We start from the raw sequence: 267,012 nt of genomic DNA, 5'->3' as shown, positions 1-267,012 counted from the left end.
AGCGAGCTGGGTGGTGCTGGCCTGGGGCTGCCTCCTCCCCCGCCTCCCTGCAGAGCAGAACCTGGGCCTGTTTGTTTACTAGGCAGTGACCCTCGGCCCCTGGCCTTCAGGTCCAGCATGGTGACACTCGTCCTCGCAGCCGTGCTACGCGCTGGGTGGTCCCTGCCCCGATTTCCAGATGGGGCAGCCGAGGGTCAGGGGAGGAATGAGGTGACCGGAGTCTCACAAGAGCTGGGCCTGGGACTCTGACTCCAGGGTCTGCCCCTCCTTGCAGAGCGAAGGGCATAGCCAGGCCCAGCTGCCCACAGCCCGCTCTGCCTCGCCCATAGCCTCAGCCACACAGCACCCTGGGAACTGCCAGTGCGGGGCTCCGGGCACAGGCAGTGGCCGGAGCAGAACCTCCCCGCCCATCCCAGGTGCTGCCCTTCTGAACAGGTGCCCTGGAGGACCTGGCAGGGCTGTGTCTCATCCCTGCGGGGCCCCGTCCTGCCCCAGGGGCGTTGCTAGCCTGTCGGTGGGTCCCTGAGTGGGCTCCTCGGGAGGGAGGCTTCCCTGGGGCGTGGTGAGGAGGAGGAGAACACGTGTCTGGAACAGTGGCCGCATCTACACATGAGCTAGTTGACGCTGCTGCATAGCGAGCATGCTAGTAGATGTTATTAGCCCATTTTCCAGACAATGACACTGAGGCACAGAGGTTATATGAGTATATGACCTGCCAGCCTCACAGAGCTGGTAGGAGGCAGGTCTGGGATTTGGAGCCCAGGTGTTCACGGTCTCCCAGGGGTGGCCCTGCCTCTCTGCAGGTCACTGGAACATTTGGAGGACATGATGACCTGACTGATGGAGGAACTTCCAAGCGCAGCAGAGAAACCTTAGCCAGGTGACCAGCTCAGGATTGCTAGGCCAGGTCGGTGCCTTCGCTTCCAACCAGGTCAGCTGTGGGCTGTGGCCTAAGTCCTGTTGCCAGGCAACAGCTGACCGTGCCTGCTGAGTCCCAGCGTGGCCTGTCTCCAGGTGGCTGAGACATAGCTGCCCTGTGACAGCCCTGTGCACGGGGTGGGTTTGCACCATCCCAGCAGGGCGCTTAGAATGGCAGCTGGGGGCACCAGGGCAGGCCCCTGGGAGGGCAGAATGTTCCAGATGGGCCTTGGAGGAAGGCTGGGAAGGTTGGAGACTTCCTTCGCTAGCCTGGGAGATCTGTGTGGCCAGGGCCTGTGTCGGGTTCACCCCATGGCCTCCATGCCCAGCATAGCACCTGGCACAGCCTAGCAATCTGTCAGTCACTTGGCATCAAAAAGGAGGAGAACCAGGGCTGGCGCTGTGGTGTAGCGGGCAAAGCTGCTGCCTGCAGTGCCAGCATCCCACAATGGCACCGGTTTGAGTCCTGGCTCCTCCACTTCCAATCCAGCTCCCTGCTAATGCACCTGGGAAAGCAGCAGAGGATGGCTCAAATACTTGGGCTCCTGCACCCATGTGGGAGACCTGGAAGAAGCTCCTGGCTCCTGGCTTCGGATCATCCCAGCTCCAGTTGTTGTGGCCATTTGGGGAGTAAACAGCAGATAGAAGACCTCTCTCTCTCGGCCTCCCTATAACACTGCCTTTCAAATAAATAAATAAATCTTTAAAAAAAAAAAAAAAAAGGGCAGGGGAGGGGAGAGAAGGTGCCCAGACAAAGGGCAGCCTCAGTCCACTTTCCTTGTCACACGTCGCCCTGGGCCTGGGTGCTGCGGGTCTCAAGCCAGCAGCCTCAGCGCCCACCCAGTCCTGATTTAGAAAAAAATGTGAGGTCCACACCTCCGCCCTGAGCGAGGGTCTTGGATCCTGCTTCTTCAGAGAGAGCCCTGTGTGCCAGTGCTGGAAGAGCCCCCAGGGCCTCGCAGCTCTGCTCTCAGGACCGCCCTCGATGGCACCCTGTCTAGTGCTCCATCGGCCATGGGAGGGAGAAGCCCCTCTGTGCTCTCTGGGAGAGGCTACAGAGCTCACCAGGAAGTGGGAGCGACTGTGATGAGAAGAGGCAGGCAGAGGGCCCTGGTGACCCCCCCCCCCCCCACGCACAGTGAGCTCCCGGTCATCATCCGCCTCTCCAGGGCCCATCTGTCAAATGCAGCCCTGGAAGAGCCGGGCTCCTGATCGCAAGCGCTGGCCCTGGAGCCGCAGGCAGCACTGCCTTTGAGTCCCAGGTTTGTCCCCCGGCTGTGTAAATGGCTTAATGGTCTGCACCTCAGTCATTCCACCTGAGAAATGGGGTGATGACAGCCAGAACAGGGATGCAATGAGGTGCCCCGGAGTTGCTAGATGAGTTAAGGCTTGTAAGGAGCTGGGAGCAGCTCCCGCTGTGGCCATCTGCTGTTGGCTGCTGGGGGGCTGGGGCGGGGAGGGGCAGGATGTACTCCCACCCAGGAGTAAGGCCCACCCAGGGCGGCAGACTCAGGGGGAGACGGGCTTGTACCCCGATGCCACCCAGGTGCACGCCCTGCCCCTGCCCACCAGGAAACTGTGCCCTGGGGGGAACTAGAAAGGCGATCGCCTGGGCTGCAAACATTCCCCTCCCTGCTTCAGAGAGGAGGGCTTTAGTAGAGAGGGGTGGCTCATCCACCTGCTGGGAGGGGCGGGGTGTGAGGAGGTCCCTGTGCAGGCCGGGGGAACAAGGTCAACACTGCCCCCGCTGACCCTGGCGGTCACAGACCATGGGAAGGGGCCGCTGGACAACCAAACCCCGCTCCGAGACACAGGAGGCGGGTGGTGGTGGGGGGTGGGGAATGGCTGGACAGCTCAGGGCTGGGGTGAAAGAAACTGCAGGCAGTGAGCTCAGGGACCTTGCTGCTGTCCCAAGATGTGGCCAGTGCTGGGCTCGGCATTCTCGGGGCCAGCCAGGCGAGAGCCAAGGCTCGCGTGAAGTGACCAGAGAGAGAAGTGACAGGGCCAGGACTGGGGCACAGATCTGCGTGCACGTGAGAGCTGGGTGGGGGAAAGAGCTGTGGGGTAACACCGTGGACTACACGAGCCCCCATCCTCCCCCGGTGCTCAGGACACGGCAGCTCCCAAGACGATGGGAGCCTGGCTCGCTCACAAAGTGGACGTTCCTGGGTGCAGGAACAGACCCTGCCCCCGGCGTGTGGCATCAGCACTGAAGGAGCAGTGGGGAGGGGGCAGAGGCCACAGCTGCTCCACGCGGGGGCTCAGGGGTCCCTGCCCAGAGACCTTCAGGAGGCAGGGCGGGAGTTGGGAGGCTGGCCAAGAGCCCGGAACACAGGAAACAGCAGGTGCAGAAGCCCTCAGTGGGCCTCATGGGAAGCAGGAGGGGGGCAGGCGTGGTTGCAGAGGAGGAAGGGCCCTGAGCAAGGGGCCAGAGGGCAGGCCCAGGCGAGGGGCTCCAGGCCAGAGCCGGGCTCTCCACCTGCTCCGGAGAGAGTCTCACGGCTCTGTGCAGGGGGCTTGAAGACCCGAAGGCTGCACATGAGGGTGGACTCAGGTTCTCTGAGGCTCTGGCTTCTTCCAGGGTCAGACCCAAGAGGAAACAGGCTCTGGACCTGACAAGGGGCAGGCAGAGCCTAGGGTGGGGACGACCCTTCCTCCCGGTGATGGTGACAGATGCCCCTGTGAGAGGCAGGCCCAGCCCTGCCCCGAGGCCTGCAGCAGCGCCCCCAGCAGCAAGGCCCGAGAAAAATCAAGAGAGCGCACGTCTTGAATGCCACTTTATCGCAGTGAGCTTGTCGATCCAGCTCATTACATTTAATTAGAATTATTTAATTAGAATCTTAATAAAAGAGTAAGGCAGGAAGGAGGCTGGGAAGCCGAGGAGAGGAGAGCTATGCCGCGCTGAGCATGGGAAGGAGGCCCGGCCTGGGAGCTGGGCTGGCGGAGGGGCGGCCAGGACGCCTGCAGGAAGGTGGGGCCTCTGCCTGTGGCTGCGTTGGGACCACAGGGACCCGAGCACCCAGCCTCCTCCCGCCCTTCCTCCTGCAGCTGCCTCAGGTCCTGGGCCGAGGGCGCTGGGCACACGCAGACGCGTGGCACCCATTGCCTGCCCTCCGGGTGCCCTGCACAGGAGGAGGTCAGCCAGGGCAGGGGCGTCTCCCCCCACCTGGGGCAGAGAGGCTCTAGAGCGGGGCTGTGTGCCGAGCAGGAAGTGGGCGAGGGCCGCCAGCACGTGAGCAGGGGCAGCGATGCGTGTGGGGTCCTGGAAGGACAGGGAAGTGGGGTTCGGAGCAGGGATCTGTAGCCGGGGACCGGTTCCGCCGGCACCGCCCTGGCCGGTTCTGGCAAGTTCCTGCGGTACGGTAGACCGGCCCTCAAAGCCTCGTGTCCCCTCTGCACAACCAGGGAGAAGCCCAGGGAGCCCAGGGAGAAGCTGCAAGTGTGAGAGAGTCACCCCAAAGAGTTTGGGGGCTCCTACTATACACCCATCTCCAAGTCCTCCTTTCTGAAGGACCCCGTTTTGGGGCCGGTGTTGTGGCGCAGTGGAGCCAGCCACCACTTGCAATGCCAGCATCCCATGCCAGAGCGCCAGGTGGAGTCCCAGCTGTTCTGCCGCCTGGCCAGCTCCCTGCTCATGCACCAGGGAAAGCAGCAGGTGATGGCCCAGGTGGCTGGGTCCCTGCCACCCAGGCAGAAGACCTGCATGGCCCAAACCAGTCACTATCTTCTTGCCTGGGCTCTACCCAAGCTCCACCAGCAGGTGTAGGCCTCTCCTTTCCCCCCTCCTCCTCTCCCCCATCTCTCCCTCTTCCTTCTTCCCTTCCAGGCATAAACAAAGAAGCTCATGGCCTTTGTTTGCCCCCGCCCCGCCCCCTCGCAGGGAACCTGATCTGAGATGCAGCTGGCAGTGGGCTGGTGTGCCACCTCTGCAAATGAGCACGCACCCCGTGATTTCTAACATTTTCTGCTCTCCATGGTGCTCACCGTGGCCACTCCCAAGCTACCAAGAGGTCCTGGAGTTAGCCCACGTACCATCTGTTCTCACAGCACCGGCACCCACAGGGTGAGGGCCACCGGGGGACGGCAGAGCAAGAAGAGCACCTGCTGGCTCGCAGAGGGCCCGCCCATCCCTGGGCCTCCCCTTGCACGGCCCGGCCTGTGCTGCCAGGCTGCAGGGCGAGAGGAGAAGAGGACCCGGGCAGCTTGCAGGATGGGTCGGCCTTTACGCAGCTGGCAGCAGAGGAGGCCATGGGGTTTGGCACACAAAGGAGCAGACCTTGCACTTGGCTTTTCCACAGACCTAATCCTGCTGCAGGAAAAGATAAGAGAGATTTAGCCCAGTTATAGGAAGTTCCTAGGCTCCCGTCTCTGCCTGGAGCCAGGAACCAGGGCACTGAAGCTTACGATTCTTCTCTCGTAATTTCCCCGTGTCTTCGGAGCAGCCGGCTGCCTTTGAAATCTGCCAGTCATGCGTTCAGGGACAGTGAGGTCTCAGGCCCTTGGAGCTCCACCTTCCATGGTACTTTGCTCCAGATGGCCACAGGCCATAATATAATCAATCAATTAATTCGATTAGCTGTTTCGCCACTACATCGCACCGGCTGCCAGATTCCCATCCCTGGACACAAGCCGGATTTCTCCCTCTCTCGAGCCCCGACTGGACCAGGTCATTATCTCCCTCGTTCCCCTGAGACTGTGGCACCTGCAGCCCACCTGCTTCGACCGCCAGGTTGCCTGGTTGAAAACAATGGGAACTGACTCACTAATTGAGGCAGAACAGGGACTTGCTGGGAGGGCGCCAAGTTGCTTGCAGAACTGAGGGAGAGTGGGAAGAAGCCAGGGGAGGCTGGCACCGCGGGCAGAGCCAGGGCGCCCCGTAGGAAACATGTGGCTCCGCTGCGGCACCAGGCCACTCCCTGGACACCCCCCACCAGTGAGCACCACTGTCCTCTGTGGCTCTCTATAGACAGCTGACAGCTGACAGCCTCTCCTGGCCGCCTGGGGCAGAAGGCCAGAGCTGTCTCCCTCCGAGCTTCACCCTACGGCGTGGTCTCCAGGTAAGAAAGGAGAGCGAATGCTGAAAGGGAGAAAGAAAACACAGCAACGGGGCCCGGCGCTGTGGCCCAGCGGGTTAAGCCACTGCCTGAGATGCTGGGATCCCACACCGGAGCGCCGGTTCCAGTCCCGGCTGCTCCACTTCTCATCCAGCTCCCTGCTAATGCACCTGGAAAGGCAGCGCAAGGTGGCCCAAGTGCTTGAGCCCCTGCCACCCAAGTGGGAAATCCAGATGGAGTTCCTGGCTCCTGGGTTTGGTTTGGCCCAGCCTGGCTGTTATAGCCATTGGGGGAGTGAACCATCAAATGGAAGATTCTCTCTCTCTCTCTCTCTCTCTCTCTCTCTGCCTTTCAGATAAAATTAACAAGTCTTTAAGAAAAAAAAAAAAAACAAAAGAAAGAAGAAAATGACAAACCAGTAAATGGCCACCTTGGCTAGAGACTACTGGCATTTCCACTGCTCTGGCCCCATTCGGTCTTCACATTTGTCTTTGAGAGGTGTCACGTTTTTCAACCCCGTTTTATCAGCGAGGACACAGGGTCTGAGCGCCTCTGTCAGTAAGGACTGCAAGGACCGGGCTGGACCCGGGTCTTGGCAGAGGCAGGCAGAGCTGAGCAGTCTGCAGGCAGGTCCTGGAGCAGGGGGCCATCCGTGGACGGCAGCAGCCATGTGAGCTCAGCACACAGTGTGTTGGGAACACGTGTTCTCTGTTCAGCCTCAGTGTGCAGACAGCCAGCCGGGGTGCTGGCAGCACTGACCACCAATGGTGTGGCCCCTTGCCCTGGGATCCAGGAGAGCCCTTGAGCTCTGCAGAACAGGCGGGAGCCGCTGCCCCACGCTGGGGAGAGGAGCGGGCGTCTGAAAAAGAGGGAGAAGCAGCCAGAGCCCATGCATCCACACAGGGGCTCAGCTGGTGGCCCAGGTCTCGCCTGTGGGATGGGGGCCTGGGGTGGTCTCCCAGGGCGGAGCTGCACCTGCTCCAAGAGGGAGCTCCGTGTGAGGGCTGTGTCCCCCACCTCAGGCTAAGGCTCCCCTCTTGGATGGGGCGGGCTTGAGGAGCAGGACCAGCAGAGCTGCGTGGCCGTGACTGCCTGGAAGGGGAAATGGAGACCCACAGAGGGGCGGGACTTCATCTCCCCCACCACCCGGAGTGACAGCTTCCGGCCTCCCAGCCAGGGGAACTTGAGGTCACTGGGTGGGGTGTGGGCTGTCCCATGCAGGTTCCAGAGCCAGGAGGGAGGCTCTGGCTGCTGAGACAAGACACCGCCCCTCGGCCACGCCTCCTGTTGTTATGTCCTAGATGCTGGCGCCCTTGGCCAGGTTTCTCTTGATTGCCTCATCCCGCTGAGGCCGACAGATGCACACAGCTGGCAGAGGGCGCTGGCAGTGCAGGCCTGAGCCCCGGGAGGTGGAGATCCTGGTGCAGTCTGTGCCCCCACCTTGCCTGACTGTGTGGCCCTGGGCAGTGCCGTGACACCCGAGGCTCTGGGCTCTCTCTCAGCCTCCTGACTCCAGGATTTGGGGGAACACAGTCTGATTTTGGGATACTTCTCCCCATCTATTGTTAAAAATATTTTTTAAAATTATAGCAAAATGTGCATAACCTAAAATGTACTATTTCTAAGTGTGCAGGTCAGTGGCACCAAGTCCTTTTGCACTGTCCTAAAACCGCCACCACCGTCCACCTCCAGAAATTCTGCCTCATCCCAGCTGAACCCGCATGTTTAAATAGCAGCGTTATTGTGATGTCATTCACACATCGTAGAGTTTGTACATTTAAAATGCACATGGGCTGGTGTTTAGCTCACGTCACAATTGATTTTTTCAACATTTCCATCACCCCCAAAAGAATCCCCCCTCCATTAGGAAAAGAAAAAGGGCTGGCACTGTGGCGTAGCGGGTAAAGCCGCCGCCTGCAGTGCTGGCATCCCATATGGGCACCAGTTCGAGTCCTGGCTGCTCCACTTCAGATCCAGCTCCATGCTATGGCCTGGGAAAAGCAGTAGAAGATGGCCCAAGTGCTCATGCCCCTGCACCCATGTGGGAGACCTGGAAGAAGCTCCAGGCTCCTGGCTTTGGCCTGGCCCAGTGCTGGCTGTTGTGGCCTTCTGGGGGGTGAACCAGCAGCTGGAAGATCTATCTCTCTCTCCCTGCTGCATCAACCCCTGACCCTGTACTCCAACTTTCAAATAAATAAATAAATCTTTAAAAAGAAAAGGAAAAGGGAAAATTTTTATTCCGCGTTCACCTCCTTCCTCTTCAGTACCTGCCTTGCTTTAGGTGGACCTGAGTTTCCAGCTGTATCATTTCCTGTCTCCCTAAGGAGTTTTACGAAGCATTTCATGCAAGGCAGGCCTGCCGCCCAGGAACTCCCTCAATTGTCGTTTGGGAAAACCTTTTCTTCTCTTTCCCCTTTGAAGGATAATTTTGCAGGGTGAAGAATTTTAGGTTGATGGGCCTTTTCTTTTAATAATGTCTCTTTCTTTCTTTCTTTCTTTCTTTCTTTCTTTCTTTCTTTCTTTCTTTCTTTCTTTCTTTCTTTCTTTCTTTCTTTCTTTCTTTCTTTCTTTCTTTCTTTCTTTCTTTCTTTCTTTCTTTCTTTCTTTCTTTCTTTCTTTCTTTCTTTCTTTCTTTCTTTCTTTCTTTCTTTCTTTCTTTCTTTCTTTCTTTCTTTCTTTCTTTCTTTCTTTCTTTCTTTCTTTCTTTCTTTCTTTCTTTCTTTCTTTCTTTCTTTCTTTCTTTCTTTCTTTCTTTCTTTCTTTCTTTCTTTCTTTCTTTCTTTCTTTCTTTCTTTCTTTCTTTCTTTCTTTCTTTCTTTCTTTCTTTCTTTCTTTCTTTCTTTCTTTCTTTCTTTCTTTCTTTCTTCAAGGGAGAAAGGAGAGAGAGATCTTCTATCCACTGATTCACTCCCCAGATGGCCAGTCCGAAGCCAGGAGCTTCATTCAGGTCTCCCACATGGGTGCAGGGACCCAAGCACTTGGGTCATCTTCCACTGCTTTCCCAGGCACAGTAGCAGGGAGCTGGATCACAAGTGGAACAGCCAGGACCTGAACTGGTGCCATGTGGGATGCTGGCGCTGCAGGCGGTGGCTTAACCCGCTACACCACAGCACCTGCCCCATTAACAATTTCATTGCTTATTTATTTGAGGGAGAAAGATAAACAGAGAGACAGAAGGCAGGGAGGGGGAGGGCACCCCCATCTACTGGTTCCCTCCCCAGGTGCGTTCTATGGCCAGGACTGGGCTGGGCCGGAGCTGAGCGTCCAGAGCTCAGGGCAGGTCTCCCACACTGGGGCAGGAACCCAAGTATCGGAGCCATCGCTGCTGCCTCCCAGCACCCGCGTTAACAGGAAGCTGGAGTCGGGAGCCGGAGCAGGAAACTGACGCGAGGCACTCTGACACAGGACCAGGGCGCCTTCGCTGGCGTCTTCAATGCTGGGCCAAACGCCCGCCCCTCGCCCTCCACTCTCCTCTCCTCGCGCGGTTTCTGAGAAGTCAGACCTAGTTTTCTTCCAGGAGTCCCCCCCCCCCCCATCTCTGATTGTGTGCAATTTGAAAACAGCATGCCTCCACGTGGTGCTTTGTTCTTCATCCTGCTCTGTGATGGCCGAGCTTCCTGGACCTGTGGTTGAGTGTCCGGCGAGAATGTAGGGAAATTCTCAGTCATCATTGCTGCGGGCGTGGCTCCTGCTCCTTTCTCTCGCCGGCATTCCCCGCACAGGTGTGCCACACCTTCCGTCTCGGCCCCACCCCTGTCTGCTGCAAACCCTGTCCACCCTCCTGCTGCCCGCGTCTGCCCGCGTCCTGCTGCACCTGCGGCATGGAGGGAGCCCGGCACCGCAGGCCGTCTGTGACCGCTTCTTTCCTTGCTGTCAGGAAGCTCCACCCATGGAGCCCTCGTGGTGGAGTAGAGCGTTTGGCTGCCTTCTGCGACACCGGCATTCTGGCTGCTCCGCTTCTAATCCAGCTCCCTACTAGTGTGTCTGGGAAGGCAGCAGGTGGTGGCCCAAGTCCTTGAGACCCTGTACCCATGTGGGAGACTTGGACGATGTTCATGGATCCTGGCTTTGGTCTGGTCCAGCCTTGGCTGTTGTGGCCATTTGGGGAGTGAACCAGCAGACGGAAGATCACTTTCTTGCTCTCTGTGTACCCCGCCCTGCCCCCGACAACTCTGCTTTTCAAATAAATCTGTTAAAAAAATAATAATAAAAAGAAGATGCATAATGACCAACATGGAGGCCCCCTCCAATCCTCTGGGGGAGCAAGGGTGAATTTTCTGTCTCTGCTTGAACTGGGGCACCCGTCCTCTGCCCTCCAACACGGTGCTCCTGGCTTTGGGCCTTTGGACTTGGACTGGATGACACCAGAGGCTTCCCTGGATCTGCAGCTGGTGGACGTGATGGTGGGACGTGGCCTTGCCACTGTGTGGCCAGTCCCTGTAATGAATCTGCAGCCTCTTGGTTCTCTGGAGAATCCTAACACGCTGAGCTCCAGGGCTGCACCACGTGGCCTCCGGCACAGCCTGGAATGATCTCGGCTCCCAGCAGCATGGCCCCACCAGTGCTGACGTCACCTCTTCCGCACAGACCGGCCTGTCCAGCAGAACCGCTCTGCTAAGCTACCAACGGCAGGACGGAAGCGGGTCTCCAAGGCCCTCTAGGGTTGTCCCGCATCAAAAACACATGCTTCGGGCTGGGGTCTGACGCGGTGACTGGCGTGCTTTGGGGACACCCATACCCCACATGGGAGGCACCTGGCTCTGAGTCCCAGCCCCACTTCCCATTCCAGCTCCTGCTGATGTACACGCCCTGGAGGCAGCAGGTGGTGGCCCAAGGACTCTTTCCCTATCCCAAGGCTTCTGCAAACAGTTGGCCTGGGGCTGGCATGGGGCCTCCCCTCCCTGCACCGACTCTGGGGCTCCTGGAAGCTGCCCACTTGGGAGACGTGAATGAAGTTCCTGATCCTGGCTTGGGCCTGGCCCAGCACCTACTGGTGTGGGCATTTGGGGAGTAAACCAGTGGATGGAAGATTCTCTCTCTCTCTCTCTCTCTTTCTCCCTCTCTCCCCCCACACACACCTCTGCCTTTAAAATAGATTTTTAAAAATATATGCTCCGGGGCCAGCACAGTGGCACAGCAGGTTAATGCCCTGGCCTGAAGTGCCAGTGTCCCATATGGGCGCCGGTTCGAGTCCCAGCTGCTCCTCTTCTGATCCAGCTCTCTACTTTGGCCTGGGAAAGCAGTGGAAGATGGTCTGAGTCCTCAGGCCCCTGCACCCACGTGGGAGACCCGGAAGAAGCTCCTGGCTCCTGGCTTTGGATCAGCGCAGCTTTGCCCATTGTGGTCAGCTGGGGAGTGAACCAGCAGATGGAAGACCCCCCACCCCACCCCCGGCTCTCCCTCTCTCTGTAACTCTGTCTTTCAAATAAATAAAATAATTTTTTTTTTAAAAAGAGTTGTTTGTGAGCTTTGGATAAATCGATGAGAAGATGACGAGATAAGGACCAAGAGCAAGGTACTGTGCAGGGTGGGGGCCTCTGGGAAGGAACCCTGCTTCTAGAAGTTACTCCTTAGGGGAACAGAGGCTCATTAGTAGATGGAGTGATAAGCAGCAGCCAAGGTAAATGTTAACAGGAAGTGCCTCCGTGGGCTCAGGCGGGCTGTGCGCAGGTGCAGAAGTCACCCCTCCCCCCAGTCTCAGCCGGGAGCCTCCTCCCTGCACCCAGAGAGAGGCTCGCTGCTCACCAGAGGCTCTGCCGGCCCCTAAGTGCTCCTTAGACGGAGCCAACCTGTGCTCACCTCAGGGCCTTCACCCTGGCGGTTCCTTCCCTCGTCCCTGCACCTCCCGCAGGTCCCTGGGCAAAGGTCTCCGCCTCTGAGAGCGCCTTTTGTCCCCAGCCTACAACGGCAGCCACTGTCCCCACCACCGCCCCGCTTGCCTTCTTTTTAAAAATGTATTGTTCATTTATTGTCATTTCATTTGGAAGACAGATCTCCCATTGGCTGGTTCACTCCCCAAATGCCTGGCAGCTGGGCCAGGCTGAAGCCGGGAGCCCGGAGTTCCATCTGGGTCCCCCGCGTGGGTGACAGGAGTCCATCTGCCTCCCAGGGTGCACATTAACAGGAAGGTGGCATTGGGAGCCGACCTGGGACTCAAACCGAGGTGCTCCAACAGGGATGCAGATGCCCCAAGTGGTGTGTGGGCTGCTCTGCCAAACACCCATCCCTCCATCCTTCCCTTCTTAATACGCTAACCTAGCCCTGCTTGAATTTCATGAAAGCATTTATCACAACAAAAATATATAAATTTTTAAAAGAGATCTATTTTATTCATTTGAAAGGCAGAGTTGAGAGAGAGAGAGCTCGTTCATCTGTTGGTCCACTCCCCAAATGTCCACAATAGCTGGGGCTGGGCCAGGCTGAAGCCTGGAAAACCAGGAGATTCATCTGGGTCTCCCACGTGGGTGCAGGGGCCCAAGCTCTTGGGCCATCCTCTGCTGCTTTCCCAGGTGCGTTAGCGGGGAGCTGGATCAGAAGTGGAGCAACTGGTACCGATATGAGACGACAGTGTCACAGGCAGTGGTCTTATCCAATGGGCGTCAATGCTGGCCCTTGTATTTTAATTTTAATTTTATTTATTTATTTTGCCATACTCCTTCATCCTAAAGGAGAAGTCAGACAAGCATAGTTATTTTAAGTAAATAAATAAATAAGCAAACAAATTCCTCCTGTTTGTTGCTGTGTCTTGAGCACTTAGAAGAGTGCCTGGCACTTAGCAGTAGGTTCAGCTGTGCTAGGTGAACAAGCGAGGGGTGGGCGGTCCCTGCCTCAACCAGCTCCCCCTTCCCAGGTGACACAGGCCTGGGGCAGAGCGACATGATGACAGGCAGGGCGCTCTGGGAGCAGCGGCCGAACCTTCCCACCCTGCTGGAGTTGGGCAAGGGTGGAAGGCTTCCCGGAAGAGGCCACATCTCAATCAAGAGCTGAGGGTTGAGCAAGGGCTCTGAGTAAGGAGGGAGGAGGAGGGAGTTCTGGACAGGGCTGTTCAGGTGCAAAGTCCCGGGAAGCCTGGAACGTGAGCAGAGGGTAGAACGTTTGCAGTGGGGCGGGTGTGAGGGCGCGGAAGGGGCTGGGCTGGGCGCCAGGCGGGAGGGAGGCGGCAGGACCAGCCAGGGTTTCTGCATGCTGGCGCGTCCTCAGCGTTCACCATCTCGGGAATTTTGCCGCGTTCAGCATCTCTTGTCCCAGTGATAGACGCTTGTCACTTAGTGTTTTACTTACAACTGAATCACCTTACTTACCTACATGCATTTGAAAAGGAAACCTTCTAGGAAGCAATTCCAAATTGGGCGTAGACACAAAACAGCAGCAGAGCCAAACCCAAAGGAAACAGTGTTGCTTCCATCTCCCATCCCCAAGGTGGATTAGAGGCCCGCCTTGGACAGGCAATTTAGAAGCCACCTGGGACAGCTGGGCTCCGTATCAGGGTGCCCAGATCCAAGTCTCAGCTCCACTGGGGACGCCAGCTTCCTGCTCACGCACACCTGGAAGGCAGCAGGTGACAGCTCAAGAACTTGGATTCTTGGCTCCCATGTGGGTGACCAGGATGGAGCAATCTCTCTCTCTCTCTCTCTGCCTTTCAAACAAATAAACTAAGTAAATAAATGCAAATTTTGAAGAAGGGAGATTAAGAAGCATCCGTGAGGTGTTCCAGACATGACAGCGCCAGATGGAACGTTCTCCTTGACATCAAGTCGGGAAGACTGACGGATGACTCAGACGGGAGCGTCTTTCTCACCACGGGGCTGGGGCTCCGTGTTGCTTCAAGCTGTGCCTGGGTTTCTTATAAGGTTAAATCAGTAACTAAACAACGTAACCCGGCAATGTACAACCAGCGGTGCACTTTCTACACCTAGACACACTCCTTGTAAACTTCTCAGGTGCCTTCTACTGAATGGGAAAAGGGGATGGAAGAGAAAATGAGGCAGAGGGCCAAGAGAACCAAATGAGCCATCAATCAGCTTCTACCCGCCACTCCTCCTGTGCTGTCCAACTGCCCGCCCACTCACACACCAATGCCCGCCTCTCTACTCACCTGCCAAGTACAGGTGCCCACACTCTCCACCCCGATACACTGCTGAGCAGCCCCATGACCCTATCTGCCCACGCGCCCATCCACGCGCTCACCAGACCGTCCATCCATCCGCCTCTCCGTGTGCCCCACACCGACGTCCACCCCACACCGGCGTCCTGACTCCTGGTTCTCCTATTGATTCTTAGTCTGTTTTGTGTTGCTCTAACAAAGTACTCGGTTAGGGGTGCTTTATACAGAGGAGAGGTTTACTTAGCTCACGCTTTGGGAACACGTTCAAGAACGTGACGGTGACATGTGCTTGGCTATGGTGAGGGCCTTCTGGCTGTATCATGGCTTGGTAGCCGGCATCATGCTACAGGGGGAGCGAGAGCGATCCAGGGGCCAGGCTTGCCCTCTGCTGCAGCCCCCTGCCCTCGCAGGCGCTAACTGGGGTTGCTCAAGAACTACATGAACTGGGTGGCGCCCCAGTGACCTAATTAGCCCCACAAGGGCCTGAGCCATAGCACTTTCCATGCCAGAAGCCATGGCCAGGACCCCTTTAGTCGACTTCGGATTTGGGGCTCGCTGCTCCCTGCTAGCTCGGTCTTCTGAGCTATCTCCTGGTTCTCCCTGAACAGAGTCTCGGGAGAGCGCCTCGTCCTTGCTGTCCCCAGCCCCTCCCCCTTGCACTCCTCCCACCACGCTCTCATTTGCTCCTCCCTTACCAGGGCCCAGCCCTAGGTTGTCAAACCAGAAAGGGACGGCTGGGGCCACCAAGCCCAAAGCTTTGCATTTCTCCTTGGGAAAACCAAGGACTAGCGGTGGTGGTGGGTGGGGGGACAAGTCGCTCAGGGCCGCGGGGCCAGCCGGTGGCAGCATCGGGGACCTTGCCTTCCCCAAGCTCCATCCTCCAGGTCCTTTGACTCCTCCTGGAGCTCTCAAGTGGCCAGGCCTGGGGCATCCTGGGACTGGCTCGTCCAAGCTTTTCCACTCAAGGAATGGGGGCTGGCCTAGGCTGACTGCCCACGTGTCCATGTGGCCAGAGAACTACACCCCAGTGCCCTCACTGCGGCAAGTCCGGCTCTCGTTCAAGGCCGCACAGCAGGGAAGCGTCAGAGCGGGGCCTGACCCAGGTTTCCTGGTCCCATTGCTGAGCACCTGCTGGCCTTAGCGGGCCCGAGTTCTGGTGGCGGGGGAGAAGGAACGCTCTTCTGTCCCCGGAATTCCTGGCTCCAGCTTGGAGATGGACCCCAGCAACTGTTAGGACCCGAGAAGATCTTAACCTCTCTTTTAATCAGATTTTTAGTCAAATGTGATCCTTGGGCCCCAGCAGCCCAGGGGAGGTGGCAGGCACACCAGTTACACCGCAAGTCACTCCTTCCCAATGACTCACTCTCTGCCCCACTAAATTCTTTTTATTATTATTTTATTTTTTTTTTTAATTTTGACAGACAGAGTGAACAGTGAGAGAGAGAGACAGAGAGAAAGGTCTTCCTTTTGCCGTTGGCTCACCCTCCAATGGCTGCCACGGCCCGCGCACTGCGGCCGGCGCATCGAGCTGATCCGAAGCCAGGAGCCAGGTGCTTCTCCTGGTCTCCCATGGGGTGCAGGGCCCAAACACTTGGGCCATCCTCCTCTGCACTCCCTGGCCACAGCAGAGAGCTGGACTGGAAGAGGAGCAACTGGGACAGAATCTGGCGCCCCGACTGGACTAGAACCCAGTGTGCCAGCACTGCAAGGCGGAGGATTAGCCTAGTGAGCCGCAGCACCAGCCATCCCCACTAAATTCTCCCCGTTACAGTTCAGAGAACCAAGCACACGCGGTTCACTGGGGTGGGGGATTTTGTCCCTGAAACTGAAAAGTCCCACTTGGGAGCAACACGAGATGTGCTCCCTCTGACCCACAGTCCTGACTGCTCTCCTCTGCCGAGTGTTGGGCTCTGTGGCCCCTCTGGCTCAGCTGTATCCAAGGTTCTCTGGGCGCTGGCGCCACGCCCCACAGCACCTGACGCATCCTGGGACCTTCCACCTGCTCTTCCTGTTCTGTTCAGGGTTTTGGGCTCGCCAACAGTCCCTGAAGCTTCACCTTTGGTTTTGTTTGTTTTGTTTTGTTTTTGCAGTGCAGCTTTGTACCCTGCTCCTGCTTTAAACATGAGAGAGACTCACGTTTGTAGAACATAACCTGCAGGCTCTGGAGTCAGGGTACCTGGTTCAAACCTCAGCTGCACTGCTGACGGGACCTCAGTTTGCTCATCTGCAGAATGGCTTTATCAAATAACAGGAAGATCAGTGGAGACGCTTACACTGGAATCTGAAGAAGAGGGCAAGAAGAGAGAGCAAAGAGAATCTTGGGCAGAGAAGGCCAGCATGAACAAAGGCCCTGTGGCCATAGAGGAAGCGGAGCACTTCCCAAGGACTAAAGAAGACCCGAGGGGCTGGCGCTGTGAATCTTCTGCCTGTGCTGCTGGCATCCCATACGGGCGCCGGTTCAAGTCCTGGCAGCTCCTCTACGGATCCAGCTCTCTGCTACGGCCTGGGAAAGCAGTGGAAGATGGCCCAAGTCCGTGGGCCCCTGCACCTGCATGGGAGACCCAGAGAAAGCTCCTGGCTTCAGATCAGCCCAGCTCTGGCCCTTGTGGCCATTTTGGGGAGTGAACCAGTGGGTGGAAGACCTTTCTCTCTGTCTCTCCCTCTCTCTGTCTGTAACTATCTTTCAAATAAATAAAATCTTTAGAAGAAGAAGACGACGATGATGACGACGATGACGACGATGACGACAAAGATCCAGGACTGCAGAGACGCTGCAGCTTGGCTTGCCCGGCGTCCTTTGCCGTGTGCCTTCCTGCTGGAGAGGAGACGCCCGACGCCTCTGAAGCCAGGGGTGAGGTGCCATCTGTTTCCACCGATCAGGTGCCCCACAGACCTTACCGTTCTGAGGCGGAGGCTCTGCGTCTCTGGCTTTCGAGCTAACAGAGTCCCGGGGGGGGGGGGTGCTTTTCTGCAGCAGCTGTGCAGGGTCCAGGGTCTAGCTTCGCGTTTTGTGAGTGTAGGGAGGAGCTCGGGCTTCCATGGATCAGGGCAGAGTGTTGTCCTGGGGCCAGCGATGAGCAGGACACCTGATTCCTCTGCTTGTTCATGGCTGAGGTGGCAGCTCCGGAGCCAGGCCTGTCCTGCAGACTCCCCCAGGGGCCGTTTCTGGAAGCTGAGCCCGGAGCCAGCCTCTCCAGCCATGCCAGCAGTGCCAAGTACCTTTTCGCTGCACGAGGGGAAATTCATGGGGAAATGGAGTTAAAAGATAAGTGTGGGGACCAGCACTGTGGCATAGCAGGTAAAGCTGCCGCCTGCAGTGCCGGCATCCCATATGGGCGCCAATTCTAGCCATGCTGCTCCACTTCCAATCCAGCTCTCTGCTGTGGCCTGGGAAAGCAGCAGAAGATGGCCCAAGCCCTTGGGCCCCTGCACCGTGTGAGAGACCCGGAGGAAGCTCCTGGCTCCTGGCTTCAGATAGGCTGTTGCGGCCAAATGAGGAGTGAACCAGCAGATGGAAGACCTCTCTCTCTGTCTCTGCCTCTCCGTAACTCTGCCTTTCAAATAAATAAATCTTTTTTTAAAAATAAGCTTATATTGGTTAAAAGAAGTTGAAATCCACAGCCAGGGTTTTCATCATCCACGTTTTCTGTGACCTTCTTGCAGATCCCTCACCGTCTGCTCCTTTCTACTTAAACAAGCTGCAGGGTCTCTGTGACCTGAAGCCAAGACTGGGTGGACTGGAGAGCCACACACTCTTCCCACCACAGAACCACTGAGACACAGGGCTCACTGCCCCTCCCTTCAGCGTGCCTTGGGCCTGTGTCTTCTTAACAACAACAAAAACGTTGGCAGAAGTTACCCTCGCCTGGACATTAGGAACCAGGAGTTTCTGGGGCTGGGTTGTGCTGCAGTGGGTTAAGCCAATGCTTGCAATGCCAGCTTCCCACACAGGTGCTGATTTGAGTCTTGGCTACTCCACTTCCAATCCACCTTCCTGCCACTGTTCCCGGGAAGGCAGGAGAAAATGGCCCAAGTCTTTGGAAGCCTGCACTTGCATGAGAGACCTGTACGGAGTTCCAACATTGCATGGAGCACACTCAGAGTAAAAATCTTTTGTTGTTTACCTGAGTTTAAATTTACCAGTACTTCCTGTCCAGCATTTCATCCGATAAATCTGGCTCTCATGGGGCAGAGGCCATGGCCCTAAGTGACTCGTCCTTGTCCTGTGGGAGAATTTGCTGCTGCGGAAGTCCCCGGACTTCAGCTGGGTAGACAGGGACAGGCATAGCTCCCCCTGGCTGGGCCACCTGGGGTCAGAGTCAAGCAGCCTCCCACATCCAGCTGATCGGCCCCAGTGCCCAGACTTCCACCATCGGAGCCGATAGCTCGATCTTCGGGAGCTGTTGATTTTCACGTGGTCAGCAGAGTGCTTGGCTGCCCTGGAAGGTGGGAGCCGCAGGAGTTCCTGCTGGCAGGAGGCAGTGGTAGGGTGCCCTCCCAGGGGCCTGGGGGAGGCAGGAGGAGGCCGATGTCTGCCTGGGTGAAGCAGGGGAGGCACGAGAAAGTGGGACTTTCTGAAGAGAAAGACTCTATGGGGAGGGGACTCGGGTGCAGCGGAGGCCAGGTGGGACACTGGCGTCCCCTCTCAGAGCAGCTGGGCTCCAGTCCCATCTCTGCTTCCAGTTCCAGCTTCCTGGTCATGCTGACCTTGGGAGGCAGCAGGTGTCGGCTGAAGTAGCCGGGGTCCTGCCAGCCGCACCTGGCAGAGCTGGGTGGAGTTCCCAGCTCCTGGCTTGGGCCTGGCCCAGCCCTGGCTGTTGTGGGCATTTGGGGAGTGACCAGCAGATAGGAATTCTCTCTCTCTCTCTCTCTCTCTCTCTCTCCCTTCCTTCCTTCCTTCCTTCCAGGGGAGGAGGAGAAGAGTGCGACTCTGGGGCAAGCCTTCATCCCCTCAGCCTGAGTCCCCATCTCAAGGTGGGCGTGGTCAGGGCGTGTCCCCCCAGGTGGCCTGCCCCTTCACAATCTTCAGCTCCTACCGGCAAACTTTCTTCTGGGTTCTGCGAGGCCGCCTTTGTGGACAAACCCACTTCTGCTGTGCTTCTGTGTCAGCTCCTGTCCCGACCCCAGACCCCTGGGGCCCACCAGGGTACCCAGAGCAGAGCGGGCTGTGCATGTCCAGGCACGGCCCAGGTGCCCTTGAACCTGTCCCTCTGACCCCAACCTGCACTTCCTTTCCTTATTTTCATGTGTTCTACAGGTAGAGAGACGGAGATAGACAGAAATGTCCCCAAGTGTCTGCATTGGCTGGGGCTGGGTCAGACCAAAGCCAGGAGCCAGGAACTCAGTCTGGGTCTCCACGTGGATGGCAGAAACCCAAGTACTTGAGCCACCACCTGTTTCCTTCCAGGGTTGAAGCTGAAATCTGGAGCCTGAGCCAGGCATCGGACACGGGACACAGGCATCTTAACATTTCAATGTAAATCGTTTTCCATCCATAAAGCAGCAACTGGTTATAGGAAAAGCAAGGAAGGAGCTGGCATGGTGGTACAGTGGGTTAAAGCCCCAGCCTGCAGCGCCAGCATCCCATATGGGTGCCAGTTCCAATCCAGCTCCCTGCTAATGCACCTGGGAAAGCAACAGAGTATGGCCCAGGTCCTTGGGCCCCTGCACACACGTGGGAGACCCAGAAGAGGCTCCTGGCTCCTGGCTTCGGCCTGGCCCAGCCCCGGTCATTGCAGTCATTTGGGGAATGAACCAGCAGATGGAAAACCTCTCTCTCTGTAACTCTGCCTTTCAAATACATAAAAAAAAAATCCTAAAAAAAAGGAAAAAGCAAGGAAGAGAAGGGAATCACTGTCTTGCTTTTAGCTTCTCCTCTCCTTGGTCTCCTGTAGAAAGAAGTTCATGGAAATGCATATTATGAAAAAAATTTGCACCAAAATGAACTTATCATTAACTCTGCTTGTGCACACTTTTTAAGCTACCCTCGCGGAGAACTGCTGAGCCTTCGGGGTTCTGCAGATCAGTCAGGTGATTTCCAGCTTTCCCCTGGCAGGTCAGGGGATGGGGTTCTCAGTTCCACTGAGTTACAGCCCATCGGTCTGCTTCCTGCCTTCCAAATTTTGCTTATGTTATTTCCTCCTCTGTGTTAATTATCCATGTGGTTTTATGTCTTTAAAAATAATCCTTTTTGCCTTCGCATTAGCGGAGTGCCAGGAGGGAGCAAAGCTATATGTGTGTGCTCAATCTGTCTTATTTAACAAGAATTCATCGTCGGTCTAATCTTCGCGGCAGTACCAAGGGGCCAAGAACACGCAGTGGAGAAAAGACAGTGTCTTTAATAAATAGCACTGGGAAAACTGCTACGTGCGTGCAGAAGAATCAAACTGAATCACCGGCTCGCACCTACTGCGACCTAAAATAGAGTAAGGACCCACGTGTAAGACCCGAAAGTGCAAAGTTAGTAAAGAAAAGGGGGTGAGGAGCGTTACACTCTGGTTTTTGGATGACCTCAGAAGCACAGGCAGCCAAAGCAGAAAGAGGCCAGTGGGATTCCCTTGAATTAAAAGCCTCCCTATAGCAAAGGAAGCAGCGAAGAGACAATCTATGGAGTAGGAGGAAATATTTACAAGTCAAACATCTGATAAGTGGCTAATATCCAAAATAGGTAAGGAATTCAACCAACTCGGTAGCAAGAAAACAAATGATACGGTTTTCCAAATGAGCCAAGGACCTGAAGAGACGGTTCTCGGGAGGACGGCTTTACAGAAAAATGCTCCACATCTCTTGTTATCAGGGAAACGCAAATTACTATCACAGTGAGAGGTCAGCACACACCTGTTGGAATGGCGATTAGCAAAAAGGAAAGTGTTGTTGAAGACGTGGGAAAGGGGAACCCTGGCGCCCTGCCGGTGGGGAGGAACGTTAGTGCTGGAGCCATCACTCACCGCGGTAGAAATCCTGAACCAGACTACGGAACACTGAACCACTGTGGGCTCAGCAGTGCATCCTGGGCGCGTGTCCAGGGGAATGAGATCAGCACGTGGGCGAGACACCTGCACCCCAAGGATTGCTGTAGCATCACCCGACCCAGTGTCCACCAGCTGGGTCAAGAGAACACGTGCAGATATTCGAGGGAGTGTGATTTAACCGGTAAACAGGAGGACCTCTGTCACTTGGGACGACATAAGAAACTTAGAGGAAGGACATAACGTTGCGTGACCCAGGTCAGGCACCTAGAGACACACACTGCACAATCTCACTTCAGGTGGAATCTTGAAAAGTGAGACTTGAGAAGCAGACAGTGCAGAGGCTGGGAGGGGAGGGGACTGGGAAGTCGTTGGTCCAACACACAAGATCTCAGGGACTAGCATCGCGGCACAGAGGGCTAAGCCTCTGCTTTTACAAGGCGCTGGCATCCCATATGGGCACCAGTTCTTTCCCTGGCTGCTCCACTTCCAATCCAGCTCCCGCTAATGCGCCTGGCAAGGCAGTGGACGATGGCCCAAGTGCTTGGGGCCTTGCTACCCATGTGGGAGAGCAGGATGGGGTTCTGGGCTCTTCAGCCATTAGGGGAGTGAACCAGCAGATGGAAGAGCACTCTCTCTCGTCTCTCTCTCTTTCTGTCACTCTGTCTGCCTTTCAGATAAATAAATAAATCTTGCAAAAAAAAAAAAAAAAACCATACAAAATTCTAGTCGGTCAGGTGGGACGAGGGATCAATTCAAGCGCTCACCTGCAGGCCAAGTGGCCCTGGCCGATCAAGCGCGCTGTGTACTGGAAGACCGCTGAGGACAAGTTCTGAGTTCTCACCACAAAAGCTGAGAAGTGTGTGAGGTAACGCACGTGTTAGTGAGTCGGCTTTGGTCATTCCGCAGTGTGTACACACATCAAAGCGCTGTGTTGTGTGCCTGTTGTCCATAAAAAAAATTTCAAACCACCAAGGGGCCAGTATCACTTTTCTCACTTCCTAAAGAGGGAACCTGAGGCTCGGATGTGGGAGAGCGAGCGAGGCGGAGCTGGCGCCACCACCGGCTGCCTGCCTCCAACACTCTTCCCACCACCGTGCAGCGCGCCCTCCTCACCTCCCCAGAAGCTGGTCTCTTGTGTGGGGAAACCCCGGGTGCTGGAAGGAGGCCTTGGGGTGACGGCTCCTCCCCCATCCCAAGGCACCCCCAGAGCCCAGGCAAACTATGCACCATCACGTGATTAACCACAGGAAGGGACCTGCTGCGCCCCCCACAGTGGACTGGGGAAGTGAAGTCCGCTATATCCAATTTTTAAAAATAAAGACTTATGCCAGCGCCGCGGCTCACTAGGCTAATCCTCCACCTAGCGGCGCCGGCACACCGGGTTCTAGTCCCAGCCAGGGCGCCAGATTCTGTCCCGGTTGCCCCTTTTCCAGGCCAGCTCTCTGCTGTGGCCAGGGAGGGCAGTGGAGGATGGCCCAAGTGCTTGGGCCCTGCACCCCATGGGAGACCAGGAGAAGCACCTGGCTCCTGCCTTAGGATCAGTGCGGTGCTCCGGCCACAGCACGCCAGCCGTGGCGGCCATTGGTGGGTGAACCAACGGCAAAAGGAAGACCTTTCTCTCTGTCTCTTTCTCTCACTGTCCACTCTGTTAAAACACACACACACACACACACACACACACATTGTTTAGCAACACCCCTCAAAAAAAATAGACTTATTTATTTCGCAAGTCAGAGTTATATAGATAGAGGGAGAGAGAGAGAGAGAGAGAAAGAGAGAGGAGATCTTCCACCCATTACTCACTCTCCAGATGGCTGCAACAGCCAGCGCTGGGCCAGGCCAAGGTTTGGAGCCAGGAGCTTCAATCCATCCCACCTGGGTGCAAGGAGCCAAGCACCCGGGCCATCTTCCACTGCTTTCCAGGCGCACTAGCAGGGAGCTGGATTGGAAGTAGAGCAGCCAGGACTCAAACCTGTGCCTATTTGGGATGCTGGCCTCACAGGCAGCAGCATCAGCCACTATGCCACAACACTGGGCCCCGGTATATCCATTTTTTAAAATATGATTTGACTGTTCAGAATAATGCAGAAGAATATTTAATTTCATGGGAAAATGCTCCTGACTTACTGGTACATGGAAGAAGCCAATTTCTTAGGAACCGCAGCACAATCCCACTGCTGCCGTAGCACACACATAAGTAACAAATTAATTAAGAAGGAATCAGTGTTTGTGTGCTGTGGCTGCAGAGCCCCCACCAAAACTCACGGTGCGGTCTGACCTCCACAGTGAGGCACTAAAGGAGGGAATGTTAACCGCACTGACGGCGGGAGGAGGGCCCCGGGAGGGGGTTCAGGTTCAATGAGCCATAAGGGACTCCTAGTCCCGGGGCCTGTGGCTTCGTGGAAGAGGATGCAAGAGCTGGCTAGGACCCTGTGTCACCACGTGCCGCGTCACCCTGGGCTCTGCTGACGCCTCCCCTGATGGGGCCCTCTAACACCTTTCATTCTTCACAAAATAGCTCAGCCTGGGGCCAGCGTTTGGTGCAGCAGCGGGGGAAGCCTCAGCTTGTGACGCCGCCTGCCATACGAGCGTGGGTTTGAGTCCCGGCTGCTCTGCTCCCAATCCAGGTCCCTGCCATGCGCCTGGGGAAGCAGTGGATCATGGTCCAAGTGCTTGGCTCCTGCTCCCACATGGGAGACCTGGATGGAGTTCCTGGCTCCTGGCTTCAGCCTGGTCCGGCCCTGGCTGTTGTGGGCATTTGGGGGAGTGAACCAGTGGATGGAAGACCTCTCTCTCTCTCTCTCTCTCTTTCTCTGTCACTTTGACTTTCAAATAAATAAACAAATCTTTCACAAAAACAAAGGACGGTTACAGAGACGAGTGATGTGCCAGCTGCCGCACTGAGAAAATGTTTAGCAACAGTTACAAGGGAAAGCTGGCAAGTTTTACATTATGTGTATTTTACCACAACTTCCTGAAAATCGGAAAACACAAAAAAGCACACTCAACAAATGGCAAAATATAACTAAGAAGAAAAACACCGAGACAAGAAAAGTCATCGGCATTTTCCCGCCACCACGAGCCTCGGCGTTGCGGCCCCCAGCCAGCGCCCAGAGCCCAAAGGACCTCTGTGCATCCCAGGTACGAACTCAATCCGCAGGGCTTGGTCTCCGCCTCCTCCCCGAGACCCCTCCTGCCTTGGACCTCAGCTGTGCCCCGCCCACCCCCGACTGGGCTCAGTGACCCCCCTCACTCGAGCCACGCAGGCCACGGGGAGAATGTGACTTCTGCGGTCACCGGTTTTGCTTTCCTCTCGAGCTGGGCCTCTTGACTATTTTTTTCTTTGAGGGGAAGTAGGGGCGAGCGGATTTGCTAAGCGGAGGGAACATCAGCTCAGGAAGGAAGCTCCCCCGGTGCAGACCCAACAAGGAGAAAGGAGCTGAAACCCAGCGCCGCTGTCCCACGAGACTCTGGAGTTCCTTTTTCGGTTGTTGTTGTTGTTGTTTATCTTGTTTTTTAAAGACTTATTTATTTGTTTGAAAAGCACAGTTACAGAGAAAGGAGAGAGAGAGATTTTCCATCTGCTACTTCACTCCCCAAATGACCACAGCCCAGGCCAGGCCGAAGCCAGGAGCCAGGAGCCAGGAGCTTCTTCAGGGTCTCCCTTGTGGGTGCAGAGGCCCAAGGTCTTGGGCCATCCTCTGTTGCCTTCTCAGGCACATTAGCAGGGAGTTGGGTGGAGCAGTCGGGACTCGAACCAGTGCCCACATGGGATGCCGGTGTCTCAGGCAGAGGCGTAACCTTCCACACGACAGCGCCAGCCCCTGGGGTTCCGTTTCTACAGATCCTGTGGACAAGGGTGCGGCTTTATTTACACAGCCACGAGTTTCCGACTGTGAGACTCAGCAGCCATCACAGCTGGGCCAGGCGGTCGGGTGCCCACCGGCTTCTGGAACCTTCCAGTGGGGCTGGTCTGCACAGAGGCATGCTGGGATGCAAGCCATGCACCAGCTTATGAAAGCTCGGTCTTTGACAACGTGGGTTACCCATCTCACGAGTGACTTAAAAGGTTTACTTATTTGTTCAGAAGGCAGAGAGACAGGCAGACAGGCCTTCCCTCTGCTGGTTCACTCCCCAGGTGCTGGCACAGGGCTGGGACCAGACTAGGCCTAAGCCAGGAGCAGGGATCTCCATCCAGGTTTCTCACGTGGGTGGCAGGGACCCAAGTACTTGAGCCATCACCCGCTGCCTCGGGGGCTCTCACTAGCAGGGAGCTGGAAACAGGGGTGGAGACACAGGTGTTCTGATAGGGACACAGGCTTCCAGGCGGCAAACACCCACCCCTGATTTTTAAAATCATGATCGAAAAATGATGATATTTTGAATATATTGAATTAAATAAAACTGTTATTAAAATTAATTCCACCTTTAAAAATGTCCTGAAAGTTAAAAACCCAGGATCTCAAAACTTCAGAGGTTTCAGTGGCTCGAGACACAACACACAGCTCCACCTCTGATGTAAGCTCCAGGCCGGCACAGCCAATGCAGACCTGCAAGGCTCTGCTCATCACACAGCGACCCTGCCCTGTCAGTCACTGTCTGTCACCTTGCCAGTGGCACTTAGAGCTTTGTCCCAGAAGGGACAGCTGTCTGCTCACAACCCATTGGCCAGAACTCATCACATGACTCAATTCAACCACAAGGGGGCAGAGCAACCCTACTATGTGTCTGACCTGTTTCTGATCCAGACACCCAGCAGGTGACCGGCTCGGTACAGGCTTCTCATTTGCTTAAAATACATAGAATAGAATAGAAGAAAATGCATAGACTAATAAAACACATAGACCAGGATAGAAAAGGTGGATGGAATAAAATGCGAAATATGGTGCACTTAAAAGCTCTAAATACTAGACTGCATTTAAAATTTTCCTAAATTATAGTTGAGGAGGCACAATAAATATTTGTGGAATGTTGAAATTTCTTTCTGAAAAGGAATCAGGTTTGTGTGTGTGTGTGTAATGTACCTGTTTCTTTGGCACCACTACTATCAAAACTCTTGCCTGTTGATTATCTTGTTTAGGAGTTTATGAGGGTTCTCTACAGATAAAGAAACCAGCTTATGACAGGTGTGGCTGACCCACCCAGGTCACCCCATCAAATGCAGAGTTGCGATGTGGGGACAAGTCCAATAACTGATGAAACTCCCTCTTCAAATCCCAATGTATTGGGGCCGGCGCTGTGGCTCAGCGGGTTAATGCCCTGGCCTGAAGTGCCGGCATCCCATATGGGCACCGATTCTAGTCCCGGCTGTTCCTCTTCTGATCCAGCTCTCTGCTATGGCCTGGGAAATCAATAGAAGATGGCCCAAGTTCTTGGGCCTCTGCACCCACATGGGAGACCCAGAAGAAGCTCCTAGCTCCTGGCTTCGGATCAGTAGAGCTCCGGCCATTGTGGGCAATTGGGGAGTGAACCAGTGGATGGAAGACCTCTCTCTTTCTGCCTCTTCTCTGTGTGTATGTGTAACTCTAACTTTCAAATAAATAAATAAATCTTTAAAAAAAATCCCAGTGTATTTTGTTCATCAACCTCAAACCTGAAATTTCTATTCTTTACTGATTTTAATAATACTAGCATTTAACACATACCTACTGAGTTTAGCAATGTCATCATGGCTACCTAATGGACAAGGAAACAGGATTCAAACAGGTGTGCAGACTTGCCCAAGGTTATACAGCCACATAGACGGAAGACTCAGGTTCAAGTGCAGGTCTCTGAGAATAAAGTGGTAACCATGATACTCTCCTGCCACTCTGGCATATTTATCTGGTTCTAGAAAATTCTGGGGACTGGTGCAGTGGTGTAGCAGGTAAAGCTGCCGCCTGCAGTGCCGGCAGTATGTATGGACTCCAGTTCGAGTCTTGGCTGCTCCACTTCTGATTCAGCTCTGTACTATGGCCTAGGAAGCAGTGGAAGATGGCCCAAGTGCTTGGGCCTCTGCACCTGTATAGGAAACCAGGAAGAAGCTCCTGGCCCCTGGCTTCGGATTGGCCCATCTCGGGCCGCTGCAGCTATTTGGGGAGTGAACCAGTGGATGGAAAGTCTCTCTGTCTCTCTCTGCCTCTGCCTCTCTGTAACTCTGCCTTTCAAATAATAAATTAAAAAAAAAAGTCTTGAATGGCAGAAGGGGTACTTTTTTTGGGGGGCGGATTTCCCATGAGCATTTGGCCCAGTGGTCTCTACTCAGCAACGCCTGCCTTGGGCCCTTCTTATCATCCTAACCCTGAGGGGATGAGCACCTGGAGACAGAGTTGAAGCCTCTGCTCCCAGTGGTGAAAAAAACAGATATCCAAACAAAAACTCCTTGATATCATCAAATTACACCAGGGTTGCATTTTAATGATACTGTTTTATTTCTAGCTCTATGAGGCTCGGTGCAAGCTTTTAGAAGTGCGTTTTTATGAGATTCAAGGATATTTATTTTACATGCCCTTTAAAAAGTGCCAGTACCATAAATAACAATAGCTAACATTCGGTCCCTGCTTTATGCCAGGCACTCCGCTAAGACATTAGCATGGATTATTTCTTCTCATCCTCACAATGTCAGCAAGGTAACCGTGGAGATGAGAGCCCCGACAGCCTCCTATGCTTGAGCAAGTGGCCTTGTTGGCAGACACAGCTGGAACAGGGACGGGAGGCAGAGAGCAGTGGTCAGCAAGACAGCAAGGTTCAAGGAGCATCCTGCAGAACGGGCGGGCACCTCTCCGCCGGATCAGAGAAGTGCCCGGTCTAGGCTCAGCCTGGGCGGTGGGCCCGCTTCTTCCTCCCCACCCCTGGGTCGTCCACTTGGTGCTGGGCAGGGAGGATTCTCCCGGGGAGCTTCCTTAGGGGGAACGCTGGGACCACTGGTAAAGTGACTGGGGCACGGACAGCACTGGGCGGCTTCTAGGGCGTGCTTTTGAGGCCACCCCGTTCCTTCCCGCAGGTGCTTTGCTCCCCTTCCCTTCCCTTCTGCCCCTCTCATGCACACAGGCTGACTTCTGTCTTCCCATCTGACAGCCCAAGCCGGGATCCTCAAGTACAGAAGAGAACTGGCGCCTGTCCTGCCCCACTCGGGCTCCGCAGATCCCTCCAGGGCGCATCTGCCTCGATCCACCGGTGGGTGGAGCAGTCTCAGGGCTCCTGGAGGGGAGGCGCTTCCCTGCGCAACACTGAGCGCAACGGAACCTCTGCCAGCAGCCAGGACTGTCATGGTCCAGCAGGAGTCACAGTTGCCAGGAGTCAGCGTGCGAGTCCCCCGGATGGATTCTCACAGGGACCACGGGCACAGTGGTGGATGTGGGTGTCACCCTGGAAACCTTGCCTTGCAAGGGCTTCGACTGGGGGACACGAGGCAGCACTGGTCCTTTCTGACTCTTGTAACGCGGTTCACACTGGCGGAGTGCTCACCAGACGTTTACAGACACAGGCCCCTTACATCCTCACAACCGCCCTTTGGGGTGAGTACCGCGATCACATCCATTTCACAGATGAGAAAACTGAGGCGAGCAGCTTCCCCAGGGTCTCACTGCTGGCAGCTGACTGAGTGTAGACTTGAAACCGGCACTCTGACCTCCCCACTCTGACCCCACCCCTCCGAGGGTCTGTTCCCCCTTCTCCAGCACACGGAAAACTTGGCTTTGGGGATAGGCCCCGCCCGGCCCCTGTTTCCTGGAAGGATGAGTGTACCGGTTGGTCCCCACTCTTGAGATCCACTGTCTCACTAAATGCACTCATCATCTTGCCCAGGTGTTCATTATTATGAGCCCCATTCAACAGATGGCAACATTGAGGCTCAGTGAGGTCAGATGGAGATCAGCCTGGCAAGATGTGACAAAGGCAGGATTCAAACTGACGCCAGTCTCTCCTCAAAGCCTTGGTGCTAAGCCAGCCTTTTCCACCCTCTGCACTGCTGCTGTGTGGGGCTGGAGCAGACTTGGTTGTGGGCCTGGGGTGGACACGGGAGGATGTGTACTGGCAGCTCTGACCTGCACCCCCTGGACCCCCGCTGTACTTCTTCCTCGACTGTGAGCTCCTCCCCAGGCATCTCCAGGCAGTGCCAAAGTGTGTGGCGGAGGAAGGATTTGACCCCTGGCTGGGACCCCCCAGTCCCCTGTACCTGCTGAGCCCCTCGTGCTGGGACCCCCCCAATCCCCTGTACCCGCTGAGCCTCTCATGCTGGGACCCCCCCCCCCCAATCCCCTGTACCCGCTGAGCCCCTCGTGCTGAGAGCTGTGGGGAAGGGCTGCCTGATGGGACTGCTCTGATGCAGGGCTGGGTCTTGGGCCAGAAGCAACGTTCATGCTCTTCTAATGGGAGTTTGAGAGCAGGTGTTCCCGCGACCCTGCCACCGGCCCCACTGCACTGCCTGGGTACTGCCTGGGTGCTGCGGCGCCCGGGACTGCTGAGGGCTCTCTAGGGACTAATGGATGTGCTATCTCAGGGCAGGCTCCACCCCAAGTATCAGTGTCTGTCCTGCGTTGGGCAGCCACTGAGGAAGCTGCTTGCGGGCAGGAGCTTGGCTTTATCGCAAATCTTTCCTTCTAAGTGGGACAAAGGATTCAAATGCCCTGTGCAGGAGACAGGGGAGCCCCTGACAGTCTGCTGTCACTGCTCCCATCTTTACTTTTGTAAGGTTTTATTTTGTTTGAAAGGCAGAGTTACAGAGAGAGGGAGAGCTTTTTCCATCCATGGTTCACTTCCCAAATGGCTGCAGAAGCCAGGAGCCAGAAGCTTCTTCCAGGTCTCCACTTGGGTGCAGGGGCCCAAGAACTTAGGTCATCAACCGCTGCTTTTCCAGGCCATCAGCAGGGAGCCGAATCAGAAGTAGAGCAGCTGGGACTCGAACCGGCCCCCATATGGGATGCCAGCACTGCAGGTGGTGGCTTAACCTGTTATGCCACAGTGCTGGCCCCACTGCTCCCGTCTTAGCCAACACCTGCCCCCTTCCTCAAGGCTAGAGACCCGGGAGTCGTGGCAGATGCCCGCTCTCCACCACTGCCTGATCCCCGGCCCTCACCCAGTCCTGTCAATTTTGGTGTCTAAATGTGGCTTGCTCCTCCCACTGCCCCAGTTTCACCCAACACAGCCTGTTGCCATACACACCAGGAGGCACCCACCTCATCTACTCCCGCCTTCTGCCGTGTACCCACGCCGTAGCTTAGCCAGAGTAGCCTCTGGAAACTGTGCATCGGAATCCACTCCCCTGCCCCCACATTCCCATTTCTGTCCTAAATCATCGAGTGACACTTCCTGTCTTGCTCCATCAATGTTTCTTCTGCAGACATCCTGGCTTCTTCTACTGCCCAAAGTGTCACTTTCCCTCCACCCCAGGGCCTTTGCAATGCTGTCTGCTCAGCCTGGGCAGCTCCACTCATCCTTAGGGAGCGTCATCCTTTACCGGTTAAAATCGGGTGGGGATGCTCACCAGCGCTGGTGGCCAGAGCCAGGGTTATTCCTGGAAGGCTGCATTCGTGGGAGCAGGTGGATTTCTTTCAGCCCAAATTCGCTCTTCCCCAATCGCAAGCCGGCAGGAGGACTTTGAAAGGAGAGGGGGAGCTGGGCGAGGTGGGGGAAGGTAATGGGGCTGGTTGGTGGGGGCATGGCAGCTGCCCGGGCTCCCTTTGATGGTCATCCTGGCGCCAGGATTGGGTGACGCTTCCTTTGACGTGAAGCTCAGCTGTGTGTAACTGGTGGCTATAAATTTTCTCCTTATCTAGCACCTTTAGGCTTTATTCATTAGTCATCTGAGCAGACAACGTGCTTAGTCACATGGGGGCGGTGTGTTCTTGAGGACCGCAGGGCCTGGCCACCTCCCACCAGACCTGAGCCTGGGCTGGGGGCCGGCGCCGTGTTCTTGTGGCAGGTGCTCCTCCTTCCTTGCTCTTAGCAGGGGGCTACCCATTTAAACTCTGTGCATTGGGAGCCATGTGTTTGTTTTCCTTGCTACTGTATCCCTACAGCCTAGCACAGTGCCAGGAAGCCAGCAGGTGCTCTGTGCATACTCGTAGAATGACTGGATGAGCTGGTGCAATAGTTGCAATGCAGCCAGGAAGAAGGTGCCCCAGACCAGGGCTCCCCCTCCTTTCCAGTCCAGGGCCGTGGACTCTAGACAGCAGGGGGGACTCTAGAGGCTGACGGTGGGGGTTCAATCTGCCCTCTGCCAGTTGGGCTGTGCAGCGCTGCACAAATTCTTTTGCATCTCTGTGCTTTCGTTTCTTCCTTTGTAAAATGCCCGTCCTAATAGCGCATGACTCACGGGGTGGTTGCAGGAATGAACAAGGGAGATAGTTTGATATGCTGCACAGTGAGCGCCCATTCATTTTAATGCTAACATTATTAACCAAGCCAGGATCACCTGCACCTGGTTTCCTCTCTGTCGCAAATTATTCCATGTGTGACTCTGACCAAGTCACGCCACACCCCTGGGCCTCCACTTCCCCACCTGTTAGATTGGGACCTCAGGGCCTACCTGGGAGACAGGTGCTGAGAGGGCGTGCCAGGCTGTGAGAGAAGCATCTGGCAGGGTGTCTGCTGCCTGGTGGCTGCTGCCTGCCTGCCCATGCTGGTCCACAGCCGCCTTCTAGACAAGAAGCTGCAGGAGGGTGGGCTTCACGTTGGCCTTATTTGGGGCTGGGGCTCAGTGAACAGTTCTTGCCCGAGTGAATGGATGTCCCACCCAGGATGAGTGCGGTACCTGGCACCGACTTTGACTAACTGTTGGTCGGTAGACTGTTTTAGAAATGGCCATTTGGGGACGGCGCCGCGGCTCACTTGGCTAATCCTACGCCTTGTGGCACCGGCACACCAGGTTCTAGTCCCGGTCGGGGCGCCGGATTCTGTCCCGGTTGCCCCTCTTCCAGGCCAGCTCTGTGCTGTGGCCAGGGAGTGCAGTGGAGGATGGCCCAAGTGCTTGGGCCCTGCACCCCATGGGAGACCAGGAGAAGCACCTGGCTCCTGCCATCGGATCAGCGCGGTGTGCCGGCCGCAACTCGCCGGCCATGGTGGCCATTGGAGGGTGAACCAACGGCAAAAGGAAGACCTTTCTCTCTGTTTCTCTCTCTCACTATCCACTCTGCCTGTCAAAAAAAAAAAAAAAAAAAAAAAAAGAAAGAAAGAAAGAAAGAAAGAAAAGAAATGGCCATTTGGTTCTGGTCCCAGTTGAGTTTCTGCATTCAACCGAGAAGGACCGTGATGGTTAATCCTATGTGGTGCATTCCAGGGATGCGCAGGTGGCTGGGAAGACGGCATCGCGGGACAGGAGCGGCTCTGAGTCAGCAGAGGGAGGAGACAGCTGCCCTCACCACTGTGTGCAGAGAATGCAAGGCAGAGGAGGGCCAGGCCGAGCCTCTTGCTGGCCCCAGGATGCCCACCTGCTCTCGCTCTCGCACCCGGACTCTTGGTTCCGAGGCCCTCAGCAAGATCTCACACTGCTGGCTCCCTCGTCCTCCGGCCTTCTGCCTGGGACTTGAGCTGCTCCGGCACAGGCCCGTCAGCCTTCCTGCAGAAGGGCGGCAGAAGACAGATTGTGGAACTTGTTGGCCACCACAATCACACGCGTCAACACCTCATGGTGAATCTGTTTCTTTTTAAAAAAATTTTTATTTATTTATTTGAAAGAGCTACATGGAGAAAGAAGGAGAGGCAGAGAGAGAGAGAATCTTCCATCTACTGGTTCACTCCCCAGTTGGCCGCAACAGCTGGAGCTGTGCCAGGAGTCAGGAGCCAGAAGCCAGGAGTTTGGGTTATCTTCTGCTGCTTTCCCAGACCACAGTGGAGAGTTGGATCAGAAGTGGAGCAGCCGGGATTCGAACTGGCGCCCATATGGGATGCCAGCACCTCAGGCAGCAGCTTTACTGGCTATGCCACAGTGCCGGCCCTAATGAATCTGTTTCTACGTCAATCTACATCCTTTTTGTCTTGTTTCTCTGAAGAACATCGACTAGCACAGTTAACTTACTAACTTGTTCCAAATCTCTGCCAGCCTCAGTATTCTTATATATAAAACGGGGCTTATTAGCATCTACCTGATAAGGTTGTTCTGACAAGTAAACCAGGCGACATGCACTCCCCACATGGAAGATGTCGGTTCACTCCTGTTCCCTTCTCGCAGCCTCAGCTTCTTCATCTGTTGAATAGACACCCACTCACTTGTTCATTCACTTACTCAAAAAATAAATAAGTAAAAGCAAAACTCAGGGCCCACATTTCCTGCCGGGGGAGCTCTGTGTGCTGTGAGACAGCTCATCAACAGTAAACACGCATGGGGGAGGAGGCACCCAGTGTGTGAGCTCTGTGGAGGCTGGGGTGTGCAGAGAGGGGGCACTCGGGGTTCCGGAGCGCTTGCTGTCATGGGGAGACTGTGAGGGTCACAGCATCACCAAGTTGGCCCACTGTAGCCCCCTGGATGGAGTTACAGTTGTGGTCTGCGGGCTCCAGGTTTTGCAGCCTGTGTTTGAAACGCAGGGCAGTCCTGGCACAGCCTGTCCACCCTGGCTCTCAGAGCGTCTCACGCCCCAGTGAGCATCGTTCAAACAGACACTGCCCTCAGGGGCTCAGTTTGCTCCTGCCCCCCTTTTTCCGGCTCCTACCACCATAGGGGCACTGAACAGGGACTCCCCTCCATGACTCTGATGAAGAACAATGCAGAAGATGCCTCCAAGCAGTGCTGGGAATTCCTGGTTCTCCAAAGTCAAGACTGGCCTGCCTGAGGTGGGGTCCAGGGCAGAGAGGCCAGGCCAGGGCTCCAGGCTCCTGCACCCAAGTAACTCACATGCACTTTCTCCTCTTCTCCTTCCTCCTCTTCTATAAATTTGTGCTTTTCATCCACTAAAGCTGTTCCAGTGAGGTGTTTTTTGTTTTTTTGTTTTGTTTTTTTTTGTTTGTTTGTTTGTTTTTAAAGATTGATTTGAAAGGCAGAGTTATGGGAGAGAGCAAGAGAGATCTTCCATCTGCTGGTTCACTCCCCATATGACTGCAATGGCCAGGGCTGGGCCAGGTTGATACTGGGAGCCTGGAGCACCACCCTGGTCTCCTATGCCGGTGCAGGGGCCAAGTATCTGGGGGCCATCTTCCTCTGCTTTCCCAGGCTCCTTAGCAGGGAGTTACATCAGAAGTGGAGCAGCTGAGCTCGGCGTCACAGGCAGAGGCCTGACCCACTGCGCCACACTGTCTGCCCCGGCTGGCTTGCTTCCTTCCGCTGTTCAGAGCTGGCTCCAGGGAACTGACTCCTGCCAACCAAACTCAGGAGAGACTGAAACATTGGAGCTAGAATCTTACAGTTAAGCTGGGTGAATCTGTGGGATTGGGAGGGATTCTTCTCCTCCAGTGAGTAAGTATTTGCACCTGTTCCCCCCACAGTGGTAACAGTGGGAAGAAATGTATATGCCAGGGATATTTAAATATCAGGGCTGGGTCTGCTGTCATTGGTCCAGCCTGAGGTAGGAGGGTGTGGGGGTCCCAGCGGCCCCTCAGCAGCAGGCACAAGATTTAGGAGGCCAGAGCCTGCTGGACAGCATCTTGTGATGGGGAAGGCCCCCCTGTAGATTCTCATCAACGCCGCGTTTCATTTTAAATTGCAGCTGAAAACAGACACCTTCTCTCTCTCGCCATTCCACCTCTTAATTTGTCTCTCCCTCTGCTGTTATTTGTCTAAAATGTTTTGACGAAAGACCCCCCACCCGCCCCCGCAGCACAACGGTGCTTTGCCCTGGGGTAGGCTTAACAGAAGAGATCGGAGGAAAGTGTGAGGGACGGGGTCCCTGCCTAGTGGGGGTACCTACGCGCAGGTGTCTGGAGGTATCTGCTATCGGCCGCGGCTACATGGGGACCGCGTCAAGGTTTGCAGGGAAATACTTCTAAGTCTATGCTGACTTTATGATCACATAATCACTTGGGCGTTCGCACCTGAGTTAGGTGTGCGAGTGGGCTGAGTGCGGGCTCTGCGTGTACATGCATTCACGCACAGAAGCACACGTGTGCACGCATTTAGCTGCACGGATGTCACCTACTGTGTGTGGGCTCCTGCGCACACACCAAGCTCGCTTTCTCTCTCTCTCCCTCTCCCCCTGCCCCACCAGGGATCCCGGCCCACACTGGAGTTGTGGGGTCTGTGGGAAGGCACGGGGACAGCGCCTTAGACAGACCCAACAGTGGCCCCAGCCACCAGTGACCCTCTTGCGGCAGAAGCTCCAAGACGCCCTGGGCAGCTCCGAGGAACGACAGGGGCCACCCCCGACGGACTGAGCCCTGCAGACTAGCCCGGTCTCCAGCCCTCTCTGGGGCTGCGCGGGCGGGGGCGGGGGTCTCGGTCGCTCGGGTCCAGTGGTAACCAATGGGCGGCTGTGCCCCAACGGGGATCCCTCCGAGGCAGCCAATGACCTCGCTCCGCTCTCCGCCCCCGCCCCCGCCAGCCCCGCGCAGCTGGACCATTGGTGCCGGTGGGACGGGGGGAGTGTGCGCGGCGCGGGTCTTCGGGCAGGGGGCGTGGCCTGAGTCGCGTCTCCCTCCGCACCCCGGCTCAGCCCCTGCACCCCCAGATTCCCAGACGCGAGGCCATTGGCCGGGCGGCGGCGCCGCCGGTGCGGCGGTGGTGGCGGGGAGGGGGGAGTCCGGACCTCGGGGCGCGCGCAGGTGGGCGTGGCAGGAAGGCGGGGCCTGGCGGGGGCGGGGCCGCGGGCGCTGTCGCAGTGAAAGCCCGGGCGGCGGCGGCGGCGGCGGCGGCAGCAGCAGCGGCGGAGGCGGGCGGCGGGTGTGCGCGCGTGCGGGACGCAGGCTCGGCAGCCGCGGCGGCTCAGCCTGCGGCGGCGGCAGCGGCAACCCGTCTGGAGCGGCCGCGGCGAGGACGCCAGCTGCAGCGGGGGAGGTGCAGCTAGGGCTGCGCGCTCCGAAGAGCCGGCGGGGGCCGGGAACAGGTGATCCCAGCGGGAGCCCCGAGCCCTGCAGAGTTGGCTGGGCGGGAACCCGCGCTCCCGGGTGCAGCTGCAGCTGCCCAGCCGGCGCTCGGCGCCCGGCTCCAGACCGGGGCTCGAGCATCCCCCGGCTCGCGGGGCCTCGGGAAGCACCCCCGCCCCTGCAGGCTAGGAAGTGCAGGCTCCGGCTGCCGGGCCCCTCTGCGCGCCCCGCGCCCGCTGCCCCGCGGAGCAAAGTTGTGGACGTGTCCCGAGAGCCGCGCCCGGGCGCTGTCGCGACTCTGCGGGCTGTGCCTCGAGCCGGCCCCCTCTGAAAACTGCCTCGGAGGCGGAAACTTTGGGCGCCGGCGAGCGCGGGAGCGAGGCCGGGGCCCGGGCCTGCGGACGGCCCTCGGCGCGGCGGACGGCATGTGACGGCCCCGGCGCGGCCGCAGCGCGGGAAGGCGCGGGCCCCGCGGGCGGCGGGAGGGGCTGCGGCGCGCGGTGACCGCTGCGGGCCCGGTCCCGAGCCGCGCGCCCCGCTCTCCTGGGCCCCCGGCGCGGGAGGCCTGGCTCCAAACTCGCTGAACTTCGGGGACGGTCTCCGAGGCGGCGGCCCTGCCCGGGGACCCCTACGGCGGGCGGCCTCTGCGGGCCCAGCGCCGCGCGGACACGTGCCTGGTTGCCCAGCGCCGCCGGAGTCCGGCACGGCGCCGACAGGCCCCAGCCCAGTGTCCAGCCACCATGCCCTGGAGGAAAGTGCCGGGCTTGGCGCCGGCCTCCCTGTGGGGGCTACGGCTGCCGCAGAAGTTCCTCTTCCTCCTCTTCCTCTCGGGCCTCGTCACCCTATGCTTCGGGGCCCTCTTCCTGCTGCCCCACTCCTCTCGCCTCAAGCGCCTTTTCCTGCCTCCGCGGATCCAGCAGCCTGGCCTGGAGGTGGTGGCTGACATCGCCGGCCACCCCCTGGCTCGCGAGCAGGACCTGCTCCCCAACCCGGCGCCCGCGGCCCCTGCCCCGGGCCAGGATGGCCCCAGCAGCCAGTCCAGAGTCCGTCGCAAGAAAGGGTGGGCGCGGCGCGCGCGGCCCACGGGCGCGCGGAGGCTCCCGGACGATGGCACCCGGTTCAGCTTCGACTTCAACGCGTTCCGGAGCCGCCTCCGGCACCCAGTCCTGGGGAGTGGGGCTGAGCAGCAGGAGGAGTCCGGCAGTCCAGTGCGAGCCCAGCGCGAGAAAATCAAGGAGGTAAGGAACCCGCGGGGAAGCCAAGACCTCCTGGTGTCCCCGTGCGCTGTCCCTGGCCCGTGGCGCGCAGTGGGCCCTAGATGTAGCACCTCTACAACCTGCACACTTTTCCACCGTGAGCCTCCAAACCCTCCGACCGCCTGCCGCCCACCCCCAGGCTCTGGGCTTCCGGTCCAGTTCTCAGCCCTGGTGGCCTCCACTCCTCCCCTTGGAGTTGCTGGTGAGAGTGGAGTTAGGGTCATTAGTTGGCACCCTCAGCTTGCCACCTGCCATGGTCGTTCTCTCGACGGGCCCTGACTTCTCCAAAACCCCTGTGGGGACCGGCTACCTGGAAACCCAGGACTGCGGCCGGGTGTGGTGCCCTGTAATGAATTTGTGAGCAGAGACGCTGTGCATTCTTGCTGGCCGATTCCATGGAGCGTGGGAACTGTAGTACATCCTTGTCTGGGATGTGGGAATGACGGAGCAGTGCGGAGAGAGGGGTGATGTTCCAGGAGCCCTCAGATTATTGGTTCTTGGGCCACTTTTCTGTAGGGCTGGGACCAGGGAGGGATTTAGAAGGAGCTGTCTTTAGAAGGAGTCTTAGTTTAAGAAGTCAAAAGCAAACATGGTCTCGCCACCTGGTGAAGATGGTTGCCGCGTGGCCACCGGTGCCTGATATCCTGCTGGACCCCTGTTGGAGCTGCTTGCAAGGGGTTTGTGCTCAGCAGTGCAGCGGGGGCTGCAGTGACACCCCCAGGCCACGAGGGGGCTGTGGGCCCGGCCACCGGGCCAGGGTCTCCTCCCTAGGAAGGAGGATGCTGTGCCTGCCCTGGGGACCCAGAAGGAGAGAGCTGCTCGGTCGGTCTGGACGTCTCGGCTTGCTGCAGAGGCAGCGGCAGGGCTGTCCTGATTTCGAGGGCGCTCAGGCAGCCAGGGTCAGGACGCGGGTGGCTAAGACCACTTAGCAGGGATGGTGGCGAGCTGCACTGTCCCTTCTTATGTGAAGTCGCCTCTCTGCCTGCGGGCCTCGCATTTGCACTTATCTCTGCTGCTGTTCTGTGCTAAGCCCTGTGTGGAGACTCTGTCTTAACTGGCAGTCACAGGGGATTTCGTGAGATCGAGATCAGAAGCCACCAGAAAGCCAGAGTACTTGGTGTGTGTGTGTGTGTGTGTGTGTGTGTGCGCGCACAAGAGCCTGTGTGCACGCTTGTGCTCTCAGTGGCTTCCAAATTCTTGTTGCAGTTGCAAAGGCAGGTTGAAGGCCGGACTTGGCAGGGGCTCCCCAGGGGGCTTCCTGTCTCCCTTTTCCGTTTAGCAGGTATCCTGTGGTGTCTGACCTGGCCCACCGGAAGCTCCCTTCTCCAAGCTGCCTGTGCCCTGCCAGACCTCCTGGGAGGGCAGGAATCCCCCGGAAATGACATATAAATTGCATGCATGCAGTTTTTCATGGGGTGTACAGAGCTGCCATCAGATTTTGCTAAGGATCCCCAAAAGGATTAAGAATGAACTGCTCTCCCCCTCGAAAGACAAACCGTCCACCCTCGCATCCAGACGTGTGACCGGTTCCTCAAAGCCTGGGCTTAGGAGCCAAGGCAGGAGAGGTGGGCCAGCTAGTGGGGGCTTGGCTCTTGCCTTCTGTGTGAAGACAGCCTCCTTTGCCAGCACAGGCTTGCGGCGGTGACTTGCCGCTGCCGTGGGGGCAGGGGAGGAGGTGTGAGGACTACGCTGTGCAGGTGGGCGTAAGCTAACAGGATGGGAGGAGGGCTCTTCCCATCTCCTTGCACCCCTGGTAGTAGCTGGAGGCCTGCTCGCTGCCTGCCATGTGCAGCTGCCGTTGCCCCAGCGGAGGGGCTGCTTTCTCTACACTGTGCCTTGAAGCGTGGTGTGTCTACAGGCTTCTCGGATTTGACCTCCCCCTGCACCGTCTGGGAAAGTGGGGCAGAGTATGTGGCTTGGCTGTGAACACAGACTTTGTGCCCTGCTGTCCTACCTGAGCGCCTGGGGCCGCTGCCGGAGGGCCCCCGAGTCCCTCTGGTTTACATGTCTGTGTTGTGCCTGCGGGGAGACTGCTGGTGAGCGGTGCCTTCACTGAAGGGGCTGTCGCTGTCCTCTCGCGTTTCTTGGCAGACATGGAGGGAGTAGATCTCAGGAGCACAGGGGAGCTGGCATCGGATGGAAAGGGTCCTGTTCTTGCAAGATGGGTTGTTGTTTTGAGTCAGAGTCACACACAGAGAGAACAAGAGGCAGAGAGAGAGAGGTCTTCCATCCACTGGTTCACTCCCTAATTGGCTGCAACGGCTGGAGCTGCGCTGATCCGAAGCCAGAAGCCAGAGCTTCTTCCGGGTCTCCCATGCGGGTGCAGGGGCCCAAGGATTTGGGCCATCCTCCACTGCTTTCCCAGGCCATAGCAGAGAGCTGGATTGGAAGAGGAGCAGCCGGGACTCAAACCGGTGTCCATATGGGATGCTTGCACTGGAGGCGGTGGCTTTACCCACTATGCCATAGCACCGGCCCCACAAAATGAGGTTTTATAAAAGTGAAACAAACACACCCAGGTTGTAGCTCCCCAAAGTGTATTTGTGAACATTCTGGTTGGAGAGATGGATGCGGGCATGGGGTCTATGCTGAGAAGGGGGCTCTGAAGCTGTACCCCCCAGTCATCCGGGCATGGGCAGACACTCACTAGAGCCCACTGGGTTTTCTTCACTAAAACCTTGGAGAAAGCAAGGTGCGGAGAGGGGCAGCCCAGAGGACGCGGTGGAGTTGCAGTTCGGCTGTGGTGGTCTGGCTCGAGGCCGGCCGCCTCTTCTCCTCCCTGGGCCTTCCTGTAGAACAGGCCGGGAAGACGTTTGTGCCTGCAGCCCTGTTCCTTCAATGGACAGGGTCTCGTGTACAGTCGTGTCCTCAGCTGTTTCAACCCATCTCAGTCCCATGCAGTCTGGGACGATCGTGCGGTGGTGATGATGGTGAGGAGGTGGGGGTGGAAGAGGTGGTGGAGTGGTGGTGATGGTGGAGGGGTTTGGGGTGGAAGAGGTGGTAGCGGTGGGGTGTGGTAGAGGTGATGGAGGAGGGGGTGGTGGATGTGATGGTGGCGGAGGTGATGGTAGAGGTGGTGGTGGTGATGATGGTGGAGGTGGTAGAGGTACTACAGGAGGAGGTGGAAGTGGTGGTTGTGGGTGAAAGTGGTGGTGGTAGTGGAGGTGATGGAGGAGGTGGTGATGACGGTAGAGGTAGTGGAGAGGATCGAGCTGGTGATGGTGACAGGGGTGATATTCACAGTTGTATCCCTGGCACATACCCAGGAGTAGGGTATCCGAGAGCTGATGAAGTTCTTTGCTCATATCGCCCAGTGAACCTGGGAGATGGGAAGAATGGAGTTCTCAGCCAGTATGTGGAGGCAGCGTGGCCTTGTGCTCAGTCTGCCTTTTCAGATCCAGGGATGGAGTCAAGTTCAGAAAGTGACTCTTCTCACCTGTGACAAGACTTGGTGCTGCATGAGTATGGCTCCTCCGTGGTACATCCCGGTGGAGGAACCCAGCCTGTCTGCACCTGCTGTTGAAGGTTGGCTGCTCCTCTGGGCAGCCCTTCCAGGAAAGGGGGCTTTTTGTTCAAAGGAACGTGATGCTGAGCCCCCAGGGTCCCATTGGCTGGACAGATGCAGCCCTACTCTGAGTGCAGGGCTGACTGAGAAGAAAGGGGGCTGACTTGACCCATCTGCTGGCCCCTCTGCCCAGAGCCTTTATGCATCACTGTGTGTGTGCAGTCCTACTGAGAATGCAACCTGGGTTCAAGTCCTACCACTCCATCAACTCTGACCTTGGGGGGAAATCCCTGTTTGTCACGGGCCTCACCTTCGTGGCGAGCCCGAGAGGCTGCTGCGACTCTCTGTCCCCCTGGTCTCACTTGGGTACCATTTGTTTATGAACTTGCTTAAGTGCCTGGCGTGGCTTAGATCCTTGGCTGAGTGGCTCCGCTAAAGACCTGCAAGTTCCCGTTTCGGTTGTTGGTGACAGAGGCTGGGTCTTCTCCCTGATGGAATTCCAGGGAGGTTCAGAGCGGGAGCTACAGCCAGGTGTAGGGGCCCAGCAGCTAAGCAACTCAGAGAGACTTTTGGAAGTTGCGGTGGATTTCCCAGTGCAGGTCTGACTCGAAAGGAGTAGGGAGTGATTTTTTTTTTCAAATGTTGATTTATTTATTTGAAAGTCAGAGTTACAGAGAGAGAAGAGGCAGAGAGAGAGAGAGGTCTTCCGTCTGTTGGTTCATTCTCCAATTGGCTGCAACGGCCAGAGCTGTGCCAATCTGAAGCCAGGAGCTTCTTCCGGGTCTCCCACATGGGTGCAGGGGCCCAAGGACTTGGGCCATCTTCCACTGCTTTCCCAGGCCACAGCAGAGAGCTGGGTGGGAAGTGGAGCAGCCAGGACTTGAACCGGTGCCCATATGGGATGTCGGCACCACAGGCGGCAGCCTTACCCACTACGCCATGGTGCCCTGGGAGGTGATGCTCTTAAGAGAAAGCTTTGACGCCTGGCTAGCAGACACCCTCTGGGCTGCCTTGAGTTGTCCCCGAGTGCCCGCGAACCCCCCACTCTTGCGGTCCGTGTCTGCTGCGCTGTCTCCAGGACACTGCTGGTTATGACAGGTGAAGGTGTCTGAATAAGTCATCTTGGCAAATGATCTTTGGCTCCCCATTAAAGGGCTGGTTCATTAGTCGTGTGTGGTTTCTCTGTGCGTCTGATTCATCGTTGCTGGTGCCAGGGACAGGTGGGAAAATGAAAAGGCCTTGTGCTCTTTGTAGCGTGTGAATCTGAGCCTGGGAGATGTTCAGGATAACTGATAGCAGACACAGCTCAGATTTAACTGCCTTCCTAGGAAGAGCTCTGAGCTGCAGATCCACCGACGACCCTTGCGTTCCCTCCCATCTTTCCATGTCTTCAGTTTCCCTCTTGTCCTGCTCTAAGCTGCCTTTCACAGAGCAGGAGCCTGGCCTGCGAGCCCTGGGGGGGTCCCCAGGGAGACCTTCCATCCTAAGCCCCGCCCGGCACCTCCGCCTTCTTCCCTAGAACTCAGTGCACGGTTGGAGTGAAGCTTAGAGCTTGCTCCTGCCGGGTCAGGCAGCTTAACGCCTGCAGGGTGCCGCTCCCTGCTCTGGATGGATCTGCACTGTCCCTTTGGGGGATTAGGCATTCCAGTGGCAGTCGCTTCTTGGGCCTCACATCCTTAACTCCGTCTTCAGTGTTGAGGCTAGAAACAAATAGAACGATAACTTTTACAAGTCAGCTGCTTATTTCACAGTACAGTTAAGGGGGTAAGAATATAGATTCCCCTGTGGTTTTCATAGTGACTGATTTACATCCAAGTTCAAGAAATGCTTTTTCTCTAGCTTTCCCGGAAGACTGATCCATTACTCCACCAAAAATAAATATTGTGATGTATATCAGGCATACTTTGCTCAAAGGGACTTACATCTTTTCTCTTATTGCAAAAAATAAATCAGGCTCGCCGATTGTAAAGCCCCGTGGAAGGAGGCTGCTCGCCAAGCCAGGTGGGTGCCCAGCCTTGGCAGGTGCTGGCTGTGCCCTGGGAAGGCACCTCTCTGTGCGCCCTGAGTGAGTGTGTGCTCTGGGAAGCGCTGGGAGCCGTGGGAAAGCCCCTCGTGCTGCCTTGCTCTCATCGGCCACACCTGAAAGGCTCATCGAGGACGGGATGAAAGCGCAGTTGCCCTGGTGGATTCTGGGTATTTAGCACACTACTTGAAGAAAGGGGCCACGTGTGGAGCAGAGGTCAGTGTCATGAACCAAAGATGACGATGATTCCAGGTCTGTGCACCTGCAGCCCCAAGAGACCTGGCCTACTGAGACCAGAAGCCGTGGTTCTGGTTCCCCACTGCCCCTGGGCCAGGAGCTCTGTGCATGGGAGTTCGCATCCTTTGGGGGAAAGAAAGGACAGGATTTTGCTGGCCCTGTGTTGCCGTGGCAGGTGATGGCAGGTGACACCAAACTGAAGGCTCCTCAGGGAGTCCTGAGGCCTGCAGAACCTTAGCTTCCCCCCTCTCCCTCTGGGACGCCGGCCAGCAGCTCAGACGGTGTGGTTTCGGTGTTCTTAAATTCTGAGTCGTTTCAGCCGAGATTGCTGTAAGTCCGCCCTGTTTTGGTAGCTCCGCCTGCCAAGAGAGCTCTGAGAAGCCACAGAAAGCACCGCGATGGCGGCTCCGGTGCAGGTGTTTGCTGGTTTCTAAGATCTGGGCGGAGAGCGCCCCACACCCGGCACCCAGGCAGGCACGTGGGCGGAACAGCTCTTCCTCACGAGGACGTCTCCCACCTCTGCAGCTTCCGTAGTTGAAGGTGGAGCAGGGCCCGACAGCAAGTGTAACCCCGGCCCGAGAAACTTGGGCATATTGACTTGTACGCTCCGGGAGTCAGTCACTTCACCGGTGAGCTTTGCAGGCACGGTTTTCACTCAGTAGATCGATTTTCAGTGGCCAAATGGTAGTGCGGTGGGCTGCAGGGGTCCAGGTTCTTGCCTTCAACACAAAGAATTTGAGGACAAGGTGTAGGTAAAAGTCAGTAGAGACGCAGGATTTACTTAGCATGCAAAGCAAAAACACACACTCAAGAAGGCGTGTGGGTCTGCCGGAGAGACGGCTGCACTCAGCGGGGTTCAGGTCCCGCCTCTGTGGGATTTGGACTCTGGGTGGAGTTTAGTCGAGGATTCATAAGGGGTAGAGTCTGGGGCAGGACTTGCTCTTTTCTGGAAATCTGAGAAGTGTCGTGGTGTCAGGTGCATGATGGGAGTAAGGGAGTAGGACTGTCAGCCGTGGTGTTGGACATTAGGACGAGCTCAGAGATCCTTGCAGGGATACGGCTGGCCAAGCGCTGGTTTTATGGAAGCTGTGGCTTTCCACTGCGTGGGGTGGGGAGGGTTTGGGCCGGGGACCCCTGCTGCTTCCTGCCAGCTACTTCCTTTCCCCCTCTCAGAGGTCTTCGTCCCTTCGTCCTTACAGGAGGTCGTGGGGGGAGGGTCCGTCTCTGTAACTTCATGCTGTCGGGGTGTCCGTGGTCCCTGCCTACCCAGGGAGTGACAGCCCCTGGCCCACTGCTCTGGAACTCGGTGGAGGAGCTGCAGGTTCACCACCAGGCGTCGGCAGTGGCTGTGGGCCCTTACGGCACCGGCTTTACCCGGAACTGTTGCATTCTGCAAGAGATGCGTTTGGCCGTCAGGAGGAGCCTCGTGGGCCGGAAAGGAGCAAGATGAGAGCTGTAGGGGAGAGGCGCAAGCACTTTGGGCTGCTTCCCAGGGGGTGGGAGCCGAGAGAGCTCCCTTTACCGAAGTCGTGTCGGTATCAGTGTGTTCACTCAAGAAAAGGCCTTTTATGTACATCCGAGTTTAGCTAAGAAAATTTAAAGATTAATCAGTATGTATTGAAGAGACTGAAAATCAGCGTTAGCCTGGCACAGATGGCTTTAAATATTTTCATCCATGTGATTACTAAGAAAAGAGTCAGCTGGACCTGTTTAATTTGGGTCATGAAGAGATGCAGAAAAAGATCATTCGCCGCTTCTGCCAGCCGTCAGCGCTGGCCCAGAGGCGGCCTCGGGAGCCTTGCAGGCGCTGCCCTCCCCAGGCTGTGCTGAATCTAGTCATCAGCAGTGGGGCCCAAGAGTTATTTTATTAGCGCAAAACTTAGTCGGAACTCAACAGTTTCTAAATAAAAACGTCAATAACAGCGGAGCTCCAAAATTTGCTGAATTAAATAATCCCCAACTGCCTTTAAACTGCTTTATTTTTAGCAGCATTGCTAAGAGGCTGTGCTGTGTTTCCGGCTCCGACTATAGGTTATGCGCTTGGTGGAAATCGTGACTCAAAGGCAAGGCCGTTCCTCTTCCCCAGGGACAGAACTGTCCATCCTGTGGCCTCTCTTCTCTGGTAGCTATTTCCGTGACAAGTGCTTGATGACCACCTGGCAGAACGCAAGCCGTAAGGGCTGTGTTGTGGCACAGTTGGCTAAGCCACTGCCTACCATGCTGCCATCTTGTATAAGCTCTGGTTGGAGTCCCAGCTGCTCTGCTTCTGATCTGGCTCCCTGCTAATGCACCTAGGAAAGCAGCGGAAGACTCGGGAGACCTGGCTGGGGCTCTGAGCTCCTGGCTTTGGCTTGGACCAGCCCCAGCTCTTGTGGCCATTGGGGGAGCAAGCCAGTGGATGGAAGATCTCCCTAACTCTGCCTTTCAAATAAATTGTTTTAAAAATGCAAGTGTAGGGCCGGCGCCGTGGCTCAGTTGGCTAATCCTCCACCTGCGGCGCTGGCACCCCAGGTTCTAGTCCCGGTTGGGGTGCTGGGTACTAGTCCCGGTTGCTCCTCTTCCAGTCCAGCTCTCTGCTGTGGCCCAGGAAGACAGTGGAGGATGACCCAAGAGCTTGGGTCCCTGCACCCACGTGGAGACCGGGAGGAAGCACCTGGCTCCTGGCTTCAGATTGGTGCAGCGCCGGCTGTAGCAGCCATTAGGGGAGTGAACCAACGGAAGGAAGACCTTTCTTTCTGTCTCCCTTTCACTATAACTCTCTGTCTGTCTCTCTCTCTCACAGTCTAACTCTGACTGGCAAAAAATAAAAAAAAAATGCAAGTGTGTTATATGTATGTATATATGTACATATATATGTTAGTGTGTATATATACAATGCATATATATAATGTACATATATATACACACATACATATATAATGGCTAAAGTTCCAACATAGTATTATTTAGAAAATATTTCATTAGAATATTTTTGTAGTCCTTACAATGAGACATTTTGTTGGCATAAATAAGACTTTAGAACTTGGTGATAACTATACTCGCATGAAAATATTTTTAGTGAAAATTAGTGTGCATAGTTTGCTGCCTTAAAAAGCGAATGCATTATTCACAAATGAGGAATCTAAGTTTGTTACAGTTGATGCATGAGCAGTACTGGCTACACAAGGAGACTGTAGCTCATAGAAACAGAATTTTTTTAAAAATTTGTTTTATTTGAAAGGCAGGTGGGGGTGGAGGAGGGGAGAGAGAGATCTGACTGCTGGTTTACTGCCTAAATGCTCGTAACAGCCAGGGCTAAATCAGGCTGAAGCCAGGAGCTAGGAGCTCCATCCATGAGGGGCCCAGACACGTGAGCCGTCATGTGCTGCCTCCCGGTGTGTTAGGGGGAAGCCGGACCACAGGCAGAGCAGCGGGGCGCGCACCAGCGCTCTGAGAAGGAACGGCCATCGCAAGCAGCAACTTAACCCGCTGTGCTAAGGCGCCCACCCCAAACACGATGGAGGCTGTCACTAGATCTAAATCAATGCATTTTTCGGAAGTTCTTTCTATACGTGGGCATAGGTTCAAGTTCAGAAACACCTGACACGTTTCACCTGCAACTTGAGACAGAACGATTCTGTCGGTGGTAGGATCGAGGGTCCTGCACGTGTGGCGGGATTTGTAAGGACACGTGTGGCGAATGTCGGCAGAGGTGTTCCTGCTTAGATGGAGGTGGCGTACGTGAGACGTGAGGGCCTTGCAGTCCCACAAGTTCAGCCGCCTTTACGTTTAGCGCTCACACAGCTCAACGTTAATTTTGTTCATGGCCTGAGACAGAGGCTGCGGGTGGTTCTCTCAGTGTGGCATCCGGTGGTTTTGCACTGTTTGTTGAGAAACTTTTCCTTTCCCCGTTGCACTGCTTTGATGCCTTTGTCAAGTTAATTGACGTCTCTGCTCCTGAGCGGTTCTGTTTCCGACTCTCCTTTCTGCTGGTTTGTCTTTATGCTGCCTCGTGCTATCCTGATGCTGTGACGTGATAGTAAGTCTTGAAAACAGGGAATGCATTCCTCCATCTTTGAAATTGCTTTTCAGGTTGCCTTGGCTATTATGGTTGTTTGCATTTCTGTCCACATTTCAGATCATGCTTGTCAATGTCTATGAAAAATCCGGTTGGGCTTTTGATTTAATTTGCCTTGAATCTATAGAGTAGATTGGAGAGAGTCGTTATCTTAATACTGTTGGGTCTTTCAGTCTCTGAATGTGTTCTTTCTCTCCATTTATTTAGATTTTCTTTAACTTCTCTCAGTTGTGTTTTATAGTTTTCAATTGAGACAATTTGAACATCTGTTATTAACTATATTTCTTTCTAAAAACTATTTTCATTTTTTTTATTAGAAACAATGCTGTGTTTTACATTTTGTGCTGTTAATGGTATTTTTATAAGATTTATTTACTTACTGATTTGAAAGGCAGAGTGATGGAGAGAAAGTGAGAGAGAAATTTTCTATCTGCTGGTTCTCTCCCCCCGTGGCCACAGCAGCCGGATCTGGGCCAGGCCAAGGCCAGGAGCCAGCAACTCCATCTTAGACGCCCACATGGGTGGCAGAGGCCTGGGTACTCGGGCCGTCGCCCGCGGCCTTTCCCGGGGTGTGAGCAGAAGTGGGACAGCCGGCGCTCCTGGGATACTGGAGCAGCCCAGCCTGCCGTACCACTTCCTGGTCCTTGCGGAAACGCCCCTCTCTTCCTGGCTTGCCGAGCGTTTGTTTTGCTCTTTAATCAAGGGTGGAATTGAATGTTGTCAAATTCTTTTTCTGCATCTGGGGAGATAGGGATATGGTTTGCCTCTTAATTCTGTTGATGTGATGAATCATATTGATTTAAAAAGAATGCTAAGCTAAACTTGCGTTTTATTTTCTGATATTTTGTGGAGGAGTTTGGCATCTGTGGTTATGAGAGATAGTGGTCTATAGTTTTTTTCTTGGTAAGCCTTTGTCAGCATTATGTTGGGCCCATAAAGTGAACTGAAAAGTGATCTTTTATTCCATTTCCTGAAGGAGTTTGTGGAACACTAGTTCATCTTTCCTAAGTGTTTGATAGAATTTACTGGGAAGCCTGATAAGGGCCTGCGAGATCTTCTCTTGGGAGGTAGGATGTTTTAAAGTATTAATTGAAGTAAGATACAAGAGTACTTTTAACTCCATTTTCTATGATTTTTAAAGCTAAGTTTATTTCTTATCTCTTTTGGATTAAAAACCATTATTTCTTATTCGTGTGTTGATGGGGCTAAGTTAGGCAGGTCTGAGGTCATGTGTGTGAGGTCACACACTTGTGTGTCTGAGATCACATGTTCTATGTGTCTGAGGTTCCCTGTGTGTGGTCACTTGTATGTATCTGAGGTCACATGTGTGAGGTTCTGTGTGTGTCTGAGGTCCTGTGTGAGGTTGCATGTGTGAGGTCACATGTGCCTGGGGTTACATGTGAGGTCATCTGTGTATGAGGTCACATGTGTCTGAGGATAGATGTGTGTGTCTGAGGTCACATGTGTGAAGTTCCGTGAGTGTCTGAGGTTACATGTGTGAGGTCACGTGTGTGTGTCTTCATTCATCTGATAATTGCCTGGGACTGAAATGTCCAAGATGGAAGATAAGATTTATTTATTTATTTGAAAGAGTTACACAGAGAAAGCGAAGCAGAGAGAGAGAGAGAGAGAGAGAGAGGTCTTCCATCCGCTGGTTCACTCCCCAGATGGCTGCAATGGCCAGAGCTGCGCCAGTCTGAAGCCAGGAGCTTCTTCTGGTCTCCCACACAGGTGCAGGGGCCCAAGGACTTGGGCCATCTTCCACTGCTTTCCCAGGCCATAGCAGAGCTGGATTGGAAGTTGAGCAGCCAAGACTCGAACCGGCACCCATATGGGATGCCAGCACTGCAGGCGGTGGTGGCTCTATTTGCTACACCACAGTGCCGGCCTGGATAAGTTTATTTTGATGCAAAAAAAAAATTGAAATCCATGTGTATGAGGGGTGTTCAAAAAGTTCATGAAAATTGCATACTATGAAAAAACGATTCATGGATTTCAAAGGTTTTTGTATCCAAATGAACTTAGCCTTTTCAAAGATTATTTATTTTAGAAACAGGGAGACACATGTCTAGACAGAGAGCAAGCGAGCCTCTACCCACTGACTGGTTCACTCCATCCGCTGCTTACTTCCCAAATGCTGTGAAGGCTGGGGTGGGCCACGGCTACAACCAGGAGCCCAGAGCTCAATCCCAGTCTCCTCCGTGAGTGGTGGGAGCCCGATTACTTGGGCCGTTAATTCTGTCTCCAGGGTTCACACTAGCAGAATCCTGCAGTCGTGATCCAAGGCGGGTGTTGAGCCCAGGTGCTCTGGCACGGCACAGGACACCCTGACCACTAGGCCGAGCTGCTCTTCCTCCCCTCCCACCCCTACGCTGCCAAATTTAGTTTTTTTCACAGACTTTTTCAGAATCTCTTTTCCTGTATTGATGTTGTCAATTTGACTTTCAAGGAATTTGTCTGTTTTACCCAAGTTGCAGACTTTATCACAGCGAAATAGTTCTGAGGTTTTTGTTTTCCTTTTAATGTGCGCGCTTGTCCCCAGTGGCGTCCTAGTCTCCGTGCCAGACGCTTGCCCCTGTGTCTTTGTATTTACCGGGTACCCTGTCACCAGGGGCCGGCACTGTGGCGCGGCAGGTTAAGCTGCCTCTTGGATGCTGGCATCCTGTATGAGTGCTGGCTCAAGTGATTGTTTTAATAATTAGAATTTCATCCTGTCCCATCGACCTTGAAGTAGTCTATGGTTTCACCGCTAACTGTAAGCTCTCACAGCTGTGTGTTTCCACCTGCCCTCTCCAGCATGTTCTGTGGCTGTCATCTATTCAACACGTTATAAATATTGTAACACAGTGGTATCATTTTTGCTTTAAACAATCAGTTGTCTTTTTTGAAAAAAGATTTATTTATTTGAAAGTCAGAGTTATGGAGAGAGAGGGAGAGACGAGAGAGTTTGTCCATCTGCTGGTGCACTCCCCAGATGGCCACAGTGGCCAGGGCTGGGCCAGACTGAAGCCAGGAGCTTCTTCCAGGTCTCCCACACGGGTGCAGGGGCCCAAGGACTTGGGCCATCTTCTGCTGCTTTCCGCCATAGCAGAGAGCTGGATCGGAGGTGGAGCAGCTGGGACCCGAATCAGTGCCCATATGGGATGCCGGCACTGCAGGCGGTGGCTTTACCCACTACGCCACAGCGCCAGCCCCTATTTTGCCTTTTTTTTTTTTTTTTTTTTTGACAGGCAGAGTGGACAGTGAGAGAGAGAGACAGAGAGAGAAAGGTCTTCCTTTGCCGTTGGTTCACCCTCCAATGGCCGCCGCGGCCAGCACACCGCGCTGATCCAAAGGCAGGAGCCAGGTGCTTATCCTGGTCTCCCATGGGGTGCAGGGCCCAAGCACTTGGGCCATCCTCCACTGCACTCCCTGGCCACAGCAGAGAGCTGGCCTGGAAGAGGGGCAACCGGGACAGAATCCGGCGCCCCAACCGGGACTAGAACCCGGTGTGCCGGCGCCGCAAGGCGGAGGATTAGCCTATTGAGCCACGGCGCCGGCCCTTTTTTTTTTTTTTTAAAGAGTATTTTTGCTGGATATGGAGTTTGAGGTTGACTTGTTCTTGATGCAGAAGATCGGAGCCTTTGGTTGTTTCTGGTGAGACGCCACGGGCATTCATTCTCCCTGGCCATGGGTCTTCGCCCTGGGGTGGCGCTAGGGCTCTCCGCTTGTCTTCGGTTTTTGGCAGTTTAGCCGTGCTGTGCTTTAGGTGTGGTTGTCTGTCTGTATCCTTCTTGGGGTTTATTGAGCTGTCTTGTCCGTGGGTCATTTTTCATTAGTTTGGAAGAAGTTTGACCTGTGTTTCTGCGTACATTTTTTCTGCCTCCCCTCCCTCTCCTTTTGGAACTGCAGGTTCAGGTGAGTGGATTGCTTGGTGCTGGGCTGGAGGCCCGAGTCTGTGCAGGTTCTTTGCAGTGTTTGTCGCTGTGCGGGAGTATGGATCGCTGGTAGGAACCCAGCTATAAGCTTACAGAACTTTGCATCCGTAGGGTACCATCTGTTGTTAAGCCACGCAAGAAACTTTCAGTTTGAGTAGTTTTTATTTGTTGAATTTCCACGTGGGCCTCTTTATGGTTTTTGTTTTTCTGAGATTGCTCATGTGTTCATTCATTGTTTCTGTATTTTTCTGTCATTCCTAAGGGACATTATATCATAGCTTTTTTCCCTAAAATGGAAAACAAGTATTTATTTGCAAGTCAGACACACACACACACACAGAATGTGAACAAGAATGAAAGGCCGTGTACCACTCCCATCCACTGGTTCCCTCTCCCAATAGCTACAGCAACCAGGGCTGCTGGGCCACATCTGGGAGCCAGGAATCCGTGCAGAACTCCCGCATCGGTGAGAGGATCCAGCTGCCTGAGCCATCGCCTGCACCACCTGTGTATTAGCAGGAAATCGGGATCGGCAGTGGCGCTAAAAGCTGAACCCAGGCACTCCTGTGTGGAGTGCGGACGTCCAACGGGCGTCTTATCTGCTCCGCCCAGTGCCTGCCCCTGTGGTAGCTTTTTAAAGAAATCTGCTGTTCCCAACACCATGGCCATGTTTGGTCTATCTCTACCGACTGTTCTGCCTTCTTGTTAAGGGTCACATCTCTGTCTTACCGTGTCCAGCTAGGTTTTTAATTCTGTGCCAAACATGGATGCTACTTTTTGTAAAATTCTAGATTCTTCTGCTCAGATTTTTTTTTCCCTTTCTTTTTGTTAACTTGTCAGCTGTCACTTCTTGGAGCCATCAGGATGCCTGCCTTTGACTGCTTTATTCTATAGTCTTCCTATTTTGTTCTTTTCAAACCTGTAGTTGGCCAGGTAACCATTTAACCCAGATTATTAGCATTACATATGGAGCACAGGTAAGCAGACGTGGAGTAGATCTCCAAAGATTCCTGAGTCAAATGTATGAACCTAAATGGACAGATCTAAGCATAGTTTAGATATTTAAGGATTCTTATATTATAATTGACATTGGGTGAGTATAGTATAATTTTATGCAAAAACTATGTCCCAAATGGAGACAACAATTCTCATAAAGGCCCTAATTCCTGGTTGATGCCATCTTAAATTATTTGTGCATTTTTGCTCATTTGCTTTTTGATGTTGGAAGAAATGTTTGTTGGTATCTGTAATATTCCAGCAGCTTCCATTAATGTGATTTTCCTCTCAAGATGAAAAAATCCTGTTAAATATTTTCTCTGGGCTCTTTGCCTTAAGTCTGATGACTGCATTTTAAAACTTGGTTTGTAGATCTTTACATTAAGAAAAAAAAAAAAAAAAAACCCACCCCCATAAGCCAAACTGCTGAGTCACACAGAAGCCAAACTGCTGAGTCACTGATCAGAGGGGAAGCTGAGTGGTCGGTGACCGCTTGTGTTCCGGGAGATCTAATCTCAGCATCCCTCGTTCTTTCCTTTCAATGTGAGGTCGAGTCCTATCTCCCCAAAGGCCACCTTCCATGTCACTTGTCCCGTTTGGGAGGGGCTAGGGTGTTGAATACGAGCCTTACGCCTCTCATTTAAGATCCGTTAAGACCCCTATGCCTAAACTTTGCCAAGCAAATGCTGACTTCTGGGAAGACATTTCGGCACCTCCTTTGTGGTGCTGCACTTGTGTTCTTGACCTAAATCAGCAAATCTGCCAGGTTTCCAGCCCTCCCGAGAGCCGGTCTCCGTGTCTGCCGCATGCCTCCCCCAGCCCTGGGGTAGTCTTGGTGTTTAATGGTGAGAATCAGTGCGCAGGAAGACTGGAGTTTCTTCCCTTTAGTGCTGGACCTTTCAGAGCCCAGTTTGTAAAATACAATCAATTTTGCTACTTCAGAGAATAAGGAAAACCCTTTATGGAAGAAGTTCATGGCTTGGCAGAAAAATAGCAGCTCTGTCTGGAGACTGATGCAGCAGTCAGATAGAGTGCTTCTGGGGTGTTCAGTGCCGGGCGGCGTGGAGCTGCCACACTGATCCTCGGGGAACGCGTCATCTGGTGGCTTTGCCGCAGTCCTGCTGGGGGTCTGTGTCGGAGAGGCGGCGATCCCGATGGAGCCGAGGGAGGCCGACATTGGACGTTTCCTGTGATTAGGCACTGGATTAGATTACAGCGTAAGAAGCCCCTCTGTGCTCTGAGTGCAGAGCTCTCAAGCTGACGCCAGTGGGGGCAGGATTCTAGTTTGTCAACCTGGAATTTTTAGTCTACTCTCATGTTAGAGCAAGGGTTCCTGGGTCTGGTGCTGTGGTGCAGCCGGTTAAGCCGCCTGTGGCGCCAGCATCCTATCTGAGCACCGGTTCCAGTCCCGGCTGCTCTGCTTCTGATCCAGCTCCCTGCTAATGCTCCTGGGAAAGCAGCTGAAGATGGCCCGTGTGCTTGGGTCCCTGCCACCCACATGGGAGACCCAGATGGAGTTCTTGGCTCCTGGCTTCAGCTTGGCCCAGCCACAGCCATTTAGTGAATGAACCAGTGGATGGAAGATCTCTCTGTCTCACTCTTTCTCTCTCTCTAACTGCCTTTCAAGTAAATAAATAAATCTTACAAAAAGAAAAATAAAAGGATTTCTGATTTCTGATCTTTGGCCCACTCCTTGTCTGTTTCTTTAAATGATTATGTATTTATTTGAAAGATGGGGAGGGGCCAGAGACATCGTCCATCTGCTGGCTTACTCTCCAGTTGTCTGCAATGGCCGGGGCTGGGCCAGGCTAAAACCAGGATCCTGAAACTCCATCCAGGTCTCCCTGCTTTATGCCACAGTGCCAGCCCCCCTCATCTTTTGAGTGGAAGCCTGCTTTGAAGGGGAGTGGATACTGGCTGTTGTGACCACCCACTCCTAGGCAGAACAGGTCCGAGATTCCCTGTGTGTGTAGTATTCTAAGGAGAGCCCCCGAGTATCCCATGAAGGGTTTAGGTGACCCACTCAGCAGCGCTGTGACAGAGAGAACGTGGACCGTGATCCCGTTTTAGTGCCGGGAGAATGAAAATTCTGAGAAGGGAAGCAGCCTGTAGTTTAAGCCGCGGTGCCCCGACTTCACCTCCCGCCAGTTTAAGCCGCGGTGCCCCGACTTCACCTCCCGCCAGTTTAAGCCGCGGTGCCCCGACTTCACCTCCCGCCAGTTTAAGCCGCGGTGCCCCGACTTCACCTCCCGCCAGTTTAAGCCGCGGTGCCCCGACTTCACCTCCTGCCCTGCTGCTTAGTTTGAGTTCCTTCTGTTGTGACACCTGAAGGCTGATGGGTGACAATTTAGAAGAAGAGCTTTTGCTTTGGAATAAAGTAGAAATTGTCATAGTGTTGGTAGACATTCAAAAGGACTGGTCCTGGGGTGGGTGTTTGGCCTCGTGTCTGACATCGGAGTACCCAGGTTCAGTTCCCGACTCTGCTTCCTGACTCCAGCTTCCTGCTAATGGGGCCCCCAGGAAGCAGCAGTGCTGGCTCTAGTAATTGGGTCCTTGCCACCCACGTAGGAGACCTGGTTTGAATTTCCAGCCCCCAGCTTTGGCCTGGTCCAGCAGCAGCCACTGTGGGCATTTGGGAAGTGAACCAGCTGATGGGAGCTTTCTCTCCCTGCCTCTCAGTCAATCAGTCCATCAGTCGTTTTAGAAAGGGCTGATCTTTGACTCTTTAAAACACGGATGCTAACCTTCGTTTCTGCCTGGAATCGTCTAGGGGATTTTAGTAAACACAGATGACCCAGTGTCTCCCACTCGACCACACACAGATTCACCTGGTCTGAGCTTCCCGGGTGGTTCTGGTGTGCAGCCGAGCCGGGCAGGGGTCTGGCGCTGCCAAGGCAACTGCAGGCGGGACTCGAAATTCAACAAGCCAATGGCAGGCTAGTTTTTAAGTTGACATTTTTGTGCAGCCGACAAATGCTGCTATCAGTATCCACAAGGTCCTTGGCGCAAGGAAGGTTCCCCAGCTCTGCCCCAGGAGGGCTGACTCCTTTGTTCCCTTTTCCCCCTGCTGAGAGAGGTTGGGGATTTTCTTTCTTTCTTAACCCTTCCACCGAGATTGGGTAAGGAGAAAGCTGGGGAAGACTCAGCTGAAACTCAGTTTTCCAGAGCGAGTCGCATGCATTGTGCTCAAGAGAAGCCTGGAATTTATTAACAGAGGAAACGGCCGCTGTCAACACTGAGCCCGTGTTATACACCTGAGCTGGAGGAAAGTGAAGATGGATCTCCGGCTGCAGGGAGTCTCCGCGAGCCATGCGGTCAGGTCCCAGAAGCACTCCGGCCGCGTCCAGATGTGTGGAGGCAGGCGGACGGTGCCGAGTGCATAAACACCTGCCTGTCCCACCTGAATCTTTCTCGGGGGAGCAGGCGAGACAGAAGGTGCTGAAATGAAAACATTTGTTGTCCAGCGATTTCCCAGCAGGCCTTCGCTCCCGCGGCTTCCCGTGCCTCTTTCTGGACGTCCAAGTGGGCTTTCGCAGAGCTCTTCAAGCCTTGCGGAAATCCCGCGGGCAGCAGGGCAGGTCGCTGGCTGTCACATCCGGGTAACTGATGGACGCGCTGGGGAAGGAGACACTGAAGACGTGAAAGAGCAGAACCCAGCCCAGGTGTCGGACTCAATGCTGTGCTCTCTCTGGATGCCTGTGCCCTGCCAGGTGCTGTGGGGGACTTAGCCTGAGACTCGCTGTCTGGGGGCCGTCGGATCCGCCTGAAGTGGAAGCTGCAAGAGGCGGGACTATTCCACGGAGCACTGGGAGTGCCTGCTCGGGGGCTTCAGGTCGCAGGGTCCCTGAGCGAGCTCCATGCAAGAACCCTGTGCATGCTCAGCCGTTGCCGACTTGCCGTGTTTCTCCAATCTGTCCCAGTGATTTCTAGCGAATTCTTTGGCTGCTGCAGCAGCCTATGAAACACATCGCGTTCGTCCCACGCTTGTTTTATTCCGGCGTCAAGGGGTGGACATTTAGCCCAGGAACATGTACAGAGAGCCAGACTTCAGAGAAGAAATTTCTCTCTGTTGTTGCCTCTTAGATGAAACCGCGCGCGCATGCTCGGCGGCCGCTGGCTGCAGGAAGCGGTGGTGGGGCTGGGGCTTGGCAGATGGCTGCAGCGGTGCTTTCCCGGGGGCCTGTGTGGGAGACGCGTGTCTGTGTGTTGGTTTTCATTTGTGTGTTGGTCCTGTGTTCATCTTCTGGAGGTACCCAGATGTCATGGTGATAGATCGAGTGGAAACGACTCATTTGTCAGGGTTCCGTGGGGGACGTGGGTCCCGTCTTGTGCGCAGTGGAGTCTGAAATGTTTAATTAGATGCTGAGGCACTTCTGCCTGGGTCCGTCTCTGCCGGTCCTCCCAGGTGGGTGCCGTTCCCCAGGTTGGGGAGGGACTGGGGGCTTCCCAGGCTCAGCGTCTCTGCCCTGATCCCCTGGTCATGTCCCTCATGCAGTCCTCGGTCCTGACTAGTCCTCCCTGCTCCCTGTCCCAGAAAAACTGCTTTTGTGAGGCTGCTGGTGTTTCCAGAGAGCCGTTCGGGTTGGAAATCTGGTTGCCAAACAGGTCCGAACCAGACTCTATGAAATAACGTAGCTGACAGGCGGAGAGAGGAATGTCAGCTCCCTGCTGCTGACCTGTTGTGTCGCAATCCAGCTTTGCCGTGGCACGGGCTGTGCCCGAGATCCCGGGGGTGTCATAAGGGGAGGCGCTCCCTCAGCGAGTGGACCGTCCAGTTAGCCTGGCACACAGGTGTACACGATGTAACAGGTGTCGAAGGTGCAAGCAAAGGGTGAGGGGTCCTGGGGTCACCTCAAGGTATGAGCTAGAGGCCTGGGGCAAGGGTGGTGTTCCTGGCGCATGTGGGCAGTACTGGGAGGTATTGTGGCAGGCTGGCGAGCAGCTGTGCGTGCTGAATCTTTGGAGGTGTTACAGGTGTGGATGTGGGACGTGAAGGTAGCAGTGGCTCATGTTTCTACCTGGGGCGGATGGTGCCATCAGGAAGGGGGACAGTGGGGCTGGCGCTGTGGCATAGCGCATAGAGCCACTGCTGAGATGTCGGCATCTCCTATGGGCACCGGCTCGTGTCCCAGTTGTTCCACTTCTGATCCAGCTCTCTGCTAATGGCCCAGGAAAAGCAGTGGAAGATGGTCCATTAAGTGCTTGGGCTTCTGCCACCCGCATGGGGGACCTGATTGAAGCCCTTGGCTTCTGTCCAGCCCAGCCTTTATCATTGTAGCCATCTGGGGAGTGAACCAGTGGATGGAAGATCTCTCTCTCTGTAACACTGCCTTCCAAAATAAATGATAAATAAATCTTTTAAAAAAGGGATTAGGGACAGTGAGAAATCACAATGAGGTGCTGGGGCTGGCACTGTGGCATAGTGGGTAAAGCTGCTGCCTGCAGTGCCGCCATCCCATGTGGGTGCTGGTTCAAGACCCGGCTGCTCCACTTCCGACCCAGCTCTCTGCTGTGGCCTGGGAAAGCAGTGGAAGGGCCCCTGTACCCATGTGGGAGACCTGGAAGAAGTTCCTGGCTGCAGATTGGCGCAGGACTCCCCACTCTGACCTCGTCCAGGAAGGGCTGGCTGCTCTGAGCTGTCGGTTTTCTCATTCCGGCTGAGGATGCTCACGTAACTGTTTCTTCTCCTTGCCTCTTGCCAGCCCCTCCTTACCCCAGCAGAGTGCCCAGGGCTGTGCCTCTGCCCCTCGCTGGAAACAGGCCATGCGCAGCCCCGGTCAGGCCCCACACTACAGAGTCACGGTGTCTCCATCAGAAAAAGAAGGGACCGTGTGCACGTAGAGAAGGCGTGGCTTAACCTACATCGTTGTCCAGGAATGGAAGGAGCTGTGGGTGATGAGGCTGCTTTTCGCAGCGGCCACGGGCAGCCTGTGGCCGACGCCGCCCCGTCCTTCTCGGCTCGTGGCCGACGCCCCTGCTGGCATGCTCGTGTTTTTCTTGAAAGCCAGCCGCAGAGCACTGGAGGGGGGCAGAGCGCTGCTGGAACTGCCTCCCGAGGAAGCGCTGAGTGTGCCGCCCCTGGCCGCGCTCCGGCCTCCCCCTGCTCCCCGTCTCCTGACTGGGCCGTGCAGCCAGGGAGAGCCTGAGGACTCGGGTGCCCGAGCAGCCTTGACTTGCAGCCGGGTGGCCTTGGCATTTCCTGCCTTGTCCAAATCCTGCTGCCTTTTTCTTTTTAAAAGACTTAGTTATTTATTTGAAAGTCGGAGTATGGGGAGAGAGGGAGGGAGGGAGAGAGATCTTCCATCTGTTGTTGGTTCACTCCCCAAATGGACGTGATGGCCAGGCCTGGGCCAAGCCGAAGCCAGGAGCCAGGAGCTTCATCCATGTCTCCCATGTGGGTGCAGGGGCCCCAGCACTTGGGGCTGCGGCTCTCCCAGGAGCTGGGTCAGAAGTGAAGTAGTGGGGACACAAAACAGCGCCCACGGGCTGCCTGTGGCCACTGCAAAAAGCAGCCTCATCACTCACAGCTCCTTCCGTTCCTGGACAACGATGCAGGTTAAGCCATGGGTAAAAATGTGTCCTTCAAGTCATCTGAGCATGTACGATTCAGTGGTGTTAAGTACGTTCACAAGGTTACGTGGCCACCACAACTGTCTGGTTCCAGAACCTCCCCCCCCCCCCCCCGCCCCGTGGAAAGCCTATGCCCGTGAGGCAGTCCCTCCCGAAGTCCCCGGTTCCCGGGAGCCGCCAGCCTCCTCTCTCTGCAGATCCCTCCAACCCCGGGCATCAGCTGCAGTCACCGGGGTGTGGCTTTCTCACATCTGTGCATGTGTCGGGTTGCAGTTTTTTTTGTTTGTTTGTTTGTTTTTAAGTTATTTGGAAGTCAGAGAGGAGAGAAGAGAGATTGATCTTCAGTCTGCTGGTTCATTCTCCAAATGGCAAAAAGCAGCCAGGGCTGGGGCCAGCCCAAAGCCAGGAGCCTGGACCCTCATCCGGGTCTCCCACGAGGGTGGCAGTGGCTCAAGCACTTGCACCATCTTCTGCTGCTTTCCCAAGTGCATCAGCAGGGAGCTGGATCAGAAGTGGAGCAGCTGGAACTCGAACTGGCACTCATATGTGTGCCAGCAGTGGCTTAACCTGCTATGCCACCATGCTGGCTCTGGTCTCGTGTCTTTTTATATCTGAATAAAAGTCCCCTCTGTGGATAGAACACTTTCTTTCTTTTTTTTTTTTTTTTTTTTTTTTTTTTTTTTTGACAGGCAGAGTGGACAGTGAGAGAGACAGAGAGAAAGGTCTTCCTTTGCCGTTGGTTCACCCTCCAATGGCCGCCGCGGCCGGCGCGCTGTGGCCAGCGCACCACGCTGATCCGAAGGCAGGAGAGGAGCCAGGTGCTTCTCCTGGTCTCCCATGGGGTGCAGGGCCCAAGCACTTGGGCCGTCCTCCACTGCACTCCCTGGCCACAGCAGCGAGCTGGCCTGGAAGAGGGGCAACCGGGACAGAATCCGGTGCCTCGACCGGGACTAGAACCCAGTCTGCCGGCGCCACAAGGCGGAGGATTAGCCTAGTGAGCCGCGGCGCCGGCCTGGAACACTTTCCTTTGCCCTGTTGGAGGGCGTCTGAATCGTGTCCACCTCCAGGCTATTGTGGATACTGCTGCCGTGAGCATTCACAGGCCTGTTTTAGGGTGGACCCATGGTTTTCATTCTTGTGGGTGCAGACCTAGATGTGGAAGTGCTGGGGCACGTGCTGGGGCTGTCCTGGGTGTTGAGGAGCCGCCAGGCTGTGCTGCCTGTGGCTGCACCGCTTCACGTCCCCATCAGCTGGGAGGGGAAGACGGGAGCTTGGGGGATGAGTGTGGCAGCTGCTGTGACCTAAAGCAGGTCTGCCGAGAGCCTCCATGCAGGGGAGCTGGCAGCAGCAGGCAGGGGTCCCAGGGCCTGGGGGACACAGGTGCAGCTCAGCTCGGGGCAGCCCAGGGCCCCTCCAGTTTGTCACAAGGGTGTTGGGCAGGCAGGTGACTTGGATGGGGTGCGGGCACTGCATGGTGTCTTAGACGGCTGATCTGAGTGATGCCTGTGGGTGGGAGATACTTCACCCTGAGCCTGGGATGGTGGCAGAGTGTGGCCTCACCTGGGGAAGACAGGTTACAAGGCAGAAGGAAGGGGTGGGCGCAAGGGCAGCCTACACCCTGGGCTGAGGTGGGGAGTGAAGGCACTTCTCGGAGCCCCAGCATGGAACCGCTGGGCCCTCAGCATGGCCGCTGATTGCTTCCCAGCTGGGGCTAAGTTCTGAATCAAGATGTGAGGGGAAATCACGCAGGGTCAAAACTGCCCTTGAAAATCTCTCGTTTCCGGGACCCAGGCCCCCGGGAGCTCAGAAGTCAGGGCTTAGCGTCTCCCGTTGGCCTCTCAGCGGTGGCTTCTCGTTCAAGGAGACTGGAGATGGGGGAGCAGCTGGCAGACAGGTGGAACGTGCGAGGTACATGTGTGTGCTATGGACCCTGGGCCTCTGGCTGCTGACCAAGGGAAAGCAAGGGGGCAGGGAAGACCAGAAAAGCTGACCCCAGGGCCCTTGGGGCAGGGGCAGGTGCTGTGGGGGCTGTCCCGGCACCCCTTGCTGTACCAGGCCCCGGGACACCATAAACCTGCAGCAGCCTCACCCTGACGCAGGCAGTGTTGGGTGGGCGCCTGTCGCTGTGCCCGTGCACCGAGGACCTTCTAGAACAGTGCTCCGGTTCTGCAGTGTTGCGGGGTCGTAGTGATGCCCCCACACCCCGGCCTCCTCAAAGCATCTGGCAACAGGAAGCACATTCCTGAGAGAGAGAGCGGCGTTCAGAGCTGTGCTTAGGAAGAGACAGAACTGGGCCGTGCAGCTGGGACTTCTGGCTCTGGATTCAGCATTCTTTTCTTGCATTCCAGCTCTTGGGGAAGCTGTCCGATAGTGGTGCCAATGCGTTCCTCCTCTCTGTGTCAGAACAGATGATAACCTGGGGGCCACCTGACCGGGTTCCTGGGGAAGCGTCAGGGCCGTATCGGATTCGAATGTAGGTGGCGTTTTCTCTCCCTGGCCTCTGGCCAGACATGAGATGGCTCTGTTCTCCCCCGTCTGCCCAGGCCCTCGAGACCTCTGGCTGTGCCCCCATCTCTCCGTGCCCCCTTCTGGGCAGCAGCCTCCCAGGGAGACAGGCAGGCCCTCGGCTGACTCAGCTGCAATGTTCCAGGTGAGCCTGATACGGATGTGGCACTGTTAGCAGCCTCTTTTGCAGCCCCAGCTCCGAGCAAATGGTAAGCTCCACTCGAGGGCAACATTCAATTATGAAAAATCTATTTCTCTTGCCACATTCAAAAAGTCTCCTAATGCGCCTTTGTGCACACACAAATTTAGTGACACATCGCTAAATGTGTATGTGGTTGCCATGGAAATGTCTCTCTTGTAATGTGGCATTCCAAGAGCAAAGCCAAGGGAAGTTGTCTTTGTAAAGAGAAGCAGAGCAGAACTTGGCTAATTGTCATCACACTAATCCCCAGACTGTCATTCTTCCCCCACTACCTGTCTCCTGTTTCCTGTCGGCGACTTCACAGCGGAAGCCAAATCGGTGTGCGGGCCCGGGTCTCTGCCGTTCCCTGAGGAATTTCACATGCACCGTTCTTAACCCTTCCACCAGGCCCCAGCCGGGGGGAGCCCAGGTCTTGCTGAGTTTTCCCCTGGCAGCCCAGAAGGTGCACCGTTCTGCACCGACCAGCACCTGCCGCTCACCGCTCGCGAGGCGCCCCAGCTCCCTTGGCGGTGTTTCTGGGCTCGGGTCTTCTGATGATGCCTCGTGTTTCCCCTGGATACCGCGAGCTGCGGTTTTTGTCTCTGGGACACGTGCAGGACCTGACAGCACACAGCATGCCGGTACTAAGGCACTGTTTGAACATCAGAAATCCCAGCGAGGGGCCAGCGTTGCGGCCCAGCGGGTTAAGCTGCCACCTGCATCCCATAGGAGTGCCGGTTCGAGTCCTGGATGGTCCATTTCTGGTCCAACTCTCTGCTAATGGCCTAGGAAAGCAGTGGAAGATGGCCTGAGTGCTTGGGTCCTTGTACCCATGTGGGAGACCTGGGTGGAGTTTGAGGCTCCTTGGGTTTGTCCAGGCTGCAGCCATTTGAATAGTGAACCAGCGGTAAGAGCTCACTCTTCCTCCCTCCCTCCCCTCCCACTTCTCTTCCTCCCTCCCTTCCTCCCTCCCCACTTCTCTCCCTTTCTCCCTCTCTCCCTCCCTCCCTTCCTCCCTCCCTCCCTCCCCCCATTCTTAGAAATCTTAGAAAAGAAGGGGGCCAGTGCTGTGGTCTAGTAGGCTAAGCCTCCACCTGTGGTACCAGCATCCCATGCAAGTGCCAGTTCCTGTCCCAGCTGCTCTCTGCTGTGGCCTGGGAAAGCAGTGGAAGATGGCCCAAGTCCTTGGGCCCCTGCACCCATGTGGGAGACCTGGAAGAAGCTCCTGGCTTCTGATTGGCACAGCTGTTGTGGCCATTTGGGGAGTGAACCAGCAGATGGAAGACCTTTCTCTCTGTCTCTCCCTGTCTCTCTAACTTTCCCTCTCAAGTAGATAAATAATTTTTTTTTTTTTTTTTTTTTTACAGGCAGAGTGGACAGTGAGAGAGAGAGAGAGAGAGAAAGAGAAAGGTCTTCCTTTTTGCTGTTGGTTCACCCTCCAATGGCCGCCACGGCCGGCGCACTGCGCCTATCTGAAGGCAGGAGCCAGGAGCCAGGTGCTTATCCTGGTCTCCCATGGCCACTGTACTCCCGGGCCACAGCAGAGAGCTGGCCTGGAAGAGGGGCAACCGGGACAGAATCCGGTGCCCCGACTGGGGACTAGAACCTGGTGTGCCGGCGCCACAAGGCGGAGGATTAGCCTAGGTAGCCGCGGCACCTGCCTGATAAATAAAATCTTAAAGAAAGACACAGAGTGTGGAGGAAGGTGGGGAGCCCCCCACCCCTGAGACCTAAGTCAGGTTGGGAGCCTCTTGTCTTCCTGGCTCAGCCTCGGGCTAACTCTACCTTCTCCCCCTCTTCCCCTGGCTTCTTGGCTGAGCCGTCTGTGAGCAGAGAAGTCCTTGAATTTCTGGGCCATTGGGCTGATCTTTGGACAAGGTCATTGGGCTGCATTGGCCTCCCCCAGTTTGGAGGCTGGTAGCTAATCTTAACAGTTCTGAAGTTCAAGTGTAAGTGCGTCTTCCATCAGGTTCAGTCTTGAGATGGCCTCGGGGCTTCAGAGGCCAGCTCCAGCTTACACACGTTTCTATTCCTGGCATCCAGCATACCTGTGCCTTCTGGGGCTGGGGGTGGTCCCAGAATGCTGGCCCCTTGAGGGTCCCTCTCAGTCCCTGGGGTTCTCAGAGCCCACTCGCTGCCCTGCACCGGATGGCAGCCTCTGGCTCCTGTCTGAGGTCACAGGGTGAACCTCAGGTGAGCGTCTTCCAACTGTGTTACTTTTAATACTGATAATAGGGTGCTGCATCTTGTCCATGGCTGGACTGGCTCCAGGAAGACTTTTTGCCACTGGCCTGGCTGAGTTGCTAAGTTGGAGAGACAGAACCAGCTTCGGCTCAAATCAGCAGCCATCAATGCTGGACTGTTCCCCGCTCCCACCCAATCATGTACATATACCTCCATTCCCAGCAGAGCCTGGAGGGTCTTGCAAGTACCAGGGGTCTTGTGGTCCTATAAGAGTGGTCCTCTTGCTTCCATAAGTCGGTCTTCAACATTGTTTCTTACCCAGCCTCGACTTCTCCTGTCCTCCAGAGATGGACCAGAAGCTAGCTGGCCCAAGCTGTGACCTCACTGAATGTGAGTTTGCCAGGAGCCGGGGGCACCCAGCAGCAACCCTGTGGGCATTCAGAGCCTTGTGCTACCTGACGGTGAGTGCTGGCACTCACTGCGCTGAGGTCTCCGCCTGTGACCCCCGCTGCAGACTCTGCGTGTCGTTTTTTGCTTCTGACATTGTCCTGAGCTTATTTTAGCCCCTGTGTTGGGAGCGCGTGACTTTGCTAGAGAGAGACTCTCTGGCTTCTCGGTGGCCTCGCCGAGTCTCCCTTCTCCAGCAAGACGCAGGACTTGCGGGGACAGTGGTGAACTCCGCCGGGGACAGCAGGGAGCTTGAGTTTGACACATCACGTTCTGCAGTCTCTCCCTCCGCCCTTCTCAGCTCTGGTGGCTACCAGATGCGTGTGTTATCGGTGGCAACACGGAGAGCCCCTGCGCCTCTCTGCTCTTAGCTTGTGCAAGTAAATACCAATTTAGTCCTCACCAAAGGAAAACGTAGGAGCCTCGGTTGCCGCTAATCCACAAACCCTGTAATTCTCGCCTGGAAAACCCGGCTCTCCTGCTTCAACTCAGTTTCAGTGGCAAAGGCTAAAGGGAGGCTTTATTGCTCTTATCTGAGCTTATTTTTCAACTTATTTTTTTAGTTGTTCATCGAGTAAATAAGAACCCCTCCGAGGAGACTGCATGGGACTGGCTTAGGAAAAGACGGGCCAGTCCACGGGAAGCTTGGTGCTGGAGTGGTTTCCTGCTGGGCAGAGACCAGAATAGGGTCCAGCAGCCAAATGAGCAAGCAGTCTGGAAATCGGTGGGCCTGAGAACGGCGGAGGGCTGCTGCTGACTCCAGGCGTCACCTCCGGCCTTTCTTCTGTCCCAGAAGGGCAGCAGCCGTGGGGCTCAGGGGCCAGGAAGATGAACTTCCTAGGGAGAGAGATGGGGGTCGTGGTTCTCCTGGGCCCGAGCCCCAAGCCCGCTCATCTTTCAACCTCTCCCGGGTTAGGAGCTGGACAGCTTCCTGTTCCCATTCTTCCTGGGCATTTGTAAGCAGCCCTCCTAGTGGGTGGAAGAGAAAGCCAGTGCCCTGGGCCAAGGCTCCTCAGAAGGTGTCCAGCCCCTCCTCTGGCCAAGGGACCGTGGCCCAGGGCACAAATCCTTTCTTAAAGATGCTGAGATGGGCGTCGTGGCCTCGTGGCAAGCATCCCATACCAGAGCCCCAGTTTGAGTCCCCGCTGCTCCGCTTCTAATCCCGCTTCCTGCTAATGCACGTGGGAAAGCAGCTGGAAGATGACCCAAGTGCAGTGCCTGGGTCTCTGTCACACACATGTGAGACCCAGATGGAGTCCTAGGCTCCTGGCTTCGGCCTGGCCCAGCTCGGCTGTTGCAGCCATCTGGGGAGTGAACCAGTGGATGGAAGACTCCTCTCTCCCTCTCTCTCTATAACTCTACCTTTCAAATAAATAACTTAGGGAAAAAAATGTGTTTTCCACAGGGAGAGACAAGGACGCACTCTGGGCCCGAGTGCTCAGCAGGTGCTCAGGTTCGACAGGCTTATTCTCCCACCACAGACAGATCCTTGCATCAGGTTGGGGCGCGGGGGTCCCTGTCCCGAGGCTGCGACCTGAGCTCAGATGTCAGGTCCCGTCTGTGCTGTGGGGGTTCCACCAGGCTCGTCTTGGGGTCTCCTGACTGGCAGGTTGTGGACGTGGCACAGCAGTGGAGTCCTCCCACTGAGGCACAGAGTGGTCCTCGTCCCGGAGCCGAGGGACTGTCCAGGGCCTTCCGAGGCACTTGGGAGCCCAGCCAGCCTGTACTGCTGCCTGGCTGCGGCCACGCAAGGCCAAGTGCCTCCTCCCCTGGAGTGGCCCCTCCCTAGCAGTTCTTGGCACTTCCCAAGGACTCCTGCAGGCCCCCTCTCCAGGGTCTGGGCTGGGAGGCCTCAGCCTGGGTGCCAGGGCTCCTGGCCAGAGGCCTAGGCAGTGCGCGAGGGACCCCGCCCCTGGTGGCTGCCACCGCCCCGGTTGCTGTTGGGAAACAAATGGCTTCTCTGACACCGGGCCTCTCGCAAGCACCCTCGCTGCCAGAGAAGCCTGCTCCATGGGGCGGAGTCGCGCTGTCCCTGGAAGTGAGACTCCGCTAATGTGTTCTCAAGTTCTGTTCCAGCTGGCGCCAGCCGCTCCCACCCCGCCGGCTGGAAGGCCCCCAGCACCTGCTCGGGCTTGGGCTGAGCGGCTGGCAGCGCTTGGCACGCGGCTGGCTGTTCCGAGCCTTTAGCGGGGCCATCTTTTTTCCTGCTGCAGTGGGTCTTGACATGGTCATGGGGTGCCCGGCCCAGAAGCACAGTGTGGGGCCCTCCCTACCCTTAGCCCCGCCCCGCCCCCACCCCATCAGTACACACAGCGTGCACCTGTGCCTCACATAGAAGGTACCACTGCCTCAATTTTCTTTACTGCACAATGGGTAGCAATGGGAACAGGCTTAGTGGTGGAGTATGCATAAAGTGCTTAGCAGATTACCTGGCACACAGTAGGTACTTCGTAAAGATTAGTGTCTATGGTCGTTCTTGCCTGAGACCCCTGGCCGTTTTCCAGTGCTGCCAGCTCTCCGAGGGGCCTTGATGAGAAACTACCCTTTGGTGTTTGATTGACCTCTTGGGTCGACTTACTCAAATTCCTCCAGAATGGGTGGGGGAGGTCCTCCAGCTTGAGGTGGGGAGCATCCCGGACTGGCCCTCTTGGGCCCCCAGGTTCAGGTCCTTTCCCCAGGGCTGGGCCCACCCCCTGGCCTCGGCTTCTCCTGGGAAATCTGCCGGCTGGCCTGGGAACAGAGGCTGAGGCGTGTTTGGGACTGAGGAGGGGGGCCCGCTCTGTGAAATGCGCCGTGTGCCTCCTGCAGCACTGCTCAGCCAGGCCAGGCTCGTCCGTCTTCCAGGCGACATTTGTCGGTGTCACAACTGGGGTTGCAGCTGGCATTCTGTGGGTGGGGGCCGGGCAGGCTGCTGAAGCATCAGACGTACAAGGCAGCCCTCCATGGCACAGGACCCCAGCCCCGAACGCCAGCACTGAGACACCCTCATCTGCTCCCCCTGTGCAGCGGGAGGAGTCTGGGGACTCCCAGGCTGTAGGAGCGACATCAGCCCATGGGCCAGCCTGAGGCCTTCATCCCTTCATGTCCCCCAGCCCAAGGACGTGGAGTGGCTCTTACTGGTGTGCTGCATAACTGTGGGCAAGTTCACTGACCCCTCCGGGCCTGGTGTCCTCGCGTGCACCGCGGGTTTTCTTTCCAGGTGAAGATCCGTCAAAGCTGTGAGGTCTTGTGTAGGTGGATTGTTGTTGTAGGGGACCCTGGGCTGTTGCGCTGGGCCACGAGGCACCTGTCTCCTTGCCAAGGGTCAGGCTTTGTAAAGGGAAATCCGTTCCTATTTTTATTAGGGGTGGGGGGTACTGCTGAGTTGAGGAAATTGTACCAGCTGGGTGGGTGCTCTCCCCCGGGCTCACCCCAAGGCTGTCCCCAGGCTGTTCCCCAGGCTCACCCCCAGGCTCTCCCCCAGGCTGTCCCCCAGGCTCACCCCCAGGCTCTCCCCCAGGCTGTCCCCCAGGCTCACCCCCAGGCTCTCCCCCAGGCTGTCCCTCGGGCTCACCCCTGGGCTCTCTCTGGTCCTAGCTGTTGCGGAAGCAGCTTTCCTCTTCCCCAAATAATTTCCCTTTCTTTATGCTTTGCAAGTTTTGTTTGAATTTGCCTGTGGCCACGTGGGGAAGGCCAGCCGTCTGGCAGGTGCAGGGCTCATGTTGAGCCTGTAGATCTTTGATGCTTCCAGAGTGCTGTGGAGTTCATAGGGACACTGGCTGTGCCTCTGGCCATGGAAGGGGCTTAAAGCAAAGCAAGGCCTCACAGGTTTGAAGCAAACCATCTTACAAGCTTGGCTGTCTTAGAACAAAAACAAGACCCAGAATGGTTGGGGGAGCTTCAGAAAATTTGTGGCAAATTAGCATTTTTTAAAAAGATTTATTTTATTTATTTGAAAGAGTTACAGAGAGGTAGAGAGGTCTTCCATCTGTTGGTTTGCTTCCCAAATGGCTGCAACAGCTGGGTTGTTCTGAAGCCAGGAGCCACGAGCTTCTTCCGGGTCTCTCATGTGGGTGGCACAGGTCCAAGCACTTGGGCCATCTTCCACTGCTTTCCCAGGGGCACTAGCAGGGGGCTGGATCAGAAGTGGAGCAGCTGAGTCTTGAACCTGTGCCCACATGGGATGCTGGAGCTGCAGGCCGGGGCTCTGACCCTCTGCGCCACAGCACCGGGCCCCTCATTCTCTTTTAAATTCTCCTAAACCTTTTGAAGCCTACTTGTAGCTCTGGTTGACCACCACAGCTGGCTTCGTCCCCAGGGTCAGGGATTACGGAATTAATTTGCCATTGCTTTTTTTTTTTTTTTTTGACAGGCAGAGTGGACAGTGAGAGAGAGACAGAGAGAAAGGTCTTCCTTTGCCGTTGGTTCACCCTCCAATGGCCGCTGCGGCTAGTATACTATGGCTGGCGCACCACGCTGATCCGATGGCAGGAGCTAGGTGCTTCTCCTGGTCTCCCATGGGGTGCAGGGCCCAAGGACTTGGGCCATCCTCCACTGCACTCCCTGGCCACAGCAGAGAGCTGGCCTGGAAGAGGGGCAACCGGGACGAGAACCCGGTGTGCCGGTGCCACAAGGCGGAGGATTGGCCTAGTGAGCCGCGGCGCCAGCGCCATTGCTCTTAACTCCCCCAGGTCTGTTTCATCTCTAGAATCATGGGGACAAAGCCAGCTCCCCAAGTCGCCTTCCTGCTGCCTCTCATTGGGTTCTGGATCCGTGGGACGTAGGGAGGAGGGAACCTGAGCGGGTGCAGGCTGCTCTTCCAGGGTTAAAATTGCGCCTTCTGACAGGTGTGTGTGGGCGAGCCACAGAAACGAGCCGTCTCCTCGCCTCCGTAATTAGCACCCCAGATGCTCTCGGAACACCGGACGGCCGGGTGAGTTGCAGGGACCCGCAGGCACTTGCAGTTTAAATCTCCTTCCTTGGCTTCGAGGGAGTGAGCCAAGTTTGACAAATACAAATGGAAAGATGTTCTCCGGCTCGTTCTCGGGCCCCTGGGGACAGCATGTGACAGCTGCGCAGGTCTGGCTACCTGGCCGCTCTTCCTCCATCCCTCCCAGCCCACGGCTTCTCTGATCGTCTCGTGCACTTCAGACCCTGTTACTGCTGGACGGACTCTCTTCCTTTTGAACATAGAAAATGCCATTTTCCCCTCCGGGACTTGTTCTGGGGGTTAATCAGAGCACGCGGAAGTTCGTTTTGCTCCGGACACTTCAATTTCTCCCGTTCCATTTTGATTTAAAGAAGGAAATCTAGCTCTGGAGGCTGACTGTAGGAAATCACTCCGGGTGTGGGGGGAGGGGAGTGGGGCTGTGGCCAGCAGTATGTCCTGGCCTTGGGTTGGGGGGTTGCTGGGAGCTGCACCCCCTTTTCAGGGGGCTCCCAATGTTCTGCGCCACCCGTGGCTGTGGGTGCCAGGTTGGGATTGTGTCTCTTTAAAAGACACTGTTTTGGCATTTGGCTACAGGTACATTTGGCATGGGCCCCATGGCTACTGATTTGCCAGTTTTAGCGTTGGCTGAAACACTTTCCTTGACTTATCAGGTTCAGCTTCATGTTTGGCAGAAATACAGCCGAGTGTGGGATCCTTTCTGGGGTCCGCACCTCCCGCAGTGAATGACATCATTCCCGGCCTGCTCAGTTGTGGGGTTCGTTTGAAAGTGCTGAGAGGGGTCACATGTCTGGTCACGCTCCCGAGCCGGCATCCAGCTGTCTGTCTGGGTTTCCTGGTCCGAGAGGAGTCAAGGAGAGAGTGAGGGAGGGGCCCACCTGGCTGTCAGCCAGGCAGAGGACCAGTCTCTGGGTCCCCATCCCTCAGCCTCTAGGCGAGAGCCGATGCTTAGCACACACCCCGCCGTTGGACTTTCTGTCCTGAAAACCCCCTTTTCCAGGAGTGCAGGAGCCTCAAGGCCGAGCCCGCCGCCCTGCACACGCGCCTCTCTTAGCACCTGTTCCCAGCGCTGGGAGTACGGGCCCCGGGGCTGGCCGTGTCTCAGACAGTTCTCACCTCCCGGCGAGGCCCACGTATGGCAGCGGGTGGCGCGCTGCACTGTTCTCTCTCAGGAAGTCAGGTCCTCCGTGCCTCGTCACCTGCAGACTGCGGCCTCACCCGGCTCGCTGAGGCTGTGCGGGCTGTGTGCTTCTCTTCTGCTTACATCCCGTGTGGGAGGCTGGGGGCTGCCCAAACACACACACACACACACACACACACACACACACAGAGCCGTCGAAGAAGGAGGGCGGTGACTGCCCATCACGCTCTGTTACCCACGGGGCCCTGAGCGATCCGCTGGGTGAGTTACTGCTGTGCCTTGGATGTGTCAGCCTCACCGGGGTAAAAACACCCATGCACCTGGTGCCGCACCAACCCGCTGGTCGCTTGCCGAGCGACGTGGTGCCGGCTCTGAGCTCTAGGCTGCGGCCTGCCTCCTGGTAGAGGGAGAGGGGGATCCCCCTTCCAGAGTGATGAAGCCAGCACCCTGGTGCTCAGCAGTGGTCTCCCGCCCAGGTTCCCCTGCCCTGGGCCTTGGAGCACAGTGCCTGTAATCCAGGAGCACCTGGCCCCACGCTGGGTGGCCCAGCAGGTCTTCGCAACCTGCAGACAGCAGCTCAGTGACCTCCATGCAGGGGAGGGCTTTGGCCAAGGTGGTGGCTCTGGAGACGGGGTGGGTCTTGTTTACAGGAGGTCAAGGCCTGGAGAGGTTACGCAACTAAAATGCTGCTCGGCCAGTGTCTGGGCCCTAGAGCCGGGATGACGCCAAAGGAGCCTCGGCTAGGTTAGCCCATCTGCCCTTGATCCCAGGTGCACAGGCTGCGGCCTGAGGGCTGGCGTGGTGGGGAGGGGCCCCGTGTCGAGATTGTGCAGGGGGTGGGATGAGCGGGAGACGACACGGCCGGTGCACACCCAAGCCTGCCTCTGAGGCTCCTCGGATCTGCCCACCCAGCCCTCTAACAGGGCCCTCTTTCAGTCTCGCCTTTGATCTGGAACATGGTCCTCCAAGGTTGCCTCCCTTCCCCGTGAAGACGGCGGGGCTCTGGGGGACAAGCCTAAGCACAGTGGTGTCATGGATGGCGAAGCTGGGGCTTGTGGGGCCCGGGTCGTGCGGACTCCAGGCTCCGTCCCGCACCCCCAGCCCTGGTGCACCGTGCTGGGGATTCTTGGCTCTCCTGACCCCCAGGCCTGATCGTCCTATGGGGTGGGCTCTGGGCTGCGGCCTGGGGTGATCTCTGTTCACTGAGCTGCTCTCCCCTGCCCTGGCCCTCCTAGCTGCTCCACCCAGCACTTCTCACTTCCCCAAATTCTATCAAGCTTAGAACCACCACTTAGTGCCGCCAGGAGGCTGGGAGAGGGTGTCCTGCACTCTTGCGTCCTCTGTCCCTGACCGGCCATGTTGTCAACGGCACTGGCCCTGCAAGGATTTTCCCAGCACGCCCCCCTCGTTCAGCCCAGGCCCCTGTCCAGGGGAGAAACATGGGGAGGAACCAGAGGCCGCCGTGGGGCCTTTCTCCTTCCCAGCCCCCGACTGAAGGAGCCACCCGCTCACTCGGCTGTTCTCTAATTTAACCACAACTGCTCCCAGCTGGGCTCAGCTGGGCCGCGGGCTGGGTTTCGGTTTGCCTTGTTGCTGAGCCAGCGCCACCGGCAGCTTTCTTTCAAAGTCAGAAAAGTCACTCACGTCTTTGTCAAACAGATGAAATTCTGGTATTTTAAAAAAATGTTGTTTATTTAAAAGGCAGAGCGACAAAAAGAGACTTCCCATCTGCTGGTTGATCCCCCAAATGCCCACAACAGCCAGAGCTGGGCCAGGCCGAAGCTGGGAGCCAGAAATCCTGTCGAGTCTCCCACGTGAGTGTCCAGGACCCAAGGACGTGAGCCATCGTCTGCTGCCTCCTGGACTGCATTCCTGCACACTAGCGGGAAGCTACAGTCGTTCAGGAGCAGAACTAGAACTTGAACCCAGACACCAATAATGGGATGCAGTGTCCCAAGCAGAGGCTTAACGGCTGCACCAGTGCCCGCCCCCAGTTATGTTTTTGTGGTTCCTACTGGTTAAATGAAAATAGCAGCCAGTGTTCCGGTTGGAAGTGTGTCCGGAGAGCTGGTGGGGACACACACACCACGTTGGAGCTTTGCTGCGCGGCCCGTGGGTTTTACCACCTCCTTGCCTTTGCGTCTGGCTATTTCCTCTGACTGTCATGCCCAAGTCCCCTTACATTCGCTGATTCATTTATTTCACAAGTATTGAGTGTGTGCAGTGAACAAAACAGACACAAGCGCAAATACCGCTCTAGTGGAGAGAGAGAGGAAGGGCGGCGACTCCGTCCTGCGTGTTGGCAGGCCCTGCCCCCGCTCCTTGGGGGCACAAGTGTCCCCCTCTGTCTCTTAAAAACCTTTTGTAAAATTTTCCCGTTACCTGAGCCATCGCTGCTGCCTCCCGGGGTGCACAGGAGCAGGAAGCTGGAACCCAGGCGCTCTGATATCCCAGACAGTGAGCCGCTGTGCAAGGCACCGCTGCCCCGTGTCTTGGTCTGCTCCCCAGAGCGTGAGCTCTGCCTCCATGGGGGTCGCGTCCTCAGCCTCACATGGATGGGGCTGAGTCTCAGCTTGAGGAAGGGGTCGGAACCGAGTCGTGGATGAGTGGCGAGAAACCCGGCGTGACGGCCGGGGGTGGGGGTAGAGCAGCTCTGTGGGAGAGAGAAGCCACACTGGGGACTGGCTTCCTCCCAGTCTTGTGACTTGTTAGCTCTTCTCCATGCTGTGTGTGGGTTTGAAGGAGATCTGAAACCTTTGCACCTCCAACGAGTTAAAAATACTTAATATGAGAAATATCCCAGGAGCACCTGCTCAGTCTCCCGTCTGTTTGTTCAGCAAATACAAGTGCCTACCCAGCACCAGGTGCTGCAGGCTCTGTGAGCTGTGATGCCAAGTGCAGTTTCTCCCTTAGAGAAATTTGCGAACTTGCACGGTGGATTATAATCCAAATTGCTGGCCAATGAGCATAGCGATCAGGATGCTACAGAAGCCATTCCCCTGTCTCTGAAATCCTCAGCCCACCACCCCAGATATCCATTGTCCCCTCTCTCTGTCCTCTCCCTACTTGGCATGGCCCTGGGTTTGTAGTTGTACATCTGTGTGACGTGTGTGTATGTGTGTGTATAATTTTTTTTAAATTTTACTTTGATAGCATAATAGAGGGAGTTACAGAGAAAGAGAAATATTCTATCTGCTAGTTCACTCCCCAAAAGGGCCAGGCCTAAGCCAGGAGCCTGGACCTCCATCTACGTCTCCCACATGGGTGGCAGGGGCTCAAGCACTTGGGCCATCATCCACTGCCTCCCAGGCAGGGAGCTGGACTGGAAGCAGAGCAGCCAGGGCTTGAGCCGGCACTCACATAGGATGCTGATGTCACACAGGCAGTGGCTTAACCTGCTGAGCCACAACGCCAGCCCCGTCTGTCTCTCACAGGAACGGCAGCCCCAGGAGGGCAGGCACCCAGGCCCGTCTGGTACACAGCGCTCAGCCCGAGGAGGCGCTCAGGAAACGCTTAAATGAGCAGAGGGAGGAGAGAGCATGGCGGAGGGAGATAGGGAGTTGGGTGTTTGTGAGAGACCTCAGGGGCCATCCGGGAGCAAGAGGCTTGAGTGGAAGAATGAAGCCTTCGTTCTTGGGCATCAGGCTGGGGAGACCAGACTCCTGGCCAGGCCGAACATTGCCTCGGCTGGGTAGCTTTTTCTTGCCCTTCTCTGTGGATGGGTTTCTGTAACCGAACACAGAGATTTGCTTTCCAGCTTTTATGTGACTTTTTTTATTTTAAGATTTAGTCATTGAGTTAGAGAGATTGTCCATCTGTTAGTTCACTCCTCAAATGGCTGCAACAGCCGGGGCTGGGCCAGGCCAAAGCCAAGAGCTAGGGGCTTCTTCCAGGTCTCCCATGCCAGTGCAGGGGCCTGAACACTTGGGCCATCTGCTGCTGTTCTTTCCAGACCATTAGCAGGGAGCTGGATCAGAAGTGGAGCAGCCAGGACTCGAACCAGCATCCATATGGGATGCCAGCATCGCAGGTGGAAGCTTTACCTCCTGTGTTGAAATGCCAGCCCCATGATTCTTATTTATTTATTTTTTGGAGTCATAGACCCTTGTGCTAGTCAGATAAAAACTATATTCTCCTCAGAGTAATACTGGTGGCACACACAAGCACTCACACATGTTAAGTTTCAAGAGGTTCACAGGTTCTCCGAAATCCATTGATAAATTCCAAACCAAGAACCTTGCTTTAAAAAACATGATCCCAGGGCTGGTGTTGTGGCATGGCTGGTTAAGCCTCTGCCTGCAGTGCTGTCATCCTATATGGACACTGGTTCAAGACCCGGCTGTTCCACTTCCGATCCAGCTTCCTGCTAATGTGCCTGGGAAAGCAGCAGATGATGTCCCCAGTCCTTGGGCCCCTGCACCCAGGTAGGAGACCAGAAAGAAGCTCCTGGCTTCCGCCTGGCCCAGCCCTGGCCATTGCAGCCATCTGGAGAGTGAACCAGCAGATGGAAGACCTCTCTCTGTCTCAACCTCTCTGTGTAACTCTGCCTTTCAAAAACAAAAACCATGGTCCCCCCAGCAGCCGTGCACCCTGTCCCTCCAGGGCCCCTGCTTCTAGATGGGGGAGATGAGTGGGAGGTGACTGGGTTCACAGGCGTGAAGACAGCGTCCTGACTTGCTAGGACCTCTGGAGCGGAGCAGAGCAGGTCCCCTGGACGTTGTGGGGAGGGGTCAGCCTGAGCCGGGAGTGGCAGCTGCTGCACCACAGAGCTGCCCGGGGACTGGGGCTCTGCCCTCACCCAGCAGGCTCGCCGCATCCTGGAGACTGTTTTCCAAACACACACTGAGAACATACACAACGTTCTGACTCATTGTCTGATTGTCTGTCTCATTGTCTGATGGGGAGACAGAAGGTTCGAAGTCTGGTTCAGCAGACTGCGGCTGTGTGGTTGGTTTCAAAGGAACCAAACCCAGTCCTGGGCCTTAATGGAGAGTCCCGGGGGCATTTGTTAAGCCCCCGCTGGGGGTGGTCAGGGACTGGGTTAGCGCTCCCGTTCTGGGTGGAGGGGCCCTCAGCGTGCTCTGTGCTCTCCTGTGCTGGGTCACCGGGCCTGGGATCCCCTGCTGAGGGTACCCACCCTCCCCTCTCCAAATAAAGCGTTAAATCCCTCCCTGGCTTTTAAAGCTCTGAACTCTGGAAGCCTGTGTTTGTGTTCGGTTTGTTGCTGTTATTTCTGTTTTGATCCCTGTTTTCCACATTAGGGCATTTGACAATGTGGATTTTTAGATACCAGAATTGTTCAAAACCCTACAGTTCCAGAGTTTGCCTGGAAAACAGTTGTCAAGGAAATAGATTTTGCAAAACATTTCCTCCCCAGACAGCTGTCTTTTCCCCTGTATTCCCACACTGAACATTATTCTCCTGTGTAGTGGTGGCAGGTGAGTTGTCTAGCCAGCATCTAATCGTGACTTAAAGCCCTGGCTGGCACTTGTGCAGCTCAGCAGCCAATGGTGGACCAAGTTCAAGTTCAGGGAATAGGGCATCTGAAATGTTCTTGGACACAAGGGAATGACGGAAGATTTCTTGGCCCTGGCCTACAGATGGGGAAATAGGATTCCGTAAGCTCTATTAGCAGACATGGTGGGGCATGATAAATGGAGTTGAAACTGTAACACGTTGCTCCATTAGAAGAAGGAATGAAGGCTGCGGTGGGAAGGGCTCACCTGAGGAGATGCCTATCTTATGATGAGCGGCACCGGCCAGCCAGGCAGCAGCCACTGCTACTCGGGGAAGCCGTCCCGAGAGACGCGCCGGAGCATGGCTGTCCCACTCCGTGCTGAGCCGGGCTGGCGGCTTTAATTAGCGTGTGTGAGAACTTAGTCAAGAAAGTGCCAGCCCGGTTAGGTTCTGGCACTGACCCTGGCAGGTGGTTAATTACCAACCTCTGCTTCTCCATGGTGCACACAGCCGTGTGTAGACAGTTGGAGAGCTGCTGGCAGTGGCCGAGCCGGGGCCCTTTCTCTCTATAATGCCCGTTTCTGTTGGGATCTGTTGCGGGAATCTTTATAAAAGCGATTGCTCTGGAATGCATTATCAATGTTACTCATTTCGGAATGTTGCCTGGTAACGTTGCTTTGTGCCCACGACCCACCTGTTCCCGTCGTCACAGGCTGAAGAAGTGACACCTCCCCTCTCCCTTAGCCATTTCACCGTCACGATGTTCCAAAGAGCTATTTTAAGGGTTGCGAAAGCCCGGTCGGTGGGGTGAAAAATGGGTAGCCTGCGTCGTCAAAAAGACTTAATTTCAACCAGTCATTCTTCACCATGCAGCATCCCCCAGGAGCAAAAAACGAGGGCTCCTAAGCACCCTGCCGCATCTGCTCTCCTTTCTGGGTACCGCTCTGTCCCATCGCAGACCACTGTCTGCCCTGGGGCCCAGCTGCAGGAGATGCAAGAAGGTACAGGTCCTCAGGTTTTTGACGATTTCCACCCTAAGAAATGATTGCTGATGGGGAAGTAGGGCATTAGATACGGCAGGTGGAGCCTCTGCACCCCTGTGGCGCCAGGTCATCATCTTAAATGCCCCATTTGTGGGAGAGATGGTGGCTGTTACCATGTCCAGAAGTACTCAAAAGTCATTCTCTTTAAAGGTCACGTTGGTGGAGTTTTCAGATAATCCTTGGCATTGCTGTGTTTTTGTTTTTGTTTTTTTTTCCTTCAAGTGGAAAAACAGCTGCCCCGGGCTTGGGAAGGGGTCACCCACTGGGCTTCAGATCTCAAGTTTCATCTGTAACCCCATAAAATTGGTTATTGCTTAAAGGTAATTACATTCCACATTGTTCATGCTAAACTCTTGAGATGGACTGATTGGCATATTTAAATCTTGTCTCCCAGGCATTTGCTAATTATCATAGCCTTGTTGGGGGGAAAAACCTAATCAAATAGCTGTTTAGAGATGCTTTGCATTTTAAAATTTTGCTGCATTCATAGGAAGAGAGAAAATGTGCCTTTGATTTTCCTCTGGTTCTTTCCCTGACCTCAAGCGGGTTTAAACTTTTAATGGTTTAAATGGCCCTTGCTAATCACTCGGGAACCATTGTTGCATTTAAATTCTCGGTCTTCTTGCATCATCTCTATCCTGATGGCTTCCTTACTGAGCCACTTCCCATCCAGGAAGGAGGCTGTTGAAATCCAGCTAATGAGGCTCATCTTTTTATCTGTTTTAAGTGGTCCCAGCTAGGCCTGGAGTTGAAGCTGAGAGCAAACGGTAACATCTTTTTCAGGTTCATAAGTGGAAGATCAAGTCCATGATCAAAGTCAGAGAGGTGTTTCTTCCTCCTGCCAGGGAAAAGGAAAGCAAAAGGAGCAGCCCCTCGGGTCAGCAGAAGCCACTGTTCTTGGGAAAGGCACCGAGAGGCGGGCGTTTCGTGCAGTGGATAAGTCACTGCTTGGGAAGCCTGCATCCCATTTCAGAGTTCCTGGTTCGAGCCCTGGCTGCTCCAGTTCCCATCCAGCTCCCTGCTATGCACCCTGACAGGCAGCAGGTGTGATAGCTGAAGGGCCTGCCCCCCCCCCCCCCACATGAGGGACCTGGATGGAGTTCTTGGCTCTTGGCTTCAGTTTGGTCCAGCCCTGGTTGTTGTGGACATGTGGGGAGTGAGCCAGCAGGTGGAAGATCTGTTGGTGTGCGGCTGGCGCCGCGGCTCACTAGGCCAATCCTCCGCCTTGTGGCGCCGGCACACCGGGTTCTAGTCCTGGTAGGGGCGCCAGATTCTGTTCCGGTTGCCCCTCTTCCAGGCCAGCTCTCTGCTGTGGCCAGGGAGTGCAGTGGAGGATGGCCCAGGTGCTTGGGCCCTGCACCCCATGGGAGACCAGGATAAGTACCTGGCTCCTGGCTCCTGCCATCGGATCAGCGCGGTGCGCCAGCCGCGGCGGCCATTGGAGGGTGAACCAACGGCAAAGGAAGACCTTTCTCTCTCTCTCTCTCTCTCTCTCTCACTGTCTACTCTGCCTGTCAAAAAAAACCAAACCAAAACAAAACAAAACACTGTCAGTGTGTCTCTCTCCTTCTACCTTTCAAACAAAATGAAAATTTAGAAAAAAAAAAAAAGGGGGGGGGGAGGCACTGAGACTTGGTGTTATTTAATGAGCGGCAGCTGGGGGAGACCCTGCCCCCTTCCCACAACAGCTGGCTGACTTGACTTCGTGGGACACAATGGCTTTTTCCAGCCTTTGTGCTCGGTGTGAGCCCACCTGGTGGTTTACTCCTTTGTGTAGGATGTGTAGCTGTCAGCGACAGAAATCTTACCAAGGCCTTGCTTTTGTAGGGAGGCTCTGAAAAGGCCCAGGCTGGTACCTCAAAAGCAGCAACAGGGAAGAGGGATTCTGTGTCGGTTTTGTCGAATCGCCTGTCTGGGCTGTCAGTTCATTTGTCTCCCTTCCGTGGATGGTTGTGTTTTGCCCACTCGGCAGGAGCTGCCACTCCCCGCAGCAGGTTCCCAGGCCCTGGCAGGGAGCCGCAGAGCAGGGGGCAGCTTAGGAGAGAGAACCCCCCAGGCCTGGCAGGAGCCAGAGCGCCAGAGCCGGAGACAGGCGCGTTCAGCTCTGGGGATGCAGGAGCGTGCGTGGATTGCAGGGATGACGCGGAGAAAGCCGCGGAGCCAGCCCGAGGCCCGCCTGAGCTTTGATTCCGAGCCTTCAAACAGCTCAGACAATCTGTGCCACTTGCAGATCTGAGTTTCCGCTTCCTCCGCCTGTCCCATCAGCTCACCACGATGAGAGTCTTTTGGTTTCGTAGTTAATTGTTCTTTTGTATTCTACTTCAGGGGTTTGAAATCTGAGTGGCTGCTGTCTCCCCTGCTCCTTCCTGTGTGATCAGGTTGTCTTTTAGCTCGCGGCTGGGGGGAGCCCTGCCAACAAAGCACTGTGCTTCCAAGCACCCTGTGAAATTCAGAAAATACCACGGCCCCTTGTGAGGAATCCAGAAGTGGTCCCGCACTTCATCCATCACCGCAGACCTAGAAAAATGAGAAAACCCGCGTGGAGCTATGTGATCCGTGTAGACCAGGGAGGCTACGGGGTGGCGGCTCCTTGGCTTCCTAGCAGACCAGAGCCATTTCCTGCGGCTGAGCCAGCCTCTTCACCACTTTGGAATTCTCTCCCTGGGGTGCACCCTGAGCAGTGGGTTTTGTAAGCCCTTTTAGCCCACACCCACACGACACCCCCCCCACACACACATACACAAAAGCAAATATGTGCTTGGAACCCTGTTGATGAGGACCTAGGAGGAACAAAGAGAAAACCCCAGTGCACTTTGCAGGTATAAATGGCAAACAGGAGGAGCAGCCCCTTTCTCTTTGTAAAAAGATTAATTGAGGCCTCCACTTCGTCACCTTCCTCGCCCTTACCTTCCCCGCTGGGTCACCTCTGCCCCCTTCCGTGCTTCTCTCTGCCCGGGGCTTCTCTTTGTTCAGGATTCTTCTGCGCGTTACTTTCTGCTGCCCCACATGTGGATGTGTGTGCCCTGCAGGTCGCCACTGCCGCAGGCACCAGCGCGTGCGCCCCAGTCGGTGGAGGGTCTGTCCATGTTTTCTGAGTGGATGTCAGACGGGGAAGGTGAGAACAGCAAGAGGCAGAGGTTGCGATCAGACAGACCTGGCTTTGAAAGCAACCTCTGCTTATTGCCTGTGTGCCTTTAGAGTAGTTGCTGAACCTCAGTTTCCTTGTCTATGAAATGGGCTTAACACCTGCTTCCCTGCCTGGCCGTGGTGGCTTAAATGGCACAGAGGCCGGAATATGGTGGTGCTCATTAAATGCTGGCTTACCCTGCAAGCCTTGATTGAGATAATTTTACTGGACAGGAAGCAGAGCCCTCCCGTGCCCTAGTGGGTCTTGGGCCAGGAATGGATCTCCCAGGAGAGTCTGGCTGAGCCTCTTTTGGCTTCAGGGAGAACCACTTGGAAACGCAGATGGCTCCAGGAGCTTTAGCACAGAGCCCCCAAGGACTCTGTCCCCAAAACCTGGCATCCCAAGAGCTGATGACACCAACTCAGACAGGGGACTCCCGCCCTGGCCCAGGGCCTCCTTGTGAGCCGTAGGCCCTGAAGCAGGTGCCCAGAGGCCGCGGAGCAGTCTTCGGCTGGTGATAGGGGCCTGGCCTCGGCAGGGTCCTCTCCTCAGGAAACCCAGCTCCCTGCCTCCAGCCCAGCCTCTGCCGCCGGCTTTCGTATTTTCCTGGTGCCTTTTAAACCCTTCAGGCTTCCTGTGTCTGCCTCCTTCCTGTTTCCAGGCTCGTCATTCGCTTCAGCAGGCTGAGCCTTCAGGGAGCGGATTTGGGCGTTGCTCATTTTCAAAGAGCAGCAGACACGAGGACGGCCGCCTGGCGCTGGCACGGGCCGCAGCCAGCCCTCGGTCGGTTGTCTGTGTGCCACCGTCTGGGGTGCTGGGTTGATGTTTTGTTGCTGTGGGGAGCCTGGTCAGACGGAAGAGGCACAGCCTCTCAAATCAGCCAGACCCCGGCTTCCGACGCTGGCTCTGCCACCTGCCAGCTGCATGGCCCTCGGCGCTGGGACACGGAGGGGCTCGTCCCGCCTCACAGGGCTGCTGGGTGGGAAGCAGTCTGCTGTCCTGGCTGAACGCAGGCTCCCGAGCCACCCTCTCACGGCAGTGCCTGGCTCTGCCTCTGTCCTGTGTCCTCAAGCCAGAGTGCTCCAGGTTGTAAAATGGACCGTAAGGGTGACCCCACCTGGGCGTGGGCTCAGCACACTGGCAGTGCTCAGTGGAAGTCATTCTGGGTGACGGGCGATGCCTGAGCCATTGGGGGGACTGCTGTGCTCTGTGCCGGGGGTGCGATGCACAAGGGAACGGCTCACAGCACTCCAGGGCAGCGAGACAGACATGAAGGAGATGAGCACCCTGCAGAGGTGTGGTCTGCGCACACCACTGGCAGGGGCTGTGTGAATGCCAGCATGCTTGTACCCAGATCCTGGGTGTCAGAATTCCTGCTGCAGACAAGTGCTATGGAGGAGTGGAGCGAGTGCTGGAGATCGGGTGGTTGCCTTGTTCATCTGGTTGTTCCTTGGCAGGTAACAAAGGTCCTGGGGTGGCGTCAGGTTCCTGTTGCCTGGGGTGGCGTCAGGTTCCTGTTGCCACAGGAACAAATGTGCCTCCTGTCACAGCTCTGGAGACCACGGTCTGACATGGGTCTCAATAGGGCTACATTCAGGGTGTTGCCCAGGTTGTGTTCCTTTCTGTAGGCTCTAGAGGGGTGTGTTAGTGAGGGTCTCTGGGGCAGTAGAGCCAGTAAGATACGGATACATGACTCGGATGGACGGATGGACAGATGGATGGCTAGATGAATGGATGGACAGGCAGATGGATGGATGGACGGACAAATGGGTGGATGAATGGAGGGACGGACAGATGGGACAGATGGACAGACAGATAGGCTAGATGGACAGATAGATACATGGACAGACAGATGGATAATGAAATGGACAGGTGGATGGAGGGAAGGTGGGAATGGAGTCACATGACTATGAAGGCCTGAACAGGCTATCTGCAGGCAGAAAAGCCAAGTGTGGCTCAGTCCAAGTTCACGGCCCAAGAACCTGGGGAGCTGACGTTTAAAACTGTTGGTCTAAGGTCAGAGGCCTGGGGTCTGGGGGCTGAGAAGGCAAGTTCTTGGGTTCCAGGGCTGCAGAACTGGGGTTCTCATGTCCAACCGCAGGAGAAAGGGGTGTCCCAGCTCCACAGAGCAAGCAGATTCACCTTCCCTCTGACGTTTTGCTGCCGGAACCTCTGCTGATTGGATGGTGCCCACACACAGTGCGTGAGGGCAGATTTTTCTTTTAAAAAAATCATTTATTTGAAAGTTACACATACACTGGGAGAAAGAAAGAGAGAGAGAGTGAGAGAGAGTTGTTCCATCTGCTGGTTCACTCCCCAATGGCTGCAACAGCAGGGGCTGGGCCAGGCTGAAGCCAGAACCTGGAGCTCCATCTGAGTCTCCACATGGGAGCACTTGGGCCACCTTCTACTGCCTTCTCAGGCGCATTGAAGGGCACTGGATTGGAAGTGGGGCAGCTGGGACTTGAACCAGCGCTCCTGTGGCATGTCGGCATCGTGAGTGGCAGCTTAGCCCTGTGCACCACAACACCGGCACCAGGGGCAGATCTTTCTTACCCAGCCTGCTGACACACACCGGCCTGTCCTGGAAGCTTGCTCACAGACATGCCCAGAGTCATGCTTAACTGGTTACCTGGTGTACCTTGGTCAGTTGAGTGGACACCTACAGCCAGCCACCGTGGTGGGGAGAGGGTTCCTTCCCAAGGCTGCCTTCCCAGGCTTGTGGTCCGCTTCCTCCACCTCTCAGACCTCACATAGCAGGTGGCGTCTCTCTCCCATCTGCACCTCGTTGCTTTGACCCTGGCTCCTGCCTTCCCACCCCTCTCCCTTAGGAGGGATCTTGGGATTACCTTGGGCTCCTCTGGGTGTCAGCCTGATCGCTCCCTGTCGCAGGTGGCTGGCACACCACCCTCGTTCTGTCTTACCCTGTAATCTGGTAGCCCCGTCCATGATCAGCGGTTAGGGCCTGGGCATCTTTGGGGGCTGTTGGTCTGCATGGCTGGGAGGGGGTGATGCATGTTGGAGGTGCCATTCAGAAGCCCCTAGGGATGAAGTATGGGGCGCTGGGATGGGTGGGGAGAAGCCACCGAGCAGGCGTTTCAGGCTCCGTGCCTTCAGGGGCTCTTGGAGGCTCCCACGCAGAGGAAGGATGTTCGGTGGTTTGTGTTTTCCAAGACTCGCTCTTCTGGTTGCGTGGAGAAAGGACGGGGATGAGGAAGCAGGGAGGCCTGCCTCAGTTTCCCCACCTGAGGCTGAGAGCAGTGAGATAGAATCTTGAAAGTTCAGTTTGAGGGTCTTCAGGCAGTTCATGGAAGATGTGTGTTAAGGAAGAAAACTGCATGCGTGTACTTCCGAATTCTGTAGCACCACAATAAATGTTATCTTTTAACTCCATTTTCCGGGAGCATTTTACCTGCGTGTGAACGTCCCGATGACTCCCAGGAGCCCTGGACCGGGGTGACGGACCCGTATCACAGCCTTTAAAGGGATGAGCAGGTGGGGGCAGAGAGGCTCAGTGTCTCGTCAGAGGACACACAGCTGGGTGGCGCTGGGGTCAGAGTCAGCTCTTGCCTGCTGCTCCCCACTTCCTCTTTTGGAGCGCCTCCCACAGGTGTGCTGGGAACTGGTCTTGCCTGTGCACCCCTGAAGAACTTCCCGGTGCTCGTTTGGTTGGCTTTCCACCCTCAGTGTGTAGCCAGCACCCCGCTTCCTCCCCTCCTCAAGTGCATCCTTCCTGTGGAGGCCCCATTGTTCTGTCTCCGTGTGGGACTGGGTGCTTTTCTGCGGGAGAGAATTCTCCTTGAGCCCTGAGGGTAACTGGCCCGTGTCTGCCTGTGGGATGCAGCTTCTTTGTCTGTAAAATGGGGGCACTGCCCCCCGCCCCCTGCCTAACTCAGAAATGACCAGAAGGCATGGATGAAGGAGGCAAAGCGCTTTGGAAGGGTGGAGCCGCCCATGCACAGGAGCGTGTGTTTCCTTGAACAGGCCCTGCTGCTCTGAGGCCCTGCCCGTGCTGCTCATCTTTACCCTGTCTCCTGTCCCCTCTCCCTGACCTGTCCCTCAGCCTGTGAAGGGATGGGGACAGGGGCGGGGGCAGGGACGAGATGCACCTAAATGCACTGCTCCTGGGTCTTGTGACCACCTCCACCGTTACACCTGTCTGCAGACTGCGCCACGGTCAGAAAGACCTCTCCCTAGAGAGCGTCTCACCCCTTCTTGCTCCGCCTCTGCCCTCCCCCTTCATGGGCCTTTGGACAGTCCATGTGCAGGAAGTCAGAGCCACTGGCCAGTGGGTCTCTCTGTCCCGGCCATGCCCCTCTCTTGTGGTCTCAGGACAGGAGCTGCCCAGGGGAGGTTCCTGGGTGCCCAGGTGTGCTGTGGGAGAGCAGGGATCGGGGCCACACCACAGTTTGCCTTCGTCCCTCTGCGTCCGGTAGTCCAAGCAAACCCAAAAGCAAGAGGCTGGAGGCAGCACCTCCCCCTACCACATCCTGACTCCCTGCACAACCAAACCCCCGCCGTGTCCAGCTTCTGACTATAGACTGGGGCCTCTTCGGCAGGCGCCCATCGCATCGCACTGGTCCGTGGAGGGGGAGAACCAGACGCCTGACGCAGCGGGTTTCTGGCGACCAAGCCGTCAGCCATGCTCAGTCCTCAGGGCTGTCTCTGTGTAGTCGTTAGACCCCAGCCCGTTCCTGCACAGCCCCTGCACACGGGGCCAAGTGTCACCGCGGGGCTGGACGTCACAGTGTGAGCCCTGGTCTTTAACGGCAGGAAAATCCATTTCCTTCTTGCAGCTTTGCAACGGGGCCACTGTGGTTCCGGGTCACTGTCAGACCAGGCCCCGCATGTGTGTGCCTTGTTTTTAAAAGTGGGGAGGCATCTCATCCAGGGCTCACCCATCTCCTCCCCAGCTGCACCTCCGAAGAACTTCCTGGTGCTCGTTTGGTTGCTTTCCATCCTCGGGACGCGCTGCCAGCACCCTGTTCCTCCTGTCCTGGTCCCATTGTTCTGTCTCGACGTGGGACTCCGTGGATTCAAGTGCTTTTCTGCAGGAGAGAATTCTCCTTGAGCTCTGAGGCGGGTAGAAGAGAATCTTAAACAAAATGATCATGCCTGCCTTGAGCTTGTAAATATTTTTCATGCTACGGTTTCGTGTCATTGTCACTCATTCAGGTGGACAAGAACATCCTTTGTTGCAAAGAACTGAAGTGGCGTCCTGGGCCCCGGCTTCCACGGCTCTGCCGGCGTCTCTGTCGTTGGAGCTCTGTGTCCGTGCCTTTGTGGGGTGCGGGTGAAGGGAAGGCTTTGTGTTTGCATGTGCACAGCGTGGGCTGCTGCAGGGGAGGGGCTTAGCGAGAGCACCTGCAGCTGCCCCGGTCTGGCAGACAGCACCACGCACACGATGACCGTGACGGTGACGGTGGCCCCCGTGCATTTCTGGAGCCCGGTGGGGACAGAGTCATGCCTCCTGACTCCTGCAGCCCTGTTCTGGAGTCTGTGCTGAGTCTTGCTCTAGTGCCGGCTGCCACAGTCCCGTTAGCTCCTTCAGTGCCCCGGCCCTCAGTCCCGGAAACACGATGGCTGCTGTCCTGTTAATTTCCGTGTCCCGGCTGTCCGTGGTGTGTCACTTCCTGTCTCTGGGGAAGTTCATACGTGCTTATTTTAAAATGTGGCTTTGGGAGTAGATGATGTCTCTGGCCCTCAGTTTCTGTTGACTTTGAAATTCTGCATCTGCGCTTGTTTGTTTCTTCTGCTGGATGGGCTGCTGCGACCCAGCCGTGAAGACCTCCTCTTTGCCAGCGAAGTCGAGCTCACTTCCAGCTGTCCAGGCACCCTGCTGGGTCACTCCCTAGATGACCACAAAGGCCAGAGCTGGGCCAGGCCCAAGCCAGGCGCCTGGAGCCCCATCTGGGTCTCCCATGTGGGTGCAGGGGTCCAAGTACTTGGACAGGGAGCTGGATCAGAGTGAATTGAACCAGCGCTCTGATATATGGGATGCTGGCATCCCAGGCGGTGGCTAAACCTGCTGCACCACACTGCCGGCCTGTGTATTCCGTTTCTTTCTGTTTCTTTTTTCTCATTTTAACAATCTTTTTTTAAAAAATATTTTATTTATTTATTTGAGAAGTAGAGTTACAGACAGTGAGAGGTAGAGACAAGAGAGGTCTTCCATCCACTGGTTCATTCCCCAGCTGGCCGCAACAGCTGGAGCCGGGGCTGCACCGATCCGAAGCCAGGAGCCAGGAACTACTTCTGGTCTCCCACATGGGTGCAGGGGCCCAAGCACCTGGGCCATCTTCTACTGCTTTCCCAGGCCATAGCAGAGAGCTGGATTGGAAGAGGAGCAGCTGGGACACAAACTAGTGCCCATGTGGGATCCCAGTGCTGCAGGCAGAGGCTTCGCCCACTAAGCCACAGTGCCAGCTCCAACGATCTTCCTTTTCTACATTACAGCTATTTCTAGATATTTGTTACAGAAAATTAAAAAATATAGATCAATGAGAAGAAAAAATAGCAATCACTGAACTTCTCACTCTCAGATATAGCCACTGCCAGTCTCCATTTCTGTGTATTTTCCTTCACCCACAGATAAAACTATGAAGCTTTTTTTTTAAAAAATTAAAAATTTATTTTCATTTTATTCAAAAGACAGAGAGACGGAGAGAAATTTGCCATCTGCTGTTCATTCCCCAAATGCCTGCAACACCCAGGTCTGGCCTAGGCCCAGGCCCAAGCTAGGAACCTGGCACTCCATTGCTGATCTTGCACAGGGGTGGCGGGGACCAGGCACAGGAGCCAACTGCTGCCTCCCTGGGTGCACACTAGCAGGAAGCTGGAATTGGAAAGGAGCAGTTGGGGCTCGAACCCAGGCGCTGCCCTGTGGGCTACGGGTGTCCCAAGCAGGAACCTAACAGCTGTGCTGTGTATCTGCCCCCACCAGCAAGCTTTATAATATAGAATTTGATATCCTGCTTTTCAGCTTAATGTTTGTTTGTTTGTTTGTTTTTGACAGGCAGAGTGGACAGTGAGAGAGAGAGAGACAGAGAGAAAGGTCTTCCTTTGCTGTTGGTTCACCCTCCAATGGCCACCATGACTGGCGCACTGCGCCTGGCGCATCGTGCTGATCCGAAGCCAGGAACCAGGTGCTTCTCCTGGTCTCCCATGGGTGCAGGGCCCAAGCACTTGGGCCATCCTCCACTGCACTCTCGGGCCACCGCAGAGAGCTGGCCTGGAAGAGGGGCAACCGGGACTAGAACCCGGTATGCTGGTACCGCAAGGCGGAGGATTAGCCTATTGAGCCAGGGTGCCAGCCTTCAGCTTAATGTTATACAATGAACATGTTTGTTTATCACTAAACATTGGAAAGCATCATTTAAAATTTCTGTTTATGGGTCCGACATTGTGGTGTAGCAGCATCCCATGTGGGATGGGATTCCTAATCCTAATGCGCCTGGGAAAGCAGTGGAAGACGGCCCAAGTGTTTGGGCCTCTGCATCCATATGGGAGACTCTCCTGGCTCCTGGCTTTGGCCTGGCCCAGCCCCAGCCGTTGCAACCATTTAGGGAGTGAACCAGCAGATGAAAGACCTTTTTCTCTCTCTCTCCCTCTCTCCCTCTCTCCCTCTTTCCCTCTCTCCCTCTCCCTCTGCCTCTGCCTCTGCCTCTGCCTCTCCCTCCCTGCCCCCAGCCCCCTGCCCCCTGCCCCCTGCCCCGTCCAGTAACTCTGCCTTTCAAATAAATAAAATAAATCTTTAAAACATTTTCTCTTTACTACAGTGCATATCCTGTTTATTTAGCCCTTGCATAATGATTTCTGAACGGGATGATACTGATTGAGTGAAGCCACCGACCTGCATGAATCAGGAGATGAAGTCTGCCAGGAGCTGTGCCGTGCACCAGTGCTTGCTTGTGGGTAGGGCCCTCGGCCCCGGGAACCGCTGAGCTGTGTCTTCGCGGAACTGTGGAACCGCTCTGCACAGTGTGGGCAGGACGAGCTGCCCGGGCGCGGTCTTCCAAAGGGCACGTGCATATCCGTGACCTTTCCTCCTAGCAGTTTCCTAGAGAAGAACTGGAAGTATCTCATGCACAAGGGTGTCCTCTGTGGCATTATTTACGGTGGTCTCACGCTAGAGATCGCCGACATGTCTGGTTCTATGAGAAGATGATGAAGTAAATGACAACACATCTTCTTGCAGGGTCCTTGTAAGGCCATTAGAAATGATATGAACACAGCCTTTGCAATAAAATGGAAAATGCTTATGTCATAATCACGGGAAGAATCAAAGTTAAAGAGGTGGAAAAAGAATAGAAAGACACCAAAATGAGGATGGTGGTTAGAGTGGAGGACAGGTGCCCCTTTCTGCAGTGGGTGCGTGTACCCTCTACGTGAGAAGGTAGATAGGCAGGCCCAGCGTTGTGGTGCAGCCGACTCAGCTATCGCATGCAATGCCGGCATCTCACATGGGTGCTGTTTTGAGTCCTGGCTGCTCCATTTCCCATCCAGCTCCCTGCTAGTGCTCCTGGGAAAGCGGTGGAAGATGGCCCAAGAGCTTGGGCCCCTGCACCCATGTGGGAGAGCCAGATGGAGTTCCAGGCTCCTGGCTCTGATCTGGCTCAGTCCTGGCCATGGTGCCCATTTGAGGAGTGCATTTGTAAATGCATTTGGAAAATCTCTCTCTGTGTGTCTCTCTCTGTAACTCTGCCTTTCAAATAAATGAGTAAATCTTTTTTTTAAAGGTAGATGGACAGATGGATAGATAGATGGATAGACCAGATGAAGGATGGATGGATGGACAGATAGGTAGACAGGTGGAGATCCACCTTATTTTTGAAATGACCTGAAAGGATGCTCCGTCCATTCTGTGCTGTAACGGAACACCTGTACCCCAGCCAGGGCTGGCACTGCGCTCACGGGCCGGGAGGCCCAAGCACGTGCTGCCCTGTTGGCTTCTGGTTGAGGGCCTCGTGTGGTGTCACATTGTGGAGGAGACGCAGGGAGGGGAAGAAGAGAGAGGCCACAGTGGTGGGAGACGGCACGAGAGAGCAGAAGGAAAAAGCTGTGCTCGCATCCGAGCAGCCCGCTCTCGGAAGCACCAGCCAGTCCCGTCCCACGGAACCCCTCCTGGGGCAGCGCCCCCACGCCCTGGTCACCTCCGCCATCGCAGTGCCGTTGGCACGGGGCCAACCTCGGGCACAGGAACCCTCCCCCCGGGAACCAACCACACCCAAACCGCGGCAGTGGACACAGGCAGGAGAGCCGGGGCAGCGGGCCCCCAGCCTTCTGGAAAACGCTCAGGACCACAGAAGGAGCCTTTGGATTTATTTGGGGCGGGGGAGGGCGGGGAGAAGCAGGAAGAACAGGTGTGCCCCTGGTTACGAGTGGCAACGTAAAATCTCTAGTGTCTGATCTGTTTGCTGGGCTCCAGCCTCTGACTGGAGTTGGGGGCTGGGGACCTACACGCAGAGCCAGCCAGGCTCCGAGCAGCTGGGGTAGGAGGAGTCCCGAGGAGACTGGCGCTGGGCACGCTGTCACCATTGATAAAACATGGGGAAATCGAAATGGTTTAATGGATACATTTGGGTGATAGTGGAATCCCTAATGGTTCTGAAAAAAAACAAGTTCAGACCCTAACACAGACCTCACGTTTGCCTTTCCCGGATTCCTCAAATGTTAACGTTTTATCCAGTTCCCTTTCTCTCTTTTGCTCATTCACTCTGTGTGTGTGTGTGTGTGTGTCCCCTTCCCAGGGTGTCACTGCAGATCACACACACACACACACACGTACACGCACGTGGCTGCTTTCTGAACCACTGAAAGTGGCCTCCCTCGGTGGGAAGTCCCCCAGTCGTCCTCTTCCAGGACCTTGCTGTTTGTGAAGGGAGGAGCCACTGGTGTTGCAGATGCCAGTTGTCCGAGGTTTCTTCCCCAGCAGTTCAGGTTATGCGTTCTTGGCAGAATCGTCACGGAAGTGATGTGGTATCTGTCTCTGTGCTCGTGTCAGGGGCTTGGACCCAGGGACTCCCAGATGTGAGGTCTGGGATGTTAAGCTAGTGTCTTAACCGCTGCGCCAAGTGCAGCTTGATTGAGATAGAACTCACATGCTATAAAATTCACCTTTACAAAGTGTAGGAGTCCGTGGTTTTGAAGTGTAGTCACAGTCGCACAGTCATCACGTTCCACTTTAGAACATGTTCCTCACTCCAGAGAGACTGCACCCCTCCCCACCCTCGCCCCAGCAGACACTGGCCATGGAATCACACAGGCCTCACCCCTCCCCACCCTCGCCCCAGCAGACACTGGCCATGGAATCACACAGGCCTCACCCCTCCCCACCCTCGCCCCAGGTAGACACTGGCCATGGAATCACACAGGCCTCACCCCTCCCCACCCTCACCCAGCAGACACTGGCCGTGGAATCACACAGGCCTCACCCCTCCCCACCCTCACCCAGCAGACACTGCTCTGCTTTTCTGTCCGTGTGGATCTGCTTCCTCTGGACGTCTCTGGAATCATGTACTGGGTAGTGTTTTGTGTCTGGCTTCTTTCATTTATCATAATGTTTAAAAGTTCACATTTTATTTATTTGAAAGAGTTACAGAGGAAAAAGGGAGCAACAACAGAGAGAGAGAGAGGTCTGCCATCTGCTGCTCCATCCCCCAGATGGCTGCAACGGCTGGACCTGGGCCACACCAAAGCCAGGAGCCAGGAGCTTCTTCTGAGTCTCCCACATGGCTGGCAGGGACCTAAGACTTGAGCCATCTGCTGCTGCTTTCCCTAGGCCATTAACAGGGAGCTGAATTGGAAGTGGAGCAGCTGGGACTCAAACTGGCACCCATGTGGGATGCCAGTGTCACAGGCAGCGGCTTTACCTGCCGTGCCACAACACGGGCCCAAAGTTGCTCATTTTTAACATATACAGGCCTTTGTTCCCTTTCATGGCTGAATAATATTCCACCCTATTATGGATATGCCACATTTTCTTGATCTACCCGTCAGGCCTTGCACATTCAGGCTCTTTCCACTTCGGGGCTGTTACAGACAATATGCCTGTGAGTATTTGTGCCTACGTCTTTGTGTAGACGTGTGTTTTTATTCTTCCTGGGCATGTGTTGGGGATCCCCAGGCCGCATAGTCCTACTCATGCCTGTGACTTGTTACAGTTGAAGGGGTGCAGAGCAAAACCAGCAAAGGGTCAGTAACTGGGCAGCAACCGAGAGGAACCGCGCGCAAGCTTAGCTTCCCCCAGCATGGAATCGGGACCCTGGTAAGAGGCTGTGTGCCGCGGGAGCTCCGCAGAGACGCGGGGCCAGGGTTTCCGGTGGGGGCTGGTACGGAGGCTCCCTCTGCCTGCATGAATGAAACCCAGACTCCCAGCAGGACTGCAGGTGTCTGGCGCGCGCCGTGGTGTTTGCACCGTCTTGGCACAGGCACTCAAATCCAGCTGCCTCTTCCCGCATGAGTCGCAGGGCACGCCATACATGGATTTTTTTTTTCCAAACTGTTTTCCTTCCCACTCATTGTGTGTGAGGGTTCCAATTTCTCCAGCGTGCTGGATGACATCCTGTCGTCCGTCGTTTTGATAGGAGCCATCCGAGGGGGACTCATGGGTTTTTAAGTTCGTGATTTTCCAGCCTGAGAACAAAAGCGCGCCGCTCAGAGGACGCCCAGAATGAGCGTGCTCAGAGCAGTCGTGCCGGTCCAACCCCTTATTTCCTTTCTTTTTTTTTTTAAAGCAATTTTTTCTGTACCAGGACAGAGTGTTTCTGTGTATCAGCCTTGTCTTTCACAATATCTTCATGTGCAAAAATGGAGCCCCGGGGCTGCGCTGATGGCAGCTTCCTCGGTGCTCCGGTCCGGGAGGGGAGCCCCAGCCGCCGGCCTCATACAACAGTGTCTGTTCCTTCCCGGGGAGGCAGGGAAGACGGCCCCGTCAGGTTTGCAGATTACCTGCAGCCGACGCGTGTGCGCACACACACACACACACACAGTCACTTGGTGAGAGCTGTTCCAGGAAGATCCTGACAGCGTGGAATGGTGGGCAGAGTCCCCTGATGTGGAGTTGTCAGGGACCCTCCCACCCTCCCACCTCCCCTCCACACCTACGGGATCGTGGCCAGCGGCAAGCAGGGCGAGTCCAGTCCGTCCTTGGGTTTTGAATCACTAAGGAAAGAATCAGCGAGAACAAACGGGCCCCACCCACGGTCTGGGGACACCCTGGGGCAGCCGTGTGTGGGTCTGTGGCCTCAGAGGCCATGGTGGGTGAGCCGTGCCATAAGGGGAGGTGCTGAAGGGGCCGGGCTGTTCTGCCAGCCAGCAGGCAGCTTCCGATGCCTGCAGGGTTGGATCTCCACGGGAAACCAGATTTGGACGGGCTGAGAGAGAGCTCTGCCAGTGCTGCGTTCCGGGGGCCGCGTGGTCAGGTGGTGAGCGCGCCGTCGCCGGGGAGGCTCAGAGATGCCTAGTCCTCTACGAAGGAACTTCTCCGGGGGCAGGAGGTGGCCCGGGTGACCTCTGAGGTCTTCAGGCTGCCCAACCATGAAGCAGGAACTGAACACCTGTAAAGAAAGCCAAGGTGGGGGTCGCCAACGGCGCGGTCACCAGTTCTACGGGGCACAAGTTTGTGTGTCTGGGGGGTCATTTCTGGCCCTCCCAGTCCTCCTGGCCTTCGGGACACTGCCCCTCGACACGTGACCTTGCCCCCTCTAGCACACCTGCTGCCCGGGAGCTGCTCGTCTCCTCCTGTTGGCCTGTTCCACGTTCACCCTTGGGTTTAGCTGTGATGTGTGGTGTCCATCCAGCGTTCTGGTCGGGTGTTAAGCTCCAGTCAGTTTTCTTGTTTGTTCTTACCTTCATTCCACAAATGGTAATGCCAGGATAAGTTGCGGGCACATGGCAGTGAGTAGGGGAGGGTGACTGACCAAACAGATGCGGGTCCAAGAGGCTGACCGCTGGCTGGTGCCCAGGGCTGTGCATCAGGAACCTGGTGCGAGTCTGGTTACAGGGCCTGGCTGAGACACGGCTGGGAGGGAGGTCCCCACAAAAGCAGCCCTTCGGCTGGGCCCTGGCAGGAGAAGAAGAGCTGGCAGGGGGCGGGCAAGCAGCTGAGAGCATTCCCATCACTGCTGCCACCCACGCTGTGGCCCCAACACAGCACAGGGCTCCCGGCGGGTGTGTGGTTAGGGTGTGCCAGGGATGAGAGAAGGGTCACGTGGCTGGGAGCGTTCCCAGGCCCTGGCCGAGCCCTCCAGTGTTAGGGGTGGGAGGGGCATGTCTCCTGTGGGTTTGCACCTAGAGGCAGAACCCAGTCCCAAATGACATGGGGGTTGCTGGTGGGTGTGATGCTGGGAGAACGGGCCCCATTGCAAACATCTGCCTGTCCCTGCGATGTGATTACCCAGGTCCCAGCCCCAGACCTCTGTTCCTCCTGTCACTCAACACCCTCCCACCCTCCCACCTCCCCTCACCCTGGCTTGTAAGCCGGAGCCCCCAGAGGAGAGAGACCCAGGGAGGAGGCCGGTCCCCCTCAGGCACTCCTACCCGGCAATTATTTTCTGTTATTGCCAATTCAAGATAAGTAGAAAATAACAGAGGAGTGGAACCGGGACTCAAAGCCCACACCAGGCGCCTGGCATGCGCTCCTGTGATGTCTGCGTCAGGCCAGGCGTGGGCTGGGGCTGCCGCCTGGCCGCCTGTGCAGCCCTGGCCACTCTCCACCTGTGAGCCCCAGTGTCATCGGCTGTGAGTTGTGGCACTGGGCTGTTCTGCCCCCTCACGGAGAGTCCAGGCCAGGACGTGCCAAGAAGAGGTGGCTTCCGAGGTTGGCACCAGGAGTGGCTGAGCACGCAGATGTCCTAGAGAGAGGGGCCCCGAGGCAAGAATCACGGGCGGGGGAGGGGAGGAGAGGGACAGAGGACAGGGTCTGGAAGGGAAATGAGCCACAGAGAGAATACACGTGACCGACAGGGCCCTTAGAGGTGGTCATGGCCCTGCTGCGTCAGAAAGCCAAGGTCCTGGGGCCGGCACTGTGGCTTAGTGGTTAAAGCTGTTGCCTGCGATGCCAGCATTCCATAGGGGTGCTGGTTCAAGTCTCACCTGCTCCACTTCCTATCCAGCTCCCTGTTAACGCGCCTGGGAAGGCAACAGAAGATGGGCCAAGTGCTTGGGCCCCTGCACCCACGTGGGAAACCTGGATGAAATACCTGGCCCAGCCCTGGGCATTGAACAGCCATCTGTGGAGTGAACTAGTGGATGGAAGATCTCCCTCCCTCCCTCTCCCTCTCTCTCTGCCTTCCAAATAAATAAATAAATAACTCTTCAAAAAAAATAGAAGAAAGACAAGTTTTTGGGTCCCACTGCAGACCCAGTTTTGTTTTTGCTCCTCAGTAACTCAGGGATGGTTAAAGCTCTCTCCTGGTTGTAACAGTCCCCGGCCCCCGGCCCCCGGCCCCCAGCGGTGCTGATGCCTGCTGACATGTGAGAGCTAATGACCTGGCTGGCTGGGAGAGGCCTGGAGAACCAGACAGGCGCCCTGGAGGCCATGGAGGGAGGAGAGCAAGCATGCTCATCACCCCTGTCACCCCTGTCACCCCGTCACCCCGTCACCCCAGTCACCTCTGTCGGAAGTGGGCGTGGCCTGGTGTACTTTCATTTAGACTTTCTTTTTTTTCAGTTGCCAAATGGTCATTCTATCAGGTTGAGTGCTAATTTCTCCTTGTTTGCAATCCAGAATCATTACCTGAAGTGTGCTGGTGTGAGTGTGAGTGTGAGTGTGTGTGTGTGTGTGTGTGCGTTTCCAAAGCTCTTCGGCAGTTTCCTGGGGGCTGTCACCAGAGGAGTGGGGAGAGGAGCTTTTCTTCCAGGCTGCCAATTCTGAACATCTCGATTTTGGTTTGTTTGGGTTGTGGTTCTGTCTGTGTTTGAAGCCTGGGTGCTTTATTTGTAACAATTGTATTTTTCTATATCCTCTAACTCCAGGGGTGTCTCCTTCTCCCCGCTCCCCCTGCGTCTGCCTCCCCCGCTGAGCCCTGGGACGGGCGCCTTGATGAACAGAGCAGGACAGGCGCTCTGACCGTTCGTCAGTGTTTTCCCTAGAATAATTCAGAACAAAACAAAACCCGAAGAGCATTTTTCCATTTTTTCTTTTACATCTCTCGTGCTGCATCTGTAGATAGAGCTCCGGTTTTATCAAATGCACCGTCCAACCCTGTGTTTTCTGGAGAAAAGGAACCTCAGTGACTTGTTGAGAATGTGGATGCCGCCTCACGCACACACACTTGTTCTCAGGCTGCGCAAACCCCTCCCTCGCCCTCCTCCTCCTGGCCGGCAGGCACACCGGGCCACGTGCAGCAGAGGTGGGCTCGAGAGCCAGGCCCCTTCTTTGTCCTCTGTAGCTCATCTAAACTTCTCAGGGCTGCCGCAAGCAGGCCTCTCGATGCCTGGCGTCGGAGGCCTCAGATGAGCAAATAAGACAGGGAATTCAGTTGTGTGCTGCAAAGGCAGAGCAGAGGTGGGATTAGAACCCAGGTCTCTCCAGACTGCAGCCTGAGATTCTTGCATTGCACCTGGCTGCTTCCCCACCCCCGCCCCATGCCCCACCCGTGTGCCCATGGCCCCGTCTCTGCCCCACTGTCACCCCAGACCTCCACTCTGCTGTCCCCCTGCAGCCTGCTGTGCACAGACAACAGGCGAGCATCGTGCAGGCAAATGAGGGGGACCTCGGGCACCAAGCAGTGGGGGTGGGTCATCGTCGTCAGCCTCCGGGTCTCAGCACAGATCAGGGGACGAGGTGCTGGCGGTGCCGCTGAGAGGACGCACAGTGGCTCTCCATAGGAAGCACTCGTGCACACACCGGGTGCTAAAGTCCACGTACCCGTGGCTGCTTGTGTGTCCCAAGCCTGTGCTGGGTGCTGGGGGAAACTGAGGCAAGGAAAACGTAGGATCTGGCCTCTGCGAGCTCCAGAGTGAGGGGCACAGTGACCTGCTGGGGTCTCTGGAGCTGGGGATGCCGAGGAAGTCAAGGTAGCTCGGAGAAGCTCGTGCCAAGACCGTGGCTTTGGGGGATGCACCTAAGGCTCCAGAGCCAGGGGCATGGGTTCGACTCTCAGCTCCCTCCGTGGCCTGTCTTTGCCCTGGCACCTTACTACAGTGTGGGGTTAACAACACCTGGCTCAGAGGTGGTCCTGCTCGGGGATGGCAGGCGCTACTCAGCGAGGCTTGGTTTCAATCCCTGCAGCAGAGGGTGGCTTCAGGCCAGAGCAAACCAGTGAAGGCTTCACGGAAGAGGTGGCTTTTCATGCGGCCCTGAAGCATGGCTGGGATTCAGTGGGTGCTTTCTGTGGCTCCTCTAGGAAATCTGCAGGGAGACTGAACGCCCGGAGTTCTGCCGGGAGAGTGACTTTAGGCAGCTGTAACCGAGTAGAGCTGTGGTGAGATGGAGCCGCCTTGCCCAGTTCGGAATCCTGGTGCAGAGGCGGTTGGTTCAGGAAGCGTCACCCTGCGCTGTTTCTCTTGCAGATGATGCAGTTTGCCTGGCAGAGCTACAAGCGCTACGCGATGGGGAGAAACGAGCTCCGCCCGCTCACGCGAGACGGCTACGAGGGCAGCATGTTCGGTGAGTCGCTGTCGCCGCCACCGTGTCGGGGCACCCGCCGAGTCCCGGTGCTGAGCCCGGTTCTGTTTCCGGTTTCCGCCTCCTGAGCTCTGTACCGTTTTCTCCAGGGCAGGGGCCGGGGCGCGGGGGAGGGGGAATTTCCGGGTCTGCGTTCCTCCTCCTGGGCTGTCCCAGAGGCTTCCTGGGTTTGGGGAGAGCCAGGTGCTGCTCTGGGACCTTGGCGATGCCACCGTTGGCTGTGTTAGGGCAGCGAAACTTGGCGCTGTGAGCCGGGGTGGCACAAGGTGTGTTTCACCGGAGGAGGTAACTGAGTTTAAACCTGTGGCTGGAGAGAAACCGATCCCGGCCCGATGACACTGGGCACCCTTGGAGTCAGGGGACACAGGGAGTCTTGCACGCACTGCTCAGGTGACCACAGAACAGCCATGCGTCAGGGCTGCGTGCTCTTGATGTCTTTGCCTTATCCTGGCTGGGGAGTTCTCCAGAGCCGGGGAGCCTCCCTCCGTCTTAGAGGGACCGCGAGGTGCCGGGCATGGCCTCAGATTCCAAGCACGATGCCCACCGCAGGGCCCGCTCCCCTCCCTGCAGGCCTTCCAGGGAGAAGCTGCTGGAGGCAGCCTGTGGGGACACAGGAGCTGCGTGGGGCTGGCGAGGGGAAATGCGCCACCCGACCCTCACCCCTGAAAGACACGCGCTGCTCCAGTCAGGAACCAAGAGCCACGTCTGAGATGGCTTCGCCGGGTCTACCAGGGATGGCCCTGATGCCGACGGCCTCTGGCCCCTTCCTACCACCGAGCCTGGCAGAGCAGGGGCCGCCTGGAGTGCTGGAAGGGATCTGGAGCTGGAGTCAGGAGGCCTGAGCACAAGTCCGCACCGTACACTGAGCTGTGTGGCCAAGTCCAGGTGCCTTAGCCTCCCCGGACCCCTGTTCATTTCCCCTTCAGACTGGGGCTGCCATGAGGAGAGAGGTGTATGGACACACAGAGGGCCGGGCAGGTGTGAGTGGGGTACAACGTGTGTGGTCAGCGAGTCCGCCAGTTGCCACAGCGAGTCCCTGTGCGCTCTGAGGTCCCCGAGTTGTCTGTCTGCCGGGAGCAGCCTTGGCAGGGTCTGGGAGCCCAGCACCTGCCGTCCTCCTGGCCGTGAGGCAGCCAAGGAGCCACCATGGCGGCCGGCTCCTGGGAAAGGAGGAGGCAGAGGGAGGAAGCAGGCAGCAGGCGGGGAGGGCTGCTCTGGGTTTACTCACTCGTTCTCTCAGCCAATGCGTGTGGGTTGCCGTGCCCAGGGCTGACTGCCGGGGCTACAGCGGCCAGTGGCACAGAGAACGCATCAGCAGCTCTGCCAAGACACGCGCTGGCCTCTCTGGGCTGTGCCCGGTGCTCTCCGAGAGAGGCACAAGCGGAGGCAGCCCCAAGCGATGGCAGGAACGGACGTTCCTGGCCTGGCTGCCGCACTTCTGCCAGCCAGACCTCGCTTCAAAAGCTGTGTCTTGGTGGTGTGATCCTGCGAGGGCATCTCTCCCTGAGGCTATTCCTCTGGGCACTGAGACCAGCGGCCACCTCGGATCCCGAGTCCAGGGCCTGTGTGGTACACGGAACCTGGGAGCGGGTGGGAACTGTGGTTACCATTGTGGGTCCGGCGATCCAGAGGCTCCTGGCTCAGCCGCGGGCTGGGGCTGCGGGAGGGGCTCTGGGTGAGTGGGCTGCCAAGGGGCTTTGCAGCTCTGCTCCCAGAGGTAGAGGAGAGCTGGACTCGGCCGCTTGTCACACCTCCGCTGCTTTTCCTGAACCCGTGGGGGCCGCTGGCTCGTGTCGTTCCTGGGCTCGGCCACTGCTGTTTTCGGGGACCTTGCTGTAGCCAGCCCTGCAGACACGGGACGCTTTGGGCAAGGTCAGCTGAAGGCAGTGCCCACCCTGCCCAGTGCAGCGGAGCCAGGAACACAGAGCCCCACCCCCACCCCAGCAGCGCCAGTGCTCGGGCTGCACGTGGGCAGTCTCGTCCTGGGGCCTGTGGGCTTGCACGCACGTGGGAAGGATGTGAGGGCAGCCGTGGGCCTGGGCCTGGTCTCTGCAGCGTCTCACCCAATGGCGTCCCCTCCCGACCGCCTGTTTGTTCTTCCCTGAGTCTCTTCTTTCTCTGAGGACAAGGCCTCTGGGTCAGCTGTCTCCAGCCAGATGTGTGTCCTGAGCAGTTCAATGTCAAAGCGACTTCCTTTCACCCGTTTCTGGCTCAGCAGGCCCTGTCAGCACCACTCCTGAGACCCCCGTGGTCCCCAGCAGAGGACACGGCCTGCTCCTGGCCCTTTGGCTCAGGCCCAGGCAGATACCCGCTCTGTCCCCTCCTCTGAGAGGCGGCCAGATGGGACAATTAGTGTCCAGCCAGGTGGCAGGAAGAGCAGGGAGGTTTTTTTGCATCCTGGGTGGCCTCAGTCTCCGCGTGGGGCAGGGGCCCCATCTGCAGTCCTGGGGTGGCAGAGAGGAGATGGCCCAGCCCCCCGCCAGGCACAGAGCAGGCATTGATGGGGGCACTGTCATCGCTATGCAGTCACAGAGGGGAGTTTGCAGCTTGAAGACCGTGTCGGGCAGTGAGGCAGGGACGGGGTAGCCCTGTGCCGTTGGCCAGCAGCTTGGTGCCGTGAGAGTGACTTCTTCACCCGTGGAGAGGGCAGGTGTTCATCTCCGCTGCTGAGACGCGGAGGACCAGCAAACAAGCCGGCTAACGGGCACAGAGCCAGGGCCGGTGGCTTGGGTTTGCACCTGCTCTGCCAGTCACCAGCGGCAAGTTTCTTAACTTCTCTGGCCTCAGTTTTCCCAGCTGCGAAAGTAGGACAACAGCAACACCTCTTTCATGGAAGCATTTCTAGAACAAAGTCGGCCAGTAGCCGTGATGTGCTTGCATTCACGCCGGGCATGTAGAAGCGTCATTTGCGTGTCCCCTGCTTGGCTTTGACCGGGGCATCCCCTGTCCCCTGGGCCCAGCCCTGATCCCTCCTGCCCTCAAGTCCCCAGGGCAGAGATCTTGGTGGGCAAGGCACCTCTCCCCTTCATGTGAGCAGCCTCTCTGGGATTGTCCCCAGGGAAGAGGGAAGGTTAGGGCTCAAGGCCTTGACACAGATCAGCATCCTGCCAGCCTAACGGTTTCTGGGCAAGTTACAAGTGACGGATACTTCAGGAGCACTCATCTGGGGCTGGTGTAGTGGCGTAGCAGGTAAAGCCGTCGCCTGTGACACCAGCATTCCATGTGGGCGCTGGTTCGACTCCTGGCTGCTCCACTTCTGATCCAGCTCCCTGCTAATGCGCCTGGGAAAGCAGGAAAATGGCCCAAGTGCTTGGGCCCCTGCACCCATGTGGGAGACCCAGAAGAAGCTCTGGGCTCCTGGCTTCAGCCTGGCCCAGCCCTGGCTATTGTGACCATCTCGGGAGTGAACCAACGGTTGGAAGATCTCTCTGTCTCTCCGTTTTTTCTTTCTCTGTAACTCTGCTTTTCAACTGAATAAAACATAAATATTTAAAGGGAGGGGCAGCGCTGTGGTATAGCAGGTTAATCCTCCACCCGTGGCTCCAGGATCCCATATGGGCACCAGTTCATGTCCCAGGTGCTTCTCTTCCAATCCAGCTCTCTCCTATGGCCTGGGAAGACAGTGAAAGATGGCCCAAGTGCTTGGACCCCTGTACCCATGTAGGAGACCTGGAGGAAGCTCCTGGCTCCTGTTTTTGGGTTGGCCCAGCTGTGGCTGCTGTGGTCATTTGGGGAGTGAACCATTGGTTGGAAGACCTCTCTGTCTCTGTCTATCTCCCTCTGTAACTCCGCCTTTCAAATAAATAAATAAATAAATCTTGAATAAAAACAAATGCAGCACTCATCTTTGCAGCAGCCAGCATACTCAGGAGAGCTGCATTAACCCTTTGCAGCAGGGAGCCTTGTCACGGGGCACAGAGTCCGGGGGTCTCGCTGCTGCAGGGCCTCTGGTGGGGACTCACACCCTTGTTTTAGAGTGTGGGGGGGGGGGCAGGCTCAGAAGGGACGAGACCTGCCTGAGGTGACAGCTCGTGAACGTCGGTCCACGGCTGGGACTCCCTGAGCCCGAGTCCCAGTGCTCTGTGCACCACCTGCTCTGAGCTTAGCCAGGCTGTTGGAGACGACATCGTTGCAACCCAGGCCCGCAGCCGTGGCCTGGTCACCACCAGGAGCTGGGAATTCTCAGGGCTTCAGGAACAAACTGCCCTTCAGAAGGCAGTCATTCCGGGGCCACGGATTCCAGGGCCACGGACTCCGGGGCCACAGACTCCCTCTGCATGCATCCTGTCGGGCACCGCAGTGGCGTTCTCCTGTGTCCACCTCACAGCCCTCGTAAGGTGGCTGTTACCCAGCTCCTCTCCAGTTCACAGAGAAGGAGCTGAGGCTTGGCGAGTGCAGGGACTCGCGGCAACTGAATCCCGCATCTGTGAGTCCAGGCTCCATGTGCTGCCCACCTGGAGCGTGGCCCTCGGAGCTGCTGCCCCGCTGCCCTGTGGACGGCGGGGAAGGTGCACGCCTCACAGTAGGGTCTGCCGCTGCCCATCTCCAGCTGCCTGTCTAGGAATCGGACGTGAGCTGAGGGGCGGAGCTTAGAGAAAAGACTCATTTCCCTTTCTCTTCCACACAGGAGAATCTTTTGTCTCATTCCCGTAGCCTAAGATCACCTACCTGCAAAGCACGCGTAGGTTGGCTTCCAGCGCGATGACTGAGAGGGGCAGGGGTCTGAGAACCAGGTCAGCCCGAGTTCGAGTCCCAGCCCTGCCTCTGAGGTGCTTGAGTGGTTCTGAACATCTCTGCTCCGTCTTTGCCATGGGGATGGCACCTCCATCACTGAGCAGCTCTAAGGACTGACTCAAGCTGATGATACAAAACAGCCAGGACACAGTGGTTCAGTGTCAGCCGCTGTCATCACTACATTTGTTAAAAAATACTAATGAGCGTAATTAGAGCCCAAGAACGCCCAGTGCCTGGCGCGCAGCAGCCTCTCGATAGATACCGCGGCCCACGTGAGTCCCCTGCTGCAGCCTCTGCCCGCTGTTCCCCTCCCATCCCTGGCCTTGGCGTGGCTGGGGCCGGGCTGGCTCTGCCGTGCACGCCCTGTGCCTCGAAGGCACTGCAGCCGCCCTGACCTCCAGCCGCGCAGTGCGCTGAGAATCACCAAATGGACCCTGTGCAAGTAGTGCTTCTGCTTAGTCAGCAGATCTGACCCCGGGGAGGGTGGAGGTGTTTACGCGGCCAGAGACAACGCCCCCCTCCCGGGGTAACCACAACCATGAGAGCCCCGCGTGGGATTCCACCTCCGCCCTGAGAACCCCTTGCTAGAGCTGATGACCAATTCCCTGTTTGCTGGGATGACTGATGGCCTTGGGTGAGCTAAGAGGCAACATGAACACGGCATGGTTTTCAGATCACAGGCGGGGAGCGTTCGGCCTTGGCAGAGAGAGAAATCATCTCTGCCTTGTGAACGGAGTAGCTACGATGCTGGAGAGGGAATTAATCCAGGCCCCGGGATGGCGGGTTTATAACCGCAGTTGCTTTGTGGTGTCTTAGCAGTGCCTTCTACTGACTGCTTACACTCTCCCACGTGTGAGCACACACGGGCACACACACATGTACACACGGGCACACACACATGTACACACACATACGTACACACAGGCACACCGGCCTCACTGGGTCCTTCGTGGAACAAGCGTTCCTCCACCTGCACGTCCCCCTTGCAGCTGCAGCGTAGCCGGCCCGTTGGTGAGAACCCCCGCGTCGCGGCCTGCCATGGATCTCCCCCTCGCCTGCTCTGGGTTTGTTTCTGGGAGGGAGCAGATTTCATGTCAGCTGGGGGTTTCAAGCCCAGCCCCCCCATTTCCCAGCTGACCACACATCTCTCTGGGCCTCAGTTCACGCCCCTGTGCCCGGGGGGGTTGGCACCCAGGAAGTCCTCCCCAGACAGACACGCTCCTCGCCACACCCTGCCCAAAGCCGTTAGCCTCTTTGGGTTGGGAACCAGAGCATTTTGATTTATCTGGTGAGAATTCCATCTTTTATGAGTTTTGGTTTTTGATTTTCCCTGGAAAAATCAGTGTCAGGCTGCGTTGATCCCTGAGCATGGCGGGCCGTGGTGCTTTGAGTGATTTCTTTATTATTATTTTGTCTTGTTTTTGTGAAAGAACTGTGGCCAGCCTGGCGCGCGATGATGTTGCAAGGCCTCAGCTAGGACGGGTCAGGCCTCAGGGTACTCACGTGTTTTGGGGCCGGAGGCAGTGAACGCCCAGAGGAAGTGGAGCGGAAGTCCTGGCCACCAGCAGACAGGCCTCTCAACGGGAGGGGGTGGGATGGAAACAGTGACCACCCGCTCTGAAGGACGGGCAGAGCTTGAGGGCGCCAGACAGCAGCTGCGGCCCCAGGGTGGTCTCCCTGTGGCCTGAAAACGACAGATCCTCTGCCGGCTTCTGACAGCCAGCGTCCCTTGGGTCGCCGTGGCTGACTGTCTAAGCCGAGTGCTCGTGCCGGAGCCGCCTGCGGGGCCTTGCCACACTCCGGCCACTGACCGCCCATGCCCCCGGCTCTGCCCTCTCCTCCCACAAAACCCTGTTTCCCGAGCGCTCTCTAATTAAGATGCATCTTGGCCGCCTTCCCTCTCTCTCTCTCTCTTTAAAAGGCTTCCCACCAGCACGGAGCATGATTGATTTCCCCAGAAAGGAGTAGCAGGCTGTTGGACAAAGGAAACTCGAGGTTAGGAGCGGCGGGGCCGGCGCCGGCCGCCTCCCTGGGGCCCGCCTTTCTTCACCCCTACGAGGGGGTCTGCGTCCAGGGCCCTCACGCCCCTCTCTGTGGTCCTGGGTTGACTGTTTTTCCCTCTCCAGCTCTGGGAGTGTACTTGGACTACTGCTGATTCTCTTGGAAGCTGAAATGTTAGCAACAAGTCTTGTTCCTGTCAGGAGCGCAGTGAGTCAGGGTATCTATTCCCAGAGCAGGTTGCTGGGGATGCATCAGATGATTCAGATTGAAACTGACATTCCCTCCTGGTGGCGGTGTGTTCCGCCCACTTCCCAAAGGCCTTCCTTCCCTGCAAGCAGGGCTGCACCTAAGCAACCAGCCCCGCGCCGATGCCAGCCACTTGCCGGGTCGCCCAGCAAGCCGTGTGACAGGTGTGGGGGCCGCAGGACCCAGGTGCCGGGGCCGGCTGTGTTCTTCACAGCCATCTCATCCGAGGCCTGAGGCTAGGGGATCCATGCCAAGAGGGGTAAGGACTCACTGGAGGCCTGACGGGCAGGATTTGAACCCTGGTTTCCTAATTTGAACCTCTTCTTAAACACAGTTTTTTAAAAACCGTGCTATAGGGGCTGGCGCTGTGGCGTAGTAGGCTAAGCACCTGCCTGCAGCATTGACGTCTCGTATTGGGCACCAGTTCATGTCCTGGCTGCTCCCTCATTCGATCCAGCTCTCTGCTATGGCCTGGGAAAGCAGTAGAAGATGGCCCAAGTGCCTGGGCCCCTGCACCTATGTGGGAGATCCAGAAGAAGCTCCTGGCTCCTGGCTTCAGATCAGCTCAGCTCCAGCCATTGTGGCCATTTGGGGAGTGAGCCAGCCGATGTCTATAACTCTACCTCTCAAATAAATAAATCTTTAAAAAACACACACACAAAAACTGAGCTGTATTGGATACCTAGATTAAAAGGCACAGTTCTTACGTGCCCAGCCCATTGGATTTTATGCGTGGGAGCTCCTGGGTGGCCACAGGAGCAGACAGCGAGCACTCCCATGGCCCAGGAAGGCCCGCTCTGGTACCCCCGGAGTTGCCGCTGTTCCGACGGCATTGCCGAGGGTTAGTTTTTCTGCTTTGGAACTCCACCTCACGCTGCACGTGCTCGTCTGTGGTTTGGTGTCTTCACTCCTTCGTAGCCCATTCTATGTCAAGTTTACGCGCCCATTCGACCATTCCTGGACGTCTTTGTCCCCGGTATTTGGCCGTTCCGAGTGAAGCTGCTGGAACACTTTTTGTTTAGTTTGGTGATTTTTTTATAGTGTATTCACAGATTTGCAAACATCGCCATTGACCATTTCAGGTCATTCCCATCGTCCCTAAAAGATACTCTGCACCCATTAGCAGTGACTTCACACCCTCCCCGCCCCCAGCCCTCCCCAGGCGGCTGCCCAGCTCCTCTCGGTGCCCCCATGGATTTGTCTGTCTGGAAGACTTTGTGTAAAGGGTACAGCGTGTCTGGTCTTTGGTGACGGGCTTCCTAGGAGGCCGAGGTTTCGAGGTGTGTTGATGGGGCGGGTATCAGGACTTCATCATCCTCTGACTGCAGAATTAGTCCCTGGAGTGGCCGATAGGTGTTTGCTTGTTTCTGCTTTTTGGTTGGTTGGTTTTGCCTTTCTGAACGATGCTGCGTTTGAACCGTCAGGTGTTAAGTTTCTCCGTGGGCCGGGGTCTTCATTGCCTCCGGTGCATGCCTGGACACGGAGTCACTGGGCCACGTGAGAACCACGCACGCAACTGCCAGGAGCTGCCGGCCTGCTTTCCACACGCCTGTAGCTCTGTGCATTCCCACCGGGAGCGTTCCGGGGTTAGGAACACTTTTGTACCTTTAGAGGTTGTTTTTGTTTGTTTTTGTTTTTTATTTCCCAGAAATAAGCTGGCATTTATGTTGGGATACATGCCAGGGTGTGAATCGCTGGGTCATACCCCGTGAGCTTGGGCCAGATGCTGTCAGGTTAGAGGTGAAGCCAGTGGCGCCCCCCGCCGCCACTTCCTGCCGACACACCTGCTGTACGTGGCTGTTCCAGTCGCACTTGCCATTGTCCGTGTGTTCACTCTAGCCTCCTGCTGCGTGCGGCCGCCCTCTTTATCAACCCACCACGTGCAAAGCCCCGGCTTCCTGGCCCTGTGCTCTCCACAGCTGCCCCCCACTGCCTGCTCAGCCCTGCTCTGGAGGGGGTCCTGCTCTTCCCGCCTTCATGTGGGGGTGAGTTGGACCCTCAAGTGCATCTTACAACTGGCAAAGGCCCCTCTCACCCCCCTCCTCACAGTCTCCCCAGCACCGCAGGGCAGCCACTGGACTTCCAGTCCACCCCAGCTGGGGCACGGCCGGCTTCAGAGGGAGGAAGTAGAACTCCCCCAGTGTGCTGGCTTCCGGGAAAGGGATATTTATGGGACAGGTGTTGAGCTGGGAGTCAGGAAACTGGGTTTTCTGAATGCTGGCTCTCTCTATAAATCACCGGTCAGGGGCCACGGCTGCTCTCTCAGCCTCAGTTTTCTCTCCTGTAGAATGGGGTGGACGTTGGGACCCGGGAGACTACGCCTTTGTGGGTCAGTGACTGTTCAGTGCCTGCTGGGTACCAGGCTCTGTTCTAGGCACAAGGCAGACACCCCCGTGGCCCTCCCCAGCTACTGGGGAATTGGATGCGTGAGCCCCTGGTGTTAGTGAAGGCAGCACGACACTCCTTCCTGGAGGTCCAGGCTTCCTGGAGGAGGAGGGTGAAGAGGCATGGGAGGGGGTCACAGCACAGAAGCACACGTGCGGAGGCCCAGAGGGGAGACTGAGCAAGACCACGGCCCCTCCTCAGGCTTGGAAGGGTGGTGGTTGAAATGCGTGAGAGCCTGAGAGAGACCATGTGTGAGCAGAGGCGGGCCTGTACGTGGGTCCCACGAAGGTGAGCAGAGGCGGGCCTGCAGATGGGGCCCCGACAGCTGCCAGTGCTTCCTCCCCGCGCCCGCCCCGAGCCAGGGGCCTTCTCTAGCCCTCAGGCTGTTCTGGGACCCAGGCAAGGCACCATGCAGCCTGGCTCCCTGACCTGCGGGCTCTTGGGCTACTTCCCGGTCCTTAAGCAGCAGGCGATTGGGCCACTTCTGGGTGTGCCGCACCCTGGCCGCAGGGAGTGGGGGTGGAGACGGAGGTGCCCGAGTCACGGCCACTTCTCAGGACCTCAGAGGCAGGAGGATGGGTTTCCCGGCGCTGGACAGGGCTGCTCTCCCAAGCATAAACAGTCCCATGAGAACCCTGCGGCGATCAATAGAACCGTGGAAGGATTCTGAAAAGAGGGCCCCGCGGAGGGCAGAGAGAGCCGGAAGTGTGTTGTCAGCACAATTTGGCGCTGGCGCTCAAGGCTGTTTTCCTTTTCATCAAGTCTGAGAGGCGGTTTGGAGCCCCCGCCTCCCCGCCCCATTAATGACTGGACAACACTCGGCCGCATTTTCTCCCCCAGCGACTCTGAATTCTTGGAGCAGACCACGTGGGGATAACTGCCGAGGGCCCCCCAGCCCCTGGGGCACAGCCCCCGCCTGCACCTTGTGCCCACGCCTGCATCTGTGCGTCCGTCTGGGGCACACCTCCCCGTGGAAGACTGTCCCAGAAGTGTGCCTGCTAGCGTCTCACCGCCGCCAGCCCCCCACGGCCTGCGCAGATGGGAGCATCCAAATTACCTCTAGTTTCCATTCGGTTCAGCAACTTTGTTCCATGTCTGAGTGTGTGCCAGGCTCTGAGCTGGTGCGGAGTGGGGAAGAAAGTGTGGACAGGAGCCAGGCCCAGTGGGCTGGTTGGTGGCAGAGCAGACCGTGCGCCCGCCTCGGCCACCAGACAGAGGTGTGCCCAGGGGCACAACCATAGAGAGAAAGCCACCTCCCGGGAGGGCTCCTCCCGCTTCCTGGGACTGCTTGGAATGTGTTTCCTTTCATCCCGTGTGAAATGCAGAGTCCCAGAGAGAGCTCTCCACGCACGGGTTCACTCCTCAAATGCCCACAGCCATCAGGACTGGGCCAGGCTGAAGCCAAGAGCCAGGAGCTCCATCCGGGTCTCCCACGTGAGTGGCAGGAACCCGAGCATTTGAGCCTTCACCTGCCGCCTCCCAGGGTGTGCGTTATCAGGGAGGGGGACCCTGTGGTCTCCCTGCTGTGTGCTGTGGGGGAGCCACAGAAATGCAGAGTTAGAAGGGAGGGGCGGAGTCCTGGGTGCCAGAGGTGCTGGGTTAGGTTCACCGGACTTCAGTGAGATGCCTGTAATGGGCGGGGGAACAGCACAGGCCACGTGTAGGAGGCCGTGCCAGGAAGTGTTGTGCTGCAGACCTTGGGGGGCGGGGGCGGGGGCGGGGCTGTTCCCTCTCCATGCCTCTGGGCTGGCCAAACCCTGCGCCACACAGTCCTCCACTGGGCACTGTGCCCAGGGCCCACAACAATGTTGTGATTTTAATTTCCTTTAAAATGAGAAGAGCAAAATGAACACCACAATCCGTTAAGCCTGGATTATCCTCTTTCTTGTGCCCACGTAATTGTAAACAATGATTTTTAATATTTTTTATGGAGGAAGGCGGCATTGCCAGGGCCCAGAGACATCGTAACATAGTCCTGCTCCTGGTCCTGGCCTTCCTCACCGTGAGGCCTGGAAGCTGGCGCCTGCTTGGGCTGCTTGAGAGGGACCCCTTCCTTCTCCCTGTTGTCCCGAATTGGCGGGAAGGCCACGGCAGTGTGGGCTCTTTGTGTTAATGTTGAACCGGAAGGGCTTAGCCATGGTGCCCGCCTGCCAGGCCAGGCGCCTTCTCGTGAGTTTGGTTTCTCTGCAGCTCTCACCACGATGAGGAGCTGGGACTCCCACCCCCCTCCCCGCTCACACGTGCTATAGACAACAGCGCGGCCCTTCACTGCCCGTTTCCTCGGCCTCTGCACGGGGACCTCGGCTTCCTGTTTCACCACCCTGCACAGCACCACGGGTACCAGGCCCAGGCGAGAGGCAAAGCAGTGTCTGTGTGTTCTTTTGGTTTGAAGGCGGCCACGAGGTCCGTGGGTGCCTCTCACCCTGGCCCCTGGCTCCCTCTTCCCATGTCGGGCATTAAACATAAAGCCACGTGGTTACTTTTACCTTCCCCAAACCGAGGAGGACGAAGTCCCCCATGCCGCAGGCCAGGCTGGCGTCCCTGGGGGGCGGCCTGAGCGGAGCGTGATCACGCAGCTGTTGGCTCTGGGTCTTGCCCAGAGGTGGCAGTGAACCACGCCTGATGTGACTCCATTGAAGAGGCCTCGAATTCCCAAAACACAGACCACGCCTGGAATAAGTGCAAAAGCAGGTGGGTCATGCAGCCCACAGAGACTCCCACTCCCCCAGCTCCCTGGCTTAGAGCCCTGGCTCTCCCTCCTCCTCCAGGGAGCAGGGCTGGGCAGCTCCTCCTCTGGGGTCACCCCCTCCCCCGGCAGCATTCCAGGATCTATAGCTCCACCCACAGGCTGGGGAGAAAACAAAACCCTGGGGTTTGGAGGATCCTGGTTTTTTTGAGGCAGTTAAGCCCATTGGTTAGGAACACAGGCTTTGGCACCACTTCTGGCTGTGTGACCTTGGGCAAGTGGATCAACCTTTCTGTGGCTCAGTTTCCCACAATTACTCTGCAGATTTTCCCTACTCTGAAATCTGAAATGCTCCAAAAATCTGAAACTAAATACATACATATATATATATATATATATATATATTTGAAAGGCAGGCAAACCACAGAGATCTTCCTTCCACCGGTTCACTCCCCAGATGACCGTAACAGCCATGGATGGAGCAGGGTGAAGCCAGGAGCACGGAGCTCCAGCTGGGTCTCCCACACGGGTGTCACTGCTGCCTCCCAGGGCACATGTTAGCAGGAAGCTGGGACCGGACGTGGAGCTGGGACCGCAGCCCAGGTACCCCAGTATGGGATGCGGGAGGGAGTGCCAGCTGGGGCTTTAACTCCCGCCAAACACCCACCTCAGTCTGAAACATTCCGAGTATCCTCTCTGCTCAAAAAAGCCTTGGATTCTAGGGCATTTTAAAAACATTTATTTATTGTATTTAAAAGAGTTACAGAGAGGCAGAGGCAGAGAGAGAGAGAGGTCTTCCATCTGCTGGTTCACTCCCCAGATGACCAAAATGGCTCGAGCTGCGCCAATCCTAAGCCAGGAGCCTGGAGCTTCTTCTTGATCTCCCATGCGGGTGCAGGGGCCCAAGCACTTGGGCCATCTTCTACTGCTTTTCCAGGCTATAACAGAGAGCTGGATCAGAAGAGGAGCAGCCGGGGCTCGAACTGGCACCCATATGGGATGCCAGCACTGCAAGTGGTGTCTTTCACCCAATATACCACCAACCCCCCTAGGGCATTTTAGGTTTGGGTTTTCTGATTAGGGATACTCACCCTGTAATGTCTATGCTGACATTCCAAAACCCCCGAAAACTGCAAGATCTGAAACACTTCTGATTCCAAGCTTTCCTGGTAAGGGGATTACTCAGCCTTTACCTACTTCATAGAGTGGTTGTAGAAATTCAGTTAATTCATTGCGAAGGCAGCAAGTAGGTCCAGTAAGCAGCAGCTGCCTTCGCCGTCATCATCTCCTTCATCATTAATGCTGGCAGGGCTGGGAGCAGGGGAGTTGGGTCCCACCCTGCCTGTGTGACTTCCCCGTCTCTCCCTGGGATTCAGTCTTTCATCCTGTGAAATGAGCAGCTGGGCGGCTTGTGCCTCTGAACCGGGAGGAAGCAGCAGAATTCCCTGCTGGGCTTTTGCAACATGAACTTCAGGTTCCATCCCCAGAAATTCCAATTCCGTGCGTCTGGCACTGGGCCAATGATCTGCATTCAAAATAGAATCTGCAGTGCCGGCATCCCATATGGGCTCCAGTTCACGTCCCGGCTGTTCCACTTCTGATCCAGCTCTCTGCTGAGGCCTGGGAAAGTAGTGGAGGATGGCCCAAGTCCTTGGGTCCCTGTACCCGCGTAGGAGATCTGGAGGAGGCTCCTGGCTCCTGGCTCCTGGCTTCAGATCAGCGCATGGCCAAAGGACACGGGCTGTTTGTGATGTTGCAGCCATCTGGAGAGTGAACCAGTGAATGGAAGACCTCTCTCTCTTTCTCTCTCTCTCTCTCTCTGCTTCTGCCTCTCTGTAACTCTGCCTTTCAAATAAATAAATTAATCTTTAAAAGAAAAAAAAATAGAATCTCTGGGAGTGGCCACTGAGTCCAGCAGTAGACACCTGCATTCAGCATTGAAGTGCTTGGGTTTGAGTCTTGACTCCGGCTCCAGCCTCCAGCTTCCTGCCCCGGGAGATACAGGGGACGGCTCAAGTTACTGGGTTCCTGCCGCCCACGAGGGAAATCTCAATTGAGTTCTGGGCTCTTGGCTTAGGTTTGGCCCAGCCCTGCTATTGCAGGCATTTGGAGAGTGAATCAGTGAAGGGGGTGGGGTGGGGAGATCCCGTTCAAATGAAAACAAATACCCAGGTTAGGAACCACAGTTACAGAACCAGGGTAGAATCCTGAGGTGATGCCCCCCCCCCACCATATTCGCCTTAGCCCAGGCAGTGCTTTGCAAAGGGTGAGCCCCCTGCCGCCTCTGTGGGTGCCGAGTCTGTCACCTGAGGGAGTGGGGTCCTGCTTCACTGGGGTGGCAGCAGGAGGGCAGGGCTGGCCTGGAAAAGGCCGCCTGGTGTGGGCATCCCGAGCCCGAGGGCTTTTCACACAGCAGGTGTTGGGGTCGGCCCTTTGCAAATAGCAGTCAGCTGTGGTGTGACAAGAAGGTGCTGGGGCGATCCTGTCTTGGAACCCAGGGGACTCTGTGCAACTTCGTGTAGCTTGTGAAGCGTGGTGGAAAGCGGGCTGGGGGTGCGGATGGACGTGTGGCAGCCCCCGCCTCCTGCCTGAGGCTTTTGGGTGCCTTTGGTAAGAAAAGCCTTGCAGGAACTTTATCATCACAAATGGCCCACGTCCTTCGGCCCTACAGAGTCCTTCACTCCCTCGCTGTCTCCCAAGGCTGAGGGCACGAGTCTCCCCGGCCCGTGCAGGCTCCCCTTTGGGTCCTATCCCGCTCTTGCCCTGCTGTCGCCTGTGTGGGGAGATTGGCTTTGTGTTTCCTGGAAGACCTGCTCTGCCTCTGAAACCGGCCCTGCCTGGGCCTGGCTCTGGAGCCCCAGCACAGCCCGGCCGCCCACGGTGCAGGTGCTGAGAACAGGTGGCTAAACAGACGCGGTCCCAGGGCAGGAGAAGGCAGCAGCAGGCGGGGCTCTGGGCCGCTCGGCACATGCTCGCTCAAGCTGCAGACTGCACAGTGGAGCTGCCACGGCTGGCGCACAGAGCCACTTCACTCTGGCGTCTGTGTCGAGGTGGCATCTTGCCGGTGAAGTGTCTTGTCAGCTTCAATGCCGCTGACAGAGCTGTGACACGGATGGTGTTTAGCCTCTGTGGTTACCCCGACCTCCAGCTGATGCCGTGCTGGTGTCCCCTCTCCGTCCGCAGGGTTCATTTGCGTCCCACGTGTCACCGCAGCGGGCAGGGTCTCTGCCGGTGAAGCCGTAATTCCTCTCACCCTGAGCCGGCAGGCGGGCTCCTTTCGCGTCTGGTTGGGTGCTGATTTTCAAGGCTGGTTTCTCGCAGGATGGAGCCAGGAGGGAGGCTGGCGGGGTGGCTGAAGATGCTCATGTCCCACCTTGTCCTCAGACACAGCACCCCCCGGAGGTGTGCGCGTCCCTGCCCTAAAGGCTGCTGTTTTCCGTGCACCCTCTCAGGCAGGCAGGGATGAAGGCTGAGCAAATCCCCTTATCCGTGTTAGATCAGGTGCGTGAAAATCCTTTTCTTTCTTATCTTTTTTTTTTTTAAGATTTATTTATTTATTTGAAAGGCAGAGTAACAGAGAGGGAGAGACAAAGAGATCTTTCATCTGCTGGTTCACTCCCCAAGTGGTCACAATGGCCAGGGCTGGGCCAGGACGAAGCCGGGAGCCTCCCACATAGGTGGCAGGAGCCCAAGGACTTGAGCCGTCTTCCACTGTTTTCCCAGGTGCATTAGTAAGAAGCTGTATTGGCAGTGAGCAGCCAGGACTCGAACCAGCGCCCATAGGGAATACTGGTATTGCAGATGGCAACTTAACCCCCTGTGCTGCAGTGCCAGCCCTGTGAAAATCCTTTTTTACCCTTAAAATTACTCTACCTCTGTTTTCCTTTTTAAAAATGGTATACATGATATGCACCTATTGTAGAGAAATTAGAGGTTATGAATAAGAATGTAAAGCTCGGGGCCGGCGCTGTGGTGTAGCAGGTAAAGCTGCTGCCTGCAGGCCGGCATCCCATATGGGCACCAGTTCAAGTCCTGGCTGCTCCACTTCTGATCCAGCTCTCTACTATGGTCTGGGAAAGCAGTGGAAGATGGCCCGAGTCCTTGGACCCCTGTACCCACGTGGGAGATCCGGAAGAAGCTCTTGGTTCCTGGCTTCAGATCAGCCCAACTCCGGCCATTGTGGCCATTTGGGGAGTGAACCAGTGGATGGAAGACCTCTCTCTTTCTCTGTACTTTTGCCTTTCAAATAAATAAATAAATCTTAAAAAAAAAAAAAAAAGAAAGAGGATTAGGCAATGTCGCTCCCCCTCTTCGTGGAGGAACGACACAGGACCCTGCGCTGTTCTTTCGTCTGCTCGGCCCTCCCCGGGTTTGCTGCTGGTTCTTCCCGGGTTGGCTACTATCCCTTCCACCTCCGTGGAAGGGCAGTTCCCCCTGCCACATTCCCCACTTCCGCAGGGGAGTGGCACACCGCCGGCCGGCTCTCTCGGGGGCTGCACAGGTGTTCCTTCAGCTAGATGTTCCCCTTAGATGTTCCCGGTGCATGCCGTCTCTCTCCTCCTTTATAGTCCTGCTCCACCAATCCTAACTCGGCTGCCCACACGCCGAGTACGCTGCTCTCCTCCAATCAGGAGCAAGTCCTACAGTTTATTAGCTGAACTGGAGGCAGCTGTGTGGAAGCTGTTTACTTCTCTACCAGAGCCATATTGTGGGAGAGCAGATGCATAGAATAAGTCTTAATTCCAGTAACTCAGTCCAGTCCGGGCTGCTCCCCACAGGCAACACGTGTAAGCACTAGCCACGTGCTAAGTGCTTTACATACGTGCCTAGAGACTCCTGCAGGTGATTCCGTGCAGGGCGTCCACATTTCACCAGTGAGGAAGCGGAGACGGAGGTCAGCACCTCGGCCTGGGTCGCACAGCTGCAGATTGCAGAGCCAGGGTCAGAACCCAAGCAGCTTCTGCTGTGAAAGGGCGGGTGTGTGTGTGTGTGTGTGTGTGCTGTGTGGCCTCCTGCTGTCAGGTGGGAGGGTACCTGCCCCGCCCCCTCACACCACAGTCTCCAAACTGAGCGGAAGAGCAGGAGTTGGCCGTGTTTAGCGTTGTCCCTGGCCCCCTTCCTGGATTCTCAGTCCCTGGGAGGGGCTGTCAGGGCCTGGAGGAAGCGGCCAGTGCAGCCCGGCCGGCCATAGGGGAAGTTGTAGGCGTCCCTGGCTGAGATTCAGGGGCTGAGCGAGCGCTGTGCCTGGAGCCGGGTTCCTGCAGGGCCTGGGCTCTGGCTGCAGAGAGAAGCCTTGCCGGCCAGGACAAGGGCAGGCACGAGCAGCCCGGGAGTGCGAGCCCTGGGCAGGGAGGGTGCTGAGCAGGTGGCAGGGCCCAGACAGGAGCTGTGGGCCTGCAGAGAGCCACTGGACTGGACAGCTCCAAGACCAGGGCCCTGTCCTCACAACCGTCCCTGGGCCTGGCTGGTTGTCGGTTGCTCTGCCCTTTAGGGAGAACCAGAGGCCAACTGCCTTTGCCAGGGAGCCAAGGGGTGCCATGTGGCCGGTCCTCATGCAAGGCAGAGTGGGATCAAGCATCTCTGGGCAGTGGAGGCCTGGTGGGGGTCCCTCCTTGGCCGCCTTGCGGGGGCTGTCTCTGCCCAGCAGGAGAGAAGGGGGAGGCCTTGTCCTCTGCTCAGCCCAGGCGCCTCTCCCCAATGTATCCATAGATTGAGCTTGATGATCCGTGCTGATATTCATCCAGCTAATCACGCGAGTTATTTCTGCAATTTAGGCCTTCGAATAAGTGCACTTGGTTGCTGAATGTGTGATCAGCCACAGATTTCTCATTCTCTAAAACCCAGGGAGCGGCAACCCCAGCGTAGAAAGCCACGGGCACGAGGCAGAGATTTCCAAAGCGTGGAAATCAGCCCGCGCAGAGAGTCTGCCCCTGGACCTCCCATCAGGCTGCCGCTGGGCGAGCTGTGCCCCGGCGTTGCCCGTGGGGGGCTTATCTGAGAAGCCGCAGGAGGGTGGCAATCAATAGATAGAATGTAACTGCTCACATTCCTTTTGCTTAACCAGAGCTTTGGTTTGCCTCTGGAGGAGAAGATGCATCCGAGGGCCTCCAAAGGGAGGGTTAGGCCTGACACTGGGAAGCCAGCGTCCGACTCTCACTGCCTTGGCCTTGGCTGCAGCCTTGAACTATTTTTCCTCCTCCCCTGTTTTTTCTTTTGTTTTTATTTTGAAATATTTATTTATTTGGGGCTGGTGTTGTGGCGTAGTGGGTAAAGCTGCTGCCTACGACTCCCAGCATCCCAAATGGGTGCCAGTTTGAGACCTGGCTGCTCTACTTCCGACCCAGCTCCCTGCTAATGTGCCTGGAAAGCAGTGGAAGTTGGTCCAAGTGCTTGGGCACTGTACCCATGTGGGAGACCCAGAAGAAGCTCCTGGCTCCTGGCTTCTGCCTGGCTCAGCCCTGGAGCTTGTGGCCATTTGGGAAGTGAACCAGCAGATGGAAGATCTTTCTCTCTCACTCTCTCTGTCTCTTCCCTCTCTGTGTAATTCTTTCAAATAGATAAATAAACCTTAAAAAATAAGATTTATTTACTTGAAAGTCGGTGCTACAGAGAGAAAGAGAGGGTTCTTCATCCACCGCTTTACTCTGCAGATGGCCACAATGATTGGGGCTGGGCCAGGCTGAAGCCAGAAGCTTCTTCTGGGTCTCCCATGTGGGTGGCAGGGGCCCAAGTACTTGGGGCATCTTCCACTGCTTTTCCCAGGCCCTTAGCAGGGAGCTGGATGGGAAGTGGAGCAGCCGGGACATGAGCTGGTACCTATATAGGGTGCTGCATCACAGGCAGCATTTTACCCGCTACACCACAGTGCCAGGCTCCCTTGCATGTTCATAATTTTGTCGTGGGCATTGCCACCGGCTGAGTCCCTGGTTCAGTAAAGCAGTCACTGACTGCGCGGGACTTGTCACTCATTCGGTCTTTTGTTCATTCAAGGAGCCGCTGTTGAACTATGGAGTTCCAGGGACTGGAGTAGGCACTGGAGGTTTCAGAGGTAAACCGGACCTGGGCCCTGCCTTGCCCTGCCTGTGTCCTCTCGGGGAAGAGGGCAGCAAACGTCAGAATGCAGGAGCCTGGGCCGGGTGTGGGGTGCAATGTGACATCGCCCTTGGGATACCCCATCCCGTATCACAGGGCCAGGGTTCAAGCCCCACCCACTCTACTTCTGATCCCACTTCCTGCTAAGGCCCCTCCTGGAGGCAGCAGACGACGAACCAAGACCTGGGCCTCTGTGGGAGACCAGGATGGAGTTCCCGCTCCTGGCTTTGGCCTGGCCCAGCCCAAGCTGGAGCAGGCACCTGGGGAGTGAATCAGCAGATGTCTCTGCCTTTCAAATAAAATGAGAGTCAATGAATACAGTGCAGGTGTGGGAAGCAGTACTGGGATGAGAAGAGAGGAGGCTGGAGTCCCTGGCCTGTGGCTGCGTGGAGAAGCCGGGGGGGAGGCGCTCAGCTTCCACTTCCCGTCCAGTCAGGCACTAGCTGTTTGTTCCTGCCTCTGTGGGGCGTCAGGTGCCGCACGCTGGGCGCCCTGCACCAGCATTCTTCCTGTGTCCGCGGCCAGGGCCCTGTGGGCGGAGGAGCCGGCGGTGAGGCTGTGCAGAGGGCGGAAGCCGTCTTGGCCGGGCCCCAGGAGCACGGCTGCCTGATCGGGCCCTGGGCCAGCTGTCATCCTCCAGACAGACAGGATCATTGTCTTTGATCAAATCTTGTTTTACAAAACAAACCTGCTAGACTGATGGAAGTGACTCCTGCTCCTCTCAGGCCTCACAGAGAGGCTGGCCCGACGCTGCCCCAACCTCCCACAAATTTGTCATCACTTACGGGACTGGGACCCCAGGGAACCCTGATTTTAGAAAGTAGTTCTCTGGGGCTGGCCCTGTGGCATAGTGAGCTAAGCCTCCACCTGCAGTTCTAGCATCCCATAGGGGCACTGGTTCGAGTCCCGGCTGCTCCTCTTCCTATCCAGCTCTCTGCTGTGGCCTGGGAAAGCAGTAGAAGATGGCCCAAGTCCTTGGGCCCCTACACCAGCGTGGGAGACCTGGAGGAAGCTCCTGGCTCCTGGCTTCAGATTGGTTCAGCCCTGGCTGTTCCAGCCATTTGGGGAGTGAACCAGTGGATGGAAGACCTCTCTTTCTCTCTGCCTCTTCTCTGTGTCTCTGACTCTACCTCTCAAGTAAATAAAATCTTTAAAAAGAATTAAACAACAAAAAACAGAAAGTAGCTCCCTGCTGCTGCTATGGAGTTTGGAAGCCTGGGCATGAAATTTGTTTTGCCATTGTGATGCTGGGAAAATCCACTCACCTTCCTGGGTCTGTCTTCTCATCTGTAAAATGGGTATGGTGCAGGTCACTCGACTGTGGTAAGGATTGCATAAGGTGGCAGAAAAGCACCCAGCAGTGTGCAGATTCCTAGCGCTCTGCTCCCTGGCCTCACCTCACTTGTGGGAAGACGTGAGATATCATAGGAACAGCACTGGACTCAGTGTCAGGAAAGAGGCCTGTGTGTGCCCTCTCTGGCCTCAGTTTCCTCGTCTGTAAAATGGGAAGAACAGTTCCTAACTCTGGCAGCCTTGGAGGGCTGGGTTAGAAGGAGTAAGAAAGAAGGCTCCTGTGGAAGTGTCTAAAATAGAAAATTCTGGACTCTGATCCCCGCCCCTGGGCTGGCGGTGAGTCAGTCCCGAGGGACCGCCGTCCTGGCCATCGTCTGAGACTCCCTGGGAAACTTCTTACTCAGTCAACTCCAGCTGGGCCTCTGGTGCTTGCATTTTCCCGAGCCAGCCCTGGGGAATCCACAGAGCTGAGGCCGTCCCCTGGGGAATCCACAGAGCTGAGGCCGTCCCCTGGGGAATCCACAGAGCTGAGGCCGTCCCCTGGGCGCTGAGCCGGGGAAGGCAGGAAGGTGGCCCTGCCCCACCACACAGCCCCCTGACGAGGAGAGGTGCAGGCCGGGGAGAGGTCACCCGGCCCGAGCCCGGAAGGCAGGTGGGGATGGCATCCTCGCCACCCTGCCGCGTAGGCGGCATCTCCTGCTCCAGCTGGGGCACGCGGGGCCCTAGTGCAGCCCATGCAGCAGGCGCCCGGAGGCCAAGCTGGTCTAGAACACCCTCCTGGTGTTGGATTCGTAGCAGCAGCTCCAGGCCCTCCGTGCTGCATACAGTAGGTAATCAATAAATGTCTGCAGAAGCCGTGCTGGTCAGGCCAGCATCCCAGGGGCTTCTTGTCCACCCTCACTGTCCGGCTCCATCATTCACACTGTGTAGCCAGCCAAGGTGGAGCAGGGTGACGGAGCGAGGAGGGCTCCGTTGCTCCATATTCTTGCCGGGGCTTTTCAAGTCGTCTGACGTTCAGCCTTTGTGGAGCGAGGGTGCTCTGGATTCTTTGATGAACCCCCTGAGTTTGTTTCTTTCCCCATTCTGCACCTGCGTTCAGCCCCTCCCCAGGGGCGTGAGCCGGGCCTCTGGGGTGGGACTCTAACTGGGGGCGGATCCGCCTCACCGGGCCTCGGCTGCTGCATCTGTAAGACGGGGTTGGGGCCCCAGGTGCTGTAAGATTCCCTGTGTGGCTGTTCGTGGAAGGCCGGTGCAGGCGTTCAGCGGGGTCAGCCGTGGCTGGTTCTGTCCATTTGCTTTGCTGCCTGGCTGATGAATGGCAACACCAAAGGTTTAAGACGACTTTGTGAGAGAATTTGATAATAATAGCTAGCTCCTATTGACCACTGACTGTGTGCTCAATGCCTTGTATAGATTACTATTACGAATCCTATTGATTTCCATCATTTTTCACAGATGGGAAAAGGCCAGCGTGGTTTGCTTTTTGTGTTGGAACACGTAGCTGCAGTTTGTGGAAACCCAGCGGCTTTCTAAAGGGGGGGGTCTGACTGGGAAATGACGAGATGCCTTTGACCTTTTGTGGCTCCTCCATGACCTTCATGTCCCTGCGCCCGCCCTTTGTTCAGAACCTCGGAGCCGAGGACTCCGTGCAGGTGGGAAGCAGTGGGCTCCTGCCGGAAGCTCGGGGCTTGGTGTAGTTGGAAGGGCCCTCGGCGAGCGGTGCTGCCCTCAATGCCCGCACTGGCCGGTGTGGTGACGGGGACGGTCCCTCTGGGCCTGCGGGTCCCCAGCTGTTCAAAATGCTGAGCTCCGTTAGTGCCTGCTGTGTCACAAGCCACTCTGAAACTCAGTGGCTTGAACAAAAGCCATTCATGGTTTCTCCTGTCTGTGGGTCTCGCCGGGCTAATGCAGTGTATGTGGTCAGCTGGGGGCCGCCCAGTCCGGGGACCTCACTCGGATGGGGCTCAGCTCCTTATGTCCTCGGTGTGCTGTTTCTCGTGCAGAGACTTGGTCTGAAAGAGCAGGTGGATGTGGGTGTGGCCTCGGAAGACCCCTCATTTCTTACGGGGACAACTGCCGAGTCACGTGGCCAAAGCCATAGACATGGGATGATCGGGAACAACCTTGCAGTCAACCATGCTCAGATCCCGCCCGCCTGGCATGGCTCTGGAGTGAGACGGCTCTTGGAGCAGGCTGGGAGGAAGCAGCTGAGCTCCCGTCTGGGGACGCCAGTGCTAGACACACCTTCCTGGCTCGGGGATAAATGGGCCAGGTACCGAGTCGCTGTCGGCTCTCAACTCCGCTCCACTTGGTCAAAGAGGCAGCATGAATGGACGTGTTCTTACTGCATCACACATTCTGCATCTATTGAGCACCACTGTGTGCCAGTCCCAAGCTGAACCTGCAGGAGGGTGCCAGCCCTGCTTGGCCCTTTAGGGTACACAGACATGCACACCATCACAGTGTGGTTGCACAGATCCAAGGCCACGGAGAAGGCGTTCCCGGGGCCCGTGTTAACACAACCGCAGAGGCCGGCCGGCCTGCCTGCATTTCCAGCTTCCTCCAGCTCTGTGCTGGGGCAGATCCGCGGGCCTTTCCCCACAGCACATGGTGCATTGGGAAGCTCAGGGCCTGGCAGCCCCATTTAGGATCCGTGGCATTGGGGTTAGCCCCCTCCGGCCCCCTTCCCCCCAGCCCGGTCCTGGGCCACCAGGAAATGCACCAACAGAGTCGGGGGTCCCGAGCCAGCTGCGAGACTGACAGGGTCCCCTCCTGAACTGCCATTAGCTGCCGCGAAGCAAGGCCACGGTCACCCGTGCACCTGCAAGCAGCTGGTGCGGCAGAGGGAGTGACACCAACCTCGCATTTCCTCCGCCCCTCCTCAAATAGACGACCAGCTGGCATTTTCCTTAAATACCGCTCATTTGTAAAAGGGGGAACGTTGGTGGCATTCAAGTCGATCACGCTGTAAATGCGGAGCGGCAGAGGCCGTGTGAATGAGTCCCTCAGTAGAGTCCTTCGGAGCGAGGAAGTGACAAGGGGACGTGCTCACTCCTCCTGCTGCTGGGGCGCACACCTAGGACCGCGGCCGTGTGTCTGCAGCGAGCACTCGGTTCCCAGGGCAAGGGGTCTTCAATGAACAAGATCAGGTGTCGGGTGGTCGGGGGCGAGGCCGGCCCGAGGCCCAGACTAACAGGAACGTCTTTCCCTTCGAAAGTTAAAAAGTGCACAACACGTGTATCCCATTACAGTTCCTTCTTGATTTGATAATTAGGGAAAAGCTTTGTTTAAAAGTAGAACCGTTCTGGCTGCGGTCCATGCCCAGGCCTTTTTTGCACTAAGGCCTCTGAGACTCATGGAAACATTTCCGTAGCGATCCTGGTCAAAATGCACGCTCCAGCATTGATTTTTTGTAGCTGAAGTGCAGTATGTGTTTTGCATGAGCTTCTGAAAGCTTAGATAAATGAGGTGGCTCAGAAAGCAGATAAAAAAATATGGGAGGAAATTATACCGATCCAAAAGAAGATAAATGTCCACTAATTCTCAGATTAACATTTTAGACTCCTGTGTTTTCAGAGGGGGATTTTGCAGTGCTGATAACGTGAGGTTGGTTTACAGCGTCACATACCAGGTGGAATCAATGAGGCCTTGTTTGAGTTCTCGGAGCCGGCTCTGCTCACAGGGGAGCGGAGGTAACGCCCGACCCGGCGGAGCCCTGGCCCCTGCCTGGTGCGGGAGCTGGCGCCGCACCTCACGTGAGGTATTACAAGGGTGATGTTGCCCTTCAAGGTTAACTGTGTCCATCTTTCTGGGTGGTCAGAGTACTGAAGACCCAAAAGGAATTTTCAGGAGGTGGGGAATGGCTGCCCGTGGACATAGAAGCCCACAGGTCATTTGTTCTGGCCCTAAGCATCCACAGGTAGCACTCAGGGTTGAATACATGTACAGGAGGCTAATGTTGTTAAGTTGATGATTTTGTATGGCTGGTGAATGATGTCATACAGATCCAAATGGCCCTCAGCAGGAAAAAGTTCCTCCTGTAAGATCATCTGATTGGAAGTCACTAGGATTAGCCTTCAGGCACGGCTTGATCCAGGGCTCAAATGAAGAGCCAGACCCAGTTTCTGTGTCCCTGGGTCGGCTTCATTCTCAGATCGCTGCTTCCTCCAGGTTAGCGACTTCAGCCTCCGTCTACCCAATCTGTCTGGTTCAGAGGCGCTAGAGCCACTTTCTTGGTTATTTCAGTCTAAGTCCCAAGGTTAGGAATCCTGCTGGGTTTTCACTGGGCCTTGGCTCTGTACCTAACTCGCCGTGGGTGCCGAGGGATGAAAGGGGTGGACTGGGCGGAGCACAGACCTCGCGTTCGTCCCCGTGGCTGGGGGTGCGCACAGCCCTCCCCCAAGCAGAACGCAGCACTGGAGTTGAGGATGAGGGGAGGGGCCCCGGGAGGCCACGCGGGGACCTGCACACCGGCCACCTGGGAGGACGGGGGGAGGCTGGGCGGCGAAGCCCCTGACCCGCTGCGTCGGCCTTTCCTTCCCTCCTCCTGGGGATACCTGAGCACTCAGCGGGGCCGGGCGAGGCTCGCTGCGGGGAGCAGGAGGGTCGGGCCCTGCCTTCGGGAAGCATCGTGTCCGTCCTGTGCTGGCGCTTCAACAGGCCCTGGTCTTCGGCCACCCGGATGATTTTTCTGAGCACCTGCTGTGTGCCAAACCCTGGAAACAGAAGGGGGGAGACCCTCGCCTCGAGCAGTGTAGGGCGGAGCACCGACGGTGCTGTCCAGAGCGCCCAGCGCACCGGGGACCTCAGCACCGCGCCTTTCTCTGCCTTTCTTCGATACGTGAGAGTTGGGTTCTGCTGGAATTCATGGAAAACTCCAAGCAGCAGGCGCTTAAACAACGTAAGTTTATTTCTCTCACACTTACAAGTCCAGGGAGTCTGTCCAGGCCTGGAGCAGCGATTTGCCGTCATCATCCATTCATGCTCAGTAGTGGCTTCTCCCTTGTGGTCCAAGATGGCTGCCATGGCTCCAGCCATCATGACCGTCTGCTAGCCAGCAGGAAGGGAAAAGAAGAGAAGACAGTGTCGCTTTTCTTAGCCTGTTTTCTGGAGGCTGCACACGCTGCTTCAGCTGGCATACTGCTGTGGGACTTTGCTCATGTGCCTATGCCCAGGATACATGGTCTTTATTCTTGGAGCCTTGTTCTCAGCTACAGTTGTAGCTTGTTTCTTTCCTTCTTCTTCGTTATTTTATTTGAAAGGCAGAGTTGCAGGGGTTGAGGCAGGGGGACAGATCTTTGATCCACTGGTTCTCTCCCCAAGTGGCCGCAGTAGCCCAGGCTGAATCCGGGAGCCAGGAACTCCATCCAGGTCTCCCATGTGGGTGACAGGTGTCCAAGCACTCAGGCCGTCTTCTGCTGCTTTCCCAGGTGCAGTAGCAGGGAGCTGGATTGCAAGCCGAGCGGCTGGGACCTGAACTGGCACTCACATGAGGTGCTGGCCACTGTGCCGCAATGCCAGCCCCGTAGCTTACCTCTATAGAAGTCAAAGATAATTGATGTTAGGCTCAACCAGGAGATTTGGACACACTCAGGTTTGCTCTGACTGGCCCCTGCCCTTTCTACTGCATGTCTCTCAAATTCAGTTTTTTAAAAGGTTTGTTTTGTTTTTATTTGAGAGGCAGAGTTACACAGAAGAGGAAGAGACAGAGAGAAAGAGAGATCTTTCTTCCTTTGGTTGATTCCCTAAATGGCCACAACAGCCAAAGCTGGGCCAGACTGAAGCCAGGAGCCAGGAACTTCTTCTGAGTCTCCCATGTGGGTGCAGGAGCCCAAGCACCTGGGCCATCTTCCCACTGTTTTCCCGGGCGCATTAGCAGGGAGTTGGATCAGAAGTGGAGCAGCCAGGACTTGAACCAGCGCTCCCATATGGGGTGGCAGCATCACAGGCGGCAGCTTTATCTTCTGCACCACAATGCTGGCCCTCAAATTCCTTTTTTTTTTTTTAAGATTTATTCATTTATTTGAAAGCGTTACGCAGGGAGAGAAGGAGAGGCAGAGAGAGAGAGAGCTTCCATCCGCTGGTTCACTCCCCAGATGGCTGAGATGGCCAGAGTTGAGCCAATCTGAAGCCAGGAGCCAGGAGCTTCCTCCAGGTCTCCCACGCTGGTGCAGGGGCCCAAGGACTTGGGTCATCTTCCACTGCTTTCCCAGGCCACAGCAGAGAGCTGGATCAGAAGTGGAGCAGCCGGATCTTGAACTGGTACCCATATGGGATGCTGGCGCCACAGGCGGTGGCTTTACCAGCTACATGAGAGTACTGCGTCCTCAAATTCATTTTTAAAGACCAAGCTTTTGGAGCTGACACACCGGCATCCCTTATGGGTGCCAGTTCGAGTCCTGCCTGCTCCACTTCCAATCCAGCTCCCTGCTAATGCCCTGGGAAAATAGTGAAAGATGGTCCAAAATGCTTGGGCATCTGCACCCACATGGGAGACACTGAAGAAGCTCCTGGCTCCTGGCTTCGGATTGGCCCAGCTCTGGCCATTGTGGACATTTTAGAGTGAACCTGCAGATGGAAGACCTCTCTCTGTCTCTCCCTCTCTCTGTAACTTTTCCTCTCAAATAAATAAATATTTAATAAAAAAAGAAAAATACCAAGCTTTTAAACTGCCTCCTCCCTAAAGTCTCCTTAGTTTTAATCCCAGTTGGAATCAATAGCTCTATCCACTTATTTTTTTAAAACTTTCAGTTATATTGAGGTGTAATTGAATGCAATAAACTGTACCCATTTTAAGTGTGCAGCTCAAGAGCATTCTGGGAAAAGCCTTTCGCCACCATCGGCATCGAGATAGGGAGCACGTTTTGCCTCTGAGAGTCTCCTGCCCTTACGAGTCATCTCACAACTTCCAGCCTGGATGATCACTGCACTTTCTGTCACTCTGGATTGGCTTGAACCTCGGAGGGGCCTGGAATCCTGCAGCGGGGCGTCCCCCCGGGCGTCGTGGCTCCAGGTCATGCGTGTTGTCGGATGGTTCAGTATTTGCTCCGTCTCCTGGCCGAGTGGGATTCCATTGCAGGGATGGACCACGATTGGCTTTTCCCGTGGGCCAGGTGCTGGGCTTGGGGGTGGTTTCTGATTTGGGGCTATTGGAAGTGAACATTGGTGGGCGGGGTTTGGTGAGAGTGTGTGTCCCGAGTGGCACCGTTGGGTCCTGTGGTTGGCAGGTGTGTGACTGTCAGAAGCTGGCACCGTGCTGTTGGGGGTGCACGTGCCATTCCCTGTTCCATGCTCCACATTCTCGCCGGCACCTGGGTAAGCAGACTTGCTTTTTCACAGCTGTTCTGGTCTCCCTCTAGTTTTATTCCCACACACAGACATCCCATCCCCCATTCCTGCCAGCACAGTCAACACAATAGTGACCCTCCAGTGCTGGACGACGTGACAGCTGTGTGCCCGCGCTGCCTCCTGACCGACCCCTCCTCGGTTTTCTCTGGAGCGACTCCTTGTCTTGGGCGCTGCTGAGCTTGCACTCCCCCCTGCTGTGTAGCTGACCCCTCCATGAGTTCAAATCGTTGGGCACTACTCAACTTCTTCCTCTTGAAGAAGTCTCTCCTGGGGGGCCGGCTTTGTGCACCAGGTAAAGCCACCGCCTGTGACACCAGCGGTCTCACATGGACACAGGTTGGCGTCCTGGCTGCTCCACTTCCGATCCAGCTCCCTGCTGATGCGTTTGGGAAGGCAGCGGAAGATGGCCCAAGTGTTTGGGCCGCTGCCATCTACGTGGGAGACTCAAAGCTCCTGGCTCCTGGCTTCTGGCCGTTGCAGCCATCTAGGGAGTGAACCAGAGGATGGAAGACCTCTCTGTGTCTCCCTCTCTCCGTAACTCCGCCTTTGAAGATAAATTAATTAATCTTGAAGGAGAAGGAGTCTCTTGGCGGTGCCGTCCGTCTCGTCCCCTCTGGAGACGGTGACGCCAAGGGCTGCTGCACGCCTCCTGTCTCTGGGGATCTTTTTACTTCTTTTTAAAGTCGTTTTGTGGATGCGCAGTTTATGCCTCGTGAAAGTTACCCGCCGTGGTGTGCTGAGCTGTCTCTCCCGACAGAGTTGCGTAAGCGGCGTCACGGTCTAATTATGGAACATCTTCACCTCAAAAGAAAAACTCGCTGCCGTGTCTTGTCACTTCCCATTCTGGCTGCCAGCGCTAAGCAACCACTGAGCTGTTCCCTCCGGCTGTACGTTGGCCTTTGTCAGACGCGGCCTAGAAATGCAGCCCTCCAAGCTGTGGTCTTTTGTGCCTGGCTGGCTTCTTTCACTGAGCGTGGTTTTGCCAAGGTTCGACAATGCCCTCACGTCATTTCTTTCTGCTACTGAGCAGGGTTTCGTAGCGGATCCACCACGTTTGGTTTATCCTTTGGCAGGGGGGTGGGGGGGTGGACGTCTGTGCTGTCTCTATTCTGCCTACGGTAATGCTGCTAGGAACAGTGTTGGCCAACTTTGATGTGAGTGTGTGTGTTTGTTTCTCTTGGCCACGGAGGCCAAGGTCATGTAACGGTTATGACAATTGCTGGTCGTGCTGGACTGTTTTTGAGGAACTGCCCAATTGGGTTCTTTTAAAGGTATTTTTATTTGAACATCAGAGTTATAGAGAAAGAGGAAGAGACAGAGATCTTCCATCTTCTGGTTCATTCCCCAAACGGCTGAAATGGCCAGGGCTGGGCCAGGCAGAAGCCAGGAGCCAGGAGCTGCATTTGGATCTTTCACATTGCGGGCAGAGGCCCAAGCCCTTGAGCCATCATCCTCTGCTTCCTGGGAACATCAGCAGGAAGTTGGGTTGGAAGTGGAGCAGCCAGGACTCAAACCAGTGCTCTGATATGGGATGCCAGCATCAGAAGTGGTGGCCTCAGGGCCGGCGCTGTGGCGCAGCAGGTTAACGCCCTGGTCTAAAGCGTCGGCATCCCATATGGGCACCAGTTCAAGACCCAGCTGCTCCACTTCCGATCCAGCTCTATGCTATGGCCTGGGAAAGCAGTAGAAGATGGCCCCCAAGTCCTGGCTTCGGATCGTCGCAGCTCCAGCCGTTGCAGCCTATTGGGGAGTGAACCAGCGGATGGAAGACCTCTCTCTCTCTCCCCCTCCCTCCCTCCCTCCCTCTCTGTAACTCTTTCAAATAAATAAATAAATCTTAAAAAAAAAAAAGTGGTGGCCTAGCTTATTGGAGCTTTGCAGTTTTTTAAATGGGGACTGTGCATCTTCTACCTCTGTTCTTTCCTAAGACTATTTGACTGCTGTGGGTTCCTTGCATTTTGGGGTCAGCTTTCAGCTTCTGCAGGGCCACCGCCTGGTTTCGGTAGGGATCACGTTGCAACTGTGGGTCAGTCTGGGGAGCCTGGCCGTCGTGACCATGCAGAATGTCTCTCCCTCGAGTTAGGCCTTCCTTAGTTCATCTCAACAGTGTTTTCTAGTTGTCAGCAGACAAGGCTTACAACAACTGTAAGAAGTGTATACTTAAATATGTTCTTTTCAGATCTATTGTAAACGGAATTGTTGTCTTTCATTTTCGGACTGTTCACTGATGAAAGATAAGAATCCGATCTGTGAGCCCTAAGAATGCCTTAGTAGATGCCTTCAGACTCTGTTCACAAGACAGGTCCAGTGCAGACGCGCGGCCTCAGCCTGTCTTCCTGGCGTGGATGGCTTCTGTCTCTCTCCCTTGCCTGATGCAGCTCAGTGCTAAATACAGAAGGACAGCCTCTGCCCTGGTCCTAGGGGGAAGCTGGCCGCCGTTCCTATTGGGTGTGACGTCAGGGGGCTGGCACCGGGGCATAGCGGGTAAAGCCGCGGCGTGCAGTGCCGGCATCCCATATGGGCGTGGGTTCGAGTCCCAGCTGCTCCCAGTGTCATGCATAGTGGATGACACCGCTGCCTGTGATGCCAGCATTCCATCAGGGCGCAGGTTAGAGTCCCGCTGCTCCAATTCCAATCCAGCTCCCTGCTTAGGCACCTGGGAAAGCAGTGGAAGATGGCCCAAGTGCTTGGGCCTCTGCTCCCACGTGGAAGACCAGGATTAATCTCTTGACTCCTGGCTTTGACCTGTTGCAGCCTTCTGGGGAGTGAGCCAGGAGATGGAAGATTCTCTCTCTCTCTCTAATTGGACTTTCAAATGAATAAATAGGCCGGCGCCGCGGCTCACTAGGCTAATCCTCCGCCTAGCGGCGCCGGCACACCGGGTTCTAGTCCCGGTCGGGGCGCCGGATTCTGTCCCGGTTGCCCCTCTTCCAGGCCAGCCCTCTGCTGTGGCCCGGGAGTGCAGTGGAGGATGGCCCAGGTGCTTGGGCCCTGCACCCCATGGGAGACCAGGAAAAGCACCTGGCTCCTGGCTCTTGCCATCGGATCAGCGCGGTGCGCCGGCCGCAGCGCACCGGCCGTGGCGGCCATTGGAGGGTGAATCAACGGCAAAGGAAGACCTTTCTCTCTGTCTCTCTCTCTCACTGTCCACTCTGCCTGTCAAAAAACAAAAAACAAAAAACAAAAATCAAATGAATAAATATTTTTTTGATAAAGAAAAGCAGTAGGACCCCTAGATCTGCTGCCAAGAAAACACCCCCCCCCCCATTTCATCCAAAAACTGAGACACAGAAAGGAGTGGGACAGTGGGACAGTGGCCCCTCGGGCTAAGTGAAGGTGTCCGGCCTGTCCCATGGGATCCCCAAGCCCTCTCGCTCACCCAGCTCTCAGAGAGCTACAACAGGGGCCCTCTCCCTGGGCAGTGGACTGGCAGTGCCCCCCACACAGGGTCAAGCCCGCCCCAGAGGAGCTACCTGTGAGGCCTCAGTGCACGTGGCCCACTCCCACACTGGAGCCCCCACCACCTTGTTTCCTGCCCCACAGGCTGTCCACTGCTCAGGGAGACCACGCAGCCAACAGCACTGCTCCACTGGAACGTGGCAAAGGGGCGAGACAGCAAGTGGAACAGGCAGGTGCTTTTCCCAGCCCACGCTCCCGTCCCGCGTTCTGTCATTGGCTGAAGTCGGCCACGTGGCCAAGCCCAGGGCAGGAGGACAGATACCAGGTGTGCGTGCAGCAAAGGGTGAGGAATCAGGGCCGCAGCGACAGCCTCTCCGCTCTGGGTGTGTGGCCGGCCCTGGAGCAGGGACACCCGCCGTGCTCAGAGCTGCTTCTGCTAACCCAGAGCCTTCTCCCTAAGCAGGCGGGCTGGGTCCACCCCCTGCTGTGCTCTCAGCTGAAGGACTCGCTCCTTAGCCAACGGCTCGGAGGAAGTGCCGCCCGTCTCTGAGGCCGTCAGACGTGATCTCCCTCTGATAGGACAGAGCCGTGCGTTCCCCGGGCCCAGCCGGGACTGTGGTTCAGAGGCGGCCGATCTAATCTGCTTAATTATTTGATTCAATCAAAGTTGGCTTAATTATTTTCCTGCTTCTCACCCCTTTTGAATCCATTCTGGAAACTGATTATGTCTTTAACACCAGCCCAGAGATAAGCATTTCAATTGGGAAATGTAATTAGCCAAGGAAAATGAACTTGGGACTGCCTTTTGTCAGAGGACCATTAAAACCCAGTTCTGGTCCATACAGATGTGGTGTGGACAGAGGATGAGGTTTGCTCCTCTTGTGACCCGGGCAGAGGGCCCAGCAGGGAGTGGGGAAGTGGGCATCTTGGGATCGTTCATTTTTTAAGAAAAAAATTTACTTAGTTATTTGAAAGGCAGAGTTTCAGAGAGAGAGAGAGAGAGAGACATCTTCCATCCTCTGGTTCACTTCCCAATTGGTGGCAATGGCCAGGGCTGGGTCAGGCCAAAGCCAGGAGCCAGGGGCTTCATCTGGGTCTCCCACGTGGGTGGCAGCAGTCCAGGGACTTGGGCCATCTTCTGCTGCTTTCCCAGGCACGTTAGCAGGGAGCTGGATGGGAAGTGGAGCAGCCAGGACTCCTGGCACGCATCTGGGATGCCGACGCTACAGGTGGCAGCTTTACCTGCTACACCACAGCAATGGCCCTGGGATCATTCCCTTCTAGGCCAGATCTGGATGCTATAGAGAGGCAGAGGGAAGTCGGCCGTGTCCTTGGCCACCAGAGGGTCCTTGTCCTGGAGGGAAGCCCTAAAGCACTCTGGGGACACAGAGAAAGGAGCCACTGACTCCACCTCTGGGAGCTTGACAGATCAGGGGACCCTGAGCGGTGCTTCCCAGGCAGACAGGAGCAGACGGGCAGAGGACACTCTGTGCAGGGGCGTGGTTGTGTGAGCACAGCGGACAGGGACCGCAGGGGCTCACGGGGCCTCCTGGACGAGGCATGCAGTGAGTCCTGGCGTCACCCCACCTCACTCTCCCGTCCCCCTCTCCCCCTCCAATCTCCCCTCCACCACACTTTGACCTCTAGGCAGAGTTATTAGAGGTTCTCCTAACACCTTGTTTGAGTGGAAGTTTAAGGTATATGACTTTTTTTCAAGATTTATTTATCTATTTATTTGGAAGAGTTACAGAGAGAGATCTACCTGCTGGTTCACTCCCCAAGTGGCTGCAATGGCTAGGGCTGAAGCCAGGAGCTTCATCCAGGTCCCCAACGTGGGTGCAGGGGCCCAAGCCCTTGGGCCATCTTCCGCTGCTCTCCCAGGCACATCAGCAGGGAGCTGGATGGGAAGTGGAGCAGCCAGCATATGAACAGGTGCCCATGTGGGATGCCAGCTTTGCCCACTCTGCTACAGCACTGGCCCAGAGCTGTGTGACTATTAAGGGAGACGCTGGCCCATCTGGAAGCTGGAGATGGACTCGGGGAGGCAGAGGAAGGAGGGTAGTCAGGCAGAAGGCACAGCCCTGGCGGCTCCGCTCTGTGGCAGATTAAACGCAGCGTGACTGTGGCATGAAATTGAAGGTGGGCGGCGAGCCGCCGGCTGGGCTGGGGCTGGATCTCAAAGGGCCTTTCAGGGCGCTCTGTGGCCTCGGCCCCCAGATGGGGGGCTGCCTCTGAACACTGCTGCATTGTTGGCCGATGCCCCAGCCCCTCTCCTGCAGGTCTTTGCTTTCTCAAAAGCTCTAAGAGCTCAGCACAGCGCTCTCTGGTTTGCTTGGATCTCTGCCTGAGACCCGAGACCGTCTGGAACGCGGTGGGGTGGAGAGGTTACCTGGCCAGGTGGCTCTTGCACCTGAGATGGGAAGGGCCCCTCCTCCAGGGCAAGGGGGCGGTGGAGCCACCACACCTGCACCCGCCTGGTTCCTAGTCACCTAACCCTTAGCTGCGCTCACAAGGAAGAGTTTCACCAAGGACCTGAGCTAACAGAAGCTGGCAGGCCCTGCCCCACTCTGAGACGCATGCGCATGGTCCAGCAGACCCCGCCCATCTCAGCCGTGTACCCATGGTCTCTGTGCAGTCTTCTCAAGCCTTCTGCTTGTAGCATAGATTTTGTTTTTTAAAGAGAATATTTTTTGAAGATTTATTTGTTTATTCAAAAGGAAAAGTGATAGAGAGGGAGACAGAGACAGGTATCTCTGCCATCCACTGGTTCACTCCCCAAATGACCACAACCACCAGGGCTGAGCCAAGAACTAGAGGCTCCATCCTGGTCTCCCACGTGGGTGCAGGGACCCAAGCACCTGGGCCGTCTTCCACTGCCTTCCCAGGCTGTTAGCAGGGAGCTGGATCGGAAGCGGTGCATCTGGGTCTCTCGCTGGCGCTCAGATACAGATGTAGGCGTTGCGAGCAGCAGCTAACCCCGCTGTGCCACACACCAGCCCCTCGGTGGGATCTTCATGCCTCTTGCTCTGCCTTCCCTGGGTGGAAGCCATCTTGCCTGTGAAGTGACTGGTGCAGGGACAGAGCACTAACCCTGTGGGCAGTCAGGCCAGAATTTCTGCTTATTTGCTGTCACTTAATCTTTCTGAGCCTCAGCTTTGTTTTCAGGAAATGGAGAGAACATAGCCACTTATGCTGTAGAGCTGTTAGGATTAAGAATAAAATTCTCGGGTGCTGTGGCGCAGCTGGTAAAGCCGCCGCCTGCAGTGCCTGTATCCCATATGGGCACTGGTTCCTGTCCCGGCTGCTCCTCTTCCTATCCAGCTCTCTGCTGTGGCCTGGGAAAGCAGTGGAAGATGGCCCAAGTGCTTGGGCCCCTGCACCCGCGTGGGAGACCCAGAAGAAGCTCCTGGCTCCTGGTTTCGGATTGGCGCAGCTCTGACCATTGTGGCCATTTGGGGAGTGACCCAATGCATGGAAGACCTCTCTCTCTGTCTCTGCCTCTCTATAAAAGATTTCAAATAAATAAATAAATCTCTATATAGACCTCTCTCTCTGTCTCTGCCTCTCTATATAGCCTTTCAAATAAATAAATAAATCTTTAAAAAAAAAAAGAATAAAAGTCTGGGTTTAGGTCTTAACTCGCAGGATTTATTAAACGTGGGCATTATGGTGGCTCTGCTGCCCGGCTCAGATGGCCACTAGTGGACAGCTGAGGGACCTCAGGCACCGGTCATGGGATTTCTACAAATCTCAGGGTTTTTTTCACCTGTGCTCAGGGGAGTGTCAGGAGCAAGCAGAAGTGTGTGTGGGGACTGTGGGGACGGGTGCTACCATCCAGGGTGGGCCATTCGGGGGCTCCTCACTCGCCCAGCTGGCGTCGGAGCAGGGGACGTGGCCAGGGCTGTGTCAGCACCAGCCGCTGACTCCAGGCCCCAGGGAGTGAGCAGGGACCTGGGGATGTCACCAGAGGCCAGAGGCCTCCGATCTCATCATACTCCACCCAGGCCTTCCTCCTGCCTCCCTGCGGGGCCTCACACGGTCTTGGGGTCCAGGCAGAGTGTCCACCGCCCTCGTGGCCTCCCGTCCTGAGCCCTGAGCCCAGCACACAGGCTGGGCAGAATGCACAGCCCCGGGCCAGGTTCTCCACGCTGTGCACTGTGCCAGGCCACGTGGGGGCTGGGCGGAGGCGGACATGGGTTTGGTAAGGCATCTCCCTGATGTGTCTGAGGCAGGCGGGAGTCTTCTGGGCACAGAGTGCAGCTTCCCGTTAATGAGCTGTGAGAAGCTGGAACCGGCTACAAGGGGGAGGCTGGGCCGACTCCTTCCCAGGGGAGCCCCCAGCAGGTGGAAGCCAGGCGCCAGCCTCCTTGCTCAGGGCTTCAGAAGTAAAGCCTGGAGCGAGAGCCCAAGGTAGGGTCAGGACGTGCCGGTGGCCTCGAGCCCTGGCCGGGAGCTTCTCCCCTGCTCCTGTTCTCGGGGCCACCAAAGGCAGCAAGCCCTGGGAACATAGCACCCCCGTGGTTCCCTGCTTGCAAAGCACCTGCTAGTGTGTCCTCTTCCTGGGCCCTCTCACGGTGTCCGTGAGAGAGCCTGCGGCTCAGAGAGGGGCGAGCGCAGCCGAGCGCGTTCTGCTTGGTGGTGGTCTGCCTGGTGGTGGTGTGTCTGCTTCACGTCAGGCAGGCGGCCGTAACAGATCAACCCAGAGACCTGCACAGATTGAAATGACGGACCTCGATTTCTCACTCCTAAAGAGCCCCGGGGTCGGGGTCAGGGTGGGGGTGGGGGTGGGGCTCTGCTCCTCCCTGCCGCTCGGGGACCCAGGGTGCCAGAGGTGCCTTCACCTTCCGGTTGTGACCCCCAAGGTCAGCTTGGCTGTGGAGGACCCCACAGGTGGTTTTAATGGAGCAATCCTCCAAGTGGCATAGGTGGCTTGTGCCCCATCCCACGGGCCAGAGCTTGGTGCGGGCCCCACGGAGACACAGAGCCAGCCGCTCCAATGCTGGGGACCCTGAGCGAGCGCTCCAGTGGGGTGGTCACTTAGACATCTATGACAAGCACCCGGCGTGGTCTGAGACCCAGGGGCAAGTGCACCATGAGGCTCTGGAGTGCAGGAGGTGCCTGGATCCCCACGCTGTCCGAGCCTTCTCCGCACACCTCCCGGTCAGCCTCCAGTTCACGGGCCGCCCGCAGCCCCGCACTGCTGACACCTCCCTGCTCCCCACTGCCCTCAGCACGGGGGCCGGCCCCTGCCCCTGCATCCACCATGCTCCCAGGAGGGCTGCAGCTTGGCCAGCAGCGCTGCCTCCCCCACCCTCTCCCTCCACGCCCTGAGCTCCTCCCTCACCAACATTCATCTCAGGGTCCTTCACCTGCTGGGCCTGCCTGGAATGTGCCTCTCCCGTCCCTCCTTCCTGACCCAGACAAAGTCTCTGTGGAGGCTCCCACCAGCAGGCGTAGCGGCTCAGCAGGCGTTCTTTGAGAGCTTACTCTGCTCCTGGCACTGTAACAAAGACCTTATGGGAATGAGCTAAGACCTTATAGGAATTAGCTGCTTCGCCCCTGAGCCTGTGGGGTGAGCATCCCGTGTTACAGACAGGATCCTGGGCCTCAGAGAGACACAGGAACCTGGGTGAGGTCCCACAGCTGGTGAGTGTTGACGTCAGAGTCCAAAGCTGGGTCCCCAGGGGTTACAGCCTGGCCCTGACCACGGCCCCGGTCTCCTACCCTATTAATGGCACCTGCCACAGGGCGTCCTGATGGCTTGCGTTTGGATGGTTCACTGTGAATTTACTTTCTTTCTTTCTGAAGGCAGCTGGAGTCTGCGAGGGCAGAGGTCAGGCCCGAGCCATCCGGGTGTCTCCCCATCTCCCTCGCCATGGTGCCCACCGCCACCACGGCTGAGGTCTGGGTGGTGATCTTCCGTCAAACAAATCCTTCGCCCTCTGAGAACCACTTATCATCTGTCACAGTCCCTCCTTGCCTGCCTGTCAATTTTTGAAAGTTACCCTGAAACCACGTAGAAATGATCCGAGAGGCATGGACCGGCCTTCCCCTGCGAGATTAAGTAGGATGGCGTCTTACTGACTTGAGCCGTGCCTTCGCAGATCGACAAAAATGGATTAGCATGCATTTCTGAAAACCGTCTGCTGCCGGCATCAGGCTTCCGGCGTGTTCTCGGTCGTCCTGGCAAACCTTTGCTGCGCGTGACGAGCCCTGGTGGGGGAGGGGGAGCTGTAATTGCTCGGTCACCCGAGGGTGCTGCCTCCCGGGTTCCCAGAAATGACTTCTCCAGGAAAACCTGGAAGCGCTGCCGGGGCTCGATCTTTAGGAAATTCAACTGTGTGTTTTCTCCGAAGCGGAGCGAGCTGTCTCGGGCGTGTTGGCTGCATTAGTGAATTGCTTTGGCCCGAGCTCTAAAACAGAGCCAGTTCTCAGCCAGGAGGCACGCCCAGGGCTGCCACACGCCGGGTGGGGTGAGCAGGGCAGGGGGCTCTCCCTGCACCAACCCTGCCCCCTCCTGCTCCCGTTTTTTGCCAGATTTTATTCAAGGAGTCCTGTGCCTGTCACCTGCCAGGGGGATGTCTTCGGTCCCTTGGGCAGATACAGGCTGGCTGCTGGCTCAGAGAGGGCAAGCCTCTTGGTTGTGGTCACACAGCCTGTAAGCCACAGAGCTGAGTCCGGATGCTTTGAGAAGAAGCCTATGATTTTCCAACTAAAAAGTCAGGTCACTCGCGGGCGCCCCCTGCAGCTCATCTACATGGAAAGAAGCCAACCTCATCAGGCACCTGCTGGCGTCAGTTGCCTCTGTGACGTTCCGTTATCCCATCCCACAGAGGAGGATGTGGGGACCACACAGCTGGCCAGAGGTCACACCACTAGGAGCAGGCCACGCAGATCTGACCTGAGCCCACCTGGAGCCAGGGTCACTGCCTCGCCTGTCCTGTGCCGGGAAGTGTCTGTCCGGGCCCCTGCCCCCCAGTAGGTGAGCGAGATGCAAATGTAAAATGAGAGCGAGTAGCTTTTCAGGTAAAGGCAGGCAGTGCGCTGGCTTCTGGTAGATTCTGGAAGAGTCTGTGGACCAAAGACTTCGCTCACTGCCGGGAATGGAGCAGGCAGGTCTCTCTGGGCCGGCTGCAGAGAGCACCCTGGGCCGGCCTCTGCCCCCGCCTACTCTCAGCTCCTCCTCCTTATGCCTGCAGGTGAGCTGCGCCTATCCTTACTGGGGACCCACCATGCTCCTGGTGCTGTGCTAGGCACCAAAGAGGAATGCGGAGCGTCTCTGCCTTCCAGGGCTCCACTGTCAGACACAGACCCAGCACAGACCTTGGCTCCTGGGAGACAGCCTGGGCTCAGCCGCGGGACCCAGGATGGCATCAGGAGGACGTGTTGCCCCTTGAGGGGGTCACGGGGAGACTTCATGGAGGAGGCAGTGCGAGGCTGGGCCTGTGTTACAGGGAGGCTCCTGCAGAGGGTACCAGGCCTCCAGGAAGAGGCACCCAGCCGCTCTCAGGCGGCAGCACCTGTTCCGGGGGGGGGGGGGGGCGGCACTGCTGCAGCCACAGGTGTGAGACGTGGCCAGGCCCTGGCGTGGGGACTCTGGGACCTGCTGGAGCTGACTGTTCCCGGGAGCTGTCTGCACAGCAGCAAACCAGGAGCCCCCGGGGCAGGCGTGGAGTCCCAGCTCCCCAGTTACCCACCGAAGGAAGTCATCGTCGTCCTCTGGGCTCCCGTCTCCCCTCTGTAGAGCAGGGGTGGGAATTGTGAGGCTTAAAAGAGGGGCTGCCCGCCAGGTGCTCAGCACCCGGGCTTGGTGGCTGTCAGTCATTGCCGTGGTCATGGCCAAGGCCAGCCTTGGACAGCTGGCACGGCAGCGTGTTGCATGCTTTCAGGGCCTTGGGGTCGTCTACAAGGTGGAGGTGTGGTTGTCCCATTGTACAGATGAGGAAACTGAGGCTGCTGTAACTGGCAGATCCAAACTCGGGTCTTTGTGGCCCATTCCCTGCAGCCCAGTCAGCCCAGCAGCTGGAAGGATGCTGGCTGGGGCCTGCGCTCTGTGCCAGGCTCTCCAGGCGCTGTCCCCACATCTCTGTGTCTCGGGGGTGAATGGCGCCCTCTGATTGTCTTTCTGATATTCCTCGTTCATCATCTCATTATCTGGGCCCTGCATCTGGGCCTCTTGGCGCTGGCCCAAGCCCATGTTTGGCCATGATCAATGCATAGCTCTGTGTGGCCACAGTGTACACCCACGATGCCGCTGTGACCCTGTCACACCCCTGGGCCAGGAGGTTCTGGCCAGGCAGAGGCAGCTGGCGCTCCCCCGGGCCTGAGAGGGACAGCTTCCAGCACCCCGCTGGCCACTGAATTCTCCTTGTTCCTGGATAGGGGAACAGCTGCCCTTCCCCCAACCCCTACTCACACCCCAGCCGCCTTCCAGGGGTCTCGAAGCACAGACCCCGGTGCTCCGCCTCCCTGTGCCCCATCTGGAAGTGACCAGACCAGGACAGGGATCTGTGTGGTCAGCCTCATGTCCTTACCCTCTGCTCCTCTCCCCCTGTCTCACTGCTGATCCGAAGCCAGGAGCCAGGAGCTTCTCCCATGTGGGTGCAAGGCCCAAGGACTTGGGACATCTGCTGCTTTCCCAAGCCATAGCAGAGAGCTGGATCAGAAGTGGAGCAGCCGGGACTCAAACCAGGACTTGAACCGGCGACCATATGGGATGCTGGTGCTGCAGGTGGCAACTTTACTTGCTATGTCACAGTGCTGGCCCCTAAAATATATCTTAAAAACAGAGCTCTCTGCTGTGGCCCGGGAAGGCAGTGGAGGATGGCCCAAGTGCTTGGGCCCCCGCATCTGCATGGGAGACCAGGAGGAAGCACCTGGCTTCTTGCTTCAGATCGGCGCAGCGCTGGCTGTGGTGGCCACTTGGGGAGTGAAGCAATGGAAGGAAGACCTTTCTCTCTGTCTCTCTCTCTCTCACTGTCTATAACTCTGCCTGTCAAAAAAAAAGAAGAAAAGAAAAAAAGAAAACAGAAACATGGCTTGGAGGGCATGGTGTCACCAGCTACTTCCACACTGGTGCTGGGTAACAACAGACTATTCCACGGTGAGCAGTCCCAGCAGGGAGGGCTGGGGGGGGGCTGCAGGGGATGGCATTCGACGTCTCCAGGCTGCGCTCCTGTGGGCCATCAGCCACTGCTCTTCTCCTTGGATTTGGTTCTCTGTGCGTCAAAAGGTGGGCACCTGCGGGAGCAAGCCCCTGACCCTGCGCACGCGTCCAAGTCTCTGCTCGGATCCTGTCCAGGAATCCCACTGGCAGGTGTCATAGCTCAGCCAAAAGCCCCCGGGGGCAGCTCAGTTCCCTGCCCGCTGTGAAGCCCAAGCAAGTTACCTGGAAGAGCCCTGGCTGGCGGGACGGGGTGTTCACTGCGGAGGGGGAGGGGCAGTGGAGTCTCTGTGATCTGCCCAGACAGGGAGCAGCCTCGGGAGCCCGCCAAGCTGCAGCCCACTTGTGCTGTCTGCTGGGATGAGTGGCTGGGGGCTTGGGATTTTACTCTTCCCCCGTTGTGGCAAGAAGAGCGCCATCATCATATGAGGTTATTTTTTATGTATGCATGCATTTGAGAGGCAGACAGACAGGGAGAAGGAGAGATCTTTCATCCGCTGGTTCACTCCCCAGTTTCCTGCAATAGTCTAGGCCAGGCCAGGCTAAAGCCAGGAGCCCAGAACTGCACCTGGGTCTCCCATGTAGGTTGCAGGGACCCAAGTACCTGGGGCAGTCGCAGCAATCTGGGTTGGAAGCAGAGCTGGGACTTGATCCCAGATACTACAGGATGGGATGCGGGCGTCCCAAGCAGAGACCTGTCCCGCTGCACCACAGTGCCATGTCAGATTGCTAAAATGCCACGGTCCCTGCCCAGCTCCGTCCTGCCCTCCGTGGGGCTCACCCTTCTGCCTGCCTGGTGCAGAGGCGGCATCACTGTCCCCTGCTGGGCCGCATATGTGGTTTTCTCTGCTGGCCCTGGGCCTAGGAGTCCCGGGTGTGTCCCATTCTCTTGCCTGCTGAGTGCTGGGTGATGCCTGTCGGTTGGTCTTTGCATGGGTTCATCTGAACTCATCCCCACAGCCTCTGCAAGGGAGACCTCATCACCCCATTGCACTGAGTCCCAGAGTGGTCACGTGAGTTGTCCAGGATCACCAGCTAGGAAGGAACTCGGCTGGGACTGGAACCCACGCACTGTGCCCTGCGGAAGCTGCCTCACAGGAAGCCGCAGGCTCTTGGGTGCAGAGGGGGGTTTTGGTTCCACTTCTGCCCTGAGCCGCCGTGTGAGTTTGGAGACGCCAGCTCCGGTTGCTCCACCTGCCCCGTTTCTTCGCCGGGAGTCGTCCCGAGAAACGAGCAGTGCAGAGCCTGCTTTGTGGCACCGTCAGTGGGAGCTTGCACCCCCGGATTTCCAGGTCACACAGCACCCTCAGCTCAGGCTTCAGAGCCAACAAATGAAACAGGAGCCTTCCACACACACGTCCTGTTTTCCCACAGAGAGCCGTATCCGGCCTCATCCGGCAGCCGGCCGGGGCAGCAAAGCCTGGCGTCCACTGGGGATGGTGGAGGGAGCTGCTGGCTTCCCCAGGACCCTGGCGTCTGTGCCTGCCAGTTCTGGCTGCCACCACCCATGCTGTGTGGCCCAGAGGCCCAGAGGCCTTGTCAGGTGTTTGGTGGTCCTCGGCCTCTGCCCCGGTCACTCAGTCATTCGTCAGCCACTTGTTCTTGCCTGCCTTGTGCCCAGCCTGGGGGCAGCTGCCGGCACCGTTGTCCCCGAGCATTCCCAAGCTTGGAACAGAGGTGTTGCACACAGTGGGAGCAGGGCTGCGATGAGGGGCACTGGAGCAGGGCAGGGCAGGGCAGGGAGGCCTCCGCTTTGCTTGGAGGCCTGGGATGCCTGGGGAGAATGCTTAATGCGTGAGCGGAGGCCAGGAGGACGAGAGGCCGTTTTCACGCTGCCGTCCCGGAATTCCCGCCACGGGGCCCCTGTGATGCACAGAAACGCCTCTGACTGGGAAGTCCCAGCTCAAGGGGCCTCATGCAGCCAGGGTCCGTGCTGCTGTGTCACCGCTGGCAGGAGGCAGAGGGCAGGAGAGGGCCTGGGCACAGGAGGGAAGGGGCCGGAATTCACCCATCCCTGGGGGCACACACAGCCCTCCCCGCCTAAGCACCTCTTACAGGTCCCACTTCTCGATCCTGTTCTGTTGAGGATTCAGTTTCGCCCTCGTGAACTTGGGGCACATGATCAGACTGTAGCAGGAGGCGTCTGGGTAGAGGGGCCTGTGCCGGCAGGCAGCCTGGGTTCAGTGTGGGTGCAGCATCACAGGGCAGGGGCAGTGGGGCCGTGAGGCTGGAGGGGTTGCCAAGGCCTGGCCCGAAGCTCTGCACGCTGTGCCTGTGAGTTTGGACGTGGAGAACGGGGAGGGTGGGTGAGGGTGGGGGTGGATGGGGGTGGGTGGGTAGGGGGCTTGAGGGCTCTGAAACAGGACAGGGACATGGGCAGATCTGGTCATCTTTCCTTAATCAGCCCCTACCCAGGCATGGCTCCTAAGAAATGTCTTTCTGGGGCCGGCACTGTATCATAGTGGGCTAAGCCTCCGCCTGCAGCGCCGGCATCCCATATGGGCTCCAATTCATGTCCCAGCTGCTCCTCTTCCAATCCAGCTCTCTGCTCTAGCCTGGGAAAGCAGTAGAAGATGGCCCAAGTGCTTGGGCCCCTGCACCCCCATGGGAAACCTGGAAGATGCTCCTGGCTGCTGGCTTTGGATTGGCGCAGCTCCGGCTGATGCGGCCAACTGGGGAGTGAACCAGCAGATGGAAGACCTCTCTCTCTGTCTTTCCCTCTCTGTAACTCCACCTCTCAAATAAACAAATAAAAATCTTAAAAATATAAAAAGGAAGGGAGGAAGGAAGGAAAAAAGAGAGAGGAGGGGAGGGGAGGGAAGGGGAGAAGAGGAGAGGACAAATATCTTTCCCTCCAGAGGCTGCAGGTGGCCTTTGCCTGGAACCAGGCAGCCTCTGAGAACAACCCAGGACGCAGCCAGCAGACAAAAATGCAAGGCAAACACCGCTGCTGCAGAGGACAAAATTTAAAAAAAAATAAAATAAAAACCCAGCCCAGATAGAAAGGGAAAGGTCACCACCCCTAAAACGGCTGAGTGCAGCCAGCGCCCCGGCACCAGGGTGCTGCGTTACACAGTGTACTGCGGGGTAGCAGGCTTGTCCCTCTAATTCATCTTCCTGGAACCCGCGTGGCGGAACACTCCCATCTGCCGCAGCACTAATGGCTCCCGCACTTCATTGCTGTCCCGGGTTTGGGGGGTCAGGAACCCAGAAAGGGCACAGCAGCCCAGCTCCTCTGTGCCCAGCCAGGATCCACAGGCCCTGCGCCGGGAGGGGCTGGAGGTGGGGCTGCCCCGGCAGCCCAGTCACCAGGAAGCTGTCTCTGTGTGTCTGGAGTGAGGCCGGCTGCGGCCCACGCTCAGATGGAACATCAGTGGGACGCTTGTTTTCTTCCTGGGGCCACCCGGGGCTTCCTCACAGTATGGCTGCTGCTTCCAAGAGGCAGGAAGTAGATGCTGCCAGGTTTCCTGAGGTCTGGGCCTGGGAACCAGCCCGCCATCCGTGTGCTTCATTCTGCTGGTCCTCGGGCCCAATGGGCTGCCCAGGTTTGGGGGAGGAGCCAGGGAGGGGAGGGCTGCCCAGGGAGGGGGAGGAGCCAGGGAGGGGAGGGCTGCCCAGGGAGGGGGAGGAGCATCATTCCTGCTGGGGTCTGGAGAAACCACAGTGGCCATCTTTCTTTGGAAATGTGGTCCCTGTGTCGGTTTATTCAGAAGCTGAGAAAAATATGGGTGCTGGTCATCCTTTTGGGGCCAGCACTGTGGCGTAGCAGGTAAAGCCGTCACTTGAGTGCCGGTATCCCAAATGGGCGCCAGTTCGAGTCCCAGCTGCTCCACTTCGATCCAGCTCTCTGCTGTGGCCTGGGAAAGCAGTGGAAGATGGCCTAAGTGCCTGGGCCCCTGCACCCGTATGGGAGACCCAGAGGAAACTCCTGGCTCTTGGCTTCAGATTGGCACAGCTCTGGCCACGGTGGCCATCTGGGGAGTGAACCAGTAGATGGAAGACCTTCCTCTTCCTCTCTCTCTCTCTCTCTCTCTCTCTCTCTCTCTAACTCTGCCTTTCAAATAATAAAATTTTTTTAAAAAAATTTAAAGGCAGAGATACATAGAGAAGGAGGGTGAGCCAGCAAGAGCTTCCATCCACTGGTTCACTTCCGGAATGGCCACAACATCCAGGGCTGGGCCAGGCTGAAGCCAGGAGCTTCTTCTGGGTCTCCCACGCAGGTGCAGGAGCCCAAGGCCTTGGGCCATCTTCTACTGCTTTCCCAGGCCATAGCAGAGAGCTGGATAGAAAATGGAGCAGCCGGGACCTGAACCGGCGCCCACACGGGATGCCGGCACTGCAGGCAGAGGCTTAGCCCACTGCACCACAGCGCTGGCCCTATGTGTTGTCTCTTCACAAATCGGGGAAAGTCTCACAGAGCCCATCGATCAGCTGAAAGCAGCCATTATTGTGTGGCTCTGGGGAGACTGGTAGCGGGCCACGCCATGGGCGGTGCTTTTCCTTCTAACTTCTTTGCTGAGTTTGTGTGGCCCAGCCCGACCCACTTCCCTCTGCTAACGTAGCGTCTCGCACAGACTTCGTGAGTGGCTGAGTCGGTGACATCCGGGTGGGCAGGGGGCAACCTTCTGGGCATCATGGGGGAGGAGGAGGTTGCGGGTGCTGGGTGGGTGCCACCGTAGAAACTGACGTGCTGTTGGCAAGAAGCTGTGTGCTGGGCGGTGTGGGCACCCCGGTCACCCTGGCCAACCCTGGGCACAGCCTGGGCCATCTGCTTTGTCGGCACCAGCCTCTGGGGCTGACCTTGCCCAGGACATGGTCATCGAATATGCTGTTCAGCAGGGCACCCCTGTACCCCCTCCCCGCGCCTGGCCCACAGCACACACCTGTACCCCCTCCCTGCGCCTGGCCCACAGCACGCCCCTGTACCCCCTCCCTGCGCCTGGCCCACAGCACGCCCCTGTACCCCATCCCCGCACCTGGCCCACAGCACACACCTGTACCCCCTCCCCGCACCTGGCCCACAGCACACACCTGTACCCCCTCCCCATGCCTGGCCTGCAGCACACCCCTTACTCCCTCCCTGCGCCTGGCCTGCAGCACACCCCTTACCCCCTCCCTGCGCCTGGCCCACAGCACGCCCCTGTACCCCCTCCCCGCGCCTGGCCCACAGCACAAACCTGTACCCCCTCCCTGCGCCTACCCCACAGCACGCCCCTGTACCCCCTCCCCGCGCCTGGCCCACAGCACAAACCTGTACCCCCTCCCTGCGCCTGCCCCACAGCACGCCCCTGTACCCCCTCCCCGCGCCTGGCCCACAGCACACACCTGTACCCCCTCCCCACGCCTGGCTCGCAGCACACCCCTTACCCCCTCCCTGCGCCTGCCCCACAGCACACACCTGTACCCCTTCCCCGCGCCTGCCCCACAGCACACACCTGTACCCCCTCCCCACGCCTGGCTCGCAGCCGGGCACTGAGGATGTGAGCGAGCCTCCCCCACCTGGCGGCAGGGCCTTTTCTTCCCAGAGACTCCGGGCCCCTGGTGTGTTCCAGGCAGCGGCAGGAGGCACTGAACAGGTCCTCCCAGGGAGCTGGAGGCGGAGAGCAGTGAGGCCCCGCTGGTGAAGGCTGGGTGTGGGGGAAGGGGCAGTGCGGGAGCGTTCTGTGAACAGGGACTAGGGAGGGAGCAGGGCTCAAGGAGCAGAGTGCGGCTGAGGAGGAGGCCGGGGGCCAGGGCATGGCCGCCAGTGACCACCAGGATGTGGGCTTTTCCTCCAAGCCAGGTGGGAGCCATGGGAGGGTTTTGAGCTCATGTGACTTGCATTTTCATCGGCTTCCATGGTTGCCCAAGCCAGAGGCCCGAGGAAGTGCTGCGGGCGCCCTCTGGGCAGGAGGAGGTTAGCTGTGGCATCCTGGGAGCTCGGGAGAGGGTGTGGGCACTGGCCGTGCCCAGATGCCCATGGGAGCTTGCTTGGCAGAGGAGCCGCACGTGCCGCGGTGTGGGGAGGCCATGGATCTGGCTTCATTAGGAAGACAGCTCAGTTGGTAGCATACAGGAGGAGAGGGGAACAGTCCTGGAGGCGGGTGCACATCCTGGTCAGGCACGGTTATGGCCCTGGCAGCGGAACCGGCGGGGCCCCACAGACCCTGTGGAGGGGCCGCCCGGAGCTAGGCACTTCTGCTTACTGTGTTCAGCCCACACGCACCCAGCTCCCTCCCATCCACCACTCTGACCTGCCTGCAGGAGGCCTGGTGTCATCCCCATTACACAAATGTGTATACTGAGGCGCTGAAAGGTGCTGACTTGCCCCAGCTGACAGCAGTACGTGATGGAGTCAAGACTTGAATTTGCGTCTCCCCGACACCAAAGCCAGCCTCTCTCTGAACCCCCGTGTGAGGCTGCCTTGGAAAGGCTTTCTTCAGGAGCCGGGGGTCAGAGCAGCAGAGTGGGCGCATCCCCCACCTCCCAAAGACAGGGGCCGAGAGAGTCTCCCACACCCGGCCGCCCTCCCCGCCCCCTGGCCAGGCTGCTGTTCCGGGAGAGTGAGGGTAAGAACCACGGACCGGACCGATGTGTGGAGCACACAGGCCTGCCAGGCGGGTGCGGGCGGGTTTATCAGGTGTGTTTCCGCCAGGTGTGTAGATGAGACTGACCCGGCTCAGGAGCCTGCAACGGCCCCCCAGGGCCCCAGCCCAGGGTCTCAACTTCGTTTTCCCAATGAGGACTTTGATGTTTACAGCAGCTGTGTTGTTGGTCTGCGCTGAGATGTGAACCCGGGGCCTTCTCCTCCCTGGGTCTGCATTCCACCCTGGCACCCAGCCCAGCCCCATTGGCTCCTTGCCTAGCAGCCATGGGCCTGTTTACGGACAGGGCTGCGGAGCTGCCCCAAGGCAGCCGAGGGGGCAGATGGGGTGAATTCCAGGGAGGCCCTCCGCCCCTGCCCAGCCTGGCCGCTCGGTAACCTCTGGCCCAAATGGAAGGCTCTTCCCTAAGTGCCTTGCTGGCCTGCAGCCCAGCACCATGCTAGGTGGGGGCAGGGACGGGAGTGCAACCCAGACAAGGATCCAGGAGCCGTGCCAGGGCCTTGCCAGCAAATCTCTTAGCAAGCTGTCCCCAGAGACGGCCAGTCACAAGGAGCGGGGCCTAGGGGCAGGGGGCCCCACGGGGTGAAAACAACCGGCAGCCCAGGGCCAGAGTCAGAAACTGGATCCCGTGGCCACCTCCCTGACCTTACACAGCCTGGGAGCGGTCAGTGCGGGTGGGGTGGGGTGGGGTGGGGTGGGAGTCCGATCCCAGGTTGTTTTCCCAGAGAACCCAGCCGCACGTGTCCAGTGCAAAGCCCGTTGTGTCTGGCTCCGAGCAGGGCTGGTGCTCCCTCGGTCTCATCCCGGTGCCTTGTCTAAGAGATAAACGGGTGAGGCAGCAGGATCTCGAAGACTCGGCCAGGCCCTAAAAGCGTCCCCCTGCAGAGCCACGGTGTGCACTCCCAGCCGGCACCCAGGAGCCTGGGCTTGGCTCGGCCTCGCTGTGCCCTGGCCTGAGGCGTGGGCAGGAAAAGGATGCTCCCAGCAGCCTTGCTCAGCCCCGACACCCTCAGGGAAGGATCCACGCCACTTTGGGGCTTGCTTCCTCTCAATCCTGAAGCCTGGCAGGGGCTGGCTTTCTGGAAATTCACTGGAGCCCAAGGACAGAGCCCTGGGTTCCGCAGCCCCACCCCCTCCCCCGGGGCCCACGCTGCCGCCCTGTAGGGAAATCTGTAACTTCAGCCTCCTCTCCTCCAGCTGTGCCCCCTCCCTCCCAGCCGCCCGCCCGTTCTTCCCCAGGCCCTGCCCTCTGTCAGACCTTGCCTGGCCCAGAGAGTAGGGAAGTGTCTCAGTGTCTCTGCGGCAAGGTCAGTGCCGCCAAGGGCGGCTGGGGAAGCGCTAATTAAGGAGGCAAGATGCTGACCCGCAGAGCCTGCACCCGGATTCAGGTGGGGTCAGCATGTGCCAGGACACCCTGGAGCTTCTGCCAGGGCCTGCGGGCTGGTGACACCGCGCTCTCAGCCCCTGCAGCCGGGGCGCTGAAGCCGCCATCACCATCATCTCAGTACTGCGTCTGCACCTCCACCCCTGCAGGCTCGGCCAGGCACTGCTTGAAGCAAGGGGTTCCTTCTATTTAAGATTTCTTTCTTTATTTATTTGAAAGGCAGAATTACTGGGGGAAGAGAGAGATCTTCCATCCACTGGTTCACTCTCTACCTGCAAAAGCCAGGTGCCTGGTCTCCCACATCCTTGGGTTGTCCTCTGCTGCTTTCCCAGGTGCATTAGCAGGGAGCTGCATTGGAAGTGGAGCAGCTGGGACTCAAACCGCTGCTCACGTGGGATGCTGGCATGGCAGGTGGCGGCTTAACCCACTGGGCCACAACACCAACCCCCAAAATATCTTTTTTTTTTTTTTTTTTTTTTTTTTTTTTTTTTTTTTGACAGGCAGAGTGGACAGTGAGAGAGAGACACAGAGAGAAAGGTCTTCCTTTGCCGTTGGTTCACCCTCCAATGGCCGCCGCGGCCGGCGAACCGCGCTGATCCGATGGCAGGAGCCAGGAGCCAGGTGCTTTTCCTGGTCTCCCATGGGGTGCAGGGCCCAAGCACCTGGGCCATCCTCCACTGCACTCCCTGGCCACAGCAGAGGGCTGGCCTGGAAGAGGGGCAACCGGGACAGAATCCGGCGCCCCGACCGGGACTAGAACCCGGTGTGCCGGCGCCGCTAGGCGGAGGATTAGCCTAGTGAGCCGCGGCGCCGGCCCAAAATATCTTTTTTAAAATTTACGTCTGTATTAAACATGTACAGCCATTTTCCTTGTTGTTACTTCCTAAATGCATCCATCCTGACACCTGTTGTAGAGCATTTATGTTACGTTAGGTGTTACAAGTCACATAGAGAGGATTTAGAGAGCCTGGGTTACCTGCAGATACGCTGCCGTTTCATGTAAGGGACTTGGCCCAGCCATAGATTTGGGTATCTGTGCAGAGTTCTGGAACCAGTCCCTCCGAGGAATGGTCCCTCTGGTAGCTCTGTAGGGGGAGGCGGTCACCTCTTCCCAGAAGCCCTCCAGAAGGCACCGGCTGTATCTCTGTGTCCCTTCCCTCTTCCTCCACAGTTCTCTAGGCTCCAAGCTCTGGCTGTGCGAGGCGAGGGCTTCCTCACCACCCTCCTGCCTCGTTCGGGTGGGGAGAGCTGTTGTTTGCTGCTACTCCCAGGTCAAGCAGGTGCAGGGGCAGAGGCTGGGCCTCTTAGCTCTTTGTCCTAGAAGGCAGTGACCATGACATTTTTGGATTGTGCACTTTAATAGTATGTTTGCCCAAGCTTTTTTATTTCAGTGGGAATAAGGTTAAACCCATGAACTGGGGAAGCGAGCGCACCTGCAGTGCCAGTGCTCAGGGGTGACCGCTGGACCACACCCGTTAGACGCAGTCTGCGCACTCACACTGCATGGCAAGGGTTTTTAAGATTTACTGATTTGAGAGTCAGAGTCACAGAAAGAGAAGGAGAGGCAGTCAGAGAGAGAGAGAGAGAGAGAGAGAGAGAGATCTCCCATCTGCTGGTTCTCTCCCCAGGTGGCCACAATGGCTGGGGCTAGGCAAGGCGGAAGCCAGGAGCCTGGAACTTCATCCTGGTCTCCCATGTGGGTGGTACTTGGGCCATCTTCTGCGGCTCTTCCCAGGCCATTAGCAGGGAGCTGGACTGGAAGTGGAGCAGCTGGGACTTGAACCAGCGCCCATATAGGATGTGCCAGTACTGCAGGTGGCAGCTTTACCACTACACCACAAGCCTGACCTTCGTGGTGGCATTTAAGAGGTGAATGACACTGCTTTTTTCTTTGCAGCCTGTTTTTTTCTTACTTTTTCCTTTCTGTCTCTAAGTAGAATTGGAACATTTTTCCCCAGACTTTCTCCATTATCCATGAGACTGCAATATGGATCTTCCTGGAGACATAGCTATGAACATCTTTGTTTTGTCTCAGAATCAAAGTCAGAGGACTTGCATGTCTGGTGGGATTTTTGTAGGCACTTCAGAGAAAAGTGGGGTGCTTGGCTGGTCCCCTGACCCACAGGAGAGTGAACCAAGGCCTGGGGTGGCTCCGCCTGGGACCTGGGTCTCTCCCCATCCCTACGCCGCTGGCCGTGTCTTTGCAGCCCTCTGGGTCCCAGCCTCACCTTTGCTGGCAGTGTTGGAGCGCCCTGGATCAGGCATGGGGTGCGTGCTTTGCCCAGAGCCTGCTCGGGCACTTTGGGGGCTGGTTGAGATGGGGGTGGAGAGGCCAGGAGTGACCTGGGTGCCACCTTGGAGTCTCTGTGCCTGCAGGAGGCCTCAGCGGGGCGACCATCATAGACTCCCTGGACACCCTCTACCTCATGGAGCTGAAGGAGGAGTTCCAGGAGGCCAAGGCCTGGGTTGAAGACAGTTTCCACCTGAACGTGGTGAGTCCAAGACCCTCTGGGTGTCAAGGCCAAAAGCGGCCCAAGAGGTCAGTGCCGGCTGCCCCTGAGAACCCTGGAACCCAGAGACACAGAGGCTGTCGCCTCAGGCTGCATGCACGTTGCATGGTCCATGCTTCATCCCCTCCCTTAACGCCAGCCTTGACGTGGGGACACCCCCGCCCGGCCTCTTCCCCGGGAGGGAAGACCCCACCGCTGTCCCTTCCCTCCCTTGGGGTCAGCCGCCTCTCCGGGGCACACTGCCCACCCCTGGGCAGCCTGTCGTACACAGCTAGGCTGGGTGGGGTAGGCTGGGGGGTTGGGCTTGGCCCCTCAGGGCTACCCCAGCCTGGAGCCCCACTGCACTGCATGTGTGGGGTGGGGGGCATCCAGCTACAGGTTCACCCGCAGGGCTGTCTAGGCTTCACCACACAGGTGTCTCTGGTCAAGGACAAGGCCTCCAGGATGAGCCCTAGAGGTCTGAGCTCCTTGTGGATTTGGGAGACAGGTGGGAGGGGAGCCAGGCTGTGTCCAGACGTGCTGCGGGGCTCCACCAGTGCCAGGCCGCGGCAGGAGTGAGGCACTTGCCCCTTCGCAAGGCCAGTGCACCAGCACAGGCTGCGTGCAGACACGAGCTGGGGCATCTGCAAGCTTCCATGGGGCCAAGGCCCTCTGGAGTCCTGGCTCGAACCCCCCCAGCCTTGGTGTCCTCCGCTCCAAGACGGGAGCAGTGACAGCAGTGCCAAAGGCATGGGCCGAGCTGCGATTGAAGACAGCAGAGGGTTTAAAGGCCATGTATAACACTGTGAAGTCTGATACGGCTGTAGCTTGGAGTTGCCATCATGGTCATGGTCACCTGGAGTGTCCCAAGGCTGGTCGGGGCCTCTGGTGACCTGGGAGGTGGGGGCAGGGAACTTAGAATCCTCCCACCCATTCCCTCCTTCTTCACTGAATTGGAGGAAGCAGAGGCAGGAGGAGGAAGGAGCAGCCTCATGAATCCCCACCCGCACCCCGCTGCCTCTAGACAGGAAGTGGGCATCAGGCAGCTTCCCAGGGGCCTGGAGCACCTGGGGACACTCAGGCGGGCTGGTGCAGGGTGGTGAGTGTCCCCGGAGGAAGGCAAGGTGGAGTCGCTCCTCCGCCTCTCTGAACCTTGGCTCTCATCTGGAGAATGGCAGTGAGCCTGGCAACCCGCCGGACCGCTGCGAGGGTGGCTTTGTCAGTGGACTCCTCTCCCAGACCGAGGGCGCTGGCGCTGGTTGCCAGTCGTGAGAGCTGTCAGACAGCAGGTGCCCCACGCGGAGCCCTGCCCTCTGCAGCAACCGCGGGACCCCGCTCTGGCAGCCACTGCACCTGCACCACCCGTGGCTTGCAGCTGCCCTGCACAGAGGTGGTAAACACAGGCAGGGGGAGGCCAGAGAGCATGCCTGAAGCCACATTAGGGGTGCCGTGGGGTTAGCCCTTCGCACCCTGATTTTCAATCTCAGCTGAAGAAAGAGAGATGATGAAGGCAGATGTCGGTGTGCCCCTTGGACCCTGGAACTGAGGCCCGACACACTGCAGGTCATTGCACACGAATCTGCCTGGCACCTCTGTCCAGCCCTGGGCCTGCCCCGTCTGCCTCTCAGCCTCATTCTAGAACCTTCTGCTGGTCTGTCACCCCCGGGGGGGGGGGCTCAGTATCCCACAGGGACACCCCCAAGAAGAGCAGGAAGCCCAACGGGAGGAGAATTTTCCTCCCCTCGGGCTAAGCCTCAGCCCAAGCTCCAGCGCCTTGGACAGCAGCCAGGCGTAACCTTGCTCCGATGGCCGCGGGCAAGGGCTGGGGAAGGAAGCCAAGCCCAGTGTTTATTTGGAACCTTTTAAGTGTTCAGTGGCGGCCGCCGCCTGGCAGCTTCCGATCCTGCTTAGCTTGTGCTGTGAAAACTGAGCATTGCCCGGCCCCTGAGGCAAGCCCTGTGCCTGGTGCAGGTGTGTATGTGGGGGGGTGCAGCTGGGGGAAGACAGTGTTTCGGAGCCCCACGGGCATCTCACATGTGTCCCCCTGTGCACCCCCTGCTGTGTGTCCTGCAGAGCGGAGAAGCATCCCTGTTTGAGGTGAACATCCGCTACATCGGAGGACTGCTCTCCGCCTTCTACCTGACAGGGGAAGAGGTGAGTGCTGGGAAGAGCTCTGGGGAGCATCCAGTCCCCACGGGACAGCGGAGGCCCACAGCGAGCAAGGGACGGCCTGGGACCCCATGGCTCCCTGCTCCCTCAAGAGCCCGTTTGCCAAGTTCCACCTGCAGACTCCTCATCCTCCTCTCTGCTGCCTCTGTTTGCTGTCAGGCAAACACAACTGCTGCACAGTTAGTAAGCTCCCCAGAGCCCACGATGGATCTGCTCATCGGCCACTCCAATCAAACTCCACGGTCACCCTGCCCTGTCCTCCAGGCCAGCCCCAGCCACGTCTCCGCTCCAGGCCTCAAAGGGGACTGCAGGGGAAATGGGGCAGCCACTGCTGGTCAGGCACTGTAGGTCCTAGGCCATGTTCCTGGCAGTGGAGTCAGCTTCCGGGAGGGGCAGAGAAGTGCGGCTGTGAGAGCAGGTGCATGGGGGGGTGGTCTGCACCTCACTACCCCCAGTGCTCACCTGCCTGTGACCTGGAGCGCATCCCCTCTTCCGTCGCTGGTCTGGTGCTTTCCTTGTCTGCTGCCCTTGGCTCCCTGTACCCAGAGGCCAATAATTCCACCTGCCCCCAACCTGGGGCTCATGGAGGTGAGGCAGGCACCAGGAAGGCGCCTCTCCTCTCTGCCACTGTTGTCTGGGAAGTCATTTCCACTTCTCTCAGTGGTGCAGGCAGTGGGCCGAAGTCAGGGCTGGGAGGCCACAGGCTGGGGGCCACCGGCTGGTGCCTTCTCTCTCAGTGGCCGTGGCCTCCCTGCATCCATGGAGCACGCTGTCCTCAGCACGGATTACTGCCTGTACCATTTTGTCCCCAGTAACCTGCAGGTGGGAGCCCTTGGCTTTGAGCCACCTGAAGCCTGAATTTCATATGAAAACCCTAGGAGAGGGAAATGACCGGAGGAGCAGAGGAGAGGTGTCCGTGGCCTTAGTGGCGTCTGCCAGCCTCCTGGGTGGTGGGGAGGAGAGGGGGCAGCTCGTGGCTCACAGAGGTTGGTGTGGGGTTGGCAACGCAGGAAGGAGCCGCCCCCCCCCCCCCCCGAGGGCGTCTGCGACTCTGAACTCCCTTCAAGGTCTTGACCATTAGGGACCATCAGCCGGACCTTCAGGACTGCACGGGAGCCCCTGGGACTTAGGGACACTCGGGAGGCTCAGGGAGGGGCCCACGTGGCTGAAGTCTGTCCGTGCAGCCCCTGCCCTCCACCTGCAGCCCTCCCTGGCCTCTCCCTGCCCCACCCTCATTGTGGCCGCAGGCCTGGTGTGCACACTCCCACCGGGTCCTCAGCAGCCCCCTCGTGTGGCCACTGTCCCACTCGCAGGTAACAACGCTGAGACTTAGAAGACGGGACTCTGGGGCTGTGCTAACTCTGGCTCCTGACCCCTGGGGCCTCTCTGTGTGTGCTGGGGTCCACCCTGGCCCTGTGGATTCAGCCACACTCTCGGTGCCTGTGGAGGGGGGTCTCCGCTCTCTACTGTGTGCAGCACAACTGTCGCCGGAGGCCCCGCCCCTCCCCTGGACCGAGCCCTTTCCTGCCCCTGCGGGCAGCTGCAGGAGAATCCCAGGACTCCAGCCGCACTAGCGGGGCTGGCACAGCACTTCACAGTTTGTAGGGTGCATTCACTTGCACACAGGCCTCGTTTGATTTCTTTCTTTCTTTTTTTTTTTTTTTAAGATTTATTTGAAAGGAAGAGTTACAGAAAGGCAGAAGCAGAGAGAGAGGGGTCTTCCATCTGCTGGTTTACTGTCCTTTCCCCCACCCCAAAATGGCCTCAACAGCTGGAGCTGGGCCAATCCAAAGCCAGGAGCCAGGAACTTCTTCTGGGTCTCCTACTTGAGTGCCAAGGCCCAGGCACGTGGGCCATCTTCCACTGCTTCCCCAGGCCACAGCAGAGAGCTGGATCGGAAGTGGAGCAGCCGGGTCTTGAACCGGCGCCCATATGGGAGGCCAGCACTGCAGATGGCATCTTTACCAGCTATACCACAGCACCAGCACCCCCCCCCCGCCCCGCTTGATTTCTATAAAACCATGTGAAGCAGCGGGGCACATGCTACCGTATGTGCCATTGTGCAGCTGGGGAAACTGAGGCTCGGAGACTACACAGCTTGCCCAAGCTCCTACAGTTGCTGAGAGGGAACATGAGAACCAGGCTCCTGCCAGGGCCTTCTCCACGCTCCAGCACGGCCTTCTTGCTGCCCCCTCTCACCGCGGTCTGGGGCCGTGGCCACGGAGGCCGTGTCACTGTGCGGGAGAGCCACTGACAAGCTCCAGGGCCCTGGGCAAGGTGCTCCTCTGAGGCTCAGCTTCTCGTCCCGCAGTGGGCCAGCCTCTGCCCCGCAGGCTGTGGCAAGAGCCGAAGGTTGTGTGGACGACACCTGGCGTCTCCTCACTGCCAGGGTGGCCGGGGGACGGCCGCTCTGTTCCAGGGTGAGCGCTGCTGTCCACGTGTCCCACAGCAGCCGCCCTGAGGTGGGGGAGACCTGGGGTGCCGCTGGCAGCGGGGCCTGCTCCGAGGCTGCAGCCTCCCAGCTCGGCTGCACCGCGTTCATGTGCTCTCCGCAGGCAGCTGCTCGGGTGTGAAATGATCTCTGAGCCTCACGTGAGACAAGGCCCTTTGAGGCTCTGAGCCAGTGGCCTGCAAACCTGGCTGCCTGGGCCCCCGAGGGCACGTCCTGCGTACTTCTGGGGGGACAGAAGCTTTGAATAGGATTCCAGACCAGTTCCTGCGGGGTTCTTTGAAAGGCCGGTCCACTGGTTCATACCCACCCCCACCCCCAGTGCCCACAAAGCCTGGGCTGGCCGGAGGCCAAATCTGGGAGCTGGAATGCAGGTCTCCCCCCCCCCGGGTTTCAGGAACCCAACCACTTGAGCCACCACTGCTGCCGTCTCCAGCCGGAAGCTGGAGTCAGGAGCCGGGTCTGGGCATCAAACCCAGGTATTCTGATGCAGGGCGCAGGCATCTTACCCAGCACCTTAGCTGCTAGACTGACCGCCCGCTTCTACAACAGGTCCCATGTGGCTTGGCCTTGCCCACTTTGGCACGTACTATCCAACACTGGACCCTGTCATCGTCCCTGGCCTGTGGCTGCCAGCCCCCAGAGGCCTCCAGTCCACATCCCAGGCTGAAGTGTTCTGAACCTCCTGCCCCACTGCATTCACAACAGATGGCCATTGTTGGGGGGGGACAGACGGGGGCCTTGCTCTGCTGCCCCTCAGGAGTTCAACAAACTGGGCCCCGCTCAAGCTCCGGAAGTGGAAAGAAAAGTGTGGTCCCACTGGAACACTCCCTCCGGGGCCTGCATGAGCACGGCTCATGGTGGTGGCTCTTGGCCCCTGCCACCCGTGGGACACCCAGAGGGACTTCTAGGCTCCTGGCTGCAGCCTGACCCAGCCCTGGCTGTTGCAGGCATTTGGGGACTGAACCAGAAGATGGAAGATCACCCTTGCTCTCTCCCCTTCTTGCTCTGCCTTTCAAAAAAATGCTTTTTCAAAAGGAATCTGCTGGGAATTGGTTCCAGGACTCCACTACCCCTGCAATACACACACACACACACACACACACACACACATATACACACCCCTACAGTAACCAGACCCCATGGATGCTCATGTCCCTTTTGGAAAACGACATAGGAAGATTTATACACCTGCACACGTGGTCCTGTGCATGAAATCATCTCTGGGTGACGTACGACATCTAAAGCCAATGTAAAGGCCGCACGAGGAGTCATCGCATGGATCAGCTGGGGAATGCGACACTGGAAAGTCTGTACCCGCTCCGCACAGAGACGGCCTCTGGGTTTGATGCCCAGACCCTCTGCTTTAAAGTTTTGTCAGCCTTGCGTTGGACTCCTGAGATTTGTAGCCTGTGGGCACCGAGAGAGAATCCAAGGAAAGTGAAGTTACCCACGGCGCCCGCCCTATGGAGGCCCCGTGGGCCTTGTGCTGCACTGGCTTGTGGCCGTGGACTTGGGAAGAAGCTGGGGCTCCCTGTTGTGGAAGGCTTGTCTCCTCGGGCACAAACCCTCGCTGTGCTGTTAAACTCTCTCCTCGGGCAGCCTCACGGCGGCGGCGTGGTCTCCACCGTGGGAACGAGCCGCGCGTGAGCCATCAGCGTAGTTCAGCCTTTTCCTGTCCACAGCACCCTGATTGATGTATATCTCCTTCAGATCGGTCGCTCCAGGGAGTCGGAGGCTTGGACGGGTGCCCTGAGGCCGTCCCCTCGTGGCTCCCTGGCTGGTGGTTTAGGCTGAGCCCTTCCTCCTCTGCCTCTGATGGGGGCAGAGGGCAGTGAGAAAGTCAAAGGGGGGAGGCCTTTCTCCTGCTGTCCCCTGGAGAAGCAGTGGTTTCTGGATCCTGGGCACTGGGGTAGCCTTGGCTCCCTCTCCACTTCCAGACTCATCTCAGTGGCACTGCTCCTTCCCCACATTTCTTTTTTTAAAGATTTATTTGAAAGGGAGAGACAGATCTTCCGTCCACTGATTCACTTCCCAAATGGTGGTAACGGCTGGGGCTGGGCCAGGCCAAAGCCAGAAACCAGGAGCTTCTTCCAGGTCTCCCACGTGGGTGCAGGGGCCAAAGGACTTGGGCCATCTTCCACTACTTTCCCAGGCCATAGCAGAGAGCTGGATCAGAAATGGAACAGCCAGAACTCGAACTGGCCCCCATATGAGATTCCGGCACCACAAACAGCAGCTTAACCCGCTATGCCACAGCGCCGACCCCATACTCGGCTTCTGGCACTCTGGCCCGCCCCAGGGTGGACAGCACTGACCGTTGGAGATCCGCCCCATCTCAGCCAAGTCTTCCTCTGGGTTTGGAGGGAACGCCCCAACATGTGCCCATACACACACGTTCCCAGTGCTCACCTAACCCAGTACAGCCACTGAGCCCTGGTCATCGTCTGGACACCAGGGTGTCCATCCTTTCCCCGAAGTCCGTACCTCCCAGCAACCCGTGAGGAGGCCCATGTCAGCCTTGTTTTACAGATAAAGGAGCTGAGGCTCCCCTAAGGCCACGGAGCCACGCAGCCAACTAACTGCAGGACACAGCACCGCCTTCCCCCACCCCCCAGATCTGCAGCCTTGATGGCTTTGTCCTGGGAGTGTTCCTGTCCCAGCCGGCCTGGAATCTCAGTGCCCTTGACCCTTGCATTACAGGTGTTCAGAGTAAAGGCCATCCAGCTGGGCGAGAAGCTCCTGCCAGCCTTCAAGACCCCTACGGGAATCCCAAAGAGCTCCGTCAACTTCAAAAGGTAGGACCTCAGCCCCTCCCCACCAGGGGTCCAGCTGTGGGACCTGTCTGGAGGGGACCTGGTAGGGAGTCCCGGGGGCAGGTGGTAGATAAGCCCAGGAGGCCCATGTTTGTCAAACCCATCCTGTTACAGATGTGGAAACTGAGGCACAGGAGAGGAAGAACCCTCCCTTGGGAAGCACAGCAAGTCTGGGGCACAGTGAGGACCTGCTTGGCCAAGGACTCTCCCAGACAGGTGTTTGTCCCCACGCCTGGATCTCAGGGTTTAGGCCACGCAGACCTGGTGGTCTGTCCTGGGTGGGAAAGGCACCTGCCCCTCACCAACACTGCACAGCGCTGAGGGCCCTCCCAGCCCCGCACCCTACTCCCTCCGTCCCCAGCTCAGGTTCGGGAGAGCAGGCACAGCCTTCCCTCCCCTACGAGCGGGAACCCAAAGTTGGTGGGCGGGGAGCGGGGGCATCTCGGGAGCCCGGCTGTTCCTGGGACAGGAAGTCTGCGTCCCTGTGTCACGTGGGAGACAGAGAAGGTACACGGCTGTGGTGCTGAGTGGCCGGGAGCTCTCTGGGGCCGTGCTGAGGCCCCTCCGGCAGCCCCGGGCCTGGGAGGAGGGAAGCCATAGCATTCACATTGCCCTGGGCTCACCGTCCACCTCCTGGATTGAGTGCTTCTCAGTGGGCTCTGACCTCATGGGCGCTCCAGCCAGCTGCCTGGGAGGGGGTGGGGCAGGGGTCTTCGCACGTCAGCCTCGGTGGCAGTGGGTGCTTGTCGTGCCCCGCACCGTCACCTCCCGCCCTGTTCTGTGGGAAGGCAGCATTCCTGGGTATGGCCTCATCCTCCGTGCCTGCCGGGCTCAGAGCCGGGCCCGTGGGCCTCTGCTCAGATGCCTGCCCCATGGATGCTGGCCCCAGTGGGAGTTGGCCAGGTGTTGTGGTGCAGGGACACAGCCTGTCCCTCTGCGTGCTTCTCCCGAGGCCTGGGATGGCAGCACCTCCGGGTGTCTGTCCCGGGGCCCTCGGACCACACTGCTGATCAGACGCGGCTCCTGGCCCTGCTGGGGAAGGGAGTGTGTTTATTCTAGGCTGTTTGTGGCTGGGTACATATGTAAGCATGTGCGGATCTCCTGGCAGCAGCGCCCTTTCATTTTTGAGATAAGAGAGTCTGCTGCTAAAAAGGCCTCCTCCTCCTGCTGGGGACAGCAGCCAGGGACGTCCAGGGCTGTGGGGCTGTGGAGTCCACTCCTCGGAGAGGGCCTGCTGCTGGGAGCTGGACCGCATGCAGCAGCCCCACGCCGGCCAGGCTTGCTGTGGGCAGCTCCGGGAGGAAGGGTGAGAGGTTGGGCCCCACAAGTGGGGAAGGTGACCAGGTCTGCCCCAGCACTGCGAGGCGGGGCGGTGGGCAAGGCAGGGCCAGCCGGGACCTGGGACCTGCGGAGACCCCCGGGCTGTCTGGGAACGCAATGGTGGCCAGTCCCCAGGGCCTCTGCGGCGGAGTTGGTCTATTTTACTTGCTCTGTCTTAGACGCAGCCCCGCATACAAGCACCCGACCACCACCCACACGGATAAATCAGGCAGGCTGTCACGCAAGCCCACCTCTGCCTCTCTGCATAGGCACGCACATGCACACACAGACACACAATCTTCATACTTGCCAGTTCCTATCAGCCGTCCTCTGTGTGTCAGCGCCACGTAAGCAGGTGGCATGAATTCTGTCTCCAGCCCCATGGCAACCACAGGGAGCCGGTTTTACCAGTAGAGAAGCCGAGGCCTGCAGAGGGGAACGAGCTTACCCAAGGTCACACAGCAAGGTTAGGATCTAGGGGCCAGCACTGTGGCGCAGCGGGCTAAGCCCCCGCCTGCAACACCAGCATCCATATATCCAAGCACCGGTTCGAATCCCGGCTTCTCCACTTCCAAAACAACCTCCTACTAATGTACCTGGGGGGCAGCAGATGTTGGCTCAAGAACTTAGGTCCCTGGCACACACACGGAAGATCCAGGTGGAGCTCCTGACTTCAGCCTGGCACAGACCTGGCTGTTGTGTCTATTTGGGCAGTGAACCAAAGGAAGGGAGATTCTCTCTCTCTCTCTCTCTCTCTCTCTCTCTCTCTGCCTTTCAAATAAATATTTTTTTAAAAAAATGAATTAGAGGGGCTGGCATTGTGGCACAGCAGGTTAATCCTCTGCCTGTGACACTGACATCCCATATGGGCACCACTTCATGTCCCATGTCCTGCTGCTCCACTTCCAATCCAGCTCCCTGCCAATGTGCCTGGGAAAGCAGCAGAGGATGGCCCAAGTCCTGCCACCCGTGTGGGAGACCCAGAGGAAGCTCCTGGCTCCTAGCTTAGGCCCGGCCCAGCCCTGGCCATTGTGGCCATTTAGGAAGTGAACCAGGCAGATAGAAGATCTCTCTCTCTCCTCCCTCTCTGTCTCATGCAAGCGCTCTCTCTCTCTCTCTCTCTCTCTCTCTCTCTCTCTCTCTGTAACTCTTTCAAGTAAAAAAAATCTTAGAAGAATTAGACTCCAGCTCTGTCTGGCTGCAGAGTTGATGATTATACCATCCACGTGCGCCTGTGCAAGTGCAGGTCCGTGCGCACACACAAGCTTCAGCCAGGCTGCGGGCAGGCCCACGTGTACCTAAAAGACTGGGACGGGAGGTGAGGGGAGAGGGGCAGGGCTTCCCCGGCTGCCCGCAGGCTCACCAGACTGTCCAGAGGATCTGGTCTTGGGGTGCTGCCCAGAACAGGCTGCCTTTGGGGTACACAGTACCTCGGATTTGGGTTTGGACTCAGCTTTCTCGCTCACTGTGTGTCCTTGCAGAAGTGTCTCCCCGTCTCTGAGCCTAAGTGCTCACGTGGGAAATAAAGAGGGTGGCATCTAGAATTGGATATGAAGATAAAATAAGATACCAGGGCTGCCTGGCACAAATTGGGAAATTAACAACAATGGAGCAAACAACACACAACTCGCATGTGTGCGATTACATGCATGACCGGGGCGGCAGGGGCACCACCGTGTATGAGTAGGGATGAGGGCGTTGAGGTCGAGGGAGGTTGACCAGCCTCCCTGAGGGGTCTCGCTGGGACCTTGGGGCGGGGAGGGGGCAGCGTTTGGAGCCAGGCAGGAGAGAGGGACAAGGACACAGCCACCTGGCCACCTCTGCCCAGGGCAGGCCCCAGTACAGGAAGCCCATATGGGGAGGTGAGCAGGGGAGGAAGGAAAGAGAGGCCCTGGGGGCGGGGGGTGGGGGTGGGGAATGAGAACAAAAGGTAGCTGAGGAACTGGCTTTTTTTTTTTCTACTTGAACTTCCTGCAAAAGCGGGAAGGATCAATTATGCAGGAAACCCTGTGTGGGCACCCGGGCTCCCACGGAGATCCCAGCCCCAGCCCGCGGGGAGGGGCGGGCTGATGGCGAGGAGCACCTTGGGGCCCTCGCCCCCCACCGCAGGCTCTGGCCTCCAGCTCCTGACTCCTGCAAGTGGGTGGCCTGGTGATGCACGCACAGCGCCTCAAGCCCTGGCACACTGCTCTGCTTGTCTCCAGCCAGGAGCCAGGTTTCCCTTGCTGTGCCCGTCTGGTGGCAGCAACTTGCCCACGCCTGCCTCCCTGTACCCTGTCCCTGCCATCACCAGTAGGGAAGCCTGCCCCAAACTGCACCAGGGAGCCCTCCACATGGGAGGTCACACCCCTGCTCTGTACCCACACCCCCAGCTGCCTGCAGTGGCCCCATGACCCTGGCCGTCCGGGCAGGTGAGCTGTGGGACAGGGACACGGCCTACACAAACCCCCCATCCCACTCTCGGCCTCTCTCCATGCCCACGAAAGCCCTGGGCGTGGAGACTAGGCTGTGCGATCCTCAGCCTGTCTCGCGGCTGCGGAAACTAAGTTATGTGAGGGTTAAGCACTTTGCCCATGGCCTCCAGCCAACAAGTGCTTGAACCTGCCCCTTCTGCCTCCAGGCCCCAGTAAAGCCTTAAGGGAAGCCCCTAGAAAGGCCGGGTCCTTGCTTATTGCTGTGAGTGAGAGGCAGGCAGGCCGCACAGTGGCCCGGAGCGTGGGCGCTGGTGTCAGAGCCAGCTCCAGGCCCGGCCGCTCCTCTTACTGTGTGATCTCGGCAGGTGATGTCACTATCATGCACTTGAGTTTTCTCTGCAGAAGGGGCAGGTGGGAGGACTGGCTGGGAGCCCGGCTCCGCACTGTCCCTCCATAAGACAGCCAGAGCCGGAAGTGGCTGTCCTGCTCCACCAGCCCCCAGGGCCGCGCTGGGCCTTTCTCTGCAGGTTCATGAGCAGCGGCCGGTTCACAGAGAAGGAAACCTCTGCTTTAAGAGACTGCCGCTCTCTGTCCTAGCCCAGGGCTTACCCAGGGTCTGGCAGCCCCAGACGGTGTGGTCGCCCCGGAGCTGCCTGCCCAGCATGTAAAAGTCAAGGCCAGGGCCACTGTGTGTCCTTGGCCAGCACCGACAGTGTGGAAAGGAGGGGCCTGCTTCCCATCTTCCTTCTGGGACCCCAGTGCCACTTATTTGCCACGTGCAGGGCCACCGATCGGAAGCCAACAGGTGCCTTCAGCCAGCGGATGGGGGTTGCATTCTGGGGGGGTCTTTGAAGTCCCTGACAGCATTGTCATTTGTCACCTGTAACACTAACATGACCCTTGTGTCAGATCTCGGGTCCCTGAGTCTTCTGGGCACAGTTTGATGATGGAAACAAAGAATACTGCAAGTCAGACAGGCCTGGGTCCAGCCTGGGTCCCTTCGCCTCCGCGCCCCCAGTGAGCTCACAGGAGAAGGATGGCCACCCCCCAGCTGAAGAGCTGCTGTTGCTGTCAGCAGGGGGTGACACTGGTGCGTCTCTTTTCAGCGGGAGCTGGGGCTGGGCCACGGCAGGCAGCAGCAGCATCCTGGCTGAGTTCGGGTCCCTGCACTTGGAATTCCTACACCTCACCGAGCTCTCAGGCCAGCAGGTCTTCGCGAAAAAGGCAAGTCCCCGCCCCCACCCAGAGAGCCGAGGGTGAGCGTTGGGCTGTCCTGGGGTGTTAGACGGTGCCGTGCACGGGGCGCCCCCTCCTGGATCAACAGGTGGATCTGGGGTGGGAGCCCGAAGCCCCTGAGCCACCTGTCTCATGGTGCATGCTGATTTGTCCTGGCCGTCCAGCAGGCGAGAGTTAAAGCCAGGGTTCAAGGCCAGGATTTTGTGCCTTCCTTCCCAGGCAGATGGGCACAGCAGGCTGTGGGCTTTTCCTCTGACACTGCCCACCCGCCCGTCCGTCCCCCTCTGTTTACATAACCTGGCTATTGTCATCTCCCACTCGTGCCTCCCACAGAGGCCACTATTGGTGGTCTGCAAAGCGGCCCACGTTCTAGAAGCACCCACCCCTCTGGGAGAGCAAATCGAGCCCACTTCACTGCTCTCCACAGGGACAGGGGGACAGGCGAGAGTCACTGAGGTGCAAGCAGGTCCACGGCCCCAGTAATGGCCTCCACTAACAGGTGGATGGGAGCGCCGGCCCCTGGAGAGGAAGGCCTGACAGCCACGAGGCTGCCCGTCCCGCTTCTCAGCCATGGTCCTTCTGCGGCACGCAGCTGTGTGGGTCTCCAGGGGACCCTGAACTAGGTAGGACGCCAGGCAGGAAACCAAGTCTCAGGCTCGGTGACCTGCCAACAGCCACCTGGTTCCCGCGGGTCACTCAAAGTCCCTGTCGTAGCACGGCAGCCCCTGGGGCCAACAGAGACCAAGGAGATGACCACACAGTTAACCTCTCCCCGCGGGAGCAGGCTAGGGCTGCACTGGGAACCTTTGGGACCAGCAAGGGCGATTCAGGGGGCTCTCTTCAGGGTGCCTCTCTCAGGTGGAGCCTGCTATGCCGAGGCAGCCCTCCCTTCCCGCCCCCTGGCATGGAGACACAGCCCCACCCTACACCCCGTGCATGGGTGTAGCCACCTATCCTGGAGAGCAGCCGTCGCTTGGCTTCTTCGGGAAGTAAAGGCGCTCTGGTGCCGTCTCTCGCAGGTCCGGAACATTCGCAGTGTCCTCAGGAACTTGGAGAAGCCCTTCGGCCTCTACCCCAACTTCCTCAGCCCAGTGAGCGGCACCTGGGTACAGCGTGAGTACGCGGCCCCGATTCCAGCCCCAGCCCCAGGCTCGGCCCCCGAAAGGAGCAATGCTTGTATCAGAGCCACGGGCCAGGCCGAAGCCGGGAGCCTGGAGCTCCATCTGGGTCTCCTATGCGGGTGGCAGGGACCCCGGTGCTTGATCAGTCCCCTGCTGCTTCCTGGGGTGCATTAGCAGGAAGCCGGAATGGGAAGCTGAGCCAGGACTTGAACCCACACCTCCCGTATGGAATGTGGGCATCCCAGGTGGCATCTTAACCACTGCACCACCGCATACCCCCAAGCTTAATTTAAGAAGGAAAAGTTGTCAGCAAGGCCTCAGCTATGCACAATGTAAAAATCACGAATTCTCTCCTGTATCTTAAAGCTGCAGTCTTCAGTGTCTCTGTTCATAGACTTTGCCCCTCCAACAGGTGTTTGTCAGTCACCCAGGGATGGGATTGGGGGTCACACAGGTGCAACAAGTCTCCTGGTGCCAGGGACGTGCACCCTGGGAGAAGCAGGCTCTGTGCCCTTCTAACCAAGGCCAGGTCCTCGGTCACGGTCAGCCTTTCACGGGCATTGCCTTGAGGGCCATCCCAGGACCTGCCAGAACTCCCACCTCCACTGCCTCTGCTCTTCCCCAGCCTCCAACCCCCAGTCTTGCGGCAAGGGCTCAGGCCCGGGCCAAGCAGGTGCCTGATTATTGCACAGCTTGGGGGGGTTCCCTTTGCATCTCGAACCCTCAGAGGCAGAGGCGTGGGAGTAATGGCCAAAGGCTGCAGGAGACAGATTTCAGCTCTTGCCTTCCAAAGGTGGCCTGGCTTGTCCCCAACAGGAACGGTAGCAGCGGGGTGTGGAGGGCGGCTGGAGCAGGGGTGCCATGGGGAGACAGCCGAGGCCTTCCCATCTGCCCAGGCCTCTGCCACCTGCTGGTCTAAGGAGCCTCGGGAAGTTGACCCAGGAATTTCCCCCAGCAATGGCCTCACCCCAAGTGGCCTCCTGGAAAAAGACACTTGGAGAAATGCAAGGTCTTTTCAGCCGAAACACACTGCCAAGTCCAAAAGTGCAGGCAGAAAACGAAGACTCGGATTACAGGTCGTGGCCCTGGGATGAGACAGTTGGCAGACTGCAATTGCTTTTCATTGCAAGGCCTGGTGGAGAAGGAGGGAGATGACTGCTGGCCTGAGCTGCCCCTGGACAGTGCAGCAAAACCCGTAAACAGGAGGGGGGGCTGTCCCGTGCCACCTTGACTTCAGTGACTGTGAGGGGAGCCCCGCCCCCGAGAAGTCTATTTGGCTTTCCCTGGTGCTCTGGGGAAGGCAGGTTTGGGCAAGGTTGGGCACATATGTGAAATTGTTTCTTATTAATAAAATATGAACCGGTGGCCTGCCAGAGAGCAGAGGGAGGGCTCCACGTCCCCACTGCTCTGGGCCTGCCCCCCTCCTCCTCCTCCTCCCCTGGTTTTGGTGCCGGGGTCATCTCAGGTTTTCCGGGAGGGGAGTTGGTCAGATTTTTTTGCATATGTGTTTTTTCAGCGGATGATAGCATTCCCACCTTGCACTAAGTACATTCGCGTACTTTTCTCTCCTTGAAACCTGTGTGCAGCACAGGCAGGGCCTGGCCAGCCCGTTTGCAGCCACAGCGACTGCAGCTTAGAGAGCAGAAGGAGGGCTCGGAGCTGCCTCCCACTTCTCCAGGCCTCTGCCCCCACCTGCTTCCGCCCCGAAGCTGAGCCTCAGCCCTCCGGCCACTGACTGACGGCACCGAGCTCATCTGAGCCGACCCTCAGCCCTCCCCACCCAGAGCTCAGGGAAGGGGCAGCAGCCCCTCAACTCGGCCCCGAGGGACTCTCCTCCTTGTCCACGGTCTGCAGGGGGCAGGTGCAGGTGTGACTGCCCTGCAGGGACAGGAGTGCCAGTTGCCTGTCTGCTCCGGCCGGCAGCTGCCCCAGCTCGCTCTCTGCTGCACCCCAGACTCGAAGCCTCGCCTCCTGCTGCTGCCAAGTGTGACGCGAGCTGTCTCTGCTCTAGGCTCCTGGGTGCTTCCCCTTCTCCCATTCTACAGGTCAGGAGACTGAGGCCCAGAGTGAGCAGTCGCTGCCCTGAGCTCGTGCAGATGGGCATCTCATTCCCACTCCTGTGCTTCTCCCTGTGCACCACACAGTGATGGGGACACACACGCACACACACATGCACATACACACATGCGTGCACACATGCTCACACGCACACACACCTGCACACACAAGCTGTGAAGTCATGGGACCTCCTAGTGACAGGTGATACACATGTCCCCAAGACAGAGTCCTGCCGTCAGCACCATGGAGCCCTGGCGACCTGGCTCCCCTCGCACACACACCCAAGCCTTAGACTGTGGCACGCGGTCAGCAGTTGCTCCAGGCGGCCCAGACCCCAGGGTTTGGCATTCGAGGCCTTGCCCAGCACAGCAAACCTCCCTTCCCTTGGTTCGCTCAGCACCACTGGGCACAAGAAGAGCCCCACACGGCCCCGCCCCACTGAGCGCCTGCAGTCTGTGGAAGGCAGAGCTGGTGCCAGCGGCCTCAGAGACAGGGCAGGCACCAGGCCTGGCGCACGCCTCACTCACACAGTCTCCGTGCACCCTGTGGGGAGGGGCCGTGAACAGGACCGTGGGGACCCAGGGACAAGACCAGCCTCTCAGGAGGTTCCTGGGCTGAAGCAGCAGATGAGGAAGGGTTAGTCGTGCAGGCTGGGAGACGGAGGGGCAGCGTGAGCCCGAGCCCGAGCCCGAGCCCCGAGGGGAGAAGTGGCTCCCTGGAAGCCAGGAGCCGGGGGTGTTCAGGAGGCAGCAGAAGCAGGGAGAGGAGCAGGGGCTGAGGTGCAGGTGGCAGGGCCCCGCCCTGGGGCTGTATAGCCCGTAAGAGACTCATCGGGCCTGACTCCCAGCTGTGCACGCCGTCCACACGCTGGGCCTAGCCCTGCCTGGCTGTGCCTCCCACCCCGCCTGGGAATGGGCGGGTGGGGGCTGGACCCCGAGCTGGTCCTCCTGTCTCCTCCCCATGGCTAGGTCTGGCACGCATGCTTCCTCTTGTCTGTCCCTGTGTCTGTCAAGGTGGCCGGAGGGGCGGGGCGGGGCGGGGAGGGATGAGTGGCTGCTGGACCTCCCCTTGGCCTCTCTCCTGGGTCCGTCTGTCTGGTTGCTGGACCTCCCCTTGGCCTCTCTCCTGGGTCCCGTCTGTCCTTGGCCGCCCTCTTGGCCCCTCACTCGTCCTGCTTGCCCTTTTCTTGGCGTGCACCTGCGACCTTGCTTGGCTGCAGAAGCGCGGAGGCCTTGGACCCGTGACCGAGGCTCACTCTGTCTTCCCACCTGGGAAAGGGAGCCCAGCGTGCTTGTCTTGCAGAGCCGCTGGCAAGGTAGACATCATTCAGAAAGGCTCCCAGCCCATAGCAGATGCCGCAGACAGTAGCTGTTGAAGGGTTTTCTCCTCTCTGCCCTGCACTGACCCAGCCTCCTCTGCTCTCCCCCGCGCCGCCCCCGCCTTCAGTCCCCCTGTGGCACCTCCTCTGTCTCCACTTGAGTTGAGTCGGAACGCAGAAGTGAAGCGCGTTCTCTGTTAAACCTGCCTGCCTCTGCCTCCTAGCTCGGGCGCGGCTGCAGCTGGCTCCCGCGGGCACGCGCTCCTCTGGGCCCGCCCTTCCCTGGGGTGGCACTGGCTGGAGGCACCTGCTTGCTCCCAACAGCCGGGCCTGCTCTGCTCTGGGGACGGCTCCGGCTCCTGACCGTCCTCGCTGGGGTCCTGTGGGGCTGGTGCTACCAGGACGGACAGAGCTTCTCTCCTGTCCTGCCCTGATTTGCTGAGTTGAAGCCCCGTTTATCCCGAGTTCCTCCTCCCACCCGACAGTCGTCGCCACGTCTGCCCTTGGGTAATAAAAGCTCCGAACTCCCCGCCACCAGGTTCTCTCTTTAAAGAAATGCAGCTCATCTGTGGTTCATAAGCAGCGGCTCTGCGTGCTCAGCCTGCTGCAGCCGGATGCGTGGGGCCAGCCTTGCTCGGCTCAGCCTGACCCGGCCCGGCCCGGCCCAGTTTCCTGCCAGCCCCTCAGTCGCTGCCCGTTAGATGCCGGCTCCCAGCCGTGCACATGGCTCCAGGTCCCCAGGGTGGGATACACGCTGCCACCCAGTTAGTCCCCGGCAGCCGGCACGGGCGGGTAATGACGTTCTCGCCTCTTGCCCATGACAGAGCACGTCTCAGTCGGAGGACTCGGGGACAGTTTTTATGAATATTTGATCAAATCCTGGTTGATGTCGGCCAAGACAGATGTGGAGGCTAAAACCATGTACTACGAAGCCTTAGAGGTAAGACGTACCCTGCATTCTTCGCGGGCGGGGGGGGGGGTGCCTCCCCAGCTGGGCACGTCATACCCTAGTGACTCTCCCCGAAAATGGAACACCAAGCCCAAGGGAGGTTGTTCACAGTCCCCTGGGAAGGGACAGCCGGTTCAGAAGTCCCCCACCCATGCCGGTGTTTGCTCCAGTGACTGTGCCAGACCACCAGACGTGACCATGAGTGTGGCCCAGCCGGGGAGGCCGGGTGCAGCCTGGTCCCTCTCTGTGTGGCTGGGAGCCAAAGCAGACAGGAAAAGGCGCTCGCTCAAGGCCTCGCAGTGCAGAGCGGCAGAGCTGGCAGTGCCGCGGCTGTGCCTGGCGTGTGGCATGACGAGGTGGCAGGCTGACTGATCCCTCCGAGGAGGGGATGCAAGCAGGGGGCTGCTTAGCTCGAGATATGGAGAAGGGGGTGAGGGGATCCCACAGCCCATCAACAGCCGGCTTTGAGCCCAACTGATGAAACAGCACCGGGCAAGCTCTGGGCCTCAGTTTCCCCATAAAGTGAGTTGAGCGACCACCTGGTCCCAGCGTCCACCTCCGGCCTCTAACTGGGCTCTGGGCTTCCCTCTTTGCTCTCAGTCCCTCTGCACACAGCAGCCAGAAGAGCTGGAAACTCAGGCGTTTCCCGTGGCTCCCTCGGCACTGGCGTGAACGGACCCCTCCCCTTTGCCCACCAGGCCCCACCTGGCCGAAGCCCTGCCGAATGCCCTGACTTCATCTCCTCACTCTTTTCCCTCCGCTTCCCCAGGCACTCGAGGCGTAGTCCCACCTCAGGACCTTTGCACTCACCGGCCCCTCTCCCGGTAGTGCCAGATGCTCCTGCAATTACCTTCCCAGCCTCTCCCCCCACCCAGGCTTGCTTTCTTCCTCACCTTTATCAGTGTCTGAAACTGTCCCGTGCGCGGGTGTGCTTGCTCCATGACTCATCTGCCCCGAGTAGAACGTGAGTGATCGAGGTCAGGGGCCTCATCTGCATTTACCCCGTATGCCCCCCTCCCAAAACAGAACCTGGTGCGTAGTAGGCACCCAGTGACTATTTTGTGATAAGAGAATGGGTGAATACATAAAGGATGGTTGAAGGGAAGGATGGATGGGTGGTGGGCAGGTGGATGGAAGGGTGTATGAGTGGGTGGGTGGGTAGGGGCAATCCAGTGGGTCCAGAGGAGATGGGTGGGTGGATCGAAGAGTGGGAGGGTGAGTGCAGGCAGTCCAGTGGCTGGGTGGATGATAGCTGAGCTCCGAGTACCCTCTGTTCCCCCACATTTGGCCAGAAATGACAGTACATAAAGAACATAGAAAGAGACCTCCGGAGCTGTGGGCCCTTTAAACTGTGGGCTCAGCCGTGACCTTTCCCTGCCCGGCTCCCCAGCACCAAGATCCCAGTCACGAAGCAGCTCCTGGACTCCGGGCCCAGCCCTGTCCACGCCGGGCCTCGGCAGCGCCAGCGTCCCCTGTCTGCTCGGCGCCTTTCTCCCGGTTCTTTGCAGAGTACACTTGAGCTTCCCGAGCAGCCTGGCTGCCTGCCCTCGGGGCACCCTGGGGTTGCGGCTTCAAGGGAAGAGGTGGCCATGAATTATTTAAGCAAAGCTGGGGCTGAAGGAAAGCCCTGGATGGCGCGGGAGAGGGCTCAGCCTCACTCCCACATTTGATCTCCCCGCGGATGAGCCCTGGGCGGCTCTGACCCCAGTGAAGCTGGGCCTCTGGCAAGTTTGGAACTTTGAAGAATGTCCTGGCTGTCCTCACCTTGATCGCATGTTAAACTCACCCTGGGAGTTTATGTAATCCCACATCCAGCTACACCAGAACCTCGGGGGTGGGGCCTGGCGACAGCACTGGGAAGTGTGCAGTGCCCTTGGCGACTGCTGTCTGGACAGAAGATTCTCACCTCTGCCTGCCCCTGGGGTCACCTGGGGAGCTTCTGAAAGCCCCATGCCCAAGCCACACCCCAAGCCAATCGGATCAGCTCTTCTTCTTCTTCTTCTTTTTTTTTTTTTTTTAAGATTTACTTGTTTGGGGCTGGTGCTGTGGCATACTGGATTAAACTCTGCCTGCAGCGCCAGCATCTCCTATGGGCGCCGGTTTGAATCCCAGCTGCTCCACTCTGATCCAGCTCTCTGCTAATGGTCTGGGAAAGCAGCAAAAGATGGCCCAAGAACTTGGGCCCCTGTACCCATGTGGGAGACCTGGAAGAAGCTCCTGGCTCCTGGCTTCTGATCCAGCTCTGGCCATTGTGGTCTTTTGGGGAGTGAAACAGCAGATGGAAGTCCTCTCTCTGTGTCTCTCCCTCTCTCTATTACTCTGCCTCTCAAATAAATAAATCTTTAAAAAATTACTGTTTATTTGAAAGAGCTACAGAGAGGGAGAGAGATCTTCCATCCGCTGGTTCACTCCCCAGATGACTACAATGGCCAGGGCTGGGCCAGACCAAAGCCGTGAGCCTCCCACGTTGGGTGTCAGGGGTCCAAACACTTGGGCCATCTTCTTCTGCTTTTCCCAGGGCATTAGCAGGGAGCTGGATCAGAAGTGGAGCAGCTGGGACTTGAACTAGCGCCAAAGGGATGCGGGTGTCTCAGCAGGCAGTTTTATTCACTGCACCACAATACCAGCCCCTCAGCTTGGAAGTCACCAGGTTAGACCTGTGTCCAGCCGGTGTGGGCATGGGAGGTGCAGGCCGGTCCAACTGGGCACACCCCGGGTCTCCTGCAGGCAAACACTCTGAAGTACCTGGTCTTGCTGAACATCCTTCTTACACATGATAAAGATGAAGTTCAGAGAGGCCCCGATCCCACAGCAACAAGTGTCAGGGTCGGGACGCATGCGTGGTGTTGACTGGCTCCAAACCCCGCGCTGCTTCCCTGCTGGCCAGCCGCCACGGCAGAGAAAAGTCTGGCTATCATGAAATCCCCCAGGAGCACCCAGGTGGGCTCCACAAATCATTGTTCCCATGTCATCAGCTAAGAGTCTTGGACAAGTGGAATGGTGTGCCCGGTGTCACCGATTCCGCAGTCGAGCCCAGCGCCAACCCCAGACTCAGGGCGTGGTCCGGTTTTACTTCGACCAAAGTTGACCTTTGACTAGTGGGTCACCAGCCCACGCCATCTTCTGCTTGAGAAAGCCGCATTTCCTGTGTTTGTATCTGCGTGTCTCAACTGTGTCTCCAAAGAGACACGGGTCTGCCGTCTCGTCTTTACTGTGATTGCGCAGTTCAGCTCGGGATGTGTCTGGAAGCCGTCTGCAGGGTGCAGATTGCCCGCATCCGTGCCCGGCACCCGGGGGCCTCCCCGGAGGTCTGTGCTCTCTCCAGTTCACACCTGGTGACTCGGAGCCAGGACTTGGCCCTGTGCTAGCCCTGACCCCATGCTTAGCCACGCCCAGCAGCTGCCAGGCCTCTCCGTGCTCCCTCCACTCAGCAGGTATCCCAGCCTGCCACATCCCCAGCACCTGTCCATCTGCCACTCAGTGAGGGCGCTGGGCCCTGACAGGAGAGGGAACTGCTTTGGCATCCCCCTGAGCCTGGCCCTGCCTGTGGCTTTGCTGCCCGCAGCACTCGCAGTCCTGGGAGGAAGACGGGTCCTCATCAAACTGCCCAGCGTGACTGCCACGCTACTGAAAGCTGACAGGTATGGGAGTAGGACGCACAGTAGTGGGGCGAGTGCCCGTGAAGTCGGGGCATCCCGCCAAGGAAGCTGCCCCGGAGGAGGCCTCACAGCCGAGCCTGACGTAACACAGTTGGGGCAGAGCAGTGGGCGAGGAGATGCAGCTCCGGGAGTCCCTGCGGCAGGCGGGTCAGCATTGCCACGGTCACTGCGCAGAGACCGCCTCTGACCTCCCTCTGCCAGGCAGGGCGCTCCCAGTGCTTCTGTCTCGTCTTTGCCGTTGGGTTCTTTGCAGGCCGAGCCCATTGGAATTCTCGCACATCTGGCTTGCTGGGGGTCTGTTAGGGTGAGCTGGGCCCAGGCCCGTCTACACGGCAGCTGCCTGCCCAGCGCTGGCACTGGTAGTGGCTAATGGTCTTGAGGCGGAGAAGGGAACATGCTTGTACCCAGGCCGCTGTGGCTGGGGTGTGGCGTAAGGGGAGGGGCGGGGGACTGGCAGCAGGGAACCACAGGGACTCTGCTGGGGAATACACCAGCCCCTGAGGGTGCAGCTCGTTCACTTCTCACCCTGAGACAGTTCATGCACTGCTCCCCACTTCACACACGAAGAAACAGAGGCACACAGAGCCTGTGAGCTGCCCAGTGTTGCGGAATTGGAGCTGGTGGAGACGCACCGAACGCAAAGCGTGTGCGCCCAGAGCCATGTCCAAGGTGCCAGGTCAGACCTCAGCAATCGGGGGCGGCCTCTCAGGGGCCATGACTCGCTGGGCTGAGGCCTAAAGGCCCTGGGAGGCCCTGAGGGCTCTGAGCCAGTGCCTGCTGAGCCCCCGCTCGGGGGGCAAGAGGGGACCGAGGACTGCCCAGAGCCCCTGCCACAGGCCCAGGGCTGAAGCCGTGGTAGCCCATCTCCCAGGACTGCCCACAGGGAGTCGGGCATGATGGCTACAGACCTACCTGCCCCCAACCTCCTAGCGGCCATGGCGGGTAGAGGAGCAGGGCCCTGGGCTTCCATGGGTGTGGCTGGTGGTCCTGGGCAGGCCGCTGCACCCTTTTTTCTATAGAGGGCGCTACAGCCCATATGCCTAATTGAACAAACCTTTGATAAAGGACACACAGGGAGCAGCTCTTAATTCTCCATGCTCCTTTTGGCGAATCTGATTTAAAAAAAAAAAAAAAAAAAGTTGTCTTCCCATAAAGACACATCCCCAGAAGTGTTGGGTACAATTTTAGGAGTGTTCTGGACCCCCAAACCCATCCATAGACCAGCTGGGCTTCAGGCTAAGACCTCCCAGCAGAGCACGTAAAGGAGAATGATAACCCCTTGAAGAATTTTGTTAAGATTTACTTTATTTATTTGAAATGCAGAGTGGCAGAGAGAAGCAAAGACAGAATCTTTCATCTGCTTCTTCACTCCCCAAATGACCACAATTGCCTGGGACTGGGACCCGCTAACACCAGGGGCCAGGAACTCCATCCAGGTGTCCCACATGGGTGGCAGGAGCCCAAACACCTGGGCCATTTCCGGCTGCTTTTCCAGGTGCACTAGCCGAGTAGCTCAGACTCAAACCTGTGTTCATACGGGATGCGGCATTGTAGGAGGTGGCAGAACCCACTGCACCCTAACACCGCCATCCGACCTTAAAAGATTTTAAGTGTTTGGCAGGGGGCTGGCGTTGTGACGGAGCAGGATGAGCCACCTCCTGCAATGCCAGCATCTGATATGGACCTAGTTCGAGCCCCAGCTGCTGCTCTTCCAATCCAGCTCCCTGCTAATTTGCCTGAGAAAGCAACAGAGGATAGCCCGGGTGCTCGGGCCCCTGCTACCCATGCAGGAGACCTGGGAGAAGCTCCTGGATCCTGGCTTCCAACTGGCCCAGTTCCAGCCATTACAGCCATTTGGGGAGTGAGCCAGCAGATGGAAGATTTTCTCTCTCTCTCTCTCTCTCTCTCTCTCTCTCTCTCTCTCTGCTTTTCAAATAAATAAAATCTTAAAAAAAAAAAAAAAAGTAGAAGGAAGTAAAAGTCTGTGAGACGCCTGCCCTGGCTCTAAGCACCCCCCCGCCCACAGGCTCCAGGCCTCAGCTGGCCAGCAGTGGTCAGGGCCTGGCTGGCAGGGACCACGGGGCCGCCTTTGCCTGGGGAGGAAGCCACAGAGCAGGTCCTCTGGCCATCTCCATGGTGCTCATTGTCCGGCCTCGCCCTCCCCTTCTGCTCCCTGCCCTGCCTCGCTCCAGGCCATCGAGACCTACCTGCTGAATGTCTCTCCCGGGGGCCTGACCTACATTGCTGAGTGGCGAGGGGGGATTCTCGACCACAAGATGGGGCACCTGGCCTGTTTCTCGGGGGGCATGATCGCCCTCGGCGCTGAGGACGCCGAGGAAGAGAAGAGGAACCACTACCGAGAGCTCGCGGCCGAGATCACCAAGACGTGCCACGAGTCGTACGCCCGCTCAGGTACGCCTGCCGGGGATGGGGCAGCAGCATAGGCTGAGGCTAGACATCAGGATGGACTGGAAGGAGCAGCAGGGCAGCGGTGGGTGAAGGGAGGGCTGTGTGTCCCGGCGCTGAGCTGCCGCCCTGAGTGGGGGGGGGGGGGTAGGATGCACCGAGTCCTCTGCACCCACTGGCCCCCGCGGCACAGACAGGACCCTGAGGCTCAGGCGCCTTGGCCAAGGAGGAGGGTGCAGGAAAGAGTGTGCTCTGGTCCCCGAGGCTGGGGCGTTGGCCCCCTGAGCCCAGAAAACCCCTCGCCCCAAGCCCTGCCATTCCGCCTTCCCCTCGGCACCCCTCCATACTGGCGTCCCTCCACCTCCTGGAAGCACCGTTTAATCCCCCCACTTGGCCCCGAATCGTCAAGTGTGGAGTCTGAAGACGCAGCAGAGAGCCTGAGCCCAGCTCGTCTCCTTACCTAAGCAAACGGGGAAGCTGAGTCAGCCCAGAAAGGAGCAGACTCAGCCCCAGTCCCGCTGCTCACGGGAAGCTGAGCCTGGGCTGCGAGCAGGCCTGGTGATGTCCGGTTCCCCCTTTTGCACGCGGCCTCTGCCCAGACCCCCGCCGTAGTCCCCGTCTCAGTGAGAGGAGGGGACCCAAGATTGGCAGCAAAAGTCCCAGGCTCAAGCGTGGCTGCCAAGCTGAGTGGCCTCTGTTTCCCCATCTGTGCAATGGGGAGAATAGCTAGGGTCTCCCTGGTGACGCAGAGGTTTCTGTGACACGCAGTAGGGTGACTGTCAGCTGACCACACGGGGCACTGTGCGGGTGGCCAGCGGCCGCTTCTGGGCACTGCAGCTAATCTGGTTTGGCCAGAGCCGTTCCCAGGAAGTCACACGCTCGCCCTGGCTCCTTCTCTTCAAAGAGCTCGCTCTGTCAGGACCATAAGCAAACGGGGAAACTCAGGAATAGTAAAAAGCTCCTGTTTGTCTGGGACGATCGGCCCGGGCCGTAAAAGACGGCCGCTTAATGGGGCGCCTTGTGCCGGCCAGCCAGGCTCAGCCCACGGACGCCTGCCACGCTGCTGCCACCTTGGTCCCATTAGCAACTTGGCAGAGCAGCTCTGCCGTGGGAGAGGACCAAGGCGCCGGACCCGGCGCCCTGCGTGGAGGGGTGCGATGCGCTCCAGGGCTCTGAGCACCCGGGGCTGCTAACGGGACCGAGAACAGAGCTGGGCCCTCAGGGACCAGAAGGAGGAAGACCCTGCCACAGCGCCCTGAATTTGTAGCTAAGGACTCACACTCGGGAGGGGAGGAGCCTGGAGAAAGGACCTCAGGCTGACCCGGGTCACCCTGCAGCGCAGCCGCTGCTCGGACAAATACCTTAGCCTCTCTGCGCCTCAGTGTCCGCGTGTGTGTGATCACAGCGCCTAAACTTACCACCTGAAAACCCCACCTCAGGGGCTGAAGTCACCCACTCCAAGCCCCCGGCACAGCCCTCACCCCAGGGCCGGCGGCCTCTTCCCACCCGCCGTCCAACCTGAGTCTGTTTCCGGGTCACGTCCTATAGAGCTGGCATCCCAAAGTCCACAGCTGCGTCGTCTTCCCGCGCTGCCCAGACGCTCGTTGGGACGCTTGGAGCCCAAAGCCGCAAGGTGGGGAGGCCTTCAGGGCCAGCCCAGGCCAAGGAAGATGCGGTGCACCTGCCCAGCGCAGCCTGGCGGGGCCGGGGGCGGGGAGCAGCCCCGGCAGGGCCCACTCCGGGCCGCCCAGCCAGGGGCTCGCGGGCAGCCGAAAGCTCTTGTGGGACAGCTGTTTTCAGAATGTCTGACCACTCCCCCTGCTTGGCCCTTCCCGCAGACACCAAACTGGGGCCCGAGGCCTTCTGGTTCAACTCCGGCAGAGAGGCGGTGGCCACCCAGCTGAGCGAGAGTTACTACATACTGCGGCCCGAGGTGGTCGAGAGCTACATGTACCTGTGGCGCCAGACCCACAACCCCATCTACAGGGAGTGGGGCTGGGAGGTGGTGACGGTGAGTGGCGCCCCTGAGGACACACGGGCGGGCTGCAAGCCCCTGGCCCCGGCCAGCCAGGGGTCAAGTCAGGCTGACCTCTGGCTAGGCTCAGAGTGGACAGGCTCACCATGGCGGTCAATGCCGTGGTCGCAGGCCAAGAGTACCCTGCTGTGCAGGAGCTGCCCCGGGGCCCTGCAGGCCAAGGAAGGGGGTCCCGAGTGCCTTGGCCTTTGGGGCCTGGCCTGGGTGTCAGCAGGCCTAGAGCATCGGAGGCTGGGGGGTCCCGCAGGTGCTGTCCTGAGCCCAGAGCCTGGTCAAGTGGCTTTAGACCCCTCTTTTTCAGCCACTGCCTGCCTCGGGCCCTGTTTCCTGCCATTCAAAGGCCAACTGCTTTGTGCCCTGGTGCCCAGCCCACAGGCCCCCCAGGGAGTAAAAGTGGCCGTCCCACACAGAGGCAGGCAGCCCAGGGCCCACACACCTCTGGAGCACCCTGGGGGTGTGGCAAGTCCATGCCCTTTAAGCTCCGCCCACCACTATGGGCCAATCCGTGAGGTCAGCGAGTGCCCTGAGAGGCAGAGAGAGGAGAGGCAGGTGAAGCGCTGGGGGCAGCCGCCCACCTGCTCAGGGTTCTTAGAGGCGGGCGGAGAGAGTGTGAGTCCTGCGGCCTGGGCCAGGGCGGCTGAACCCCAAAAGTGTGCTGCAGCCTTCTGCTCCCGCTCAGAGAGGGGTCTGGGACTCTGGTCTGCTGGGCAGGCGTGAGTCTTGGGGGCCGCCTTCCTCCCGAGCAGGCCTTGGAGAAATACTGCCGCACGGAAGCCGGGTTCTCGGGGATCCAGGACGTGTACAGCGTCGTCCCCAGCCACGACAACAAGCAGCAGAGCTTCTTCCTGGCGGAGACCCTCAAGTGAGTGGGGGCCTGGGGGGCGGGTTCTTGCCAGAGGCACTCGGGGGCTTTGCCGGCCCCGCCCCTCACCAAGAGCACAGGACCAGCGCCCAGGAGGGATGGAGACCTCAGCTCCAGGGCTTAGGCCCCAAGGTGAACCAGGGGCCGGGCCAGTTCCACTGCACGCCCCGGGGAGCTCACCGTGTGATTTCCCAGGTTGCTTTGGTTCTTTAACCAGCCCCCTTGGGTTGCAAAATTCTCCCAAAGTACGTTCTCCTCCGCGAAACAGGGATGATGGTGATGGTGATGGTGATGGCAGTGTCAGTTCTGTGCCTCCCGCCCTGCCCATCACTGTTACTGTCCCCCCACCCCACCCCGGCAGCAGCCTCTGCAGGGTCCTGAGGTAGCAGGTGGCCACCCCACCCCCTTACTACCCCTGGAGCGAGCCCCTCGTCCCTGAACACTTTAGGATGGGGTGGGGTCCCCACACCCCGGGAGCGTCTGTCCCAGGGCCTTGTGGTCCACTTAGGGGGTGGCTCATGTACCCAGCCGGGCCTGGGAGACAGCCTGTGAACTGGCTGTGTGTGAGGTGACAGCGTGGGGGCTGGGGGCAGAGCCAGGATTAGGTCCAGTGCCCCCGACCCCAGAGCAGCGCTCGGGCCTGAGGCCTGCCTGCCCCGAGGCCCCTGGGCGAGGGCTGACGGCCGTGTCCGGCGCAGGTATCTCTACCTTCTGTTCTCCGATGATGACGTGCTCTCCCTGGAAGACTGGGTGTTCAACACCGAGGCCCACCCGCTCCCCATCAACCACTCGGGCAGCTCCGCCGGGGCCCGGCGCCCGCGCTGACTGGCTCCCGCCGCCCCGGGCTGTCTCAGGGATGCCACGCCTCTTCGGGATTTGGGACTGTTCTCAGAGGGACTGGGAACACGGACCCCACAGGGCAGACCCCGGCCAGCTGCGTCGGGCTCGCTACTCTCCTCTGTGAGGAGACAGGACTGGGAGACGCCCCGGCGTCAGAGCAGGGCTGTGGGCACGCCGGGCCCCCACATTCCTTTCTATGGAGAAATTTCTATGAAACCCACAAAGCAGCTGTCGCAGGGCCACGGGGCCGGAGGTCTGCGTGTCCGCCCCACGTAGCTGCGTCGCTTCCACTGGGGCTCTGCTTGATTTGGCTTTTTCTTTACTATTCGGTTTTGTTACGCTCTCCCGAATCACGGGCTTTCTAAGGGGGTCACCCGCCCCCCGTCTCCACCCCGTCTCTCCACGTTCAATGCCTTCGAGCCAACACTTACTCTGCGTTCATGTCCCCATCAGTTCCCTTACCATGGCAGGAGGGATCTCCTTTGACTTGGGCCCACCCAACTGTTAGGACTGGCTGTGCTATTCTCATTACTGTAATGGAAAAAAAAATCTGGGAACTAGAAAAAAGAGTTTATGGAATAACAAGAGCAAGCTCATTGCACAGGCATCGCCAGGCTTGCGACAGACAGAGGAGCCTCAGCCAGCCATTGCCGGAAGGTCCCGTGCGGCCAGCGACGCCTCTCCTCTTACCTTGCCTTAAATTGGTCCTAATGTATTCAGGAAATATGAGCTAGATGTGCATGGCCGAGGCTCAGGAGAGACCAGAGAGGAGCAGCAACTCGCCTGAAGTCACACAGCGGGGTGGGGGAGGACAGCGGGGAGCCTCACCTGGCCACCCCAGTCCTGCTTCCCAGACACAGAGGAGAGAGGCAGACAGGGCCCCGCAGTCCCGAGGGAGGCAGAGCAGGAAGGTCGCAGAAGCACCTCCGAGACAATCAAGCCAAGGTAGCAATGGCCAGGACCACCCATGGCGGGGCGGAGAGCGCAGGGGACCCTCAAGCCAAGCCCTTAGACGGTGAGGAGTGGCCAGAGAGGACATCCCACAGATCCAGACCCCCTCCACCCTCCTCGGGGCCCACCCCTTGCTGCCCCCGCCAGGGGCCCCGAAACACTGAGCCTGTTCTGCAGAGAAAGGAGTTCATGTGTTCCTGCGCCAGCGCTGAGGTGAGCACGGGCCCTGCTCCCTGACCGCCCAGACACTCGGCCAAGGGCACAGGACCATGCTCAGCCCTGCCCCAGGCTCGGCCACTCCGTCATGGCTCTGCTCATCATCTCCAGTGACCTTCGGGCTGCTGGGGCTCTGTGCCGATGACCTTAAATCCCTGCTATGTGGACCCAGGCAGGGCCCCCAGCTCCCTGGGCCCTTCTTTGCAAGCAGAGGGAGACCCTGCACCTGCCAAGGTTGTCAAAAGATGAAGTGGGAAGCCAGGGGCACAGGAAGCGCTTCCTCCTTGTTCCGGGGACTCGGACACTCCCCGCCACCCCGGCCCCGGGATCATCTCAAACAGCCATCGTGAGCAGCCCCGGTCTGAGAGGGGCAGGTCACCACACGCTTGCTTGGCGTCCAGGAAAGCGGGGCTCCTGCCACCACCTGCCCTCATGTGGAAAAACAGCTCCCTACAGAAACCTCATAGACAGATTAGGAAATAAAGCAAAGCAGACAGAAAACGCCACCATCCGTCTCTCCAGAATGGATACTGTTACGCAAGTATTTTCTTCTAGACCTTTTTCTATGAATGTATAGAATCTATGTTTTGGAACATGGTATCATACTATGCATACTATTTTCTTATAATCTGCTGTTGCACTTAACTGTGTATTGTGGACCTCTTTCCCCGTCAACAAATACACACGTATCTCATCACTGTGCCTGGCTGTGTAGTGTTCCGTGGTGTGCCGTGGCGTGTCCTGGGGCTCTGCGCCTCTCTCGCTGGGCATCTGGGGTTGGGTTCGTTTGAGATCTTAATTACAGATAACAGAAACCAACTCTGCCGAACTGAAGTGAAAGACAGGAGCTTACTGAAGTGCCACGGGGTGGCTCGTAAACTCAAGAAAGCAGCCAGACTTGAAGAAAGATGACGATGAGGATTTGGCCGGGAATTCTGCGGGGACCTGGGGGGCATCCCTCCCCCCGACCCCAGCACCGCCGTCAGAATGGCTGAATCCAGTGTTTCCAGACCCTTCCGGGCCCACTCTCCGTTTGGCCTGGGCCAGTACCCACCCCTCGCCAAAAGCAGGGCCATGGGCGTCTTGACTGACAGATTATGAAGACCCCGTGCGCTGGGCTGCAGGGAAAATGGGGTTCATTACCCAGATGAGGCCCCGCAGGCCTGTCGGCAGTCGGCTGTGCTTTTCTCAGCAGGACAAGGGCGGGGGGGGGGGGGGACAGCACACTCGCCCTTCCCCCTCCCCTTGTCCTCATATCGCCTTCGCATCAGCTCCCTAATGTCTCAGCGCCACTCCGCGGTCCCCAAGGCCCCGCTTCCCCTGCTGGGCCCACGCCAGCGCTGTCCCTGTCTCTCCAGCGTCGGTGCCCTCTGCTTCCTTGCTGGGAGCAAATAGCAGAAGATGAATTTTACAAAATTCCTCCTCCAGGAGGGCCTTGCAGGTGGAGAAAGGTCACCCTTTAGCAACTGAGCCCCGTTCCAGGGATAAAAATAAGCCAGAGCCGCTGCGAGGACAGAGGCCCGAGCGATGCGTCACCCCCACTGAAGGTAGCAGAGCGCTTAGCCAGCTGCAGGAGGCAAAGCCGGCTTTCCCTGCAGCGGCTGTCTCCGGGCCCAGCCGGGAAGCACGCAGCCGCCAGCCTCCTTGGCCCGCGCCGCGGACAGAGCCCCCCTGCACCTGCATTCTTCCTCCATGGGCTTGATGTTGCTGCCCTCCCCAAGAGCTGGCCCCAAGCGGGGCCTCCAGAGCCCCCCAGGCCTGGGAAGGGAGCAGGGGACATCAGCCTCTTGTAGGCGCCTCCCTGGTATTGTGGTTTTCTTCAGACTTGGCCAGATTTGGGGGGGGGGGGGCGGGAAGCACAAGTAGGAAATCCGGCGGTGCCAGTACCCCAGGTTCTAGTCCCAGTTGGGGCGCCGGATTCTGTCCCAGTTGCTCCTCTTCCAGTCCAGCTCTGTGGCCCGGGAGTGCAGTGGAGGATGGCCCAAGTACTTGGGCCCTGCACCCCATGGGAGACCAGGAGAAGCACCTGGCTCCTAGCTTTGGATCAGCGCGGTGCGCCGGCCACAGCGTACTAGCCACGGCGGCCATTGGAGGGTGAACCAACGGCAAAGGAAGACCTTTCTCTCTCTCTCTCTCACTGTCCACTCTGCCTGTCAAAAAAAAAAAAAAAAACAAAAACAAAAAAAACAAAACAAAACAATCCGGCTTCGCCTCTGCTCCCCTGGCTTTGTGGCTGCGGCTGGAGAGGGAGGGGGCCGGCTCCCACCAGCTCTCCCCACAGGAGTCCGTCCTGGAAGGGATGCACGTGGCTCACGGGACTCTGGTGGCTCGGGGAGGCCGAGCCCTCTCTGACTGCAGCCCCGTGGCACAGCTGCAGGGGAGAGGCGCCCACGCTAGCTTTTACATCTGAAAACATGGGTCTGCTTCCCTGTATTTGGAGCCGTGTTTTAATCCTGCTCAGCCTGCCTTGCGCCAGCGCTTCTCAGACTTGAACGTGTACATGAGTCACCTGGGGATCTCGTTATGATGCAGGTTCGCGTCCAGTGGGAGTGGCGACCAGCACCAGGTTCTGCTGTTCTAACAAGCTCCCTGGAGACGCTGGTGCAGCCGGGCCTGGGACCACACTCAGCGTGGCGAGGCCCCGGCCAGTGACCACTCCTTTGGTTTCTGCTACTTATTTATTTACTTATTTATTTAGCAGCCCTGGCGCTGTACCTGCTGCAGAGCGGAGAAGGGCTCAGGTGCTGGGATGGCACCTGTAGCTACTTTGGCTGCAGAGGCACCTATAGCTACCTTGGCTGCAGAGGGACCCATCTCAAAACAGGGGTGCTTATCACCTGCGTCGGCTGCTCCCCTGGTCCAGGACCGTCAGGGTGAGGCGGGAGCAGGCTGCTGGGGGCTCAGAGCCGTGTGGGTCAGGAGCGCCCTCTGCAGAGCCGGGGCTGTCCCACAAGGGAGCTGCTGTGATGTTGAGCACTTAAAATGTGGCAAGTGTGAATCAAGAACAAAATGTTAATTTTATTCCGTCTTAATTAAGCTTAAACAGCCATATGTGGTTCCTGGCTGCCGTTTTGGACAGCGCAGAATTAGAACTTGGAGAGAGAGTCCCCTGCTCTCGTCCTGCCATGCCCTCCACCCGCTGCGTCATTACAAAACGAATCCAGCTCTGAGCAGATGGTGTGGGGACCAGGGTTCCCTTGACCAGTGGTCTGCTTATTTTTTATACCTGCTCCAGCCTCCAGCTGTTTCCTGCAAAAGCCTCTGTGTTCTGTTTTGTTTTTCCTCACTCACTGTGTATCTGCACTTGGCAGGCATTAGGTCAGGTTCAAGTTTCGAGAGGCAGGATGACGCCGCGGTAGGAGACTGGCACTGCCTTGGAAACCGGGCGGACCTGCCCTTCCCTCCGTGAGCCTCTGCTTCTCCATCTCAGAGAGGGGGTGGGGTCAAGGATTAACTGAGCGCCGACCCTCACCCTGGGGATGGGAACTCAGCACCGATAGCAAAGATTGCTACTGCTACGTGAACCACTTTGTAAACCATAAAACCTTGCGGAAATGGGAGAAAAACACTGCTGTAAAAATTCCTCTTTTAAAACAAAATGCTCTAAACTTGGAGGAAACGGCATCCCCAGGCCCAGGAGACAGCAAAGTCTCAGAGCAATAAATCTGCACATTTTCTGCTTTTTGCATTGAGCGAGCATTTTGCTGTTAGCCCGGAATCTACTGAAATTGAGAAACTGGGCTGAACATTTGTTGAGTGACTGTCCAGGGGTTTCCAGAGGCTGGCCCGGTGTGGGGGATGACAGAATGCTTGAGCAGGGGCGGAGGGCTGGAGGGAGACGCTGGGAGCTGACCTGGGCGTCTGGCGGGGTGGCGGGGGTCCCTGATAAATCCTTCCTGTACCTTTAAGGAAGGCTGGGCAGGGAAAGATGGCACCCCATCTACCCAGGGGGAGACTGAAGCCCCGAGAGGCTTGCTCAGGGCAGACAGCTGCTCCTCCCTCTGCGCAGGCTCCCTGGCTCGCCCGGTGCCTGCAGTTCCCACGGCCTTATGCAAATGACCCCAGATCCAGGGCAACCCTCAGCCCTCTGCTCGGGACAGTTTCGTCTTTAACCTGGGTTTCCACCATGATGGTCACCAGTACCCCCTTCACTCTCTAAAGTGCACCCTGTGGGTAATAAATTCTCTGCCCCTCCCTGTGATCTAAGTGGAAGCAAAGATTCCCAAGGTGTTTCTTCCAGAAGCCCACGGTGCCCTGGGGACTCAGATACCCCACCTGGAAAGCTCACAGGTGTCCCAGAACCTGTCCTGTACACCTCAGGCGGAGCCCTGCCAGGGTCACAGGCTGTACACACACACACACACACACACACCCAGCTGACTGCTGCTTTTCTCTGCATCCAGCAGCTTCATGGTTCCAGAATCCTCCAGCCTTTGTCATTCATTGAGTGGCCCCGGACCCCGCAGTGGCAGGGCCCTAACCCTGCAGCTGGGGAGGACACAGACGAGACACCTGCCCCCATGGGCCGCCCTGGCTAGGGGCAGGGTGGGAGGCCAGGGCCAGAAATGCAGATGCAACAGGTGTGTGCGGAGGGCTGGCTGAGGGGGCCATAGCCAGGAGAGGGTGCTCAGGGCCCGCACACAATGTCTGCAGGAGGGCGTTCCCGGCAGAGGGAACAGTGAGTGCAACAGCCCTGAGGCAGGAAGGGGCTGGCTTTCGGAGGAAGTGGACGGTGGGGGTGGGCGGGGCTGCGTGGTGGGGGCCGGGGTGAAAGTTGAATTCTACCCTGGGGGCAGCAAGAAGGGGGGGGGGATGAGCTGCCCGCCTTTCCATTTCTGTTTCCTCTGACTTAGCTGAAAGACTATGGGTGCCTTCCCTGCCCCCTGCCTCAGTGGAAAACCCTCCTCGGGTCCCTGAGAAGTTTTGAAAAGCTGTGCCCGCCCAGGGTCCGGGGAGAACTGAGTGTTCTCTGCCGGGTCCTCCCCTTTGTGGGTTTTGGCTCTGAGGAGCCTGGGAGACTCCAAGGGCACCGGAGACCCGGGCTCTGACCCTTGGCCCTTCCCTATCCCTTCCAGCAGGCCCAGCTACACGCATCTTTAAAGAGTTATCTATTTTTGCAAAAGGGTGCATAGAGAGAGAGAGTTCCCATCCACTGGTTCACTCCCCAAGTGCCCACAATGGCACCTCCTGCTGTGACCTTTCTCCCTCCCTAGATGTGCAGAAACCAGGCTGTCTATAGGGCCTGGGGCCTCTTCTCTGGTTGAAAAAGGTCTGGATTTGTGGCAGATATTCAATCAGTGAGTCCTGGCTCTATCAGGAGTAAATATTGGTTGGGGCTGGCACTGTGGTGTAGCAGGAAAAGCCACTGCCTGCAGTGCCAGCATCCCATATGGGCACTGGTCTGAGTCCCAGCTGCTCCACTTCTGCTCCAGCTCCCTGCTGTGGCCTGGGAAAGAAGTGGAAGATGGCCCAAGTGCTTGGGCCCCTGCACCCACATAGGAGACCCAGAAGAAACTCCTGGCTCCTGGCTTCAGATCAGCCCAGCTTTGGCTGTTGCAGCCATTTAGGGAGTGAACCAGTGGATGGAAGACCTCTCTCTCGGTCTCTCACTCTTGCTGTCTGTAACTCTACTTTTTTTTTTTTTTTTTTTTTTTTTTGACAAGCAGAGTTAGACAGTGAGAGAGACAGAGAGAAAAGTCTTCCTTACGTTGGTTCACCCCCCAAATGGCCACTATGGCTGGTGCACTGCGCTGATCCAATGGCAGGAGCCAGGTGCTTCCTCCTGGTCTCCCATGCAGTGCAGGGCCCAAGCACTTGGCCCATCCTCCACTGCCTTCCCGGGCCACAGCAGAGAGCTGGCCTGGAAGAGGGGCAACCAGGACAGAATCTGGCGCCCCAACTGGGACTAGAACCTGGGGTACTGGCACCGCAGGCGGAGGATTAGTCAAGTGAGCCGTGGCGCTACCCTGTAACTCTACTTTTCAAATAAAGAAAATATCTTTAAAAAGATTTGTTAATTTGTTTGAGAGAGAGGGAGAGACAGAGCTTCCATCCACTGATTCACTACTCAAATGGCCGGAGCCAGGAACTCCTTCCAGGTCCCCCATGGGGGTGCAGAGGCCCAAGGACTTGGGCCATCTTCTGCTGCCTTCCCAGGCACATTAGCAGGGAGCTGGAGCAGAAGTGGAGCATCAGGGACTGGAATCTGTGCCCGTATAGGATGCTGGCGTCGGAAGCAGCAGCTTGACCCACTGTGCCACAACGTTAGTCTTCCCACACTCGTGATCAAAACCGGGACAGTGCACAGCCCAGCAGGGAACAGCATCTCGGGGCCCTCAGAGTCCCACCTCCCTCCTCAAGTGACCGGCACCCTGGCTTTGCCTTGCCTGCATTAGAACTGGAATCCCACACCCTAGGTCCCCGTCAGTCCTGAGCAACCGAGTGGGGCTGATCCTGCTCCCTCTGCTGTCCTGGGCCCTGGACACAGCTCAAAGCAGGCGGGACCTGCGGAAGAGGAGCTGGGCCAGTGACTGCAGCACCTTCTGCCTGGCCCTGGCACTGACCGTGGGCAGGTCCCAGAGCCATTTGTGGTAGCGAGTGTGGAACGCGGCTCGTCCTGACCGAGCAGTGGGAGGAAGCGAGCGGCTCCACCGGCATCAGTGACTCCTGCAGATCTGCGCACCCCCAGGTCTCATGCAGGACGTGCGGCCCCAGCTGGGAAGCTTGTGGAAACGCCCTCCTGCCGCCAGCCCAGTGGAGATGGGCTGGGGCACTGAGGCCTGACCCAAGGCCTCTGCTCCCCCAGTGCCGAGCGCCCAGCTGTCCTGGGGCAGGCGTGGAGGGGCGGCGCGCTAGGCTGCTGCTTGGGATGCCCGCGTCTCATCTCGGAGGGCCGGTGTGAGACCCAGCCACTCCGCTCTCCACCCAGCTTCCTCGGAGGCAGCCTGGGGGACAGCGGACAGCGGATGATGGCTCAGCCTTGGGCCCCTGCCATCCACGTGGGAGACCTGGACGCAGATTCTGGCTTCTGGCCTCAGCTTGGCACCGACCAGGTTGTTGAGGGCATTTGGGGAGTGAACCAGCAGATGGAAGCTCTCTCTGTCTCCTCTGTCTCTCTTACTCAAATAAATAAACCTTTGGGGGGTGGAGAACAAAGCTACCTATTTGGGGGTAGTCTTCCCACAGCCTCTCCTGACCCCAGGAAGCAAATCTGTCTTCCTGCCAGGTGGGAGCCACGCCTACTGTGAGCCCTTGAGTGAATCCACTGGCTGGCTGATCCCAGCCCCAGCCCCCGACTGTGGACCCCGCAGAAGCCCCTGAGCACTCCTGGGCATGGTGGCGTCGGTGCCCTCCCAGGCAGACCACCTCTCTCCTCCCTCCTCCAACGGCCTCCCTGAATCCTGTGGCTCTCGATGCCTTGTTTACAGGCTGGCAAATGCGGAGCCCACGCCCCCCTGCCCGGGAGCTCGGAGAATCAGATTCACACCTCAGTCGCAGCACCGCCAGACCCAGGCGAGCCCAGCCACTGTTGTTCCTCCTGTGGCCGGCCCGGCCGCCTCTCACCCACCCACCAGCAGGTCCCCTCGCAGCCTCACCACAGCCCTGCCTCTTCTGCCCCTGCCCGGGTCCTCACCCGCCACCCCAGCCCGGGTCCTTGCTGTCAGCGCTGGCCTCCTGTCTCCCTCCTTCCTCTCCTGCTCCTCTCAATCCCAAAACAAACAAACTAAACAGCTTTTCTAGGACATCCTCTCTATGCCATCAGATTCACCAATTTAAAGTGTACAATTTGGGGGCCAGTGGGTTGGGCTACTGCCTGCAACGCCATCATCCCATATGGGTGCTGATTCAAGTCCTGGCTGCTCCACTTTTTTTTTTTTTTTTTTTTTTTTTTGACAGGCAGAGTGGACAGTGAGAGAGAGAGACAGAGAGAAAGGTCTTCCTTTGCCGTTGGTTCACCCTCCAGTGGCCGCCGCGGCCGGCGCGCCGCGCTGATCCTAAGGCAGGAGCCAGATGCTTCTCCTGGTCTCCCATGGGGTGCAGGGCCCAAGTACTTGGGCCATCCTCCACTGCACTCCCTGGCCACAGCAGAGGGCTGGCCTGGAAGAGGGGCAACCGGGACAGAATCCGGCGCCCCGACCAGGACTAGAACCCAGTGTGCCAGCGCTGCAAGGCAGAGGATTAGCCTAGCGAGCCACGGCGCCAGCCACTGCTCCACTTCTGATCCAGCTCCCTGCTAGTGTACCTGGGAAAGCAGCAGAAGATGGCCCAAGCGCTTGAGCCCTTGCACCCACATGGGTGACCTGGAAGAAGCTCCTGGCTATTGGTTCTGGCCTGGCCTAGTCCCAGCCATTGCAGCCAACTGGAGAGTGAACCTGCTGATGGAAGATCTTCTTCTATCTCTGGCTCTCCCTCTCTGTGTAACTCTGCCTTTCAAAAAAAAAAAAAAAAAAAGTGTGCAATTTGGGGCCAGCATGGTAGCGCAGCAGGTCAGGCCTCCATCTGTGACACTGGCATCCCCGTTCAAGTCCCAGCTGCTCTGCTCTCCAGTCTGGCTCCCTGAAAGCAGGGAAAAGCAGCAGAAGACGCCTCAAGTGCTTGGGCCCCTGCGCCCACATGGGAGACCCAGATGGAGTTCCTGGCTGCAGCCTGGCCCCAGCGTGGCTACTGCGGCCAGCAAATGGAAGATCTCTTGCTCTCTCTATCTCTCCCGCCTCTCTCTGTCAGTCTGCCTTTCAAGTAAATATAATAAATATTTTTAAGCAGAAACTTCTTTTGTGAAAAGCCATACGTTTATAAAAAATAAAGCATATAGTTCAGGGCTGGCGCTGTGGTGTAGCGGGTAAAGCTGCTGCCTGCGATGCTGGCATTCCATATGGGTGCCAATTTGAGTCCCAGCTGCTTCACTTCTGATCCAGCTCCCTGCTATGGCCTGGGAAAAGCAGCAGAAGATGGCCCAAGTGCTTGGACCCCTGCCCCCGACACAGGAGACCCAGATGAAGCTCCTGGCTTCAGATGGCTTTTGAGGCCATCTGGGGAGTGAACCAGCAGATGGAATCTCTCTTTTTCTTTCTGCAGCTCTCACTTTCAAATAAATAAATAAATACATCTTTTTAAAAAGTGTACACTGCATGCATTTGTAGGATGCTCAGGTTTGCAGCCAGCACCGTAATCCAATTCGGGCCCACGTTATCGCTGCAGAAAGCCCTGTCCCCATCTGCAGCCACGGCCCCCTCCCCACACCCACCTCCACCCCCTCCACACGCCCCTACCAACCCCTCCACACCCCTCCACATCTGCTCTCCACATCCCCTCCACCCCCTCTCCACAACCCCCTCCACTCCCCTCCACACCCTCTCCACACTCCCCCTTCACATCCCCCTCCAAACTCCCTTCCATAACCCTCTCCATACCCCCCACACCCCCTCATGCCCCCTCCACACAACCCCCATACCCTCCCTCCAATCCTCCCACACCCCCTCCACACCCCCCTCCACATCCCCTTCACACACCCCTCCACACCCTCTCCACACTCCCGCTTCACATCCCCCTCCAAACTCCCCTCCATAATTTCTCTCCATACTCCCCACACCCCCACACCCCTCCACACCCCCCTCCAAACCTCCCACACCCCTCCACACCCCCTACACCCCTACACACCCCTCCACACACCCCTCCACACCCCACACACACACCCCTCCACATCCCCCTCCAAACTCCCTTCTATAACCTCTCTCCATACCCCGCACACCCCTGCATGCCCCCTCCATACAACCCCCATACTCTCCCTCCACACTCCCCACACCCCACACACACACACATACCCCTCCACACCCCCCTCCAAACCCCCCACACCCCTCCACATCCCACACACACCCCCCTCCACATCCCCCTCCAAACTCCCCTCCATAACCTCTCTCCATACCCCCCACACCCCTGCATGCTCCCTCCACACAACCCCCATACCCTCCCTCCACACTCCCCACACCCCACACACACACACCCCTCCACACCCCCCTCCACAACCCCCTCCACACCCCCCTCCAGCCCCAGGCAACCACTCATCCACTTCCGGTCTCGAAGGCTCTGCCTGCTCAGGACAGTTCACGGAGGTGGAGTCTTGCGCTCTGTGGTCTGAGGGCCCGGCTCCTGGGTTTGCCTGGGCTGCAGCACACACCCGTCCTCGCTTCCTGTGTGTCGCCACATACGAATGCCAGCCGCTGTGCAGACCTACCCGTTCTATTTACCCGTTCATCGGTGGGAATTTGGGTTGCTCTGCTTTTTGACTGTTTCGAAGGTCTTTTTAAAGCAAGCCACCCTGGTCACACCCCTACGATGTTCTCACATCTTACCTAGAATGAAACATGTTGCTGGCCCAGCCGCTGTCACCAACGTCTCCACTGTCCCAGTAACAGAGGAAAAACACAAGAAGATGAGACCACAGGGCCCTGTTCCCTGGTTCACTATCCCTGGCAGAGCAGGAATGGAACACCCCAATGTGCTCGGAGAGCAGCAGCGCCCCCTGCAGGAGGAAGGGCCTTCGCCTCGTGCCAGGGAGACAGGATGCTACTGGGGGGCAGGCACCTGTGTGTATGAGAGACACAGAGACACAGACAGCCCAGGGCTCCAGTATGAGAGAGACACAGACAGCCCAGGGCTCCAGTATGAGAGAGACACAGACAGCCCAGGGCTCAAGGCAGGCTCAAGTGGCCGCAGCCGGCAGAGCCGCCCCCTCTTCCCGCGGGAGGGTGGAGCAGCCCAGAGTGTTTACGCCTGCACCCTCGCAGCTGTGAAGCCAGGCGGAAGCTAGAGTTCAGCGCCTCCAGGCGGAAGCAGGGCCCAGGGAGAGGAGAGGACAGCGTGTGGAGCGCCTGGATGTCACCCAGACCGCACTCCCCTCCCAGCCACCGCGTCTGCAGGGCGACGCCCAGGCTCTCCACGAGCTGGCTCCCCGCCTCCTCCTCTCCCTTCACGCACCCTGGGCTCCCCTGCTTGCGGCCACTGGACTGTGTCCTGGCAACGCCACGGGCGCCACCAAGCTTCCTGCCACTGGGCCTCATCTCTGCTGTGCCCACACACAGTGGGCTCCTCCCTGCAGGCTGTGGCTCAACAGCGGCTGGACCTCTGCCCTGTGTCGTGTCTTCTGAGGCTGGGGAGGAGACCAGCGGCCACTGACTTCCCCGGGGAGGGGAGGGGAGACCCCGCTGCGTCCTCCGACCAATCCCCGATCCCAGAACAGACCAGCTGGCCCTTCGTGAACATCTGATGTCCCTGCTACGCCATGAGATCCTCGAGAACTCGGCCCTGCGTCACTGACCTCATGGTTTCCATTTGCTGCTAGTTTTCAGCTGCCACGCTCGCCCGCCCTGGGGCCAGAAAGGAGCTGCGGGGACACCACCCAAGGCTACCTCTTGCCACAGCAGCCTCATGGGCGTGGTCCCCCGAGGCCCTGTCCTGCCTAGGGTCTGGGTTGGGAGCCAAGCCCTCTTGGGAAAGGTGCCACCAGGCCCTGCAGAGCTGACATCCCCCAGAGCCAGCCCCAAGGGCCAGCCTCTTCCCGGAAACGCACTGACCTGAGCTCACAGCTGCACCGCACCCATGCCCTCCTGCCCTCCTGAGCCCCGCAACAGGGACCAGCGGGGTGTTTGTCTTTTTTTTTTTTTTTTTAAGGCAGAATGACAGAGATCTTCCATTCACTGCTTCACTCCCCAAATGGCCACAATGGCCAGCGCTGGGCCAGGCTGAAGCCAGGAGCCATAAACTCTATCCAGGTCTCCCACATGGGTGGCAGGGGCCTAAGTCCTTTGGCCATCATCTGCTGCTTTCCCAGGTGCATTAGCAGGGAGCTGGTCAGAAGTGAAGCAGCCAGGACTTGAACCGGCACTCACAGGGGACGCTAAAGACAAAAAGCTGGAGTAATAAATGAGTCACCTGGCCAGGCCAGGGGACCACCCCTCCCTTATTTCCCAGGGGCCCGGGTTCATCCATCTTGTCTCCCAACCTGCTTTCTGCTCTGTTAGTTCTGCTTCCTGATAGAACGGAGTTTGGTTTTCTAACAGCATCTGTCGTATGCAGGGTGTCCCCAAACATTAGCAATAATGAGTTGGAAGTGGCACTGCTGGGAGGTGGGAAGCCAGCGCCAGATGTCAGCTCTTCTGTGGGTGCCCCTGAGACACGGGGCCAGAGCACAGGGCAGGGGCTGGGCTGAGCAAGCCACTCATCCCACTGACACTGTGGAGGGGCCACACAGCCCTGCGAGCACGTGCTGTTGGCATGACCGGACGCCAAGGCCAGCCAGTGGTGGAGCAGACCCCGCCTCTGCCACCGGCTGGGCCATCCCCTGAGGCCCCGGGAGGCCGGATGGCAAGAGATGTGGACTGAGATCTGGGTGCCAGAGCTCAGACGGCTTCACCTGAACACGGGTGGACAATCCTGAGTGGCAGGTGCACAGGCACTGGGGTCCACATGTCCTCGCAGCACGGGTGCTGCTGGCTGCCCGGGGCCCAGAGTCCTCCTGTGGGGGGCAAAGCAGCTGGGCCTCTGCCCGGAAGTACAGATGGAGCCCTCCAGGGGCCCCGAGGGGCTGCTGGGGACCCTGCCCACACGGAAACCTATCCCCAGACTCCACCAGCCCCCCTCCCTGAGGCTCCCCCCAAGCAGGCCCTCCCCAGGGTGCCCCAGCTCCAGCAGGGACAGCATCCCTGGGCCTAGGGAGGGGGATGTGGCCTGCTGGGTACCCGCAGCCCCTGCCTACCACAACCCCCTGAAACAGGCCACCACCCCTGCGCCAGGGCCGGGACGGGCTGGGACCACAGAGACCCCGCTGCGCCTTTTCCTTCTGTTGCTGTTGACGATGCCTGAAGACGTCTGGGAAAACAGGAGGGGTAGAAGGGAGGTGGGGCGGGTGGGATCCCTGGCAGGGGGACCGGTTGTGCCCGCCTCCGGCCTCCCCCGCACCTGCCCACTGCGGGGACCCTGAAGCCCTTTCCCCCAACCCCGGGACCCGCGGACGCACGGATTCCCACCCCCACCCCGCGGCCCGGCCCCCTTCTGCGTCCCTGCCCCTGTCTGGAGTGGCTCTCTGGACTCGGCCGGGCGGGACGGGAGCGGAGGCCTGGTGCAGGCCTGATCCACTGCAGCCGGGGAAGGAGGCCCGCGTGGCCAGGAGGCCCGCATTCCCTTCCAGACTGCACCGACGCCTTGGCCACCGCGGGCGGCCGCCGTGCGCGGGCCGGAAGCGCCAGGCTCTGGGCGAGCGCGGAGCCCGCAGCTGCAGACGGACCCCGGCCCGGCCCCTGCCGCGGCCCCGCCCCCTGCCCCGGCCCCGGCCCGGGCCCCGCCCGCAACGGCCCGCGAGTCGCGCCGGGGCCGCCCGGGAACCGCAGCCGCGCCGCCGCCATGGGCCGGGCCCGGCCGGCCGAGCGCCCGCCGCCCAGCCCGGAGCCGGACGCGCCGCCGCCCGCGCCTCCGAGCCGCCGCGCCCGCGCCCTGGCGCTGCTCGGGGCCCTGCTCGCCGCCGCTGCCGCCGCCGCCGCCGCCCGGGCCTGCGCCCGCCACGCAGAGACCCAAGCAGCCGCGCGGCAGGTGGGCTGGGCCGGGCCGGGCCGCGTGGGGTCTTGGTGGGCAGGGGTCGGGTGGGCGCAGAGGGTGTGTGTCGGGGCGGGGGTGGCTGGGCCGGCCGAGCCGAGCATCTGCCCGGGTGAGGTCGGGGCTGCCTTGGACAGTGACCGCAGACAAAGGCGCGGTGGGAGGCTGGGGTCGCAAGACAGGAGACAGCGGTGGTGCAAGAGCCGGGTGAAGTGGGCAGGCCCTGAGGGCAGGGTGGGACAGACTGCGAGGGGCATCAGATGAGGAAGCCGGGACCAGAGGGACCGGAAGGGGCTGGGGGCCCCAGGGCGGTGCAGAGGTTTGCAGGGAGACACTGGGAGGTCCTGGGGGATATGGGACCATGGTGGCTGAGTGGCTTCATCAGGGGACACAGGGAGCATCCAAGTGGTGCTCAGCCCAGCCCTTCCTCCCGAGCAGGAATCCGCGCGGAAGGCCCTGGGCACCGAAGGCTTCTTTCTCTTCTCCTCCTTGGACACGGACCAGGATCTGTCCATCAGCCCCGAGGAGTTCAGGCCCATTGCTGAGAAGCTCACGGGTAAGGAGAGGCTGGGCCTGTGCAGGACGTGTCCCGGCTTCTCTGCCCGCACTGAGCTGCAGCCTGGAGAGGAGGGACGATCCCTCAGGGGTCCAAGCGGCCCCGACCCCTCTGGCTGGTGGCTTGGGGGAGCTGCCTCCTTCCCTGCGGCCGTGAGTAGTGATGTAGTTAACATGCCTTACCCAGCTCCAGGTGCCTCACAACGCCTTCAGGGGACGTCTCTCCAGAAACCTTGGCACAGCCCTGTGTGCAAGTCCTGTGTCCTGTGTCCACAATCCTGAGTCCATCATCTGGGACGCTAAGCCACAAGCCAGGAGGGTGGAGAGCCGGGGATAGGGCCGTAGTCTGGTTCCAGGGTCCTGCGCTGGCTCCCAGATCTGAGAACTGGAGAGCACGCAGGCCAGGGGCCAGTACGCGTACTCAGGACACAAGAGCTGGTACCTGTCGCCAGCTGCTGTCACCATGTCACCCATCCCATTCCTGCCATCCATTTGTACCTCGTGATTTGGGGAGGGGGACTCGATGAGGGGCTGGAGCACTGTAATGAATTATAACTTGCCCCTCTGCCACCCGCACCCCCCACCACCGCACCGTCTGCACCCACGTCCTCTCGCATTCCTGTGACACTTCTCAGTCTTGTGGCTTTGCTACCCAGGTTGCTGGTATGGACCGGTCAGTAGGTGGCGAAAGGCACGGGGCAGGCAGCTGCGCCGGGGGCCTGAGCACCAAAGCGCTGCCCTGGGTTGGTCGGTCCGGACACAGGTTGGGTAGGCTGGCCACTTGCTGGCCTGCGACGCGTGGCCTCTGGCAGCGGGGGCAGGTCAGAGAGCAAATGCTAATTGGCCACAAGGCTGTGTATCAGTGTCTCCGTGAGGCAGGAGGCAGCAGCTCTGTCCCGAAAGCAGATGGGCTGGCAGACAGGTCAGCCCTCGTGGCCTTGCTTTTCGCTCGCATTCTGCATACATTTCTCCGAGCGTCTGCACAGCCACCTGTGCGCCCTTTGTTTACGGCCAGAGAGCGGGAGTTCCTTTTAGCCAAGCCGCTGGGCCTGCGGGCCCTTTCATTTAAAGATTTATTTAATGTATTGGAAGGGCAGAGTGACAGAGAGAGATCTTCCATCCGCTGGTTCACTTCCCAAAGGCTACAACGGCTGGGGCTGGGCCAGAGAAAGCCAGAGCCAAGAACTCCATCCGGGTCTCCCACGAGGATGGCGAGGGCCCAAGGACGTGGGCCATCTTCTGCTGTTTTCCTAGGCACGTTAGCCAGGAGCTGGATTGGAAGCAGAGCAGCCGGGACTCGGGCAGGTGCTCACTTGGGATACCAGCATCGCAGGCAGTGGCTTTACCCACTGTGCCACAGCGCTGGCCCCACTAATTTAAATGTCTTTCTCCACCAGGGGGAGAGGATAGCTCCGGGCTGTGGGCCAAGTTTTAGGAAAGCAGAGGCAAAACAAATCAATCCTAGCGGGAAACAGAGGCCAGGCAGTGGGATTGTGGGCGCGGTTCCTTTCCTGCCTTTTACAGTTTTACAAATTGTCCATAACGAGCAACGTTACAGGTAAGTCAGGAAGTGCAACTTCCTGTTTAAAAACCAAAGGGCTTTACAACGCCGAGAGGTGTGACTATTGATCTGAGCTAGCAGTCAGGCCAGCAAGGCTCACTAACAGCCCCGTGTGTTCCATCACGCCCGGTCACTCCCGGGCTTGGAGGCTCCGGGCGGCTCTGCTCTGGAAAGTGCCTGCCTGGACCGGCCAGGCAGAAATCAGAGGGCTCCTTGGGAACCGGGGCTTGCAGCAGGAGCCCCCGGGGGGTTCGCAGTCAAAGGCAGAGGCCTGATCGTGGCCCCGTCCTCTCTGACTCAGTAGCCTATGGGGTGGGTTCTGAGCATCTGTAGTTGTTTTTCTTTTTTTAACTTGCATGTTTTTTCAAAGATTTATTTTTATTTACTCATAAGGCAGAGTTAGAGAGAGAGAGAGAGCGTGCTCCCCTCTACACTCCCCAAATGACTTCAGTGACAAGGCTGAGCCAGGCCAGAAGCTGGGCACTCAGTCCAGGTCTTGCATGTGGGTGGCAGGGACCCAACTCCTTGAGGCACCGCCTGCTGCCTCCCAGGGTGCACATTAGCAGGAAGCTGGAATGGGGGTCAGGATCGGGACTGGAACCCAGGCTCTGTGATGTGGGATGTGATATGCGGGCTTCCCAGTGGCCTCTTAACTACACTGCACCAATGCCCGCCCACATCTGTAGTTGAAAGAGGCATCCTGGTGGTTCCAAGGGCCCCTGGCTGGGGACCGCCCCCGGGCTTGCATTCCGCTTGCCAGCGCCAGGCCTCCTCGCCCTATCACAGGCCTGCCCTGGGAGAGCAGATGCCGCAGACCCCGCCCCGCTTCGTTCCGCACCTGCTTTGCTCCACCTGTCGCTCGCCCCTCTAGCAGCCGGCTTCCTTCCTCCCTAAGGGGAGGTGACTCCTGCACACTTGCCGGTCAGTGCACCTGGCAGGTCTGCAAGCAGGAGACTCGAGGGCTGCGGTGCAGTGGCTGCCAGTCCAGCCCCTCCTTCCACAGAGGGGGACCCGGCCACCCAGAAAGGCAGGGCTCCCCCGGGGACACGGAGCAGGGCCTGTGTGGCTTGCCCTCCCTTCTGGCTTTCATTCGCTCTGATTGCCTTGATTGAGGCCCTGTCGGTCCCAGGAGAGCCCCAGAGCCGTGGCTGGGGGTGGGCTTTGAGTGCAACGGGCCTGGGTGTGAGTCCTGCCCCCCAGCCTGGCTCTGTGACCCCTGGGGAAGCAGCTTCTCCCCCCGAGCCCCCGCTGTCTCATTCAGCGCCTCCCAGGACTGTTGGGAGCTGGAACAGGTCCCGCTGACGTTGCCTTGGTGGGTCATGACAGCCACCTGCGTCCCACAGGGTCCACCACAGCCACCAGCTATGAGGACGAGGAGCTGCCCACTGACCCCAGCGAGGAGACGTTCACCATAGAAGCCCGATTCCAGCCTCTGCTCCCAGAGACCATGACCAAGAGCAAGGATGGGTTCCTGGGGGTGAGTGGGGTGGGGACACAGTGGGACCCCCTGCACGCACCCACACCTGGCCCTGTGCCAGGTGCCCACTGTGCCAGGCCCTGGGGCTCTGGTGGCTGTGATGCTGTCCCTGCCGTCTGGACCCATAGTCTGGTGGGGGAGCGGGAGATAGAAGTGAGTCCCTGCTGCAGGAGGGGGAATCTGGGATGGCTTCCTGGAGGGAGTGACATCTGATGGAGACTGACCACAGGGTAGGAAAGTGTGGTTGGAGGAAACAGCAGTGGACACTTCTTGTCGGAGTTTCTTTCTGTCCATCTGTCCTGTCTCGGCCCGCAGGCCCCTAGCACAGTGCCTGGCACTGACAGGTGCTCTGTTGGGTGCTGATGGAGCAAACCTGCGGTTCAACCCCTGGCAGAGTGTGGCCAAGGAGGAGGCAGACAAATGCTGTCCCCATCAAGGCCCTACACCTGCCATGGGCTGGAGCTACCCAAACTCGGCCCCTGCCCCCTGCTGCTGCCCCTGTCCCTGCCCCTGCCCCTGCTCCCTGCCCCTCCCCCATCCCCTGCCCCCTGCTCCCATCCCTTCCCCCATCCCTGCTCCCTGCCCCTACCCCATCCCCTGCTCCCTGCCCCCTGCTCCCATCCCTACCCCCACCCCTTCCCCCATCCCTGCTCCCTGTCCCTCCCCTGTCCCTGCCCCCTGCCCCCTGCCCCCATCCCTGCTCCCTGCCCCCACCCCCCGCCCCTGCCCTCATCCCTGCCCCTGCCCCCACCCCCACCCCCGCCCCTGCCCCCTGTCCCTAGGTAGGGGGGAGCCATGGGAGGCGCAGCTGTCACCAGGGGCCCCTGAGGCTCCCGGGCCCTGCCTCTGAGCCCCAGCTCATCAGCAGGAAGGGCCTCTGCCCAGGGTGCCTCCAGGGGCCGGGTCGGGTGGCCCAGGCCTCACTGAGGCAGTGGCTGCCTTCCCCTGCCCTGTGGCCTCGTCCTGCTCTTCGCCCTAGGGACTTCCATCCAAAGATGATCACCTGCCTCTCTCTTCAAGCCAAACGGGGATTAGGGAGCCGAAAGCAAGGCTGCAGGGAGACACAGAGATGACCCCCCTGCCCCCTTCCAGTCCTGGGCCCCTCCAGCTCCCTCGGCTGCCCTGCCCTGGAGCAGCTGCTGCGGCCGGGGCTGTACCTGCTGGGCCCCAGGGATGGCCACAGGGGCTTCTCTGGCAGAACAGGGCCAGGCACGCGGCGAAAGTCTCCCCCATGCCCTCAGTTGCCTCCTCTGCCCACACCTGGGACGGGGCGCCTGCGTGCTGGTGCCCAGTGCCCAGAGCTCCGGCCCTTCCTGGCCCAGGTCTCCCGCCTCGCCCTGTCGGGCCTCCGCAACTGGACGACTGCAGCCTCGCCGAGCGCTGTGTTTGCGGCCCGCCACTTCCAGCCCTTCCTGCCGCCGCGGGGCCAGGAGCTGGGTGAGCCCTGGTGGATCATCCCGAGCGAGCTGAGCGTCTTCACCGGCTACCTGTCCAACAACCGCTTCTACCCCCCACCGCCCAAAGGCAAGGAGGTGAGGGCAGCCGCGGGGAGACCAGGGCCCCTGGCCTGGGCCCAGTGCGGTCCTGACCCCTGCTCCTGCAGCTCCCCCGCCTCCCGCTGGGCCTCCGCCCTCACCATCCCAGGGCCCCTGGGCCTTCAGTCCAGGGCTGAGCCTCACCCGGGGCCCCCAGGCCCGGAGGGAGCCCACACGCCAGTCTGGGGTCTGCACCCCTCCCCAGGTCATCATCCACCGCCTCCTGAGCATGTTCCACCCGCGCCCCTTCGTGAAGACCCGCTTCGCCCCGCAGGGGGCCGTGGCCTGTCTGACTGCCATCAGCGACTCCTACTACACGGTCGTGTTCCGGTGAGCCGGCCGCCAGCCGGGCCTGGGGCACCTGGTGGGGGGGGGGGAGGGGAGGGGAGGATGGAGGGAAGGGCCCCCCCAGCACCCCGACTCAGCTGTCCTGGTGCCTCAGCCGCAGTTCCCCAGCTGTGGGTCAGGGTGCTGGTGACACCCTCATAGCGCCACACAAGCATTCAGAGGGAAATGTGGGGGGCTGGTGGCCGCCATGGTGTCATCCACACGGAGGTGTCGTCCACCCAGAACGCCCTGCAGCGGCCGTGGGAGAGCAGGGGAGGGTCAAGGCTCCAGGCGGAGGTGCCGAGACCTGGGCCCCCAAGGATGGCAACGTATGGCAGGCCTCGCGCCGCTGCCTGCCCCCTAACCCAGCCCTCCCCACACACACAGGCGCTAGGGGAGGCTGGGGGCACCCTGGCTCAGCAGACCCCTTCCCCACAGGATCCATGCCGAGTTCCAGCTCAGCGAGCCGCCCGACTTCCCCTTCTGGTTCTCCCCGGGCCAGTTTACTGGCCACATCATCCTCTCCAAGGACGCCACCCATGTCCGTGACTTCCGCCTCTTTGTGCCCAATCACAGGTGTGACCCTGCTGGGGGAGGCGGGCTGCAACCCAGGGGCACTGAGCAGGGGGTTCCTGAACTGGGTAGGACAAAAGGATCAGCCAGTGATCAGACCCTGGCTGCACGGACCACCCACCTCTTCCAGGGTCCAGCTCCAGACTCCGCCTCGCCCAGCCCCAGGCAGTGGGTTGTCAGTCCTGGAGCGCCCCCAAGTGGTGGATCTGCAGATTGCACTGGGCAGATCCCACTCCTGCTGTCCTTGGGAGGCTGTGGAGCGAGGCAGTGGCGCGAGGATAGCACCCACTCCTGCCCCACCATGGCCCTGACCGTCTCACAGCCTCGAAGGCTCGTGGGCTGTGCATGAGACCTGGCTGGGAGAGCTGCTTGTGAACTGTCAAGGGCATGGCCGGGGGAGGCTGATGTGGCTCGAGCGCCTTGGGGAGAGGAAAGGGCCCAGGCTCTGAGGTCAGAGTCTGGCAGCAGTGAGATCCCGGGTCTACCTGGCGCAGCCTCAGCGTCAGGGACAGTCTGTGCTCCCGAGATACAGCCTGACACAGGGTGTCCTCTGCCCCGGCCACCCCAGGTCTCTGAACGTGGACATGGAGTGGCTGTACGGGGCCAGCGAGAGCAGCAGCATGGAGGTGGACATCGGCTACATACCGCAGGTGAGCACACAGGCGGCCCCGCCCCGGAGGCCCCGCCGCAGGGCCTCTCAGGGCCTCTGAGACGCCCCCCGACCCCCGCCCAGATGGAGCTGGAGGCCACGGGCCCCTCGGTGCCCTCTGTGATCCTGGACGAGGATGGCAACCTAGTCGCCAGCCGCCTGCCCTCGGGGGAGCCCCTGCAGTTTGTGTTTGAGGACATCACGTGGCAGCAGGAGCTGAGCTGGGAGGAGGCCGCCCGGCGCCTGGAGGTGGCCATGTACCCCTTCAAGAAGGTGAGGGGGCCGGCGTGCTGGCCGGAACAGCCACATGGGGCTGAGGCGGGGAGCTGTGGAGCAGCCAGTGGGCACGGGGGCTGAAGACCTGCCGGCCCGGCCTTGCCTGGGGAGCCTTCCCTGTGCTGTTTAGAACTTGGAGGGACACACTGCTCAATAGCACCCTCGGCATGCACACACCCACACTCAGACACACGGAGACACACGCATACACGCAGACACCTGTGTACTTACATAGGCACACACATAGACACACACTTACACAGATGTGCATGCACAGACGTGTGTACACACAGACACATGCATACACACATGAACATGTGTGTACTTACATAGGCACATGCATAAACACACTTATACAGATGTGCATGCACAGAGAGACATGTGCACACACGGACATGTACACATGCACACATGTATTTACATGGATATACATGCATAGACACACACATGTACACAGTGATGTGTATCCAAACACGTGGACACACGTGTACTTACATAGATACACGTGCATAGACATATGCTTATACAGGTGTGCACACACAGACGTGTGCACAGAGACACATGCATACACAGACACACATGTACTCACAGACACACATACATGGACGTACACATTTATAACGACATGCACACACAGACACATGTACACAGACACACAGAGACACATGGATACACACACATGTACTTATACACACCCACATTTATAATGACGTGCAAACACATGTGTACACAGAGACACAGAGACACACATGCATACATAGACAGCACACACTTATATATGTGTACACACAGAGACACATGCGCACACACAGATGCATGTGTGCTTACATGGACACACATGCGTCCACACAGACATATCCCTAGAAATGCACGCACATTCCCACATAGACACATAGACACACACACACGCATACATACGCGCACACACGCACGCACTGTGCATTCACAGGGCTGAGCCACACACAATAGCTCTGCCCACCTTGGCTCGGCTCCAGGTCACCTACCTGCCGTTCACTGAGGCCTTCGACCGCGCCAAGGCCGAGAAGAGGCTGGTGCACTCGATCCTGCTGTGGGGGGCGCTGGACGACCAGTCCTGCTGAGGTGAGGGGGGACAGGGACCCTCAGCCCTGTCACGTCATGCCAGCGCCACTCTCCTGGAAGAGTCCCGAGGGCATGGGGCGTGCGGAGAGGAAGCTTCCGGACACAGAAGAAGGGGCAGACTAGGCTCAGACCCCACGCTTTGTAGCCTGGCGACCTTGACAGAGTGACCCCCACCCCGTCCCCAGCCTGCGCTGGCTCCCCTCCCCCCAAAGCCAGTACTGTCCCCACCCCCACCCCCAGCCTGTGCTGGCTCCCCTCCCCCCAAAGCCAGTACTGTCCCCACCCCCACCCTGAGCCTGCGCTGTCTTCCCAGAGGACACTGGAGTTGGCCCCCAGAGCTGTGAGGATGGTGGCAGCACAGCCTGACCCTTGAGAGAGTTGCACACACGTGAGAAGGGACAGGGCACGCTCTAGGGCATCACACATGCGTGGTCAGGGGGAGGGGCAGAGGCCGGAGCAGACGCGGCCCCGGAGACCTCAGGGTGTCGGGTGTGGGCACAGAGATGAGTGCCCGCAGCCAGCCAGTCCCAGGTCCTGGGCTCCTGCTGCCGACCAGGATGAGGAAGGGGGGTGGGGGGCCCCTGACTTAGGGAGCGCACAGTGTGGTGCAGAGGCTGACGCTAAGCGAGGAAGTGCAGGCGAGGTGAGTGTCACACGAGGCCAGAGTGGCGCCGGATGTGGCTGGGGCATCGAGGAAGGCTTCTTAGAGAAAGTGACTTTTCAGCGGAGACCCTAAAGGACTGGGTAGGAGTTTGTCAAGTGACAGGAGGGTGTTCTGGGTGGAGGGACCATCTGTGCAAAGGCCCTGGGGCACAGAGAGGTCCATGGATGTAAGGGGCTGTAGCTGTCTACAGATCCCTGAGTCATGTAGACCCCCCACCCCACGCCTCCGCCCTGCAATCCAGGACGGCACCGAGGCAAATTGTGGTCACCAGCTGCTCCCCGCCTACTCTGAGGCAGCTCTGTCTGTCTCCCGGGGCAGGGCCCACTGTGGGGCCCCGGACACTTGCCCAAAGCCAGACTGTTGCTGATGGAACCCCCTTGCCACCCCTCTGGACAGGTTCGGGGCGAACTCTCCGGGAGACTGTCCTGGAAAGTTCGCCCGTCCTCACCCTGCTCAACGAGAGCTTCGTCAGCACCTGGTCCCTGGTGAAGGAGCTGGAGGACCTGCAGGTGAGCGGGCAGGTGCGCGGGCAGGTGCACAGGACAGCCCCGCAGGAGCCCGGGTCCGGCCTGGGGCGGAGAGCTCAGGAGCGCCCCTGTCCCCGCAGAACAATCAGGGGAACCCGTCCCACCGGGAGCTGGCCAGCCTGCACCTGGAGAAGTACAGCTTCCCCGTGGAGATGATGATTTGCCTGCCCAACGGCACCGTGGTAGGCACCCCCGCACCGGCCCGCGGGCCGCAGCCGCGCCCGCCTCGCCCAGCTTCGGGTCTGGCGCTGCCTCCTCTTGACTGCGAAGCCCTGAGCTAGTCTCCTGACCAGCCTGGGCCCGGTCACTCACATCCATACGTGGGGACGCTCCAGCGGGAAGGGCGACTCTCACCACTCCCTGGGCAGCAGCCAGCACGGCCCAGGGCCAGTCAGCACAGCCCTGGGAAGGAAGGGAGCAGAGCCAGGCAGGGTGCCCCAGGGGCGGGCCCAGCCTGAGCCAGGGTTCAAGGCCCGCCCCTGCCTGAGGACCCCTTGGGCGGCCTCACCCACGTCTCTCCTGGGGGCCTCACAGCAGCCTTGGGAGGCAGAGGATCTCTAGGGACAGGGAGGCTTACAAAGGCTCCGGGACGGGGCCAGAGTAGCAGACGGTGACGAGGGGCAGCTGGTGGCGAAATGAGCTGGCTGCGGCGAGGCAGCTGGGGGAGCAGCCCTGGCGAACGTGGGCAGCAGGGGTCATGGAGCTCAGGGGCGCAGGAACGGAGGACAGAGGCCATTTTGAGCGGTGGGGGTCAGAGAGGTGGTGAAGGTGACATGGGAGGCACTGGGGTTTTGCCCTGAGGCCGGGGTGGGGAGGAGCTCCATCATTGTCGGGCCCTGCGGGAGCAGAGGCAACAGAGGGTGGCCGGCGGGGTCGGGGTGGGCCACAGCCCGTCGCTGCACCGCCTTCCACTGTCGCCCCAGAGTGGCCAAGCCGGGGCCCTCCTCACCCAGCCCCTCCCCTAGGTCCACCACATCAACGCCAACTACTTCCTGGACATCACCGCCCTGAAGCCCGAGGACGTGGAGAGCAACGTCTTCCGCTTCTCGTCCACCTTCGAAGACCCGTCCACGGCCACCTACCTGCGCTTCCTGCAGGAGGGGCTGCGGCGCGGCCTGCCCCTCCTCCAGCCCTAGCTCGGGGCGCCGGGTCTGCAGCCCCCACCCGGCTCCCAGTCAGCCAAGGGTGGCGGCCCTAGCTCTGCCCCGGAGACGGTGGCATGGGGAGGGACGCGGGGACACAGGTGGGGGGACCCCTAGCTCGGACCACCAGCAGCAGCCCCTGCCCACCCACCTGGCTCTGGAAGCTGCTGGGAGCTCCCCAGAATGCACCTGGGGCGCTCTCCCTGGGCCTCGCCTCACCCCACCCAGTCACACAGCCCGGGTCCTCACCAGCTGCGCTGTCCTTGCTTTGACCCCACTCCCAGAGGAAACTTCAAGGAGCCCCAGCCCGGGCAGCACTCCGTCTGTCTGGAGCCCTCTTCCCGGCCACGTGCCCTGCTGTGCCCGATGTCCCCGGCTGGGGCCGTCCCCGGTGGACACAACGTTCCAGAGCCTCTGGGCGGCGCCTCCCTTTCAGAAGTGGAAACTGCACTCACCCCTGTGCTCCCAGCCCACGCGGCGGCCTCGTGACGGGACACCGGAGCCCCGGCAGGGACTCACGGCGGCGCCAGCTGCCCGGGCTGGGCGTGTCTCCCTGCCTCCAGCCAGGAGCCCCGCTGAGGCTGGCCCTGAACCCGGGGCCCTGCAAGACGGCTGGTGCCCCTCCGACTTCTAACTCCTTGGAGGTCTGCCCAGCAGTCAAAGAACACAAGCTCCCCCGGGCCAGCTCTGTCTCGGCCACCAGGCGTGCCCAGACCAGCTTGCCCACGACCCCCGGGGTGAGGGCCAGAGGGGCAGCACAGCCGGCTCTCCTGGGCCACTCCTGAGCCATGGGCCATGCCCAGCCTCTTTTTTATACATGCAGAAAAGCGTTTTTACAGAACTTCCGCAGTTTGTAGGTATTTTGATAACCCCGTGATGAGAAGGGAGGGGCTGTAGCCCTCTGGCAGCAGCTCCATGACAGCTGGGTCTGAAACCCCAGAGGACCCAGCCTGATGTCCCTGCTGCTGTGCGGGTGGGACGATGGCCCCTCCCTTCTCTTCAGCTCTGACCTGCCCTCCGCCCGGCCCCAGGGCGCCCTGGGAACCTGCCTGGAGGTGGGGCCTCTCTCTGCCTGCCCCCTTCTCTGTCCTCCACCCCAGGGGTTCACCTCTCCCTCACCCGCCCTCCGTGGGAGTGCCCACACGGAGCCAGCCACGTTCCCCACGCCGTGTCGGGTATAAATCAGCAGCAGGTGCTGAGCCAGCTACGATGACGCGTCCTTGTGTTCTCTCGCATCCAGCCTGCAGGGGGGCAGGGCATGGTCAGCGGGCCCATTTTGCGGGTGACTTGAGGCTCAGGAAAGGGACAGGACTCTGAAGTCACCCAGAGTGGGGGAACTGAGATTCAAGCCCACGGGTGACTCTGAAACCTACATCTTGATTGTGTGTTGGGGGGGGACGGCTTGGTGCTGCACCCCCCCCCCCAACTCCCTGCCCATTTTCCCTGGGTGGAAGGATAGCCCAGACCCAGACTGTCTCAGTCTCCCCAGGCCTGCAGACAGGCGGGGCGCACGCCAGCGAGCACGGCCAGGTTCTCCGTCCTGACGGGCTGGAGGGCGCCTGAGCTGGCAGCGCATCCCCTGAGCCTCCCTCCGGGTGCCAGCACACACCTGCCTCCCCCACCCCGGCAGGTTCCACCTTGTGCTGCTTGGGGAGGGCAGGCTCCACACGGGACTGTCCTAGTCCTGGGCGACGTGCTGGATGCTTGGGCTTCCAGTCTCCACCAGGGACCTCTGCCTGTGCTCCACTGGGTCTTGAGGCCCCCAGCCGCCTCTTGTCCTTGCTCTGCCACCTCCCTCCCTGGGCCCATACATGTCCTCGAATCTGTTCTCTCCTCCCCCAGTCCAGCCCCTCCGTCGATGGGACTGGCTGTGCAGAGTGGAGCTGGAATGACTGGCGACCGGCTTATCTGTCACCAGAGAGCCTGAGTGCCTTGCCAAAATGTTTGTGGTAGACCACGTGGTGAACTTACCATTTTCAAAGTCTGGTGTTCTGTATTGAAAAAGATTCTGAAGTTAACCCGTTGTCTTAGACGAAGGGCCTGAGCCAGGCCTTAGGCGATCTTTTTCAAAATTATGTATTTATTTGAAAGGCACAGAGACAAATCTCGCATCTGGTGGCTCACTCCCCAAAAGCCCACAACCCTAGGAACTAGTTGGCCAGGCCAACGCTAGGAACTAGGAACTCAATCCAGGTCTCCCATGTGGGTGGCAGGGGCCCAAGCACTTGGGGCACCCTGTGCTGTTTTTCCCAGGCCATCAGCAGGGAGCTGGATCAGAGGTGGAACAGCTGGGACATGAACGGGTGCCCATATGGGATGCCAGCATCACAGGTGGCAGCTTTACCCACTGTGCCACATTGCCGGCCAGGATTTATTCATTTGAACCCAGACATTCTGATGGGGGCTAGGGGTGTCCTACCCAGCATGTCAACTGCTGGGTCAAACACCCGCCCTCATGGATATGATGTGCACTTCAGGAAAAGACCTGTAAAACGACAAGGGAGCAGAAGAGGGAAGGGTTAGGTTAGGGTCTCAGCGCCCGGGCTCGGCCGCATCTACGGGGAGGCTGTGGGTCACAAACCACACTGCACAGCTGTGCCAGCCTTTCACATCTCGACCAACCAGCTACTGGCCTGGGAGCAGAAGAGTAAACGCCCAGGTTGGTGGGCTTCGTCCTCCTTCTGCAAGGGGAGCCGGGTGAGACGCCACAATTATACACCCAGGAGAGGCGGCATGAGGCTTGGACCCGGGAGGAACAAAGCATGATTTGCCGTCCTGGAAAAAGAGCTGGACTCTTCCAAGACGGATGTCCTCTGAGGCGTCTGGCCAGGACCAGCTTTGTATCTGCAAGGCTCTGCAAAGTGAAAATGCAAGACCCCCAGTGTAGAAATCATTAGTAATTTCAAGAGGGCAGCTGCAGAGCACTGAGCTGAGTGTGCGGTTCTGGAAATGGGGCTCTGTGGGACTGCACAAGCTGTTCACCCATGAAGCCGGCCCGGGCACACGGGATTCAGGCATTGGGACCAAGGGATTGCATCCCAGGAGCCGGGCACGGCCTTAGGCTGGGGTCAGAGAAGAAACGGTGGCCTAGGAACTAGGTGCCACCGAGACCAGGAGTGAGGGAGTTGGTCTGACCAGTGTGGGTCTCTCTGCCAGGGCTTCTGGGGTCTGGCCCGCCTAACCGATTTTGGAAGGTGCCGCCTGTAGGACCAGTGCAGTGGTGCAGTGGGCTGGGCCGCAGGGTGGGTTGCCCACAGCCCATAGTGCTGGGCTGTGCTGCTTCTGACCCCCTTCCCCCAGTGTGCAGCAGAGGATACCCGAGTACCTGGACACTTTCACCCGCGCGGGGGACCCACACGGAGTTTCCGGCTCCTGGTTTCCGCCTGGGCGGGCTGTGGCTCTTGCGGGCATTTGAGAAGTGAACCAGCTTCCCTCCCACTTTTTTTTTTTTTTTTTTTTGGGTCATTCTGCCTTTCAAATAAATAAACTTTTAAATATATATGTGTGTGTATGTATATACATATACATACACACACATATATATATGCCATGTGGCTGTGCGTCTAAGGGTGAGATAAAGGCTAAGACAGAAGAAAGCCCCAAAGACTGGGGAGCCCATTCTCTTGGGGGAGGCCCACGGACTCGAGGGCCACGCAGAGGAAGCGCCAGAGCCCGGGGTGGGGGGCAACAGACCCCGCATATTTTAAAGGCCGAGCTGGGCAGACCTCGGCTTCCGGAAGTCGAAGGCGTACAAACGTGAAAAGCAACAAAGCGACGGCGACCCGCGCCGGAAGCGACGAATCAGCACCCTCGGGGATCTCCAGGCGCTGCCTGCGGACGGGGGCGTGCCCCGCCCCGCCCCCTCATAGGCCGCGCCCCCATCCCCGCCCCCTCAGAGGCCGCGCCCCCATCCCCGCCCCCGCCCTGGGCCCGCCTGCCGAGGGCGCGCGGGGGCGCGGCTCGGTGCGCAGCTGCAAAGGATCGCTTCCGGGGGGGGCGGGTCAGCGGAAGTCGGGGCGGTTGAGGCCGGGCTGCTCGCTGAGGTAGGAGGGGCCGTGAGGTGAGTGAGTCCCGGAGCCACAGTCTGAGGTGAGCAGGGTCCGAGGGCGGCCGGAGAGACAGAGGCGCGGCCTTCCGGCCCGGCCGCAGGCGGGGTCTCGGCGCCAGGCGCTGTGCGGGGCCCGCGGCTCCTGTTCCCGCGCGACTTCTCGCGGGAGCCGCCGCCGTCCGCTTCCTTTGGCACGGGGAAGCCGAGTCCCCGAGAGGGTAGTTACTCCTCCGAGCCGAGGCCGACCGGAGGGTTCGGCCCTTCGGAGACCCGGCCACGGGGCCTGTGGGGCGCTGGGGCGCTGGGCTGCTGGGCAGGCGGCGAGGACCTGGCCGACCTTGATCCGGGCCGGCGGGGTGTTGCGGGGGCGGGGACGCGCGTCCTGGCTGGGTCCCAGCGGCGGCTTCCCCGCGCAGCTGCGTGGGGGCCTGGCGGCGAGACCCACCGCGCGGGGCTCCGACCGTCGGTGCGCGCCGCGAAGTTTGCGCCCGGGCCGGGGTGCGGAGACGGCCCTGCTTGGAGCAGCGCCGTCTCCCCGGGGGGACGCGCGTGAACGGAGCGTGACGGCGGCCTCGGAAGGGGCGGTGGGGGCGCAGCAGCGCCGACGGCCGAGCAGTGTTGCCAGCCCGCAGCCCTTGGGGCGGGGAGCTTGGAGGCCGAGCTGGCAGTCTCCGGCTCCACGCTTAGTCTGTTCCGGCAGATGCCGTGCGGCCCCTCCGGGAACCGCAGTTCGCGGCGGTGCTGCAGGGAACTGGGGCGCCCCCGACCCGGGCAGGACGGACGGTGACGCTGGGGCCGAGAAGCGGGTGCTGGCGTCGCCTGCCCGGGCGCTGGAGGTGTGGCCGTGACGCGGGGGCCGCCCCGCACCGGCCTCGCGGGGCAGTCTGGGGTCCAGGTTCTATCTTGTCGTCTCTAGCCAGCCAGTTTTAATCATAGAACCGAAGTGTTTGGGAAAATGCCTGCAGCTGTTGCATCAGGCCCACCGGAGGAAGTGGCCGTAAGGATTTGAGACAGAGGCACTGGGGCGCAGATGAAAGGCTTGGACTGAGGAGTGGAGGCAGCGACACCCGGGCCAGCCCCGGGGCCCTTCCTCCTCCAGCTTCCCTTCCCCGACACCTGCTTTCCCAAGGGGGAGACCCTCCGGGGGAACTCGCCAAAAGAGCGGCTTTGCCAGTCTCTGCTCCGCAGTGACCTCCCCCGGCGTCCCCAGCCCTCAGGACTTCACCCCCAGCCTGCCTCGTTGTCTTCTCATACTCCACCCCTCACCTTCCTACTCCCTCTGAACTCACCCAGCCTCCTCCTCAGTGAAAGTCACTGTCCGGGTCCCATCTCAGCTGGGTGAACAAGGGAATGCATAGGAGCGGACTGCACCTGCCAGGAGTGACCCCTTCCATCTGTGGCGTGTTTAACGGTTCATTAAGCACTTAAACCCATTTCACCGAACCTTAAGGTCAAGTGGAGAACCATTCAGAAAGATTAAATGACCTGCCGGAGGCTACAAGACGGCAGGTGGCTGAACCAAGATGCAGATTTGGGGCTCTTCTCCCCCCTCTGTTCACTCTCCTGCTGCCGCTCCAGCCCCTGGCAGGGGCCCAGCAATGCTTTTCCAACCCTAAGAATGAATGCTGGGCTTGGACAGTACCTTCCTTTTGGCTCTCCCATGAACTTTGTACATACCAACAGGTTCTATTTATGTCTTTAGAACATATTTTCTATTTATGTCCTTTTGCCTCAAGAAACCTCAGGGCCCAGGGAGGTTCCCCAGGTTGGCCGAGCTCACCCACAAAGTCGAACAGAACCTTTAGGGGCCTGGATTTGGAGCCTGTGGTGGGTGAAGGCAGCCTCTTGGAGTGGTTTTCTCCTCGTGTGAAACAGAAGTCTTGGTGTAGTCGAGGCTCTGCAGGGCCTACTTTTGTGGGGCTTGTGGCCACTGAGTTCCCACTGTGGGGGTTGTTTCACAGGAAGGAAAATCGGACATTCCTCAAGATGGCCTGATGTGCAGGCGCCACACCTCCCGCCTCTCCCTGCTGCCGTGGCTGCCCTGTCCAAGTGCAGGAGCTGGCTGCGATGTCGGGAATGGAAGCCAATGTGGTAAGGGACACTCCCAGGGCAAGGTGTGGTGGGAGAGTGGAGCACCGAGCCAGCCCAAGTACAGTACGAGGTTCTGACTCCCGCAATCCTTCTCCCTGGAGGCCTGGAACTGGAGCAAGGCTGCCCTTCCATCCCCTTCTCTGAGGAATCTGCTAGGCACTGGAGAAGTTTCAGGGCTCAACGTATTTCCACCTTCCTGTGCAGAGGGAGGGGAGGGGCACCTGGATGATCCCTGTACCCAGCTAACTCCTGGCCCCTTCACTGGGCTTCCTGACACTGACTGCCCCAGCAGCAGCATGTCCCTTGGGTGCTGGCTGTTGAGGAGCCTGTCCTCACTCATAGTAGAGACCTGACTTAGCCCCAGAGGGTACCCTGCCTCTGAGATTTGGAATCCAGTCTTCCTGCTAGAGTGGGCAGGGACAAAGGTAGCTGGACTCGCTGTCTCTGAAGTTGTGGCCATCCTGTCCCTCTTTGCCTAGACTATCCCAATCTGGCAAAACAAGCCTCACGGAGCTGCCCGAAGTGTGGTGAGGAGAATTGGGACCAACCTACCCTTGAAGCCGTGCCCCCGGGCAGCCTTTGAGGTGAGTGTGCTGAGGGCGAGGAGAGAAGAGGCTCTGTGCCTCAGACCTGTTGGTGTGTGCCAAGGCCAGCTGCCTTCCTGCTTACTTTTTCATTTGATCAAGAAGTATTTAGTAAGTGGTCCAGATAGCTCCTGCTCACGGTACCTTCTGATTGCACACACACCTGCGGCTACACGGCCTTCCAGTCTGTTCATGAGTGAACACTGACATCCTGGTGGCCTCTGCTGAGACTCTGATTTCATCGGCTTCAGCAGTTTATCAGAGCAGGCCAAATCTGCATGACTGTGCACATCTGCGCTCGAGCTGTTTGCCAACAACCCGAGGGTCTCCACGTGGGTCACTGAGTGTTATATTGACTCTTGAGAGCGATCTCTTCCATCTGCTGGTTCACTCCCTAAACGGCTGCAAAGGCTAGAGCTGGGCCAGGCTGAAGCCAGGAGCTCGATCTGTGTCTCCCGTGTGGGTAGCAGAGGCCCAGGTATTGGATCATCTGCTGCTTCACCAGGTACATTAGCTTAGCAGGGAGCTTAATCAGAAATGGAGCAGCCAGGACTCAAACTGGCTCATATGGGATGCCGGTGTCACAGGTGGTAGCTTAAACCACTATGCCAGCCCATGTGTGTCTCTTGAGCTTAACTCTCTTCTTCAGCTCTAAGTCCTAAGACTTGGCCACTTAGCCACTTGTAGTGTTTCTGAGGCCTTACTCCCCCCGTCTTCCTCTTTCTGGCTAAGTCTGGCCACTCCTTTACCAGGCTACTTCAGTGTTACCTCCCTGTCTGGGAGACTTTAGCTCTTCTTCTGTAGCAGAGTTCTGCCTGGCCCAGGTCTGAGACCTCCTCCTACCCTGAACGCTGAGCAGCATCTGTCAGTCCCAGCTGCCTCCCCCAGGAACCAACGGTGAAGCATCAGTTCCAGACTGCTGGTTAAGGTGTCTGTGCTCAGGACGCTGGGACACACCCACCTCTGCTTTCTGTCTATGCAGAGGAAACCCACATACGAGTGAAAGGTGTGCCCAGGCAGGAAGAGAGTGAAGGAGCTTGTATATCAGATGCTAAAGTGCAGGCTGTGTAGGAACTGGATCTGGAGTTGGAAGTGGTATCAGGCTTGGTGTTAGTTCAGGAATGAGGTTGGAAAGGGCTATCCCATAACCCAACTTGCCAATCACCCAGAATTGCCTAATTGGCAGGGGCAGGAGGACGTGGGTCCCAGCTGCCTTGGAAGCACTGGACAACAGGGAAAGACGGCTAAGCGTGACTGACCCCGTGCAGGGTGCCCCACGCTTGGCTGTCTCCCCTGCAGGCCTTGGACAGATGCTGCCAGGCACAGGCTCCCTCAGAGCAGCAGGGAGGAGCAGTGACACTGACGAGGGGCACACACTGTGCAGGCACTTCCCACATTACCTCGGTTAACTGCCCACAGCGAAGGGACATTCACAGCTAATCCCGGAAAGCAAACATGGCTCTCCCTGAATGGCTCACTCTGGCAATAGCTCTGGGTCAGTGACACTCATCCTCCTCGTGCCCTTGGAGTGTCACTTAATTCCTGTCAGTCCCAGGTTCCCTATCTAAAAGCAAGAACTGGCAACCCCTCATCCACCTAATAAACAATTTGTAACAGATGGAATTTAACTCATGCAGGTGTGCTACTGTCTTAATTATACCTAGATTTCTGTAAATCATCTTAAATATTAAAAGGAATCTTATTTTTAAAATTTAGCCCTATAAAAATTGTGAAAAGTAGGCTGGCGCCATGGGTCACTTGGCTAATCCTCCACCTACGGCACTGGCATCCCATATGGGCACTGGGTTCTAGTCCTGGTTGCTCCTTTTCCAGTCCAGCTCTCTGCTGTGGCCTGGGAAGGCAGTCGAGGATGGCCCAAGTGCTTGGGCCCTGCACCCGCGTGGGAGACCAGGAGGAAACACCTGGCTCCTGGCTTCGGATCGGCACAGTGCTGGCTGTAGCAGCCATTTGGGGGGTGAACCAATGGAAGGAAGACCTTTCTCTCTGTCTTTCTGTCTGTCTCTCTCTCACTGTCTAACTCTGTCAAATAAGTTGAAAAAAAAAAATTGTGGAAAGTAAAATAAGTTACCTAGAATCACACCATGACACAGCCACAAGAAATTTCCCGTGGCTAGAACAGATTTTTGATGACCCTGTACCCATACATTCTTTTTTTTAAAAGATTTATTTATTTATTTGAAAGAGTTACACAGAAGAGGAGGCAGAAAGAGATCTTCCATCTGCTGGTTCATTCCTCAAATGGCCGCAACGGCCAGAGCTGTGCCGATATGAAGCCAGGAGCCAGGAGCTTCTTCCAGGTCTCCCACGCAGGTGCAGAAGCCCAAGGACTTGGGCCATCTTGTACTGCTTTCCCAGGCCACAGTAGAGAGCTGGATTGGAAGTGGATCAGCCGGGTCTTAAACCGGCGCCTATATGGGATGCTGGCACTGCAGACAGCGGCCTTACCTGCTATACCACAGCGCCAGCCCCTGTACCCATATTCTCACAATCAAAGGGCAAGATGGCCATCTCTGTTTGTTTAATAATTATTTTATTTGAAAGGCAGAATTACAGACTAATCTTCCATTCACTGATTTATTCCCCAAAGATCCAAAACAGCCAGAGCTGGGCCAGGCTGAAGCCAGGTCTGACATGGTGGCAGGAGCCCAAGTACTTGAGCCATCATCCACTGCTTCCCTGGTGCATCAGCAGGGAGCTGGATGAGATGCAGAGTAGCCAGGACTGGAACCAGGTCTTCTTGTGGGATACAGGCGTCCCAAGCAGTGGCCTAATCTGGTATACCACAACACCTGTCTCATGGCCAGCCCTGTTAAAAGATCACTCAGGCCAGCTGGGAAGGCATGGGAGACCAGGAGGAAGCACCTGGCTCCGGATCAGCGCAGCTGCAACCATTGTGGCCATTTGGGGAGTGAACCAATGGAAGGAAGACCTTTCTTTTTTTTTTTTGTTTTTTGTTTTTTGTTTTTTGACAGGCAGAGTGGACAGTGAGAGAGAGAGACAGAGAGAAAGGTCTTCCTTTGCCGTTGGTTCACCCTCCAATGGCCGCCGCGGCTGGCGCGCTGCGGCCGGTGCACCGCGCTGATCCGATGGCAGGAGCCAGGAGCCAGGTGCTTTTCCTGGTCTCCCATGGGGTGCAGGGCCCAAGCACTTGGGCCATCCTCCACTGCACTCCTGGGCCACAGCAGAGAGCTGGCCTGGAAGAGGGGCAACCGGGACAGAATCCGGTGCCCCAACCAGGACTAGAACCCCGTGTGCCGGCGCCGCTAGGCGGAGGATTAGCCTAGTGAGCCGCGGCGCCGGCCCGGAAGACCTTTCTGTCTCTCTCTCTCACTGTCTGTAACTCCATCAAATAAATAAAAATCTTTTAAAAAAAAAATCACGCAGGCCAGTACCAATGAAGATCCTAAACTATTTGTAATCCCACAAACTGTCCTGCAAGCTGTTTCCAATCAGGACCATTATTCCACCCCTTCTAGGAAGCCTTCCTGACACCCAGTACTGGGTTAGGTGCTCCTCCTGTGTATTTTGCAATGTCTAATTGGCTTTTTGTGGAGTCAGTGTTTGTTGATGAATTTTACTTCCCCACAGACCCTGCCCAACATCTCTGACCTGTGTTTGAGAGATGTGCCCCCAGTCCCTACCCTGGCTGACATTGCCTGGATTGCTGCAGATGAAGAGGAGACGTACGCCCGAGTCAGGTAGCTGAGGCAGTGGCGGATCTGCTGGGGAACAGGGACCTTCCTCCCGGAAGTGGCAGGCAGCAGTGAGAGTGCTGTGAGAGGCTGAGGGCAGCAGGGATGAAAACTGTTCACCAGAGGGAAGCAGGACCTGTCACTCTTAACGTGGATGAAGGGGTTTGTGCAGGAGTGCGGTGCCAGCTCTTTGTGACTGCTGTGCTCGTTTTCCTCTGGCCCAGGAGTGACACACGCCCCCTGAGGCACACCTGGAAACCCAGCCCTCTGATGGTCATGCAGCGCAATGCCTCAGTGCCGAACCTGCGCGCGTCTGAGGAAAGGCTCCTGGCCCTGAAGAAGCCAGCGCTGCCTGCCCTGAGCCGCACCACTGAGCTGCAGGATGAGCTGAGTCACCTGCGCAGCCAGATTGCCAAGATAGTGGCAGCTGATTCAGGTAGGAGCCCCTAAACTGGGGCTTGGGATATAGCAGGCTGTCCCCTTGTTTTTGGAGGGACAGCATAGGGTTAAGGAAAATGGTGCTCCCTGGTTCAGGGGGATTTAGGCCCACGGCTCTGGGCAGTGAGGCTTGGGCAGACTCTAGTACTCCCTTGGAGAGTTCCTAACAACCATTTTGGACTGAATGGTTTGGTTAGGAACAAATAATCACTTAACCTGTGACCCCAGGCAGATTCCTTTCCTTAACTACAAAAACCAGTACCCTCTTCTAAGTGGTTTTTTTTTTTTTTTTTTTTTTTTTTAATATTTATTTGAGAGGCAGAGTTACAGAGAGGGAAAGAAATATCTTCTATCCACCGGTTTACTCCCCAGATGGCTGCAACAGCTAGAGTTGGGCCAATCTGAAGCCAGAAGCTTCTTCCAGATTTCCCACGTGGGTGCTACTTGGGCCATCTTCCGCGTAAGCAGAAAGCTGGACCAGAAGTGGAGCAGCCAGAGGCTTAGCCTGCTGTCATAGCACTGGCCCCTTAAGTGTCTCCATGAGCCCACAGCAGCAGCTCCTCCTGTTTATGAAGCATTCCCCACCATCACCTCCCTGTTCCTTGCCCTCTGTATCAGAGGTCACCTCCCCACTCTTCCAGGTTTCTAGTTAAGGCAGAACCAATGGAAATGGATGAGAGCCTGTCTTGACCAGAGGCATGAACACCCAATACATTAAAGTTACTGAGCATCTTGGGAGAGATGAAACTCCTAGCTCCCAAACCTTATCAGTGGGCAGGGCACATAAAAATCATGGTATTACTTAATTCCATCACATGGGAGTTTCATGGATGAGCTGCACTTACATTTCCATTTCTAGGCTATTTTTTTTTCTGTCATCCAGGAGACTTATATAAGAAGCCAGACTTAGAAATATTCTAGTTGTTTTCAGAGTTAGAAGCACTAGATCAGTTAGAGAAAAAGAACAAATGCAGGCCTCGACTCTGTCGCTTTAGTCAAAGGCTGCCATCCAATTGCTGCAGAATGGGGATTTTTAGGAGCCAAGGGTGGGAAGGACAGCGGAGGACTCCCCCAGACTGTTCCTGGCAGCCTAGGAAATGGATGTTCTCTAGGGAGTGTTTGCTTTATTCTAGCTTCAGTGTTCATCTATGCCTGTTGTTTTCTCTTTCAGCTTCGGCTTCATTAACGCCAGATTTCTTATCTCCAGGAAGTTCAAATGTTTCTTCTCCTTTGCCTTGTTTTGGATCCTCATTCCACTCTACAACTTCCTTTGTCATTAGTGACATCACTGAGGAGACTGAGGTAGAGGTCCCTGAGCTCCCATCAGTTCCCCTGCTTTGTTCTGCCAGCCCTGAATGTTGTAAAACAGAACACAAGGCCACCTGTAGCTCCTCTGAAGACGACGACTGCATCTCTCTGTCCAAGGCCAGCAGCTTTGCAGACATGATGGGTATCCTGAAGGATTTTCACCGAATAAAACAGAGCCAAGATTTGTAAGTATTCTGGTGATCCATGTACTTTTTTTTTTTTTTTTTTTTTGACAGGCAGAGTGGACAGTGAGAGAGACAGAGAGAAAGGTCTTCCTTTGCCGTTGGTTCACCCTCCAATGGCTGCTGCGGCCGGCGCACCGCGCTGATCTGATGGCAGGAGCCAGGTGCTTCTCCTGGTCTCCCATGGGGTGCAGGGCCCAAGTACTTGGGCCATCCTCCACTGCACTCCCTGGCCGCAGCAGAGAGCTGGCCTGGAAGAGGGGCAACCGGGACTAGAACCTGGTGTGCCGGCGCTGCAAGGCAGAGGATTAGCCTAGTGAGCCACGGCGCTGGCCCCATGTACTGTTTTAAAAATTGTTTTTTTATTTGAGAGAGGCAGAGACAAATTTCCATCTACTGGTTTGTTCCTCAAATGCCCACCACTGCCAAGACTGGGCTGGGATGCTGGGACGCTGGGACTCCCATCTGGGCGCGGACCCAAGTACTTGGGTGATCACCTGCTGCCTCCCAGGTGCAAATTAGCAGAAAGTTGGACAGGAAGCAAGAGTACCTGGGACTCAAACCAAGGACTCGACACAAGATGCAGGAGTTGCAGCAGCGATTTAACAGCTGTACCACAGGCCTACGCCTTTCTGAGTCACACTTGGTCAGTGATCCAGTCTAACAGATTTAAGAGCATTTTACATTTGCTGGGTTAAATCACCCCAGCCAAAGTTATGACTAGTAGGGATTTTACAAAAAAGGCTCATTCAACCCAACTTCTGCCCTGGGCGGCTTCACCACTTCAGTTTTCATACTGAGTTTCCTTCTGCCCTACCTTTCATAATGGGAGGTTGTTATCTCAAATTGGTAGGTGTTTTTGGTGGAAGGAGAATTTCTGAAGTTAGGAATCCTGCTTTAAAGTACTGTGGATGTTTAGCTGCTGAGATCAGTGCCCATCTCTGGCTCCCGCTTCCTGCTGATGGAGACCTGGGAAGCCACAAGAGCAGCTTGAGTAATAATTGGGTTCCTGCCACCCACGTGGAGACCTCGATTCTTCTTTGGCCCTGGCCTTTGCAGACACAAATGGTCCAAAATCCAAGACAACCTTGTAAATGCAGATGTTTGAAAACAGGCTTTTAAGAGTCATGAAAGCTGGTTATCAGAATGGCACAGATTTGTTTAAAACAAACAGACTCCCTAGGAAGTGAAGCAGTTTCTAACTGGGCGTGAGGGAACACCTACCTTTGAGAAACTCATCTTACAGAGAGACCCTGGAGCCCTAGGCCCATTTCTCCAAGTGTGGTCTGAGCAGTGGCATGAACTCACCAGAGGGGCTTGATATTCAAAAATGCAAGTTTCTGGACACGTCAGTTTGAGATCCAACCTTACTGGCCAGCACCCAGATTGCACAGCTCTTTGAATGCAGGTCAAGAAGCTGCCCTGAGGGCTGGGAGGTTGATGAAGTTCCTGCTGAAGGGAAGGCAACGCACCTTGTACAGAGATCTGTGTTTCCTAGGCCCCATTTCCCTCTGGAAACCAGACAGGGTCACTGCTTACTGGCAGGCTGATCCTGACCTGCAGTTCTTTAATTTTCCACATCCCCACGTGCATTTAACTGCTGCTGCTTTTGGTCACCATGTTTTATAGATTCTCATACTTTTCTGGCTTGCCTTTTGGATCAAACAGATCCCAGATCCTTATGGTCAAGATTCTTTTCTCCTTTGTAGAACAAGCTGGGCCAATGACTATGGGTAAAGGTTCAGAAATGTAATACAAAAAATAATTTTACATTCAAGGCTTAATGATTAATGACAAGTAAAACATCTGCATGGGCTGGCGCCGCGGCTCACTAGGCTAATCCTCCGCCTAGCGGCGCCGGCACACCGGGTTCTAGTCCCGGTTGGGGCGCCGGATTCTGTCCCGGTTGCCCCTCTTCCAGGCCAGCTCTCTGCTGTGGCCCAGGAGTGCAGTGGAGGATGGCCCAAGTGCTTGGGCCCTGCACCCCATGGGAGACCAGGAGAAGCACCTGGCTCCTGGCTCCTGCCACCGGATCAGCGCCGTGCGCCGGCCGCAGCACGCCAGCCGCGGCGGCCATTGGAGGGTGAACCAATGGCAAAGGAAGACCTTTTCCTCTGTCTGTTTCTCACTGTCCACTCTGCCTGTCAAAAAAATAAAATAAAAAAATAAAAAATTAAAAAAAAAAAAAAACATCTGCATGGGGATGTTCACTAGAATTATTTTTCAAGTTTAAGACCCTCTTGGGGCCGGTGCTGTGGTGTAGCAGGTAAAGCCACTGCCTGAAGTGCCAGCATCCCATATGGGCACCGGTTCGAGTCCCGGCAGCTCTACTGTGGCCTGGAAAAGCAGATGGCCCAGGTCCTTGGGCCCCTGTACCCAGGAAGCAGCTTCGGATCGGCCCAGCTATGGCTATTGCAGCCAGTTGGGAAGTGAACCAGCAGATGGAAGACTTCTCCCTAACACTGCCTTTCAAATAAATAAATCTTTAAAAAAAAATTTGAGCCTACCCCACCCTGGAGTTGGTTTTGTTCCCACAAGTTCCTGATGATATGCATGTTTAGCTATAATTCTAGGTTTCCCCTGTTGGGGAACTAGGGTAGTAGCCTCTTCCCCAGAACTAATAAGGATCAGAGGCCGGCGCCACGGCTCAATAGGCTAATCCTCTGCCTGCGGCGCCAGCACACCAGGTTCTAGTCCCAGTCGGGGCACTGGATTCTGTCCCGGTTGTTCCTCTTCCAGTCCAGCTCTCTGCTGTGGCCCGGGAGTGCAGTAGAAGATGGCCCAAGTCCTTGGGCCCTACACCCACATAGGAGACCAGGAGAAGCACCTGGCTCCTGGCTTCGGATCAGCACGGTGCGCAGGCCGCAGCATGCCGGCCGCAGCAGCCATTAGAGGGTGAACCAACGGCAAAAAAGGAAGACCTTTCTGTCTCTCTCTCTGTCCACTCTGCCTGTCAAAAATAAATAAGGATCAGAATGGCCAACTCACCAGTCACTTCCCCTGCAAACCTTGTGGTAAAATGCTCCTACGATAGGGTCAAAGGGTGGGAGCAGAAGCTTAGCCATCAGGCCAACTCTAGCAAGTTGATGGTCCTTTATTTTGCCCACACTTTGTAGCCATTAAAGAAACATTAGAAGCCAGCACTGTGGCATAGTGGGTAAAGCCACTGCTTGCAGTGCCAGCATCCCAAATGGGTGCCAATTCGAGTCTTGGCTGCTCTACTTCCAGTCCAGCTCTCTGCTATCGCCTGGGAAAGCAAAATTGGGCCCTGTGGGGGAGACCTGGAAGAAACTTCTGGCTTAGATTGGCCCAGCTCTGGCTGTTGCAGCCATTTGGGGAGTGAATTAGCAAATGGAAGACCCCTCTCTCTGTAACTCTGTCATTCAAATAAATAAAATAGATCTTTAAAAAAAGAACTGTAAAAGCATTTACCTCTAGTGGTTATTGTGAGAATTCGGTCGGGTAATGTGCACAAAGACACAAACTCAAGTATAATTTTATCTGTGATTATATCACCAGGAACCGGAGTTTAGTGAAGGAAGAAGACCCTGCTGTTCTTATCTCCGAGGTCCTAAGGAGGAAGTTTGCTCTGAAGGAAGAAGATATTAGTAGGAAAGGAAACTGACACCACTCAGCTCTGCAAACTCAGTTTCACGCTCCTGGAACTCCTTCAACAGCTGCCTTCCTCACCACAGACAGATGTTTCTGCCTCTCAGCTAGAAATCTGTAACAGTCTGGCAGACAAGCTAGAGCTTGGACTGAAAGAGAAGAGCTGGACTACATGTTTCCCATGTATCAACCTTAGCAGAAGCTAAGGCCTGGGGTTTGTGCTGAGACATTTGTTACAGGTGATTATGTATGGTGGAATGTCTCAGTTTAAGGAGATAGAAGTTTGTTTTCCCCTTGGCCCTGTATGAAATTAGGTCCTAACTGACTTAATTCACCGCATCAGACCCCATAACTGGTCTCATCGGTCACTTTGTTGTGCCCAGCTGTCACTCACTCTCAGCTGCTGCCTTGCAGCAGAGCAGGGCTGAGGGGAAGGCTGTCACAGTTTATGTACAAGTTTGCACACTGCACAGGGCAGGGAAGATCTTAATGCTGCTCCATCATAAACCTACACAAATGCCCAGCAATCACCCTTTCCCTGTCTAGATGTAGAGGTCAGGCCACTGGACCAGCTAACACTTGGGCTGCTACTGAAGGCCCTGGCTATTTTTTCTTAAGTATATTTTATAATACTATATACAACCAGACCTAGCCTCCAAGGCCCCAGAGCCTCATCAGTTTCACTGAAAACTTTCTCTTCCATGGGACTCTAGTTTAAGCCCAGTAGGAATGGGAAATGGGAAGGGAGAGAGCATACCATCCTTCCAGGCCCTTTGGGCTGGGCCAAGGTTTGTACCTACAGCACCATGCATGACACAGACGCCCTCAGGTCCCTTTCTCTATGGTATGTATGTGTGTGGGTTTAAGCATTACCCAACATTAAATGAAGGATTTGGAGAAGGACTGCATTTGCTGTGTCTGTCTCTTGAGTTGTGATTACCTAGTATCTCTTAGGAATATAGGATCCCTAAAATTTTAAGGGGTATGAACTTAAAAGCCAGGTTTCTGGCTTTGTTTTTCCTTATTAGGTCCTGCCCTTAAAAAGGAAAACTTCCAGCCAGTGCCGCGGCTCACTAGGCTAATCCTCCGCCTGCGGCGCCAGCACACCAGGTTCTAGTCCCGGCGGGGCGCCAGATTCTGTCCCGGTTGCTCCTCTTCCAGTCTAGCTCTCTGCTGTGGCCCGGGAAGGCAGTGGAGGATGGCCCAAGTGCTTGGACCCTGCACCCGCATGGGAGACCACGAGGAAGCACCTGGCTCCTGGCTTCAGTAGCAGCCATTTGAGGGGTGAACCAGCGTAAGGAAGACCTTTCTGTCTCTCCCTCTAACACTGTCAAAAAAAAAAAAGGGAAACTTCCCTAGGTGCTTTCCCCTTTCTGTAGATTTTTCCCTAAACTTTTTTTTTTTGGACAGGCAGAGTGGACAGAGAGAGAGAAAGGTCTTCCTTTTTGCCACTGGTTCACCCTCCAATGGCCGCCGTGGCCGGTGCGCTGCGCACCTGGTCTCCCATGCGGGTGCAAGGCGGAGATTAGCCTATTGAGCCACGGTGCCGGCCCCTAAACTCTTAAAAATAGTTCCAAACTCATGACCCAAGTTCATACTGAACCTAGGGCAGTGACAGAACATGCTACTGCTAAATTACTTTTTCAAACATAAAACATTACAGATTAGTTTTCTACTTCTTGGAAGACTACAAAAAGCTCTTGGAACGTTGTATTACAAAAAGACTACACACCAAAAATCTTAATTCCATTTTACCATGACCTTTTTGAAGTACCCTCATAAAATCACATTCAGACTATTACATTGCTTAGACTTTTTAAAAAAGGAGATATTGAAGCAAAATATATAACTTTAAAGTACTATACAGTTAACACTAAATAAAGAAAACAATGGAACTACTGCCGGCCTACCTCTGTCCTGCTAACTGCTGCACACTTGCGTTAGGGGAATATGCCTCTGTCTCTCAGAAAGCTATCAAGAATAATGGTCCCATTATTGGTTGAGAAGGCTTACAGCCAAAGATAAACACACACATCCTAAAGAAGCAAGGTCCCAGCCAGGCATCAGAAAGGGCGAAGAGCATAGCAGGGTCTTCCGTGCAGGGCTCAGTACCAGCACTGCCTCCCCGGTGCACACCTCACCCTTGTTCAGAGAATTCACCAGTCACCTTATGAGGGAAAGGCACGAAGCCAACACACGGTCTTAATGAGGGATACTGCCTGCTTTATTCACACAAAGAAAATGTTTGATAATGCCAAAAGCTATATCTCACACTGCCTCCTTCCCTCCTAAAAACACTTCTCACCACCAACTACAGATGTCTTCCTACATCTCTTATTTGAAGGTACTTTAGAACCAAACCCACATTAAAAACATTTACAGCTGATGCTTGATAACCTGATTACCTTCAGAGTCCTGGGTAAAGAGAAGGTCAGGGGGCAGGTGGAACTGTGTCGGCCCCACCTGGCTCAGAGCCTGAGTGCTGTCAGCAAACTGCTCCAGGCCCCGAGGGCAGCTGTTGCTTATGTTCCGGAAAGGGGCTCGAGAGCTGTGGGCGATGACCTGCTGGCCCTGAGAATCCTCAGTGAAAAGCTGACTCCATGAGTCCTTGTCATTCTTTTCACTATCCCAGGAAAACACAGAAACAGGACAAGGGCTTCGTTTCACTGCTGTGTTTTTTCCATTCCAGGATTCCCTGTGAGTCTGAGGGACCTGCCTGTTTTCTTTGGCAGACACCTTCCTTTCCAATTTAGCTTTGTCCAAGGATTGAGGGCATTTTCCCCTAGCTGGGCTGCTGTGTCTCTCCAGGCCCTGAGACTTCTTTTTAGATCCATGAAGCCATTCCCTCATGGAAGAATCCTTCTGTCCCTCCTTCTGGTCCAGTAAACAAGAACGTCCCACGTCCTGGGAAAAGGAAAAAGCCAGTGAGGCTTCACTCTGTCCGGCACAGACTAGGGTATCAGGCTGCAGCAAAGACAGCTCAGTGAAAAGTAGATTTCCCATTTTGTGGTGGCCAGAAGTCTGGAGGAGCTGAGGAGAAAGTCCCGTCTCCGGGATGTCTGCTGGGGTTGAAGTGGCAAAAGGGAGTGTCATGCAACCATCCCCAGAGCCTTGGATCAAATGGCCCCTTAGAGGGGATGCATCATTCTTGGGTTCTTTGTTGATCTGTCTTTCTGCAGGAGACGGAACACTTCTCTGGTCACCACCATTTGTCTTTCCTAGTGAAACAGGAATAAACAAGTTACTGTCAGAAAATTGCCCTCAACAGAATTTAGTTGGCTTTTTCTGAAATCAACACCAGTGACTATTACTGCCTGTTGCAGGGTTCTTAAGATTCTTCACCTAACTCGGTAGTTAATCTTCCCGCTTTCAACCTTGTTTTGCTTTCAGAATGGTCTTTCTAAAACATAAATCTTACATTCTCCTATGCAAGTGAATGGATGCTGTCATGACCTTCCTCAACCTAATAAAGTCAAACATGGTATACAATCAAACCAGCACCTACCTTTCCAGCTGAGCTTTCACATTATGTGGTTTAACACAGGACACGCCAGTGCTGCTCTTTTTATTTAACATGGTTTCTACTAAATAGTGATCCCGGCAAATATATACTCCAGAATATTATGCTTAAAGAAACACACCAACACGTACTCATGTTAGATCTGAAAGATCACATTTAGCATCCAACTCTAAGAAACCTTCTGGTGACAGTAGAAAGAACACAAGTTCCCTTCTCCTCAAACATTTCATGGAAAAGGAGTGAAGACAAAATCAGGATGCTAAGACAACTAGTAGGAAGAACAATGATAAAACAAATACTACTGTCCAGCCTGTCCACTTTACCAAGCATAAAATGGATCTTGTTCTGCTTTAAGAGATGGACGAATGACACGGAATTCCCATTCCCCTGAAGTCACACCAAGATCTAATTACAAAACAAAACAGAATGATTTCCTTTTTCCTTCTCCAAGAATTAAATTGCACAAATTTTATTTTGCGAGAATTTCCAACTTTGCCTAAGAATTCAAAATAGACCATAAATAAACTAGAATCTGTAATTAAAAAAATGTTTTCCTTGTTATACAAAGCAGAAGGAAGAAGTTCTTGCTTAGGGAGGGAAGAGAGCATTTTGATAGAAAGCAGCACTGAGAATCCCACTAAGAATTACAGCACTCCCTGCAAAGCCCTCCAACTGCAGGAGCCCTCCTCTAGAAACTCCACGCATTCCAGACCTCAGCTTTCTCCAGAGACACATGCAAGCAAAGAACCACCGAAGGATGATGAGAGGGGTAGGCATTTGGCATAGCGGTAAAGATGCCACTTGGGATACCCACATCCCGTATCAAAGCAGCTGAGTTCAAGTCCCAGCTCTGTTCTCAATTCCAGCTTCCTGCTAGTACACACCCTGGAAGGCAGCAGGTGACGGCTGAAGTGATTGTCTCTGCACCCACTGTGGGAAACTCTGAATTCCTCGTTCCTGACTTCATTCAGCCTGGCCAACCCCAGCTGTTGAAAGCATTTAGGGAGTGAGCCAACAGATGCAAAAAGTCTCTTATTTCTCTCCTCTTTCTGGTCTGCCTTTGAAAAAATAAAAATTTGGAGAAAAAAAAGGATGAGGAACAAGCCAACTCTATGCCAACCTAAGAAAAATAATCTTTCAATTTACTTTTTTTTTTTTTTTTTTTTTTGACAGGCAGAGTGGACAGTGAGAGAGAGAGACAGAGAGAAAGGTCTTCCTTTGCTGTTGGTTCACCCTCCAATGGCCGCCATGGCCAGCGCGCTGCGGCCAGCGTACCGCGCCTATCCGAAGCCAGGAGCCAGGTGCTTCTGGTCTCCCATGGGGGTGCAGGGCCCAAGCACTTGGGCCATCCTCCACTGCACTCCCTGGCCACAGCAGAGAGCTGGCCTGGAAGAGGGGCAACTGGGACAGAATCCGGTGCCCCGACTGGGACTAGAACCCAGGGTGCCGGCGCCGCAGGCAGAGGATTAGCCTAGTGAGCTGCGGCGCCGGCCCAATTTACTTTTTAATTTTAATTTTTTATTTGCCTTGAGAGGCAGAGAGAAAGAGACACAGAGATTTTCCATCTGCTGGTTCACTCCCCAAATGCCTGCAACAGCCAGGCCTGGATTAGGTTGAAACCAAAGCCTGGAACTCAACCTGGGTCTCCATGGGTGGCAGGCACCCAAGTACTTGAACCATCACCTGCTGCCTTTCAGAGTGTTCACTGGCAGGCAGCTAGAATCAGAAGCCAGGCTGGGAGTCAAACCCAGGCACTCTGATAAGGGATGTGTGAGTCTCCAAGGGGTGTCTTAACTGCTGTGTCGAATGCCTGCCCCATCTTTGAACTTTTGAGATGTTTCCTACAGAAATAACAATTAACTTGAGAAATTTTATACAGAAATAACATCAATTAACCATATACAGGTTACTCATTGTGGCCAATCCTAACCAACGCCAAGTCAACTCCCTTAGGTATTCCCAAGTCCCAAATACACCTTTCCTCACTACTGTCAGTAAACACAAACAGTTAATATTATACAGCAAAACCAGGAAAGTATATAAATGCATGTTATATGCTTTTTTCAAAAGGCAATGATTTCTTGTGTTTGATAATCTCTCTCAATAGGTCAGCTTATTTTAACGCGATGCACTGATTTCAATACTTCTCCTGAATATCCCAACATGGAAAAATAAACAGGCTCCTTTTGTCCTCCTGGATAATGAAGTATCCCCAGATGGGTCATCATACCTGGCTGCAAGGTAAAGAAGGAAGCAATGCTGGTCTGCTTAACACATGCATGTGGAGTTCTTCTTTGAGTTAAATAAATATTAGTCTTTCTCTCTTCAGGAAGCAGTGTTAGTATTTTGGTGCTTGGCTTGATTAAATGTGTCTGAAAAGGGAAGGGAAAAAAAAAACTATTAATATCAAAAGAGCTGCCAGCTGAGAGTGAATCAACACTACTGTAAATATACATATATATATTTATATGTATATATATGTATGTATGTATGTATACACACAAACACACACCCCATTAAAACAAAATACAAAAATCTGAATTCAGGGCCTGGCATTGTGGCACAGCAAGTAAAGCTCCCACCTATGACACTGGCATCCGACACAGGTGCCGGTTCAAGACCCAGCTGATCCACTTCCCATCCAGCTCCCCACTACGGCTCCTTGTAAAGCAGGGGAAGATGGCTCAACTGTTTGGGCCCCCCACACCCACATGGGAGACCCGGACGAAGCTCCTGGCTTTAATCTAGCCCAGCTCTAGCTGTTGTGGCCATTTAAGGAGTGAACCAGCAGATGGAAGAGATCTCCCTCACCCCTTCTCTATTTAACTCTGCCTTTATTTAAGTAAAATACATAATTTTTTTTCTTTCTTTCTTTTTTTTTTTTTGACAGGCAGAGTAGACAGTGATAGAGAGAGACAGAGAGAAAGGTCTTCCTTTTGGTTCACCCTCCAATGGCTGCCATGGCCAGCGCGTTGCAGCAGGTGCATCGCGCTGATCCGAAGCCAGGAGCCAGGTGCTTCTCCTGGTCTCCCATGGGGTGCAGGGCCCAAGTACTCAGGCCATCCTCCACTGCACTCCCTGGCCACAGCAGAGAGCTGGCCTGGAAGAGGAGCAACCGGGACAGAATCCGGCACCCCGACCAGGACTAGAACCCAGTGTGCCAGCGCCGCAAGGCGGAGGATTAGCCTAGTGAGCCGCGGCACCGGCCTAAAATACATCTTTAAAAACAAAAAATCATGGCATAGTGGGTTAAGCTATTGCCTGTAACGCTAGCATCCCATGTGGGCAGTGATTCAAGTCCCAGCTGCTTCACCTCTGGTCTAGTTCCCTGCTAATGTGCCTGGGAAAACAGTCAAAGCTGGTCCAAGTGCTTGGGCCCCTGCATCCACTTGAGAGATCAGAAAGATGCTTCTGGCTCCTGGCTTCATCCTGGCCCAGGTGCAGCCATTTGGGGAATGAACCAGGGGATGGAAGATCAATCTGTGTCTCTCCCTCCAACTCTGCATTTCAATAAATAAATCTTTAAAAAATCTGAATTCATATTAAAACAAAACCAATAAACACCAGTGACCCTCTTGGATCCACACTAAGCCTTTGGACTCCACTCCTGCCTATTCTCTAGGTAGTCGGAATGAGACATCTTCCACTATTTCCTGGCTTCCTGGTGATTCTTCCCACAGGATCCACATATTCCGACTATAGCCTAACCCCCCACTTCCCCACAGAAGTCAGACTAAACTAACAGGATTTGAAAGTGATTCCAGAGATGATGCATTCTCATTTGTATCTGAGGATAATCAATGATTCTACAATAGGAGCAGCTGACATATGTTCAATAGTTTTTTTTTTTTTTTTTTTTTGGACAGGCACAGTGAGAGAGAGAGAGAGAGAGAGAAAGGTCATATCCCTTTCCGTTGGTTCAACCCCCAAATGGCCGCTATGGTCGGCGTGCTTCGCTGATCCAAAGCCAGGAGCCAGGCACTTCCTCCTGGTCTCCCATGCGGGTGCAGGGCCCAAGCACTTGGGCCATCCTCCACTGCCTTCCCGGGCCACAGCAGAGAGCTGGACTGGAAGAGGAGCGACCGGGACAGAATCCGGCACTCCAACCGGGACTAGAACCCTGTGTGCCAGCGCCGCAGGCAGAGGATTAGCCAAGTGAGCCATGGCGCCAGCCTGTTCAATAGTTTTTGAACAGTCATATTGTGGTTTTAACAGCATAGCTCTAGAATCATGCAGCATGCATTCAAGTCAACCCCAATTCTGCCATTGCCATTTATTAGTTATCTGACCTATACAAATTGTTTAATTTCTGCGTCTCATTCTCGTGTTTGAAATGAGGACGTTAACAGTACCAGTTCCATAAGGCAGTCCCGCTTCTAGAACATAGAAAGCCCTCAACAACAGCTGCAATTACTAAGAGCAGGAACCAGGCTCATCATCTCAAGCCTTCTCATGCTTTCAAGTGTAGAATGGGAAGATGGACAAGAAGGTTTGGCAAGTAAATTTTGTCAATTAACTATAATTATAACCTCATCCTTTCTGTGATTTGTATTTATTTCCATTTGTTATGGAGTACCTGAGAAGCAGGGAGAGTAGTATTAGATTTATTCAGTTTGGCTGTGATTGCCAAAGAAATGGGACTTGCCAATATTTATGCAAGTTAGAAGCAGGCCTGAAAGTTGAACCCAAATCATTAATTCTAGCTCAAAGTTGACTTCATCTCAATAAGTGGTTAAAAGGAGGAAATCCTGGATTAAAATTCATACTTCAACTTGTTGCAGTACTGGTTTAGAGCTTTCTCTTCAACTATACACAACCAGAAAATTGGATCAAAGATACAGTTCAACTTTTCTTCCTTCTTATTATTTGCACGTCTTAAAGATTTTGCTTCAAATCAATTCAGTATTTTTACTATTCATTATGGCCTTCAAGTCTAGCACAAAATTTGATCCAACTTCCTTTTTTCATAATGGTCATTCTGGTACACATTTGTGTGAAGCCTCATTTTCTACACATATTGACAAATCTTGAAAACATGAAAATCCTATTTGGACCTAGTGTTTAGCCTAGCAGTTAAGACCGCCTGCATCCTCTATAAGATGGTTTGGCTTTAATTCCCAGTTCTGACTCCTGATTCCAGCATTTTGCTGATATAGATCCTGGGAGACAGCAGTGATGCTCAAGTAATTGGGTTCTTATCACTCACAGGAAGAACTGGATTGAGTGCTTGGCTCCTGGCTTTGGCCCAGTCTAGGTCTGGCCTTTGCAAAATGAACCAGCAGGTGAGTTTGCTGTCTCAGACTTTCTCTGTCCTTCTTCCTCTCAAAAAGAGAGATACAGGGGCTGGTACTATGGCATAGCAGGTTAAGCTTATGCCTATGGTACCAGCATCCCATAGGGGTGCCGGTTTGAGTCCCGGCTACTCCACTTCTGATCCAGTTCCCTACTAATGCATCTGGAAAAGCAGTGGAGGATGGCCCAAGTGTTTGGCCATGTGGGAGCTCCTGTCTCCTCGCTTCGGATAGGCCCAGCTCTGGCCATTGCAGTCATTTGGGGAGTAAACCAGTGGATGGAAGAGCTCTAATTCTGACTCAAATAAATCTTAAACAAACAAATAAACAAACAAACAAAAAAAAACGAGAGAGAGAGACACACACACACATACTCTGGGACTGTGGGCTGTTGGCAACTGGGTGGGTGACAGGCCACATGGGCCCACTGGCCATTTCCCAGGCAGGAGGCTGCCACCACTTGCATGGAAGAGGAGGGTGCTCAAGACCCTGCAGTGATCACCCTGCTGTCCAGTTGGTGCTCTTAGGCCTGAAGTACAAGCCTAAAAACTCCACATCATGCCAAGGGAAGGGAGGGAAACAGAGGTATGCAAAGGAACAGAGCATCATGAATGAAGGCAGCACCAACTTATCGTCGCTGCAGATGAAGAAGGCAAATGTGGCCTTTTGTTTGCTTTTGGCAGGATCAAGATGAAGAAACTGCCAAGTTTGACAAGACTGTGAGAGGCCAGAGTAGCAGTCAGCCTTGGGACAATGATGCAGTACGTGTAAACCCCTGCTCCTTGATCCCCACACCCAACAAGGAAGAGGATGAACTAGTACATGCATATCCCACATTTGATCCTCAGGGTGTCATACCATCCAGAGCCTCACTGCTGCCTGTACTGAACTGGGCAGAGAGAGGAAGTCTGGAAAGTCATGTTACACGAGGAAAAGAAGTACTTAGGGGATAAGCACTTTTGCAGCAACATCCTCTTCTGCAGCCTAAAACGCGAGCGATTCTTCTGGACTGGTTAACGGAGGTACGTGATGTCTATAAACTCCACAGGAAGACATTTTACTTGACACAGGGTTTCTTTGATCAGTGTGTGGCAACACAAGAAAATATTGTAAAAACACTTGTTCAGCTTACTGGAATTTCATCTTTATTCACTGCTGCTAAACATGAGGAAATCTATTCTCCCAAGTTGCATCAGTTTTCTTGTGTTACAGACAGGGCTTGTCCAGGTGATGGAATAGTTACCATGGAATTAGCAACAATGAAGGCCCGTAAGTGGCAATTAAGTCTCCTGAGCCCCTGTGTCTTAGCTGAATGTATACAGACAGGATGCCTATCTAAATGATGAGTATGAAGTGCTACTGCCACAGTATCCCCAGGAAATCTTTATAGCAACTGCAGAACTTTTGATCTCTGTCCCAGACATTGACTACTGAGGATTTTTATATAATATTCTTGCTGTTTCTGCCTTATGTCATTTCTTTTCATCTGAATTGATACAAAAAGTTTCAGAGTATCAGTGGTGTGACACAGAGAAGTGCATTAAGTGGATAGTTCCACTTGCCATGGTCATAGAAGAGTTAGGAAGTTCCAACTTAAGCACTTCTCTTGGCTGGGGCAGGGGCAGGGGCAGGGCCGGGGTCAGGGGTGGGGGGCAGAGGTTGTCCTGCAGACATACAGATCTGTATCCACAGCCTAGTTTTGCTAGACAAAGTCCAAGCAAAGAAAGCTATATGTCTGAACAAAACAGGGTTTCTCCTTTCCCCACTGGGTGCTTCCTCCCCTGCGTCTCCCCACAGGGAGTCAGCAGGGAACACTGTGACCACACCAGCACTCTCCACCACAGAGAGCCGTACAGACATGCCTGCTCCAAGCGCTCTTGTTTCTACCGAAGCAGGAGTGCACTGGCTTTTACATGTGTTTCGAAGGAAGAGTACATCTCTTCAGCAACAGTATCTCTGCCATAACACTGGGCAAGGGGAAGTGATTTTTATTGATTTTTTAAAATGAGTCGAGTACACCAGCCACCTCCAGAACACAAAGGAGTGCTCCAGATGCTGCTAAGTAGCGTGATACTTGACTTGTCTGACCATTCGCACAGTGACACAGGCATGGAGTTGAGGAGTGCCCCAGGTGTTCTGGGTATACCCTGTTACGTGTAGCAGGTGGCTGCAGACTACCACTGTGATGCAGAGCCCACAGTCTGCTGAGCTAGGGCTTGTCCTTTTCACACTATCAGTTAATAGCCTATAACACCTTTCATGGGCTCTTGTTTTCTAAGTGCTGCTATGTCTGTTTTTAATAAAGATAATACTATCTTTGAAACAGCTGGTTTTATGAGCTATGTCTGTTCATTTAAGTAAGAAGTCAACTTTCATTGTTGCTATAATTAGGTCCTCCCCCCACCTCCCCTTCATGCTTACTGAGGCACCAGTCTGTCAAGCAAATATATTGAAAAGTGAACCTTGAGAGCGAGCTTCAGGTATAGACCTGTCTGCCTTCTGAGGCCCCTGAGCTGGGAGCGAGGCCTCAGTGTGGCATTCCTACCATGGCGCCCTGTCCAAGTGGCTGCTAACATCCAGCTAGTTAGCCACTGGTGGCAGTAGAGCTGAAGTATTTTCACATCTAACAGGATTCATAGGTACAATTTCTTCCCTAGGACAGGTTAAATGTCATAAAGAATCTATGGGTTATTTAATACTCTTTTCACTCTTACCAAATCTTTTAAATAATTAATTTGATAGGCAGAGTTACAGATAGGGAGGACAGAGAGCCTCCATTCACTGGTTTGCTCCACAGACGGCCACAACGGCTAGGGCTAGGCCAGATGGAAGCCAGGAGCTTCATGGGTCTCTCATGTGAATGGCAGGGGATCAAGCACTTAGGCCATGTTCCACTTCTTTCCTAGGCACATTAGCAGGAAGCTGGTTCAGAAGTGGAACAGCTGGAACTCAAACTGGAACCCATATGAGATTCTGGTGTCTCAGGTGGTGGCTGAAACCCCTACACCACAATGCCAGCCCCAATCTTACCCTAAAAAATAAATGAACTTTTGTTTGGAGAATCTCCTAACACAGTAACTCAAATTATACTTGGGGCCGGAGGCATAGCAGGTAAGCCTGCCATCTGCAGTCCTGGCATCCCATGTGTGCACTGCTTTGAGTCCCAGCAGCTCCACTTCCAATCCAGCTCTCTGCCGTGGCCTGGGAAAGCAGGAGAAGACGGCTCAAGTCCTTGGGCCCTCCACCCACATGGGAGACCGGGAGGAAGCTCCAGGCTCCTGGCTTTGGATCAGCACAGCTCCAGCCATTACGGCCATCTGGGGAGTGAACCAGCAGATGAAGACCTCTCTATACCTTTGCCTCTCTGTAACTCTGCCGTTCAAATAAATAAATCTTTAAAAAACAACAACAACAACAACAAAACTAGACTTTTAAGAAGAAATTACAAAGTGAAGCTGTATGTGGCTCAGGGCCATGATGCCAATATACAGTCCACTCCTTGGCCGTTGATGAGTCACTCCCTGCTAATGGTCACTGTCCACTTGAAGGCCTACGGCACAGCTGGCCTTGCTTTTTTGTTGAACATTCTCCCAAGTGATTTTTCAACTCCGATGTTTCACTAACTGCTCTCCCCTATAGAGAAAACAAATACTACTTATTTTCAACTTGTTGTTTCATTTCATTTTGCAAAAATCTGTCTAAGAGAAAGAAAAACCATTAAAACCCTATACCATATTTATATGAAGTTGAGAGGCTCTACTTTTTAACACTGATGTTATAATTCTGCCAAGTTTTGATTCATTTTTCTTAATAAACCCATTATAAATCTAAAAAAGAAAAGGGGGAGACACACATTTGGCACAACAGTTAAAACACTGCTTGGGATGCCTGTATCCCATCTTGGAATGAATGGAGTTCAAGTTCTGGCTCCACTTTCAATTTGTTCCTCCTGCTAATGTATACCCTAGAAAGCAGCAGTTGTTAGTTCAAGTACTTGAGTCCCTGCCACCTACTGGGGAGACCCAGACTGAGTTCTTTCACAGCATCAATTTGGTGAAATTTAGGATGGAAAACTTTTCCAACCAGTACTGTCCTGCCTCATCAAGTTAGGCTGAAAGGATGATGCTACTTAACAAAGCGGACTGTTGAAGGAGCATGATCAAGCAAAGCTGTCAATATTCTCATCGCTGGGCATCTCCAACAACACAGCAGCTCTGTGAGTGAGTAACAGGACAGTATGCCCCATCTAAGGATCACACATATGATGGTGGTCCTATGGGATCACAATGGAACTGAAAAAATCCTATTGCTCAGTGATGTCATAGTTGTCATGTTAGAGTGCAACACATTACTCATATGTTGGTGGGGATACTGCACTGCCAGTCATACAAAAGTACAGCAATACAATTATGTACATTGCATAATACTTGATAATAAACAACCGTTACTGCTTTCCCTACTTTACTTTTCATTACTTGGGAGTGTACTCCTACTTATCAAGAAACAAGCTGCCTTGCAGTGTGCCACAGCAGTCTAATATGAGCACATCTCGTTTATTGCATCTCCTGGTTGTACTTAGAGGCTGTGACAAGTTATTGACCTAAGCCATCCAGGTTTGTGTAAGTACACTCTACTCGTTTGCACAATGAGGAAATCGCATAACGACACATTTCTCAGAACATACTTCTGTTTTTAAGCTACACATGACTGTATTAATTCAGAATTTTCTTCATTTATTGGATCAGTCCTTAAGCACAAGAAACAAAAGCAAAAATAGACAAATTGGATTTTATCAAACTAAAAAAAGCTTCTGTAGAGCAAAGGAAGCCACGAACAGTGAAAAGATAAACCTAGAGAATGGGAGAAGATATCTGCAAGCTATACATCCAACAAGGGGTTAATAACCAGAATATATAACTCAATAGCAAAAAATCCAAATATTCATCTTAAAAATGAGCAGATCTAAACAATCTTTTTTCAAAGGAAGACACATAAATGGCCAACAGGTACATGAAAAAGTACTGAATATCACTAATCATTAGAAAAATGTGAAACAAAGCCACAGTTAGAACAGCTTTACCAAAAACACAAAAGATAACAAGTGTTAGGAGTTTGTGGAGAAAAGGGAACTTGTATCCACTGTTGTTGGAACTTTAAATTAGGACAGCCATGGTGGAAAACCTCAAAACCCTAAAAATCGATCTACCATATACATGATCCAGCAATCCAACTTCTGAGCATATTTCACAGAGAAATGAAGTCAGTCCTTAAAGAGACATCTACACCCTACAGTGCAGCACTATGTACAACAGCCAAAGAAATGGAAACCACCCGAGTGTCCATCAGCTGATTAATGGATAAAGAAAATGTGCTACAAATACACAATGGAAAACTGCCCGGCAGGAAAACAGATGAAATCTTGTCATTTGCAACAACGTGATGGAACTGCCTGGTAAGTGAAATAAGCCAAGCACAGAGAGACAAGTACCTGCCATCTCGTGCATACAAAGATTCTAAAAATGTTTATCTCCTAGAAGTTGAGAGTATAACTGGTTACCAGAACCAGAAGGTGGGGGAAGAAGGAGCATGGGAAAGGGAATGGTTAAGGGATACTAAGTTAGACTGGAGTAAGAAGTGCTAGTGAGGCTGGCACTGTGGCATAGCAGGTAAAGCTGCTGCCTGCAGTGCCAGCATCCCATATGGGCACCAGTTCAAGTCCTAGCTGCTCCACTTCTGATCCAGCTCTCTACTATGGCATGGAAAGCAGTAGAAGATGGCCCAAGTCCTTGGGCCCCTGCACCCAGGTGGAAGACCTGGAAGAAGCTCCTGGCTTAGGATCGGTGCAGCTCCAGCTGTTGCGACCATCTGGGGAGTAAACCAGCAAATGGAAGACCTCTCTCTGCCTCTACCTCTCTCTGTAACTCTATCTTTCAAATAAATAAATCTTTAAAAAAGAAAAAAAGGGTGGAGCACTAACCTGTAATGCTGGCATCACAGGCAGCAGCTTAACCCACTGCACCACAACTCTGCCCCCTGTACAGGGCCTTTAAAGGGGAAAAGGCACTAGAGCTATAGATAACTGGAACAAAATCATAGCTTCAAAGACCCATCCCAAGCCTATTTAGTTCCTTCTTGAGCAAAACCACATGTTTAAAAATTTTTTGTGTGTGTTTATTTGAAAGGCAGAGAGACAGAGAGCTCCCCTGTACTGGTTTGCTCTCAAAATGCATGAAATGGCAAGGGCTGGGCCAGGCAAAACTGAAAGTCAGAACTTCAATCTAGATCTCCCAAATGAGTGGTAGAAATCCAGCTACTTGAGCCATCACCACTGCCTCCCAGGGTGCACATTAGTAAGAAGCTGGAATTGGGAGTGGAGCCAAGTATCAAGCCCAGGCACCCGGATATACAATGCAGGCCTCCCAACCAGTGTCTTAAACACTAGGTCAAACACCTACCCACTAAAAACAACTTTCTATTTCTATTATCCTAGATTAGGTCTTTATTATTTCTTTTTTTTTTTTTTTAAGATTTTTATTTATTTATCTGAAAGAGTTACACAGAGAGAGAAGGAGAGGCAGAGGCAGAGAGAGAGATAGAGGGAGGGAGGGGTCTCTCATCCACTGGTTCGCTCCTAATTGGAGCTGCACAGATCTGAAGGCAGGAGCCAGGAGTTTCCTTGGGGTCTCCCACGCGGGTGCAGGGGCCCAAGGACTTGAGCCATCTTCTACTGCTTTCCCAGGCTATAGCATAAAGCTGGATCTGAAGTGGAGCAGCTAGGACTTGAACCAACGCCCATATGGGATGCTGGCACTGTATGCAGCAGCTTTACCTGCTATGTCACAGTGCTGGCCCCTTTATTTCTTGACTAAACGTAGCAATATCCTCCAAATTTCTCTAAGCTAACTATTCAGGGTACCACATACTGTTATACTGTAACCATTATTGGGTTAACCTTAGAAACACTTCCTATTGCATCATATGCCTTGCATAAATTTACAACAGCATGACATTTAGTTGACCCACCTAATCTCACCTTCAACCACCTCCATGTACCTTACACTTTAACTAACTCCCTGTGCAGCAAAAAATCTTCTAGAAGCCAGCGTTGTGGCACAGCCAGCCTTCTATATGGGCACCAGTTTGAGTCCTGGCTGTTTCACTTATGATCCAGCTCCCTAATGTACCGGGAAAGCAGTGAAGATGGCCGAAGTGCTTGGGCCCCTGCATCCATGGGGGAGATCCAGATTAAGCTTCCAGTTTCAGCCTTGCCCAGCCCCAGCTGTTGCGGCCGGCCATTTGGGGAATGAACCAGTGGATGGATGATCTGTCTCTTCTCTTTCTATAACTCTGCCTTTCAAATAAATAAATAAATCTTTAAAAAGAAAGTCTTCCCCAAAGAGAGATCTGGCCTTTGCCCTTGGCTCCTGAGAAGTAATCTCCAAGTCTTTGTAACGTCCAATCTATTCGGATTTCTTTTTTTTTTTTTTTTTTTTGTACCTGAGGAGCCTTGGTCATGCCAGACAGCCTAAGCTAACAAAGAGATGCATCAGTGGGGACTTTGGGCCATGAAGTATCACCTTGACCTCCACAGCGGCTGAAAACTAAAGTAGCTCCCAAAATACACCGGACACCAAGGCTAGGAGAACTTCCATGATTGGCAGTCCTCTGGGTGTACGATTTCACTGCAGTGAGCAGTTAGTGCTATCCAACACTTCACTGGAAGATGCAGGATTGGAATTCTACTCGTCTCTGCCCTAACTGCCCCTGCGTTCACTGACTTTCATCTGTACCTCTTAGGTGTAATAAACTGTGACCATGAGCATAATAGTTTTCAGTGGGATCTAACAGTGGTTTTGGGGTCCCCCAAACTTGCAGCTGATATCAGAAATGAGGTCTTGGTGACTCCCTTTCACTTCTTGTTTCAAAAACATCCCTTCTATTTCCTTCCTCTGTGGCGCTGAGTCACACTATCCCTGGAATGCCCACCTACTTCCACTGCTTTCCAACAAAATCTGACCTTTAATTCAATGTGCACCTCAAATGCCACCTCTCCCACAAAGCCTTTGTATCTTCAGTTTTGTTAAGATATAATTCATATACCATTAAACACACCCATTTAAATGCACAGTTAAGTGATTTTTAGTAAATAAGGTCATTAATAAACAAGTTAGTGGAAAAATGTATTCTGAAACATCATGGAGGTCAGCATTGTGGTATAGTTGATGAAGCTACCGCCTGTGACACTGGCATCCCATATGGGCACCAGTTCATGTCCCAGCTGCTCCACTTCTGATCTAGCTCCCTGTTAATGGCCTGGGAAAGCAATGACAGGTGGTCTACCCAACAGTGGGCCCCTGCCACTCATGTGGGAGACCTGGATGAAGTTCCCAGCTCCTGGCTTAGAACTGGCCCACTCCTGGCCACTGTGGCCATTTTGGGAAGTAAACAAACAAACGGATGGAAGATCTGTGTCTCTCCCTCTTTCAAAATAAATCCTTTAAAAAAGGAAAAATTATGCATGGGTTTCAAAAATTTTTGCACCAAAATAAACTTTTTATTTTCATTTTACTTGAAAAGCAGAGAAATACAGAGACAAATTTTCTATTCCCTGGCTTACCCCCAAATGTCCACAATAGCCAGTGCCAAGACAGAGCTAAGTCAAGAGCCTGGAACCCCATCTGGTCTCCCACGTGGGTGGCAGAGGCTCAACTTCTTGACCCATCATCTACTGACTCCCAGGATGCACATTAGCAAGACGCATCCTAAGCAGCATCTTAGTGCCAAATGCCCACCCCAATTTTACAGAAATCCTTTGAAATACCCTTCATAATCACAATGTTGTATAAATATCACTCAAACCTAATTTTCCAAAAAAGAAACCCTGTAGCCCCAGCAGTCATTCTTGATTCCCTTTCAATCACAGGCTCAGAAAACAGTTGCTATAAATTTGTCTACTCTGGACTTTTCATTTGTCATACAATATCTGGTCTTTGGTGATTCCTTCTTTCACTGAACCTCCTGTTTTGGAGATCCATCCATGTTACAGTATGTACCAGTACTTCACTCTATTTGTTGTCAAATAACATTCCAATGTATAGATATATCATTTTATTTATCCATTTATCAGTTGATGGACACTGGGTGGTTTCCAATTTGGAGCTATTATGGGAAACGACACTAAGAACATTCATGTACAAGGTTTTGTGCAGACATGTTTTCCTATCTCTAAGGTATCATCCCAGAAAAACTGTCAAGTCATTCAGTCACTAGGTTTAACATTCTGAGGCACTGTCAAACTACATATAAAGTACGATATCATTTTACGTATTTCTAGTAAAGTATGAGGGTTCCAATTTCAACTTACTAAGACTTGTTATTAGCTTTTTGAATACAGCCGTCCTAGTGAGTATGATGTATTTCATTATGGTTTTCATTTGCATTTCCTTAGACGTTGAGTATCTTTTCATGTGTGCACCAGCCATGTACACTTGTTCCCTAGAAAAATGTCTACACAAACGCTTTGCTCTTTAGTTGTCAATTTTGATGAATTCCAATTTTCCTATTTTAAAGGTAGCACTACCTAACTTAAGATCATGAATAGGGGCCCGCGCTGTGGCACAGCGGGTTAACGCCCTGGCCTAAAGCGCTGGCATCCCATATAGGCACCGGTTCAAGTCCCGGCTGCTCCACTTCCGATCCAGTTCTCTGCTATGGCCTGAGAGAGCAGTACAAGATGGCCCAAGTGCTCAGGCCCCTGCGCCCACGTGGGAGACCCGGAAGAGGCTCCAGGCTCCTGGTTTTGGATTGGCACCTCTCTGGCCATTGCAGCCAATTGGGGAGTGAATCATCAGATGGAAGACCTCTCTCTCTCTCTGCCTCTCCTCTCTCTGTGTAACTCTTACAAATAAATAAATAAATCTTAAAAAAATAAAAAGATCATGAATAGTTACTCCTATCTTTTCTCCATTAATTTTGTAGTTTCAGATCTTACATTTCACATCCCATTTTGAATTAATTTGTGTATGATGTAGGGGTCCAAAATCATTCTTTTGAATGTGGATATGCAGTTGCCCTGAGATCATTTATTGAAAAAAAATAAATTCCCATTTCCAGCCAATTAAATTATCCTGTAAATTTAAGACTTTCTTTCTGAACTTTGAATTCTATTATTTTGGCCCACATGTATGTCCTTACAAGAGCACAGAACTCTCCTAAGCACTGGCTTTATAGTAATATTGAAATCAATTAAGTGTGAATCCTCTTTGTTTTTTCTAAGCTTCTTTTGGTCATTCTGGATTCCTTGCATTTCTTATGAATTTTAAGATCAGACTGTTAACTTCTACAAAATGGCAACTGAGATTTTGATGGGGGTTGAACTGCTTCTACAGAGAAATTTGGGGAGCACTTTCTTTTTTTTGATGTTTATATGAGGGATGGGGGAGAGGGAGGGGAAGGAAGGAGGGAGGGGACTGAGAGATCTCACATCTGGTGGTTTACTCTCCCAAATGCCCAACTCAGCCAGGCTGAAGCCATGAACCAGGAACTCAACTGAGGTCTTCCACATGGGTAAGCCATCACCAATGTCTCCCAATTTATGCACAGGCAGGGAGCTGGAAAGGGGAGCAGAACCAGGACTCTGGCTGGCACCATGGATCAATAGGCTAATCCTCCGCCTTGCGGCGCCGGCACACCAGGTTCTAGTCCCGGTCAGGGCGCCAGATTCTGTCCCGGTTGCCCCTCTTCCAGGCCAGCTCTCTGCTGTGGCCAGGGAGTGCAGTGGAGGATGGCCCAAGTACTTGGGCCCTGCACCCCATGGGAGACCAGGAGAAGCACCTGGCTCCAGGCTTCGGATCAGCGTGGTGCGCCGGCCGCAGCGCGCCGGCCTGGCTTCGGATTGGCTCAGCAGTGGCCGTTTGGGGCGTGAACCAGTGGATGGAAGACCTTTCTCTCTCTCTCTCCCTTTTACTACACTTGATCTTAGCCAAAAGGCCAAAAAGCGATGTCTCCTTCTCACTGTCTGTAACTCCACTTCTCCAATAAATAAATAAAATCTTAAAAAAAAAAAAAAAAAAAAAAGGACCCCAATAAACACCTGCCAAGGCTGCCAAGGGGCCAAGGGGGGCATTTTGCCTGTTTAAGACTCACCTTATCACAGCAGATGTGGGTCTTTGCATAAATACACAGTCCTTTCCCAGGCAAGCAGTATAAAAGGACAACTGTCCACCACGCCAGCAGAAGGGGGTGCCAGCAGGAGGGCACTAAACCTCTTTTCAGACCCCCCCCCACCCGCTGCTTGCCAATGAAATGTATTCTTCACTCCTTTATTATGTTGTCCTGTCTACAATAAAAGTCTTTCCTGCCCTGACCCACTGTCTGGGTGCTTTTTTCAAACTTAAAAGTCTACAATCTAATGTTCAGGATAGCAGCATTCAATCTTTATTAAGTATGATGTCATCTATGGGTTTTCACAAATTCTTCTTATCAGGTTGAGAAAGTTCCCTTCTCTTTCTAGTTTAATTATTTTCATCAAGAAATGGTGTTAGTCAACTGCTTTTTCTGTGTCTTCTGAGATGACCATATGGGTTTTGCTCTGACAGTTGTGGCCATTTGGGGAGTGAACCAGAGAATGGGAGATCTCTCTCTGTGCCTCTGTCTCTGCCTCTCAATAACTCTGTCTTTCAAATAAATAAATAAATCTTTAAAAAAAATAAAGTCCATTTAGATTATTTCTTCTTGAGTTAGTTTTAGTTTTTTTTTTTTCTTTTTTACTTTCTAGGAATTTGTTCACTTCATCTAAGCTATCTCAATTTGTTAGAATACAGTTGTTTACAGCATTCCTTTATAATTCTTTTCCTTTCCATAAGGTCAATAGTGATACCCCTCTTTACTTATTGTTTTTAGCAACTTGACTCTTCTCTTAGTTTTGACTAGATTAATTATTTTAATCACCAAAGGCTAAAGGTCTATCAACTTTGTTGATCTTTCCTTGTTTCCTAAGAATTAACTTCTGACTTCATTAATTTTTTTCTTTCCTACTTATTTTCACTATTTTACTTGGATTTACTTTCTTCTTTTTCTAGTTTGTTGAGTTAGAAAATTATATTATTGGTTTGATTTAAAAAAAAAAAGTTTTTAAAGACTTATTTACTTACTTGAAAGGTAGAGTTAGAAAGGCAGAGGCAGAGAGAGAACAAGAAAGAGGTCTTCCATCAGCTGGTTCACTCCCCAGATGGCTGCAACAGCTGGACCTGCACCAATCTGAAGGGGCTCAAGTACTTGAGCCATCTTCCACCACTTTCCCAGGCCATAGTAGGGAGCAGGATCAGAAGTGAAGCAGCCGGGACTCAAACCAGCGCCCATATGGGAAGTCAGCACCACAAGCGGAGGGTTTACCCACGTATCACAGTGCTGGCCCTTGATTTTATTTAAATATAGGCATTTACATCTATAAATACTTTTTTTTTTTTTTTGACAGGCAGAGTGGACAGTGAGAGAGAGAGAGAAAGGTCTTCCTTTTGCCGTTGGTTCACCCTCCAATGGCCACCGCAGCTGGTGCGCTGCGGCCGGCGCATCGCACTGATCCGAAGCCAGGAGCCAGGTGCTTTTCCTGGTCTCCCATGGGGTGCAGGGCCCAAGCACTTGGGCCATCCTCCACTGCACTCCCTGGCCACAGCAGAGAGCTGGCCTGGAAGAGGGGCAACCGGGACAGAATCCGGCGCCCCGACCGGGACTAGAACCCGGTGTGCCAGTGCCGCAAGGCGGAGGATTAGCCTAGTGAGCCACGGCGCCAGTCTTATAAATACCTTCTAAGCACAGCGTTGGCTGCTTATAAATTTTGATACACTGTGTTTTGTTTTAATTTATCTCAAAGTAACTTTTTTTTAAATTTATTGATATGAAAGAACTAGAGAGAGAGAGGGAGACAGAAATCTCTCATCCATTGGTTCACTCCCCAGATGGCTGCAATGACCAGCTCCTGGCCAGGTCTGAAGCCAGGAGCCTCTTCTGGGTCTTTTCCAGGGGTGCAGAGGCCCAAGGACTTGACTCATCTTCCACTGCTTTCCCAGGCACATTAGCAGGGAGATGGATCAGAAGTGAAGCAACCAAGACTTGAACCAGTGCCCATATGGAATGCCAGCATCACAGGCAGTGGCTATACCCACTATGCCACAGCAGCAGCCCCTCAAAGTCAATCTTTAAAAAAGATTCATTACTTATTTATTTGAAAGGCAGAGTGACAGAGAGATCTTCCATCTGCTGGTTCAGTCTCCCAAAATGGCCACAACAGCCAGGGTGGGGCCAGGCTGAAATCAGGAGCCAGAAACTCCATCTGGTCTCCCATGTGGGTGGCAGGGGCCCAAGTTTTTGACATCCATTACCTTCCCAGGCACATCAGCAGGAAGCTGGATCGGAAGCAGAGTAGCCAGGGCTGGTGTCACAAGTAGTGGCATCACAATGCTACCCACCTAAAATATTTTTTAAATAGGCTATCTTTAGCTGTGTTTTTTTTATTGACCCCCCCCCCTTTAAAAAAAAAGATTTACTTATTTGAGAGGGAGTGTTATAGACAGTGAGAGGGAGAGACAGAGAGAAAGGTCTTCCATATGCTGGTTCACTCCCCAAATGGCCACAACGGTCAGAGCTGAGCCAATCCGAAGCTAGGAACCAGCAGCTTCTTCCAGGTCTCCCATGTGGGTGCAGGGGCCCAAGCGCTTGGGCCACCCTCCACTGCTTTCCCAGGCCACAGCAGAGAGCCAGATTGGAAGAGGAGCAGCAAGGACTAGAACTGGCGCCCATATGCATTGCTGGCACCACAGGCGAGGTTTAACCTACTGTGCCACAAAGTACTTTCTAATTTCCTTTTTGATTTATTCTCTGACATCTGGTTACTTAGGCAAGTGCCGTTTAATTTCAATTTCAACATATTATACATTTTTTACTTTACCTTCTGTTATTGACTTCATGCTTCATTCCATTATAGATATAGGTTATACATTATGATTTACATCTTTCCAGATTAGGGCAAGCATTTGGTGCAGTGGTTAAGATGGGCACCTGCATCCCATCTTGAAGTTCTTGGTTTGAGTTCTAGCTACTCTGCTTCCAATCCAACTACTTGCAAATGTACACACTGGGAGGCAGATGATGGCTCAAGTACTTGGGTCCTTACCACCCATGTGGAGACCCAGACTGAGTCCTGGGCTCCCGGCTTCAGTCTGGCCCAAACCTGACTATTGTGGGCTAATGAGGAGTGAACATGTCTCTCACCTTTCAAATTAAAATGAAGGTAAATGAATAAAATTTTAAATTGGGGTAGGCATTTGACACAGCAGAATGCTCCTTGGGTTATCCACATCTCAGAGTGCTTGGTTTGAGTACCAGCTCTGGTCCTAATTCTGGCTTCCCGTTGATATACACCCTGGGAGGAGGCCTGGGTTGAGTTTCCAGCTTCTGGCTTCGGCCTGGCCCTGTCCCAGATGTTGTGCACATTTGGGGGACTGAACAAGTAAATGGGAGATCTCTCTCTCTGCCTCTCAAATAAAAAATATGTAAGAAAATACTTAGGAAAAAAGGGTAAACAAGTGAGTCACCAATCAATTCCAATTCTAAAATCTAGCCAAGCAAATAATCAAAGTTCTTTGATTAGAACTCATTCCTGCCCCTGCTAGAGAATCATTCTTGGTTCTCCATTCTGGATTATCCTGTGTTTGCAGCTGAGTTTCTCAGCCTGCTCCAGTCTGCAGAAGTTTTGGGCTCCCAAGACTTCATTTGTACTATCTCTGTCATTTTCATCCAAGCGGGTAGTAATGATACCAATGTAATTTCTTAAAAACCGAGTCTTCCATGAATAATACTGGAGTATACTCCATTAATGAAAAGCCACATCCGGGCCAGTGCCGCTGCTCAATAGGCTAATCCTCCGCCTGCGGCACCAGCACCATGGGTTCTAGTCCCAGTCAGATTCTGTCCCGGCTGCCCCTCTTCCAGGCCAGCTCTCTGCTGTGGCCGGGGAGTGCAGTGGAGGATGGCCCAACTCCTTGGGCCTTGCACCCCATGGGAGACCAGGATAAGTACCTGGCTCCTGCCTTCGGATCAGCGCAGTGCGCCAGCCGCGACAGCCATTGGAGGGTGAACCAACGGCAAACGAAGACCTTTCTCTCTGTCTCTGTCTCTCTCTCTCACTGTCCACTCTGCCTGTCAAAAAAAAAAAAAAAAAAAAAAAAGCCACATCCTCCACCTTCTCTGCAGTAAGCCTCTTCTACCTTGGGCTTTGCTGAGTGATAACACCCGTAAGATGCTTGCATTCTTAGAGGTTCTAGCACTTTGAGTAAATAGTTCTGAGGGACCACCTTAGAACTTCCTGGTCGTAACAAGGTGTACAGCCATCCTCAGCGCCTATCTTCAATCCCACTGTCCTCGCTGTCCTCTAAATTCCATCTTTCCCCAGAAGTGCTTTCTTAGTTTAAGCATTTGTGTGCTACCTGAGGAAGCTGGGAATTTTCAAAATCACTAAGTTTTAGCACCTGTTTGTTTAACCTATCTCATCCTCTGCTAGCATTGTGTTACTCCCAGCAAAAAGAAACAAGGGATCACCTACAGCACTGCTTGTAAATCTTAGCCACATGACCCAGCCCATGAGGTACACTCACGCACCCTACTACAGCCAACATGGTCACTGAGCCTTCTGTAATGACAAGGATAACCTTCCCCGCCGTCTCCCAGACCTTCTCACTGTCCTCTGCACCCTCACCCACAGCCTCCTTAAAAGTCAGAATTCTAAAAGTTTCTTAGAAGCTCTTCAAGCTTTCACTAGATTTGCTTCAGTCCTTCCAGCTGCCACCTACTGTCTCATTCCAAAGCCCTTTGTCAGGTAGCATCCCACTTCCAAGACCAAAAGCTTATACAGTTTCCTATCAATGTATAACAAATTACCACAAAACTCAGCAACTTATAAAACAAACATCTTTTATCTCACTTCTGTGCATCAAGAACTTGGGAGAGGGGCCGGCACTGCAGCACAGAAGGTTAAGCCTCTGCCTGCCGTGCTGGCACCCCAAGTGGACACCTGTTCTGGCTCTCTGCTATGGCCTGGGAAAGCCAAAGCAGAGGATGGCCCAAGTCCTTGGGCCCCTACAACCACATGGGAGACTCAGAAGAAGCTCCTGGCCCAGTTCCAGCTATTACAGCCAGCGGCTGGAAGCACACACTGTCGCTCAAGTAAATTAATCAATCTTAAAAAAAAAAAAAAACTTGGGAGAAGCCTAGTTGAGTGGTTCTGCCTCAGCCTCATGAAGCTGTATTCAAGACAGCACGGGTGAGCATTTGGTGTAGCGGTTAAGACATCACTTAGTATACCCACTTCCCATATCAGAGTGCTGGGTTCAAGTCCCGACTCTGCTACCGGTTCTAGCTTCCTGCTAATGTGCACCCCAGGAGGCAGCAGGAGATGGCTCAAATAGTTGGGACTCTGCCACCAACATGAGAGACCTAAATGAGTTCTTGTCCTCACACCAACCCCACTTAGGCTGTCATGGGCATTTGGAGAATGAACTGGAAGCTAGGAGTTCTCTGTTTGCATCTCTGCCTTTCAAATAATAAAAAAATAAATAAATAAATTTTAAAAGCCCATGCCTGCACACCTCTTTCTAAAGAAGTCGCTAGAGAGTGGGGGTGGCAAGTGGGCATTCCGTCTAGCAGTTAAGCCACTGGTTATGCAGCCTGCATTTCACATTAGAGCACCTGAGTTCAACACTCAGTTCCAGCTCCTAACTACAGCTTCCTGCTAATGGGGACCCGGAGAGGCAGTGATGATGGCACACGCAGTTGGGTTCCTGCCACACAGACAGGAAACCTGGATTGTGGTCCCCACTTCTAGCTTTGGCCCTGGCCCAGCCCCAGCTGTTGCAGTCATTTGGAGAGTGAACCAGTACATGGTAGCACTCTCTCTTTCAAATAAATAAGTTTTTTTAAAAAGATAATCAACCAAAGCCATCAAGATACCTCACTCAGAGGACTGCTGACATTACATGGACCTCTCCATAAGCTGCTTCCTAGTCCTCACAACACGATGGCCAGCTTCTCCCAAAGTGAGAGAGAAACAGGAGCTGCGAAGTCATTTATGATCTGGGATCAGAATTCTGACACTAACACTTGTAAGCACATTTTATTCATTAGAGTCACTAAATGTAAATGTAGTCCAACTCAAGGGGAAGGCAGTTGAGCTGCACCTTTTAAAGGAAGTATTGAAGAATTTGGGAACTTATTTTAAAAACACTACACTTGGGCCAGCACTGTGGCACAGCAGGTTAAGCTGCCACCTGAGATGCCGGCACCCCATGTGAGCACAGTGCAGGCTGCTCCACTTCCCAGCCAGCTCTCTACTAATGCACCCAGGAAAGCATAAGCAAATGGCTCAAGAGCTTGGGCCCCTGCACCCACAAGACCCAGATGAACCTCCTGGCTTCAGCCTGGCTGTTGTGGCCATTTGGGGAGTGAACCAACAAATTAAGATCTCTCTTTCTGTAATTCTGCCTTTCAAATAAGTAAATAACTCTCAAAAAAAAAAAAAAAAAATCTTGCCACACCATAACACTCAGCTCCAAGAAGAGGGATTACAGTTAACAGTGAGCAAAGGGTCTCTCTGGCTCAGGTGGTAATGGTGAAGATAGTGAAAAATGATAAAATTCTAAATACATTTAAAGGCAGAGGCCAGAGAATCTGCTGACAAAGAAAGGGTAAAAGCTGTTGAGTATTATCAGAGTGGCATTCAGCAAGAATGACTTGGCCAAGATTTCTGGAATCTTCACATTTCCATTTCTTAGTTATGATCCATTTCTCCTTCTCTGTTACACATTTCTTTTTTTTTTTTTTATAGCCCCTAAAAGATGAAACTTCTAGAGGATTCTTTTTTTTTTTTTGGACAGAGTGGACAGTGAGAGAGAGAGAGACAGAGAGAAAGGTCTTCCTTTTTTGCCGTTGGTTCACCCTCCAATGGCCGCCACGGCTGGCGCACTGCGGCCAGTGCATCGCGCTGATCCAAAGCCAGGAGCCAGGTGCTTCTCCTGGTCTCCCATGGGTGCAGGGCCCAAGCACTTGGGCCATCCTCCACTGCCTTCCTGGCCACAGCAGAGAGCTGGCCTGGAAGAGGGGCAACCGGGACAGAATCCGGCGCCCCAACCGGGACTAGAACCTGGGGTGCCGGCGCTGCAAGGCGGAGGATTAGCCTAGTGAGCCAAGGCACCGGCCAACCACTTGATCTTCACACTACTGATCAGACTGTCCAAACCCAGCACATTCTTCCAATTTCCAGTCCCCTTTTACCTATGCAGTGAACCCTTCCCTGATAAACGCGTCAAAGTAATCCCCCAAAATCACACATCCCAGAGACCACTCACCTGGACTCAGTCCTGCCTTATTGCGGGGTAAGAGCAACCAGAACTGGGCTTGAGCCCCTGCTGACTTGACTCACTTCTTAATCTAAACCTCAATTTTCTCAACGTATAAAACGTATCTACCTGGCTGGATTTTGCGGAGTGCCTGCTAACAAGAAGGGGTGTAAAGTCTCAGAAAAGTGGCCCATGCTGAAGACTCAGTCAATGCCAGGCGTTGTAATTACCCGTGGATCTCTTTCCTCCCTAACACACCGAGAGCAACTGCACGGCAAGAACCCTGCCCTTGTGTCTGTTTTAAGCCTCGGTGTTTCATACCCCGGGATTATCTGACAGAGTCGCACAAAACAAGATAAACACATGGAAAATGCTTAGCACAGTGGCCAGCACAAAACGCTCCGTAAACACAAACCAGTAACTGCCCACACGTGTGCTTCTTCATAATGCTCACAGAGCGCCCTGGTTAGGGACAGACCGGGCGCGATCCCCTCCCCCCTCAAAGTCACTGGATCTGGGCAAGTAAGGCCTGCCACCTGGCAGGTTTGGGGCAGAGACCCTCGGGGAGGGAATTTCCCAGTGTGCACCCGTCTCCCAGTGCCTGAGCTCCCGAGAGAGCAAACTGCCTTTCCCCTCTCCCCACAGCTGGACACCCTGCCCGGCCTCGCCGCAGCCCCTGCTCCCTTCCACCCTGCTCCTCTCCACTCCTCCCCAACCCACCTCTTCAGCCTTCCTCAATCCCTCTCGCCACTGACTCCCCAAAGCTGGCCCTGTCTCTGCCCTCACTTCCCCTGGACCACCTCCACGTCCTCCCAAACTCCTCCGCCCTTTCGCCTCCGCCAGGCCCCGACCCTCGCCCCAACGTCCCACCTGCACTTTCCGCCTCTTCAGAGCCGCCGCGTCCAGCCACACGCCGCAGGCCTCCTGCTCTGGGCCTCTCCGCCTCATGGCCACCGAAAAGACCCCGCGCCAAGCCACAAAGGCGCGGACTCCGGACGCCTCTGGGCCGGCCCGGGACCGCCCCCGACAGCATTCGGATCTCGCGCCAACGCTGGGGGCGGGGCTACGCCCCGGCCTCTCCGGACGCAGGCCCCGCCCCCGGCGGCGCCGCGTTCCTGCGTCAGGCCCGCCCCTTCTCCTAGGCCCCGCCCACCGCGCCGACCGTCGCGGGCCCTGGGGGCGCGTTACCGCGTCTTGTCAGCCGCGTGTTGCGGAAGCTGTTACCTGAAGACGTACACATAGTTTCCTTTTCGCCGAACTGCATTTGTTCTAACTGTAACTGCCCCGCGGCTCAGTCCTCGCCAGAGGAAGCGGAGGAGCGCGGGCGCAGGTCGGCCGTGGGGTCTTCCACACGACCCTCAGTGGTTGTCGGACCCTCGAGGGTGTGGATTGCTTCCTTCGTCAAAAAGCAAACGCTGGAACTGCACGGAGGAGGGTGTTGGAAGCACTGGGACGGCGCGACCTTAGATTTGAAAGAGGACCAAGTGAGAACTTTGTGAATTCCGAAAGCCTCTTGGAGAAGCACAAAGTCTGCGTCCTGCCACCTGCGGTCTCCATAGTGGAATATTTATTGTTTATTATAAACAGTTGTATGCGAGGGCACTTCAGAAAGGTCATGGAAAATGTAATTAAAAGATGTTCACTTTGGTGCACGAAGAGTCTGACGTCGGGGCAGGCACTGGGCTCACCGGTTAAGACGGGTTCCCTGCTTGTATTCCCTGCTCTGGCTCCCGACTCCAGCTTCCCGCTAATGAGCACCTGTGAGGCAGGGTTGACGGCAGGTGGCTGAGTACCTGCCACCAGTGTGTGGTTTGCAGCTCCTGGTCTGGGGAATGGACCAGCTGATGGGAGCTCGCTCTCTGTGTCTCTCCCAAAAAAGGCTGGGGCCAGCGTTGTGGCACAGTGGGTGGCGCTGGCATCCCTATGAGCACAACCTCTAGCTGCTCCATCCATCCACCTCCCCGCTAATGCACCTGGGCAAGCAGCAGACGGTGGCCCAAGTGCCTGGGCCCCAGTGTGGGAAATCCAGGGAGTTTCAGGCTCCTGGCTTCTGCATGGCCCGCCCAGCAGTGGCTGTTGTGGCCACTTGAGTGAACCAGCATATGGAAGAGCTTCTGTCTCTCTCTAACTCTGCCTTTAAAAAAAAAAAAAAAAAAAAAAGGCCTGTGCCGCGGCTCACTAGGCTAATCCTCCGCCTGCGGCGCCGGCACACAGGGTTCTAGTCCCGGTTGGGGCGCCGGATTCTGTCCCGGTTGCCCCTCTTCCAGTCCAGCTCTCTGCTGTGGCCCGGGGAAGGCAGTGGAGGATGGCCCAAGTCCTTGGGCCCTGCACCCACATGGGAGACCAGAAGGAAACACCTGGATCCTGGCTTCGGATCGGCGCAGCGCGCCAGCCATAGCAGCCATTTAGGGGGTGAACCAACGGATGGAAGACCTTTCTCTCTGTCTCTCTCTCACTGTCTAACTTTTCCTGTAAAAATAAATAAATAAATAAGATAAATGCCACATTAAAAATATATTTTTAAAACCACGCAGTGTTTTTTTTGTTTTGTTTTGTTTTGTTTGTTTGTTTTTGACAGGCAGAGTGGACAGTGAGAGAGACAGAGAGAAAAGTCTTCCTTTTGCCGTTGGTTCACCCTCCAATGGCCACCGCGGCCGGCGCACTGCGCTGATCCGATGGCAGGAGCCAGGTGCTTCTCCTGGTCTCCCATGGGGTGCAGGGCCCAAGCACTTGGGCCATCCTCCACTACACTCCCCGGCCACAGCAGAGAGCTGGCCTGGAAGAGGGGCAACCGGGACAGAATCCGGCGCCCCGACCGGGACTAGAACCCAGTGGGCCGGCGCCGCAGGCAGAGGATTAGCCTATTGAGCCACGGCGCCGGCCAAAACCATGCAGTTTTAAACAATACACACTTTCCATTAGCTTTCAATGACCTTAGTAATATGTATTGTATGTTTTATAGTATAAGATGCCCCAGAATATTATAGCAGTGAAGTGATTTTTTTTTAATTCATTTGAGGCTTTTTTTGCTTCCTAATTTTCCTTCATGCCTCATACATATATTAGTATGTGCTATGGAAGAAAGCAGCAATGTAAAAGGTAACATAAGGGGCAGGCATTTGGCGTGTGATTGAGTCACCGCTGAGGACATCCTCATCCCATACTGCACTGCCTCCGTTTGAGTCCAGCCCCACTCACGATTCCAGTTTCCTGCTAATTTGCACCCTAGGAGGTGGCAGGTGATGGCTCAAGTACTTAGGTCCCTGCCACCTTCGTGGGAGACCAGGATTGAGTTCTGGGCTCCTGGCTTTAGCCTGGCCCAGCCCCAGCTGTGGTGGGCATTTGTGGCATGAACCAGTAGATCGGAGATTGTTCTCCATCTGTTTCCCTGTCCCTGTTTCTGCCTTTCAAAAATAAATAAAATTATAAAGTCAATATATAAAGTCCTCCTTTGTTAAATTATAAGGTGGGTTTATATGTTAGACACATTCCTTTAACTACTTTAAAAATTTATTTAGTCATAAAATGCCCCCACTCCCTTGCCAAAAAGTTTCATGTTACATATTTTATATGTGTGTAGTATGTGTATTAAATATATATAAATGCATACATGTGTATCTATAAAATACAGAAAGTCGTAACCCTATCCAGGCAGATATAAAACAGGAACTGCTCCCCCCTCCATCACACCACCCCCAGGGGCCCCAGCTTCCTCAGGAAAACCTCTCCCCAACACTGCGAACAGGGCCCACCCCCTGGGACCAGAGACAGAAAGCAGAGAGGCAGCTGTAGTTACAGTCACTTTATTGCATCCAGGACCTGTCAGAGTGCAGGCCACCACTAGCTCAGCTCCCCTAACTCTTCCCTCTGCACCTCTGGGCCTTTGCACAGGTTCTTCCCGTCTGCCTGTAATGTCCGTCCTGTTCTGAGCAAGCTCCTGTTTACCCTCCCCAGCCCGAGAGCCTCAGGGCCTCGGGAAAGCTGACTGTTCCCTCCCCAGGGCTCTTCACCATCCTGCATCAATCCACAGGGCCCAGCTGGGTAGCCTGCCTCTGTCTCAGGAAACACTGAGTAGATAACGGAATCGTGAGCCAGGAAACCAGGAGAGAAGCTGGGAACAGGCTGCACGGGACAAGGAGGCCAGAGCGAGGAGATCTGGGGCTCACTGGGGCAGTGACTGGAGGAGTAGGGGGTCCCAAGTGAGGTCGATGTGCATCTGGCACGATCTTCTACTTCTGGGGGCTCTCCGGAGCGCCAACGCCTCGCGAACTACGGTTCAAGGGACAGTAAGATTCCACACCAAGTTTGGGCCTGCCTCTTCCCCATCCACCAATGACATCTGGATAGAGGTGGGCTGCTGAGGCCTCTCCTGCCTCTCAGCTCAAATCTGACTGTGATCCAAGTTTCACCTCTCACCCAAATAATCCGGGAGCCCCAAATTCACCCCTAGAGAGGGGCAGTAAAGGGGCGCGTCAGGATGGCCCAAACCTTCATCTCTGTCCCTCTCCCAGGACAGGGAGCTGAGGCGGGTCCAGCAGTGGACCCAAGCAGCTCTGAGCCAGTCCCCAAATCCAAGCACTGGCTAGTGCCACCCTTGGCGTTGAGTGCGCAGGGAGTCACCGCGGGCCAGACACAACCAACTTTACCAGGCCTTGTTCCCCCACTACACCTCCCTCCCTGCCAGCTGCCTCCCCCTCACTTGGTCTTCTGCTCGAGTTTGCGCCGCACGAGCTGGCTCAGGAAGAACGCCGTGAGGACACTGCTGCCCACGGTGAGCAGGAAGAGGCCGGAGAAGTTGTGGGGCCAGTGGGTGTGCAGAGGCTCATAGATGGGCCGCCGGGCCTCATAGTCCAGCGTCACGGCCTCCAGCTGAGCCAGCGTGCACAGCACCAAGAAGACGTGGAAGAGTTGGTGGCCCTGCCCGAAGACGTGGCAGCTCCCGGGGAACCAGCGCTCGGGCATGACGGTAGAGAAGAAAGCAGCAGCCAGCAGAAAAAACACCACCTGGCACTTGTGGTAGAGCAGGGCGGGGTCGTCTGCGGCAGGGTCAGGGGTCACCAAGATGCGGTGTACCACAGGGCTGATGTCCAGGGCGTAGGCCAGCATGGAGGGCACCTCCTGGCACGTGCGGCCCAGCAGGCCCCCCTTCTGGATGTACTTGTTGTAGCAGGAGCCCATACAGGAAAGCCAGGCAAGGAAGGCAGCTGTGGGCAGGAACATGGCCTGCACCTGCGAGTGCCAGGAGGGCTCGATGGCATAATAGAAGTGCGCCAGGGCACTGCCGAACTGGTACACGGCCACACCCACGTAGTCTAGGAAGAAGAAACTGTAATGCCAGAACTCGGACTTGGCCTGCAGGAGGTGAGCCAGGGCACTGAAGGAGAGGTAGGTGAAGGAGGCGATGACGATGATGAAGAGGGGCAGGGCGTGCGGGTCCCCTCGGAAGTCCACGGTCCCCATGAAGACGGCCAGCCGCAGCAGCAGCACCAGGGCCGCCAGCAGGTGGGTCCACACGTTCACAGCCTCGTTGTGCTGCTGGAAGAGCGTGCGGAAGTAGAAGCGCCAGGTCTGATGCAGCGGCCGGTAGCCCACATAGATGTACGGCTTCCAGAAGAGGGGCGGCACCTCGGCTCGGTCCACCGTGAAGACAGGCTCTGGCTGTGGAGACACCTGGGCGACCTGGCGCAGACTGTACAGGAAGTGGCTGAACTTCTGGGCCACCGCCATGGCCATGGCCGTGGGCCTGGGCAGGGAGCTGGGAGAGAGGCCAGACCAAAGTCAGGGACCGAGTGTCCTCATTACCCAGTGCCCAGCTCTCACCCCTTCCTCCCACACCCTCACACGTCCGCGGGGTCTGAGCAGGGGCAGATTCACCCCATGGAGGAGCTCAGCTTTGCGCCTGAAAGCAAGGATCGTGGTTTTGTTCCCGACGGGTCCCACGTGCTGAGTGGGATCTACTACCTGGCACGCAGTAGGTGCTCAATCACGTAGCAGGTGCATGACATAACAAGGCTCCCTGCCTCCATCATTTCCTCTCCAGTCCTGGCTCCACAAAGCAGCCCCAGCTGCTTTCTCTGCTGAAGGACAGATGTGGCCAGGCCGAACACACGAGATGGAGGCGGGCGCTCTCAGCCCCCGTGTCTGTGCCGCCATCGGTGTTCAGCTGGTGGCAGTGATGACCTTGCTAAGAGACCGGATGTCCCCGCCTATAGCCCCTTCAGGGTGGCCAAGGCCTCCCTCCGGCCTCCGGGACTCTGCAAGAGCGGCTCCCTGCCTCCGTCTCTAGCCTCGTTGCTCAGCCGCAATGCCCTAAACCCCGTCACAGCCCCACCAGACTCCTGTGTCTGCAGCTTCGCATAAGCTGCTCTCTCTGCCTCACCCTGCATACTTGACAAACTCCTACTCATCCCTCAAAGCCCATTCCTTCTCCGAGACTTTCCTCAGCTCCCGGGACCTCCTGCGATGATCCCTGTATTCGAGTGCCTGCCGCTCTGACCCATATGACGCTTTTTATTGAGGGCAGGCAACTTGTCTCATTATTCTGCGACCCCGTGGTGCTTAGCACGTAGCTGACGCTCAGCGTTTGCTGAATGAAAGAAGAGCAGTGTTCTGACCACACTTCCTACTCTTCAAGGCCCAACTCAAAAAGCTACTTTTTCCCTGCAAGTCCCCAATGATAACAAAGCCTATAAAACCAGCCCCTTTGTTCAGCCTCACCCTAACTCTCAAGTTCCCCCACCTCCAGGCCCTCCCCGCTACTGCCCATGGTTGCTTGTTCCAAACACATCCCATCTAACCCCACCTCAGGACCAGCATGCGCCCCCATTTCCCACCTAAGCCTAACAGTGTCACGCTCTGAGCCAGTGTCCCTTGTCTGCACTGAAATCAAAGTTTAAGTTTCCGGCATCCCCCCTTTTCCCTGATCTACAATGGATTACACAGTTTAGCCTTTAAAACACATTCATTCATTCATTCAGCAAACACTTACCAAGCCCTTCTCTGCCTCACAGCCTATGCTAGATCCAAGGGCGGATGGAGCGGAAGAGGACCTGATCCCTGCCCCTGGGGACGCCATGGTCTGCCAGAGGCTACAGGAGAGAAATAAGCCGCAGCAGATGCTGACCCAGCACTCGCTATGTGCCAGGCACTGTATTAAGCACTCTGTGGATAACTGACTCTTTGGAGCTTTGAAGCCAGCCTTGAGGTAGATACTATCAGGATTCCCATTTTCCAGATAAGGAAACTGAGGCACAGGGACATTAAGTACCTTGCCCCTCTATGCTGCCAGGAAGTCACAGGGACTCGCTCTGAACCCTGCACTCCCCAGCAATCACCCTAAATGGCCCTTTGCAAAATCTCGTGGCCAGTGCTATTAGTCATTTCAGAATGACACACTGTTGCATCTGATACCAGCCGCTTGCCTCAGGCTTATCTTCCTTTTCTGTGTCATTCATTAACTCAAATATTTATCGAAAATCCTTCCAGACAACTCCCGCACTGCCAAATCAATTCCCTTCAACAAGCATATTATCCCTCGTCCACCAGATAGCTCCTGCCACTGCCTTGGCTCCCGGCCCCGCAGGAAGCAGAGACTCGGGCAGGACCAAGCACTCAAGTTCTCTGCCATCTGCGGCACCGTGATCGCCCCCAAGCCACACAAACAGTCCACACACAGCGTAAGTGCAGGCGCTCACGGTGCCAAGGCAGCGGCAAGCCCAGCCCTCCACGGCCCGGGCGCATCCCGAAGCTCCTCCTGCACCAGCGCCCTGGGGTCAGCGCTGGTTCTTGGCTCTTCCTGGCCTGGCGTGACGCAGGAGTTCAGTCAGTCACATAGCACTGCACACAGGCGAGGCTGGGACTCAGCTCCTGCCTGTTCCCAGAGAGCCTGACAGCAGGCAGCTTTAGGAAGCAGACCTTGCTCGTGAGTGAACTCATTAACGGGGGCTCTGTGTGCACCCCCTGGCCTGCCGGCGCTGGAGATCCTCCTCTCCCCGGGAAACTGGTCTCCTGCCTTGGCACTCTGGCCTCCACTCCTGGTGGCAACTTTGTCCTCTCAACTTGGAAAAGACCCCAGAAGCATCCAGGGCAGCCCCTTGTCTCCCGTGGAGAAGACCGGACCCCTTGCCTAGAGCGGGGTGCCAGCAGGATTTCTGTCCCACCATGGGAAAAGACCAAAGAGAACGAGGAAGGTCGCTGGCCCTGTCCAGGACTCTAAGTCCAGTTTCTGTGCTCCGTACGCCACTCTTGGAACCTTCCAAGGATTAACAGCACAGGAAAGGCTCTGAGAAGTCCTGCAGCAAAAAAGCCTGCCAGCTTTTATAAAAAATGTATCTGAGAGGTAGACACACACACACACACACACACACACACAGAGTTAGAGAGGGAGCTCCCTTCTCGCTTACTCCCCAGTGCCTACAACCGTCCAGGTCAGGGCAGGAGCCAGGAGCCGGGAACTCAATCCAGGTCTCCCACCTGGATGACAGGAACCCAAACACTTGAGCCATCACCACTGCCGCAGGGTCCACAACAGTAGGAAGCTGGAGCCGGAGATGGATGCCAGGGACTCTGATGTGGGATGCGGGCATCTTAATCAGCACCCTACCCACCAGGCCAACGCCGGCCCCCGCCTAGCTCTGTGTAGCTGCGTTTGCCTCACTCCTGCCAACACGGATTCCTGTCCCCGTAACGATGATAAAGACAGTGGGGACATAAGAAGCTCTTCACTGTCGCGCTGTAATTCACTCTCCTAACCTGCCTGGGAGGTGGGGATTACAATGTCCATTCCATTGTTGTGGATGGTGATATTCAGGAAGGTTAAGAACCCTTATCCAGGGACCAGCGTTGTGGCGTAGCAGGTAAAGCTGCCACCTCTGACGCCAGCATCCCATATGGGCACCGGTTCACATCCCAGCTGCTCCACTTCTGGTCCAGCTCCCTGCTAATGGTCTAGGAAGGGCACCAGAAGATGGTCCAAGTGCTTGGGCCGCTGTACCCACGTGGGAGATCCGGATGAAGATCCTGACTCCTGGTTTCAGCCTGGCCCAGCGCTGGCCATTGCAATGATCTAAGGAGTAAATCAATAGATGGGAGATCTGTCTCTCCCTGTCCCTCTGCAACTCTTTCAAAATAAACCTTAAAAAGAAATAAATATGAAAATTAAAAACCACTCCTTATCTGAGGTCATGGAGAAAGAGGAAGAGTCTGTGGTAGAGCCTGGGCTTGGGCCCAGCTCTCTGGCCACAGAGCAGACACCCCGAGCCCTCTCTGCCACCGTCCTGGTCCCAGTCACGCCGTACGCGTCCCACAGAATGACTCTGGGAATCACCAGTCTCAGGCAGGCCCAGGTGCTTTCCCGCAGGCTGCGAGTAACCGACGCACCCGGGGCCCGCGGTCTCTGCATCTGGGCAGTGCCGGCTCCCAGGTGTGCCAGCGCACACTCACAGCCTCCCTCCCCGCCGCATGGGGGGCCCTAGCAACACCACCCGGAGGAACAGACCAGGAGGACAGAGGTCCTGCTGGCCCATTTCCTTTAGACAGGGGCCCCAGGCCATCCAAACAGGTCTGCCCTCAGAATTCATTCCCGTCTCCTAACTGGGCAAAGGGACCATGAGTCCAGGGGAAAGGAAGGCACAAGGGCAGGGATGCGGGTGGGTATCCGGAGGTGCCAGTGGGGCCCGCCATGCCGCGAGGCCCTGCCCTTCCTGGCTGCCCAGCCCTGTCCAGCCCCACGGCCCCCTCCAAGCCCCTCAGTGGCGCTGGGTACCTGGAGCTTCTCTCAAGCCTGGGGGCCGATGGCCTGCTGTGGGACGAGGCAAATGTGCCGGATGCCAAGCACCAGGTGGCACTTCCACAGGTAAGGGGCACCGGGGCGGGGCTTCCAGGGACTGGGGGTGTCTTGTGTGATGTCACCAGAGGGCGGGGCTGAAGGCAGCCTCCCACGCCTCTGTCCTTGCTCCCTTTATCACTCCCACATTGGTAGAAAGCCCCGTGCTCTTCTAGCCAGGCCTTGGCTGCAGAGAGAAGAGAAGCTCACCATCAACCTCTGCAGGAGATGTGCGGGGAGACCGAGGACAGCTGAAATGCCGTGACTTGCGCCGCAAGGCAAGGGCGAAGGCAGGGAGGGGCCAGGCGCCCAGGACCTGGTTAATGGATGTCAGGCCAGGGTGGCTGGTTCTGACCCCTAGGGAAGCTAGGAATAAAAGCGAAAGCAGATGTGATGGAGGCCCATGACTTCAGATTCAGAGAAGCAAGCTTGGCTCCCGATGCTGTAACATCAGCTGTGTGACCTTAGACAAGTGACTCAGCTTCTCCGATCCTCAGTTGCCCCATGGGAATCACAATATTATCTACTTCATAGATTGCTGCAAAGATTAAACCTCCTAGGACTAATCTTAGCACAGATTAGGGACCCAGTAAATGCAGCAATATATGAACCAGCCCTGGCCCGAGAGATTCGCGTGAGGTTCTCTAATGCACTCAGTCCACCTGTAGCCCTCAGTAACTGCTTCTGCTGGAAACTGCACCTCCTTAAACGCTCACCTAAACATGCGGCCAGAGTCGGCACTACGGCACTACAACCTTACTTAATAATTAAATTGTTCCTGGCAAAGACTTTCAGGAAAACCCCTCCGGATCAGAGCCTTGACAACTGGCACTTGTACCCGGAGAGGTGGCTGGGAAGGACCCACCAAGAAGAGGACCACACCCCAGCAGCCCCAGGGGCCCTGTCCCCAGGAGGGCACAGCAGGGGGGAGGGGTATTTTAGCAGACAACAAATCTTGGGGAGTAAAAAGGTCATTTTGGGCATTCTCAAGGTCAAGAGGTTCCTACAAAAAAGCTCACAGAAAAATGGAATTAAGAAAAGAAGAACTTTAGGGGTAGGGGTTTGACCCAGGGGTTAAGGCACCATCTGGGAGGCCTGCAGCTCCTGTCAGAGTGCCTGAGTTCAAGCCGTAGCTCTGCGGATGCCAACTCTCTGCTGGTGCACACCCTGACAACACCCTGACAAGCAGCAGTTGATGGCTCACGGGTCTGGGTTCCTGACCCAGCTTCAGCCTGGCCCAGCCCAGGTCAGCTATGTGCAGGCATCTGGGGAGTGGATCAGCAAAGGAAAGATCAATCTCTCTCTCTCTCTCTCTTTCCTTTTTTTTTTAAATTTATTTGACAGGCCGGCGCCGCGGCTCACTAGGCTAATCCTCCGCCTAGCGGCGCCGGCACACCGAGTTCTAGTCCCGGTTGGGGCGCCGGATTCTGTCCCGGTTGCCCCTCTTCCAGGCCAGCCCTCTGCTGTGGCCAGGGAGTGCAGTGGAGGATGGCCCAGGTGCTTGGGCCCTGCACCCCATGGGAGACCAGGAAAAGCACCTGGCTCCTGGCTCCTGCCATCGGATCAGCGCGGTGCGCCGGCCGCAGCACACCGGCCGCGGTGGCCATTGGAGGGTGAACCAACAGCAAAAGGAAGACCTTTCTCTCTGTCTCTCTCTCTCTCACTGTCCACTCTGCCTGTCAAAAAAAAAAAATTTTTTAAAAATTTATTTGACAGATAGAGTTAGTGAGAGACAGAGAGAAAGGTCTTCCTTCCATTGGTTCACCCCCCAAATGGCCACTACGGCCGGCGCTACGCTGATCCGAAGCCAGGAGCCAGGTGCCTCCTCCTGGTCTCCCATGTGGGTGCAGGTGCCCAAGCACTTGGGCCATCCTCCACTGCACTCCCGGGCCACAGCAGAGAGCTGGACTGGAAGAGGAGCAACCGGGACAGACTCCGGCGCCCCAACCGGAACTAGAACCCAGTGCCCATATGGGGTGCCGGCGCCACAGGTGGAGTATTAACCTAGTGAGCCACGGCGCCGGCCCCATCTCTCTTTCTCTTTCTCTCTTCACCCTCTCTCTGATTTTCAAGTAGATGAAAAGAAACATTAAAATTAAAAAAAAAAAAAAATTCCAAAAGATGAGGTTGAAGATTAGTTCAAGACTTCCAGCAACTGGTAAGAGTGTGATACTGAGGTCTTCTGTACCAGCCCTGTGTCCCCAGGCGTGGATTCAGACAACTGCAGACTGAAGATACTCTTGAAATGCCGTCTGTACTGGACATGTTTGTTGCTCCTGTCATTGCTCCCTAAACAGTACAGCGTAAGAACTATTCATGTAGTGTTTACATCACATTAGACGTTGCTAGTAACCCAGAGGTGACTTAAAGTGTGTGAGAGGATTGCATAGGCGATAGGCAAACACTGCCTTTTCTATGAGGGACGTGGGCATCCATGGATTTGGGTTCCCATGGGGTCCTGGAACCAATGCCCCCCACCCACCCCCCGCCCCGCCGCCCCGTACCAAGTTCCAGAGCCTCGTGCTGCACTGTCCACGTGCCTTCCGAGGCCCAGGGCTCATGGTAACGACGGCTGCTCAGCCTTCCAGATGAGTCAGTATTTGTCTTCCTTTACTTGGAAAACAGCAAGACAGCCCTGCACTGCCAGCTCAGAAGGCTCACTGCACCCCAGGCACCGCATCAGGGCTTAGCCCTGCGGCTCCCTCCAGCGCCACTCACTGGGAAGGGAGATGGCCTGTCACTGCGCTTTCCGCTCACACAGGGCCCTGGGAGCAGCCAAGTCCCGGCTGCTCCACTTCCAATACAGCTCCCTGCTAGTGCACCTGGTGACCCAAGTCCCTGGGCCTCTGCACCCACGTGGGAGACCCAGGGGAAGCTCCTGGCTCCTGGCTTCGGCCTGGCCATCCCAGCCATTTGGGGAGTAAACCAGCAGATGGAAGATCTCTCTCTTTCCTTCCCTTTCTCTGTAATTCTACCTTTCAAATACATAAATAAATCTTTTAAAAAAAACAGCAGTAGTAAAATTCACCAAGCATTTACTCTATAAAGAGAGAGAGAGAGAGAGAGTCTGAAAGGGACTCAGCTCATCCCCTGGAGCAATGCACACACACAGGTCACAGTGTGTCCACAGAGAAACTTGCACTTTCAAAGGAAAAGTCCACTGTGTGGGACATGACCTGACTGCTGAAGGGAGGTGCCCCGGGGCCTGAGAATAAACACTATTCAAAGCTCCCCCCAGCCTACAGCCAGCACACAGGGAAGAGCTTTGCCTGGACATGCGGGCTACAGCAGAGCCCGGGCTCCAGATGCCTCTCTGGCAGCGTCACCATCCTCTGAGCTCACTGGGAATTCAGCCCCAGAGCCTTCACCACAGGAAGAGGGCCAGGGGCGGGCCTGGAATTCAATGAAGCCGGCCTTCCAGCAGCCTCTGGCTTTAGGGCTTCCAGACTGTACTACGCCTTTCACTGCGTTCATTCATAAATGTAACAATCATTAAGGCATCAAGCGTCTTCAACCAAGAACCAGGGGCAGGGGAGGGGAGGTGGACCCACAGGCCCACCACATACTGTAGGCGGCAGTTAGGCCCAACAGCTATGAAATCTCCTGGTTAAAAGAAGTCACAGCAGGCCAGCGCCACAACTCACTAGGCTAATCCTCTGCCTGCGGCGCTGGCACACTGGGTTCTAGTCCCGGTCGGGGCGCCGGATTCTGTCCCGGTTGCCCCTCTTCCAGGCCAGCTCTCTGCTGTGCAGTGGAGGGTGGCCCAAGTGCTTGGGCCCTGCACATGCATGGGAGACCAGGAGAAGCAGCTGGCTCCTGCCTTCGGATCAGCGCAATGCACCACCTACGGCAGTACACAGGCCGCGGCAGCCATTGGAGGGTGAACCAATGGCAAAGGAAGACCTTTCTCTCTGTCTCTCTCACTGTCCACTCTGCCTGTCCAAAAAAAAAAAAAAAAAGGCAGTCGCAGCAGCAATCTTGATAGAAATTTCATCTGATTGTGAGTTAGGACACAAACTTTCTTTTTTAAAGATTTATTTATTCATTTATTTGAAAGGCAGAGTGTCAGAGAGATTTTTCTCTCCACTGATTCACATCCCAGGGCTCGGCCAGGCCAAAGCCAGGAGCCAGGAATTCCATCCAGGTCTCCCACATGGGTGTCAGGGGACCAAACACTTCGGCCATCTTTTGTTCCCTTCCCAGACACCTTAGCAGGAAACTGAATCAGAAGCAAAGAAGCCAGGACTTGCACTGGCACTCCAATATGGGACGCCAGTTTTGCAAGAGACAGCTTAACCCACTAAACCACAACACCAGCCCCAGGACATGAACTTGGTCGTAGTCCCATAGGCGGTAGAAAATCTACTAAGTTCCCATGAAACTCGGCGTCTTTCAGCAAGAAGACTCACATCTTGGGAGATTCTGCTGTGCCCTTCTAATCTCCACCTGAAACACTGCAACTTACCCTGCCACTCTCCAGCCTCGGGCCAGTGGGGACCACGGTCGCGTGAGTGCACTGAGCCGCCTCTCAGGCTGACTTAGGAGATACTCCTTGGACAACTCTAAGCTAAAAAATTTCTAAAGATTTATTATTTTGGAAAGAGTTACAGAGAGAGAGAGAAAGAGAGAGATCTTCCATCTGTTGGCTCACTCCCCAGATCATCACATCTGGCAGAGGCCGGGAGCTTCATCAGGATCTTCTACATGGGTGCAGGGGCCCAAATACTTGGTTCATCTTCTGCTGCTTTTCCCAGGCCATTAGCAGAGAGCAGCATCAGAAGTGGAGCAGCCGGGACACGAACAGGTGCCCATATGATAGGACGCCAATGTCACACAGGCAGTGGTTTTACCTGCTGCGCCATAATACCAGCCCTGATAATTCTTATTGACAGGTCTCATTCCAAAAACTCAGAAGGGAGATATCAGGCAAGGTATGCCGCTGTAGCCCAAAGTGAGCTGACAGCAAAGGGAACTCCCCCACCACGTCAAGTCAGCTCAGCCTGCAGAACCAATGTCCTGTTTTCCCCAGGCCTGCCATGTGGCAGAGGACAAATCAGCCCTGGGAGCTACTAGTGTGCATGGGGACATCACAGCGGTTCCTTCTGGCCAGCTCCAAGACAGAAAGGCAGAGGAAGCTTAGGGTGCACTTTCAGGGTCTCTGACCCAGGCTGGGAAAGAGCGAGTCCAGCCTCCCTGGCCGGCCTGGGGGAGGAAAAGCAGCAGGTGGACAACGGGCAGCAGAGAGGCCTTGCCTTGTAAAGCTGCTCTCGGGTCCACAGCGCCCCAACATCACAACCAAAGTCCATCACCTTTAAAGCTCTGAACCCGTTCCAAAACAACAAGGCCTAAGGGAGTTGTGAACCAGGAACCATGGACGAAAACCAAACCATGAGGCGGGCCTCGTGGCAGAGCGGTATTGGAGTGCCTGGATTTGAGTATTGGCTCTCCCACTTCCGATCTGGCTCCCTGCCCCTGTGCCTGGGAAAGCAGTGGAAGATGGCCCAAGTGCTTGGGCCCCTGTTGACCATGTGGGAGACACAGATGGAGCTCCTGGCTCTGGCGTAGCCCAACTCTGGTTGTTGCAAGCATTTAGGGAGTGAACCAGAACATAGACGCATACACGCGTTCTGTCACTCAGTTTTTCAAATCAATAAAGATATACTTTTTTTTTTTTTTTTTTTTTTTTTTTTTTTTTTTTTACAGGCAGAGTGGACAGTGAGAAGGAGAGACAGAGAGAAAGGTCTTCCTTTGCCGTTGGTTCACACTCCAATGGCCGTGGTGGCCGGCGCGCCGTGGCTGGGCACTGCGCTGATCCGAAGACAGGAGACAGGTGCTTCTCCTGGCCTCCCATGGGGTGCAGGGCCCAAGCACTTGGGCCATCCTTCACTGCACTCCCAGGCCACAGCAGAGAGCTGGCCTGGAGGAGGGGCAACCGGGACAGAATCCGGCGCCCCGACCGGGACTAGAACCTGGTGTGCCGGCGCCGCAAGGCGGAGGATTAGCCTAGTGAGCTGCGGCGCCGGCCAAAGGGTGAACCAACGGCAAAAGGAAGACTTTTCTCTCTGTCTCTCTCTCTCTCTCACTGTCCACTCTGCCTGTCAATAAAAAACAAAAAAAAAATGAAAAATAAATAAAAAAAAAAAAAACTGAGAGGCAGATCCCAAAGGGAGAACCATCAGATCAAATAGAATTTGGCCTAAAGCTGCCTCTGTGTGTAGGGGACGAGAACCTAAGTAATAGGCAGACAAGCTGCAACCTAACTTGAGAGTATCATCTTCTAAGGAGGAGCTGAGTCTCACCCACTCAGCCCCGGGAACCTCAGTGGCCACCGGCTGGGAACGGCTAGAACATGGAACCAGAACAGCCGCCATGCTCCTGTGCCGAACCCCAGTCCTTTCTTTGCTCAAACAAACTCTGCTAGATTTCATTTGTCTCCAGTTTTTCTTTGAATAGATGTGTTTAGGGACCAGGGAAACATAGCTGGAGTTTGGACTTCTGAGGACAGTGACCTTATTTAATAATTAAATGTTGCTTAGCAAAGACCACTCCAAGTCACCACGCTGGATTCACCAAAAACGGGCACTTGGCCCCAGACCAGAGAGAGCTGGCCGGGCAGTGAGATCCCCAGTAGTCGAGGGCTGGAAGGGGTAGACCTGGTTAGCGAGCAAGCCAAGGGCTTGTGGACGAGCCCGGGCAAGTCTTGCAGGTCTGGAAGGTTTCCAGGTTGTCAGACCCCAGAAGGGAGCTCTCCAGGGCTCCACTCTCCCCTTAGCTTCCCTCTCAATTCACATGCGCTTTCTGAACTCTGGATCAACCTCCTGGCGCCCTCAGCCAAGGCTGGCCACCCCCGGTTTCTCCTGGTCTCCCCAGGTCCACAGTCCAAGGCTCCACAGCATCCCTGGGGTGAAACCGAAGGCTGAGTCGTGAGCACAGAGAAGAGCGGGCCTGGCTTTCCTGGCCCCACAGATGTCACTCCGTGCTGGTGAGCCAGCCACAGAGCTACTGCTCCCCAGGCTGGGCCACACGGGTCACGGAGCAGACCGGCTCCCTGCCCCGTGCTCACCTACACAGACACCTGGGACCTAGGAAGATCCAGCCCCAGGGTGTCGGGGCGGGGGGGGGGGTGGCCGCCCAGGTGGTGACCCCGGGAACCGCACAGTCACTGCCCCAAGGGCGTGCCTCCACCTCTCAGCCCTGGCAGGCTCCTTCAGGGGGAGCCGGGATCCCCAGTTTCCTGCAAGGATGGGACTTCAGGTCAGGAACTCACAAGCCATGTGACTTGCAAAAGTCCTGTTCCCCTCGGAGCTTGCTTCCTCAGTCACAGCCAGGACAGGAAACAGCTCCTCTTGGGCTCCTGCAAGAGCAGAACCTTGGTGCCCCTGCTTTTGTTGGTTTCCCATCCAGGCTCAGCCACTCAACCCGAGTGACCTTGGACAAGTCCCTTCACTGCTTGTCCCTGTTTCTCTACATGTCGATGGAGGGAGTGAATTCTCTGGTGACTTCGAAGGGCCTTGGAGAACCTGACAGTCTCAGAATATTCCTTTTAGACCTCCTGTGTGCCAGCCTCTGGCGCTTCAACAGTGAACAGCGCCACTTAGAACACTGCTTGCATAGAACTAACGGCCCAGCAAATCAGTCCCTCGGGGCGACATCTCTGCGAGCTTAGAACCTGACTCAGTGGCACCCGTTGTGAGGGGCTTCACAGAGCTCACGGAAGGGGCAGTTGGGATGAAGCTGGCATCACCTATGAGAGCTGCTCTACTTCCCATCCAGCTCACTGCTAATGCGCCTGGGAAGATGCCCCAAGTCCCTGGGCACCCACGCGAGAGAGCTGGACGGGGATTCTGGGCTCCTGGCTTCTGCCTGGACCAGCTCTGATTGTTGTGGGCCATTTGGGCAGTGAACCAGCAGATGGAAGATCCTCTCTCTCTCTCTCTCTCTCTCTAACTTTGCCTTTCAGATACATAAATAAATAAAATCTTTAAAAAAAAAAAAGTTAGTGGGGGAGCTGCGCTGTGTAGTAGTGGGTTAAGCCTCTACCTGTGGCGCCAGCATCCTATATGGGCACTGGTTTGAGTCCTGGTTGCTCCACTTCTGATCCAGCTCTCCGCTATGGCCTGAGAAAGCAGCAGAAGATGGCCCAAGTGCTTGGACCCCCCACACCCATGTGGGAGACCTGGAAGAGGCTCCTGGCTTCGGATCCACCCAGCTCTGGCTGCTGTTGCGGCCATTTGGGGAGTGAACCAGTGGACAGAAGACCTTTCTCTCTTGTCTTTCCTTCTCTGTGTCTGTAACTCTGCCTCTCAAATAAATAAATAAATCTTTTTTAAAAAAAAAAGTTGCTGGAAAATGCATATTATGAGAAAATAAAATCGGTTTCAAAAATTGTGTGTCAAAATAAACTTTTAAAATTCCATTTCCTAGGAGGTTTTTGAAGTGCCCTTGCGTAGGTACGATTTGGTTTTAATTTTACTTCCTCTTTTTGTCTCCTTTCTGGCATGCAAAATATTCATTGTTGTTTTTCTGAGCCCTCATATTCTCTTAGAGACAAGCACGCAAGGCAAAGTCTACCCTCCTTAGATAATAAGGCCAGACCCGCGTGAATGCTGGGCCTATCAGTGGTAAACCCTCGTGAGGGGCCCGAGGAGGACGGCACACAGGGCAGAGCCTGAACAATTACTGATGAGATCGGGCCACGTTGGTGACGGTGGCCTGCTGCGTACTGAGCTGCACCCGGCGCCCCCTGCTCTCTGGCCCGCCCCTCACCTGCCCTCACACCCTGCAGGCAGGTTGGCAGACCGTGTCTGGAGGGAGCCGGAACCAGCACTCCTGCCCTGCTCCAGCACTGTCCACTCCCAGGAACCCAGCGGTGGCCCTGGAAAGCCACAAGCCAAGTTTTCAGTCCTGGCTGGCCTCCCCATCTCTCAGCAACTGGGTTACCTCCCTCAATGCAAACCAAGTCCCCAGTGTGTTTAAAGAAAAAGCCCCTCCACGTCTTCCAGAAGGGAACAGGAACGGTTTCTGTTTTCCTGTCACTGCGCGTTGGGCCTCCATTTGTACTGGAAAATGTGATCAGAATGGAATGAATAATCCCTTCAACAGGTTCCTCCTCAAAGCTCAGACGAGGGGGCCCAGGAGCAGGAGAGCAGGCCCAGAGAGGCTGGGGGAGCTGGCCAGGGTCCCCGGGCACGCGACCCCCTGGGGCACAGGACCCCCACCCCCACCCTGGGCAGGGGGCTGAGGCTGGAAGGCAAAGCCCAGAGGTGGCAGAAGCTCCCGACAGGATCTGGGTCTCCCTCCAACGGGGGGGTGGGGGGGGTGGGGGGGGGGGACACAGGGCTCAAACATGGATTCAGGGCCACCCACAGGTGCGGCCAAGTGCTCCATGGAGCACTTGAAACTCCAAGGCCTTGACCTGACACAACCCCACGGGGCTCTGGGTCTGCCCCCAGGGAAGTCTCTGGGGGGGGCAGTCCTTGAAGCCTAGGCCTGAGCCTTGTTGCCCCATCCCTTTCCCTAATGGGGGGGGGGAATCCCTCCTGCCACCAGGGTGGCGTCCCCCACCCAAGGCTCCCCGTCCTCAGGGCCCCAGAGCCCAGCTGGGACCACCCACGCTCCCTCCCCCGCCCTCCCCCATTCCTCCTCCAGGGAGCAGTGAGTTCCCCAGGCCAGCCCCCGCCCACTCCATCACGGACGCGCTCCCTCCACGGTTCTGCCTGCTCCTTCCTCCCAGCCTAGGCATCCCTCCCCTCGGCGCGGTCCTCCCCAGCCCCGCCGCCCTCCCCAGCCCCGCCGCCCTCTGCCCTCCCGCGCGGCCCCCCGGCTGCCCCCGAGCCCGGCCGCCGCGCCCCCCCTCCCCGCGCCCGCCGGCCGTGTCCTCCCCCGCGCGCTGCCCGGGTTGCGCTCCGCCGCTCGGCCTCGGGTCCTTCCCCACGACCCAGCCGCGCTTCCGCCCACCCCCCGCGCCCACATACGTGCTGCGCCCGCGGGGAGACCCCCTCTGCGGCCCGCGGGCCCTAGCTCCGCGCGGCCCCGTCCGTACCTGCGGCCGGGCAGAGCTGGCACCGCCACAGCGTCCCGGGCGGCCGAGCGCTGATAAAGGGGCGGCCGGGAGGCCCCGCCCCGAGAGAGGGCGGCGGCGCGGGCGGGAGCGGCGCTCGGGGCGCTAGGGCTGCGGCCGCCTCGCAGGGCCTGGGCGAGCCCGGGGCGCCCGCAGCCTGCCTGGACTTTACGCACACTCCTCTCCAGCGCTTCGTGCGCGTGTTGCTCCCGCAAACACCGGCGCGACAGACCCCCAGAGAAATAGTTGACCAAGTTTCTGGGCCGGGGAGTGGCGCTGCGGAGGCTCCGGCCCGTTTCCCCGCTTGAGGACGACTGGAGCTACGGCTCCCGTTTCTGGCCTGGCCGACCTCCGGGACACGGCCCAGCATGCCCCCGGGCGCCCCTGGCTTTCTCAAGTTACCCCCCGAAGGCCGTTCTTCCGGCGGCTTCCCCTGACCGCCAGCCCCGTGCACCTGCCCGGACCTGCACTGAAACCCCCTGGCTGCATTCCCTGCCGGAGGGGCGCAGTTGCAGGCCGAGGAACACAGCTCGTAGTTAACTTTCGGTAAATAACGGACGCCGCCGCGGATCGCCCGTCCCTCCCGCAGGGTGCGGGCACCCATCTTCGGGAGAGGAAGCTGCGCCGCCTCCGGGAGCTCGGCGTCCACTGGGGCAGGCCGCTGGGTGTGGGCGCAGTGATGGCGCCGGAGTCCTGGAGCTGCTCCGACCTCGCCGTGCGCCTCGCTCCCATTGCCTGTAACGTGGAGGCGACACCACTCCACCTAAGAGTCTCGTTAGGATTCAGTGGAACAACGGGCACGAAGGTTCTGTTTGCTGCAAAGCGTTAGAGGACCACGTGTTGCTGTCACAATGACAGGGAGACTGGCATGCAACTGCTCTCTTCAGACAAACCCACAGAATTAGTTAACTCTGCGTTACCCATGCGGAAAGGAAAAGTAGCATAGAAAATCCTGAGAACAGAGTACAGGAGATGAAAACAAGTAAGGACATTATGGAGAAAATATTCTATTCAGTGAATATACCGTATCAGAATGGATAGCCATGAAAAACTTGGAAGGGGATTGGGTTCAGGTTCCGTTTTTGGAACACCTGCTGTGTGCTTTGCGCTGTACTGGGCCAGGTTTTGTTTGTGTGTGTGTTTTTCTTTTTAAGATTTTTTATTATTATTATTTGAAAGGCAGAGAGAGATATCTTTCACCCACTGATTCACTCCCCAAATGCCCACAACAGCCAGGGCTGGGTCAGGCCAAAGCCAAGAGACCTGAGCTCCATCAGGGTCTCTTACACGGGTGGCAGGGACCCAAGTACTTGTGCTGTTGTTAGTGGAGACGGCTGGAATAGAGGTTCTTGTCTTGCGCAAGAGAGAATTCAGGCGGGACTCAGTAGAGTGGCAAGCAAGGAAGCACAGCTGGATGAGGCTGTGCAGAAGAATGGGCCACTCTTCTGGCGGATTCTGAGAGAGCGCCCGGCCGTTCAGACTGGGTCAAACAGGGTCACGGAGCTTAGTGGGGAGAACGCACCTGACAGCCATGAGCAAAACACCTGACGGAGCAGCCAGGCGCCCAGGAAGGGCTGAGCGTGCAGTCTGGGTGCAGATTGGCGCTTACCAGGGAACGAGGTCCAGTTCTCCCCACCAGTTTTCCCTCTCCCCACCCTCTTCTCAGGGACAAAGGGTTTGCTGGGTGTGAAACAGGGGAAGTCCCTCCCAGGGTTTTATTACCCAGCGTAGCACACTTGGCGCACAGCAGAGAGGATTCTCCTGGGCAGCTTGCTTTTGTGCGAAGGCTGGGACCACCTATGAAATCACGGGTATGGGCAGTGCTTTGTAATGAAACACACTGGGCTGCTTCCGGGGTGTGTTCGCGTCTTTTCTTTAAAGATTTATTTATTGGAAGTCAGTTAAAGAGAGAGAAGGAACAACTGAAAGAGAGAGAGAGAGAGATCTTCCATCTGATGGTTCACTCCCCAGATGGTGGCAACAGCCAGGATTGGGCCAGGACAAAGCCAGGAGCCAGGGGCATCTTCCAGGCCTCCCCCATGGGTAGCAGGGGCTCAAACACTTAGGCCATCATTTGTTGCTTTTCCCTGGCCATTAGCAGGGAGCTGGACCAGACATGGAGTAGCTGGGACACGAACTGATGTCCATATGGAATGCCAGCATTGCAGGTGAAGGCTTTACCTGCTGCACCATACCCACCAGGCCGCCCCCAGGGCATGCCGCTGCATTCCTTTCCAAGGGTGCTTTGTTGCCCTCAGGCCCCTCTCACACTTCCTACTTAACACCAGCACCTGCCGCCCCCCAGGGTACACATTAGCAGGGAGCTGGACCCAAAGCAGAGCAGGGACTTGAGGCTGGAGTGGGGACTTGAACCCAGGCGCTCTGATACAGGATGGATTGTGATCACTCCAAGCAGCAGGCTGACCACTGGGCCACAACACCAACTTCCGGACTTGGTTCTAGAACTTTCACTTGTTAAGTTCCCACCGTGTGCCAGGCGGTTCACTAACGGTGCCTGCGACCACCTCCTTTAAACCGGAAAACCCTATGAAACAGGCACCACAATTAACCCATTTTACAAGTTGGGAAACAGGCTCAGAGATGTGACAGAAGACATCTCATTTGAGCTTCATGCACTCTTTTGAGGCACGTGTGATGACCCCCATTTTATGGATAGAAAAACTGGTGCCCAGGGAGAAACCAGGTGTCCAGTCACATAGCTCCACAGGTGTATTCGGGTTCTGGGAAGTGGACCTAGAGGTGTGGTCGCAGAAGCCACTTAACCGTGAAACTGGCTGTGGATACTTGAGAACTGAATCAGAAAGATAATGAAACTGCGGGGCCGGCATTGTGGCGAAGTGGGCTAAGCTGCCGCCTGCGACCCCGGCATCCCTTACAGGTGCCGGTTTGAGTCCTGGCTCCTCCGCTTCCGATCCAGCTCCCTGGTGCCTGGGAAAGCAGAAGACGGCCCAAGTGCTTGGGCCCCTGCACCCATGTGGGAGACCAGGGTGAAGCTCCTGCCTCCTGGCTTCCACCTGGCCCAGCCCTGGCTGTTGAGGCCATTTGTGGAGTGAACCAGTGAATGAATGAAAGATTCTCTCTCTCTCTCTCTCTCTCTCTCTTTCTCTCCTTCAATCTCTGTAACTCTGCCTTTCCAATAAATAGATATTTAAAAAAGGAAGGAAGGAAGCAAGCCGACACTGGTGATTGCTTCTTGCTAGCTGCCAGGCTCTCTGGATAGCCCCCACCCCCACCCCCACCCACCACCATGCACTGTGGTCCCCGAAGCTGCTGTCATTTCCTCAGTGTGGGGCTGAGGACACAGGCTTGGGAGGATGCCACCTTCCCAAGGCCACCCAGTTGGCCAGTGGCATTCCTGGCCTCAAGCCTTGCTCTTATCTGCTGACTGGCACCAGGGATAAAGTTGGGACAGGAACATTTTCTCCCCCACCCTACTCTGCTCCACCTCCTTCACCAAGCCCAGGCAAGGTGAGACTAGCCCCCCCCCCCCCCAGCACAGCCAAGGGCACCTCCCCAGCTCAGTCTGGGAGTCTGACCGCATTCTGGCCCGCAGTCAAGGCCGACGACTCACTGCCCCAGGATCCTGGACCACCACAGCCCTTTGAGCTCAGACCCCTGGAAGGGGAACCTGTCTGCCATCCAGCTGCCCTCCCAGGTAGCAGGTTCTGTCCCCAGAGGAATAAGGTCTCCAGGGGAAGCTGGCTTCCTGGGCAGGTCTCAGCTGAGTACCTGGAAGGGGGAACAGGCTTCGGAAGCCAGGTTCTAAGCTAGGAGACCATCGGGCAGGGCTGTCCGTGGAGACAGGAGGAATGTGTGGTGCTGAGCTGACCCCACCAGGTCGTCTGTTCTTGGAGGCAGCAAGTAATGGAGCGCGTGGCGCCTTCTGCCTGGGCTCACATCTCAGCTCTGCCACACACCAGCCGTGGTCCCCTCAACCCTGAGTCAGGATGGGCCTGGGGAGTGGGTGGGACAAGACAGCATAGAGGGCTCACCGTGCCTGGCACACAGTAACTGCTCAATAAATGCCAAGCCCCGCTCTGGTTCTTCCCTCTCCTTGCCCTTTGCCGGTAAGTTTGCTGTAAGCCCCCGGATTTCGAGGTGGTTTATTATGCATCACCACGCTGCCGAAGCCATTTCTGCTTCCTACACAGAGCAAAGCCAGGATTC

At 56.4% G+C, this 267,012-nt stretch overlaps 5 protein-coding genes, 4 long non-coding RNA genes and 1 pseudogene across 23 annotated transcripts; 5 read left to right on the top strand and 5 right to left on the bottom strand.

Annotated features, from left to right (window-relative positions):
• Nucleotides 1-4,916: 4,916 nt before the first annotated feature.
• Nucleotides 4,917-11,425, top strand: LOC149125792 (uncharacterized). Its single transcript, XR_016211226.1, has 2 exons — nt 4,917-5,975; nt 9,850-11,425. It is a non-coding gene; the product is annotated as an uncharacterized LOC149125792 (long non-coding RNA).
• Nucleotides 11,426-35,735: 24,310 nt separating this feature from the next.
• On the top strand, nt 35,736-176,502 carry MAN1C1 (mannosidase alpha class 1C member 1). 2 transcript variants are annotated; one of them, XM_008265652.5, is made up of 12 exons: nt 35,736-37,213; nt 96,064-96,160; nt 146,869-146,984; nt 149,055-149,135; nt 154,303-154,397; nt 159,256-159,373; nt 160,405-160,498; nt 164,707-164,822; nt 170,683-170,902; nt 172,735-172,907; nt 173,678-173,793; nt 174,492-176,502. In XM_008265652.5, exons 1-12 carry the CDS (start codon nt 36,716-36,718, stop codon nt 174,616-174,618), a joined length of 1,851 nt encoding a protein of 616 aa, XP_008263874.5. In that variant the 5' UTR covers nt 35,736-36,715; the 3' UTR covers nt 174,619-176,502. The 2 variants fall into 2 exon arrangements, with proteins under 2 accessions (XP_008263874.5, XP_089157462.1); XM_089301336.1 differs by lacking the exon at nt 35,736-37,213 and adding an exon at nt 43,467-43,625.
• On the bottom strand, nt 108,950-110,203 carry LOC138850709 (uncharacterized). The gene is made up of 2 exons (XR_011390835.2): nt 109,322-110,203; nt 108,950-109,168 (listed from the first exon to the last, which is right to left on the bottom strand). It is a non-coding gene; the product is annotated as an uncharacterized LOC138850709 (long non-coding RNA).
• A 12,381-nt stretch (nt 176,503-188,883) lies between the features above and the next one.
• Nucleotides 188,884-200,981, top strand: SELENON (selenoprotein N). Of its 3 annotated transcripts, none has more exons than XM_089301333.1 (12): nt 188,884-189,381; nt 189,823-189,940; nt 192,844-192,977; nt 194,300-194,509; nt 194,718-194,842; nt 195,278-195,415; nt 195,981-196,062; nt 196,146-196,334; nt 197,333-197,438; nt 198,499-198,611; nt 198,710-198,869; nt 199,595-200,981. In XM_089301333.1, the coding sequence occupies exons 1-12, from the start codon at nt 189,196-189,198 to the stop codon at nt 199,825-199,827; spliced, it is 1,794 nt and encodes a 597-aa protein (XP_089157459.1). In that variant the 5' UTR covers nt 188,884-189,195; the 3' UTR covers nt 199,828-200,981. The 3 variants fall into 3 exon arrangements, 2 of the variants coding, with proteins under 2 accessions (XP_089157459.1, XP_069935158.2); XM_070079057.2 differs by having other exon boundaries at nt 188,888-189,381; nt 198,710-198,811; XR_016211222.1 differs by lacking the exon at nt 197,333-197,438 and having other exon boundaries at nt 198,710-198,811.
• LOC149125791 (uncharacterized) lies at nt 190,994-195,965 on the bottom strand. The gene is made up of 2 exons (XR_016211225.1): nt 195,534-195,965; nt 190,994-191,209 (listed from the first exon to the last, which is right to left on the bottom strand). It is a non-coding gene; the product is annotated as an uncharacterized LOC149125791 (long non-coding RNA).
• An 849-nt stretch (nt 200,982-201,830) lies between the features above and the next one.
• Nucleotides 201,831-205,774, bottom strand: LOC149125790 (uncharacterized). Of its 2 annotated transcripts, none has more exons than XR_016211223.1 (2): nt 205,109-205,774; nt 201,831-202,625 (listed from the first exon to the last, which is right to left on the bottom strand). It is a non-coding gene; the product is annotated as an uncharacterized LOC149125790 (long non-coding RNA). The 2 variants fall into 2 exon arrangements; XR_016211224.1 differs by lacking the exon at nt 205,109-205,774 and adding an exon at nt 203,097-203,569.
• Nucleotides 203,692-216,652, top strand: MTFR1L (mitochondrial fission regulator 1 like). 6 transcript variants are annotated; one of them, XM_017346584.4, is made up of 7 exons: nt 203,692-203,831; nt 205,781-205,910; nt 206,390-206,494; nt 210,104-210,213; nt 210,432-210,643; nt 211,817-212,138; nt 215,655-216,652. In XM_017346584.4, exons 2-7 carry the CDS (start codon nt 205,887-205,889, stop codon nt 215,758-215,760), a joined length of 879 nt encoding a protein of 292 aa, XP_017202073.1. In that variant the 5' UTR covers nt 203,692-203,831; nt 205,781-205,886; the 3' UTR covers nt 215,761-216,652. The 6 variants fall into 6 exon arrangements, with proteins under 6 accessions (XP_017202073.1, XP_069935161.1, XP_008264145.1 ...); XM_070079060.2 differs by having other exon boundaries at nt 203,694-203,831; nt 211,853-212,138; XM_008265923.5 differs by having other exon boundaries at nt 203,821-203,860; nt 211,853-212,138.
• AUNIP (aurora kinase A and ninein interacting protein) lies at nt 215,954-244,066 on the bottom strand. 3 transcript variants are annotated; one of them, XM_017346582.4, is made up of 3 exons: nt 243,812-244,031; nt 221,495-221,636; nt 215,954-218,962 (listed from the first exon to the last, which is right to left on the bottom strand). In XM_017346582.4, the coding sequence occupies exons 1-3, from the start codon at nt 243,887-243,889 to the stop codon at nt 218,121-218,123; spliced, it is 1,062 nt and encodes a 353-aa protein (XP_017202071.4). In that variant the 5' UTR covers nt 243,890-244,031; the 3' UTR covers nt 215,954-218,120. The 3 variants fall into 3 exon arrangements, with proteins under 3 accessions (XP_017202071.4, XP_089157461.1, XP_017202072.4); XM_089301335.1 differs by lacking the exon at nt 243,812-244,031 and adding an exon at nt 221,847-221,996; XM_017346583.4 differs by lacking the exon at nt 221,495-221,636 and having other exon boundaries at nt 243,812-244,066.
• LOC138850312 (G1/S-specific cyclin-E1-like) lies at nt 224,535-226,715 on the top strand (annotated as a pseudogene).
• A 2,662-nt stretch (nt 244,067-246,728) lies between the features above and the next one.
• On the bottom strand, nt 246,729-263,549 carry PAQR7 (progestin and adipoQ receptor family member 7). 4 transcript variants are annotated; one of them, XM_008265922.5, is made up of 3 exons: nt 262,807-262,835; nt 252,975-253,130; nt 246,729-248,696 (listed from the first exon to the last, which is right to left on the bottom strand). In XM_008265922.5, the coding sequence occupies exon 3, from the start codon at nt 248,672-248,674 to the stop codon at nt 247,637-247,639; it is 1,038 nt and encodes a 345-aa protein (XP_008264144.3). In that variant the 5' UTR covers nt 248,675-248,696; nt 252,975-253,130; nt 262,807-262,835; the 3' UTR covers nt 246,729-247,636. The 4 variants fall into 4 exon arrangements, with proteins under 4 accessions (XP_008264144.3, XP_089157457.1, XP_051712821.3 ...); XM_089301331.1 differs by lacking the exons at nt 252,975-253,130; nt 262,807-262,835 and adding an exon at nt 263,289-263,549; XM_051856861.3 differs by lacking the exon at nt 252,975-253,130 and having other exon boundaries at nt 262,739-262,835.
• Nucleotides 263,550-267,012: the final 3,463 nt, after the last annotated feature.

The sequence above is a fragment of the Oryctolagus cuniculus genome, chromosome 7 (assembly GCF_051225735.1).
Source record: "Oryctolagus cuniculus isolate XC-2025 breed Fujian yellow rabbit chromosome 7, ASM5122573v1, whole genome shotgun sequence".
Taxonomy (NCBI): Eukaryota; Metazoa; Chordata; class Mammalia; order Lagomorpha; family Leporidae; genus Oryctolagus; species Oryctolagus cuniculus.
This window is presented reverse-complemented; position numbering and strand designations above follow the sequence as displayed.

What these genes read in the sequence shown, in the direction of transcription:
- AUNIP (XM_017346582.4), bottom strand. Translation starts at nt 243,889, where the DNA reads ATGAGGCGGAGAGGCCCAGAGCAGGAGGCCTGCGGCGTGTGGCTGGAC. An exon ending in TGAAGAGGCGGAAAGTGCAG is followed by an intron (nt 221,637 to 243,811) that starts GTGGGACGTTGG and finishes TTCCCTTTTCAG; the next exon opens with ACACATTTAATCAAGCCAAG. An exon ending in CTTCTTTACCTTGCAGCCAG is followed by an intron (nt 218,963 to 221,494) that starts GTATGATGACCC and finishes CTGTTTCACTAG; the next exon opens with GAAAGACAAATGGTGGTGAC.
- MAN1C1 (XM_008265652.5), top strand. Translation starts at nt 36,716, where the DNA reads ATGCCCTGGAGGAAAGTGCCGGGCTTGGCGCCGGCCTCCCTGTGGGGG. An exon ending in AGCGCGAGAAAATCAAGGAG is followed by an intron (nt 37,214 to 96,063) that starts GTAAGGAACCCG and finishes TTTCTCTTGCAG; the next exon opens with ATGATGCAGTTTGCCTGGCA. An exon ending in AGCAGGTCTTCGCGAAAAAG is followed by an intron (nt 159,374 to 160,404) that starts GCAAGTCCCCGC and finishes CGTCTCTCGCAG; the next exon opens with GTCCGGAACATTCGCAGTGT.
- PAQR7 (XM_089301331.1), bottom strand. Translation starts at nt 263,428, where the DNA reads ATGGGTGCCCGCACCCTGCGGGAGGGACGGGCGATCCGCGGCGGCGTC. An exon ending in GCCAGGGGGTTTCAGTGCAG is followed by an intron (nt 248,697 to 263,288) that starts GTCCGGGCAGGT and finishes CCTCTCTCCCAG; the next exon opens with CTCCCTGCCCAGGCCCACGG.
- MTFR1L (XM_017346584.4), top strand. Translation starts at nt 205,887, where the DNA reads ATGTCGGGAATGGAAGCCAATGTG. An exon ending in GCCCCCGGGCAGCCTTTGAG is followed by an intron (nt 206,495 to 210,103) that starts GTGAGTGTGCTG and finishes ACTTCCCCACAG; the next exon opens with ACCCTGCCCAACATCTCTGA. An exon ending in GATAGTGGCAGCTGATTCAG is followed by an intron (nt 210,644 to 211,816) that starts GTAGGAGCCCCT and finishes TTTCTCTTTCAG; the next exon opens with CTTCGGCTTCATTAACGCCA.